The 288358-nt window shown below is 39.7% G+C and overlaps 5 protein-coding genes across 10 annotated transcripts; 3 read left to right on the top strand and 2 right to left on the bottom strand.

The window, feature by feature from the left end:
• The first annotated feature begins 14495 nt into the window (after positions 1–14495).
• On the top strand, positions 14496–113540 carry PHACTR3 (phosphatase and actin regulator 3). Of its 3 annotated transcripts, none has more exons than XM_088528887.1 (13): positions 14496–14665; positions 65259–65420; positions 66308–66385; positions 70509–70691; positions 75489–75692; positions 79471–79735; positions 80686–80933; positions 85389–85542; positions 104532–104587; positions 108888–108949; positions 109552–109692; positions 111152–111228; positions 112941–113540. In XM_088528887.1, the coding sequence occupies exons 1-13, from the start codon at positions 14557–14559 to the stop codon at positions 112954–112956; spliced, it is 1755 nt and encodes a 584-aa protein (XP_088385013.1). In that variant the 5' UTR covers positions 14496–14556; the 3' UTR covers positions 112957–113540. The 3 variants fall into 3 exon arrangements, with proteins under 3 accessions (XP_088385013.1, XP_010224433.1, XP_088385026.1); XM_010226131.2 differs by having other exon boundaries at positions 14497–14665; positions 79474–79735; XM_088528900.1 differs by lacking the exon at positions 14496–14665 and adding an exon at positions 42201–42478.
• A 2706-nt stretch (positions 113541–116246) lies between these two features.
• On the bottom strand, positions 116247–144476 carry SYCP2 (synaptonemal complex protein 2). Its single transcript, XM_088527647.1, is given in 43 exon segments — positions 116247–116359; positions 116685–116741; positions 117187–117265; positions 117588–117646; positions 118282–118381; positions 118459–118553; positions 119391–119518; positions 119823–119981; positions 120581–120671; positions 121356–121529; positions 121932–122182; positions 122630–122819; positions 123487–123666; positions 125176–125234; positions 125586–125760; positions 125879–125927; positions 126463–126518; positions 127007–127064; positions 129000–129118; positions 129521–129633; positions 130002–130147; positions 130832–130889; positions 131006–131078; positions 131205–131303; positions 132078–132190; positions 133508–133607; positions 134671–134726; positions 134764–134890; positions 135410–135484; positions 136478–136626; positions 136796–136856; positions 137344–137439; positions 137669–137714; positions 138347–138399; positions 138478–138620; positions 139273–139307; positions 140315–140403; positions 140929–141014; positions 141991–142015; positions 142564–142668; positions 143607–143735; positions 143965–144105; positions 144453–144476. Coding segments are annotated over 43 exon segments (4293 nt in total). The 3' UTR covers positions 116247–116287.
• A 7320-nt stretch (positions 144477–151796) lies between these two features.
• PPP1R3D (protein phosphatase 1 regulatory subunit 3D) lies at positions 151797–153064 on the bottom strand. Its single transcript, XM_010226137.2, has one exon. The coding sequence runs from the start codon at positions 153062–153064 to the stop codon at positions 152138–152140; it is 927 nt and encodes a 308-aa protein (XP_010224439.2). The 3' UTR covers positions 151797–152137.
• Positions 153065–153850: 786 nt separating this feature from the next.
• On the top strand, positions 153851–158737 carry FAM217B (family with sequence similarity 217 member B). Of its 4 annotated transcripts, XM_088528857.1 has the most exons (6): positions 153851–153869; positions 154405–154582; positions 154762–154967; positions 156122–156230; positions 156335–156420; positions 157453–158737. In XM_088528857.1, the coding sequence occupies exons 3-6, from the start codon at positions 154873–154875 to the stop codon at positions 158642–158644; spliced, it is 1482 nt and encodes a 493-aa protein (XP_088384983.1). In that variant the 5' UTR covers positions 153851–153869; positions 154405–154582; positions 154762–154872; the 3' UTR covers positions 158645–158737. The 4 variants fall into 4 exon arrangements, with proteins under 4 accessions (XP_088384983.1, XP_088384995.1, XP_088384990.1 ...); XM_088528869.1 differs by lacking the exon at positions 154762–154967; XM_088528864.1 differs by lacking the exon at positions 153851–153869 and having other exon boundaries at positions 154400–154582.
• A 6787-nt stretch (positions 158738–165524) lies between these two features.
• CDH26 (cadherin 26) lies at positions 165525–175595 on the top strand. Its single transcript, XM_088527651.1, has 15 exons — positions 165525–165566; positions 166130–166255; positions 166707–166868; positions 168072–168219; positions 168923–169089; positions 169231–169359; positions 169838–170023; positions 170219–170487; positions 171130–171272; positions 171525–171758; positions 172313–172541; positions 173339–173456; positions 173882–173953; positions 174557–174661; positions 175386–175595. Exons 1-15 carry the CDS (start codon positions 165525–165527, stop codon positions 175593–175595), a joined length of 2340 nt encoding a protein of 779 aa, XP_088383777.1.
• Positions 175596–288358: the final 112763 nt, after the last annotated feature.

The raw sequence follows: 288358 nt of genomic DNA on the forward strand, positions 1-288358 counted from the left end.
TAAATTGATGGGAAAGAGGGAAGGCAATGAAGAAACCATCTAAGCTTCTAATTTTGTTCCTAAATCCTGTATGTCAAGGTATAGTTCTACAAAATTACCTAGTCCTGAAACACACCTAGCATTTCAGTCAAAACCACAAACCTCCTGAGACACTTTAGGACTGTGTTCTGCTACATGCAACCAGTATGTCCTTCATTAACACTGAAATACCTAGTTTGAGAGAATAATGCATCTGGATTTATAGTTCTGTGATGCTTACCACAAAATAAAGCAAGTAACTAAAAGCAAACTCTTACTTCACGAGAATGAGAGATTTGTTAGATCTTTGGCAAAAACAGAATGCAACCAGAAAATAACCTACTTTTTTTAAAAATTAAAATATGTTTGCCCCCCAAAATGGGGAGATATAGTTTCTTTCCAAAGCCTCTAAGTAAAAATCTGTTATGTTATCTGGGATGTATTATACCTTTCTCCTTTAGAAGCTGTGGTTTCCACAAAATGGAAGGACTAGAAAGGACTTTTGCACAGAAAGGAAAGCTGACCCAAAACAGCCTATTTCCCATGTTACTGTTCTTGAGCATTATTTACCTCATGAATACATAATCACCTCTTTTGCAAGAGAACATTCTGAGAACACAGGACTTAAACTCAATGCAAGCTCAGACCACAAAAAATAACTCAAAATTAAGGAAAAAAAACACACACACACACACACAAGGCTCACATCACTTCATAGTTCTAGTACCCTAAGGGAAATATATAAACACATTTTTCAAGTCCAATTAAGATTCTGGCTCCAAGGGTTTGGCAGAAGGGATAAACATTTTATAACTTGTCTTTGCATGTACTAGGCTACATGAAGGAGTTCATATATTAACTCCTGAGGTCTACAGGAGTCATTTCTCTAGTCCGTAAGTCTGGCATGCTCACATTTCCTAATCCTGACACTTGACCTCACAAGGATGCATTACATGCAGTTCATTATGCACTAAGATTTAACAGTGTTATGTTCTTCTTCTTGTCAGTTATCTGAAATGTCTGAATGTGTTCTGCTGATTTCGCCATTCTGGAGATTTTGAAAGATTACATATGTTACTGTGCCAGGTATTCACCCCCCTCCTCTGTTAGCAATTAATGTCCCTGTAGCAAAGGCAGTAGTAGAGACTGTATATTAGCTCTTCAGCAACTGCTGTTCACTGGAAGGAGCATATACTTAAAACAACTGCCATTGAAGGAAGATTACATCAACATACAGGCTGAAAAGAAAACACATTAACTGTTTTATGACACAAATCCTGGCAGAGGAACAACAGAGAGTGAGTAAAACTAACTTTTTAAATCTCCAGAGTATGAACTTCTAGAAACATTGTCCTTTAAGGCCTTAAGCATTCACACTCATGAGCTGGTGAAACAGATTTTGGAAGAGAAAATCTGTTGAAGAAAAATCTACCAATACTATCGTTAAAATATCAGTGGCTCTAACTGGAGTGAACACTAACCACTTAGAACCTGACAGAGATTTAGCAATTAGGGTTGCTCAAAATGCCAGTTGCTGCTCCTCGCAGCCAAAAAAAAAGGTTAACATCACTTTGGTTGCAGACATGCTATGCTGACCTGTGAGTACATCAGCATGTAAAATCTAAGCAGGAACTGCCTACTGCTCACTACATGGAAGTTTTCTGTGGTAGCTCAAGGTAATAATGTATTTAATTCAATTAAGCAATGACTGATCTGTAACTTGTGGCATAGAGGTGACTCAAAAGGCAGCTGAAATTAATGCCAAGAATGATATTTTCAGGACAGATATCCTCCCTATCATTACCAGCTGTTGAAAAGCTAGCTCTCATAGGGTAATATTTAATCTCCGCAGAATTCAGTTTACTTCTTTACAGCTTCTCTATCTCTATAACACTGACAGGAGCAGTAAAATCTCACTTTGACTTAGTAACTGGCTCTGCCTCTCAGCACCAATTTCATAAGTAAGGAAACACCATTCTGTAAGGTGTTTCCAAACCAAACTGGAAATCACTTGCTGTAAATGGAACTACAGGCCTGATGATGAAACCTCTGAAATTCTGGGCTACTCCTATCTCCTCAGGATAGGCTTATTTTCTATGATTCCTGCCAAGTTTTAAGCTACAGACTTTCTGACTTGTGCTTACACAGAAATCTGAAAGACACCAGTGACTGCAAGGATAAAGTCCTCCAAAAAAAGCACAGAAGAGCTTTAAAATGTTGTATATCAAGGTTTCTGTCTTACAGCTTGATTTCAGAAGACAGTAGGAAAAGAGAAGAGAGGAAAAAAAACACAAGGCACAGGTACTCCAAAAGAAAATAATAATGCAATATTTGGTACTGCAAGAAGAAGGGAGTTGAGCCATTTAAGTCTATAAAAATACAGCGCCAAGCAGACAAGGAAACATTGAATGCTAGGAATAGGAAAAAAGAGCAGATCCATTCAGCAGCAATTTACCTCTAAATCACCACTTCTAAGATTTTGCTCATGTATTTGACATAGATTCATTCCAATTCAAGTTTTGCCGAATCAAAATGTTTCGAGATAAAAAGTTTTCTAAGAACTAAGCTAAAATAGAACTGCATTCATCAAAGATTATCAGTAGAATGTACATCAAAGAAATATCATTCAGTCTTGTCGAAAAAGAAGACATTAACTGCAACACAGTGGTGTTTCTCTGGCTACATTGCAGATCCCAGAAAAACTCTACAGAGCAAGAATTAAAAGACTGAAGAAAGAAGTCCTCACCAAAAGCAATAATTTGATGTATAAAATGAAATGCCTGTAATGCTAAAATCTTGGCCTATTATACTTTGTGCAAAACACAAGATGATTCTTTTGAAAACATCATGAAAATCCTTTTTGTATTTTCCTTCATTTTTATTGGTCTGTTTGGCTACCACGTCCTAGTTTGAAAAAGATACAATCAAATGGTGTCCTCTAGTGGTGTGTTTGGCAAAAACCTGCAGGCTTCAATCCCCAATTTTAATATATGTATAAAAACCAAAATATTCAACTTCACCTCCAGTAGCCAAGACAAACTGAAAATCCAGCACTTCTAACAAAGATGATAAAACCTAATGCACAGTTAGCCATACAAACCTAATGCTACACTTAGCAATGATCTGTATAAATGGGCCTGAAAAGCCTTTAATATAATTTATCAGCTGACGTTTAAGATGTCAGATCTCTACTATGTACATGAGGACAAATTCATCAGTTTTGTCTGCCTAGGAACTTGTTGAGCTTAGCCTTAAGCAAATCACTGAGGAACAGATAGTAACTTAAGACACTGGTAACACATGATGCAGAGGAATCAGAGGAAGAGTTATATTCCATCTGTTTCTTTGTTCTGAGTGTGACTGCACTCCTGCCTGTTTACTTAATTGCTGCAGACTTGTTTCAGCAAGAAACTTCTTCATCCTCATTTTGATTTAGTATTGATTCTCCACAAAGCAGCTTCACACAAAGACAATGCAGGGCCCAGAAGAACCCGTATATTCTGTGAGGCTCAAGGCAGAGATGGCCTGTTTGGAAAGATCTGGTTCACTGGGCTGACCTTCTTGAGAAAGTTCAGCTCAGCACAGAGCCAACATATGCAGCTGTCTGGAATCTGCACATAACACACCCAGTCCTAAACGAGACTAAAAATGAAAGAGGTAAAATTATTTATTTGAACATTTATTTTATGTAGGAATTCTTAAAAAAAAACTCCTATTTCTACATTTCCAAATCCGAGTGTCCAAATATCGACCTCTAAGCATTTCACAGGAATATCTCATGACAGTAACATACAACACATCAGCACACCATAAACGAAAGGCAAAAACTTGAAAGTTCCAAGTTAACCATAGTTTTCACATGCATTAAACCATCAAGTGTCCCACAGAAAGTTATTTTCAATGACTAGCCCACATTCTTTTACAGCGCCAAGTCAGAGTAGGAGTTCAGGGAAACATACTCTGGGAGAAGGAAAAGAAAAAGGGGGAGCGGAGGAGGGATTATTTTAGGGTAGTTCACCACTACAACAAAAAATACAAAAAAAAAAGAAAAAAAGGGAAAAAAAAGGAAGAAAAGTCAAGAAGCACTGAAATATGATTTCTTTTCAGAAAGCATTTCCTGTATAATTTTAGCTACACTTTGTTTCTGCTTTTTAAATTTACAATACCGGATTTGTAACATAATTAAGAGATGTGAAAGTTGTTGATAAACAAGTGCCTATACGAACTGAACACATCTAAACAATTGGCTCTTAGAATAAGAGTCACATTCATGAGTCTAACTAGAAAAAAGATCTGAAACACAACAGTCTTACTAAGATGAATTACATATTTTAAAAGAGAAGAAACAGGATAAATAAAAAAAAGTAAAAGCCACTTCAGTAATTAAAATTTTTTGTAATATTATTTTCGCACTAATACTAGCCATTTATGAAACAGTTTGAGTATGTCATATTTCTATTCTCTCACAATGATCCAGTCTTCCAAACGTATGTCCAGAAACAACACTAAACATTTGTAGATCTAAGAATTGCATTTCTTCCTCTAATCCGTAAAATTCCAAGAGTGGGAAGGATGTGGATACCTACACAAGTGTTTCAAAGCTGCTGAGCAAGACAAAGTTAAAAAAGAAATCCACCAAAACCTACCTGGTAAATGAAACTGTAAACCACAGAGTCATCTGTAATACGTTGGGAAGAATTATATTATTCTCTGGAATAGCACTGAAGGACCAGTTCTGAAAAACAATCAAACAAACAAATTCACCAATACAGAACACGACCAGTCTCTCAATACCTCACAGAATTGAATTTCCAGTACATAAATAAATTTCTAGTATGATTTACAAGAGCAGTATAAATCAGAAAGCTCATTTATAGCTCTTTTATAATACTTTCACGCTAAATTTTAATTTTTGTATATTATGCAGTGAGACATGGAAAAAGACACGTGAGGACTGCAGAGGCCACTGAGGTAGAATATACAACATGGGAAGTCTGTCAATATATCCACAAAGCCATCCATCATATAATGGCAAAGATGCTTACACTGTTTCTATTTAAACATCCACAACACAGCAGCAGAACCTCAAAGGTCTTGTATACAAAGTCTCAGTAGTTAAAGTATATGGAATAAGAGAACAGAAGAGCGCTCCTTTCCTCCTGACAGTAACTTCTTCTTTATTGTCAGCATATATAACCACTTCCACTTACTACAGACCACTGCCTATTACTTTCCTTCACCTTCAACATCCTCCTGAAAAACAGGAGACTTAACAAAACTATTATTTTATCCAGTACCACCTATGTAGCTGTGAGGTTCACAAAGTATTCAGCCCAAGTTACTAAAATCTTCCTCTGCTTACAAGCACATGATCATCACATACTGAGAATAGCTCCTGACCCTACGTGGATTTTCCTTGTTGCTCGGGGTTCACTTTACATTATGCCAGTGACTTTGAAACACTGGCAGCAGCTGGAGCTCAGGCCTCACATTGTACAAGTTCAGAGCCACATCCAATGTCCCTCAAATACACGGATAATGATTCCTTAAATTCATTCTTCATTACAGTACTTTAGAGCATTTCCTGAACTCCTTGGTGAGTGATGATCCTGTTTTGTTAGAATGTCACCTTCAGTATAATTACATGATAAAGAGGACTTTGCCACCAAAATCTCCCAAAATCTTTCTTGCACAACAAACCCTACAAAACCAATAATTTGCAACAGCATCAGTTGCTGATGCAACTCTTCATATGATCATACTATAAATCTGATCACTGATATATACCAGATTAGAAACAGCAGTATATAGAAAAAAATAAGGACTTTGTTGTAAACTTTGATGCTTTAATTGATTCAGTTTATAATACAGTCCAACAATTACATTGGCCTAACTGGGAGAGACAGCAAATTGCATTGCACAGAACAAGCACATCGTGGTGAAGCTTCCGAAACCAAGTTTACTGTTGAGGTTCACATAACTGCATTCTTAGCCTCTGCATTTTAATCCATGCTGTGAAAGATTGGATTTAATCCAATCCTATTGAAGAAAGGCAGTTATACTTTAAACTCTCATTAGCTAACTCTTACATGGATATGAAGGCTTATTTTAATAAGTTCATGAGGCTTATTTTAATAAGCTAATTTGATTTATAAAAATATAATTCCTTTTCTACTTATATTGTGACACAGATAAAATTGGCATAGATTAAAAACATGCCTTTGCTTCTAGTGAAAAAAAAAGGTCTGCTTGGTCATATTGGTTTATAACTCCTATTGTTACAGTTCTCCTGGAGCACAAGATAATAGAATATTTGAATGCAGTAAGCCCTCAAAACACAATTCTGGAATTACGGCTGACTACCCACAATTTGCAAAGCAGAAGATATTTGCCCAAAAAGACAAAAAAAAAACCACGTGCTGTTCTGTCCCAGAGTACACTATCCACACTCCAAGACAACAGAAGATTAATGCATGAATGTATGAATGTGTTGTGCATGCCTAAACTGCACTGGGTAATGTACTTCACCGCTGATAGGCTGAGGATAGTTTTGACTACACATACACACACATATACAGTCAAAACTATCCTATACACTATATATGTGTGTGTGTGTATGTATATATATGTACAGTGTGTATTTTTATAGATATATTTGTGCATCTGTACATTTTTCTTGGTATATAAATTCATATTGCTAAACTCTGGTCTATATTCTGACCATTTATACTTATCAGAAATAACATTTGTAAAATCTTACCCCTTTAATTACAAAATGATATTCTGACCTAGAAACAGGCTTTGAACTGACCATCTGAATTTTGTCGTTGCAAGATGCCAAGATCTGTTTCCAAAACACGAGATCTGTGCTGCATAGTCTGAGGTTGGTCACCTCATTACAGTTTACTGCCGTCAGGGGACCGGGTCAACGAAGACCGTACTTGTGTAGCAGGACAAAAACTTTCCATGAATAAATTGTTCTGAATTTTCTTATTCTCTAGCTTTGAAGTAATGGAACAGAAGACCCATCTAATTCCATTATGAGTTAAGTTTTTAGGTTAAAAGTTTACCCTCAGAACTGATGCTTGAAAAACAACAGTCACCTCTATCTACCAATCAAGTCATGTTGGAAATGCCAAGAAGCTCGCCCTTCCAAATTCTGCAGCAAGATGGCATCTATGCCATGAAGCACAAGCATATTAAACTGGAATACAGTAGAAGAAACCCCAACCACCAAATTCCTTGTGTATCGGTGTCAGTGTATGACATATCAGCTAAAGTCCTGTGTAACACAAGACATCAAACTAATATGCAGTTGACATCAAAACTCAGTTGAAATAAATACTGAAACTTATACTAATATCAATGGAACCAGAATTCTATCCTGCAACTTTATGTCAAAGATTCTTCAGCTCTCATTCCAGTAGTTTTCCTTTCCACTTCTGCTGACAACTGAGTAATCTTTGCTGCTTGAATTAATGTAAAAAGGTTATTAATGAAAATTATTCCAGATTTGGTAGCAGCAAGATGAAACATGAATCAGAATGTACTGTCAGAATGTATTAAATGATAAATAGAAAGGATATCTCTGACAAAGGTACAAGTTTTCTGAAGCTTTCACTACAAAATAAGCAAAATTCAAGAGCTGTTTTGCTCCTGAATACAACACCGAAGTATCAGCAAAACAAAGTCTTTCCTTTTTCAAGTATATTTTATTTCCTAATGGAATTTAAGTGCTCAAAAATAGTTATTAAAAAGTATCTCTTTCTTTACCATTTGTAAGGAGAAAGCAAAACATCACTATTATAATTACAATAAACTTGTGCTTGTCTGCCTTGCACTACACTTACATATCCCTGCCTTCCGGGAGATGGAATGTCAGATCCAATGATGTGAATGGGACTTTCAGAAAGCACAGAAGCTGTCTGCATACTATATATATTTCCTACTAAGAGTACATATATTGATCTAATTGAAGTGTGCAGATAGGAGCAAAAATTCACATTACATAGAGGCAGAGATATTACTGTTATAATTAATATTTAAAATACATGTGTACAACCACAATTTACACATTTTTCATCATTCCATTCATCCTGAAGAGTTTCTTTTCTTAGTAATAGAGAAAAGACAAAGAGTACCTCCTCCCTATAAAGCAGTATTGTTTTGTTCCCTGTTCAGTGAGACAATGTCTCAATGAAACTCTTGCACACTTTCCTTTGTCTCTTTTCTATTGGAGACCTTATCAACAAAAAAACTTAATGCATACAGTTCTCTTTGAAATCTGTCCAAATTTAATCCTTTAACTGAATTTAAGCATAACTATTACAAAGACTGTCTCAGGATACTGGCTTTGAAAATACCTTCAAGACAGAAAAGCTATTGCACACAGTTGTTCCCTCCTAGAAACCTGAATCTGTTTCTATCCAAAACAGTTTTTCATCCAATATTTCCAATTCAGCCTTACTCACTATCCAGAGTTTTATCTGAGACTTTACAGTATTTTGTAAACTGCAAAAATTTGCAAAAGGTAATATTGTCTGCATTCACCTATCTGATGTAAAGTCAATATAAAAATACCCATGAAAACCCAGCACTGCAAGGCAAAATTGTACTCATTATGCCTGGTAAAAATAATGGTGTATTTGTTGTCCCTCATCTGACATGTATGAAAGGAATGTACAGGAAGATGTAAATAAATTTGTATATTCAATTGTATAAAACATGTTAAAAAGACTAAGATTGAAAGAAAAGGCTAAGAAACAGGAAATGAATCAGATGAATGGAACAAATGTAAATGTGTTTTAATTCTCTATAAGCTCCTTTGAATTCAGCTAGTGCTTGGTTTGAGTAAACATTTCTCCTGACCGCTGTGGTAGTTGTGGACTTGCACCAGTAATTGAGGTTCAGTCTAGAAGGGTTATAAAATCCTAGATAATTAGCTAATCTCTCTGCAGTTCTTTGAAGATGAAACAGCCCTTTCTGATCACAAATGTTATTACTGCTTCCAAGAACAATAAACACATTATTTATCTCGCAGTAGAGATAAGCCTTTGTAAGAAGAAATCAGTAGCAAAGTATCAGCTGTGGGTTTGAGAAGAATTTCTGACTATGCAATTCTGCTTGCCTGAACGGTGGCAATTTGGAGAAATTTGTCAAGAGACAAGTGACAAGTCAAGAGACTTAGAGAGCCCCACTCTTCATACATGCATGGACAGGGCCCTCATTTTCTTGTTCACTAGCCACTGCCATAATAAAGTTAACAAAAGCAAACTAACTAAATAAAAGCAACTAAAGTAAAGAAAAGCAAAAAAAGACATAGATCTACCTGAAAACAGTTTGTGGGAGGGTACAAGCCTACCAGGAAACAGAAAAAAATATAGCATGTTTCTGACAAAATTACCTAGAAAATCTATTTGGAAATCCCCTTCTCCACCAGTAAATCTGACAAAAAAGGCCTAACCAGTTGATGTAATCAAACTATTAATTAACCTTTAAATAGTATTATATGGGCCTAGAATGCCTTAATAAAAAAAATAGGTTCCTGACTCCACAGAGCTGAAGTTAAAACCCAGGAGCAAGTACCTGACAAGCTGAAGCAAGTCCAAAAATGTCCTGGACAAAGGTGTCAGACCTCTCCTTGGCCCCACCCGCAGTTCGGGGACACCAGAGGAAGAATTCCTTTTTTTTTTTTTTTTTTTTAACGTCGTTAAATGGAAAGGACGCAGAGACACCGCGGCTGTGAGGAGATCCCTGAACAGATCTCGGCTGCTGCCCCGCCACGTGCGCCTCGCGCGCCAATAGCCGTTAGCGGCCGTTAGCAACCGTTAGTGGCCGTTAGGAGCCGTTACGGGCCGCGCCCCCTGGCGCTGCCGCCCGGTACCTCAGCAGCGCGGCGCGCGGCAGGAGGAGCGCGGGCTTCGTGAGGGAGCAGCGTCCTCCGCGGCGCAGGCGGGCGGCGGGGAGTCTTTCAATGGGGGAAAATAAAAGGTTTTGGGAAAGGACCTGGCAGAGAGGAAGGGCTTGAGGGGGAAATTAAGCCAGTAGAAAAACGCCCCCTTTTAGGTGAGCCTGGCACTCACCCAGAAGTGAGATCTCTTGCCCTGGAGAATCCAAACAGATTACAGAGATTTTAGGGCAGATCTGTTATAATGATCAGGTATTTTTTTCTAACCCTTAAAGTATGCCAGAGGACAACTTCATGATTTAAAGCTATCTAACTCCAACAGTATGCTTTTTTTTCCCCTGGGATCTGCATTTTGGGATATTTATAACAAACTGCAGATTCTTTACACCATTTCTTTTATCAAGTCTAAAACCTGCATCCCTTGAGTGTAACTGGCCTACAGAGCCCAACTTGTATTAGGTACTGCCCTCAGACTGTCTACAGTTTTTCCACAGTATCTGATACCCTGGAATTCTTTGAGAATAAAGCTGGGAATAATAAGGTGTCATGCTCCTCCTCAAGAACACTATGGCTACTAAAAAAAAAAAAAAAAAAAAAAAGGAAGATCTGTAATCTGTATAAAGAATATGCATTCCCCAAAAGGAAATGAAGAAGGAAGACTTGGAGCTTCAATGTAAGTTAGATATTCCCCTTTCTCTCTGAAATTTTGATGTCTCAAGGAAAAACAAAATAGGAAGGGAAATCAGATTCACTCTTTCAGCGCTTGAACTGGAACAAGCAGTAGTTACATGGCGTATATATGGGGTATATCTAACTTACATCGCATCCAGCCTCCCCGGCTTTGATAGCACTGCGGGAGTCCACCACTACCTTCTGCACATAGCTGCCTTCTCCCTATTTAAACGCAATTACTACACACAGTTTTCACATCCCTGTAATTCTCTCCTGGCCTTTGAGATGGGAATCACAGATGGGAATTCCCTGTAAACTATTACACTGTTGATGCTATTAAAAGATGCATAATTTGGAACTGCTGAAATAGAGCACAGGTTCATGCACTCTTTGTCCTTCCAGTGCTACCTGGAAGGACAGATGTGAGCAGAGCTGCTTGCCAAGAAGGCAGGAAGCTGAGGGGACTGTCTTCTCTTATATATTCCCAAGCATCCTCTCCTGCTCCTTCAGATGACAGAGCAGTAGAGCTGTGACAGAAAGCAAGTATGAAAATTAGACGGATTATTCCTAGAATAGCTCTTAAGTATCAGAGATGTTAAATGTGAATATGTATCTGAAGCCCCTGAAAACAAATCCCTGCTGCTTACTCATTTTTTATTTACCGTCCATAGTAGCAACTACATCATCATGCTTTGAGGAAGACAGCTTTCCAGTCTTCATAGCTACGAAGTTATGACTTCTGGATGATACTTGTATTTGTTCTCAGTGACACACATTCCTTTTATCTTCTTGACAAATAAAGGCTCAAAATATGCCCTCTGTCCTTTCACCAAGATACATCTGAGAAAAAAAAAACACAAAGCCACACACAAAGCAAACAGAGATAGCAGCCTATTGAGCATTCATCTTTATGGTGAGTGTAACCACACTGAACTTCAACAAGCTGGCAATCTAAGAAGCTAGGTTAAGAATTATAAGCATCAGGACAAATAATTTCTGTTGCAGCATCTAAGAAAATTGCTCTGAGCAAGAGTATTTTTCCCTTGGTCATCAAAACAATTTGAACATTAAAGTTGATATTGCCAGTCAAAACGTACCCTGAGCTGATTTTTCTTTCTGTGCTGTTATTTCAAGTTCAGAGCTTTGTTCAGAGATCACATATGGGCTCTGCATCAATGAAAATTGGGTTGTTCAATAGTCTGCTGACTCAAGAAAAACAGCACTGAAATGACTCACCCCTTTTCCTTCTCCCCAGAGAATGACTACATTTCTGACAGACAAACTAGTATTTGTTTTATATAACTGGATCATGAAATGGGAGTTCAACTGTCTACCAAGCAGAAATCACATGAACCAAATCATGCTTTTACAATGTGATTATGTACATATAATGTATGTATAATGTACATGTTGCACTTATTTTTAATTCATCAAGGGTAGGTATGTCCTATGGAAATGTATTGGTTTTGTGCATAAAACTAAACAGATTTTTCTTTTGTGTTCCTTATATTGATGTATTTTTTGCCACTAAATGGATTCCAATTAAAGAAATATCATGTGCCACTAAATTAGAAAAAGAAAAAATCATCTAGCTTTTCATCATACAGATCAAAGGCAGGATATTCATGGAGAAGAAAAAAAAAACTTACTGGAAAAAGTTGCAAACTTATTTACCACAAAATTGTTGTAGACAGCAAAGAGAAAATTATGTTACTAATTATACTGGCTCTAATGCTGCAAATATTTTTGTCACATTTATAGAATTATATCAAGTAGTAAAAGTGAAATTAAGTACATTTTTTACAATTTTTCATGTGCTTAGTACTAAAAGTAGGACCGAGTTTATCTTCCTCATGTCTTTCAGAGGTATTTGCACATCAAAATACTTGCATTATGGTGCTTGGCAAGCACTTGCCTCCAAGTTATATTTACTTCAGCAAAAATGCTCAATTCCATGTGATATTTGTCCTTCAACATGGAGAAAACTCTGCCTCAAATTTTTCCTCTTATGGATAAACTTGGGGTTTATCCCCAGAAAGACCGTGGAAGCTACTTTAAGATCAGGAAATAGAAAGTGCAAATAGACATATTATTACTAACTTGAAACTAAAAGAAATACAAGTAAACATACTTTTTAAAAACAGACAATATTTAGCACTATCAGTTTAAATAATTTAACACAATTTTTTAAATTGACTCTAGAGGAAAAGGGGTACTAAACACATCCTAATATATTTAAAGCATCCCTTAAAGAGCTGTGTTTTGTTTTTATTTGCTTGTTTGCGTCCTCAGGGATGTTTTATGGCAGGATAAAAATGGCTCATTAGCTGTCTTTTTGGAATTACAATGAGCTGCTTTCCTCACAAGGCTTAGAAGTTATTACAAAAACTGTCACTAAAAATGCATCAGGATTGCAATATTAAACTCTGGAAAAAGTACAAAATGCCCTTCACTTACTCTATTGCATTACGATACAGCTTTTGATTCCACTACCACATGCTAGTTCTTCCTTAGAATCTGGCTTATACAAAGCAAAAGGGGATAGTGTTCATTGAATGAGAAACTCTGACGTTTCGCTTTATCCCCCTTGTTCCGTTTCTGTTCTCATGACAATATCCAAACTCACTATTATGTGCAGCCACTTATCCCAGTCCTGGGCAGGCAGCAACAGAAAAGCCAGACTCAGGCCTTGCTCAAATGGGGTCTTTGAAGAATTTTGTTACCAAGCACTACACTAAATGAATGTTCACTGATTTTTTTTTTAAGGTCACTAAGCTGACCAAATGTCAAGAAATAGCTAGTCCAAAGGTGACTTCCAGAGGGAGGCACATGCAGCTGGCCATCTTTGAAACCTCTGCTTCAAGACAAAGAAGCAAACACAGCTCTCAGTGTTTTTTGTTGTTGGTAGAAAACTGTTTTCTTTGCACCTACTTTCAGAAATGACTAAAGCATCCTTGCTACAGTTTCTGCGAAAACCAAACACACATACAAATGAGTGACCAAATTAATGGAAAGTTTCCTGATGCAGAAACTTCCATCCTCAGTATCTGGTCAGTTTTTACCCATGTTAGGATGGGAAGCACCAGGCAGCTTCACCTCTCATCACTGGTACCAGGTCAGCCCAAGAAGCTGCTTGTGTGGCACACCCCGCGGTGGCAGCTCCGTACAAAGACGAGCTGGTTTCGCTGTTTTCTCAGTGCTACCTGCCGTAACCAGCAGAGAGGAAGGGCACTGCTAGAGTGTCCCGTGTCACTCTCGGTGTCACTGCTGATACTAGCACAGGGGAAGGGCGCTACTGGAGTGCCCCGGGTCACTCCCGGTGTCACTGCTGTAGCTAGCACAGGGGAAGGACACTGCTGGAGCGCTGCAGGTCACTCCCGGTGTCACCGCTACAAGGGGCACAGCGGAAGGGCGCTGCTGGAGCACCCCGTATCCCTCCGCACTCGGGTCGGGCGCCCCTCGCGCCGGGGGGTTCCGGCTCCGCTGGATGGGGTGTTGCGGGCTCTACCCCACGCGCGACCTGACCTCGCGCCACGGGGCGGGCGCGGCCCCTCCCGCCGTCACGTGCCCGCGGCGGGGGCGGGGCCGCGCGCACCTGCGGCGCCGCCGCCTTTGTGCAGTGCAGGTGCGGTTCCCCCCCCCGCGCCGTGACGTCAGGCGGCGGCGCGCGGGGCACGATGGGAGAATCCCCATGTTTTCCGACAGATGCTCGCGGCGCGGCGGCGTGAGGCGACGCCGCGGGCTGCGCTCGGCGGCGGGCGGGACGCGGCCGGGGGGGGCCCGCGCCGCGGCTCTTCCCCCGCGCCCCCGCGCCATGGCGGCACCCTGAGCGCCGCGCCGCAGCCCGGCGCCCGCCGCGATGCTGCCGCGGCTGGGCTTGCCCGGCTGACGCCCCCCGCCGCCGCCCGGCCCCATGCGCGCCGCCTCCCCCCGCCTCTGAGCCGCCCGCCCTCCACCTCATGGCCGCGTCCGAAGAAGGCACCGGGTGCTTCCTCCCGCGAGGCAGGTCGCAGAGCGACCCCAGCGTCCTCAGCGAGCCCGCGGGCACCGCCGCCCCGCAGCACGCAGGTAAGCGAGGACCCCGCGGCGGGGGGGCGCGCGCCGTTTGCGCGGGGTCACCATGGCGACGAGGGGAAGCGGGGCCCGAATGAAGCGCTGTCCGCCCCGGGAAGGGGCTTCGCGCTTCGCGGGGAGGAGCGCGGGCACAGGGGCTGCTGCTGCAGCCACAGGGCGGAATCGACGGAATATAAATAGAGCGCTGTGATTAGGTATTGTTTTCTTTCTTTTAAAACCGGCTATTGATGTTCACAGCTTAACTTCACTTTGAGGAATAATTCTAGAGGTTTGGTGGTGGTGACTCAGTAATTTCAGACTGTCACAACCTAAGGAATGACGATCTCTTTAGGAGAAAAAAAAAAAAAAACTTGGAAAAACTACATCAGTTTAGTATGATGCAGTCACATCACCTTAATGTGATGTGACTGCAAGGAAAGGCCCAGCAACCAGCTGGAAGCAAAGACTGGGAGTCAGTTTATATAAACCTAGAGATCATGCCAGAATAGGAAGGTTTCTTTATGAGAAAAGGGCTAACCGATCACATTAGTAGGGACAAGCATGGGATAAGGCAATGAATGGGATGTCGCTCACTGCTGCCCAGTGCGCTGAGCTGTGCACCTAGGAAGGGGCTGGGTTTTGGGCAGGCACTATCAACCTGCAAGAGACAGAGACAGTCCCTGAATGCAATTGGGGATTAGCCGTTATTTCCTGCTTTCTTCAGATTAGTGAGTAAATAAAATATTCCAGTCTCCTTTGAGAGACCTGCTACAGTGCTTCCTTCTGAAGCAATGAAGATATTAATATATGTGCAATATTTTAGGTTTTCCTACTTATTTGTCTTATCAAGCAATTCTAAGCACCTTGCTCTGCAGCAAAATACAAATTAAATTAACAGAAACAACAGATGATTTATCTCTGATGCCCAACTGTTCTGATACCCGAAGTAGAGGGAACAAAGGACTCTTCTAACATGAACTGCTCGACTCACTCCCAAAGGGGCAATCTTGACTGAAAGAGGAATGTGTGTTTCTGCCATTTGATTTCTGAAAGCAGAAGTGACTAATGAAAGGAAAGGCATATGAAATCTCAATTTTTAACTCCTCCATGTTATTTTTTGCTAGTCAATAATTTGATCTTTTTGAAATATGCAACAAAGAATGTAAACAAAATGTCTGACATATAGACAAAATATTTTAAAATGTTATGCTTTTCTGTAAGGAGAAAGAATTATCAGTACAAAGTAGTATTTCCTGCCCCCTTACTACAGACTTGGTAAGATAAGACAGTGTCCCCCTTCTGCCATTGCATGGCAGAAGCTATACTAATGCTCAAGAAAAGAGGTCTTTTATGGCATCATGATACACAAACAACAAGAGGGAGACAAAAGGTGATAAGTCAATACATTTTTTGTGCAGGCTTGCATTAAGTAGATATAATGATTAGTGAGTATAGTTAACAAGTTTGGTAATCTTTTCAGGTTTTCCATCTATTTTAAATTTATGTATCAAACAGTATTTGACACCTATATGTCTAGCATTGATACTGAAATGAACAGATATTGTTTAAATAATAATTCACCACAGTAATACCACATTGTAAGTAATCACTATAAGCATGTACATTCATCTATTCATACATTCATCTATTCAAAAAAAGAAAAATAATTGATACGACTGTGAGTATATATGCCAAACCATTTAATTGCATTCTCATCTTACTTTATTGTTCTATAAGCTAATTTTGTTATTATTATATTATCAATGCAATCATCTGTGGACTCTTAAGTCAAAAGAAAGTCTTAGAAGCACTAAATAGTACAAAGTGTGGTTTACATCCCAAGCCTGCTTGAAGATATAAGCCCTATAGAGGGAGGTAAAAATAAATTTTCTATTTGACTATGTAGGATTCGTTGTTTAAAACCCAAATGTACGCTTTATTTAAATTTGAATAGTACACTTAAATTATATAAACAAATAATGCAATAGCAAAGTAAGGATTTGACTGAAGGTTCCCTACAAAACATTCCTACTTTCGTGTGGCATTTGAATGACACTATATTCCTGCCAGAGACAGAGTCTTATTTTGTCATAACATTTTTGTGAACACATGCTGTGGTCAAGCATTATTCTGCACCAATTCATCAATCCATGTCTACTCTGGGAAAGTATAGCCAAGTAGGGAATGTGGTAATAGATGAGCCCAGACTGTTTTCTAAAGATTTTCCTTATGCTTTGTTTGAAGTTCCAATTTATATTTCTCCTCTTTCTCCTAGTTGTTTTTAACCCACCTTTATCCAGGAAAATTCAAGAGCACAAAAAGCTGGGAATGCAGAGGTGGCAGCATGTAGCTTTTCATGTACATTACCCCACTCTCTGATGCAATGCTTAAGTTTCCCTTCTGTCTTGAAACAGAGACTCAACAGTGGTACTGACTGTACACTGCAAGGTTACAGGACTTGCCTGGTGTCTTGCAGGAGTTCAGAATCCTTTATCATGGGACCACCTAATCCTTTTTATCTGATACTGAGTAATGTAAACATCAGACCTATGGAATTTGGGATGAACAGATTGCAGATGTTAACTTACCTTCCTCTTGTTCACTGGTTAGCTTTCATTTGCAATTTTTTTCATGGACTGTCACTTGAGGTCAAATCTCAATGGAAGGTTTTCCACGTGCAACTAAAGTTACAGGGTTTTAAGAGTGTATATATATTTAAAAAAAAAGCTAAAAAGATAAATTGCTCTTCTTACATTAATAGCACACGATAATTAAGTAATTAGCTGGTTCAAATAGTCTTATATGTTGATTTTTTTTTTTCCAATTCTGGAAGTTAATAATCCTGACTGATGCCAGTGAAAGCTGAAATTACTCCAAGCTTTGAACAATCAAGGTTTCAGGATAAAACTTCTTATCTAGTATATTTTTTCTTCACAAAGCATTCACTGTAGAAATGTAAAGCTATCTATTACCTTGATTTACTGGAACAGATGTTATCTTGACAGATCACAATGAATTTCATAACTAAATGTGTTTAAAAAAAACCACTTATATTAACAAATGCTACTGGCATCTTATTAAATGTTCTTATAGTAAGTTAAACACGATGTTCAGTACACTGCTCTGGAGACAGTTAATAGTTACTTAAACAGAGATACAAGTTTGGTGATTTAGATCTTTCACATGCAGCTTTAATTAAACAATAGTTCCTCACAGTGAACAATTAATATATCATAGTCATTGTCTAGGAAGGAAATACAGCTTAGTTATCTGTGGCAGGCTTTACAGACAAATAAATAATCTTCTCCAGCAGTTAAGTAGTGCATATATCTCCTACTTTTAGCACAAGGAATACTGGAAAAAGTATAGAAAAGGTAAGGAGGAGTGAATGATTCTTTGTTTTAATTTTTTTTTTTATTTTCTCCTTTAAAATAAATAATGCATTTTAGCCTGTTCCTTAAGGTGTACTTTATAAGAATTAATATAGCACAACAAACACTGGACTTCATATTTCAGTCTTAATTTAAGCACACTGTCACATTAAGTGTGCAAATCTCATGTCCTGAACTTGAGAAACTCACCTCAAATTACTGCGTCTTCCTCAACTATGTTTACACTATGCTGTCTTTAGGAAGGTTAATTTCACTTCTGTTATTGTGCCATGACTTAATGCCAGATTCATGGGAAATGAGCCATGATTAGCACAACTTTCATTTAGAAATTCTCATAGGAAAGATTTTAAAAACCAGCAGCCTCTCTCTGCTGCAAATCAAGAGAATTGGGAGAAGGCCAGAACATCCTATTGTATCAGATTTTATATATCAACAACTTGTTTGATTGCAGACACGGCATTACCTCTGAAAAAGTCATCTGTCTAAACTACGCAAAACTACTCTAGAAAATATTACATCCTGCCATAACTTCAAAGGGAGTTTTGGGAAGAAGTGTTATGAAAACTGAAAACTGATAAAATACTATTTACACTCTAATTAAAGCAAAATTAAAAGGTGAGAGAAAGTGGTTAGAAATTGACAGCTAGCACATAAGAACACAAAATGCAAGGAGCAATTTCATTAATCCTAGAGATCACAGTTTTTGTTTTTTCTTTTTTTTTCCCTTTCCTTTTCCCATCCCCCATCTCTCTAGGGAAGGATCAAGGGAGGGAGTCTAAAGAGGCCAGGGATATGAAATTCAAAACAGATTTCAACATGACCATCTATTTGAGAGACAGTTACAGGAAACCAAAATATTGGTCTCATTATATTCTTCCAGCAGTCAAAGGGCATTAAAAAGATCGACAATCTCATTTGGTTTGTAGTCATAGAAAAAGTAGGGCTTCACAAAACAAAGAGGGGCACACCCTGTCAATGCTAGGTATTACCTCATAAGAAACAGTGAATCATGACAACATGAAAATGTCACCCCCTAATAATTTGGGAATAATCCATTTTAATTTGTAAAAGTTTAAATTGGTGCTATCACATTTTGCCCTTTAAACTGCTACTTTTCCTCCCTGGCATCCTCCAATTAAAGAATACTTTTTCAGGACTGGCACTACTGAGTCCTTCAGTAGTCTACTGTATCTGCCTTCTCCTCCAGTGTAAGATCTGTGCCAAGGCAAGGAGCTGTTGCAGCGCAGAGAGCAGTGTTAGACCTCGTCAACAGCGGCAGTAGCATAATTTCTAGCATTCTACTTGGAGAAGACTGATTAAGCCCACAATGGAGAGAAAGTAGATGCTCAACCACTACACTATGCCATGGTGTGCTTCAAGATCTGGCAGTTAAAGCTACTTCAATATAGTTGTTCCAGACATGTACAACTATGTCACTGCCACACACTGATTCACCTATTTTTTTCTTTCATACTGGTGCTGTATGTAATCAGCAGCCTTGAGAACTAAAGTAAGTTGAGGGAGATCTCAACTGCATAAAACTTCAAACTACTTCATCACTGTTTCTAGTTATCATAATTCAAAAGTTTTACAGCAAGAAACATTCTCGTAAGCATTTTTGCAGGATGCTAAGAGCCTTGATGTGTTTTTCTTTTTCTTTTTTTTTTTTTCTTTTATATTGTCTTTGTTTGGACTGCAAGATGATCTGTTACTCAGAAGACTTGTGTGCAATATAAGGACATCAGTCATGTAATAAGGCCTTTAGAAAAATTAAAATGAAATAAAATGTTAAGTACAGAAATATTCTTGCGACTTTTTTCCTCCCCTTGTTTAAAGTTGTAAACTAACTTGGATGGACTGTGTCCCTCCCTTCATATGACTTCCAAGGGTTTCCCATAGCTTTTCAGGGTTGATTTATACTGCTAAATGTTTTAACTAACATTAATTGCTGTCATATTAACTCTTTCAATAAGATTCCCCAGCTTGAGTTTTGTGCATTAGGTTTTGTTGGGGAACTTCCCAGCTTCGTGCTGGGAAACTCAGCAACTGAAAAGCTGTGCTTTTCCTCCTTTTCAGTCATCAGGAGAGTGCATTGGTTCATGGAATGATGCTGGAAGCTAAGGACTGGTAAAGAGGTTTGAAAGCTCAGCTTAATAGCATGTTAAAAGTAAAGTACAGTAGATTTCGACAGCAAATGCACTTAAGGAAAAAAGGGAAGGCACGAAAAAGTCGGGATACAACCAGAGTGCAGAAAGAATGGTGCCAACATTCTGAATCTGCTCAAGTGTTTTTTTTTTTCCTGCAAATCATGTTCATTCTAGGCACATAATTCAGAAAAAAAAAATGTACTAAACTTAAAATATGTGCAGAAAACCCAAGCCAAATAGTAGCAGAGTGAGTAACAGGGCAGGAAAAGATGCTGTTGCTGCCTGACAGTTGGATGGTGCTGTCATCCTTTCGAGGTCATTTGGACTAATGCAATTTAAATCAGGAACGTACAAGATTACCTATGACATGTTTAGTTCTTACATTAATTTTCAACTTTGATGTTAACCATTGAGCCAAACCACCTACTGAAGGTGTTTCTCTCACCAGCATGATTCTGGTCTGGATTTCGTTGTCCCGTATTATCCAGCAAGTTCTGGCTTGAGAGTTTATTTTCCCGGCATCATATTTCTTTTGGAATAAGAAATGTGTCAGGTCTCCTACATCCTTTCCCAGAAGTATTAATTTATGACTGAAATTAAGTAAGCTAGGCAGTGCTTTTGCTCCGGTTTATGACTCTATCTTTTTTTTTTTTTTTTGTATATATGGAGCTTTATTATATTGCAAATTCCCTTAATAAAGTCAGAATATTTTTGTTCTAATCCAAATGAAAGGCTACCACCAGAAACTTGTTGTTCCACATATATTTAGTTCCTCATATGATATCACAGGGACTATACTGGGAGATAGAAGCATTCAGGAGGGACTAGAAACATACAGGACATTAATTTATGTTCCAATTTTAATATCCTGTTTCCTTCTACCCTGAAATCCAGATTTCAGTCTCAAAACACTCCCCCAAACATTTCTTATTTGTGGGAATGTGCAGTGTGAATCTTTTGTGATGTAATACCAGGAAAAAAAATCACAGTATTACTTAGTACTTCAGTGCTAATTATTGTTTTACGAAGAGGCCACTGAGCTTTTTGGAAGCTTGTTTCCTTTCTCATTAAACCCTTGCTGATCTGATCGAAGTGGACGCCCAGTCTCTCCCCTGCAGAGGAACTTCCCTGGAGGCACAGAATGCCCTTCTCCCCTCTGTCCCTCTGTGGTAGAGGATCTCCTACCCTGGAGCCCCCTCCCCAGGGCACCACTTGCCACAAGGCAACTCCTTTCCAGCAGTTCCAGAAGAGCAGAGTAGTCTCTGCATATGGGAAGAGCACAATGGGCATAGGGCACTGGGGTAAGCTGCACCACCATGGACGGAACCAACACCTACTCATTTTGCTACTGTCCATACTTAGGTGTGTGACGGGGGAAAGTATCATTATGTCAAATATCAACAAGACGCATGCTTAACATGCTGCTTTCAGCTGGCTGCCTGGTTATGTGACTAATTGGAACTGTAACTACCTACTTTGGTTTTGGGAACTCAGGACAGAGATTGGGGACATTACATTTTAATACTGTTTTTGCAGTAGTTAAATGAGATCAGTTAATATGTGTATTGTTCATTTGGAGGGATTTTTTTAGGCCTCTGCAAGATTGGACTGTTCCCATTCTCCCACCAAGGAGACTTAGTGGTTAGCCAAATATTAGAATCCCATAAATGAAATGCAGAACTTTAATGGGAAAAAGAAGTGTTTTACATTTTTCTTCCTAAATCTCAAGTTGGCAGGTAGCTTGAATGTTACTGGAAAGATTTTTAAACTATTTAAACCTCTTTATCCAAGAAGTGGAAATACTGATTATATAGCATCATAACATAGACTGGATTTATACAAATCAGGTCAGCATATGGGAAACACTTGGAAGTGCTGTTTTATGAACTTCTTTTCCTTACATAAAAAATTCTGCATTCTTAAGTAATAAATGAGGATCCTGTTTTCCTCCTAGCTTCACAATATATTTTTCCTGAGCAGAAAGATGGGACATAATCTCACTTTGAAATGTGGATGCTAATGGGACTGTCACAGTGCAAATGTTTGCTCTTTTCCCACATTACAGAGAGCCAGTGCATTGCTCCCCTGCTATTCCAGGTGCTTGTTACTTCTCTTATTCTCATTCTACTAGCAAAACCCTTGGGTCAGATTCAAGATTTGGTCTGAACTGGAGTATCAGATTTTGAGTAGATAGACTGTCATGTATCAGTGAAAAGCATTTTCACTAGTTATCTGATCTAGCAGTTCTGGAGATATTTCTGATATCCTTTGTTTCTCACGTTGAGTTAGAATTAACTTCTTAGATCTAGAACATTTTCCCATATTCCTGTGATCCCCCTCCCAGGCACCAGAAGGAACCTAGCTTTCTTCACAGCTAAGCTTTGGTTGCAGCTACAATTATTTTGGCATTAAAAGCAGTAGGGACGGCATTGCACACTGTGCAAACAATGCAGGATTGATTCTTTTCTTGGTATCCAGATAATGCATTTGCATCTCATTGAAAGAAATCTTAGGTCTTGAGCATACAACCTTCAGAGCATGCTTTATGAGAGAAAAAGTGCTTTTTCAGAGTTGCAATATCCCATAGATCACACAGAAAAGTATTATAAGTCACTTCTATACTCTCTACAAAGGGCATTTCTGTTTCCCTCCTTAACTCTTCAGATGTTTTCATGCGTCATAACAAAAACTGTCACAGATTACAAAAAAAGATTCAGGCTCAGATTCTCCAAACACAGATGTCTAGTCTGAGTAATATCTAGGGGCCATAACTGAAATAGATACATGATTATGCAGGTACTGTGCAGCATATAAAGAGGAACTGTTCTGCTTTAAGTAGTTTGCAACCTAATTTGAAACAAAACAAAAACAAAAGCAAAAAGCAAACCCAAAAACCAGTGGTTAATCCAGAAGTGTTTCTCGTATTTTACATATGGAGAACTGACATTTAATAACTGGCTTGTCTGGGATGTTATAACATTATGGCAATGTTTTAAACAAATGTGTGGCTTTGTGTTATAAATACCTAGAATCAACTACTCTGATTTCTCTAAGCAGGCCAGCCTTATAAGTACCAATGAGTAATAAGGCTAAATATGAAACTTTCATATAGCTTCTCAGTGTAGCTAGAGTTTATAAAATAAAAGACTCTTTGTGCCCATTAAATCCCATACATTTGTTTGAAATCCAGGTTGATTTATTGTCTAATGAATACACAATCTATATGTGCCCTGGGGAGCACATCACATAACTACTTCAAGCAGGCCAATAGCTTCATGCTTGAGTCTGCATTAATATTTCAGTAAGAGGATGTTAATCAAGCAGTATCTTGTTTTGCTTTCTAGAGTACAATAATACTCCCTAATCACACATGGTTCACACATGCAGACCTATGATTATATCTAAAGAAAGACTTATGCATGAAGCACTTTATGATTGTTGCATTTAATGAAGAGACAGTTCATGTGTTATATTCCTTATTTTTTTCCCTAACATTCTCAAACTGTTCTTAACCAGCAACTGGATACAGATTACAGCATTTCATCAAACAGTGAAGCCTCCAACACCTTTTGAGGATTGCTAGATCCCCTGGACCATGCAGCTTTCCCTCTGCCTTGCCCATACCACTTTATTATGGTCTGTCCACTGCCTTGCCCATACCACTTTATATATGTCTGTCACATCTCATTCAGCCACTCGCGCAAGCCTGCATCTCACCTGCCAACAGCCTGCACGGAGACTTGTGCTTGTAGCCTTAAAAGCACGAGACATGTTCTGCTGGGTCAGAACAGTGGTACAGCCAGCCTGGCATACTGTTCCTGACAGCGGCAGTAGGAGATGCTATTTAGGGAGAGCAACCAAGCCAGCCTTGAAGCTTGACACAGCCTGGAGGACAGCAGAGGCACTCTTGGGAGACTGCGTGAACCCAGAGGAAACAAAATTAAATGTTCAGGGTCGATCACGTAGATCTGAGTTCTTATAACGTACAAAAGTGTTGACTTTGGGTAAGTTTGCCCACTATATCCACATAGGACAGCCCTCTTAGAGGAACTCAGACCAAACGTTAGCTGAAATCAGTCTCCAAGAAAGTTTCTTTCCTCCTGCAGCTAGTTTAGTTTTTCATCATTAATAATGGGAGTCTGTATGGAATACTTAGACTGAGCAAACCTTCCCAACAGAAGGGGCTGGCTACTATTTTACAGAGGAATTACACACTCTTCCTTATCTCCAAATCTTGCCACGTAAGAGATGCGAGGAGGGTACTTTCTAAGAAGTTACTGTGTTTGCCAGAACACGTCAGGCTCCAGAGTTAAAATGCTTTCAGCTATGTGTGAAACACAGAGTTGTTAGACAAGGGACAGAAGTGGATGACAGATGGTTTAGGACTGGAGCCAGGAAAGGCCCCCATATAATATGCAGTGTCACAACATTATTTCATTTGGACCTGAGAAATGACCTTTTGTGGTGAGAAAGGAAATAGTTAAGAGAAGGGTTTCCTCTCAGCCGCCACAAATTATGGCCACTGCTGACCACCCACTTGAGGGACCCTCTGAATTAGGCATTGCCATGTAAGTGAGCATAGTAGTGGGACAACTGGATGGAGAACCTTAGGATCTGACCTTCCCGATTCGTGTCAGCAGCAGAGAGAAAGCGACAGCAAAAGTGAAGGAAACAGTCACACAGCGGTGTCCCTGCGAGGCTGCTAATGGTGGTTCAGACAGTGGGGGCACTTCGGGAAAAACTGCAGAAAAGAGGAGAAAAGTTACACAGGCTTTCAGTGGCAGTCCTAGGAAACCCCAGTCAGGATTATTTGACAAATTCTGCTCTGTTTGCTGGTTTATCTCCTGTTAACTAAATCCTCGGTCTCTCTGGGTTGCTGACAATACATGGTAATGTATATAACCCTGGCTTGATTGGGTTTCTCTGAAGTTTATGCTATGCAGATGGAACTTTTATAATTGTAATTCTACATTTATGGTGATGGAAATAAAAAACAATCTGAATTTGACTTTTTTTTCTATTATAGCAGCTCTGCAGACTGTGGGTCTGTATAGCATAGCTTTGGGGGATTGCAGAGATTTCAAGAAGGGCGTCCTTTTCTCAGAGCAGTTCAGCTTAGCTTTGGCTGAAATACATATATTTTTTTCCATCGCAGTTGGTCATTTGACTTTGCTGTAACAATTTTGTAACAATATTTTGCGAAATGCCCAGAAATCAACAACGAATACTAATATTGGAATACTAGCTATGCAGAGAAAACTCTAGAAATAAGATGGAGCTGAGTTCTTTTGCTCATGCAAGTTCTCCCCTTGTTTACCATTAACTTAGAATGATTCATTTCTTGCATTTACTGAAGAAAATGAATGGGAAAATCAGAACTCAGATAAACCCCTCATTTCATATTTCACATATGAAATATTTAACTCTAAGGAACTTAGCAACCTGTAACACTGCTTATTTCAAGTGAGGAAAGAAGTGCCACCTAGGAATTCCTTATCATTTAGAAACACAACATGGGTCCTGAAGAACATACTGGCTTTACTGTAAATGCAAACTGATACCAATTCAGGATTGGATTCAGGATATGAAACAGAAAATTACAACTTCACTAAAACCATGACTCTGATAGATCTGTAACAGCAGCAAATATCAGCCATTGCCCGATGCTAGTTTACTTGAACCCTCAGAGTAGTGGTTACTTAACAGATGACATCATCAGATGCATATTTTCTTAAGGTAAAGATAGGGTACGTGAACGACAGCTGTCAAGATAGATAGCAAATATGGTGCTATCTATTGGGTATTATGTTATAGGTTTCCTGTTGTATTTCAACCAGAATAATAAGGTGAAAGTAAGCCAAGTAAAACAGATAATTTCAAGAAGCAGAAGTACAAAGAAGTGGCCTTAAAAATCCAGAATATTCTGCATGAATGAAACTGTAATAACATGGACCTGTATCTCCCTTCTTTAGTTCAGCAAACTATCTCCGAAGACCATAACACTACTGTGTGCCCAGTGGTGCTTCTCCTGCCTCACCAAGTTAGAGCTTTCCTCTACTCTTTACTCTTCTGTTTTCTTGTGAGAAGGTAGAATTTTTTGCAGCTTTTTACTTTCCAATCTGTTTTCATTACTACATTTTTTCACCACTTTTCTCCCAGCTAGTTGGAGTCCTTCCTCTTAGCTAGCACTTTACTTCAGTTTTAGCAAATGAAGCAGCTTCCTGCTCCAGATGACTTTCTCCTGAATGGTTCCTTTGGGACCAGAACGGGTGTTACTACTGCAAAAACAAAGAAACCAACAAAGCCTGCTTTCCTGTGGCTTCAGCATTTTCAGTCCTCAGTTTGACCTTATACTGTCAAAAATCTCAATTATCACTTGTGATTGGATTCTCTATAGTCTAATGAAGTGTTTGCCTGGCTAAAAACATCCCCCTTAGGGCACTCAGAGTCCCTCCCTGTTTGGGTGCTTTGGTGAGTAGCAAAGCTGACTTCACATTGAAGCTCTTCCTTACAGGTAATACTTAATAGGGTCAACTAGGATCTTTTTTCATGAATTATCATTGTTGAAACTTGCCAGTGAACTCTGAAGTTATTGTGAGAACCTGAGATCAAAATAAATAACCTTTCTCTCTTGAAGCAGAATCTAAGACCAAAAAAATAGAAGAATCTGTTTTCATTATCTTTCTGTTCCATTTATATTTTTCTTAATCTTGCTCTAATATCACTATTTCTAGAATTTGTTTAGACCTTATTCCAACACACCAAAGACCTTTCTTTCTTCTGCCAATCTCTTGGAAAAAAACTGCCCTATCACCTAAGGCATTACTCATCTGTCTTATCTGGGAGAGAGTGTTTTATATAATCATCTCTCTTTTGTCTTGCACTTGCAAAAAAATCAGCCACTTGCCATGCTGGATATTAATATTTCCCTACTAGAACTGCCCATTCCCATTGAGCATTTTAGACCCATGTTTTGTTTTGTTTTGTTTTGTTTTTCATTAAAAAAGCAGACCTGCCAGGAGCTTATGCATTTTGAGATGATTTATTTGGCTCTTCTAATGAAGTGGTTTTAAAATAATTACGTTATTGAAAGTCTTTTCAGAGACTCAGCTCAGACAAAATCAAATGTCACTGAAGTCAAACCCCCTCTAAATGTTGGAAGGAGTGCATATAGGCTGATGCTTTCACTCTACCCAAAGGGACAGATCTCTCAGAAAGAGCAGAATATATCTTTCTAAATATATATATTTCTCATCCTATTAAAAGAAATGGAAGCCTACTTCTGGTGGGTTTAATTAATTAGCATTTAATTCCAATTCCCCTCCCAACTCCACTGAAAAATTCCCCTGCAATTTGTCATCAAAGCACTGCAGGATTCTTTTTTAGATCTTGGTAGCTGATATAAAGTTGACTGAGAACAAGAACTACTTTTGAACAGATTAATCTAAATATACTTTTCCAAGTAGAAAAATATGCAAAAGCAGGTACCCTAGATTTTCAAAACTGACTTTGATTTTAAGTAGTTACTTGAAGAAAAAGGAAAATCTCAGGTATTAGATGATATTTTTTAAAAATGATTTTTTTTCAAAGCAATATTTTTCCTGCTTATGTTAATTATCTGATTTTTAGTCTGATAGCGTCTGCTTAAATGAAATTATACAGACTTAGAAATATCTTTTATGACAGAAAGAGACAAGTTTAAGCATACCAGGGCCAATGGGAATGCATGAAGTTTGGGGATTTTGTTGTTGTTATACATCACAGTATTCCCATAATACAAGAGAGATTACGGAAGTATGAGGTAGTCTTATTTTGTCTGACATTGTAAAGAAAGAAAGACTTAAAGGATTAGTCTTGATAACTTAGCTGTTTCTTTGCAACATATTGTGATATAATAGGAAATAATATAGTGCGTATCTGAGCATAAAAGAAAGCCTCTGGTCAGAATCTCGTTAATGCCAGAAATGACTTAAAGCGAGCTAACAGCCCCAGTTTTCTGTCCCAGAAATGACAACATAAGATGTGACATCTCTTATTCCCATACGGCATAAGAGCATATCATGCATATGATTAAGATATCATTCAACACGACTAATTCCTCAAGATTCAGTTCTCTTGTCATTGTTAGAAACCTAAGGACAGTACAAGAAAGCTGGATTAGGTTTTGGATAGTAGCTGTTGCAGTGACAGGGAATGAAACTATCTAGCTGTTCATTCCCAATGTCTGCTAAGATGGATGAGCTACGGAGGCAAAGCGGTAGAACTGCTCCTTATTGAAGTCAGCTAACAAGGATGTACATAATTTACACATTCAGTGGACACAAAGATTCACTCAGTGTCCTAACAAATCGCCATAATGAAGCATTTGCACACCCTCCCCCCACATTTATATGCATGCTGTTGCTCAGCTTGCACCTGCAATGATGGTGAATAGATGTGTAATTGCATATATCAGTTGTTGAAAGAGCAGCTACTACGCAAGGTCTAGAAAGCTTTACACATTACTTTTTTCTACATATTTCTATGGTTGGCAACTTTTTGGAATATGCTTTACCTCATAAATCCCACTGCTCCATTATACAACTCTCAAAGACTGTTCCATGAGGCCTGTATCAACTCCCCAGATGTTTGTACTGAGTCATGGAAAAGTTAGAAACCGGTCAAGGAGCTCATGTCTGCTCTGGCATTGCAGAGCGCTGAGTCTAGAGCGCTAGAATGAGGGCAAGTGCCAGAGAGCCAAGCTGCAAACAGACTTACATCCTGCAGCTGAAGAAAGTTATGCAGAAGAGTTTGAAAGCTGCTACTAGAAGATTTTCTTAACAGTAACAAATACCATATGCTAAAATCTGGGCCATTGTCCTGCATGTGTTGCTAATGACAGCACAGTGTTCTCTGCCTACGGCCTCACACCTTATGCTCCCTTGAAACTACTACAAACCTGTAATCATGTCTTTAGAGAGGGCACTGAAACAGTTAATTCACAGTACTTCATTGAACATCCACGCCATGTTAAGATTGTGAATTTTTTAATTATACCCTTTTGAACAATTTCTATTCCCTTATTTCCCATATGGCATATATCTGTGTATACAACAGAAATCATTGATAACTTTGATATTTAATGTCCTCCAGAACGCACTGATATTTTCTGTAGGTTCTTTATCCATACAACAAACCTGACCCAGTGCCACTGTTCTCATCTTGTTGTTTGGATTCCTTTCAGAATCTATGACTTCAAAGCAACTACTCCAAAATAATATGTCTGGAGTGGTTTTAAGTAGCTGCTTCATTCGTTATTGTTCTTTCCACAACACACTTTGCCTCCTGAGATGTGAAGAGGGCTTCACGTATTCCACTGCCATGTAAATCTATTTGAGGTGACAATCTTATTCAGGATTATTTTTCTGGAGAGATGGGTTATTTATAGCAATTGTTTGCAAAAGATACACATACAGTAACATTTTCCTAAAGTGGATCCCAAGTATTACAGTGCTTTTGTTTAGTATTATCCATTTCTCTGAACATCAGCAAATTTGAAGCTATTCCAACATCAGATTCCAGCAGCAGTGATATTTGAATAATATTGAATAGCAACATTGCCTTTATTTCTGAGCATTAATTATGGCTTTTGATACCATTGTTCATCAGTGTGTTGCACTGAGGATAATGGGAACTCACATCTGTGCATCTAAGCCAATACTTCACTGCAAAACTTTATTTGTATCATTTAAATTCATGGACACCAAACTGTCATCCTTTCTCAGGCCTTATTTTACCATATAAACCATATACATTGAAAATTGATATAATCACTACTTAATAGCAATATCTTATAAGGAGGCTCTTTTTAATAATTGAAAATAATAGAGTAGGATTCTCCATAATAAGCAAACTAATATGCAATAGAATGTTTTTCTCTATTTCACAAGTTTATGCCCACTTTATCAATAAGCGACATGAACAAGTTATCCCAATTATCCTGTCCTAATACCATAATTACATTTTGTATGGTCTCTCCTCAGCAATAGCTCTGGTAATTACAGTCTACACATGGTCCAGGAACTGATGGGGGAGGAAGGGAGTTTTTTGTTGCTGTCATTGCTTGAATAGGTATTTAAAACTATGTAGCCAGATTTTTCTCCAGTGCATCTACTCTCAAGCTCTAGGATGCGAAGAGTACTCATCAGGTTATATAAAATTTTCATTTTTTACAATTGTTGCTACAAAAATAGCAATTGTGATGTTCTTTCTCAGATAAGGGCAGGTGAAGTTAGGGCACAATCTTTGTCCCTAATGGCCACATGTAAAAGATTGTTCAAAATCTGAGTATATTAAAGACTGAATTTCAGCCTATGAAGTACTGTAAGAGCTGTTCCAGGAAGAAGCATTTGAAGCATCATAAGAAGTGAGTGTTCCTCTTATTGATAATGAATTTATCAGTCTCCGATTAAAAGCCTGAGTCGTTAGAACAGGTTTCGAGGATACGAAATCGCCTGCCTCTTTGCAGGGATGACCCAAGGCTGATGACATAATTAAAGCAAGCTCCGGTGGCCGGAGCAGCTGCCCGCAGTGTGCGGCCTCAGCAGGCTGGTCCACACTCATCACGTTACGGGCCAACCTAAAATTAATCTCCAGGAGTGTCTTGATTCTCAGCATACACTCACATCAGAGCACAGTGAGTCAGCCTGGGCTGCAGTGAAGCAGGTACTGAAACCCAGTAACAATCCATGTTTGTTCAAATCGTAATCAAGTTCCCACTTCATCTTTGCCTTGCTCTACTAAATTTTATTTCAGAGCATTTGTAAAATGCACAGGTAAAATACCAAAATTCTCAGAGGCAAGGTATCAAATGGTCATCTTAGTCTAGAAACACACTTGAATGGTCCAGTCTGTTCTTGTTTGGGTAATTTCTCCTACAGGTTATAGTAGTCTCATTTAACAAAAGTAGGTAACATCTGTGCAAAGCAAAATTTGGATACTCAAGCACATGTTTTTCACACACACACAAATAAGCTTAATTAAGAGTTGCATTCAGTCACAGAGGGAACTGACAAGGTATTTGATGAGAATGGAGCAATGCCACTTGTGTTTGCTAGACTTACAGAAATTTCATTTTGAACACTCTTTGCAAAAATAGTCTGGAAAGTATAACCGTAATCCAGTCAAAGGCAATATGCAGATAGAAAGTAACAAGATGCAAATATATTGCTCTCCAGGAATTATTTGCTTAGCTATAATGAATAATCATTATACCTAAACAAATTGGATTATAAAACAAATTTGAGTCACTCTATAACCTTAATTAGTAATTATTAACCTTCTGAACCTTACTGACCTTTTAACCAGTCCAAAAAAAATGCCTTGCCTCGAGTTCCCTAGCTGACCTGTATAGCTTTCAAACTGAATTTTATTTAATTGATCCTGACCGGAAACATGAACAAGTTCTATTTCTCTCTCTCTCTCTCAGAAAAAAACAAAAAACCAGAAATTGCTAGAAATAGCTAGTCAAAAGTGATAACCAGTGAGAAAGCTCTCCTTATTTCTTTTTATAGTCACAGTTTGAATTTTATGCATAGCAGTAGCTCTAAGGCATTGAAGCTATTGGATCATTTTTAACTCTACCTATTATATGAACTGATTTAAAAAGGAGAAAAACCTACTCAAATATATTTAAAGATAAAAGCAAAACATGAAACACAGCATTTTGAATGTATGCCAGTGTCTGCATCAATAACATTCATGAGGCAACAGCATTCAAAAACAACCACCCAGCGTCCGAATTCACAGCCTTAGCTATTCCTGCAGAATCTGCCAGAGTTACTGTATGCAGCTTCATCTCCACTGTGCTTGAGGATGGCAATCATGCATCCCTGCTACGGGCTTCATTTTGTCATTAGTTTACACCAGTTTTCACCAGTCACAACAGTAGTACAAAAGGTGGCCCTATTCTCAAATGGGGAATGTCTCAAGAGGAAGCTGTTTCCTTACATGCAGTGTGGCTGGTACCAAACATACTCAGCCACCTGTGATTTCTGATGGGCTACAGATTTTCAGCCAGATGAAAGTGGCTGACCTTAGTGGAACGAGGGTGTAAACACCCAAGGAGGAGCTGAAGTGTTCTCTTTCCTCTCCTTATCTTTCACTTTCTCCCCCACACACCCCCATTATCTTTAAAAGCTGTTTAAATTGCTTTTTTTTTCTGGGCAGAAGAGAAGCAAGGTAGCTTCTTACCAGAGTAACTGCCTTATTCTCTACTTTAACTGAGGTGACAAGCCTATGTACCACCACATCTAGGAAAACAATCTTGAAGAACCAACTTGGAAAAGTCATCCAGTTATGTATAATGAAATGGAGCCTGAATGGGGTGCATAAAACCCACTCTTACCTACAGAGAGGGTCATTAATTCCTACCACACAGTTCTGAGGATTGCACCCACGCGCGAGTTCGCAAGCACTGCAGTGCCTGCTGCCGTCCTTGGAGAGGTCTGGGATAACAGGACATCCTCCTGTAGCTGTAACGCTTGTTAGCACAGGCTTCTGGGCAGCCCGGAGCACCCACATTGAATGACAAAGTTGTCTAGTCCTGTATTTGCTTTTTATAGCCTACATTTGCCAGCATTTGAATCACCTCTTTCCATTATATTTATGCTTCTGGCTATTGCAAAGGGATTTGGGTTGCTTCGTGCTTCAGAGGGTTTGGTACCCAGTGCCTAAGAGCAAGGTAGAGTTCAGACCGTGGAAACCACCCCAGCACAGAGTCATGTGAAACTCAACAGGAGATGGCCTAAGAAATGCCACTGCATATTAACACTCTACTTTAAGGACAGCAATCCAATATGCTATTTATTTTTTACTGTGCTTTCATAGCCTGTGTGTATATGGGATGTACGTATTTTATATACACTGACTACTATTTTTAGTCAGAGGATATTTGCTTCAAGAAACTCCGATAACATTCTCACTGTTCCTTTCTTCACATCTGTTACAACCTCGTGGTTGACTTACCACACCCAATTATATCTTCCTGGGACATTTCTTTTACCAAAGTCATACTGAGTGAAGCAAGAAATTGAAGTGTAGAGAGACTCAAACGAGAACCAAAAGAATCCATTCATCTGCTAGGATTACTACTGCTATGCAAGTGAGAATGTGAAAATATTTTTGCCTATTCTCTGCATCATATGATTTTAGATATAAAGAACTTAATTCGGTGCATGCATTAGAAAGGTGTCTTCACGACTAGAAGACACGTGTTGTTAACGTAAAGGCTAAAAAAGTCTTTTAGTTCCCATTGAAGAAAAAAGCTGAACCCCTATATACTTCAAAGAACCCCTACATGTAGACTTGGACTTTTCAATGGTTCTCTCTAGTAAATCTGGAGGCTAGAAGATCAGTTGTCATGGGAACGGGCAACAGATGACTCAAGAAAACAAAATTAAATGTTGGCTTGATGTCAACAGCTAATCTAGTGCCCTGCCAACTAAAATCACAGTTAACACGAACCATGCCTAACAAGCTGTGATTTGAACAGAGTTGCAGCCAAAGATAGAAGGTTCTCACCCCATGAACAGGAGAACATGTAAAAAATTGAAACTAATAAAAGGACCCAACAAGTTTGGGAGCAGTGAAACTTGAAAAACCGCTGGTTATAATTATTGGGTTAGAACCTTAGCAAGTATAAATCAAAGTTTGTCCTTTGACATCAAAACCACGATACCAGATTAATTACTAAATTAAATCATTTCAAGATCTGTCTTAGCAGTTTCAAAATTGCAAGATTGATAGGTGCTGGGACATTGTCCAAGAACAGTTTTAATTGCGGTTTTAGTACATCTGTTATCTAGAAAATCCATTCTTAAAATGATATGCTTAAATATGTTAGCTTGCAAAATAGCTTATAGCATAAGAATGCTTGGAATTTAGACTTAGAATTTAAATGAATACTGCTTTTTGCCTTAAGAATCATGTCTTCCTTCTTTTTTCATCATCAGTAGACTTTTTGGCATAAAGGACTACATTAAGGGCTTTAATTCAGAGAATATATACATATATATATATAAAAAACCCTTTATTGACAGTGATGGAAAATGCAATCTCAGTTAAGAACAATCCACTAATACTTGGCTCTTCCTAGTGACTATTGATTTAGTCCATATGGAGTGTAATAAGAAATAACAGAAGTGCATTTAGAGTGTGTTTACACAAATAGGGACTATGCAAATCCTTGCAGTTTGATTTATGAATGTAAAGTGGACTAATTAAACTGTATTAAAATCTATATGGACATGCATGTCCAGAATTAAAGTGAGCTCATTTAATTTAGGTCTATTCTTTTCCAAAGTAAATGAAGTTAAATTGAATTAAGATTACTTTAATTCTAACACAGTATTCATGCAAAGTTTAGTGTGGTTTAATTAAGCCGCTTCAAGCACATACTGTTAGATAATTTGGATTAATTTTTCTAAGCATTGCCATGTAAACAAGTCCTTAGATTCACATAAATGAGGACTACCAGGCTGAAATGTCTTTCTGTGCAGTACTGTGTCAGTCTGGTTACTTGAGCAAATTTCAGTCATTGTTTTTGTTTTGGGATTTCCCATATGCATATTCCAAGCTACCTTCATTTGGAGCATTTTCTAACCTTATCGCAGTGAATTTTACTGCCTTTAAGTTTATACCAGAATTGTATCCATCACAACATATTAACCTACATAACCATTCTGATTTTTTAGAAGTTTTATGCTGTCACTATAGGTTTGTTCACACTGATGGATTGCCAAAATCCTATTCAGGATCTATGACAATTAGTCTTCTTGAAAGTAAAGCACTCTTCGGCTATATATGCAGTAACTCTAAAGACCTCATTTACCTTTTTACCTATAGAAAATTCGTAGAGGCCTTTTAAGACTGCATTCAATATGCATCTAGATGAATTTAAGGAGAGGAACAGATTCATATAAATTGAATAATCCAAACCCATCTCCTTCTTTGAAATCCAGAGTCAAAAGAAATTCAAGTCAGCTAAACCCCGCCTCCTACAAAATTCCTAGGTTTGTGAAAAACTACATGCATCTGTTTAAGGGAGCAAAAACGTATATCTGCCTCAGTCTGCATATGTTTCTCCTCTGGAAGGGGAAGTTGAGGAATAGACAAGGAGAAGGGAAAAGAAACAGGCTTTAGCTGTAACCAGGCAATGCCCTGGGTAGTGAGCGTGCCTGGGACATTGCAGACATGTCGTAGATTGCTTCTGAAAGAATAATTTGTAGCTGCCCTATCATTAAGGAAAGACGGAGCTGTGCTGCAATATCGTGTCTTCTGGGATCGTGCAAAGTGTGATTTTTGCTCAAGACTGCACCTACAGGCACAGCTTAGCCCCTGTTTTCTACATATGTAATTAAAAGAAAAATAGATACACATGCAGTACACAATTCTAATTATACAGCATGTATAGATAGTTGTACTGTGCATTGCAAAGAGCAAACGAAGTTACAAACTTTATCTCACATCTACACATGCATTCTATTCCACATAGAAGGTGCTGTAAAGAATATGGTTGATAAATAAAATTTTAGGCCTAGATTTTTATTTTGTAAAATACTCTCTAGCAAGATTGCTTATTTCCACCAAATGTTTTATTAATTCATGATTGCTCTATTTTTTTATGGGCATTTTGACTTTTTAATGAATCAAGGTTCCTTTCTATAGGTTCAGGTTCTGAGCTGACCTTGGTGCTGAATATTACAGCGCTCTGCTCAGGTCCCCGTTAATAAATCACTGAACAGCATTCCCAATGATAAATTATAGAGATATTTGTATATTATAAGGCTACATATTATGTTGGTCTATGTTGGTCTATGCTAGACTTATTACAGGATTAATGTAGAGCCTGCCTCAAATTCTTACAGCAATTTTTGAGTGAGGTTGACTAAGAGAGGCCCAAAACAAGAGTCCATGAAAATATTATTGGATAAAAATTCAAACAATTCATCACTCACGGATTTGGTTACATATATATACATATATATATATATACACATAAAATCCAGTTTTAATCCTCAGAGCAAATGAAAATATTAAGGCTATGGCCCATATGGCATACAGTATGCTTATAGTTACTTATTTAATGATTTATCTTTTATATGGAGGACGGAAGTCTATTTTTCAGAGCAGACTTCATAAAAAACAAGTACTTTGACAAAGTGTGCAAATTCCCTTCTCAATGGGTCAGTCTTTTGAAAGATCACCAAAATTTTGCATGAAAATGTAGCAGACATTGTGAAACAAATCTCATGTTGTGAAAAGAGGTAGGATAAAATCTTAAAGGAAATTACAACTCAATGTTACTGCTCTTTGACCCTGCTCCTTTCATTTGCTTTTATATTGTCTGTCATCCATGATCATCCATATTTCAAGTTACATCCTCTGTAATGATGAATTTTAGAAGTTACAAAGATCTTAACAGGTGAGAAGTACATATTGTGTGTGGTATTAGATAATATCTGTTAAACTTCCCTGAAGCATGTATTTGAAACTCAGACTTGCCATTTCTGTTGCAACTGAAAAAAATCCTGCTAAGAAGTTGATCAAAACCAGCTGCTGGTTACCTACAGTTGTTTTGTTTCTCCTGGTCATGGTTTTTGCTCAGCCAAAACGAACTTGGCTTGCTATTTCTTGTTCTACAGAAGTTACTCTAGCTGTCTAAGAGAGTTGATAATTTATAGGCTTCTAACTTTTTCCAACTTAGGACAAATGGAATTTTCTTTTGTGCTTCAGGATTTCTGCTTGAAGGTCAAAAACATACATTTGGGACAGCTGTAAATACAGAAGTAAATAATTTATAGATGTGGCTATGCATTTTATTTGTAAGGGTTACATAAACAGATCATAGGATCATAGGGTACTTGAGGTTGGTAGAAGTCTCAGGAGATCAGCTAGTCCAATACAAAGGCTCCTTGCGAGGCAATCAAGTTTTTAGATTCACAAGGAATGCTATGGCTGGAAAACAAGTTGAATTATGAAACTGTATCTTGTGATTGCAGAAATAATGAGTATGCAGCATTATTACATTTATTTTTTCTGTTGAGTACCTTAATATGAGCTCTTACTCCTGTGATACTAGGTGACAGCAATATAAAATATGCAATGTTACATCTTTCACTCCTTTTGGAGTACTACTTATATATAATTAGAGTTAAATTACCCTGCCTTCATTCACGCTGATAATCTCTCTAGATAATCAAAATAATGGTCAAGAGAAGTATGTGTGATTTAGTGATATGAGTAATATTGGCAGAATATGTCCTTTTCATTAACTGCATTCTGGTCCTCACTGCCTGAATAGCACTTAGATTTTGTTTTTAAAAGTTAGCAAATGCCAGCATGAATGTTATTATGATAAAGCCTTAACTGAGCCCCTATGTCCAGTCTTTAATGGTGCAATCTTTAATTGCATGGTCATATACAGATATGTTTCCTATACATAGCTTTTGTGCATTTAACTTCGGGTCCTTTGACATACTTCCACAGTTGCTATTAACTGTACCATTCACAGTTGTAGCTATTGATAATATTTCCTATCTACCGTATTCATTTACTGGATTATAAGCAATACTGATAAAAAAGCTCTTGAGTTCTGACAGTGTGGTTGGAATATTGAATTTATCTTTCTTTATCTTTTATTTCATACTTAAGATTGGGATTAATGATTTTGCCAGTAGTTCAGCATTACACTGAATGTCTTTTTTCTGTTTAGTCATGGAAGGCAACTCGCAATGGTATGCCTTTGAAATAATCATTTTAGACCTATGTAAAACTGAAGCGGTAATGACTCTCGAAACCTGGCTGTGCAAGGAACAGGCAGCAGCTACCTGTCCTCTCAAGACAAGGCACAGTCATCAAGAAGAGTAGCTACACAAAACCATATATGCAAAATATAGACAGTCAGAAAAATGTCTATAAATTCCCAGTCTTTCACTATTTCCCTCTTTCTCCCTTACAGTAATTTCTGGGCTTTGACAAAATTTTACACAATCCAGTTGCATAATGACCTTTCAGTGAACCATTAAAATTGCTTATGCATATACCGAATTTTTATGACAGATGATAAAAATAAAGAATGACAAAATGCCTCATTGAGAAAACAAAAGGAACTTATCGCCATATTTATAAACTAAAAAATCCTACATAAGGATGATCAAGAGACATAGGGATAATGCCATCTGAATTTTATGGCTTTTGAAGATAACATATAGGACATTATAAAGATGTTTGCAAGAATATATTAGAGCATCTCATTCCCCATTCTTCTGCTAACTACAATATTATTTCCAAATCAGAAAAGATTTAAGATGCTAATTATTGAAATAGTAGCCATGTGCTACTATTTGTATGTGTACGCAAATAAAAAGGTTTTGAAATAAAAAGGACTTCTTCAGGTTACTGACAAGAGGAAAACAAATCTTTCATTCCACAGTCTTTCTAAATCTAATCCCAAAGATAACTAGGATGTTTCTGGTCCAAAGTGTAGTTGTTTCCAGTCTATATAAGCAGACTTCTTCTCTAGGTAGTCATTAGATCTGACAGAAGAAAGACTCAAAAACGAATCCACATACAATTTATGAGTTTTTAAGAAATACTGAATAAATTATAGGTATAATTTCATTAAAACCTTTTTGAGAGGGATTCTTCAAATGCCCATTTTTCCTCTGTGTCAATGTTTCAAGGAGTCTACTGATTCTTTTTCAAGACTTCTAAAATTAGCACTGAACATTTGGATATAGAAATTTTCACATCTTTTCTGAAAAACAGGAATCAGAAGGAAAGCTCCTTGGAGATTTTCAAGAGGTAACATAGCCTATTTGACTTCACCCCCTCCTGTCCCTTCCTCAATGGGGAAACGAGCTTTTCAAATAGCTTTTCAAGTACTCAAATAGGATTTTGTATGTCCAATTTGTGCTTTAGTCATTACCTGGGAGCTTTGACAATTTAACTCCCTTTTAATGAAAGACTTTTAAACAACTGTATAATAAAACATAGGAAGATGGAGTGTTGCCCAGCTTCAGTGAAATGGCTCACTGGTAGGTAAGAATAAGACCTCTTATATTTTATCCAAAGAACGATCTATCATTCATAAATAAATAAATATCTCCTAAAAGAATAATACTGGCAGCTGAAATACAGACTATTCCATCCAAAACTATTACTACATGCACACAAGTTTAAATGAAAGATTTAGGGTGCTCTACAAAATATGAAATATATGAACTTGAATACATTGGCACTTGAAATATATTGGTTCAGAACAGCTTAGCAAAAACTTCGTTCTCCATTGCATGGAGAGCACTAAATTGTATTACGGCAGTTGAGGTTCTTGAAGACATTTCTAAAAAGGCATGAATTCGCTTTAGAGATTATTTATCCTTGTAAATTGCCAGAGGTGCTGCACATATGAAAGTATAAAAATGACAGCTCTGACTTTCATGAAAAAAACCTAAATTAAAGCCTAGGTCCTATTAAGGAGGAAAAAATCTATTTTACATAGGGTACTGGAAAAAACTGAATCTGAAGTTAAGCTTTTGGGTAATCATGTCTGAGGACAAACCTTTTTCAGCATGTTGATTCTTCCGTTAGCTCCATCCTTTACAAAAAGATTTGACTTGCATTTCTTTCAGCAGTCTGCCTCACAAGTCCTCCAACATTATATGTGTGTGGCTATGACACAACTCTTCCACTGATAAACTGCCAGTTCTATTTACCTAAGGAATTCATAAACACTTCTAAAGCTTCTAATACAAGCAAAATTCAAATACTTTAATGTAAGCAAAATACAAATACAAGCTATAAGCTTTGTTGCCCTTCCCTTCTACTAACCTTTTATTTTGCCCTACTTTACCCAGCAGTCCAGTATTCTGACCACAGCCTTATCTAGCCACCCAATTTTGGCACTCCTTCACTGACAGAAAGGCCAGCTCTGCCCACCACAAGGTGAAGAGACTTGAAGGATGATTCAACATCTCTCTGCTTCTTATGATACAGCACAAACCACTAGACTTGACAGCACAAGCCTGAGTGATTACAATAGGAATTACTTCCTGAATAACAATAAAATAATGGCCAGATTTTGACTGATGAGAAAAGATAACATCAACTAACAAGCTTTTACTAAATACTGAAAAATTAAGATTTTTTTTCATGTTTTCATTGCATTCATTCCTTACGATTTTGAACATTACATAGTTATATAAAAATAATCAGGAAACCTAGACTTATCTAAATGCAAAATTTCCATATTTCTGTACCAGTTCCCCATCTAGAGACCACAAGATACATGAACTACAAGCATTATATTCAGAAAATTTAAGAAAGTCCTTAACTACATCATATATATGTATATTCTGTAATAGATATATATATAGAGAGAGGGAGAGATGTATATTTTCAGCTAAGTTATGTCATTGACCTCAAAAGACTCTCAGTGTTTTTAATAGAAAGTACTTCACTCAATTTATTGAGTAACTGGCTGTCCACTGAAGACTTGTTTATGAGTGAAAGACCATGTTTCTGATTTACATGCATTTATTGAATAAAAATGAATCGCTTGCACTATGCATGCAACTACCGCATTTTTCTCAGAATAAGCAATTTACCTGAGTTGCAATGGATCATACAGTCACTGACTGCTTAACCTATTTTGGAAAATGAGTGTAGGCAGTTGTAAAAGATGCATAAGGAAACATATATATTTAATATGTATTTTGTGGGGGCAAGAAAAAAATGATTTAGTTTAAATACCTAAGAATTTTTTTAGAAATCTGTTTAGCTATTTCCTCCTCAGATTTTGGCAATTCTCTAGCCATTTTAATATTGTAGTGGCTCAGTGCTCAGGAGTGGACTTGGCCCAAAAGCAATTTCAAGAATTGCATGACCTAATATCTACAGATGCAGACACTGCTCAGCTTATTTTAAAAATATTTTGCTTTAGAAGTGAAAAATGGTATCTTTGGAACACAAGTTTAATGTCCAACATTTCAAACCATAAACAGATGTAAGATAAAAGTCTTCACTAGAAGGGGCATGATATTTGTGAGCAGTCAAAAAGGAGCTAAAGCAGCTGCAGAATGAGATTTCAGCAAAAAAAATGTGAATATTGATTAATTTTTAAATGTGCAAGAATTCCTGTACCTGTGCTTTTGGCCACTTCTGTATAGCCACCTTGAAAGCACTGACTTTCTAAAATCAGACCTGTTTTTCACTTTGATCTTGTCTTCTGCATCAGCAGGATGGAATAGTTTTGAACAGGGCAGTCATTGTGGTTTTAAGTCTGCTTTTGCCTCCATGCAAGAAAACCAGTGATTTTAAATTTAGATGGTAATAATATGTTCCAAATGACGGAATAATGTACAAAACCATTCTGAGATATGGCTTGCTTGAAAGCTGCTCACTGAGAGTCCTCCCTTCTTGTTTAACTCTAGAGCATCTGCCTCTTTCCAACATATTTCAATGTTTAGTCTCCCTAATGAAGGCACGTAGGGTTGCAGGAAGGGAAGACTGTTATCCTGTATTCTGGGAAGTCAAGACTGAGTGGGGAATACATGAAATTTAAATATTCCAGAAAAAAATAGTAAGTTAGAAACCCACGACAGTAATTTAGGCTGGAATCTTTTCAAACAGTGGCTGAAGCAGTTTGCTGACAGTGCTGGAAGACAGAACTGCCTCGGGAGAAAGGAATCGCAGGTTTTATGTGGGAGCTGACTGAAAGTTACAGTGAGGTTAAAGGCACTTCAGTGACCAAAATATCTCCAGTTTCTTTGGTTCTGGGGTTAACCAGAGTCTAAAGGCCTCCTCCAGCACCAGCAGTGCAGAGCTCGCGTTGGCTAACCACGGACTCCCAGCTTCTTGCACAGCAGAGTGAAAAAGAGAACCTCTTGCGACAAAGACAAGTTGATTTGCAGATTTTCATCTGGTTCTTCATTTAGAAGATTAAGCCCAATTCTGAGCTTTACGTGGGTTTTCACAGTTGCATAGTGTACTATTAATGATCCAGGCGCCTGTCAGTGAAGACATGGTTTTTGTGGTTAAAATAGGAAATGCATTCATCTGTTTTACATAATATAAACAGACCTGGATAGAGCCTAAAGGGTCCGTCTTAGTATTTCTGGGGAACTTGAGAAGAAAAAAAGTGAAGGATTTTCAAGGGATAACAGTAACAGAGGGTGAAATGAAATAACGTTTTCTTCCTCGGATTGAGTTGCTGCATTCAGCGTGCTCCGAACAAGCAGCAGCACTCAGAGGTAAGTAGCAAGAAACAGAAGGAATCAATAGAAAAATGGATAAATACTTATCTTCTGCTATTGATGTCTTATTTTGTTGAACTGTTTTAACATATTTACTTGTAATTTTAACTGAGATAGACATTATCTAATCAGAAGCCTTGGGCATTTTTTTTTGTATTTCTAAAATTCTGTAGTGAGGGCATGCAACTTTTAACATTGTTATTTAATTAAGATTTCTATAATATCTAGCTTGATGTAAAATATTCAAGACAATGTTATCTCTGACCATTAGGAATGCACAAAAAAATGATCCACTGCTTATCTTTCAGCTGATGAACTATAATTGTTCTTTCCTACTATGTCCTTTGAAAATAATCATGCATTCCATAATCGCGTATGCATTCCTCCAAAACTAGGAACCAGTGACAGTGCTCACAGATTAACTGTACTGTATAGTACACGTGCTTCATTTCAGTATTTAAGTATATACTTTTTTTGGAAGGAGAGGGATTTATGTCTACCGTTATATTGCAAAGAACTGAGTGTGTTTGTGGGGAGGGAACAGGGATTTTTTCACTGCAAGGGCCACAGTGCTGTTTAGTTTAGTTGTGTGTTGGAGAACCAGTCTCTCTACTCCAGGCACAGATGGGAATATGAATTTATTTGAAAAATCCAGCAGCTAAAGGAAGTTTATTACTAGGAAACCTTTAAATCTGACTGTGGTAACCTAATAATTGTCCAGCCTATAACTGTATTTTGCACAGTGTTTTTAAGATGCAGAATGTTTTACAGCTATCTTGTACTTAAGAAATTGATGTATATTCATCTTCAGTCTATAGCTGAAAACTCAGTTGAAAGGGAATTTATTATTTTGTAAAACATAAACATTTTCAATAATGTATAAAAGAACACATTCGAGCATTCAGAAGGAGGATTTTTTCTTATAAATTCGGATTTGCACTGTGATCGAAATAAAGTGCCTGGTGAAACTATATTCACATACGAAAAAAAAAGGAAAAAAAGAAATAAATTCCTGTCTTCTCCCACTCTTCCTACACACTATTCATCTGGTATGTGGAAAAGCTGTTCTAGAGCTGTCTGTGGCCTCCACACACAAGCAAAGTGAAAAGAAAGCCAAAGATGTTTTGGTTTTTTTTTTTAGCTAAATAATGACTATTCTCCAAGATCCTGTTAAAGCACAAAACAAAATGTTCTGTAGATACTGAGAAGATGTTGCATACATAGTTTCAGATAATTACATGTTACACAGAAAAGCCACTCTGTTAAGAGCATGTAAGTAAACTGTTAAAGGCAAGAACTAAAAATCTGCGAAATGCCAGAATTGTGTTCGCCTATGCAAACATAATGTGCCCCGGCCTTACTCGACAGCCTTTGGTTACATGGTCAAATACATTTTTTTTCCCATGCAGTGCTGTAAAAGGCAGAAGTATCAATGTGCTCGGGACTTTTTTGTAGTGTCCAGCAGCAAGAACCTGCTCCACAAAAGCCCTGGGAAGGGAGGGGCTGGCATGTCTGCCTTACACAGCAAGGAATCTGCAGAGAATCCAAGAGGGATTTATAAACTACTTATTTTGGGGTCGATCTCTTCTCCAGAATAACTACAGGTAGGACAAGGGGAAATGGCCTCAAGTTGCACCAGGGGAGGGGCAGGTTGAACCAGGGGAGGTGCAGGTTGGACGTAGGGACAAATTTTTACATGGAAAGAGTAGTCAAGCTTTGGAACAGGCTGCCCAGGGAAGTGGTGGAGTCCCCATTCCTGGCAGTGTTGAAGACCTGTACAGATGAGGCACTTAGGGACATGGTTTAGCAGGATGGTGTTGAAGGGTTTACGGTTGGACTCGATGGTCTTGAAGGTCTTTTCCAACCATAACGATTCCACGATTCTATTTTGGCTAACTATATTTGGCCCATCTTGAAATGCTTTTCAGAACCATTAGATTAGATAGAACCTGCATAGAATCAAAGAATCAAGGGTTAATAGAGGTTATGGGGTTAATAATAATAATAGGGTTAATAGAGGACAGTGTCTCCCTTGTTCTAAAGTGACCTGATGGAAGATTTTCAAGTCAACCACTATCTTGCTAGCTTTGGTCAAGATGAGCACTCTGTTCCTGTCCCCAAGCAGCAGCCCGAGTCTGGTAGGATTAGGAGAGAGAATCCAGTTAATGGCCTTAACTATGAGATCCACCCATCGCTCCTCACAGTTCACTGACCCAGTCACAACTTCAGCAGCAAAGCTATCACACGAATAATTAATGAATGAGAAAATATCAAGTAAGGAGCCATAATAAGATTTTGTAGGCAACCTTAAATTCACAACAGCATGAATGTCTTGAGTTCTGGTAAAGAATTCAGAATACAAATTAAAATGTCCCCAGGCTTTTGGACACAACATCACATCAACATTGCTCTTGGATCAGCATTATTACAGCCAGCAGGCAATAGTGACAGGTAATACAACAGGACAACTCAACTGAATCTGTAACAGAAGTAATTTCTAGTAGCACAATGCACTTACCTGTAATAATCTGTAGTGGCTATTCTAAACATTAAATGTAATAGACATGAACATACTATGAATGCTGTATTATTCTTGATATAAAGAGGCACTAAATTATGCTGGATTAATATACTGCTCTCGAACACATGGAAATATTTTGTCCAATATTTATTTTCTCCACCCTTTGTTTCTGCTGGGAATCCTGCACTACTATGCAATTATACAGCAGCTCTCAATTGACCTCATGGGTAGCTTCATGCAATTTACCTTAACATAGTCATGTCATCATGACAGCTGTCCAGTGCAACTTCACACTTGCAAATGAGACACTTTACCTCACTCACCTTTTGGTGTTAGAGGTGAACAGATCTCAACTTGGAGTGGGTAAAAGACTTCCAATTTTGTTTTATTTTTTCCTGTTCTGTGGTTGTGAGCTGAACATTTAGCAGGTTTTTGTGGTTTAGAGAAAGAGTGGAATGCAAAGCTGTTTGGAGGAAGAGATCTACTAACCTGCAGAGGTATAAATGTATTTCTTAATGAATGGACATAATCTCAAATCTAATTAAGCCCAAAAGGTATGAAAATCCCAGAGGCCCGTGTGGTAAACTAAATTAATTTGCTGTTGATTTGTAGCGGGCAGATTGCATTGGTATTTCAGTTTATTTTTTCTATTTCTAATGATGAAAAGGATGGATATCGTAGGTGTTAGTAAGGGGAAACTCTGCAGCGGTATGGCATTTTCTGTAATTCTTCACTTGAAAATAAAGGCTCACTTTTCACTGAAGCAGCTGGTGAAGTGAAAATGCTGTAAGTGAACAAGATGAATGAGAAGTCTGGTTTAGTCAGCAGTTGCTAGTGCAAGCTGAGAGAGTTTGCTCATTGTTTCCAAGAACTCAAAAAAAAGAAAGGTTCCAATATACCAAAACAAATTTTAAAATTATGGAATATTCCATGGCTCAGGAAATACTGTCACTCTCTACCCCTGATGTTTCTAGAAGCACATACATTTGATGCATATCCTTTACTTCTCAAGGAGATAAGGCCAAGATCAATCCTAAATCTTTTTTCTGGACAGTCCTGAGACAGATCCTCAGTGGGTATAATCAGGATTCGATCAACAGATTTCAGAAAGCCAAAACAATTTATAGCATCCATGGCCAATCTGCCTTTGAAAAATTATTTTTGAAAGCACTTAGTTCTCTGTGGTAGGAAAAATAGTCTTGTGGTTAGAAGAGTGGATTAAAGAAAGGATCTGTTCTATATCGAGTTCTGTAAAACTCTGGAAAAAAAAAATCTGTGTCTCAGTCCATTTTGTAATGTTTGTTTAACCACTCCTTCTTCTTTTAGGGGGGTTGAGGTGGAAAGGAAAGGTTTAAATTCTTCAGACAGTCTTTTAACTTATTTAGCAATTATTTTCTTGCCATTTTTTTCTATTGCTTATATCTGGGAGTTGTTATAAAGTTCCAGAAAATAGCCCTGCCTGCAAATTTTATAACCATAATTTTTGAATTGTAAAATGAAAGTTTCAAAAAAAAACTCTTCTTTTTGTCTGCCATGATTGCAAAGCCCCTCACTATACCATATACAAATAGCCCCTCTTTTGCTGCAAGTAGCAATCACACAATAATCATGTTATGGCAGAAAGCTAAAACAAGGATGAAGATGTCAGAGTTACCTAGCGGCAAATGTAAATTTGATCTTAAGATAAAAGCATCTCAAACATACCCTAGTGGCTTATTGCCACATAGCTAATTAGAAAAAAGCATATTATACACAGAGCCATTTGTTCTAAATGGCTCTTCAGGGACCAGGTTATGGACAAGTTTCTCCTGTGCGATTTGTTCTTGTTTACAGAGGTTATTAATATTTGCATAAATGTCTCAATGAAACAATATGTCAATTGAATGAAATAGACCTAAATGTGACACTGGAAAATTCACTTTTCAATAAAAAGAAACTCTTTTATGATGCCAGGAGCTGAAATTTTAAGGAAAGGTTGTAAATTAACAGCATGAAGCACTAGCACAAGATTTCATAATCCCTTTATATATCTGGAATCTGTGCCTCTGTAGGGCAAGATATAGGGGTACATTTTTTGACACATAAATGACTTCACCAAAATGCTAAACAGAGATGTGACAAGAAAAGGTACCATTCTGGGTGTGCTCTTGGGTGGTAGACAGGGCTCAGCTCAAACAGGTTTAGGGGGTAATGGCCACAATATAGCTGGGTTCAATGCTGCAGTGGTGGAGAAGGGTGCTAAAGAAATCCAGCATGTAGATATTTGATTTCAAGAAACAGGACTACCTAAAAAATGAGGTCGTTAGTTAAAAAAAGAAATCCTGAAATGGATGGTCTTGAAAGTGAGATGCCTTCAAGCTGCCTTTAAGTTGTTAAAAAAAAATAATGTGTTTGAAGCGCAGGTAAAAAGTGAGCCCATTACTCAAGATGAAGCTATCCCGAAATACCATGCATGACTAAAGGGCAAGTTAAGGAGACACTGTAGGGAAAAGACTGGCAATTAAAATGTGTAGCTGCAAACAAGGTAAGGAAGCAACATTAGAAACTTTGTACATCTTTCACATTTTTCCTTAACTAGGAATGCATGACACTGAAAACCACCAGCTTCCGATCAACATAAAATGGTGCTGAATAGCACCTGCCCCAGGGAACCAAACTCTGCCCAAACCAAATGCGTCAGGAACGTCCTCTTTCAACCAGACACCACTCTGGCAGCAGAGCAGGACGGGAAGCTCCCATTCCGTGCGACGCGGAATGAGGCTGCTGCGAGGTCAGCTGCAGCCTCTTGCTGCCTCTTTTTCAATGTGAAACCCCTGAGCTCTGTGAGAAGGGATGCGCGAGCCCTGTGCTGCTGCGAGCCTGGCAGCACCTCCTGCCTTTGCCCAGGGCTCTCCCTCATGTTCTGCCCTGTCCCAGCTCCGGGTTGCAGCAGAGCAGAGGAGCCCCCTCTCCTTCGTGCCATGCAGGAGCACACGGTGCTCCGTTGTAGTCGTCCAGACACTCCTAACTTACTTGCTCCTAGCTATCCAGTTATCGAGAAGCTGTGCAAGCAGATGCCTCAGTCCAGTTTATACATACAGCTGTGAATCTACCCCCTGGGCACAATTATGACAATTATGCATGCAACTTAGATAATGAAAAACAAAAACTTCCAATTAAACATGAATTTGCTATTACGCAGGCAAGTAGAATCATATGAGTTTATAAATAGATCCTCTTTCCTGGAAGACACTGGATCACTGCTGTAAATTCCCTTCATTCCTTTGAAAGCTCTGCAGCGTTAGGCATCACCAGGCAGGTGGAGAAAAAGAAGATGAAGAGATAAGGTTGCATATCACTAAGTGCTGATAGAAATATGAGCCTGGTCCTTTTACCAGAAAGCTGAATGTTGACCTGCAAATGCGGAATTGCAGATGGGATCTCCCGTCTTTGTTTCACAAATCCTTCCCAGCCACACTGCATTCAAAACCATTTCAGTTTTAATACATTCTCTGACATTTAGAAATACAAGTGTGAAGAGAGTCTCTAATATTTTTAGATCGGGGGGCTTCATTTTGGTCATCTCTGCCTCTAGCTTGCTTTTAAAAAATTGAGTAGCAGCTTCATTTCTCTTGGTTTCTATGAAGTGGAGATTTTAATTTATTTATGTTGATGGGGAACTTTTCTATATCCTCCTCTTGCAGCCATTACAGTGAAGAGGGTGATGACTTTTAGAGGAATCGCTTTTTTTTTTTTTAATCTAGAACATGAAAAATTAAAAAAACAGCTGAAAATGCAGCAAACAGCCTCACAGGACTCTAGGGACCCAGTTAAAGAATACCTGTTAATGGAATTAATTTTTTCATTCTCCACATCGATAGAGGAATGTATTCAGGGAATACATAGGTCTATAACATAAAATCAGAGTCAATTTCAAAAATAATGAAGTGAAATGGTAGAAAGTAGACCTGATGAAAATACTGATTTATTTAAATACCCTAAGACATGTTAGTTGTCAAAAAAAACTGTTTCTCTCACTGCTCTTTGGTTGAAGAGGAAAATGCCACACATACCAAATTTGAGAGTTACATATAATATTTAATGCAGTCCTTCCCAACTGCCTGCTTCTGGTTAACCCAGTCATATCTAATTTTATTACCAACCAATATTTTAAAACTAAAACAAAGGACAGGACTGGAATATGACATGTGAATCACTGTCATCTATCTCCCCTTCAGCCCTCTTGTGCAAGTTCTCTCCACATTTTTCACACAAACTCCTTCAAACTTACTTCTCCCATTCTTCTCTGTTCTCTAAATCTTTGCACAGAAAGTGCATCTCCCTCCCCAATAATCCTGAGATTTTATTAGAAGTTATGTAGTTTGTTATATCATGGATTACTGAGCTTTTATGAGTCAGTTCAGCAAGCTATTCTGCATAAACGAGTGGGCCATAATGTTAATTAATTTCTATTGTCTATTTCCAAAATCTATTAATATCAATGTCTACACAAAGACCTAAGTTCTGTCACCCAGAGAAGAGAGAACTATCAGATCCTAAAGTTGCTATTGCATCACTCAGTATTTCTCTGGAAGGTGATCTGAGTTTACTGCAGGATTACCAAGGCCTGACTACCAAGCACCATACAAGCTAGACCATTTTTCTCAGAGCTTTGGAAGAGGAATATTCAATGATCAGAGAACTTAGGAATGCAACATTCTGTTTTTCACTATTGGAGAGGAAGCCTTGAAGAACCGTTCAAAACTAGAGACCCACCTCTAGTGGGATCCTCCCCCCGTCTCTGAGAAAAGGAACTATTAGTTTTCCATGAGTTTCTAATCAAACACCTGGCAATGGCAGCACCGGCCGAGGACACTTTCTCTGCCTGTGCCAGCAAGCTGGAAGTCTCTCCCTTATTCTTCCTGGGCAGAAGTACTAACCCGCGTGGCAGAAAGTGCCCTTTGCAGACAACCACAGCAGGGTTGCACTGCTCTGCCACTGCAAAGCAACCACAAGCTGCTGAACAAAGTTAAAACACCAGCAGAATCCTCTCGGCTCTCCCATTCCCCCAAATAATGACGACTTCTCCCGATTTTTCTCATTGCTCTGCGGGTACGATGGAAGTTAGGTGACAATCCTCTTTCATACAGTGTTTAACACCCATCTGGAAGGTGATAAATGCTGTACTCCGGAGAGATTAGCGCAGTGAAACCCAATTATGGCAAAGAAATGAGACAGTAACTGCAACATTTGGCAAATCCAGAGACCCTTAGAGGTGTGCAAATACCTAATATTTTTCTCTCCTGGCAGTTCTGAAAAAGTATTTTTAAAATTTCCATTTGAAATAAATGTTAAGTATTTTGTACTTTTACAAATTGAAGGAAGTTGAAACAAGTTTCTGAAAGTTTCAGAACTGCTGGGTGGGAGAAAGGAGTGCTCTACAGCTCAAACACAGCACTGACCAAGTTTGTCCAAAATATTTTCCCCAGCTGATTTTGCTGCCTTCACTGGCTTCAAAGAATTGGTCGCATAGGTAAAAAGCCTTTGGATTTGCAGAGTTTACAACTGTTGTGATTTTATTCTGAATATGACACTTAGAATTTGGGGTTGTGAAATTTTGGAATCACTTGCAAAGAATCTCCAAGTTTCATTTAAAAAGTTGAATATTTAAAAATTTTTTTGGCTGCAAAGAAGTAATGAAGCCTTTAGGCTAAAAGGGCCTTTGAAGACAAAGCAAATCCTAAATCAGTCCACCAATGAATCAATCTTGAGATGCTGGACCCTCATGATCTTAAATACATTAAATTGACAAAGCTAGGTTTGGCCTTCCATAGTACAGATGTTTGCTATAGATTAGTACTTCTCTGATTATTAAAAATCCCACAGAAAAAACATATTATTTCCAAGCACGCAGGCACGTGGCAGCTTACGCAGTGCCATTACAAATGGCACTTACTGTTAGCTGCATATGGATCAAGACATAAACATATATCAATTATTCCATAACTACTACAGCAGGCTTTGATGCTTTTCCCACTGGAACAGCCACTACTTATGTCAGAGCAGCTCATTATCCAGCAGAAGTGATATCAGATGGCAGGAGATCCCTGCAGAACATGCAGATTTTAGGGAGTATCTGCAAATGAGGGGCGAGCAGATGAATTACCCACCTTGCAGCCACATTCTCAACTGCTCTGTTGCCATAAGCAAACCTAGAAACAACCTTCCCCTGCTTGCTACAAGACAGAGCCTTTTCTGTGAGGCAAGAAAATCCCAGGGAATTTGCATTCCTTACCAGTACCCAAAGCGAACATTGCAGAAGCTTCAAAAATAGCATTTGGAAAATGCTCGCAAATTTCTTTGAATGGGGCGGGGGATATTGAACAGGTAGATCTAAAAATAAGCTCCTGCTACATGGAGAAAACAGTGCATAAAGAAAATTAGTATTATTGTAGAGCGGAAAGGAACTGTTTGTTTTTCATGTTCCTGCTTACCAGGCAGCATCACACTTGATGCTTTGCTAGCAGGATTTTATTTCTATTAACTATTATTCTAGAAAGTTTTTGCTGTGTTTTGTGTGAAGTAACTGCTGGCACCATCCCCTGTGTGCCTCAACCCTCATTGCCTCTGCTCTCATTTTCTACAAAGATTAATCTATTTTGAGAAAAATCATGGCAGGAAATTATATTTGTATAGCAAGGTCTTATTGTGCAAATGGTGAGAACTGAAGTGTTGTCCTTCTGTTTGCACTGAATTGAAGGCCACAATGCCAAAGAGCGATGATTAAATGAGTCTGCAGAGAGCAGATATTGGCCATCCTTGGTTTTGTTTGTGTAACAGAGTGGTTACACACACACAGTAAGAGCCCATTATATGATTCATACCTACAGCTGTGGGAACTATATATCTAAATATGCACTTCATGTACAGTTGCACACCAAAATCACTAAAAAATATTTTCTGTAACTGTTAATACAAGCCACTCCAGGTCTGTTTAATCGGGATATTATCTGTTTGTGCACCTTCAGCCTACAGTCAGGGCTGGCCTGAAAGCTTCTGAGTTCCTTCATGCCTATACCAAGATAGGATGTGACACAGTGCTGAATTTCTGCTCTATAGGATTTAGGTAAACAAGCTAAAAGCAGCACTGTAGCAACATGCAAAATTAAATGTTCTCTGGCCATCACTGGTTTGGTGCAGTGACAGGTCACTATATATGTGTTCGGCCTTCCTCCTTTGTACAGTACTTGGGCTATCCTACTAAATATACTAATATATTTCAAAAAAAGCATGACTGAAGAGGGGAGCACATACGTCCTTGTGGTGCGTAAGCAAGAAGCCCAAAGTCAGACGTGGGGACGGGTTTTGCTTGGCGCCAACGCCGCGTGCAGCCCAGGGCGCGTGGAGCTGTCTAGAAGCCACTGAGGAGCAGCCACCTCTGCAGAAATCAGGGCCACTTGCAGCTTCCACCTCCCCAGACCTCTGTGCCAGGGCTGTAGGCAGAGACATTTCTCTATTTTCACAACCCCTCCTGTCACGGGGAGGCTCTGCCGTCATGTGAAAGGCTGGTATTAACACCAAGTCTGCACGCTCATGTTTTGACCGGCAGTATGGGCTTGATCCAGAGCAGGCATGGGCAAATGATCATATTTCTGTCAAATCAGCCAGAGCTGCGATAGCAGTTATGCCAGCTATGTGTTTTTATGCCAAATTTGTGCCAGCGATGGGAAGACAGATAATACTTGATACAGCATAAAGAAAAAGTGGCGCCTACAAATGATACCTGATCTAGCAATAAGCTTGCTGAAAAAAGGTTGACTGGTGAACATTTTACAAGCAAATGTGAGATGGCAGAATGAATTTTTAGTGGATCTATACATCGTATTATAGGGCCATGCCAGTTTTGATCTGGTACTAACTGCCCTAAAACTGGCTTTATCAGATAGTAGCTAAAGACTTTATGAGCCAAGGCCTGTGCGTTCATGTCTGTGCCTTGTGAAGGTTTGTGGTAGGGAGCCCTGAGCTGCTGAATTGAATTAATGCCCTGCATAGATCACGGGAATACACAACTAGCCCCCTGCCAACTGCCAGTGCTGCTCACTCCCCGGCAAAGCGCTCGCAGCTCCATGAAGGCTGTGGGGCCACTTAAACCCCTGTTTTGCCTGGGTTACTCACAGAGCTCCTGCACAATACTCGGCTATATATTTTACAATTCTCCCTTGTTTCCATTTCCTTATTAAATGAAAAAAAGAATGAAATCATAAGACATTTTGTTTTCAGCTGTAAGCATTCTGTCCTGGCTTTGGTGGTTTTATTGCGAATCACAAGTTTTGGGTAACATACCCATGTGTTTTCGCAAATACATTCTCTGAGTGATCCACCAGGAATGCACAAGACACAGAGCTCACATAGCTCCACAGTAAACTGCTGTGTTGGCATCTGGGCCACGTGGTTGGTATGTGAGCAAACTCACCTGCTAAACAAGTACCATCTAATGGATCAGGTGCCTGGAAGCAGGATATGAGCTATTCAGTTATAAAATGTCATATTTCAACTCCTGAGGAGGTATTACTGTTTGCTGATTTATTGAGACAGAACTTCTTAGTTCTGTGCCCAAACAAAATGTCATCCCAGCAAGCTCCATAGCTCTGCAGGAGGAGCAGGAGCTGGACTAACACCTGCTCTGCTAATTATGGGCCCTGCAGGTCAGGGTCAAGCTTCCCTGACAGCAGGATGGGGAAAAATGATGTTGCTTCCTTCGCTGTGCATATTGCTGTGCATAAAAACAATGTGCTTTAGTGCTGTCCATCCGGCATCCTCAAATGAGTGTCCCCAGCAGCCATAGAGATGCTGGCTGGGCTGTAGGGTGAAAGCATGTTTTGTTGACTGATCTTCTGACTTATTTCCAAATAAATACATATATATTTTAGAGCCACTGTCTGAACTCATCATCCAAAGGCTACACTGATAGCCAGATGTTAGAAATAGAATTTTTTCTTCTTTCAAGCTACTCTGCAGTAGCTTTAAATAGAAGAATCAATTTTCTGCATAGAAAGGCAGTGCTATTAATAGCACTAGGAGATTATTTCAGCATTTGAAAGGAAGAAATTACTTTTTTTGTGTGTGCTTTAATACTTATTTTTAATATTATAAGTTACTTTATCATGCCTTCAGAGTTTAATTACTGGGGAAAAAATTCTATTTCCCTGAGTTCAAGAAACAAAAATAGTGAATGAGACTGTGTGAAATGGCTTAAAATAAACATCTTCAAACAATCTGGTCCTATGTGTCAGTTCCCTCATGCTTTGATAATCTCTTCTCAGTTGTTCAAACAGACTTACACAGACTGCATACAAGGCTTGAAGATGATTGAAAGGACTTTTGCTTATCCAATGCAGTGAGTTGCCAATAAGAGGTGATATTCTGAAGGGCAACCTCAAGAGATTTCCTTACTGTAAGGCGTAATGGAGAAGATTTGGCCAGTTATACTTCCCTGGTCTCACATTCTGAAATCTATCCTCATTCATTTAGGAAAATGAGAGGAAGAAAAGCCTCAGGCTTTCTGCCTTTTCCAAATAAACTTTGTTATCTGCTTATGTAAAACACTAAGAGGATATTCCAAGTGGCAAAGAGCTTTATACACAGCTTCACTTAAAAGCAAAAACATAAAACATGTTTTGTTCTGCAGTCAGAAATTTCAGTCATTTATTATAATGAATGGGCAATGTCAAAGGAACATATGGTATTTTTAGCTCTGCTTCATTACCCAATGTGGTAAACCAATTCTGAACACTCGTAACGTCTAAAAGCTTTCTCTGAGAAAAAAGACTTTTCCTGCATAGTCTTGATTAAACTCAGACTTTTATTGTCGAGAGGATAAGGAAATGGCCCTGAGCAGGAAGAGAGGGCTGTGGGCTGGATAAGTAGTCAGGTCTGCACAACTAGAGAAATGACAGCAAAACCACTGAGCTGGGCGTCCAAGCAGATGTGCAGCAGGCAAGAGAGAAGGGGAAGGGCTGCCCCACAAGGAGGGAAAGCATCTGTGATGGGAACGTTTGATTTCATGGCGACAAACTCCTTATCTAACCTTACATTCAGGCACTTAGGACTTAAGCTTTATGCTAGAGACAGACAAACTCAAGCTAAAATGATTAAAATGGGGCGATTGAAGGCATAACAATACATGTCCAAAAATGTTCTAGAGTGGAGAGGAACACCTGATATTAATTTCCTCTGTTAAAGTGCTTCACCACATTTCTACACTATTCCGTTTACCATACGAATCCATCTGACCTGACAATAATTTTGGCTTATCCTTGACAAAGTTGACCTTTCCTTCTCATTCCTACATTATTGCACAGAATCCTCAGCTGGATTTGAGGCCCTCTGCACAGTTGAGATATAAACCAAATTGTGAGAAATCTCCCTTATCCTAAATAAAGATAAGGAATTTCACAATGGACATCTGTCCAGAGCCCACCTGTTGGTTCTGACTGCAGTGTTGCAGGTAGCTGCAAACAGAGATGTAACGTGGATATAACGCACGCTGTATAGGAAGACAGAGGCGAGGACACACGTCAGGCTGCGCAGCGCGGACCAGCCTCGGGCGCAGCCTGGCAAACACCGCACGCCCTTCCAGTTCTCATAAAGCCTCTCACGAAAGTGGAATTCAGAGTTTCCTGGAACACCACAGGACCGAGTCCAAGTTACGCCTAGACCAATGCAATTCAATATCACCATTACACAAAACAATCCGCAAAGTCAACAGCAGTCTGAAGTCTCCACAAACACTGAAGGAAAACGGCGCACAATCCCAGACAGGGCGATACGATTCTCGTTTTCCTTACGCTCATAAGTCATAAATTGCTACAGCTAGGAAAGTGTCACTTCCCCCATTAGCTCCCATGTAGGTTCCTGGCGCAAAGCAGCTTTCAGGAGAGTTTTGTGGCTTTTTCATGGTCTGCCCAGAGCCCTCCCAGGGCTCCTCCTGGGAACGCAGTTATTATAATGTTGTGGGAGGGCCTTTGTTTCCAGCTCCCGGTGACTCATGCAAGCAGCTGAGAACACAGCTCAAATATGAAAGTTGAAAAGAAACTGAGAAGAGGGAGTAGTTATTCCACTTCTTTTTCTCTTGAAAGAGCTAAGAAATACATAAATTTAGGTCAGACAGGGTAAAAATGTTCCATCTTTTCTTCCTTTCCATGATATTTGGACCTTGTGAGACTTTTAGAACTGAGGTATTCTTAGGCAAAAAATACTGTTATTGCTTAATAACAAACATAACGTGTTGAAATAAAAATTCAGTCCATATTCTATGTTGGTTTTAAAATAATATTTTGTCACAGACCTGATTAACACTTTCGCATCAAAAAAAAAAAAAAGTAAACAAGGGCACACAGTGCAAACTGCTGCTGAGGAAAGGGAAACATTAGAAAAATATCTATTAGAGGATTCCTTCTCGAAAACATGACTCAAACATCAAGAGCTGTTAGGAGACCAAAGAATGCCTGGAACTGTTTGTTTTTTAAAAAATATGAATTTATGTTTTTTAAAAAAAGATATGAAGCAGTAGCTATTTATTTTTTTGCGTAACTACAGACTGATTTAATTGTGTGCTCCCCAGACATTTCTCAATATCACAGCATCTCACTGATTTTTTATACCATTACATTATGAATTAAGTCGGTAAGTCTATGATGGGGACAATTGTACCTGTTCGTACAAAGTGTCCAGGACAAGATTTGGGGGAGTCACTTCTGTTTGCAGACGAAGCCCCGCACAGACAGGCGACCCAGGGCAATCCAAACTGCTCCCCATGCAGAAAGCCAGTTCCTATCCCAGCTTTGCCTCGACCATAACTATTTCCTATTAATAGGACTTCTCTGCGTAACTCGCCACAGCCCCTACACCCATCCGCAGGTGATCCTGGTCGGCAGATCCATCTCTGGCAGCACTCGAAGCCACGTGGCGATGGGCATGGAAACCTGGTGGGCAGGCAGGGAGCCTTTACCAGTGCTGCTCACCAGAAGGTGTTTAAAATAGAAAGCAAGCCATTTTTCAGCACTTACCTTGCACATCTGATTTTAGTGCAGGGTATCCTGTGTACGTACTATGAATATATTTATGTGCTACCTCCATAATTATCTGTTTATTCCAGTTCAAAGCACTTCTGTCAAAAATGCTGTCAACACTGTAGTCATTAAAGATCACATTTGTGCATACTATTGCCTGATTTACCTAAAAATAGTAACCATCTGCAGGCATAATGTTGAGGTATGTCTAATTTATGTGAGCTTTTTCCACAACATCCACTAATTATAATATCTTTTGAAAATTCAATCTAAATATTTTGGGGAGAATGAAAAGGAAAGGGAAATGAGAATTCAGTCAATTAATACCAGCAAGTCCAGAAGCCGCAAAATACACAATTATATATATATGTATTTTTGTTTCAACACACACACACAAAGACAAATATGATTGCACAGATTTTCCACATATAATGTCCATGCTTTGAATCTCTAAAACGCCCAGGGAGGCCAGGCAGCCCGTGAGCCCTCATCTGCACCTTGCACTGCTTGGTCTTTCCCAGTTGCGAGCTCCAGATGTGTTCATGTGATTACTCAGCTCTATCTGCCCAGACAGAATGAAACGATGATACATCTGCTGGTAGCAACAACTGTCTAGCGAGCACGGAAAAAAGCTTTTGCAAAGTCAGAAATAAATGCTAAGGCCAGTTCCTGCGCTGAACCACATGGAGACTCACTCCAAATGACATCAGCAGAGCTCTGGTTAAATTGCAAAGCCCTTTTTTCAGTACATCCCATGACTTAATCAAGATTAATACATTTTGAGTATTTTTCATGTTCCTTCCATGTTCTGAGAGATCCTCTCATCACTCTTAGAAATAGACCATGAGCTGCTCTTCACACAAACAGTGATAAAAGTTACAGCAAACAGATAAGCACTTAGTGCTTCTAGACCTTGACCACTAAAAAAATTCATTTTAGAAGGCACATGTCTCTCTTAGCAGGTTAAAGAGCGTGAACAGGAATGCATCTACTTAGAAGCAGAATCTCAGGTTTTAGAATGTGGACCCACAGGAACTCATTAATTTTTAAACATACTCAGATGTGACATTTAAGCCTGTTGCACTTTTGTTAGATCAGTGCTTTAAAGCTCTTGTCTGAGCCTTGAGATAAGGCCACAGTAATGAACAGAAAATGTAACTTTAACATGGGATGTAACAGGTGAGAACTGCCACGGCCGTAGGGGACAGGGTGCTGTCTAACCCTCTGTGCTGGTCTGTGCCCGTGCGTGGGTATTTTCAAGGATGCTGAGGGCACAGATGCTCTGAGAGAGCTCCCTGTCCTTTGACAGACAACTTCTGAGGACTGGTATAATCGCCCCTCTGCAAAATACTAGCAGAGGGTGAGACAACTGGATTTTTATTAACAGTGCTCCCCTAGAGGATTTCCAAGACATCTATCTCACATCTACAGAATGTTATATACTGCTATGGGCAACAGACCACCTCCAGAAAGTATTTAATCATTCAGGTGATATGACCTCCTAAGAAAGGTTTCATCACACCTTACCTACCAGCCAAACACAGAAACCGCTGGCAGCTTCCAGCAGTTTTACAAGGAGCCAAATCGGATGCATAAGCTTTAGACAAAAGCTGGATTCAAGTACCGTATCTGTTTTCCATCCTACCTTTCTTTATAACTGTTTCGTGTTAATGTCATATCTAAGTATTTCCTCTTCCAAATGTCTGTGCTGTTCTCTGTAACAGGCCTGGAAAAGGTGCCAGAGGCCATCAGCTAATGCACATTTGTTGCCAATGGCTGTAAGAAAAGTGAGAAAGCGGAAAAAGCAGCTGGTCTTGCATTTCCCAGTGCAGGAGGGGTGGTTTTTATCTGCAGTACTGTCCTTAAAAGGTGACAGAGTGCCAGCAGGGAACTGTGGTGCATTTCAGGAAAGAAGGAAATTATGCATCAAATTACCTAGGCATAAAAGTGCGTAGGAAATGAGAACTTGGTTATTTCTCTGATGTGCAGGTTAGAGCTAAAAATAAGTGAGCTTAAAAGATATAAGCAAAAGAGATAAAAATATAAGAGAGCTGATTATATGTTTGACAGCCTTGAGCTTCCATTACCTGAAGAAAGGCTAAATAGGTAGTTTAGGGTGCACAAATCCCAGGCAAAAGCAATGCACTATCCCCAGTTAGAAGGGATGCTGCTCTTAGCGGTTACTTCCCTGGATGTTACATCTCCAACAAAGGGCTGCTCCTAGCCAGGATTAGTGGCAGAGAAATGGATTTGCAGGTGCCCCCTGGGAACAGCTCAGGGTTCTGTTTTGGGCTGCAGACTCCCCCGAGGAAGCTATAAAACATCCTTTCACCAGACCTGCAGCAGGACTGAGCTAATTCATACATGCAGGTGATCAAACACTGTCCTGCAGAGCAGAGAACTGCTCTGCTAGTCCGAGTGCAGGGCAAAACTAATTCAAGCCATTCCTGCGCACTGAGCTCGGCCTCCTGCTGCGCTGCAGAACAGCACTCAGAGAGGCTGGGGGAAAGCGCCCAGCCCTGGGGATCTGTGACCCCGGGGCAGGACAAACCCCGCTTTGAGATGTGACACGGAGCAGGCCTGGTGCTCTCAGGGGCAGCGCTCATCTGCCTTCATTTGAAGGGGTTTCTGTAAATCCCAGGAGACGCTGCCTGTGTGAGCCGCCATGGCGTGGTGTGAGACAGGCAAATGCCAACTTCCCCTCCTGTCCAGGCTCAGGTGACTGAATTAGCTGTGACTACATCCCAGTCCCTCATTAGTCTCGTTTTCTTACGGTTATTTGGCTCTTCCTTATCCAGGTAGAACATGTTGTGGGTTCTTTTATACAAACATTGAAAAACTTACTTTGTTAATGAGTTGCTAATGCCACGCTGGGCACCGTAAATCATAGGAATTGCTACTGGGACTCGCCACAATGATCCAAAACCAGGAAAGGCTCCTGATGAATTTCTTCACACCTTCACTCCTACAGCAGCAATGCTGCTAGGTGATATGTCAGCTTCCTGAAGGAACAATTTTTGGAAGAAATCACAAATCTCAAGTGTATAAAGTATATCTTTATCCGAGATATTTAGCTGGAGTTGCCATTCACATGCTCTTTCCTTTGATAAGTATAATCTGTTCCCCTCATTTATCCCAGCTAAAGCTGGTTTTGAAATCCAAGTAGTCTGAAGGGAGGCTTTGCATGGCAGAATAAACTTCCTTGGCAAGCGCAGCTCCCACCTACCATGTCCTAATTATGTTTTTTTTTTCTAATCCCCCCACTTGAATAAAATTGGGATTTAACATTTTTCTTTAACATAATGAAGAACAGTGGAGAATATAGAACAAGTCAGTTATTTCTAATAGCCAGTCAAAATCAGAAAAATCCAAATATCCCGTTTTCAGAAAACTGAAATGGAAACTCCAAGCTGGAGCAATCCGGCACAAGTTTCTTCTAAGGGGAATCGGGAGAGAGAGCTGGCCTGCCGAGATCCAGGTGGCAGAAAACATTTTGATAACCAGGATGAGCTCTATCAGAAAACATCTACCTAGTGCAACATAAACAGCTCTTCAGTTTCAGGGAAGTGTTCACAGATGATTTACCCGTCCTGCACGTTCAGTCATTGCCCTTAGCTTCTTCCTGCTATAGGGATGCTAAACGAGGGAATCGGGGCTCATTCCTGCCACCAGTTCTCCCTCCCTCACTCCAAAACCCAGGGAACCTTTTTGCCTTCTGCCCCTTTCAGGTCCCATTCACTAGATAAAACATACGTATAAAAGCAAAGCGGCCTTGTACAGATTGCTGGGTTTTGGCTGCTCTCACAAATGCTGGGGTTGCATGATTCAGGACTGACAAGCAGACTCGAACCCTTTACAAGCTCAGCTCTCCCTTCGACATGCTCTTTAGCATCCTTTCTAGAGGGATATAATCTTAGGCAGTGCTGAAAATTAAGTCATAAGGGCACCTCTGTACCAAAGGCCTGAGAGGTCATTTTGATTCCACTCACTGGCATGGACCAAAGAGAGCCTCTTTTCATTTTTTAACTTGGTACAAAGGTGCAAAGACAGATGCAATGATAATAAAGGAGAGAACATGCAGAGCTGCATTACAAACCAATTCATCAGAAAACAGAGCACGCTTGCCTTACAAATTTGCCTGCAGCTCTTGTCTGCTGTGTTATTTTTAAACTGCCTGCAGGTTGCAGATTTTTCAGTGGCCCTTCTCCTAGCAGCTACACAGGAGATTTAGCAAGGAACAACTTCCGTCACTATCTAACAAATTCAGGTGAATACCCAGCCCATTGAAATGCAACTTTCTGGATGTTTCCCTCCACAATCGGCATGTTCACAGGAGAGCACTGCAGTCCTGCTGGAAACTCCTCACCGGAGCACAGCCAGCGTCACTCAGCAGTGAGGGGCTCGTGTCCCGCAGTTGCTGTGGTCAGAGGCCTGGACATCAGGCTACAGTCTCTTTGGCTCATCATGATAAAGCCAAGGAGAGACACCCAAACAAGTAGGCCATATGCTCCGTTTCACAACACCCTTACTGCCCAGACAGCATTATCTGAGGACCAAAAATGATCTGTGGTGCAAAGCAAGGCCACGCACAGGCATACAGGGCTCTTCCATCACATGTCCAGGGCCCAAACTCCACCATCCTCCCAGCAAACATGCCTCACTTTTGAGCGTGTGGATGGCACGGAAGCAGGACTTGCCAGCAAGAAACAAGAGAGCTTCTAGGGACAGAAAAAACACGCGATTCCTATGGGGAAGGAAAGAACAGGGAAAGCAGCCTTTTTAGGTTGCTGCAGTATTTTAAAGGAGAAATGCTGATCACTCACAGCTGCTACTGAAGTCAACACAAGCTGCAGATACTCAGGCTCTTGGAGGGACCAAGCCCTGCAGCCAGATGTAATGAATATTATAGTTTGCTCTTTTCAATTGCACAGCTCCACATTTAAGCAGAGCAGAGTCTGGCCTGCCTGTGTTGGGTAGGGTTAAGCTTGAGGTAGGTTAAGCTTGTGCTGTGGGTTAAGCTCAGATCAAGCTCGTGCCCCTTGGCCCTGTGTAAAGTCTCATCCTTCCACATCATGCTGCTAGTTGAGGTGTTGTTCATTTCTCCCTGCCGATTCGGAGGATTTGGCTCTTGGCCGTTTGTATTTCATAGACCTGGGCAGAGGCTCTGGGAGAAATAGCCACATTATTACACCATGCAGTTAGCATAATTAAAATATTGACTGCAGATTAAAAGATGTGCTGAATATTTCAGAGAGTGGTTGGAGGGCTGGCAAGTCCTAGCACATTTCTGGCTGATGCTTAGGTATGCCTGGTCCTGCTGCAGCCAGGGCTGGATGCGGGAACTGCTTTTTGTGCTCTTAACTTCTTATCACCCCAGCAGCCAACCCACAACAAAAGAAAAAGGAACTGACTGGGAATGAGGAGCTCTCAGAGCTTCCTTAGGATTCGTATTGCCAGTGAGACCGTTTCCTTGTTATTTCTGACTTCAGGACATCTGTCTTGGAGTGTATCTATCTATTTTTATTTGTGTCCATCTCTCCAAATGCACAGTGTAGGAACTGCATATGGTGAGAATGTACCAGGTGATAAAACCATTTGCTTAAGAACTCGCTGTACTATGCGAGAAACATTAATAGAGCTAAAAAAGCCCATGAAAACCTCCGCTGGAACATTTGTTTTAGCCCCTCTTTTTTTTCTTTGACGTTTGAGCTCTAACTGTACTTCAGAGGACCACAGCTTAAGTCTGAAGGGATAAATCTTTCATTTGCACAATCAACAGGACAGAGGGAGATGGAAGAAATGCAGTTTACAGGGCTGATGAGAACTACAGAAGCACTGATTGCTGCAGAGTGCCTGGGGAATACTTAGTGCCTTTGCAGTGTCTCCTCGTTCTCGTTCCTAGGGGAATATTTGGGACAAGAAACAAACACTGCTGGAGACGCACAGGTCTGAGTTTGAAGGCCTCACTAAGATGCTTGAGAAATGCCTGGGACAGTAGGAAGTGTCCAAGCAGCCTCGGACGCAAGGATGGGGAGGGCTGAGGCTGTCCCACCCGCAGCTGTTTCCAGGGACAACATTCAGATTTAGTCTATGATTTTTTTTTAAGATCAGCTAATTCTGCGAACATTTCCATTCCTACTCAATGGTTATCACAAGCAATGGCCAAATGCTGTTTTCTGCAGCTCCTATTACAACTTGAAAGTTGCCTAACAGCAGATTAATAGCAGATCCGCAGTGGGCCATTTTCCTGTTGTACTGCCATCTCTGTAACCAAGAGCAGCTCTACTGCAGCAAAGCTTATTTCTTTGATACTCCTCATTGCCAAATATGCAGATAGGAAGGAACAAACTCGTGTTATCTGAGCAATGTAGCCAGGGTCCAGGGGTCATGCCCTCTGTATAAACTATGGTCCTTGCTAGTTTCTGTTTGCTGCTTCTTCATACTGACCCCCAAACTGCAATTCATAAATAATCATCTTTGGTAAACACCATTCCTTCAAAGGCAAAATTGTATTTCAGGTATATTTTAAATTTAAAGACCAAGGTAAACCCCAGGAGAATGGAATAAAACAAAAGATGCTCCAGATTCACTATAATTTAGAGACAGAAATTAGAAATTATAAATGTAGAATTTTGAAGCAGAAAGAAAAATTTCCTGCATAGCAAGAGAAGAGTGCTACAACCTTTGCTCTGTTCTGACAGCTAGGATGGCCAATTTTTCAATTTGTATCCACTTAATGATTCATCTCTATTACCAATATATCCAAAATTAAACGGAAGGGGAGAAATGTATTCAGCTCTCTGCTTTGTTTAAAAATCTTCCAGTATTTGTTTCCTGTTTATGCTGATATCCCCACCTCCATGCTGCGATTTAAGCATTTTCACCCTGTTAACTTAAAAACAAAGCCTGGAAGATGTGTATAGTTTTCATCTTAGTCATAAAGCAATTTACGATAAATGCTGCTGTTCCAGAGAGAAATGTCTTAGAAATGCACATACGTTCATAGCTCCACATTGCTCATTTAAATGATAACCGGTTGTTGGAAAAAAAATGTCATGCAGCTTTTATTCACACAACATGTTCTTCTGACTGATGGCATTTTCTCTTTTAACAATTACTGCATTGGTGCTCACATACAAATCTCAGACAAGCCATCAATATCCCCATTTACAGACCTGTGCTGCTTTCTTTCATGGTACTGGCTAGCACACAACTGTCACTAGGCAGTATGCGTTGTTTCATACAAGACTTGTTTATAAGCAAAATGAACAACCTATTTGGAAGACAAACTATTAAAAATACCTAAATTGCTTTTCCAGCTGAAGCATTATCTATGAGTTCCTGTGGCTTGGCTGGAGAAAAGGGAAAAAAATTCCCCTTTGTGTCCTCAAGGAATACATTTGCACAATAGTTGTCAGAGATTTTACTTGCGCAGCCTATATGAAACTGGCTGTTCTTATATAAAAGATTTGCATTAGTTCACACAAGTGCATTAGCGCATGTGAGGAGAGTTCACTGGAAAGGCAGCAATATCCTGTGGTCTGAGAACAGAGTTAGAAGCTGGTGAATCTGAAGAGCCCTTAGCTTTCTCACACTTTCGCTCAGCTTTTCGTAAAGGTTTTTGGTCTGAATTTTCCTAAAGGAAATTAATTTTACATGTTTAACTGGGGACTTTACTTGCCTTATTTACAGATATGTAGTGTAGGTTTTTGCAGCTCCTATTTAAGCTTTTGGAAGCTCCTGGCTCCTTGTATTGCAGCAGGCTGCAAAATAGAGCTCCCACCACCCTTGGGGCACAGTCACACCATCACCTCCAGGAGCAGTGGGCACAGATAAAGTGAGGAGAGCGCACAAGGTGCCCAAATGCAGCACATCCCCTTTTCCAGGGGCCTGGCTAATAACTCTGAGAGATCCTTGAGGGAGGGCAGCACAAGTGCTCTAATATCTGGCATCCAGATAGGCACCGTGGAGGATCACAGCCCAGCTAGAGCTGGAAGGAAGCACCAGGCTGGCACAGCAACATTAAACGTCCCTGTGTGGATGTTTAAAGCGCCTGGCCAGACGCTTTAGCAAAGTGAGGAGTCTCAAAGTCTTGCCCTGCTCGACTGCATACTCCTTGGCTGGTGGCCGCCGCAAACCCTCCCTCTTTGGTCCACGCTGAAGGGCACTATGTAACCATGAGCCGCGCTCTGTCTCCCCTGCCCAGATGAGATGGAGCAGTCGCCTGCAGTGCGGTCTGACTACTTGGTCTCAGGGATTCGAACTCCACCAGTGAGGAGGAACAGCAAACTGGCAACGCTGGGCAGGATCTTCAAACCGTGGAAGTGGCGGAAAAAGAAAACTGAGAAGCTAAAGCAGACATCTGCAGGTAGGACGGGAGAGTGGCAGCAGAAGGCAAAGCCCTCCTTTGTTTACATTGGAAACATTAATGATTAGCTGATCTAAATTTGTTCAGAGATTTCAGAAGGTTATAGATTAACCATTTCTAAGCCTACTAAGATCCCTTAAAGTCTGACTCCTTCTATAACACAATATAATACATTTCAAGGAAGAGGTCAAATACAAGAGCAAAGCCTGAGCTTCATAGACCTTTTCCAAAACAGGCTAGATTTCTGGTCCCACATATCATTACCCCTTCTATTTGGGGTGAAGATTATGTAGGTCACAGTAACGTTATGAAAAGTGGCAGGAGGGAGCTACATCATGTAAAAGCCTTCCCTGCAGCAGCTGTCTCTGCAGAGGCAGAGCAGCCGAGAGCAGCGCAGGCTCTCACCAACAGTGCCCCAAGAGCCCAGCACAGACACAGGCTCCCTTGCCTCTCCGTAAGACCTGGCAGCGCAATTCACTGTGCTTGCCTGGGCCCTCTGGAGCCGCAGAGTGAAGGAAGCCACTTCCCGCAGCAGCTCCAATACTGCAGTTACCAGCACGAATGCCACAGCAGCCCCCAATTACTCTGTGAAATTATTCTGATCATCCAATGCGATCGGGCAGCAGCTTTGGGCATAAATCTCCACTCTACCTGAGGGTGATTAATCTTTGCTCCACCTGAGGGTGATTACAGTGTTTTAACTAAGGAAAGGGCCCGGGGCAGGCTGCCCAGGCACATCAATGCTCCCACCCCAGAATCCTTGCCATTCTGCACACACACACTGCAGTCAAGAGCAGAGGGAATGTCCCTGTTGTAGCTTTCTCACTCAGCTAAACATGTACCCTGTTGTTAACTGGTGCTCTGTGTCATGCTACAACTTCTTGCAGTGTTGGAGAAGAAGATGACAGCACGGCAAGGTCGGGATGAACTCATTAAGAAAGGCCTCCTGGAGATGATGGAACCGGGTAAGTAAAAATTCTCATCTCTTATCAGAGACCTTTTCCGGGCAACAGGAAACACACAATTGCAAGGGAAGAAAGCTTACAATTGAACAAATAAAAAGGAAAACCCTGATCATGATTAGGAAAATTCAGTACCTGAAATAAGCCTGCTGCAGTCAGTCCATGAAGTTTGATTTTTGATGTTTTACCAACTTGAATGCAATTCAAGCTTCACTGTTTTTACGTGTTGGTACAAATGTGAGCTAGTGCCTATGTCCTGTGCAACTGCTTCAAACCTACCTAAATCCAACTGCCAAGAAACGATGTTAAAGCTGGCATAAATATAAATGTAAGCATATAGATGCATCCAGTGGGGATGTTAGCATGCACAGTCCATGAATCCAAATCCTGTAACATGATGCTAATCTGATGTTTTCATCTATCTCTCTGGTAAACCAAGTTTAGACAAAACATATTATCATTCTGGATTTTGATCGTGTGGCAGTATAAAGCTTTCCTGAACACAAACCAAGTTCAGCAGAAGTCGCTGAAGGAATGATGATCAAGAGCCACGCACAGAAACGTTGCTGCTCCACAGCCCTGACTGGTGCCCCTATCTGGTCGAAGGAGATAGATCTGGAGAAGCAACCTGCAAGATGGGGAGAGCTCCTGCTGCTACGGGCAATGTTTCCATTGCCATTCCCATCCAAACCGAGCTGGAAAGAATTCCAGCTTTACTTTGAAAACTTTACAGCACTAAGGACTGTCTGAAGGCAGACTGCCCTTTTGAGTTGGACCAGTCTGATAGACAGAAACGATGTTTTTTAAAATTAGTAATTGAGTTTCTTTGTATAAAAGAAACCCCAGGCCTATAAATAACCTTGAGGATGACACTCAGTGGTGGCATGCTGCAATGAGCCTGAGCAACTGAAGGATCAGAAAAAGAGCTTTTCAAACATCATTGCAGTAAGGCAATCATCATATTATTTTATTGGATAACTTTTAATAGAAGTTTTCTGTTCAAGACTAAAATCTATCAAACCATCAGCTTATTCTAAAATGGAAGTTGTCAAAGGGCTCATTTTTAATTCCTCTCCATTGAATTACTTCTGTCGTACAACAATTATTTGCCCTACTAACGCAGTAGGACTAGGGGACAGAAAAATACACTCAAATTCTCCAGTTCTGCCACAGGAATCAGTTCTGAATTTGACACTGAATTTGAAGACATGAGTATTTAGAGCAGTGCAGAAGAGCAGTAAAAAAAAGTCTTCTGTAGAGCATATTAAAAGGTAATAATAATAATAACAATGATTGGAATAGATTTTCCTTGTAATAAAGAACTATTTGGGATGAAAATATTAGATGCTAGAATTAGAATAAGCAGTAATTAGAATGAGGAATGGTGATGAGCTGCGCTTTACGTGGCAGGTACAAACAGACTCTCTAGGTTTTGCCTGTCTGTAACACAGGTGCACAGAGCTCCTACAAACCCCAAATAAACGTACAGAGCCACCCTGTTGCCCAGGGGGGAAGGGATGAGGAATGGCTAACAGTCAGTTGAAGGACATTGCAGCAGTCTGCAAGTTATTTTTCTTTACACAAAGAGTATTGGGAATCTCCAGGGTTATTTTATTGTATTATTAGCAGAAGCAGCTTATTAATGGTATCAAAAATTGACCCAAATAATTCTTAGTGATTTGATTAGTGCCCTACTTGGACTGAACTAAAGTGGCAGCACTTTCAAGGCTAAGTGCTCATTTAGGCAGTAAGTTGCAACCGTCAAAGCAGCATTACTCTGCTAAAGGGACTAGAGCAAATCCTGAAATCCCTCTATTTCATTAGGTTCTGCTGCACTTCCTGACATCTCTGTTGTGCTCGCTTTCCCTAAACAGTCCAAGCAGGACTGAAGCTGAAGCCTGTGGAAGCTGCAGATGTGCTTGGTGCCTTTCCAGCAGCTGTGTCATGCTCTGGTTTTGTTTGAAGCACAAGGTTGCTCTGCAGCCGAAACCCCCGCGTGTGCAACCGGACTGCTTGGCTCGGAGCAGGGCACCCAGCTAGCACAGAACTGGCATCAGGCTGTGAGGCGCCCAGGGTGAAACTGCACCGTCCTTGTGGCGCTGGTGACTCATCCTGGCAGGTTATGTCACCCCTTCTCCTCACACAACCCCAAGACGCTGCTGCCCAGAGCCAGCCGTGGCTGTGGCTGCTCCCTGCGCGCACAGGGCTAACGCGGAGCCCTCCTCTGCTCGCAAAGTCCACGCGCCTGGGGAAGAACCTGCCTGTGACACCAGCCTACTGGGGCTTTCCTTAGCTCCCAAACCTTCCCTGAAACGCAGCTTCACTCGGTGGAACTTCTTGCACCCTGCAAGTTTGCGGGTGCAGGATCTGCAATCTGGTGAGATTCATTCCCAACTAAATTATGGCCTTGTGGCTTCTCCAGATTATTCTGCAGTTCACAAGACTCCCTGCTGCTTTCTTCACTGGTCTAAGGTCTGTGCCTTTGCCTGCACCCTGACTAGCCCTAAAATATATCATTAAGGCCCTCTGCAAATCAAAGCAGCATATTTTTGTCAATTTAAGCATGAGCTGCTTATTTCTGACTAGGAGTATCCCTGCTGCGAGTCCCAGATGCTCCTCAATAGAAATTCTCCAACAGGAATCTTGTCTACCTGTCACCACCTCATCAGTCATTACCCTTTCCGTAGGCAGAGATGTAAAGGACTGGGTATCTCTGCCTGCAGCTTCGCTGTGGCACGGCTGTCAGCGCTTGCCACTCCAACCGATGTGAGCGACTCGCAAAGCAGAGCTACCTGGAAAACATTCAGGGAGCTCTCCCCAGTATCCTCCTTACTGCGAGCACAAATCTGATCGGGTGTAGCTGCGTTTACAGTGCTGAGAGATAAGAGCTGCCTGTCAAGTAATGCAGGCAGCTGTTAATGCACCGACCGTTATGTTTAAGCAGGCTCCGCAATGAGCTGAAATGTAGGCAATGAACTTTTCCCCCCCCTCCCCTTTCCTGTATCATAGCAACTGTGCTACTGCAAGGGCTATTTTAAGAACAGTAACTTTTCACCAAACGTGATTATGAGGCAGCCCGGGTGAGCTTGGCTTACAAAAATACTGCATCCCTTCCACAGCATCCCAGGCCAAAGCTGATACTCATACCTGAAAGGGCAGTATATTACTTCACAGACTGTATAGACAGCATTAAAAATGAGGTAGCTTTAAGTGCTAATAATTTGAAATCAATGTTCAAGAAACTTGTTGTAATATTCTGAGACCAGAGCCCCACCAGGCACTGAGCAATACAGGGCAGGAGGTTGGGGTGCCAGCAGAGCTGCCCCCAGGGCAGAGCGCTGCCTCCCCTGTGGAGCACTTGCAGCGATGTTGATTTTGTAAATTTTGAGATGCTCAGGAAGTAAAGAGGATAGTTTGTATTCTGAGGAATCTTCCCTGAATAGGAGGATACTAGAAAAGCTTCAGTCATCAGGATGCGTACAGCTGCAGGGATCACTGGCACAGAAATCTTTCAGAGTAAGCAAAGGGAGCAGTTTCTAGGTCTGCATGAGGAAGGATTTGAATTTCTGATCAGCTCAATCACACAAGACACACATGCTTTTGAAAGCTGAGGAACTAGAACTGTGCTCAGGGTGCCAGCAGTATTAGCAGCTCTGTCTCCATGAAGGCTGCAGTGTTTCTCCTGGGGCAGTCCTGGCCAGCTGCATTGTGCAGAGACCTGGCACGACTCACATGTGGGACAACCTGGGCACGGGTTGCACGGGGGCTCCCGTGCACCTCGGCTGCCCCCAGGGCCTGCCCCTGCTCGGCAGATGCTCCCTGCACACGCTGCACTCTTGTGCAAGCACAGCGCCCACTTGTCCAGGCTGCTGGCTGCCCGCAGCTAAAGATGTCCTGCCTGAAAACTGGTTGGTATTTGGATCCAGCAGGGCTGGCCTCCACGGGTTTTGCATCACAGGCTCTCAGTGCTATTAGGAATCAGATCCTGACACAAGACAAATCTCAGTCCCCTCAGCACTGCGATGTCACTAGCAGCTTTTAGGCACACCCTTCTAAGGGGGGTAGCAGGGAGTTTTGGCTTTCACTGCACATGGTTTAGTTAAGATTAAATGATCTGGTGTTTTAGATACTGAAGGTAAAGCCTGTGCTGGTGACGATGCCGCAAGGGCGACACAGAGCGACCCTGCAGCTCCCGCGTGCCAGGCACTTGCCTCCTCGGAGCTGCAGCAGGAGAGCACGGCGGCAGCCACAGCAAACGTGACCCTGCCTGGCGAGGAGCTGCTTTCGGAGGAGCTGCAGGATGACGCAGGTATTGGATATAAAATACTAAACAGAATAAAAAAATGTTTAAAATCCGAGAAGCCAAATATGTCAGTGTATTAGAGGGTCAGTGCACCTTGTTCAGCTCAGCGCCTCCCCTTGCTAGGTCAACACTCTGTACTTGAAAATAGGGACTTCTTGGAACTGCTACAGTTCTGAGGGACTGTACAAAGCCAGGCGCAATGGGATTACTTGGATTGCGAGACAAGCCAGAGTTGGCATGGTGCCCTTTGGTATTAGCAGCTACTGCTGTGAAGATGAAACAATCTACTCTTAAAAGCAGTTCTCCCACTTCTCTGCCAAAGCTGAAGCTGCTTGCCCTGGCATGAGAGAACGATGTCCGTGCACACCCAGCACTGTCCATGTCTTCACCTACCTATATTGCCCTGCAAATACCAGAGCAGCTTACCAGGAGCAAAGATATATGCTGATCAGCTGCTAAACCAAGTTTCTTTCATGCAAACATCCATAAAAGACACTGAAAACTTGAGTTTTGAGTTTGCTTCACACTTCTATAGCAGAGACATTACAGACTGCGATAGTTTAGCCGGAAGAGGCCGGACCTCTCGCCAGCACCGGAGCTGTTAAGGGAGCTAGTGTGGCAGGTGCAGTAAGGCAGAGGGCCACTGTAGTAAAGCAAAGTTTCCCCAGAGTTCTGCGTGAGCTGGCGGATGTCGTAGCTAAGCTGCTCTCCATCATCTTTGAAAGATCCTGGAGAATGGGGGAGGTGCCGGGGGACTGGAAGAAGGCCAATGTCACGCCAGTTTTCAAAAAAGGCAAGAAGGAGGACCCAGGCAACAGGCCAGTGAGCCTCACCTCCACCCCTGGAAAAGTGATGGAACGGCTCATACTGGCCGTTGTCTCCATGCACATGGAGGACAAGAAGGTGCTCAAGAGTAGTCAGCATGGATTCACCAAGGGGAAATCTTGCTTGACTAACCTGATAGCCTTCTATGATGGAATGATCAACTGGATAGATGAGGGGAGAGCGGTGGATGTCGTCTATCGCAACTTCACCAAAGCTTTTGACACCGTCCCTCACAACATCCTCCTGGGCAAGCTCTGGAAGTGTGGGATAGATGAGTGGACAGTGAGATGGATTAGGAACTGGCTGGATGACAGAGCTCAGAGGGTGGTGATCAGCGGCGCAGAGTCTAGCTGGAGGCCTGTAACTAGCGGGGTCCCCCAGGGGTCAGTCCTCGGTCCAGTCCTGTTCCATTTATTCATCAATGACCTGGATGAAGGCACAGAGTGCTCCCTCAGCAAGTTTGCTGATGACACAAAACTGGGAGGAGTAACTGATACCCCAGAGGGCTGCACTGCCGTCTAGAGCGACCTGGACAGACTGGACAACTGGGCAGTGAAAAACCTCACGAAATTCAACAAGGTCAAGTGCAAGGTCCTGCACCTGGGGAAGAATAACCCCAGACACCAGTACAGGCTGGGGACCGACCTTCTGGAGAGCAGCTCTGCAGAGAAGGACCTGGGTGTCATGGTAGACGACAAGGTGACCATGAGGCAGCAGTTGCCCTCGTGGCCAAGAAGGCCAGTGGGATCCTGGGGTGCATTTAGAAGAGCGTCTCCAGCAGGTCGAGGGAGGGGATCCTGCCCCTCTACTCAGCCCTAGTGAGGCTGCATCTGGAGTATTGTGTCCAGTTCTGGGCCCCACAGGACAAGAGGGATGTGGAGCTGCTGGAGAGAGTCCAGCACAGGGCTACGAGGATGATCAGGGGCCTGGAACATCTGCCCTATGAGGAGAGGCTGAGGGAGCTGGGCCTGTTCAGCCTGGAGAAGAGAAGGCTGAGAGGGGACCTGATCAGTGTCTATAAGTACCTCAAGGGAGGCAGTGAGGAGGATGGGGCTGGTCTCTTTTCAGTGGTGGCCACTGACAGAACTAGAGGAAATGGCCAGAAACTGAAGCATCAAAGGTTCCACAGGAACTCAAGGAAAAATTTCTTAACAGTGAGGGTGACAGAGCCCTGGAACAGGCTGCCCAGAGAGGTTGTGGAGTCTCCTTCTCTGGAGATCTTCAAATCCCACTTGGACGCAGCCCTGTGCCACGTGCTCTAGGTGACCCTGCGTGAGCAGGGGGCTTGGACTAGATGACCTCTAGAGGTCCCTTCCAACCTTCAGCATTCTATGATTCTACTAAAGTCCAGCTCTTCCCCCCCGGACCAGGGACAACCAAGCCGGGGAGCCGGGGAGCTTCCTCTCCTGACAAACAAGAAACGCAAAGCTCAGGAAACCCACCCTTTATCCTAGTTTTGTGAGGAGCACAATGCAGTGATTACAGATCTTCCTGCCCACCCCGTCTCGCTGATCTCCATGCCTTCTCCACTTGCCCTGGCTGCTGCCTTTTGCCCATGGCGCCCCTTCACACCTGCACTTCTTGGGGTTCAGGCCTCAGGCACGTTCACCAATCCTACCCTGAGTGCTGGCCTCTGCTGCCTGCAGATGCCTTCCTGCAGCTCCTAATGGAAATCATTCTTTGAACGGTTTCCCATTTCTTAGCTTTGTACTTGCCCATTTCCTTCTCCTATTCTTTCCATTCCCATGACTCATGAAATTTTGGTGCCTCTTGCTGTTTTGCTTTTATATAATATTGTTTTTCTGACCTTCATGGGAACTGCACTTCTAGGTGCCCTCCACTCCTAATTGTTTTGACAACAGAAACTCTTCTCTCTCCCAACAAGTACATTTCCCTTTTCACGACTGCTCATTGCAAAGATATTTTTAAGCTTAGCAACACCTTTCTATCACTTTTTCTTTTAACTTCAATACATGTACTACTTCATGAAGATATATCCTAAAACGTATTTGCTATATTAGCTTACTGCGCTTTCCCTTTCTTTCCAAGCTCTAGCCTGTATTGCTGTGTTTGCTTTTGTATCACACTGAAGATTTACAATGAAAAAGAAAAAAAGCCACATAGAAACAAAATGAGTATCTGCTGTATATTCAAGGCCCTACGTTATATTTAATTCTGAGGATGTGGAATGAAGACCAGGGAGAGAGAGGAAGAGCAACGAACAAAAGGAAATATTTGTAGCGAGCATGCTTGGCTAATACAAGGAAAAAGAACAGCCTAGGCAGAGACAGGGCAATTTTTCCCACCTAAGGCTTGGGGGCTCTCCCAAGAGGAGGGATTCTACCTAGAAGCGAGATGGCATTTTGACAAGTGGCACTTCATGAATAATTAGCTACTCTGCCAAGGAGCCTAGTGCGGAGCCCTTGAAATATTTTCAATTTTCATTCACTCTGCAGCATGAAATCTGTTAATAGGGTTGTGTACGCAGAACCTCAGTCTGCCTTCAGATTCAGAGGCAAAAATACGCTATTTTTACCAGAAACAACCACATTAAAAAAAAAAAAAAAAGAAAGAAAGAAAGAAAGAAGGCACACCGTTGTTTGCAGGGGATGCAAAACGGACACTATGAGACCAGAGCGCACAGCGCCAGCCTGTGGTTGTGAACAGGCCCGGGGAGGTCTGCGTGGCTGCCGCGAGCGCGTTCAGAGCAGCGTCCCGCGCACATGAGGCCTCGCAGCGGCTGCTCACGCCCGTTCGGGCCAAACGGCACCTTGAGGCTGCACAGAGGCCTGTGGACTCTGCTGATGTTACTGACAGAAGAAAGTATTGCTCAAAACATCAGAATCTGGCTAATATTCCTGTTAAATTACTAATATCTACTGGAGCACTTGGTATTTTTTTAATTACTGAGTCATTAGTGACGTGATTTCCCTCTATCTCAATTCCAAATTTTGTCTTCTATGCAGTAGGCCCAAAAATGTATCGTGATTCTAGCTTAGAACAATACCTAGTGATGCAAGTCTAAAACAAAGCTTTTTCCTAGGAATATATATTTAAAATAAAACTTTTTTTTTGGTAATTGATGCAACTATCACATAATACAACTTTCCTACCAAGCAAATTTTACAAGAAAACCTCTAGTAATGAATAGTTATTGTACTTCCCTGTCTTTTTGAATGGCAAATGCTCATTCTGCTCCTTCTAGGCATACTCATTAATCTGTTTGTCAACAAATTAAATGCTATTATCTTGCAATACTATTATGGCCAACTGCCTCAGTGCTCTGGTGCCTCCCTATGTGCTCCGAACACGAGGATACTGTTTGATCGTTAGCACAGAGAGTCTGAATTCCAAACAAGACATAAAACTGAGCCAAGTCTGCGATGTAATAGGCATGAATGTCCAATGCTGTGGGTTTTTAGGAGGTGCTCTGGGGTGAAACGGAGGAGATGGCACTTTTTTCAGACAGACCAAACTGCTGGAAGATGCAAGACTTCACACTTATCCATCCTAAATGGATCCCTCTGAAAGTTCACATGTCACTGTCACATCTATTTCCAAACCTAGGAGAGCAAACTCATCCTCTGAACTTTAGAGATAATCACTTTCTCTGCTTTCCTGACTATTAAATATTAATTACTTATAAAGTTATTAAAAGTTGCTTTATCTCACTGTTTTTATTATTAGGGGGAAAAATGGGGGGAAAAAGGGGGTTTTAGAGGGAATAGAAGTAAAGGAGGCTCAGCAATTTTCTCAGGAACACCAAAACTATCATTTCTTCAGTATCTTCGTACATTTTATTCTCTATCTGCCTTGGCTGGTAGGCTTTTTCACACATTAATTATTTTCACTATGGAAAAGAAGTGTTCCTAGCTGCATGCCATGTGTTCTGTTTTTCTGAACATTCCTGGCATTGTCCCCTGGCCTATCAGTATTATTAACTTCATGTTCCATTAATTTTGCTCATCCTTCTACTAGCCAAGAAACCTTCAGCACCCACGGAAGAATCAGAAGCCGCCAGCCTGCCAGCAGCTGAAGACAGTGCACAAGCCTTACTTGCTTCTGAATCTGCAGCTTCTCCCCAGAACCAGGCCGAAGGAAACCCAGCCCAGCTTCCCAGCCCTCCGTTGCTCCCAGCTCCGCCGCCTAAAGCAATCTCCAAAATCACAAAGAGCGTAACAGGTCAGTCATTGCTGCTCAGTCCCATCCTTTGTGCATTAGTCACCTAACAGTACAATATATCTTTTTTTTCCTTTCTCTTTACATCCTTTTATAAGCCTTTTGCCACAAGCTACTAAGAATCCAGCTAGAGATCCCAAATGAACAGCATGCTAATGATCTCCAGGAACTGAGCAGTCTGGCTGCCCCATAACAAAGCACTGATCTTTGTACTTTACACGTATATCTGAATCTCTCGGGTGATTATTTGTTGCAAATCTACAGCACTAACCACATGTAAAACAAATCAAACCAACTGCAAACATCTGCTGAATCAGATGGTCGTATTGATATGCCATAAAACAAAAGGAAGATTTAAATGTTTTAATTACCTAGAATCCCGGCTGGATAACAGTACAATAGCCAAAAGCAAGTTCAAGACAATAGGTTCTGTGGAGGTTTTGGTATGGAGGGTCTGCTCTCTTGGGTAGGTCTAAATTAGAGCTATGAAATCTGGTCTAATTACACAGAGCATAAGCGATACACCTGGCTTCCACAAGACAGTCCTCCATGCCAGATTACACCGGAAGTTGCAACAGCAAATCCTCTGGGCCTGATTTTCTAACGAATTGCCACTGTTGTTAGATTCTCTAACATTCTGGCAGAACAGAAAGGGTGTTAAAATGAATATGATTTTAGTTTGTTCCAATTTCAGGGCCTCTACGCACAGTAAAAGCAGTTAAAAGGGCCTTATTGTGAACTGGAATCAAGTCCTGATGTCTAAATGTCAGATCTGTGGGTATTTTGACTTTTAAATGACAGCCATTCTCGCAGCCCTGATTTGCATCCATACTCATCATCCAGCACCAAAAAAAGGGGTTTCAAAGTTTCCAGGAAACAAAAGCTCACACAGGCGCTGTGATCTGACTGCTGGAGCTCATGGAAAACATCGGGAATTCAGCCTTTTTCTGGAAAATGACCAGAGTTGGTTTCCGATGTTTGGTCCATACTTCGAACTAGTAAGAGTTTAAACAGGAGTTTGACTCTCAGGGGGATCATAGCCCTCCTTTCCTCTTCCATTCCCTTTTATGGGCCACGCTCTAGCAGCATCTTCCCTCTTGCAGCACGAATGGGCACAGCTCGGACACCCCTTTGCCTCTGCTTGACTGATGCACTAGCCATGCACCATGTGGGATGCAAAAATGCTGACCAGAGAGGGTGAGGAGATGACAGCTCCACCAGGCATGTCACAGCATTCTGAATTCAGATATTTCGCAGCTATTTCATCTAATGCCCGAGATATCCTGAGTTTTGCTATTTCGTTCTCATTGAAATTTTCCACTAAAAACAACTCAGAATTTTCTGAATGAGTCCCATAACTATAAACCTTTCTTGAACAGCGATTATACAGTGGATGTGGAGGCAGTGGCAAGTCAAGACTAAACAAACACTGTCAGAGAGTGAAAGGGCATCAGAACATATGGGGAGAGAGAAACAAAGACTGATTATGAAAAGAAAGGGAGACAAAGAAGGTGAAAAGCTCTTTTGTGTTTGGATTTTTTTCTCCTTTTAACAATGCTAGAGATGCTGTTAGCAGAGAAGCGATGAATAAGCCAAGCATCAATTAATCACAGGCAGAGGGGGAACAGGGCAAGGTGCCAAGACATCACTTTGCAAGATTATTCACTGAACAGCTGTTTCTAGGACAAATAAGGTGTGATTTAAGGAAACTCTCAATACTGGCCCGAGCTGCAATGAGGACAGACTTGGCCCTTGGCCCACCCCAGGAACAAGCAAGTATAAAGATAACAAGTGTCCTCCCTTCCTGCGCTGGGACTGAGCGGGACCTGTGTTCTTGGTCTGAGAGAACAGGGCAACCTTCTCCCCGGCACGGGGGCAGAAAATGACTTTGGAAGTGTTTTTTTCATCCCCTCAGGCTATGATTCAGTGGACAATGATTGATCATAAACATCCTCTATGCATTTGTTCAGTAACACACAGTTAAACCTGCCTTGAGCACAGCAGAGTTGTTTAGCAGAGGTTGACTGTCTCCCGGCCACTGGAACCATCCTGATCAGTACAGGAGGGCTGTGGGGTAGGAAGATGTCTCACCTCTAAGGTGCTGTAAATTTGGCACCTTAGATGCTCCTCTGCTTTCAGACATTTTTACATTTGGAAAAGGGTCACTTCTGGACTGACTTCATCCCTCATGCATGGATACAGAGGGATGGATGAAGCTGTGGCTGTTGGTTAGAGTTCTAGGTGGGAAGGGGAGAAATGTTCAAAAACGCCTTTCAAAAATTAGAAAAATGAGGCCTCAAAAGAAAACAAAACAAACAAACAAAAAAGATTGTATTGTGGATATAAAACTCCTAGTTGAAGGACCCTTTCCTCCCTGCCTCACAGAGGCAAAAAAAGAAAGTATGCTTCACATTGGCACTGTCCTCCATCCATGAGACAGATTTTGGTGGTGGCTGCAGGAGATCCCCTTCCCACTTGTGCTTTTGCTCTTGCCCTCAATGGTTCTGCTCCCTAAGGTCCAGATACCTGGTCTGTACCCATAGCCACCCTGGTAGGGCTAATACCACACACTTGCAGCAGGGCTTCTGTGAAAAGGCAGCTACCAGGGTAGTTGAGTGAGGACCAGGATGCAGCTCGAAATAACTGAGGTTCATAGTCAAACCTGGTTTTGTCCTCTCCAGTTTTCTGGTAAGTCAGTGTGTTCCTAATGAAGCATGTCCTTTTTACACAGGAACGGTAAGAGACTCTTGGCAGAAAGAGGTTTTTCTCTCCTACGAACTGAAGGATCTATCCTAAAGTACGTGAAAATAGTTAGATGGGTCTGTGAAAAACAAATCAGTACAAAGCCTGCATAAGCTGTGTTAGTTTAAATTCATATATACAACACTAGGTGGCAACAAGAGAAAAGAAAGATCCTTTTATATGGAAAAAGCTCACTGCCTGTCTACGCTCAGACTGAACTGTTGCTGTATGCCATATGCCAAAAGCTTGGGATAAAAATATAAAGGAAAAAGGAAAGGAGATAGAATTCCAGAACAGAAAAACTAATAAGCATGTTTTTTCAGGCATCTTAGAGTATGAAATCACCATAGTTAAAATTGTGGACTGAGGTGCTAAGAAATGCGTAGATATATCTGTCTTCCAAAAATTCTTAACTGGCATGAAAAAAATAAAATCTGAATCTGAGAGTAAAAAATGTTTGTAAAACACTGTCCACCCTTATTTTCTCATCTTAGTGCTCAAGACAATGTCTTTCATTTGGATGGCAAATGTTGTTAAGTTATCCTCACACTATAAGGATTTTGGCATTTCTTCAAATGGCATATGAAAGACAAAGGTCTAAGCTGGGCAGCCATCATGCAGGAGCAGATAATACATGCTGGTACAGTTTGTCCTGACTGAGGACCACACCGCATAAATTCCAGTAGAGTCTGGCAGAGCTCAGCAGAGAAGGTGCTGGATTGGAAAGCCCTGCAGCACCAGCCAGCTGCGGTGAGGGTTGCACTGGCAACCAAGAACCCAGTGGTGGACTTGGGAAAAAAAACGTTGGATCATGTGGGAAGGAGAGGAAATGGGGAAGAATCTATTCTGCTAGATAAAGCTGTGTAGTATAAAGCTTTCAAACTCAGATGGTTACTCAGCATAGCCAGGTCCCCTTAGGCAAAAGCAGAACATCACGATTTTCCTCTATTCAACCAAACAAGTTCAGATTAGCGCATGCTTTGTGCACAAAGAAATAAGCAGCATTGCATGACCTCCTATTCTTTTTTTCTTTTGGCAGCAGGAAGCGAAACAGATGACCCAGCCATGAAATCTCCTCCTTCCACTATCCTGAAGAATTATGTCATTGTCAGTTCCTCCCAAATCTCAGGACAAGCTGCCCTCTTCCATCCCTCTGGCCAGAAAAGCTCTGATTCTCATGTCAGAGGACAGGTAACGACACCAACGGGTTCTCCTCACCTGGCTGCTGTCCACCTGCCTCTACCTCCCAGCCGAGTCATTGAAGAACTGCACCGGGCTCTGGCCACCAAGCACCGTCAGGACAGGTACCTAGTGCCCCTTGGCTACGCGGGTGTGCGAGGGCACGCATTCCATTGCAGCATTTTTCTTAGTAAACTTTCTTACCTTGTCATCAACACTTTAACTGCTCCTACAGCTTAGATTCATCTTCTTCTTGGTATCACTACTTTCAACATCCATTCCTGGTTATGTTGCTTCATTTGGCAGTTACAATGGAAGAACATACTTTGAAGTAAGAAGGCTACTGTGACACAGAAATAGCTTTTCAAATAGGTAGAATTATTCACTAATCCTTGATTTGATTATATCCTACCAAGTTAGCATACTCCAGGCAAATCCTGCTGAAAGTGCTTTTTATATGTGAAGCATTGTTGTTGCAGTATATGTCTCTTAGCTTATATGTGAGCATATATGGTATACATTTTTTTAATGCAGCTGGTTGTGTGGGAGTATGTTGGAGACTATCTGGTTTTCATTATAAACCCTCCTCTATATTAGAGAAGGGCAGAGATAACCTTTTCCTTCATAAAGCTTTGGAGTTAAGTTGTAAACATTTCTTGGTTCCATAGCAGCTATTGTCATGGGGAATGGATCCATACCATATTATTTAACAGATTTCTGTTAAACCTTTGTCATGTTCAAAAACTATCAGGATGGTGATATCTCATGCCATGTGTTTTACATTATAAGGATGTGCTCTGTGTTTTTTTCTTAATCAATACTGCATAGCAGATGGCTATATATCAAAGAAATATATTAGTCACTATCTGCCTATTCCTTATCTTTAGGACAAAGACTAAAAAGTAGAGCTGCTTTAGCCATTCTCAACCCAGCCTTGACAACGCCATCTTGCACTATCCCCCTTTAAACACTCTATGAGTTACAGGATATTCTGCTTATCCTGAGATGATCATATTCCCTATTGTGGCAATAAAATGTCTTTTCTAAACACTGGATGTGTCCCTTCTACCCACAGCTTCCATGGAAGAGAAAGCAAAGGCTCTCCAAAGAAGAGAGTGGATGTCCGTCCAGCCAGAACATCCAGCATTGAGCGCAACAAAGAAAAGGAGAACTCTCTGAGTTACAGCAGTGATTCGGAAAACAAGCGGAACTCAGTTAAAGAGTCAGATGAGAACAAAGAAAACATGATCATGAGTTCAGAGCTCACGGAAGACACTGTTTTTTATCAGGATGAGGAAGTTTTGAATGACTCCATTATTTCTGGTAAGGAAAATGCCTTTTAATCTTATAATGATATAGTATTGTAGCCTAAGAAAAGCTTTAAGCATGGCAGCATGCAACAGAAAATATTCAGCAATGTCAATTCCTCTGTTTTTGTTCCTCTATCACCAATGGCAAGAAACCTTGGTGAAAAGCTACGGTTATATTTGAGTCGTGGAGACTGTGGTCATGTCTGTCTTACAATCCATTCATCCCAAGTTGCTATGTCACTGGAGTTCTTGCTCAGCACGTCACTGCTGTTACCACTGCACGCTGTTAGCTCCATGGGTACAGGAGACAATGCGACTTGGTAAAGGCCATCAGCAACTCTGGGGAAAGCCAAGAGCTGCACCTTGGCTCTCCAAGTCCCACATTAGCACCCTGCTCAACAGGTTTACTCGACACTGCTCAAAACAGAAGGAGAAAACATTATAACTAGGATGCAGCCCAGGGCTGATAATGAGTGTGAGCGAGTTCATGCCATCAGTGTGAATATGGGGATTTGTCTTCTGCTTGAGGGATAGCAAGTAAACAAGCAGGAAATTAAATGTCAGGATCCAAACGAATTAAAACAGAAACTTTTGTCAGGAACTTGCAGTCCGAACAGGAAAGGGGTGAAAATTTTCCAAGCACTTACTTTTCACCTAGTTGAGCTGCCATAAACAGTGAAATAAGCCACAGCCAGGATCCTGCCAGGCTGGCTTTGTTACAGGGCAGACAAGCACTGTCTTACTGACCAGGAAAATAACTCCTAGGAAGAAAATACTTAAACAAGGGTATTTTCAGGTTCACGTGCCACTGAGTGATCAGGAAGAAATTTGCCTCCAGGTGCTGATAAATCACGTGGCAAAAACTAGTTTGGGACTTTATTGATCCCAAGATCTCCATTTTCACCTATTTATTCTTATTCTAAAGCACAAAATATGGGCTTTGCCCACACTGCCCATATCTGTGGGATATCAGAATTGGTTGCCAGTGGGCCAGTCAAGATGGCAAAGGACCAGTGACATGGTGTTTCCTGACACGTCTCCCACTCTGTCAGGCAGATAATATTTTTCTGGAATTAACCCAATCGGTCAGGCACTGGGGATGGCTTCTTAGACTAGCAGATCAGCTTAATCCAGATCTCTTGCATTTTTATTTGGTGAAATACCCTAAAGATTAATCAGTGCACAGTGCATATGGACCATGGGCGTGGCTATAGCATAAGCCTTTTAGAAATGCAGACATCTGGACAAAGCAAGCACAGCTTGTCTGGAGTGGTTTGTATACGCTCAGCTCCTTTAATACAAAAGTAGGATTTGGGTTAAACTTCTGATTTTTCAGATATGATTTGTGTTTTCAATTTTACAAAGTAGTGGAGCCTTTCAAAATTTGCAGTAGAGCAACCTGGGAGCAGTCAGAGCCCTGAAGAGCAACTTCATTTTAGTTTTGAGCAAAATATAGCATTGTTCTACCTCATTTTGAAATATAAGCCTCTAGGGCTGACATAAAACTGGTTTACGCCAGTGCTCTCACACCAGCTTCGAAACCCGATTTATTACAAAAAGGAGTTTTCATCTGCAGAGAACCATTTTCAGCTGCCCTTCAATGAGATAAGGGAGGGCAGAAAAAGAGGCCTGACCTCACATGACTAAGCAGGCCCCACGACTCCAGCTGTTCTCCCAAAATTCCAAGGACAGGTACAATACAGCATGGCAGGTAGTTCCATACGAGCCTGGAAGGATCAAGGACAGGCCTGCAGACTTGCACCTTCGCTATTACTGATGAACGTAAGAATGAGCATTTAGGATACAACTCAAAAAAAAAAAAAAAAAAAGTGTTGTGTGCGAGTGTAGCTGCCGTGTTTCCTTCTAAGGAATTCTGGACAGAAACACGTGCACATACTGCATGGTGTCTACACTGATTGCTTTCAGTGCAAGGAAGACACCCTGACCGGGCTGCGAGTGCTTTATGCAGACGGCAGCACATGGGTGTGCAGTCATCCTGCTCAGGAGACACTGGCCTCGCTGCTCATGTGCAGTCCCTCGGCAGCAATCTCTCCACATGACCAAAGTCCTCCTGCTGCCTGTTTAAAATTCCTGTGTGCAAATGAGCACATGATCAGGGATATGCAGAAGTCTGCTAACCCCACATGTGCTTCCAATGGCTTCCCGAAGGAATTCCGTTCGGCCCTGTGCTGTAGAGCTTTGCAAACATGAGCTCTGTGCCCACTTGTGGCAGGGTGAGGCCTCAACAGAGCTGCAGCCCTGTGGCTTAGGGATCCAAATGCTTTGTGATGGAGTCACTAATCCAGCGAGCTGAAGACTCTGGTGGCATCAGACAAATAATTTAACTTCTGTTACCCATTGCTTAGATGTGGGCCTCTGCTTCACAGAGGGTTTAATTAAATTAATATTTGCAGCAGACTTTGAAAGCTTCAGGAGGAAGGTGCTAGACAAGGCCAGAGCTCTCAGAATCTAAGCAGGGTTTTGAGTTCATTACAGCTTCTAAATCTAATTTTACACCACTGCAACTATGAAGAGATTTGCCCTTGCTCACACAAGGAAACCATTACATCTCTCTGCCCCAGTCTTCCCAACACATCTGTGAGGATGTAGTATGGATTCCTCCCGCTGCAAAAAGAAATTTAAGATCAATACTGATACTAATAACACAGGCCCACAAGTTCCAGGCAAACAGCTCCCCAATATTTGGGAGTAAGATCCTATTTTGGATTTTGTATCTTGCCAACCTCCAGAGCATCCTCAAAAAACAGACTTTAATCCTATCTCAAATGCCAAACAAAAATACCAATTAAATGTCATCTTCTTTAAAAACAGGTGACCTTTTCTAGAAAGGGTGAAGCAATATATTAAAAAAGCATTAAGATACAAAGGAATCAAACAGAAAAGCTCCTGTTACACACCACACTGCCAAGATCAAGCAGACACAAAGATTCTGTAGTTCTTATGGATGCTGACAATAATCTACATCTCATCTGACTGGTGCTACCCTGCAATAATAATTTTCAGGCTCCCTTGAAATTCTGGTTCGGTCAGCAAAAGGGGTGAGGACGGCACAGCAGAGGCTTGCAGGGACTTGGTGTAAATTTACTTGTTACAGCCTACCTGAGACACAAGTGCTGGAAGACTGCAGTCAGACTAGATAACGTAGCAGATGTGTAACACAGAAGCTCAGTGATTTTTAATAGCACTGCTCTTTTCTGCTTCCCCTCTCATCATCAACAACCTACCCCTCAGCAAATAAAAGTTTCATGTCACTCTTGCAGTTTACATTTCACTGCATTGAACATGAAGATAAATTCTGACTCTGTAAGCAGTTTACATTTATAGCCATTTCATTATGTACCTTTCTGGATGCACTGTGAAATGGATGTATAAGCTCAGGTGCCCAGTCTTTACTCATTTAGCTTTCTGAGGCCTGAAGGGTCACACGAGAGGCAGGGAAACACTTGGGTTCAAATGCAGTCCCCTCTCGTGAGGGCAAAAGGATGTCAGTAGCAACAACAGCATCAAGGACACCAAAAAGCAGTAAACTCAAAACAGCTGCTGCATATCCTCTTATGGGCAGTTGTTTTGTAACACCAATGCTTTAGGTTATCTTCTTTAACTTAAACCCTATGTTAGCATGTTTTACAGTACACACAAGAGATGAGGTATTTGCATTCACTTGCCACCATTCTAGAAATCACCAGCAAACATGGCCTTTCCTGTTGTTCTCTCCTCAGAAAAAGAGTACAGAGTGATAAGCTTCTGAAGAGGATTCTTGAATACTACAATCTTCAAGAATAAAATATTTGTTGCTTAGTGAAATTCTCCTGTGTCATCCTGTCACACTGGGCAGGATGTGGTTACACATAATGGTTCGCATTAAGCATTACAGTTACAGACTGTGTCTGCTCAAGGTTCCAATGTTCTAATTTTTAATGAATGAAAAGCACATTTTTTTTCATTTAAAAATGTACATGCCAGGCAACCACTTGCCTCTGTTCCTATTATGTATTTCTGATTATGTGTGGTGACCCAGGAGGGAATGCATGGACCTCCCAGCTACTCTGCCACTGAGTCACCCCGGCCCTCTGTAAATGGATCACAAAATGCTTCAGGAAGCTGAAATTGCTGAGGGATTCGGAGACACTCAGGGGACTCGGACGAGATGCCCAGCTCTGACTCCTGGACTAGTGATGTGAACCATGTCTCAGCTGTAAATAACTTCCATCTGAGAGCACTACTTGCTTAAAATAGATAACAAAGATCATGCAGGAATATGATCCCCTGAATCTGTAAGCAGTTCTGTGCCTGAGCCCTGGTCGCAAACACAACCACAGTGCTACTTAGAGCAGTGTGTACAACTACTCACACTGTTGTACAGGTCACTGCCATCCTGCAGTTTTCCCCCACTCTTGATATTTTCATTTTTCTTATCTAAAAGTTGCCTAATATCTTTCTTTTCAAGGTACTTTGCCAAGAAAATGCAAGAAAGAACTGCTGGCCGTAAAACTACGGAACAGACCAAGCAAGCAGGAGCTAGAAGACAGGAATATTTTCCCGAGGAGGACAGACGAGGAGAGACAGGAAATCCGGCAGCAAATTGAAATGAAACTCTCAAAGTAAGTCTGTCTAAAAGGAGGGAGGAACCTGCTTTTACAAGGAAGTGTCCACTATGCACTGCCAGATGAGTTTTGCACGTGCAAGCCCATTTCCTGCACTGAAACATGCACGATCTAACACACCACATTTTCAGCTGTCTGGCACATGAAAAGCTGCTCCTTCAGTCAGGATTCCCTTATTTTTGATGGAAAACAAGACAAAAAGCAGAGGAAGAGATAAAATTTTGCCAAAATTACCTGCAGCTCCACTGAAGAAGTAATTAAGATTGAGATTCTCCCAGTTGGCCAGTGCTTTAATATAAAAATAATAATTTTTGTTAGTTATTAACCTGATTTTGTAGCCTTATCAGCACTAGCTGAATTTGAGGATGAAGGCAATTGCTACAGCTGTGTAGCCTTACTTTAACACAGACAGAGGCTGTGTGCACTGGGTCTGTCCTAAGGAAGAAGTAACTGGGGCAGCATTGGCCTCCCTTGGGTGAAAGGACAGTCTAGGGATGGCAGAGACGGTCTCGTTTGGATCAGTAACCAGGGCAACAGGAAGACTGTGCAAAATGGCATTACTGCAGCGCACAGCCTAAAGCGAAGATTTACAGTAACGGGGAGGCTGCATGGTTTGGTTTTGTGCTGTGTTTCTTTTAGGAGCTATATTCAAATAATCTACAAACATGAATATTTTAGATTAGACAAAGTGGATTGTTAAATAATCTGTGCTGTGCCTACCCACACTGGGACAGCAAGCACTGCTCGCCGCCAAAATGCTTGGAATCAAATTGGGAAACATGAACAGAAGTTCATTTTCCAGACATTAAATATTAAATATGTCAAGCCTCTTCTGAAAGAAGCATTTATTGATATTTAGGCTAGCTCATTCGTGTGTGCACTTGATTAAACTTTACCTCAGGGGAAAGGGAAGGAGAGGCACACTTAGGGGACACAGCAGGACCAGCATTATTGAAGAGAATATTCCCATCACAACCAGGTTTGACCTCAGCTAAGAACGGGCTGCCAAATGGACTCACATTCAACACCATTTCAGATGCACTTCGTGACACTCCTACTGTGTTGGTGATGGAGATGGAGCAACCACCTTCCTGCATTCTCAGGATCACTGTGATCGTGACTTAGAGCATGGATACACTTTACGCCCACAGGAGAGCAGTCCCTTGAGCCAGTGACTGCACAAGACAGAGCAGATGACAATCCCTGACACACACACCAAAATATACATCCCACAGAAGCAGAAAATACCATGTTAAAATTGATACTAGGTTTCAAGAGTTACAGTGAGGGCAAGTCAAAAGGGCTGTACCACATAGCCATCAACTTAGGATCATGGATCTTGACTACAGTCTTTATCATCTTGACCTTGCAAGCCTTATATACTAATTTTCAGGGAAATATTTCAAGCTGTACTTTGATATTGTTAATTCTAGTATTCTGGACAGTCAATTGCTTGTGCAATATCTTCAATATCTTTAGGAGCCTAATTTTGTGGTTCTGAAATAACACAAAAAGTAGTTTCCACTATATGCTTAAGACAAGTTGGGCCATCACAAATTATTCACTGAGTGAGAGGATTCTCTCTTACCCAGGCACACCTCTTCTCCCTGCCGAAATGCCAGGCAGGTCACATCTTACTTCAGTGCAGTCTAACTTTTTGTCACCTGAAAGGTCTGAGGGAATTGCAGCCTGAAGCAGCATAATTACATGCTTTATCCCCTACTCTTTGTTTACCCTTAAACTTGCTTAATAATGGATGTAGAAAATGATTTTAAAGGAGGCTTGCCTGAAGACAAGTTAGTACTGTGACTTAAGGATGTGACTTCTACTGATGAAAAGCGGTGGTGATCGTTAGATGCTAAGATGTGCAGAGGTCAATGCAGTGAGGGTAACCTTCATGCTGTCTGTCCCGGTATTGCAAAACCTCTGTGATACTGGCTATTAGTCTCACTGCTCACGTCTAGAAGATGGCTAAAAGCCACCTTTGTTGCAAGTGCTGGAAGAGATGCTTTCATCCAGCTCCCATATCCCCAAATGCAGCAGGTTCAGCACATCTTGGGGAACAGACGGTGCAGAGATTGCTGGAATAGTCCGGAAGCAGATTGGAAGCAATCTCCCACACAACTTCCAGCACATATGTGCATTGGCAGAGCCCAGCTCAGCTCTTAACCCATTCACCAGAATAGAACATGACCATGCAGACAACTGAGGTGCTGGATGCATGCAGGAAAAATATTTACATGATGAAAAGCAAGCATGTTTCCAGGAGGAAAAAAAAATAAAATAAAAAAAGGAAGAATGGGCACTGGTGAAGGCCAAGGAGTCAAAGCCTAGAGCTCTCTCCCCAGAGTTTGCGACTAGCATTGATGATGTCTCACCTCCCAACAGCCAGACCACCCCAGAACCTCTACTCAGCAACATGGAAATGCAGCCAGACGGGCAAAAGTGAAAAGCTTAGATGAGAATTGAGGTCTTTCACATCTCTCTAGATATGGGGGGAAAAAAGTTTAAAAAGCAACTTACTGGCAAGTGTTTAGGTGTGAAGCACCCCTCTATCAATAAGACTGGGATCCAGTGGAAAAGCCTGTTCCCTTATTTTTCCACTACCTGTGCATATTGTAGCACATTAGCATGTTGCTGTTACCGCAGCACCAGTGGCGCTTCGCTAACATCATGGGACTTCCCTGCACAGCTACAAATCCACATGTACCATTAGACAACAGACCTGTCATCTTGCACGGGATAAACGTATGGACAGATTAGCGAGTTGTTATTTGATGGCTCTCTGTGCAAGAACAGCAAGTAAACAGGCAGTTATTTTTGAGATCAATATTTTACACAGCATTTGTGGGGATTTGAAAGTCTAAAGCAGTCTAGCAAATTGCCTTAGTCCCACAGCTAACATAGCCGAGCTGTGTAGTCTGGAGGGAAGGCTGTGCTGACGTATGTAACATGCAAGAGATACCAAATAACAGCTTCCAAGAGCTTAAAAAATGGGGAACAAAAACAACATCTCAAATCCGCCATATATTTTTAAATAGTTTTAAGACACTTCAAAGGTAGTTTTGAGTCTGTTATGAAAGTCAACTCTCTGCTATCACACTGATGAGTAGTTACAAAGCTAAAACTCATATTTTTCCTTCACTTTCTCATTTCTCCCCAAAAGACAAAGCAGGAAGTTCTGCTATGTATTCTCAGCCAGATTGTACTTGTACAGCAGTGTATGTCCACTGGCTTCGGAGTTGTTATTGAGGGACAGCAGCTTGAGTTAAGGATAGAGTAATTCATGTATTTGCGCTGCTGCTTCTGAAAAATGTATTTCCCAGCCTCTGCATTCTTAGCCAAAGGAGCCTGCCACCTGTTGCCGTGGAAACACGTACAGCTCCATCCCTGTCCAGCGGGAACCGAACGGCAGCAGCCTGTTTTCCCTGCTTCTCCTTGGTCGGTGATGCTTTCCCTTGCCAATTCCCGCATCCCCAGCGCCTGGGCCATGGTGTGTGCCTGCAATATTCCACCATGCATTAGACAACTGAGATTCTTATCCTTGAAGTTGCTGACAGGTCTCGTTCCCCGTTTTTGTGGGCAGATAATAAGTCCTCAATGGAATCCAGCAAACTGAGAGCTCTTTGTGTCAAGAGGCAGAAAAGACATTTGCAAGTATGATTATTTGCAATAACTGTGTCCTGCCTTACACACTCGCTTTGTTCTAGAAGGGATTTAAACTGAAACCTGGAGGAGTAAAACAGTTGCTAGACTGGAAAGCGGCACAGGAAAAGGTTGCTTAATTAGAATTAAATGCCTGACTCTCGAGAAAGTTAGTTTGAACTGCTTGAGTGGCTGGCACTTCCCCCTGTCTTGTATAACCAGAGTTAAAAACACTCTATTATTACTTAATGTCTCAATGAAAACATGAATTCTTGGGGAAAGGATTATACTATAATTTTCCCTTCATATTCAGCTCGTGCCTCCCACACCAGAGCATGCAGCTGGCAGGGCCACAGCACACACAGCACCACCAAGCAAGCAGCATCTCATATTTGCAGTCTGAAAACATGAAATGTGACTGTTCAACACAGAGCACCACAAAAATATCACACCTATTTGCCAAACAGAAGCTCTGACCAGCATCCCAAGAGCTGCCTGCCCCAAGCACCTTCCTCGCACGAATGTCTCAGTGCAGCTTTGTGGACTGGCAGAGCTTTGGCTTTCAGGCCAGGAAACCAGGCTGAATTCACAGGACTTCAGGGAATATTTTATTATCGAAAAGAGAGGCAAACTGCTAGAAACCGTAATGCAGGGAATATACAGGACAGGATCTGTTTCAGAGGCTGTTCTAAGTTCCCCTGGACATTACTGAGACCTTTTGATGAAGCTCAGACCATGCTCAAACTCCCAGTTCCGGGCAGCTCAGCTAGAAATCAGGGATTTGCGCTCATTTCAGATCATAATTTCAGGCTGTCTGGAAAGACTCAACACAGACATATTCCAGAGACAGAAAGCTAGGAGCAAGCATGAAAAAAGACCCACTGTCACCGCTAATCAGCTGCGTGCAGCTGAATGCACATCTCCCTCTTTGCCAGGAATCATCCAGGTAACCTTGTCACTGTGGCTAAAAATAACAGCAGAGAGCGCAGCGTGGGCGCCTGTGCAAGCCCGAGCTGCAGGCACGTGACAGGAGCTATACATAGAACACGATTTAATTCCGTAGGCGGGTGCGTAGGCGGAGGGAGTCTCCTGCTCTCGCCAGCGCGGGATCGCGGCAGCCCATCTGGGCTGCTGTTGCAGACTTGCATGCAATGTTACTATGCTGCAGGCTGCTCCCCGGGGCTGCTATATTTTATTAACAGATCAGTGTCCAAGTGCTTTTAAATCTGCTGCTGTCTGAGGGTTTGAGATTTTTCTCTACTTCTTTGTCCTTTCACAACAGGATCAGCCTGTAAAGCTGAATGGGAGAGGATGAGGAGGGATGGGGATGGGCTGGAGGAAGGGGGATGGTGCAAACAATGGCTATGATTCTTGGGGCTGCTCTGAGATGCTAGCATCCCACAGGCATTAATATTCCCTGTGTCCTTCCTTGGTGTCAGGCCGTGACATGCTGCTGCAAACCCTGTTGTGCCGCCAGGCTGTGACAGACAGCACTGGCCTTGCAGTTGAAAGGGCCAAGGTTTGGTGTCTGCTGCCTGAATCACTTCAAGACAGTCTCCAAGGATAAAAATTGGGAAGAGGAAAAGGGCCAGTTCTGTTTATGGCTCTGCAAGCGATGAGCCAGTTGAGGCCCCTTCTCCTAGGGCAGCTGCAGCACAACTCATACAAACCAGAAGCGCTTCAAGTGCCTGTGTAGAGCACACACCTTGACTACGCTGCCCCTTCCCCTTATGGCCTGCAGAGCTCTGGAAAATGGTGGGCCGTGTTCCCTTGTATTTACTACCTTTGCAAAAATAAAATGAGCTTCACTAATGCAAAACTCCAGTGAGCAAATGATGAATTAACCCTGCAAGCGTGCCACCGCAGGAGACCCTCCCCTGACAGAGGCTGGTGAACACACCAGCTTCACACCAGCTTATTTGCTAGGTTGCAACAGTGAGGATTTAGTTTTCTGTGTTAGTGTATTTTACCTGTGGCACATGATTAAAACCTGCCTTCGGTGCCAGCTGCCTCTCTAAGGACACAATTATTGTTAAAAGCAAAAACCGAACACTGGGTGTTCATTTGGCGCAAACACAGGGAAGTGTCATCACAGAGAGCAGGTAGCTCTGCCCAAGGCCAAGAAAGTTCCACCTGATGCGCAAGCAGCTGACGAGCCATTCCTGGGGAAGATACAAACCCCGCACACTGCTCTGCTTTACTTGCCTGGCTCCAACACCAGGAATTCACAGTCAAGCCTTTCCCATACCACAGAGAAGGCAAGGGCAGCAGGTCAGTGGCACAGCAGGGACGGGAAGAGCAGAGCAGCAGGTGTAAATACACACAGGAATATCCAGCGCCTTTTCTGGGACACAAAGTCAATTCCTCAAATGGGTCTTCTCGCATAAAGGGCACATGTGAAACCAGAAATAAAAGACCAGAGTTCAGAAAGCTGCAATATATAAGAGCGCCTAATTATATAAACTTGCAAAAAAATTGTTATAGCAAGTGAAGGAATGAGGCATGTATAGATGCTTGAAGATCTGGGCTGTAGGCCTGTAATGTCAGAAAACAAACCAATCATAAAACAAAATGTAAATCTGCAGAAAGACAATAATCTGTAATGCTGCACCCTACACTAGATTATGACTGAGGTGCTTAAGTTAGCATGAATCCACAGGACAAGGACAGAAAGAATTTAAATTAATATAATTTGAAAAGGTTGATCAATAGAGACCAAAGTAAAGTGCTCTGATTATCAAGGTTCTTTATGCTGATTTAAGAAATATCTTTTAAGCAGAACAAGGTGCTTGAGCAGCCATGAGCTACTGATACCTCAATGGGCCAGTGAGGATTCAGGGATTGGCAGTGTTAAACCCTCACCACCGGTGCACATGGTCATTGTGTTGCTAAAATTACTTAGGGTTTGGCTTCTTGCTTATAGCTGTTCATCAGTTTCAGGAAAAGACTTTATGTGATTAAGGCCAAGCACTTAATGTAGCTCGAATGGGTGCAAGATATGGAATGGACAGTCTGTATCTGTTAAGACTACAGACTGGTGTAAGCAAAATTGGAGCCAGAAGGGGAATTGGTTGAATATCTTTCAGTTTCATGTACCTAATTTCAGTCTCAGTATTTTAAATCATAGAAGAATGAAAAAAGTGCAGGGAAGAGGATCTTTCCTGTCTGCTTTTTTTTTTTTCTAAAGAAACAAAGAAACAGCAAAAAAAAAGCAAACAAAAAAACCCCAAGACTTTATAATTTCCATCAAGCTGTTGCTGTGAATTGATCGCAGAATACCTAAGCAGTAAGAAGCACTTCTCCCACCAGCTTTTCCATGTTGTTAGATTGGTGAGCGGAAGGGCCTGCTTATTGCATACGGTGCTGCAGGGCACACAGCAGGGTCTGTTGGGTCTCCAGTGGTCGCTACCGGCCCACGAGAGTCATCTGCCCTGTGGAACGCAGCGCTTCACGAGGGCTCTGCACCCTCTCCCAAGGGCTGGCCAAACCAGTGGCTCACAGCCAAAGGAGACTGCAGATAACAGAACAGCTGTGGATTGCCCAAACACAGTTACACTTCCTACCCATCCCTCCTCTCACTGCTCTATTGGTATGGCTCATTCAGACTCAAAGATAAGACCTTAATTCCTCCCAGGAATCAGAGGCTTGCTGCCTTCATACAGCAAAACTGTGATAGTCCAGAACAGGTTCTACTTTTATGGGAGTACCTTTGGGAAGGAAGCCTGAGGGAAGAAAAATGAAGAAAATGAATATTTAGAAGACAAGATCTGGGAAGGAGTGAAAACAGGTCAGAACTGAAGGTCTTTGCTTTTAATCAAAGACTACTTAATAAATATTGTACAGCCATCAATTATTATTTAATTCAATTATTACCTGACATGCCAGAAATGCCTGAAAAAACAGTCTACAATAGGAGATCATTGGCACCAAGAGGGGGCCTGTTCTGGTTTTGATGAAAAGTCCCTGCCAGCTCTCACTGCTCCGCACAGCTCCCCATGTCCCCAAAATCACTCAGGAGACTGAAAGCTGCTCTGCCACCAGGTAGGGATTGGGTTAAATTGAACCCCTGCCAAGGACGCGAAGCCCTTACAAAGATTTTCTGTTGCAGCCTTGTACTTTGACAGTAAGAGAGAATATATGTTGCATCACAGTAAATCACAGCAGTAAAGTTAGAACTAGATGTTCATGCCAATATAAAATGTTCTGTAGTATTTAAATTCTTAAGTTTTATTCAGGTGAGGAAGCTAAATTTACAAAGCTCAGCATTTCCTGTCCTAACTGAAATTTGCCAGCAACCTCTGTTTTGGATTTACAACATCATAACTAAACACAGGGTCCCAGAAAGCTTTGAGGACAAGCACACACAACACAGGGAATGACATATTTTTAAGTTCAGACTCTGTCTACATTTTAGGGTAAGATAGCCTGTATGCAATGCTCAGTGTCATGCTTTCTGGCATTATCTGACAAGCTTGACATACAGCCCTATTTAAAAACTAACTAACTATGTAACAGTAAAATACCATGTGCTATGGGAAGTGAATAAAACCTTAGTGTAGGTCTATAAGCCTGGTTTTCCAAGCAAGTACTTTGTCACATTTTACTCCTCGATGCAATAGGGATAACTTTATGAGCCAGCTCTTTGGAGCAGTATGAGATCTGTTGATGAAACAACTATCAAGTTATTCCTATTGTAACCAAGGGACTGAACTTCTACAGAGTGCATGTGCCACATTTCAATGTTTTCAATGGAATTTCTCCTGAAGCTCTTCATGCTGATGGCAGGAATGGTTTTTGCACTAAAAAACAACCAACCAACCAACCAACCCAACAGATTACCTCAAGAGATATTTTTAAAGGCAAAAGATTAAATGATTAGAATAAATACAAAAGTTCAAATGCACTAAGGAAACAGAATGTGCATTCAGAGCATGCTGTGGGCAGCAACCACATCAGGTCAGCCTTGGTTAATAACAAGGGCGATTTGTAGGTCTAGCACTCTCCAGAAAAATGCTGGGCTAACAACAGTGTGCAGAAGAGAGACAGAAAATAGCACAGCAGATGATGACGTGCTATCTGGAGGCAGGGATACCCCATCCTTCTGAGGAGGCTGCGTGGGTGAATGACAACAGAAAATTTCCAAGTATTCACGTTGCCAGGGAGAGCGTTCCCAGAGAGATTCCTGCAATTTAATAGCGGGTATACAGTCGTGCAGGGACTGGCTCTCCCAGAAGCATTTGCAATTGTGAGAATCACTTTGATCTAGTTTTGCTTTGGGGATTACAGGAAGCCAGAAGAGCTCTCTGCCTGCCTCAATTTCCTTCAGCGATCAGGCGGGTTCTCCCTCGGGGCACAGCCTGCGCTGCGGGGGACAGGATTTGCCCTCCCCCAGTAGGGCTCCATGCTCCGGGCTAGGTGGCTCACACAGCTCCATGCCAGCAACTCCTAGGTAAATCCTCACTGGTGCTATAAACCACACCTTGAAGCGCAAGTATTTCTGTGGATGAGCATCTATTGCTTCAAAGGCTTTGCAAGTTGCCAAAGAGTCCCTTATATATTAAGGCTGGATGCAGAGAGGTATATTCTGTGGAGTGCACAGTGTATGTGGGAATTGTCTGCGTGGGTGAGAACCGTGGCCAAGCTCAAGCACTTCTGCATTAACTGAGGGGATGGAAGAGAATTTGCACGTGATCACCAGTGCAGCCTGAAAAACAACACGAACCAACGTGGGTTTCTTTTTGTCTGCTCTCTGCAAATCCAGCTGCGGTTTCTTCCAGTGACCCAAATTCCGCAATGCTATGCTGTGTGGCATCTGTTTGCAGGGCAGCTGATTATAGGTTAAGTACACAGTGTTACAGGATCTTAAAACGAGTCGTGAAACAGTACATGTCCTATCTGAACTAAAGACATGTGGGGACACTGAGTACTATCTATAGAAAGCAGCCTTATTTGATGGACCCTGAACCATCTCTTGTGCTATAGTCCAAGCCCACATTTACACAGAGCACACACAGAACTGCCTGACACACTGTCCCTTAAAAAGCCATCACCCCATACTTAGAATCATAGAATGCCGAAGGTTGGAAGGGACCTCTAGAGGTCATCTAGTCCAACCCCCCTGCACACGCAGGGTCACCTAGAGCACGTGGCACAGGACTGCGTCCAAGTGGGTTTCGAAGATCTCCAGAGAAGGAGACTCCACAACCTCTCTGGGCAGCCTGTTCCAGGGCTCTGTCACCCTCACTGTTAAGAATTTTTTCCTTGAGTTCCTGTGGAACCTTTGGTGCTTCAGTTTCCGGCCATTTCCTCTAGTCCTGTCAGCGGCCACCACTGAAAAGAGACCATCACCGTCCTCTGCACTCCCTCCCTTGAGGTACTTATAGACACGGATTAGATCCCCTCTCAGCCTTCTCTTCTCCAGGCTGAACAGGCCCAGCTCCCTCAGCCTCTCCTCATAGGGCAGATGTTCCAGGCCCCTGATCATCCTCGTAGCCCTGCGCTGGACTCTCTCCAGCAGCTCCACATCCCTCTTGTACTGTGGAGCCCAGAACTGGACACAACACTCCAGATGCTGCCTCACTAGGGCTGAGCAGAGGGGCAGGATCCCCTCCCTCGACCTGCTGGAGACGCTCTTCCTAATGCACCCCAGGATCCCACTGGCCTTCCTGGCCACGAGGGCAACTGCTGCCTCATGGTCACCTTGTCGTCTACCATGACACCCAGGTCCCTCTCTGCAGAGCTGCTCTCCTACTTGCCAGTCTGGCTCTCACGTATTTATAAGCGAACTTCATTGATTGCAAACACTGCAGCCAACAGGACTCCTGGACTAGGTCTCATGTAGCAGCTTCCCAAACACCACGATCACCTCTTATACAGAGCATGTCAAATTCTTGCTGAATAAAACACAAAATGAAGAGGCAGGAACAACTATCAGCCTCTGTCTGTGTCAGCCTGACCCTGTTCCCTTATCATGAGCCTACAGACACTTTATCTCTCTCATATAGGACTTCAGAATGGCTGGTATCCCAGTCTCAGTGCCTCAGAAAAGTTAGACCCAATCTACTTTATTTACAATATTTTTTATCCCATAAACACCAAGGAACATATTACTTCACCACTAGGAGTATTAAAAGTCCCTTGATAAGGTAAAGGTTCCTACCAGAGTCCTAAGATGTGCTCCTGGTCTGCTAGGGATCAAGTTCAAAACTCCCTGTTGTTGCTCAAGCAGTTGCTACCAGAATTGTTTGTAGTATTGGTTTGGCAGGGACAGATGTCTTTATTAAAGTAATATAAATGGCAATACACACATAACGTAATAATAACTAAACCTCTGGGATTTACATCATTCCTTTTATTTGTTTGCTCTAAAACATCAAATTCCCTGTTCTTAACCTGCCCAAGTCTGAGCCATCTGAGTTCTCCCCCATGGGAACACAGGGCTCCGGAGTTTTACTGCTACTTCAGAGGAGGGAAAAGCTGTTGCTTTGCAATGAAACATCATTCAGCATTAACAGGGCCTGGCATAGCGTGAACCATAACCAGCATGTAGTTACACTCAAAGACCCTTCAACATACATTTTAATGTACAGCCTGAGCCCTCATCAGCCTTTGGTACAGGAGTAGCACTGGGAGCTGGCACCACTTGACAGCTACTGGAAGAGCGTAACTTTCAGCAGGGTTTCTTGCTGAACTAAGTTTAACTTGGATGTTAGTTTAACTTCCCCAAACCAGTCCCTTGCCCAGCTGCAAGGCAAGAGGCAAGAGCAAATGGTCCTATTGCTCATGCTGACATCATCACCAACAGAAATGCTCATCAAACTCCAGTCTGGGAATGCATCTTTAGCTGGATAATCAGTTGTACTTTCATCACCCTAATGACTAAATGCCATAATTCTGTTGAAGACGGGACAGAGCCACTGTCTAGAAGTATCTTAAACCTCAGACTAGGGGAGCAGGTGGAAAAGAGAGTGTGCCCGGAGGAGAAATCTTCTGTTTGGAAATAATCAGGTTTTTTTACACCAGGCAACTTAGGCAATTAAGTGAGGGAAGAATGCTCAGCATCTTCACCAAACTTTGCAGCAAGCCCCTGGACCAAGAAACAGACTCTGTGCCCTCCAGCTCTGTCTAGTTTTTCTTCCTCACCCATTATGAAAACAATGAATCCAAGAGACAAGTGCAGCAGAACTTTCACAGGCAGTGAAAATAGTGATTACCTTGCACCCTTCTTCATCGAGTCCTCTAACAAAAATAGATCCTGGCTCTGTTAGTGTATTTTAGTTCACACAAAGCTCATCGCCAGCAAGAGCAAACCTATCACAAGGATATAGGTCACACAGGGACAGTGAGTGGTAGCATAACGGTCATGGTGAACAAGACGGCAGTTTTATTGAAACGTAAATCTGAAGTCCTAATTGTAGAGCTTCTATTATTATAGAAATTATAGTGATGGATAACTGTAATTGCCAGGGTGGGTGAGGGTCAACATAATTAACTGAACATTTGCTCATTTGCAGCTTTGAAATTCCAGACAGTACTAAAGGCCAAACAAACAAGTAAGCTATGTAATTAAGGCACCACTTTTGGTCTCTGCATACATTTAGTATCTACTCTTGGACACACAAAGACAATTTGAATATTTGGATAAAAAATGCCTGTAGGATAAAATAGACACAAATATCAGGTAATTTTAAAGCAGAAAAGTTTTTGCATGCAGCTAGCAGAATCTATCACCTCAATCACCCTTTTCATACCGCTCTCTTGCCTCCTACCATCAGATAATGGCAGCAACTGTTCTTATCCTATTACGGGAATTGCTGGCACGTCACCCATTTCCACTTGCTCCAAAATAACCTTAGGGTTAAAAAAAAAATGTGCCTCAGTGCCTGCTTTCTAATTCTGCATGAAGCAAAGCCTCTAAAAGGCAAGTCCCTCCTACCAAGGATTTACTACTATCCATAATTGTACATTGTAAGCAGTACTGCACTGTCACAGTGCAGCGCGTGGGCGAGTCAAAGCCCTGGCACACACTCTCCTCACAGCTACTTATAGGAAGGATGAAAATAAACTGCTTGCTGAAACGTACACGGTGTGCTGATAATAGAGATGGCAGCTCGGAAGCAGAGCATTTCCCCACTGACAAGCAGTAGACACGAGCTGCTTTATGTGGAGCCAGCACACGGCCCTCCCGCTGCCTGCTCGCACATGGGCAGGCGCTCGCCTGCGAGCAGGATCCTCCATCCCTCCCAAAGCCCCCTGAGTCCAGCTGCAAAACTACCTGTCACGAAAGAAAAATCAATGCCATTGCAGCTCACTTACTGAGGCAGGGATTGATTCCTCGCTTGTCAGTGCACGACCCGTGGGCACAAGCACGTGTCCAGCCCTGCCCCTGTTTGAAGGACTAAGTTACACATAGACCTAACTAATACTTACACATAGACTTAACTAAGGAAGAAGGATTCCTAATCCTTGGGTTGGCTTCCACTACAAACCCAGCAGAAAAGCAGTTTAAAGGCAATTATATCATGCAGGTACTGTATGGCAGACACTGTGCAAAAATACATTTGGGAACCAAAGGAATATGTTCAAGGGATGGATAAGGAATTCTGTGACCAAGGAGTGCAGAATTGCTTGTGGTGAATTCTCCTGAGCACCCACTGGGTGCTCCTTTTGTGTGGAGCCTCTGCGGGCTGGTGAGAAGAGCTAGAAAGGAGGGCCGGACTCATGGAGGCCGAAGGCCAGCAGAGCTCGCACATGTGCAGTGGGCTGTACCTCTTCCCAGGTTCTCCCCCATTAGCTGCTCTCTGCCCGTACTGGCAGTGCTGGAGTCGGCAGCCTCTGCTGAGGTGCAGTCCCTGCAGCAGGCTAGGCAGAAGCTGCCAAGATAAATTACCTTCTATATATAAGGACAAGGAACTTGGCAGGGTCTTCTGCTCAAACGACATTTGAATGCATTGCCCGATAGCAGCCTCTTGAATCCTAATCACAGGCAAACCCTCTGACTGCTGAGGATTCAGTCACCTGTAACAGCCCAATGGCTGACTCAAGCTGGTCCCATCGCCTTGAATGTGACGGAGACAATTTGACTGTGTGAAGTAAATATCAATCTATTGATTGGCAGTCACAGGCACATGTGAGAATCATCAGGCCCACGAGCATGTGCCTGTGCTCCAGAGGGGACCTGCAATTAGTGGTTTTCCCCTGCAAGCTGGCGGCATCACCTGCACATGAGCACATGTCCAACATTCTTAGCCGGGCATTGGATCAGCGATCCTGGGACAGAGGGCTGTGCTGCTCCATCAGGCAGGCCAGGGAAGACTTCACTGCGGCCGGGGCTGGCGGCTCAGTGTTGGTTATCTCCACAGGCAGCCTTTTTGCCAGGATTATGCACTGCACACATGCGTCAAGGGAAACGGATCAGAGCCAGCACGGTGCATTCAGGAACCGCAGAGCCTCACCTGGGCACACCACGAGGAGAGAACCCCCAGCCTGAGGCACGCGCAGCCTCTCGGTACCCAACGCCCTCCGACTGCAGGAGCGCACGCAGCCGTGTCCGCACGGCCCCGGCGCAGGCTACAGGTGGCCGGGAGCTAATGGGCAAGGACCTGCTCCTTTCACTCTCAGGAATAACATCCCACAGGAAATCAGAGGCCAAGTCTTTCGCTTCCAAGAAAGCAAAAACATAAAGTGTTGTTATCTGCTTGAACCGAAATTGCACAAGCAGTTACTGAGGAAAATAAAAAACCCGGAGAAAAGAAACAAACAAAAAACCTCAGAAGCTCCTCAAAACTTCAAATAGCTTGGAACACTTGGACATTGCAGGCTTATATCTGCTTTGCATGGAACAGCTGCAGTAAGTCAGTATTGTTACTTCTCAACTCTGGAAGCAATAGGTCCCCTCTCCCTGGGAACTCATGGTGACTGTTTTACCATTATGAGAAAATATTTCGATTTTGACTCAACCCTTTGGTCTCAATCCAGACTTAGAGCATCACTTACACATGTACCACAAACTCTGTCTGAACTGTATCCAAGAGCCATTTATAAGGAAGTGACATTGGTGTCTCCGATTCTGCCCAGTTTTCCTAAGCCAGATGGAGTTGGCTGAACTGATGTCCTGTGGATCAAACTCCCCTTACTCCTATTTCTATCATCCTCTGGTGCAACTAAAAGAGGAGGCACATGTACATCCTTAGGTCGGACACTCTGTTAATGTAAATGACCATGGCAATATTGGTAATAAACAATGCTTTTATACAAAGGCAGCTCAGGACAGAGCAGGACTTGCCTGCAAGATATTCGAGAGTTTAAGAACGTCTTCATGGTACGTCCTGAAATGGCTTGTTCTGTGGTAGTGCTCAGAGGGAGCCTTCCTTGCCTCACAGACAGTGCAATACCCAAACCTAGATTATCTCTCTCATGAACACACCGGTATTACTTAGATGCTCTTTCTAGAGGCTATAAATAGATGCCTAAATTTAATGCAAACATCAAGACACTATTACCACAACGCAATGCACAATGCAACAGAGACGACGCTTTACATTAATTTCCCCACAGGAGGTCACCAGATCAGCTGGCCCTCCAGGGTCGCGCATCCCAGGGCGAAGGCACGACAGAAACACAAAGCAGAGGCCGGGGGGTCCGGCCAGACTCACCCTTCCGACGTCTTCCTCGCATGGCAGCCTCCACGGCCAAGATAGCTCCTCACGGCCCCTCAGCGGTTTCGCCCATGTCAGAGCTCTGCGAGGCTGAACGCTCCCGCTTCCTGCGTTCTTTAAACCAAAATCCTTTCCGTGCAAAACTGGTGGAGACCATGCAGCAAAGTCAGCTTAAGGCTCAGCTTCTAGCCTTTGCAAAGGTTGGTCCTTGGTCGGTGCCTGCTCTATCCTCCAGAAACAGACAGCTCCTTGCTGAAATACGAGGTCTGCTTTTAATCTTTGTGCGGCTGGGATTTGCATTAAACAAACAAGATGTGAATGCTGCCTCTCTAGAGCATCTATCTCTTTTGCTTTTTGACCTGCCCCTTGCAAACAAGCCAGGGAGAAAGAACAGGAGGGCACTTCTCAGGCTAAGCTCTCCAGTCCATGGCAAGTTCCAAGTTGCCTTTCTGTAGGATGGGACTGTCTCTTTTTGAAGAAAGGCTTGCAGCTCTGCACAAGAAGAACTTCAGGTTTTGAAACTAGAATAATTCTGTGTTTTAACAGCTTGAGAGGAAAAAAGAAGAAGAAGGGAAAAAAAAAGTCCAGAAACAAACCTCTGAAATACAGCAGCTGGAGTTCAGGAGAACAAATGGAGACTCACTGTGTCCACAGTACGATTCTCTGTGTGGGTATGAGCCACTCTAAAAGATTCCTTGCTGAAAAGCTCCATTAAAGAGGAACATGTTTTTCTCGACAAAGGCAACCTGCAGCTACCCCTGCACTATGCTCAGCCCTGACCTGGCAGGGGCCCAGTTCCAGGGACATATTTGTGCTTTCCTTACTCATAACCCAGGCAAAGGCGAGTTTCAACGGAGCACAGCAGTATCCTAGAGGATAGGGGCTACAGGAGCCTTCCCTTCTCTCCTGAGGAAGCAGCAAGCACAGTGAGGGCTGCTAACCGGACCAGGACCTTCTCAACAGGTCACACTGTGGGTCACACTGTCCCCCCTCTTCACTCGCAGGCAGGGCCTCCTCACACAGCCAGCACAAACTTCTCAGTACACGGTGACCAAACACAGCAACCTTGGGTTCAGCCATGGGAAAAGCAGCTCTACAGGAAGCAGCTCTATCACAGCTCATGATTCAGGGGAGAGGAGCAGGTTTCAGCACTCAGAGGCTGATTTCCTGCCCAGAGCTGAGAGCAGACGAGCCCCAGGAGGCCTCGCTGGCCTGGTGGCCCCGCTCCCACCTGCAGCCCCTCATCATGATCCACAGCTGGGCACAGAGGCCTCGGGAGTGGCTAATCCTTGTCGACTCTCCAGTTCCTTCTCACTTGTGGGTGTGGGGGCTCAGGCGCCGTGTGGGACCTCATCCTTGCTGTGGACAAGACAGACCAAAGGCAGATTTCCAGGCAGACACTAAGTTCTTCTGAGCAGGACAAATCATGTAACAGAGAGAAACAAAATGTCCTTGCAGGCCGGCAACAGCAGACATTATTGGCGTTGTCACGTCTCAGCATTTTATGATCTCCACTGGGTTTGGTCTTTTCATTCTATTCTCAGCTTCTGATTTCCCATTAGGACTTTATTTTTAAGACAGATGACTTCTAGTTTCCCGGTTGTGATAAAAAGCTGGAAAACGTGGTCCATATCTCTGAAAAACACAAAATCCAAAATGTTACTCCCTATGCTTCATATGTAAGTGCATACGTATCTGCGACTTACCCTGTGTTTGCCTTTTGCTGTGGATAAAACTGAGGGTGTGCACAGACGCATATGACTGTCTCTGAGCACCCACCATATAGTTATCAATGTCAAAAGGGAAACAAGATTTTTAAGAGTTAACCAGAACAAATACTGTAACCTATATGCATATATATAGAAAATCATGCAGAGAATTCATATATGTTCTCACATTGCTTTAACCATTCTGTTAGTTTTTTAATCCCCCAATTTTCAGGGCCCCTGACCCTGGGAGAACTTCTGGATCTCACCTGGGAGCACTGTCCGAGGTACAGATGCAGGCAGCAGGTCCAGTGGACCTTTCTCTTGCAGATAGGCTGCATTAGTCACTCTTCCCTGATTTAGACAGTTAAAAGCATGTTAATCTCTAACAAAATCTAGCCAGAGACCTGATTTCTGAGACAAACAGGGAAAGGACTGAGGAGGGAAGAGTGAAAGGGGTGGTGAGAATTAAAAATACGCATTAGAATCCTTTAGGATCCATCTCGGCATCATTCCCACTTCAGCTGGGATTATTACAGATGCCACTGATGGAGTATGTGGCCCATTATTCTGAATAGAAGTCCAGAGACCCAGAGAAAAATTTAGGTGGCACCAGGTGCTACGTAGGAATAGTTTGGGCATGGGTGTTTCCAGGCTCAAGAGCTGAAGTTTGCTGCATTTTCTCCTGATGTGAAGGAGGGAGAGGGGCTCTGATACCTTCTTGTTACCATTGACAGGGGCAGAATTTGGCCTTTCAGTGTTCTCAGAAAAATTAATTTAAAAAGGATATGGAGGAGCTGTATCGTTCTGATGATGTATGAATACAAAACTGCTCTTGAAAGCGTATTTGGTCAGGCTTAAAAATGAGGGAGAAATTATAATTAGATATTTTTACTCTTTCTTTCATAATCTATTATTTCATTTTTAATCTCTTGTGCAGTTCAGTTTTTAATAACATAACTTTATAATCATTATTTTTAACTGCAGCAGAGGGGTAACTAGTGGAGCAGGGTTTTTTTTTTTCAGTGTCATCTCTCTCTCAAGTAATTTTTTTTCCTCTGGAACTTCAGGCTCCAGCTTTTAACATCCGCTGGAGAGCAGACAATGAGAATCCTTAACGTTGCCAGAACGCAGGCCAGGAAGCAGCATAACTCTTCCCGATCTGCTTGCTGGATTATTACTTGAAAGCCAGCAAATGCAGCATATGTGCATGCCTAAGGGAGGGGTTCAATTACCTGAGATTCTCTGCAGATATTAGCAGTGTCTCGTGGGGAAGTCTCATTTATTATGCAGAATAAAATCGCTATGGCACTGATCATATGATTTGAAGGCTCAATCCTGAGGCAGCACTACTGAAAGGGGAGGTGAAACTGCATAAGACACTCTGTTCAGACAGCATGAGGCTGTGAGCAGCACACGAATTTTATGCACCAGGCAGAAGGATAGCTGTCGGATTGGTCTGTTCGCTGGGTAGCCGGGGAACTACAGGAAAGCTTTATTTCTAGCAAGGCTGAGCTTTTTCACGATGCATCACTGGTGATACTAGAAAAAAAGGAAAACTGCTGCTGCGTGAGATTAAAAGATACAGGCATTGATAGCTACGGAAGATGACTGTGAAGCTCACTTGATAATAACCTAATATACCCTCTCAAGAGTGAATCTAACTGCTGGATGGCATTGGTTTCAACAGACCGTCTGGAAAGTATTGCAAAAAGGATGCGTGTTGTAACGCAGCATTTCACTGACAGCAGAGCAAACTAGAGGAGAACTTCTACCTGCATTGCTGACATTTAGGAAGAATAAAACAACAAAGCATCTTGGTGCCAGGATTCCTTTTTTTTTTTTTTTTTCCCCCTGAGTATTGGAGAACGATTTTTTATTTTCCCCTCTGAGGAAAACACCAACCAGAACTCAGAATACTGCAGACTTTCCAAAGAACAGGCATGGTACAAAATGTGATTTTGGTGTTTTTCCGCAGGCGACTCAGCCAAAGACCTGCTGTTGAGGAGCTAGAAAGAAGAAATATACTTAAACGTGAGTATTCTTTTTCCTTAAACATTTTTTGTTATATTTGTTTACCCCAGTGACTACATTCCTATAACATACTCTTTTTCAATAGTCAAAAATCATTCATTCTTGGCATTATTTTCTGTACCTAAAAGTTTTCATTGTGTGCATGTCCTAGGTTTCAAATATTAGAGGAATCAGTTTACACTTTGATAAAGACATGCAATTTCTTACAGGAATATTATAGGATTTGTCCAAATACAGGCTTTGAAATATTTTTATAGTGAATATACTGTTCTGGATGTATCAGAAGGGAGGTAGTCCAAGTTTCATGCAGTGTGATGAGAATTTGGATTGTCATTTTTCATGATGTGGAATATCACTGCAAACCAAATATTGAATACCATCAATGCTTAAGAGGAATGGACAAGGCATGCTTGCAGAGGTGGGATTTTCTAAGCAAACACATTTAGTCAAATCATTAAATACCTTCCTAGAGACAAATCAAAGTGAAATCATTTGGAGATATTCAAGCTTTTAGAGAGAGAATTCCAGGCCCTAACAGCTGTCTGCTACTGGGGCCTGTTGCTCAACATCCTTCAAATAAACGCAGGTTTTTTTTCTAAAGATAGGTGTTCTTACCTGAGAATCAGACAGAGCATGGACATATTCCCTTTCCTTAGATGCATCGGGAATCCTCTGAGTGATCTGATGGACACAGAGCTTTTAAACTGTCTCCATTTAGGTCTCAGGAGAAAGGGGAAGGCCATCTACGTTAAGGAAAACTATATTGCTGCTATTATTTTCATGAACAATTTGGTGTTGAAAGTCAAAAAAAAGAATGACGTAAAAAAGTTTCTCATCGAACAAGCAGAAAACGTAATTCCTACATGTTTAAGTCACATAGTCAACACTGCCATACAACGCATGCGTTTAATTCAGATTTAAATCTTAAAAGGATTCTAATTAATGAGAAACAAAATTATCTACCGTGTTACTTAAGATCAAATATCTCAGAACTTGAGTGACATTCTTCATCCAAGGGTTTCTTCAGGTATTTAACAGGTGTTCAGTACAGAACATTGCTTTGACAATAGTTTTGTTACATAGGAAAGCGTAATTATTTTTCCAAATGGTTTAGACTCAGAAAGTTTTTTTTTAAAAAAAAACATAGAATTATTTAGGAAATAAGCTTCTTCTAAAAGCAAGCAATATTAGATGCCACTAGCTGAGAGGAAAGCAGTAATGTAACCAAATGGTTCAGACTACTCATCTTTTCTTTCAATAGAAAATAACTTATGCTATGGAAGTTACTGGGAATTTCATTTCAATTTTAACTCAAAGGAATCCTACAGTCAACTTACTTTTAAGAATTTTCCATACTATCCTTATGTACACTTTGCATGTGGTTAAATTAGGTGTATTTGACACATACACATAGCTAAATGAGAAACAGAGTACATTTTTGGAAAGGTAAATGTATAAACTTGGCCTAACTTCATCTGCAGGAAATAAAAAGAATTAACCCAAGATTTGGGAAAATGTGGGCTCATTTTTTTTTTTTTTTTTTTTTACAAGTCAGTGCCTAAGATATCTTTTCAAATTCTCTTCCTTCTTTTGTTTGTTCGGGTTTGTTTTTTTGGGAGGATAAGGAAGAGCTGATCTCTTCTGAAAAAAAAAAAAAAATCTGTTCCTTCATGTTTACTTTCTGAAGTATGCTGCTTACATCCTTAATCTGGGTTAAACTGACCAGCTTTAATAATAAAAAAGTTTGAAAACATTCATATAATGAGCTTAGAGAGAGAGATAAAGCGGAAAGAGATAAAGCAGAATTAAAGATATGTCCTGAATGACAGCTAAACATACTGGTCTAGATTTGTATTTTATTTAAAGACCTCTCCACATGGTGCAAATTTCTTGACTTTAGCTTAGCTGCTCAGGCTTTATTCAGGTTCAGCTGAGCTCAGAACCACTTACTTCTCTACAATTTATCTTTTCCATTATATAAAAAGCTAGGAATCTTATAAAGAACTAAGTCCATCACTTTAATGTGTCAGTAAGCAATCTTACAAAGCTGGATAACTCTAGATTCAGCTTTGAGTGAATTTGGAAATTATTATCTCCTTTATTAGTAAGGATTTGACATTCTTGTTATGGAACCTGGACCAGGTCTGACCTTACAAAGCCATAATTAAGAATACACTGCACAGAAACCACTATAATGTCCTTCAGGTGATACGGTCTGTCATAAGTTTCCTAACATCTTTAATGTTCACATCAGCTACTGCTAATGCAAGCCATGCTACCCCAAGAGATGTTTTAAGGACTGATAATACATGTTTGCAGAAACCTTTCAAAATGAGATGCATATTCCAAGTCCTTATGTGCTGCTATTATATTATTTTAAAACAAATCTCAATATGATTAAAATAAGTGATGGTTCTTATTTCTGTCAGAGAGGTATTTCTGAAAAAAAAAAAAAAGTAATATTTTAAAAGAAAACATAAAGCTAAAGCTTTGTTACAATTTTCATCTTCTAAGTCCTCTCACTTTAAGTACAGAAATACTGACATTCCCCACAGAGCACAATATCCAGGTGAACTAAAAAAATCAACAGCCAGGTGTTCACACATTCAAGAAAGCAGCTTCTCCTAAATTAGACTGTACAATTCCTCTTCATTCTTAACACTAGGAATTGCTTCAGGGTCATGCAGAGCTAAGAATTCCCTGAATAACTCAGAGTAGCAAAATGAATTATAGTACTGCACATGTCACTTTATAATTGGGAGAATATCTCTACTGAGATTTATAAAGTCAGCCCTCACTAATGAATGGAGCTAAGTGTAGGCAAAGTGGTGCTGATGGGAAAAACTCTGTTTTCTCTGTGTAATTATGCTTAAGCTCTGTAATGCCCTTGGTAGTATTTTTTAGCAACTCTTGTTTTATTTTTCCTAAAAGAGTATTTCTTACATTTCCGCATTTAGTATTTTCTTTAAACTGGGAATAAGGTCTAAATCTGAGTGAATGTCTCAGAAATAGGACACTATATATACTATGCTTATTACAATTTTGAAGAGCTTTCCACATTTTACAACACATTCTGCTTTATAAGGACACCTAATGTGTCCTTTTAAACATTCCAGAGCTAAATAACAGCTCACACAGGTCAGCACTGATCATTAACTTTACATGTTATATTATCTGTTCTAAATTTGTATGCCTCGCCACTGAACTGTAGTATAGCATATTGTAGTATTTTAGATTCATTCAATTTAAATTTCTACTATACCCAGTTGTGACTATGCTTTACTATGTTACTTTAAATAGATACTCATAATTGTGTTTCAGTGTAATCTAATAAGCATAAAGGAGAAAAATAATCCACTACTAAAAATATCCTTTTTGGAAACTCATCTTCTGTTCTAGTTTCTTTTTAAGGCATGCTAAAAAGCCTATGTAGGCTTTAGCTCTGAGAGCATCTAGTGCAAGTGGTATAATATATTTCAGTCATATCTAGAGAATCTCAGAATGGTTAAACATTTTCTCTGGGTCTTCAGCTTTGTTCAGGTCATGGGCTCAAATCTTAATTTAGTAACAGATAGTACTAGAAATAGCGATGCCATTAACTCGTATCCCAAGGCAAAGGATATATTTCACACAGTGTTACAGCAGTCTAGTCTATTTTTAGATCCAGTGTGTAGGAGTTATCACGGCTTGAATGTTAATAGGCACAACACACAAAAGCAAGCTGGCTTGGGTTAGAATAGAACATTACAAAAGGGAAAGCTATGAGAATAAAGAGGTTTTAATGTTAAGTGACATATTTTGAATAGAAGAAGGAAAAAAGCATGCAAGTAATAGATAACTATAGATAGATATATAGATAAAAAACAGTGTGACCATCTAAATACGTAGGTCACACAGGGAAGACTATACTTTCCCTGAAGCTCCTGAGATAATCTTTTCAGCATCTGTAGCAACCTAATTGCTTCAGTTGCAAGGAGGGTAACAAATGATGATTAGTTACGGAATATTTTGATTTTTCCTTCAAAAATGTATCTATCTGAAGAGCTGGTGTGGCTGCTGTTGGTTATCAAAATTCTGAAACTGGAGGTTAGGTCATAGGAAAAAGAAAACTGGCACAAGGACTTCGTCCTCACTGAAAAGTAACTACATTCTAGCAGAGATCCAAAGACGTACTGATCCAACAATCTGGACAAGAACTATCTATTGATTTCTCTGAGCTATAATTTTTATCACATGGAACTTTGAAAACCTCTGATCTTCCTAATGAAGAAAATTATTTTTTTTTTAATATTCTCTGCAGAACGAAATGATCAAACAGAACAAGAAGAAAGAAGGGAAATCAAGCAGAGACTGACAAGAAAGGTAAAATCTTGCAATAGCTTCTATTAGTTTTATAAGTTTAGCAAAGAAAATAAGAAAGAACCTAGACTAGTTACAACATAAGCCAGTTATAGAGATCATATTTATGCAAATATCCCTTAGCTTATATCCTCAGAAGTCTCTGGGATAACGGTACCTAGTAAAACAAACTTTAAAAAATATCTAACATCTCTCAGATGCATGAGGAATGATAGAATCTTTACACAGAAACCTTAAATCAACAAATGGATACTTGCTTGCACACTGCATATTTTGCAGCTCTACTGCTATAAAAGCAGTTCTTCATTCTTTGTGCCATCAGTGCCGGAGCTGACTCCCTGCTGAGCCGCGACTGTGCTCCTGCAATGTATTTCACTTTGCATCTAAGGTGTTGTCAAAATCAGAGCTAGATCTTGTTGTTGTTTTTTCCTAGGAATCCCTCCTGGAATTATAAGTCAAATATTACAATAACTTGCTAAGCCCAAATTGCAATTGTTACAGTTGGACCCCAAATTGCAATTGTCACAATTGGACCTGTTCTTAAAAAGAAGATTTATTGAAATGTTATTAACATTTGTTTAATTTTACCAAACTTCTTATTGCAGCTAAACCAGAGACCTACAGTTGATGAACTAAGGGACAGAAAAATCCTGATTCGATTCAGTGATTATGTGGAAGTGGCTAAAGCACAGGACTATGACAGACGAGCAGATAAACCATGGACAAGACTATCAGCAGCAGATAAGGTACTGACATAATTTAAATTAATCATCAGGGCTTTCTACTTGCTTTGTAGATAACGATACATTATATTCTGTATGTAATAACATAATTAAACAATATCATACTGTGTTAATGGCTTTGGACATTCACCCTGTCTCCTACACACACCATGATTGGTTGTTAAGCAGCAATCACACTGACCAAGACATGCTATCAGAAAAATAATAATATACATATATTCTATATGTTCATATATATTATTCTATATATGTGTATGTATTTGTGTATATATTGTTCTATATGTTCATATACACTATTCATACTCCACATCTGGAGTATTGTGTCCAGTTCTGGGCTCCACAGGACAAGAGGGATGTGCAGCTGCTGGAGAGAGTCCAGTGCAGGGCTACGAGGATGATCAGGGGCCTGGAACATCTGCCCTACGAGGAGAGGCTGAGGGAGCTGGGCCTGTTCAGCCTGGAGAAGAGAAGGCTGAGAGGGGACCTGAGCAGTGTCTAGAAGTACCTCAAGGGAGAGAGTGAGGAGGATGGTGCTGGCCTCTTTTCACTGGTGGCCACCGAAAGAACTGGAAGAAATGGCCAGAAACTGAAACACCAAAAGTTCCACAGGAACTTAAGGAAAAAATTCTCAAGTGAGGGTGACAGAGCACTGGAACAGGCTGCCCAGAGAGGTTGTGGAGTCTCCTTCTCTGCAGATCTTCAAAACCTGCTTGGACGCAGTCCTGTGCCACGTGCTCTAGGCGACCCTGTGTATGCAGGGGGCTTGGACCAGATGACCTCTAGAGGTCCCTTCCAACCTTCAGCATTCTATGATTCTATGATTTTATGATATATAAAAATACATATTTTGCTAAATTACAAAGGACTAAATATTTAAGAACCTGTAAAAGCAGCCCAGTGTGTTCCTGTTCACCAGCAGTTTTCATTTAAGCAATTATCTCATTTTTATAGCCCTGAATTTTTATCATTATTCACTAAAAGATAAAATATCTTTTCTTAAGGCTGCACAATGCTATGAATACAGGGGACAACAGAATCCCGCTTCATATATGCAACTTGCAATACACACCATCTGATTTTCATTCAGAAATAATATGCACAGAGAATTGTATAAAAGTCTGTTTACCGATTTCTGGGCAATCTTTCTTGATCTTTAGTATATTGTAACTATAATCGCATTAAATATACGACTAGAAGGACAGTGATTTTATGTCCCTTTCAGAATTACTTCTAGGCAGAAGCGATCAGGTCAGCCTTCAGTAACAAATGATGAACAACATCCTATCAGCAATGCATGGGGCCCAAATTTTCACCGTCTCTGTTGGTCATTGCTTGCCTTACTGTGTCCAGTACCTACTATTCCTACTTTACAAAACTTCTATTCCACTCTGTAAGTCTGCTGTTTTATAATACTAATAAATACAAAATTATTTATTAACCTTATTTCATTTTTAATTTCTAGGCAGCAATTCGTAAAGAGCTAAATGAATACAAGAGTAATGAAATGGAGGTACATGCATCAAGCAAACATTTGACAAGGTAAGTTTTCCAGCTATTTATTTCCATTGCCTTCTAAAAAACTCTGAGTTTTGAATATGCAGATTTTGTTCTCACATGTTGAAGTAGGAACAGAATATGCACAGGAAGCTTTATTTTAGAAGTGAATGGAAGCACTTCTTTCTCCATTCAGAATATCGTTTTCTGAATTGTTTTGCTTAGATTAGTATCTACTAATAGATGCTAATAATACCTAATAGATCTGCTCTAGTGAATTCAGCCTGTAGCTTTTAGTAGCACTTGAATGTTGGTCCAGTTAAGAGGAGTGCAAACCCCCAGATTTTTCAATAGCAGTCTAGCAGAGGGAATGCTGGCTTGGACACTTGTTGCTCTCTGAAAGATTGGCCACCACGAAGGTAGGTGTGAATCTAGCACTTGTAGAAAGTCCCAACACTGATCACAGCTACTGCCTGTGGAAATCCAAATGCACAATCCTAACAAGCATGAAACCACCGGGATTTTGAAAGAGGAAAAAATTGCAGAGCTGATTCCATAAGCAGTGAAGTAACTCGTACAAAGACCTTGTTACTTACACAAAAGAAGTATTCAAATAACAATCAATTATTTCCTATAATTTCTATTAGGTCCCCTTAGTTAGTCCAGTTGCTCTTAAAACATAATTTTAGGAGCCGTTAGGAGCACAGACCACTCTTCCCATATATGTGAGCCCTCTTGGGTGGGCTTGCTATTAAAATAAGCTACCTAACATTATACTAAAAACTTGGTGTCCAGTCTCATGTTCTGCAAGGTTAAACTTCAGCCACACTTGAGGCCCCTATTTCCATGTTCGTTTCTGAACATGGAATGAAGCCGATTCTAACCAAGCTTTGGATGCTTAACAAATGGATGATCTAGGCAAATAACCTAGAGTCGATGTAGGTTAATCTAAATGTTATAATTAATTCTAGATTGTCAATGCAGTTGCCAGGGTTCTTTTGACATTATAAGGAAGAAGTTCAATATTTATGACAAAAATATCACTAGACTAGAAAGAAATACAGGAAAAAAAGGTTGGCTGCATATTAAGTGCAGAAGTGAAAGGTACCTTATTCAATTAAACTCCTCAGGTAATTTCAATTAAGTGGATTAAAACAGAATTTGGTCCAGACATTAGAATTAGATAGCCTTACAATTTACAACTAGTGTTTACAATTTACAACTAGTGTTAAGATGCTGCAAATGGTTGGGACTTTAATTACGTATCTCAGCCAGGAAAACAAGCCTTCAGAGCAACAGTGCTATAGTTCCAGACAAAATCTGAGAAAAGAATACATATTAAACCAACAGTACTTCATATCTTCCAAAGCATCAGCTCAACATTGCTTAATTCAATGATCATGGCACAATAGATATTACTACAAACAATAACAAACTGCGGCCTAATTCCAAAAATAAACATAAAAACAAATCCCTGCACATACAGTTGCATTTGCACTCTAAACTAATTGCAAACTGGAGCCCGAGGACTGTAACTGAACTATAGCTGTGACATGCAAGTGAAAAAATATATTTATACTGTTAATGACATTTAAACAGAATGCTTCCAGACGGACTTGATGATCTTGAAGGTCTTTTCCGACCATAATCGTTCTAAAGAAGCACTATTTTTGTTAATGGAACATTAATTTTCTTTATGAATTCTATTTTTTGAAAATTTCAAAGTGGTTTGAAAAATGTCTCTTCATTTCTCCTAGATTTCACAGGCCATAGAAATTTTCTTCTGAGAAGAATCTGTCTTTACTTTTTGATACTGCTGCTGAACACGTATCAGGGAATACAGAAGTTTTTCCCTAACGTTCAGTCCAGGATACCTTGATGTTGTGTGAAAGAAGGACTCTGCAGATGAAACCTCTGCAGCATTCAGAGATGGAAAAACCAGAAGATGTACTTCACTCTGAAGCCAGAAGAGTGATGGCCTGTGGAGTGGGAGGATCTGCTGAAAAAGACTGGAGTAAAGCTGCTTGGAGGAACCTACTACTCTCCTTTAACATTTGTTTTAAACTGTTTTGCAGTCAATCTGGAAAAGGAGAGGTTGTGCATGTACAGGCTTTACCATTCCAAGGCCTCTGACATAAATGGACATGACATACTGTCATTCAGTATTACGTTGACAAGACATTTTAAACTTACCACGATTAGTTTGTAAAACACTTAAGTTCATGTCCTAAAAACTAATTTAATGTATTATAATTTCATTCTTTTTTATATAATGTCTAACAAACACAGCTGCAAGCATTTTTGATTCCTGTTACTTTTGTTCTTTAATTAAATGACTACTTATTGCAGGAAATGAACACATTTCTTTAAGCTCTTTTTTTTCTGGGGACTGTTGGGAAAGGAAGAGATTGCAATTTGTATGTACCAGATCATATTCTTCTTTACCAACACACAGAGTCTTCAAAAGAATAAAGAGTCCCATCCGGCAGAATATTGGATGTTTTGGAAAAGATCCTAAACAGTTTAACCTGACTGTCAATTTATACTAGCTCTTTATACTAGCATTTATCTGGTTCTCTAATGGACAATTAAATTCACTGCCATTGCCATTAGAAACTACTAAATCTGACAACCACAGATGAACTAAGGTAAAAATATATTTTCATGTTTAGCAAACAAGTTCCTGCATGTGCAAAAGTGTATATACAGTTTAAGGATTTCTTGAAGGCAAGAGAAGTTACTCTGTGAGAATAACAAAGCATATAGGGTTTGATAAGAAAACTGCAAAGCAAAAGTGTATATACAGTTTAAGGATTTCTTGAAGGCAAGAGAAGTTACTCTGTGAGAATAACAAAGCATATAGGGTTTGATAAGAAAACTGCAAAGCAAGACGTTCTAATAATGCTTGACATCCAGAAGCATTTGAGTGTACTGATCAAAATATTTCTAGAAGTAAAAAAAATAGAAGAAATGCAATGATAATTGGTAATTGTTTCTCATGAGGCAGCAATTAAACGGAATGGTTTTAAGAGAAAAAAAAGTCTCTGCAACAGTTTCAGATACTATCATTTAAAAAGATTTTCAACAGTAAAATTTTACAAAGGCTTCATCTCTTCCAGCTTTGTTGCATCTGGTCAATGTCTTTATAAATTAAAGGTGCTAGGGTAAAGACTTATGGCTGGACAGTGCAATTGCATTCCTCCACTTCATCATGACACCTTCCTAAAAATAGTAGCTGTATTATTCTTCCAATATAGCGTAAACAGTAAGAAAAGAAATTGAGTGCACTTTTTAAAAGCTTGCACAGATAAGGGCAAACAGTGTTTTCATATAGAGTTGAACAAAACAATTTAAACCAGTAAGAGATCTTTATCGTCTCATGAGGTCCATCTAGTGGAGACAGCAAGTGAGCACATGCTCAAAGGGCCCATCTCTGAGAACAAACTGTGTGGAATGGGTGCTACCGGAAATAACGGAGGACACATCAGGAGGTCCATGATTTATGGACCACTTATGGGACAGAGAAATTGCATGGGCAAGCCAAAAAAAGAATAAGGAAAAAAAAACTGTTAAGTATGACCAAAGATGCAGACAGTGGTGAGATTCGGCAGAAAACATCTGCTGGATGTTTTCAAAACAAACAAACAAAAAATTATGGAAAAGTCCTGAGGGTAGAGGGGTTAATTTAACATCATATATACTTCGGTCATTTGTTCAAGGAAACCAAGGCTCAAAATATGCTGTAAAGTTTAATTATAAAATAAAGGCTATAACATAACTGAGGAACTGTTAGTCAGAAATTGGATAATGCAATTGGATAACTGTGGTCATCAAACGAGTTAGACGAGTGTGCAGCATCCTCTTCAGGCTCCCCTTAAAAGCTCTGTTAGGGCAGTCCTGAGCTCAAGATATTAAGATGCTGGGTTGTTTACCTGGAGTCAGTGTCATCCTAAACAGGGAGCTCTGCACCATGCAGACAAGCTCTAAAACATGCACATTCTCTAAGTTAGTCTCCTCAACCATTACTTCCTCTTCATCAGCTGTAAATCCCTCTTTCCTCATTTCTTTAACAGAGCCTAAATATTAAATGAAAAATATTAAAGATATTGTTCTAGACCTGAAAAAATTGAAGAGTATTTGCAGCATCCCAAATAAAGACTAAAAGGTTGCTGAAGAACTTTGAAATACTATATAGTTTGGGTTTTTGTAATGTTAAAAAATAGAGAAATATTAGATTATATTTCATGTCTTAGACATAAAAATCCTGAGACTATATGCAAATAGTAAGACTACTACATGTCTAAGCTATTCAGTGGAAGCATCCTAGTTACTGCCTGACAGCAACGGAGAAGAGTAAATTATGAGTCTAGATACATGGAACAGATATTAGTATATAGGATATATTTCTGAGTTACAGATATCAGGCCATCTTGCCAGCTGTTGTCATACACAAAGTACTTGCTAAAAATAGATTTTATGTTACTAGAATGCAAAAATTATTACAGATTTAAAGCAAGATGACAATGATATGGTTGTACAAAAAGGAGACAAACAAGACAGGTAAGTTTTTCCTAACACATTTAATACAGATACTTGCAACACAGTTCAACGATATCCCCTTTACAATTTTATTTTCTGTTAGAAACTCTTACTGAAGGTCTAATACCACAGATTAATAGGATAGAGCTCTTAGACTTTCTGACAATATTCTGAATCAGATGAAAAAGACATTCTGTATACGCAGACCCAAAACATGGATTGCAAGAGACTATTTTTAGCTGAAAGGCAGTTAAATAAACTAAAAAAAAAGACCCTTTCAAAAATAGCACTTTGCTAAAAATCCAAAAACGTGCATATTTTAGCAAATTTAGTAAAATAATCCCAAATCTAACAGAAGAAATCTTATCTACAAAAGATTTTAATCACAGAGAGAACTATTCCATTACAATAGTTTGATTTGATTGTAAAATTCGAAACAAAGCAAAACAAAACAAAAACAACCCTCCCCTCCTCCCAAAAAACCCTAATCATTAAATTTTACGTTTTTAGAAAAAGTCTGTTTATATTCACCTTGAACTTCAGGAAAGTATCTGAAATCATTACATTAGAACTTTCTGTCTTCTGATAGAAATAGTGTCTGCAGTCCTCTGCGAACATTAAAGAGCTCCTCTTCTTGCTGTGCACAAAACATTATTTATCACACATTTTAAATAAGATCCCTTTAAAAATATAATACTGGCATATACTGTTACATTAATATACTTTAAATATGGTACTTTTCCTTTCCCTGTTAAGATTCAGCATATTAAGACCCAGAACTAATATATCCATGTCTATTTTAATTATCTCAATCAGATAAGTTTCCAGTATAAAATATCCATATCTACATTTTATCTCAATTGCTCTTTCCATAATGCATGAAAAACTAATTTTTAGTAAGTCAATATGCTAACATCTATGCTTACTTAAAAATAATAAAAAGGAATATTAACTCCATTTACCATTTCTTTAAGAAGCTTCTCTTGAAGTCCTTTCATATCTTCTTTCATCAGATGCATCTATAAAATATACTGAATGCTTTTTCCCTGTTCACAATCATTAACATGTTTTCAACAAGGCAATTACATCCCTAAATGGTTTATAACTGACAGAGAAAGAGATGCACAAGCATGCACCAGCCTCAGGAAAGAGAGGTTTGTGTCCAATTTGTTCTTTCTTGGATGATTAACATTGGTAAATGAAGCCATAGAATACAGTATAAACATTGCAGCAATTTTCCTAATAATTGCACAAGTCTTCTAAGGGGTGAAATTTAGCCCCAAAAAGCTGAACACTGCTACATTAAAGGCTATTTTATGATAATGAAAAACTACACAAATACCTAGGCATTAATATAGTGCTGGGGACAAAGACATTCTTTGGGGGAAAAAAAAAAGTATCTACTGGCACAAAATGAAATAAAAAAATGATCAAAACCAACACAGAAATGAAAGCTTGTCATACCTCAGAAGTAAAAATACGTTCCTCATAATCAAGAGCATGGTAGATGTTTTTTTCAAATGAAGTTTTAAGAATCTGAATTCTACGGAAATAAAATGCAGTTCAGACTACTTTGCTACATATAGATAAACCATGCACAACATGCATCCCTTCATATGTAGTATATTAGTACTTAAAAGCATGGATAAATATTATGATCATTATTACTGTGGAATATTGCAGTAGATGCATAGACACTTAGATGGATACTAATTACATTTCTAAATTCACACAGCTTCTGTATTTCTAATAAATGTTATCTCTTCTTTATGGAGGACAGCAATCACACAGAAAATATTCCTTGGCCCAATTCATGCCTTGAATGAACACAAAATCACTAACCAGCATTAATGAAGTCTACTAACCTCTGCTGCTCATTTTTCATGTATGTAATAAAAGTATGTGCATGTTTTTTCCAAAAGTTCTAGAACAAAAAATATAGAAAGAAAATCAGTAGAAAAAAAGGTTTTATAAATGGAAATTGAATAATAACTAATATGAATAAATCAACTTGCTATCACAGGCTCAGTACAGAATGGATAGATATTATAGAGTCGCCACAAATGCTTAAAAAAAGAGGGGGGTGGGCCAGCATAAAAAGTTATTTCAGCAAGATAAGGAACTTCAGGAGGCTTGTTTTCATGGAATGAGTACAGTTTCAAAACTACAGAACAGAATATCCATGACATTTTAATCATATTGTTTAAGTACTGTGAGAAAAAAACCGTCATGCCTTGAGAGGAAAAAAAAAAAAATCCAGTCATGTGTTGACATAAAACATATTCAGTAAATGGTGTAATCAGATCATTAAAAGTAGTAGTTTCATCTAAAAAGAAAAATATATAATGGTGGCCTAGAAATTCTAAGGGCATGGCATAAGCCAATCTTGACATTCGAAAGAAACTATTTAAAATTTGACTTAGTGTATATAGGTACATTATGTATGCCTAATGTATGGCTTCCTGTGAAGCAAGGACAGAATTAATAATTTAAAGATTATATGGAAAAATACCATACTCGAACCCCTTTTTTCCCCCCATGATAAAATCGAGTACAAACCGAAAATTCCTTTTCCAAATTTTTCAAAGACTGAGAGTCTTTCTCAAAATTCTCAAGCTCCTCAGTGATAGCAAAATGAAATTTGTCCAGCTGCCTGATCCTATCAAAACAAAGTTACATTTAGAAGGTATTTGTTACATCTAAAACGTATTTTAAAGTTGATCTTTTGATAGAGACCTGCATTCATGAAGCTGATAGCTCATTGTTGCCAAATGCTGGTGGGCAGCTCTTAATGATTGCTTAGTAAAATGATCCATTTTCCTTGATCGTCTCTAGAAGGACATGTTTTAGAATTAGTGTCAGATTATTTTCACTTTAATGAAAACCTATTAATATATTCAGCATTGTAATTATTTAATATTACAGGTGGTTCAGAGCAAACCCAATCTTTATTACATTATCTCATCACAGAATCATAGAATGCTGAAGGTTGGAAGGGACCTCTAGAGGTCATCTAGTCCAACCTCCCTGCACACGCAGGGTCACCTAGAGCATGTGGCACAGGACTGCGTCCAAGTGGGTTTTGAAGATCTGCAGAGAAGGAGACTCCACAACCTCTCTGGGCAGCCTGTTCCAGGGCTCTGTCACCCTCACTGTTACCCTTTAGGAAAAGCTATTTATTAATGATAGATTAATAAACATAAGTTCATATGTTGGTGAAAATCCTATTTTAAACAGAATACAAATTATTTGAAAAACAAATGTATGCTTTCTCTGTTTTCAGGAAACCTAGCATGTGATGTGTGTCTGCAGCTGTCTTACATGAGTGAAAGCATTATTTGGGCTCAGTCTTCCTTTTCTGTAAGTTTCACAAACTTGTCACAAGTTTGAACAACTGAACACCAAAACACAGTATACTGATTACTTTATCTAAATAAACTTGCTTCTCGCAAGAGAAGATAAAAAATAAGGCAAATCACAAAATGAAAGTGCCATTATCTAGCAGGAATTGAAAAAAGGTTTAAAAGGAGTCCTAAGTCTGTAACTTCATAGCTTCTATAGGCACTTAGCTATATTCATATTCTTTAAAGCAAATTCTGTAATACAATACAAGTTATTATTTATATGCACCTATACCTACAATTAATATTATATGTGAAACGCCTTGCCTGGATTTTTCTAGTGAATTCTGCTTGGAGCTTCTGACATATATTGATAGTTGAACAACCAGATTCCCAAGTCTCTCCATCCAAAACAGGCAGATCATTTACAGATAGAGTAGATATGCTCTTAGACACTTAAAAAAAAAAAAAAGAAAAGTCACAATTCAGTGTTAAAAAGCATCATCCTGTCTGTATTTATACGAGGAACCACCAAGCTGCTATTAAAATATAAAGCTTAGTTTCACCGCGTAAGTGGCTGATATGCTTCTATTTTCACATTGCATTTCTGATTTTTTAAATAGAGACAATTAAAGTACTTACTGTTGGTATTATTTTATATGTAAATTTTTATGGCTACTTTTTAATGAATACTTTAAAATAGTTATTTTAATTTTTTGCATAACTGCACTTTAAATCAACTTTAACTCAACAGCTAACCTCTGTAAGCAGTATCATCATCTGGTTTAAATAATTTTCTAGGCTGCATCTTTATTTTGTTTCCTTTCTTTTCCTCCTGTTTTTTTACTTCTACTTCATCAGAATTGCTTTCTGTATCACTGTGGTACCTTCGTTTGAGAAACGTACATACAGTCGGTCCTTTAATATAAACAAGAAGACAATGTTTACTTTTAGGATTACTTAAAACAAAGGCACTGAAAGCCAAAAGAGATTTTCTTCCCTTCATATCAAAAGTCTAGGAGCAGGTGTCCTGGCTTTGAAGTTCCAGAACCATATAAAAGAAATAGTGAGCACTGTATTTATAGAAGGCATGTATGAGTACTTGTAGTAAATAAACAATGAAATTCAAAGGGAAAAGGCAGCTCACTGGTCCATGCAAAACTGGCTCCCTAAATAAAATTCATACCAAGTCGTATTTTCCCAATAATCCAGTTTCCCACTGCTTCATTATCGGGGAAAGTGCTTCTTGATCCATCTAACTCATAGTAGAAAGACGCTGTATGCTGAAGACAGATTCTCAGTTTATGTAGATAGTGGGAGGTATTTAAAAAAGTGAAAGAGCATTAAGATTGATGTGAAAGAACAGTATCAAGTCAGAAAAGGAATAAAAATATGAAAAAATATAAAAGAGAATAGGATTCAAAGACTTGAGCTATGCTTGCATGCCAAAGAAATGCTTTTATTAAATATTACAGACACACATAGGAAGACTTTTGTGTTAAATTAAACATTTGTACCAGACTCATGTATGGGACCACAAGGTTCTTCACACCAGGACTGCACTTTACTTCCACTGGAATTTGATAACGGAGATAGAGGCAAAGAATCCTGAAAGAAAAGTCAACGCATATTAGCTTTCGCACTTTAGAAGTCTGCATCAGAAATCCATATTTATGCTGCTTTAATCTACACACACAACCAGAGCAAGGAAAAAAATACTAAATGAATTTTAAATAATCTTACTATATAAAAGAAAAAATAAATCCTTCATCACATTAACAAGTACTGATAGCAAAGAGTCAAGGAACCAATAAAGTCTATCTCTTCTTAGTTTAAAAATAAAAAATATTTCTTAAAGGAGTCATTAGTGCTGGTGTTTTGCTATAATAAATATTCATGAAAATTGGTATGAAGGTACAGTAGTTCATTTGCCAGTATTACAATAACTTCTATATTAAGTACCTTAACACTATGACACCACATTTCCACTCTAAGAATTTCTGCATGAAAATGTCATAATTCTTTACAAACTGGTTTGTTAGTAAAAGTCAAAAAGACAATTATCATTTGCAAACATACTAATTATAACTGGTGTTGATGAGACTCAATTCTTTTTATCCACACAAAAAAAAGTTTAAGTATGTAAGACAGATTTATAATACCATAAAGCAGAAGATATAAATATAGAAAAATAAATTTAATATAAGATAATGAGATCAACTGTAAAGTGAATATAATATAGGAAAAGGTGCAACCCTTTCCAGAAAAATGAGGGATGTAGTAACGTACTACTTTACTTCTGATGATAGGTTTAGTGATATCTTGTAGTTTTTCTTCAAGAGGAAGTTTCTCTGAAGAGCACAGCTTAAGACTTGAATCTTCATTAGCTTCACATGTTTCAGATACTGATCCCTCCGCATGTTTTCCACCAAGAGCTTTATACGTGTTTACTGGAGTTAAGCTGAGCTAAAAATTAGCAAATAACAAAACCATAATTGAGAAAGTATGCACGAAAGTGTACTACAGCTAACAGATTAAGAAATAATAATGAAATACTGTATTTAACTGAAAGATTAAAAATAGCAGCAGCAGGAAAAATGCATATTTAGTATGAAAAGAAGAAGTATTTAGAATACACTGAAATTGAGATAAAGATTCTTTTCCACAAAGAAGTCCTACTATGAATATTGTCCAAGAATCTGCACAAGGCAACTGCCAAGCTTTTTTCTATTTGTAGAAATTCCAACTGAATTTGTCAGTTATGCCCAGCGTATGGATGGAAAACAAAAACCATTTCAAGACTCAGATGAATGGAACAGCTTTATTTAAAAAGAAATTCTGAAAAAAAGAGTAGCTTGATATTCTTACCAAAGATGCTGCATTTAGAACAGATGAGAAACTTTTATTTCCAAGGGTTAACTTTTGACCAATAGCCCCAGGGGACTGATTTAGATGTATAGCTTGAGTATTCTTTTTTTGTGGACAGAGATTGCGTGGAGAGATTCCTTCCACAAAGTTCAAGGATTCCATTTTTTCTGGTGTGGACTCTTGAAGCCCAGGTGATCTTTCACTAGATAGATGGTCTTGTGTAAAATCACCCTCTGACATTCTTTCAGCACCTAGAAAACAGTTATTTAACTGTGAGCACGAGGAATGAAAGAAATAATAGTATGTTAAAGCCAAATATTGTTAATCGTCCAAGCTCTTGGCATTTACAAGACTCAGTGCACAAAATCTGACTCTACTGAATGATTGGTCTTTTTTGCCATACTGCGAACTGTCTGCATCCTCTACTTCAGCAGCTACCAGATGAATTCCAGTAACCTGCTTTCACCTACATAATGTGCTTCTGCACTTTGCCGATGTCAAATAATTCTACAAATCTGTAACAATGTTAGTGATATCTTAACATATTTTCTTATATTATGTGGTATACACATTGAATTGTAGGATATTTCATGCTTTAAAACCATAAAATAAATATAAAACCGTGTTACTATGATAATCCTCATTTAACCTCCGACTTTCTATAAAGTATCTCCAAAACTTACAAGCAAAATACATACATCTCATTGCCTCAAGTGATGTAGGACTTTCAGATGAAGGCATTTCAATTTCTGTTGGATTTACGGAATTATTTGATTTAATAAATGCTTTATGTGGATAGACTTCTACTTTTTTCTTTGGCTCCACTGATACAATTTTCTGTAGTTCCTTCTGCTGATTCTTATTTTTCTTTTGCCCATTTATATGTTCCTATTGAAATAGAGCATTTACAAAAATATTACTTTTGAATGTATGAAAGGGTGTAAATAGGTAAAAATGTATTATCTATGTGTACTGTTGATCAAACAGAAGATCCCCAAAAGAAAGAACATTAAACGGATATCAGATGTTCTAATGTTAATAAGTATTCAATATATTTAATTTGGTATCCAAATTTCTAACCAGTGAATTTAACAGACTTTTCCATGTATATTAAAGTTTAAGCCCTATGATGTTAGTTTGTATATAAAATTAATTTTAAGAAGCTGGATACTTACCAATATGGACATACTCAAGCTCACTGAAGTAAACATCTTTGTACATCAAAATAGGTATAGTGGGATCAAAAATCACATTATGCTCTCAAAGAACTTACCTTTACATTGACTAGCATCTCCCATAAAAACAGTTTGAAAAATGTCTGTGTTAAAGTAAAGGACATAGTAGTTCTTTGGAGCAGAACAAAAATCAGAAATAGAAAGTGAATTACTATTATCAGATCTAAGGTTTAGGGTAATAGTTAGGACTAGGAGGGCAGCATAAACTGAACGTTACAGAAAATTCAGTTCAACTTGTTCATGCTCTGCACTCAAATTTCAGAATATACTTCGGAGACACTTCAGAAGGCGATTTTTAGGTATACAGTGCAACTATTTACCTGTGCTTTTGATTTCTCTCTCTTAGTGGTGCATGGTGAAGACAATTTTTCACTCTCTGACTCTGAACTCGAAGGTTCCTTGTAATTTTTTGCTAATGCAGCTTTTCGAGGACGCTTTGGTCTGGTAGTTTGTTCTATCATTTCACTAGTTTTGTCATTTTGCTTTTTACATTTCCCTGTCTTTGGAAGAGTAAAAACATCTTCAATTTACATCAGAATAACTGCAAGTATAAATTACTTAGAATCCAGTATTTCAAAACAACTAAACAACACATTCTCAGTTATTGTGCAAATAATATTGTGCAAATAATATTGATTAATTCGTTAGTGAAAATGTTTTCCTTATTCTCCAGATGAAAATGATCTAGTTTAGCAAATCTAACAAATAAAAGTACCAGTTATGGTATTAAAAGGCCCAAAACAGCCTAGAAAACCAGCAGATTATGTCAAGAAGTTATATGGGAAGTTATAGAATAGAGATTATTAAGGTACAAGTACTTCCATTGATCTTTGTTGGCAGTTCTACAACAGTCACAAAGCTTTTCAATACAAATAGGAATTCCTCATTTAATTTTGCCCTACTCCAGATGAAGTTCATTTTGCATAAAAAATTCATCTGCGTAAATAATTACATCCAAGCTCAGCAGAACACGTAGGTCTCTCCAAAGAAGTACCTAAAATGATGGAAATACCTTCTAAAGACCTCTGAGAGGTAGTGTCATCTATACAATTTAATGCTCGATGAGCACCTCCTTCCACACACTGTTGGAGGAAAGAGCAAGAAATGCTAGGTATAATACCAGAAATGTAAGGTTGGAGGGATAGCAGCAATATTCCCTGTCTCCTGAATAACAATGTAAGAAAGGATATTTGTGTTGTGTTTCTCAGCCTCAGGGGAACCCTACCTCTCCAAAACAGACACTTTGCATGAGCATGTTTGGTGACATTCAGTACAGAGATACATTTAGTAGAAGAGTAAATCAAAATTGGGAACTTCAGTGTTTGAAATTCTATTCTGTTTAGATTTATGTGGACTAGATACCACAGAGAGTGACCACATCTTCGTATTCATAATATGTATTTATATAAATTACTAAAATTATATAGATTTGAGTAACTATGACAAATCTTAAACCGATTTTGTAAAAGGGGAGAGGCTGTTTTCTGATTTTAAACTATGGCCTTCAACCATTTACAAGCATCTTCCATTAAGATGCTCATAATCAGTTGTATTTTATTAAATCAATAAGTTTTGCAATTACTAATCTTTATTAATCTAATCCTTAACATTATGCTTTGCAAAAATATATTCATCAAAAAAAACAAGTCCCAAAGCTATTAAATGCAATTAAGCATATTACCCAAATTAAAATCCTCACTGAAAAACTAATGACATATTCAACAGAGAAGGTGACTATTAAAGAGAAAGTAGTCATAATCATATTTCTAAATAATAAAACTTCCATGAGCAAATTACAATAAGCACTGTAACTCCCAGCTAGTATTATTATTGAAATACAAACTAAAATACTAGAAAAAAGAATATACTACCTGAAAAGACCTAAATGGATTTTGCAAACAATTTGAAATAAGCATAGAGAAATTGCATATACTTATGCAAAGTAATTTAAAAAGCAATTTTTTTGGTAAGTTATTTTGAATATCTATTAAGTTATAAGTTACAGTCACCTTTTTCATATTTTCTGCTTTAGACAAATCAACCTGGCATGGAGGTTCAGGGAATTTACCTGCTGTTAAGATAAACAGTGTTAGAAGTAGCAGCAGAAAAGGTAGATGTTTGACATTTACATTTTAGCAGTAAGACTATGGAGTCACCTTTATTTCCACAAACCTGAAACTGCTTTCAGTGCATTATTTAAGAAGTAAAAGCTTTTTCTTAAAAGAACAAACAAACAAACAAACTTCTCTGCCCCCCAACTCCAACTCAAAAATGATTAGAACTATTTCTAAAACTCCTTGTGACTGGAGGTAAGACAGTAAAAACATGTTGTATATTTAATAGCATATTATGCACTGCAGAGTTAGCAACTGTGGATAAATTTAATATATCATTCTTAAGGAATATAAATAAATCTTACTTTTTTCTGTGCTCATTGATTTCCCTAAGTTTTTACTTCTACTGTAATCAACCAACTGTGGTTTAGATTTTCTATTTGATTCTTGCAGCCAACTAATGTCTGTCTTGCTGTCATCACCTTTGTAGTCCGTATCTGTGTCACTAAAGAGATGCTTCCTGTTTCGATTGTTTTTAGTCTATTAAAAAACACACACACACAAGGAAGACCATTTAAAAATATACCTTTCACTTACACATGCGGTATTTAAAGGCAGGAAGAACAGATAAACTGATGCACAAAAACCTGTGCCTTACTTTTTTTTCTCCTTCCGCTTCAGCGCTAATTTTACTTTCATATAAATTCCTTAATAAAATGAAAAAAAAGAAAACAAAGAAAACTGTGAAGAAAAAGATCAAAATTGTCTAATATTTTTTCTAAAGCTTTCTGTTATTCATACACAGGGATTAAGGATTTAAATAAAACTATCGATTTTTGTTTTCACATCCATTTCAAGAAAAACTGTTCACCTAAGTCCTAAGGGAATATCTTATGTTCTAGAGACAACCAGACACACATAGTAACAATAAAACTTTCCCTCTTGCAGGCTGGTTATTAATGAAAAAATCATCCCCTCTTTCCAGGACACTGTATCCCTACAGCATTCCAGGAAGAATGCTGAAGTTTTCTACTTCATGAAACACACTATCTCATTTTTATCAGCTTATGGACAAGTTTCCCACAGAAACACTTTTAAATAGCTCAGGATACCACTATTAAAAGTGATAACATCTCAACTTGGATGTCACCCATACACTCCCTGGACTGGCATACAGGAAGGCTGGGCAATACAGATTGTTCTGGATGATAATCAGAGTGGACTAAGACACAATATTCCTACCCCTTTTTGGTTGGATTTGTATGAATACTCAGTTCAGTAACACGTAATTCTTGGACCTGAAAATGTAAAAAATAAGTGAGAAACAACTAAAAATTTTCAGTCAAGATATTCTTTAAACAAACTTAGAATGATACTTTCCATCTCAGAAATTATTTATTATTTATTTATAGAAATTATTTATTTAGTAAAAACCAGCAGGAACTAAGCTTTCATATCTTAAACTTAATAGATTAGTTTCCAATCACTTTGCCCACTGCCAACTTCTACTCAGCAAGCTCTTCACAACAATAAAAGGCCCAGTATTGTCTTTTGCTTTTATCTTTACTAAATTTTTATTTTAACATCTAAGCAAAAAAGTCTGTAAGAAGAGAAGGGAAGGCAACTTTTACCATTTCTAATAATAGATTAATGCTCTTTCATTCTCAGTTCAGGAATACACTGAAAAAGATTCCAATGGCCAGAACTTTGCGCTAGTGTACATTATTAGATATCTAAAAAATACACAGACATTTATACACACAAGCTAGAGATAAAACAAACTTACTCCAAGCTTTATTGTAGGCTCATCAAGCCCACTGATGTTGAAGTTGTAGATATCATCCCTGTCAAATAAGCACACAGAACATTTCTGTGGGTGAATTAATGATCATATCTCAAAACAGATAGGAAAAATTGGAGATTTTGTTTGAAACTGTTTCAACTACTCGCACAACATGACCTGCAGCTACATTAAGAAAAGTAGCAGTTTTCAGGTTTCTGTTCTGAACTTTTTCCTATACATAAAATCACAATTTACACATCTGGATTTGGACTCACGCATTCAAACAAACTATCATCTCAAAAAGCAAGCTTTTCCATGTAAACATATGAAAAAAATCTAGCTGAATTTCAGAGTCTCTCATATCTGATGAGCAATAATACAGTAAGGCACAAGAAGACAAGAGCTGGTAGAAACTAAATGTACAATGTACATTTTCATTCCTTAAGGATATTCAATTCATTGAATCTTTTTTGCCCAAAGGTATGAGGATTCTTGTTGTCAGGGCTATTTCCTATTTAAGGACTCTACAGTCTCACTTAGTCCAGCTTGTTTACAACATCATCTGCCTCCTAAATTTGTAGTATTACGATATTGAAAAGATTCCATACTCAAAAGAAATTCATTTAATAACATGAAATTTCATTATACAGTATGTAACTAGGAATAAATTTGCACTTCCTTCACTAATATAAATATTATTCCCATATGCCCATATTAATATTATTCCAGATAAAAATATTAAAAATATTTTCTATATACACACCTATATATACACACACCTTATGTCATATTAAACAATAACTTCTACAGAAATATTTAACATTCATTTAACATTTTATATCCACTAGCTGTCACTGTATTTTTACTTTTTACATCAAAGTATTTGTGAAGCATTTTTGCATACTTGTGATAAAACATACTCCAATAAAAGCAATAATTTTAAGTATACCTTATAGACACTGAAATGGGACTTATGTAAATGTGATCTAAAAGAAGCAGGGATACATTTTTTAAAACAGTAATTAGAACATATGCATTAAAATACTGCTTGTATAAGTAAAAGCCTTAAAAAAAAAAATATCCTGGTGTTGATAGCATAGCCTAAAAATAAAACTTATGCATTATCTTCCGAAGGTTTTCTGCTTCAATTTTACACAAGAAAAATGTCTTTTCACATTTCAAGACTGAATTTCAATAAATGATTTTTCAGAAGAACTCATGCAAGTCTGAACTAATTCATCTAAGTCTTCTTCTCCACTATAGCCCAAATGCTAAGAGCAAAAAGCTACCTCAAGATAAAATTTAATAGCTAGCCAGGCACTACAGTACTAAAACAAACAGCTTAACAGGGATTTTCAGGAGCATTCATTATATCAAGCTCTTTCATTTTTGTTCTAGAAAAAAAAACATTCTCTGACCACACCACTATGCTGAATATCCTGTCTTCAAATCCCTACCCAAAGCCTTTTAAAGGCAAAGTAGTCCAGCAGACTCTCCATTCCTTTGCACTTATTTACAACCAAACTGTAAAAGAGAACGTGGAAATTCTATCCATCCTAGAAACAGTACCTGTAATATATGACTGACTTCTCTTTAAAAACATGTTAAACTGTCCACCAGTCAACTCTTCAAGGACAGAACTAAGAACTTTGGGTCAGGATTGAACCTTGAACTAAAACAAGGAGTCATCCTTACTGGGGCACATACCTTATGTAACATGCATTAAGTGTCCCAGCTATTTCCTTCCCATGAGAAGTGCTGTCAGTGAGCGGATGATTGAAAGAGCATTTTGACAAGAGAATTTCTGACTGCCCCTGCAATGATCTTAGCTATTGGGACTCCTAGTCTCCCGCACTTTCGCAGGAGGTTTACCAAAAGCTAACAAACAGTTCTGATGAAAGCAGAATGTGAAATACCTGAAAACAGAAGCGAAATCATACACAAAGCCACATGCACAAACACAAAAACATAAGCACCTAAGTAGTTCACATCATACCTGTTATAACCTGATGAGTCTCTAGATTTGCCTTTATCATCAATCTTTTGTTTATATCTGTCACTGATGTTACTAATTAGTAGTTTGGTTGTTTCTTTCATTTCTTTAGACTTTGTTTTCTGCAACAATATTTTGTCAGATTTTTAACTTCGAACCCATTCCACAGAAGGACAAAGTTGCAAAAGGACTGCAGTCTCCCCAAAAATCACCTGATTTCAATAGACAGTCTAACTCAAGTATTAACTCACATGCCTCTGGGAATCACTGTTCATTCTATGTGTATTGTATGAAAAAATAAAATAGGAGTCAGTTTTTATTTATTTATTTTAAATAAAGCAAATCTTAAGTCATGGAGAAAGAAAAATTGTTTTACTTGACATTACTTCACTCTATATTAGTGGAAGCTTAATGTCAGATAATTATCTGACATATGTAAAAATACATCTTCAGAATTTTGAAATATTGAATATCTGGCACTTTCCTTAATTATAAATGAATGAAATAAAAGGTAAGAAACTCACTGCCTTTGATTGCTTATGATTTGCAGTCTGCTTTCTAATGGAAGTATCAGCTTCCTCTTTTGCATTCTTGTATTTTGTAAAATCAGAATTCAACGATGTTTCAGACACTCTAGCTGAAAGGAATGTTTTAAATTATGTTTCAACAGTAGTCAAAATATTAATTCCTTCTGTACTTAACATTTTCTGTTCAACATGATTAATACTGTTTGACTGTCCACTCAGTATTTTCAATTTTTTGCCCTCATTGTGTCAATTTCCTTTTTTTCTTCTTTTTCCTATATGCTTGTTTTTCTGGAAAGCTACTTCCAAAAATTGAGTAAGAAGCTTTTTATTTCACAGCTCTTTCACTAAGAATAGAAACTAATATGGAAAGACTTAAAAAAAAAAAAAAAAAAAAAAAAAAAAAAAAAGAGTACTGGGCAATATTGGGTTAAAAACTCATCAGAAACATTCTTAGCATTCATAACAATTAACAAAATACGAACATAACCTGGATGGGATATATTCCCTGATGTTGGATTTAGCTTTTGTTTGTCCCAAGTCATTATATCGGTCTCGGGAACAGAGCACGTTCGTTTTTTCCATGTTTTTATTTTATCAAAAGAGTTTTCCAAAAGACCAGGCAACCTAACAAAAACAATACCATCCTATTAAGAACGAATTGCAGAAAGTAGTCTTAATTACATTAATCACAAAATAGGAAATGTGTAATAGCTAGTAGATACTAATGCACATCCGATATTGTAGATATAGTAAAATTTAGACATTGTAAAATGGCCACCATTCAAGTCGAGTCTAGCTGTAAGCCTGTGATGTCTCTATTGGAATTACAAACAGATGAAATTTGCACTAACTTTTTATGGTACAGTTCACTTATTCATAAACCCCTGTGCCATTTGTATTTTATTTTCTGATGTCTCCTGGAAGAATTAATCTGCTGTAATAAAACACTGCCTGAACTTGATTTAACTCCTACTATGATCTTGTTAAGAAATACTGTTTTGGTGGCAATTGAAGAATTATTAAATTGCTGAATCTGTTTATAAAACCATACAAAAGCCACGGTCATGAAGTAATTTTATTAGCTATATAAATATCACTATTTCAAAGTTTAAACAAACAAGACACATAGGAAAGTGAACTCACACTAACAGTTCTTAATACAGATGTGTCAGGGAATACAAGACAAATTCTGGAATCTTCTAAAGCTATATATCAAAATTTCAACTCTGGCAAACTTAAACCCAATGCTCTCAAAAACACTAAATTTCTCATAAAAGCAGTTACTTTGGATTATTTTCCACTACTTACAGAGTTTTGTTGCATCTTCCTACTGGCTGAGAATCAGGAACAACATCCAATATCTCATCTAAATGAGATATTAACCATTATTATAATCATTATAATAAAAGAAATGGACAAAAGTAAAACTAAACAAAACAAACAAAAATCCCAAGAGCTATCAACACTTGCAAAGCTACTTGCCTGAAGTTGGCTTTTGATTGTCCTCATGTTCTGGCTCATGTAACATTTTTAAAACTTCTTCAGCACATATTTGCTATAAACATAGTAAGACAATACAAAGAAAACATATTGGCAGAGGACTGTATGCAGTATCACTTTTAAATCTTGTATTTTCCCTAATAAAATATTTCTTTCAGGTCACAGAAGTACTATTTGATACCTTTTCAGATAGTTTTGCCTCATTTCGGGTTTTTGACTTCCTTGTGAAACTCTGTTGGCTTTCACAAAATTCACTGTCTAGTGCACACTTCTGTCTACCCTAAAAAGAATAGTAATATCTATAATCCATACAAGCAAAGAAGTAAACATTCAGTAATACTTGAAATAATCTAAACTAGACATCTTATTTGTAGCAGCTGCCTTCTAAAGCATGGCAATACCAAAAACATTTCAGAATCCAATAACAAGGGATTTGGCCAGAATCTGACCTCCAAAAACATTTAGAAATAGAAATAAAAATCAAACTGTTAGTTTGAAGTTTTTGCTGAACCAGGACAGAATAAAAGATATATACATATACTCAAGTTGTAGTTATTCAGTGACGCTTATGTAGCTTTGTTAGAGTTCAGCTAATGCATTGATCAACAATACACTAAAAATCAAACAGTATATAAATACTGGGGACATTTAGAATTTCACAATTATTGCTGACTGCATTATATATTCTTTAGAAGTATTTCAGCATTGCATGATGTATGTGGTATTCCATGTACACACCCCTCCGAAACTGTGCAGAGAAGTCTGCTTGAAGCAGGTTAACCCTGGGGTCAAAACTGATGACTGAATGTAAATTTTGGCCAATTTTGTAAGAGCCAGCCTGCCCAAACAGACTAAGTGTGAAATCCAGAAGACAAAAAAAAAATTATGCAATAAAATAATGCACTATGCTGTTTTTTTGGTTTGTTTAATCCAAGTTACTAATGGGAAAATCTCCCCAAAATACGAAGTAGGAAGAATTTAAGTGGCTTTTCCTCCCACTTTCTGCAGCATTATTATTTTGAGTAAAAGACTTAGCTACAGATGATGTGCATACTCCAGTAACTTCTTGATATAAACTCTTTGTTCTGGTCTCATTTATAGCATTAGTTCTTTCAGCAGAGCTCATCAACTGCAAAGGTAATTTGAGTCGTGCTTTACAGGGAGTGGCTGCAAACAAACCAGAGACATGTTAGAATTCTACCCTTTTTTCCTTTACAGCTACTGTGTTGTCTGTGCCATGAATACGTGGTTACCACATCCACGTGGCATGACCACGTTATTTCGTAAGTTTAAAGACATTGCCCAGTGGGGGTATCAACTCATTATGTATCGGTAACAATTCTACTGATTTCAATTAAGTTACATAAAAGTTAATGAATCAATAACAGATCGTGGATATTTGGAGACTGGCAATAGCTCTTACACCCTGCTACTGAAGCTGGTTGTGCATTAAAATATTTAACTATATTTTTATTAGTATAGACTGTAATCACAAATAAAAGCCACAGCAGTTATCTGTCTTCTTCCTTCCCAATTTGAAAATGCTCTAGTTTCTATGCTGTAACCCCGTTAATTTATACATTACATGAATATGCAAGAAAAAAGATACTGATGCACTTTAGACTGTTCAAGCAATTTAAGTTTGTGAGTCACACTATTCAACTACCACATGCATCTAGAGCCTGCAATGTTTTTTCCTAAAAATACTTCATTTTAGAAAGTGTTAAAACTCTGTCAGAATATGACCATCTGTAGCCAAGTAATGACTCCTACTTGTGGTAAAGAAAAGCTCTTCTCTTTATCCTTTCCCCACTACGAAAAGGGCAGCTAAAGTCAACATCAGTAGCACTGGACCCACAGCTCAGACCAGCAGTGGATAGTGCTTTGCCTGCCAGCCATATAATCAACTGGCCTTTGAAGAAAAACGTCGTTTTTATGAAACTGCCACAATGAGCCCGTATGCAAAGAGTGCTGTTAAATAGAGCAAAATGCAACTGATAGATGTACAAAAGGGAGAAAGCACATTTCCCTGTATAATTGCTATAAAAGCAATCACTACTGAGAATTCTTTAAACTAGGAGCATTTAGTTACCACATGAAAAATCACCTTTGGGGGTTTCTAATCAATTCCTTCTATTTCATGAACAAATTCCTCAAGCCTGTTCTAGCACTAGCAGCTGACCCTAACAGACAGCAGAACAAACAATAAGGGGCTTCCAGCTGCTTGAAATACATCTGCAGCTGCTGCTCTCCATCATGATACAGAAAGACAGTTTGAAAATTTCAAGACTTTGAATTCTATTCTCCACTTCATTTCCAGTTCTGCAATGGATCACAGTCCAAGTTTGCGTTATGTTCGTCTTCGTTAGCCATTTGCATAGATGTCACTAACAATACAAATTATCTTCTTCAGAAATTAATTAACAATGTATTTCAGAGAGTATTTATATCACACTTTAACCCTGAAAGTACTTGTCAACTTACAGGAACTAACAAATACGAGTGGACTCCTTATAGGAAATGTTGCAGTTCCAGGAATAATCACTGATGCTTCAGACACTTTCCTTTTACAAGATGTGTTTATCTTGAATACAAAACAAGCAAACAAAAAACATGCAGTCTTAGAGATGACAAAACAAGATTTCAGAAAATTATTTCCAGGTGTATTTTTGTTAACTGGAACGTCAATTGCTATTGCCGCACACATCAGCACAGGCGTGTTTCAGGTGGGCTTCTTGCACTTTTCTTTTTAGAGGAAGTTCACCATGGCACATAGATTGATAATCAAAACTAAAGATTTTTGACTGCGATCAGAGATTGCTGCTTTTTAACATTAATTCGGTAAGGGACAAATTGTGTTCCTGGTTAACAATCCAAGCAACTGGGATGATTTCCATGAGTTTTCACAAAATTATCTTGTAACCTATGGCAGAACATCAGGGAAGACTTTACTAGAGACCATTGCCAGTAAGGCATGCATTGCACAACAGTGAAGATAAAGCAGTGGTCTTCACCCTCATCTTTTCCCCCATCCCTAGCATATCTGTAGCTAGTTGGTAACATAATTGTGCTATATTTTTAACTTCATACCTGTGTCACAAAAACAGCAGACTTCATAATTTGCTACTTCAGCAATTTAGGTCAGAGAGTCACCTTTGTATAGAAGCAGTCCCATTAAACTGATTCCCATAACCAAGAAACAGACTTCATCTCGACAAACTCATCAAAGCTATTTTTGTAAGCATCAGTCTGTGAACACAATGCCTATAGGACTTGCCTCTAATTACAGCTATTTCTATATCTGATCATTAAGTCTCAAAAGGCTGTATGAGACATGCATATCAAAGAGGTGTAAGCAAGTATTTAAATCTTCTAAAGAGAATTTTCAAAGCATAACGATCTATTAAGAAAAATTAACAACTGCTTTTTATCATGCTTATATTGAAACTGTAACACTAATAGTAGTGAGAAACCTTTTTTTGAAAGATTTATAATAACTGTTAAGCAGCAAAATCAAAACCTACATTATCATTTCCAATTATAAAATAACAAACACCTAATATTTTATAGCATGAAATACAATAGATATTTAGACTTACTTGTATTTTTGAGGTAATCTTTCCTGCTTTGATAAACCCCACTCTTACCTTGGAGGAAACATCTTTATATACGTCTTCAGTGCTGTTTTTATTCAGAGTCACACCTTGCCCAGCCCCACCTGCTTTCACTCAGTTTTAAACATTCAGATACAAAAACCTAATTCCTCACAGTTCCAGGAAGTTTCTGGGTTTTGGACTCATTGGATTTCTCTTCTACTCTAGCTTTTTCTCCCAAACATGGTGACAATTGACTTTCTGGTATTAGAACCTACAAAATATTTTGGAGAAAAAAGAAGTGTGCTAAACATTTCATTCCTCTGCTCTCTAGGTATACACACACAGAGACATATAATGCATGTTTTAGACATATATAAAGTCTACACATGCATATACATACATATTTTAGTACTACCATAAGTACCACTTTCTGCAGTGTGAATTTGGATAGGAATTTTACTGCCCATATATATATATATATATATATATATATACACACACACACACACACTGATTTTGAAAAACATCGAACTGTTACTTTGGCTAGGAGGAACAGGCTACAAGATTACACCCAATTCACATAAAGAACTTTTCTGCAGAACTTATTTGCATACTTTTTCTGATTCTCACACCAGAGACGCACGGTTGATACTTGCATGCTTACTGGAAATGACTTAACAGTATCATCTTTCAAGATGCTGATAATTCATCTTCAATTAGCTACTGACCAGAATAAACATAAAAATAATACACACACAAAAAAAATCCCCTGCATTCTGAAGAACAATACCTGTGATCCACTTTCATCAAAAACAACATGTACAGTTGTTTTGGCAACTGATGTAGACTGCTTTTTATTAAATCCCTGTAAAATGAAAAGAAAAAATCAGTGTAAAATATTAATTTTGCTCTATTTTTTAAACAACGATCACAAAGGAATTTTCTAAATCACAGAACATCAATATCTGAAATCAGGATAAAAGAGAAAATAAATCTTGCACTTGCAGCTGCATTCCTCATTAGCTTCCGAGTTATGAAAAACCAAAGGCAGCCTGGGTGCCACCAGCAGTAAGGAGTAAGCTATGGTTGATTAAAAATTTCTGAACAAATTTTTGCATTTTAAAATTCCAGTCTGTTAAAATCACCCCTTTAGCTTTGCATGGCAATTCAGAAGAAGACAGACTGATACCAGCACACGGTATTCCCAAAGGTTAGGGCATTGATTTGAGTTGTGGAGATCCAGTTTCCAGTGCCTGATTCCAATGAGTCTTTCCTATTTGCTCTTATCAGAGCTTCTTCAGCTTCCCATTAATAACGTTGACTGGGCCAACGGAAAAGTCTGAAACTGTAGTGGATAATAGGGAGACTAAAAGTTTGGCTTAACTCCCTGGCCTAAATTATGGAGATGGAGAATGAGAATATGCAACAGAAAATACATCAAGGTTGATATCAATGCAAAATTTTTAAATTTGCAATAAGCATGGTAGACATAAAGTCACTTCTGAAAGAGTTCTGCATTTTTAAGAATCTACTTCTCATGCAAAACTTGACATTAATCTATTGTGTTGCCTTTACACCATGCAAATGGATTTTTCCTTTAAAATGAATTATGGATCTTTCAAGTGAATTCCTACAGCAATTCATTTTAAATATTTTATGCATCTGAAGGTTAACACATTATGCGTAAATGCCGCTCTGTAGTGGTCATGATGGTCAGGAACTATATATAGACATACATCAACAAAATAACATTTATAACAACATTGATATGGGAAGAGACATTCATTCTCAGTGAATAAAAAGAAAAAATATATCTGTTAGAAAAATGTGTTTAAATCTTGCCTTTTATTTACCTTACCTTAAATTTATGTTCTCCGTAAATCTTTCTGGTTACATCTTTGATTTCCAATATAGAATCAAAATACAGAAAAAATTTATCTCCTCCTTGATCACCCACACTCATCGGGCTTTTTAGACTGATGGTTAATAATTTCTTTGAGTCTTTTTCTGAACAAAAACAGTATTTTAAAAGTACTTTCATTAGAATTTAATAACATATGCATAGTATTTTAAATAGGAATTTGCTTTTCTAAGAACTGAGTCAGTGCTCTAGGATTTTAACAATCTGAAAATCCAGCTTACTGTTTAACAAACAATAGACAATGTTCATTAATACCTTCAAGGTTGTACTGTTCTACCTCTTCTTCTGGTATAATGACCGTTTCCCATTGTTGTGCCTTATATAAAAAATACGCATTTTTGAGACAAAAATTTCTACTATATTATGATTAACTGTGATCACAAAACTATTCAATGAAGACAAATTTTCAACGTTTAAAATGTGTTAGAAGAAATGACAAGAAAGATACAATAAGAGAATAACATTTCAGAATAGTTCTGTTAAAAATATTCATCTAAACCACTGAGTCCCATTTATGAGAACTGGTATTGCAACTTCATATTGCAACTTCATAAATGCCTTTTTGTTCTCATAAAAAATTATATGGTAAATTGTTCATAAAATAGTACTTACAGAGCTGTTACTTTGAAATTGTGTGATCTAAATATTAAAAAAAAGAGCCTAACAATGTAACAGTAATCAGTAGAGTTGCAAATAAAGCTTCCACAATCAATCTGGGGAAAGAAATTTGATATACTTGGGAAGAAAATAAAGAAAATCTACTGCCTCAGAAAAATGAGGTATGATGGACAGAATTAGCTTACAGCATCATCTGCTGCCACATAGAAAGATATACTTCTACTACCAATGTTAAAATCAATCCAAAATTCTTCAAGATTTTCATCCAAAGGTATCCGTAGCTAAAACACAAAAAAGTAGCATGTAAGACATAAGAACTAAAATTTCTAACAGCTAACACACAGTTAAGTCTTTGTGTTACAATCTGAACAGAGTTTAAATACATAAACATCTACATACTCAAAAGCAATTCCCGTCTCATTTATTCCTTTATTTTCCTTATCTAGACAACAAAAGCATACTTCAGCTGCACAAATAGAAATGGCATACGGGATCGCATCTGTAACTTACCTCATATTTATCAAGACTTGCTGATAAACATGGATATGTAAAAACCCTGTAAGGAAAGGATATTTTGTCAAACACTGTAAAATGTTATAAATAAGTTTTGCCCACCTGAACAGAGCAACTGGATTGTACTTGCAATATATAACCTGTATACTTTAGAGACCAAGAAGAGAAGGCAGTCCTAAGGGCTGTCACCTGATTGCACTTCTTCCCCCAAAAGAGAAGACATGAATATATCCTTACAGTTAAAGCAGAGGTCTCAGATCTTACTATTATGTTCAAAGATCTAATTACCTCCTAGTGTATTAAGAATAATCTTATAGTAGGTGCCCAAAACAAATATATGCTTGATAGATATAGGTATCAAACAATCCCTTTGCTATCATGACATATAATGATTTAAATAACATGCAAAGCACATGACTATATAGACTCAAAAAAAGCTCTTAGCTTGTTCTTCCTTTTTAGGTCCCTCTTCCCTTGCAGATATTTTCACTAGTACTCTCGTTGATGATTACCTCAACATAAGTATCCTATGTCAATGTTAAAGTAACATAGCATATATGAACAAATTATTAGCTATTTTTAGATGATATCTGTCTATTGGAATTAATGAACATCTCAGAATTTTGCAGCAGGCTAAGAAGAAAGCAAATAAATAAATAAGAATTTCTACTTTACCTTCTGTTATCCCCAAGCATTCCATTCACCTGGTTAAGAAATTTTCTACAGTCCTGTTGAAAAAGAGAAATTTCCTGCAGAATTGTAACTTTAAAGTTTATTTTCTTGGAAAGAGATTGCCTATGACTTACTGTTTCAAACTCAGAATCTTTAATTCCTTTAAAGGCATTGGACACAAACTCCATGGAAAACCACTGACATGCCAAGTCTGCTCTTTGTTTTTCCGATGTCATTCTGCACAGAGCTTCCGTAATGGCTACTTGCAGGTCATAGTCTGCAGGTTATAAAACATTGTATAGAAACAGGAGCTTCAGAGATGGCTACACCACAAAACATTTTACAGAAATAGTATTTTCCAGAGATGTTACTGATTTGAAAAAATATGTAAGATAAAGTGGTACTACTAGCACTGCATTTTTCATATTACGTATCATATATCCAGATATGTAACCCATAATGCATAAATAAAGAAATAAAGGAATAAGGATGACGAACCCAATTATTTTTCAGAAGTAAATTTCAACCTGGCTATCAAGGAAAGTTAGAGTAACTCTATGTTCATACAGAGTTAAGACTTTACCAACTTTCTAAACCCTGAATGGTTGGAGATTGTTGGATACCACAGAGGCCCATCGTAGAAATTAGTATTACCAAACCAGCCAGCAATTTGCTGTCCTCAAAAACTGACCCCTCCTCCTGATCTTTTGCTCTTTTAGAACTTCTCTGCTATAGAAGAGGAGAAAAACTCAAACCTAAGCATATGCTATGTACATCTTAAGTATTTCAGATGGTAAATCATTTTCACATAATATTAGCATTTTTCAAAAAACTGTAATTACAATTCTCCAACTTTAAGCGTCTTTCCAGGCTTTTCAAATAAGCAACAGAAGATGAATAATACATTGTTTATTAAGTCTGGTGCTTACCTCCAGCATCTAAAATTCTTTTTCCCATATCACTCCTGCAAAATAAAGAACAATCTGATTAAAATATGACAGTAACACACAGCATACAGGATAAGTTTAAGTACAAGCTTTCAATGTATGGGACAACCTCCTAATTCCACTATAATATTGGACTTTAAGGGAATAAGTTTCTTAACTGCTAGGCAGCAGCACTATTTCTTGTTCAGCATACAAGTATTTGAAAAATTGTAACAATAATAGTATCAAGAAATACGGGTGATTTGGGGCATGCAGTTCAAAATAACCCTGTCTCCTTCCTCATTACAAGTAGCACTGTCTAGCAATCCATACAATGTGAATTATGAAGAAAAGGGAGATGATATTTCCCATTCCTTCCCTTTACCAACATTAAGTGCTGGGACACCAGTTCTGTGTGTATTAAACTGGTCAGTGATTAAAATCCTACCTTGGCCTTAAGAAAAACAAACAAAAGCAAACAGAAAGCAAAAATCTAAAGGAAACCTGTATCTGACATTGAAGAAGAACATAAAGCCTAGGTTCATGAAAAGTCTTCTGGATTCAACACATCCAAAAGTAACTAAAGTAACTTATTTTATTGAGATGGACTCCTGATCCAAACACTATGCTGCCTGCCTCCTTTTTCCTCCCACATATCATACATCTGAAAGCACCTCTAGGAAGTAAATCACCTGATATATATAAATAAATGCTGTGAAAACTTTTCCAAAGATTACTGTAAATAGTCTGTCCTTCCCGTAAATGACTGTGTTTTACCAGAAGTTCTTATTAGAAGTTCAATGTTAAGACAATTTGGTTCAGGTGTAGCGTAACTCAGAAGAAAAAGAGGCAATTTAGGTTTGAAAGGGAGAGTAACCTCTTTAAAATAACAACTGCTGAGAAGCACGACCACTGGCTACCCAGCTGCAAATGCAGAAATCTCTTACACAACAACCTTTCTGCAATCATTATAATTAGCCTCAGTCAAAACTGTCTTCCCAGCAACGTAAACAATAACATAAAAATTATCCTGAAGATTACTTACATGACAAGTAACATTTCCTTTGCAGAAAATATCTTTTTCCTGGCATCTCGAGGCATGTTGTCCAGCATTAAATTTAGTTTTCTTACTATCTAAGAAAAATGAAGAGAAGAAGGTTAAATATAATGTAAATCATTACACTTTAAGTTCTTCTCTAACTACATTTTGGGCTCACGTTGCATATTTGATAAATATAAATAAAGCTAGATATTTAAATAACTTTGCAACTTAATCTTTCTTTAAAAGGTTACTAAAGTAAATAGGAGAAATTTACAGTATGCTAGAGGTGTTGGAATTTTTAAGGATTTTATACTAACAGTCTTAAGCTATTCATATCAATTGCCACTGAGCACATTATTATTTCCAATGCTTTCATTTAACCGTCTCTCCAGAATCTTAGTAGCACGCTTATGTAATTTATTATCCAAAATGATAAATCAGGTCAATAGGCTGAAAGCAGTTAAGAACATACAAATGACAACCAAAACACTTCCCCTAAATAATAAAGCATTAGAATATTCTTTCTGTAGCAATGGTACACTTAAAATATTAACCAGCTTTACAAGGTCTGCCAGAACACCAACAAAAAACTACTGCTTAGAAAAAGGAATATTTACCTCCTGCTGAACATAAATATTAATTCTTCCATCAGCAATGAGAGTACATGCTCTCAGTACAAAGTTCTCCAGTATTTGCATTTTACCTTATGAACAGTGGGAAGGAAGGAAAAAAACAATCATCAAAAATGTATGAAAGATAATTCCTCAGCAACTTTTTTAAACACTGATTCATTTTCATATAGAAATATAGTATGCTTTTGTTTCCATACACAATTACTGATATTTAAAAACAAAGATTTTAAACTTCTTAGCTCGTATGTAAGACAGAATGGTTACTGCAATTCATAGTAAATAATGATCTTTTAAATGTTTCTATCCCTATGTATCATATTCCGAAAGCACGAATCCTCTGTGCATGAGATCACCTTTAAAATACACTCAAATCAATTCTGTAACTCAGCTCTTTGAAATATAATTCAGACTCTGAAATTGTACATTTCCAAAAATAAGGAAATAAATTTTGATTTTGATGGCATGATGGTCTGCAGTGACTCTGTACCACTAGTGCCACACTGAAGGGTAACAGGGGTGTGATCTTACAGTAACAAGGACAAAAAACAAACAATAAAACCCCCACAACCTCAGTTTAACTGCTGTCACTGAGAAGACTGAACTCTCTTTTTCTATATATACTGATATAAGCAAGTTATTTTTAAAGAAAATCTATTAGTACAAAAAACTCAAACAGCCAAACCTACAGCTGACATTCAAGCTTGTTTCAGACGAAGCAGAAATAGCTTGGCCCTTTGGCTTATGTATAGAATAAGCCTGCTTAGGAATAGGCTCTTTTCTATCTTTACCTATTAGCTGAAGCACATAGATCTAGTATATCTACATTAAATCAAAAAACTCTTAATACCCTCTGTTATAGGTGCCAGAACACTCATTCTACACAACAAGAGAATTCCCACAACAAATCTGGTAGCTGGGAATTTTTAGAATGCATCAATCCCCTAGACTGTGATTTCTTTTAATTTAAAACCAGATTATTTGACAGTAATTGGAGTAATTTTAACAACATTTTAATACCTTATTCAGTGCATATGTTTTTAAACTCACCTTCAGGACCAGTATCATATATAACCTACAGGAAAAAAAAAAAAAAAAGACATCAATATCAGGTAACACACATCTAAAACAGGTGACCAAATGTATTTGTTACAGCTGTTTCATCCCTTAATGATGACCATAAGGGCACTCTTCTAATGCCAAGCATGGTTTGCTGAAATTGTATTTCAGCTAAACTTGCAGGCATTGTTTTCCCAATAAGAACATTTATGCACAGACTTATTTAGGAACACAGCAAGACTGCTAAGTTCTAAACTTTGGACAAATCTTGCAGAATTAAAATGATATGGCATACATATCATTAACTTACACAATAAAAATCAGACTGAGATCATTATTTTTATTAAGCACCTATAATATATGCTGAGTGTGAATGTGAGTAACAACGGGTACAAATTGAGGCTTTTTATCTGAAAAGACTTGTAATATATTTCAAAACTCAGAGAACATTAACTGTAGAAGTAAACTGTAGAATGAAAAACATTTGAAAGTCTTTTTGGTGCTGAACTGCTAATAATTTTCATAAATACATGCCTAATGTATTTTATTATGAACATATTTTACCAGCAACACGTCGAAGAAATCTTCAGCTAAACTTGTTAGCAATTCATTTTTTTCATTTCCTCTGAGGATCAAAACCACTTTCACCTTTTCAAACCATTTGACCATGTGAAGGGAAAATAAAAGTAAACCAATCTTAACAGCAGAAAAAGGACAGTTGTTTGTATTATACTTAACTAAACTTACACAAAACATAGAAAGAATAGAAAGACACGCTTAGCAATCTCTGACTGTACTTGAGCCCCAGACTGCAATTTTGCACATTGACTAAGGAAATATAGGCGATCTTAGTCTCGTATCAGTCGCTTCCACAACTGACTTCTGAAATAAAAACTGAAAATCTACTTTAGCAACTACTGTCACAGATAAAAGAGTTGTAAATAGATAATGTGTGAATGGAATTATGAAGACATTACAACTTCTTTTTCTTTTACTTCTTCCATTTTTTTAATAAAAGCACTTGATAAGGCCAATTCAGTAATCATCACCTCTGGACACTGTCCTTAATTTTGTTAAGTGAAATCTTCAGTGAAGGCAATAAGAAAGTCACCTATACTTTTTGGTATACTTATTATACTAAGCAGCAAATGATTAAGGTATTTTATATAAATGTTGAAATAACACAAAATAACTAGAATAGTGCTATAATCTATTGAAAGAAAACACACAATTTTGCCAGTGCATTAACACAAAATTCATTAAACTGCACCAGAAAATTTCAAATCCTGACCATAAAGCATTGTAGGATGCTCATATAAAAGAGACAACCATTTACTGTATCTGCTATTAGCAAATTTAAATTAATTACAAACTGCATAACCGTGAAACCTCCACTGTATTACAGAAGCATCACTTCATGAGGAGGTGCTCCTTTGTCAAAGCGTATTTAGATCTGATTAAAATTTTCTGAAAAAAATGGAAGAAATTCTTAATTCAGAAATAATTGAAGACAAAATTGAATACTAAGCTATTGAGCCTTGAAACATTATTCAGGTATACCTCATTAACTTAAAAAAAAGTTACAAAAGCTTTATGGTTATACTTATCCTTTCAACAAGACCATATTTCATCATTGCTGGGAGACCATCTTCGCCTGCTATGCTGATTTTTTCCCCACATTTCTGAAAAGAACTTAGTAAAGTTGAAATGTTTTTGATCTCTTGTTTGTCAAGTTCCTAAAATTGAAATTGGAATATCAGCTTCAATGTACAGTTCTAGAAGAATCTATACTTAATTAACTTGGTGCCTTTTTGTTGCCAAAAGTCACCTTAACTACTCCATGAAACAGCAGTTATTCTCTTAAATTTTTTTAAATGAACTGACAGTATAAACAAGCCAACTAAATCAATATTTCTTGGCTATTACAATAACAGCATAAATCTCAACACGCAATGATTACATTACCCGACACAGAAGCTTGTCTAATTTGTTGACAAACTGTTTGCTGCATTTATGAGAAAGATTCTCACAGTCTTTTGTTTGAAGAAAGTGTTCTAATAACTGGAAATCTTTTTTCCTTGTAGCTTCATCAATTAGTTTTTCCAGCTGTCAGAGTAAGAGAAAATGGAGCAAGTGTATTTCTGTACAGTCACAATTTGATGCAAGTTTTTATGTAATCATCTGCTGGACTCTAAGTAAACATACCAAACCACAAAACCACTAAATGTAATCTGCTACCTTTCCTTAATTGGAGGTTTTTTTCCTTTTATTACAGATAGATATTTACTCATTGTTTTAACACCACTCCCTTACTACTTTAAAAATTTTGAATTTTAAGTTATCTACTCTTTTCAATGCATTATTTCATCATACTGCAATTTTTACTTCTAATTAAATACTAGAAGAAAATAGTAATTAAAACATCCAACACTCATTTCCTTTTAAGTACATACCTTCATCTCATTCCTTGCTGACATTTTGGCAATTCATCTATTCAGCTGCATAAGAAGAAGGAAGGGAAAAAAAAAAAAAAAAAACACACACACAACAACACGTGACTAAAAATAAATTCATTAACTTTCAGGCAAATTTAAAATCAGCTTCAGAAACACAGTATCAAAGTGAATCAACCAAAATATACTACAAACTCCAAAATTTGTCAGGAGTGCAAATACTATTTTTTTAAGGAATTAACCTACCATGAGATAAAAGGAAATGTCCTCACATGCAATTGGTTAAAATGAGAAAAGGCAAGAAAAGTGATGTGCTTTCACAGTGGCAGCACAGAAGGTTCTACAGCAAACCTTCATTATAGAGAGATACAGATGCAGGAAAGGGGCATGTAGGAAGATAGCAAAGCAAACTGTCAACACGAGACTATTCAGAAAAGTTAACAGCCAACCAGAGAGAACTGCAGGAGATCCATGTTATAAAATGGCACATGTACTAACTAGAGAAAATGTGTTGAAGCCTGTGGGGAAAAAGTCATCCTAACTCTATCTATAGTGCTGGCCCAAAATAACTCTTACCAGCCAAGAACATGATTTTGGGATTATAGTTTCTAGTTCTCTAAATAATGATCAGAAGTTGCTAACATTATTTTGTCTTCTTAACTAACAGGGCAAAAAACATTTTTATGCTGTGTATAAAGTCATCTACATATTGACTATCTCATTTAGTTCCAAACTCCCCACCAGAGAAATTCTGAAAGGCAGAAAAGCACAGAAAACTGAAACAATGATTAAACACACACAGCAACTTCCATACAAGTGATGACGGGAGACAGACTAAGTACTGCATTAATAAGGGAGGCAAAATCTAAAAACTCAAGGTGGCTTTTTATACTTTCCAACACACGAATGCAAACTACTTCACTGAAGCATTTTCTGTCACCTCACAAACCTCTCACTCCCTCCCGAGTGAGGGAAAGCAGGAGAGAAAAACAAAACGCTTATTTTCAGGTGTCTCAGGGCACACAGACACCGGCATCTTCCCCAAAGCCAGGTTACCATAAAGAAACACACTTTCCCCGCAACATGGCGCCCCGGCGGGGCAGTAGAAGGCCGCGAGGCACAGGGGGCCCCTCACAGACATGGCGCCCACCTCAGCTCACCTCACCTCAGTGCACGGCACGCGGCGCGCCCCGCCCCGCCCGAGCGAAAGAGGCGCCAATTCCCGTCGACCAATCACAGCCAGGCACGGAGTCCCATCCAGCCAATCAACGCCCCCGAGCGCTTTCCGGGGGCGGGACGAGGGGGAAAAATCAACGTGGAACGGCTGCTCCTCTTCCCTCCTCTCCCTCGTGAAGTCGCGCCCAGCCAATCAGCTGCCCGGGACGGGGAGGCGGGTCCCGCCCCGCTGCTGCTCCAGCTGCTCAAGCGGCCGCGCAGGGGGAGTGCGAGGCTGCGCGAGCCGCCGGGGCTGCGGCTACGTGACAGCAGCAGCACCGGCCAAGGAGGGCGGCCCGGCCCGGTGCCCGAAATATCCTCTGCGGGGTTATACTAATGCCCCAAGTAGCCTTCTGCCCGCGTCACTGAGGTGCTGTGCAGATGGCTCTGTTTGTGTAGAGCCACTTACGTTCTGAGGAAGTATAAAATTCATTTTCTATTGGGACATATTTTCACTGAGAACCAGGATTTAAAATGCACTCATGCTATTGCTTAGTGTAGAAGAGCGTTCCCAAGTGTGCACTTCATAAACGAAAGCGCTTGAAAACTGTGAGGCAAAAACATTCTCAAGTCAAGTGCAAGAGCAGGTTCTGAAAACCACAAAACTGAGTGACTGAGCCTGTATTGGCTTTCAAAGTTTTTATGATACACTGGGGAACTGGCTAACATGTTTAAATTAAATGCAACAGTTGGATTAATATCACCCATATTGTCAAACAAACAAACAAGAAACTTTTCCTAAAAGGAGAATGACAATGCCATAAACAACAAAAAAGAAGCTGTATAGGAATTGTTTACAATACCACCAGATGTCACTATAATTCAATATAACCCATGTAAATGACAATTGCTAAGAGAATTTAGGTATCTACAAAGGAGCTGACTCCATAGGACAGAGCATTTTCCTGGAAGCATATTCACCTAGCAGGATTAACTGTAGCATTAACTGCTATCACATTTTTTGTTGGCATGGCTTCATTAAAAGATACAGGACTGATTTGAAATACAGCTTTATTGACAGAAGGGACAAATTTTTGCATGAGAAATTTGGAGCTTCCAAACTTTCCTATGAAAGTGTACCGAGCTCCCTTTTCACCAGACGAAGCAGGGGTAAACAAAAGCTCATTTAATGCTTTTCCTTATGAGTCACTGTACACATGCTCAGACCGTCCACACACTCACAACTTCTCAAAACAGCCTTCCTTGTTCCGTAACAGAAAAGTCAGCCATAAAGGAGGGAGGAGAACTTGATCATACACTTCCCTCCTCCATGCTAATACATGCGGCTTTGCTGTTATAATTATGTCTGACATGACTGAAAGCTACTCTGTGTTCATGTCTGATTCTTTAACGTTTGTTTTGTACAGCAGAGAGAGAGAAAAGCTCAGCAGAAAGCAGACTTTTCTTTCAGTTTTGCATTAAACAGACTGGGGAAAACAACAAGAAACCATCGGTCCTCTAAACAGAGCTACAAGGATTTGCACAAAACATTGGGAAATGCTTTTCAATTCTGCTATCCCAACATTCATATTGAAGATACATTATTTTTTCCTCTCTCAGGCTATTTATGAAAAGCATTTAAAAGGCATTAAAAATGCCAAGGGAAAAAAGGAAGCAACATTGTAAGATTAAGTGTACAGGAGCTCCTTCTTCACTACAGTGCAAAGAATATTTAGCTTGATTAGAGGTACTGAAAAATACAGAAGTGAGTATAACCAATCTTTGGCACAGCTGGTGTTGTATGTAGAACTAAGAAGGGTCAAAGCTTTTATGACAAACAGTTTTAATATCAAGTATCAGCAGAAATAGTTGCAGGTCTGAGATCACAAGCAGAAGGCCAAATCGGGAAAGAAGCTAGTTCTAACATTAGACTCATGCTGACAAATGAGTAATCATTTAGACTTCCCAGTCGGAGTCTTCAACAGGCAAAGCTGGAATGTACACACAAGTCGTAAGCACTAATGAAATCGCAACTGTAGTTGCAATAAAGTATTTTAGCATGCTACTACAAGATAAAGGATAAATCAGAATTAACGTTTAAGAATTAGTACAAGTTAGAGTCAATTACTGTAGATATTAACAATCTCTTAACCTACTCTACATAGATCCACTTTAATGAAACCTGTGAGTAAAAACATGAAAGGACTTCTGAAAGGAGACAAATGCTGCAGCAACTGAAACAAGAACAAAATAAGGAAAGCAGAGCACATTTGAACTGTGAGGCTTAGAAATTACAGAATTAGGGGGAATCTATAGCACAGTTTTGGGAAGTGTTACTGGAAAAGAGACCTTTTTTTTCCTTGCAACCATATTATAATCAACTTGCAGAATGCCTTTCTCCACCATCTCAGTTAGACCTGTAGCTGCTATATGCACAGAAATTACAGCAAATTCCAAATAAGCAGCAGTAGCATGGTCATTTTTGTGATTATACAGACTAATCACTGTATTTTTAAGTGCTGGTCTTATTTATATACTTACATATCAGTAATTATTGAACCCACCCTCCTTATTTTCTAACCTGCATGTGTTATTCAGTAACTAATAACTCAGCACCAAGTTGCCCAACGAGGGTACTGTCTAACAAAAGTATCACTAAGCAAAGACAACAAAACCAGTACAACACTTTTTGAGTAATATCTTGTATTAAAATAGCAATAAATTTATTATTCTTTTAAATGAATTAAGCACTTCACAATTTTACAACTCTCCACTAAAACGAAATGACCTTTTGCCTAGAATATGTGCTTCATTGACATATTGCATCATGTATTTTATTCTGGATAAAACATTTAATCAGAAAAGACAACTCCTTCTCATTTATGGACTTTTTTTTTTTTTTCAAAAAACATGCTTGAAAGACCCCTGGAAATGCGTACTACTACATATTTGTCTATTGTATGACTATAATAAATACATTTTTTTAAAGTGCATTATATGACTGTAACCTCTGTGAAGGATTAACTATTACAAAATCCTATTTATAAGAAAAGTGCCCAGTTTGAACACAGTGCAAGAAGTCAAGTTGCCCTGAGAATTTATAATGGTGGTCATAAGTTTACCAGCATGATAGGTACCTACTACTTCATGGTTTACTATCTTCTTATCAGAATCCTTTTGATTTTCACTGTTGAGTGTGAGGGGAAAACAATGAGTGCAACTTTTGTCCTTCATGTGACAGGAGTCAGTTCTAATGTGGGAATATTAACAATTTAGGAGCACCTTAAATAAAAACTTTTTCCTCTACTGAATTAGTCTAGCAATTACTCCCAGTTCTATTATAGTCAGGCCTGCTTAACTCAGAGTCAACAATGCAAACGACTGATTCAGTAACAGCTACTTTCAGTTCTTCTCCAAAAGTGCAAGACAAGCAGAGATAAAAGGCAATCTGGGAATAATAAGTTACTACTCAAGATTTTGCACGTGCAAATACTCTGAGAGGTGGCAGAAGGAAGACGATACAAACCGAACTCACATCACTGAGCTGTTCAGTTCTGCCCTCTTCCTCACACTGCCGTATCAGTGAGATTGACCTAGCACACGAATGATTCTCTCCCAGATGGCCACAGGGTATTTCTACTAAGAAGGCAAGTATTGTGTTGCGTTCCAGCAACATCCCTGGTAAACCAGCTCAATACGTGTCTCAGAAACAGATTTCTGATGGCGTGCTGGCAGGCAGCTGAGTGTTCTGGGAGATGGAAGAAAATATGGTCACTGGAGAAGAGGGGGAACAACACTTGAAAACAGAGCCTTTGTTCAGCCCACGTGCATCTATGTGTGTTCCCAGATTGGTAACGGTCATTCCTGTGATCCAGATGCAGAAAATAATGCAGGTGGATCGAAAGTCTGCCGCAGTCCTTCCATCTGGGTAGCAGGCAATCTCACTTCATCCCAATGATCTCAGAGTGCTCTACCAGCCTTAAGCCTAATGGTTACAGAATAGCCTGACAAAATAGTTGTGTTACTCCTTCCAAACCACTAGCCTAAACTTACAGCCTCAGAGTGCTCCAATACAAAACTAAAGTATCAGCGGCATTCACTGTCTCTTAAATGGACTAATCACTAACAAAGAAATGTCCATTTTTACCATTCCCTAGTAGTAGATAACCACTGACACCCATGTAACTGAATGCTATGTAGATAACCAGTAAAACCTGTTGTTACTAATGGTAGGTTTGTAAGTCGAATAATCAGAACGTAACTTTCAGAAGCACAAAGTACTTATAACTCAAACTGAATGCAAGCACTGATAAATGCCCAGTACGGCTGAAAATAAGACATTCAAAAATATCTTGCATTTCTGCTGCTATATGGAATACTAGGTAAATTATATAGTTCAGCTCTGTGTTTTTTGGATGCTACACACAGTCTAGAAAACAAAAAAGCATATGACCAGCCACTCCAGTAACAGCAGTTGCTAACAGAAATGACCATTCAAATTAGAGTATGAAAAATACAAATTTCAAAAATTTTAATCAAATTTTTTTTTGAGAATCTCTCTCACCTACTGAGATGACAGGGAAAAAAGGACACATTTAATTACCCTAGAAGACTAACTACTCTAATACATGGAATACATTTCCACTTCAAGAATTTTGTTTTGAAATTCATTTCAGAGCTGTCTACATTGAACAGCAGGTATGAAGTAAACTATAAACATGTTGCAATTCAAAAAGTAAAGAACAAAAAGTCCAAGGGAAGTCCAAATTAATTGGCAGAGTGTTAGTTCTAACCTGCAGCATGACAACACAGCCAATTCTCAATTGTTTCAAACAGAACCAAGTTTCCTCAGCACTTTCAAGAAATGCTGAACAACTCACAGACTCAGCAGGCTCACGATTCCAGGCTCTGAAAGCCAGATTATTGCAACTAGCTCACTTGAAATCCTTGTTAAATGACTATCACAGCTAAGTGATAACGTTATCAAACATATGATGCTTCTTAGGGTTTCTGCAGTTCCAAAAATGACTCAGTGGACTTTACGGACTAATATATACTTGGCTGTATGTTGCTTGCGATCTTGATAACATGTCTGAATATGTGGCATGATATTTATAGTATATTCCTTCTGAAAAGCAGCTCTTCTAATATACACAGCCAACCTGTTTTGAAAATTCATGCTATACTTATAAAACTAAACTTTGCATGTGGATAAAATTATGCATTAAAACATTCATAGACTTCTTTTTCCCTTCTCGATTTCCTCAACTGGAACGCTGCATAGCAATAAGCTTTGCACAGGACACACTGTTCTGTGTTATTCTGCTCCCAAGGCTGCAAAATTCTGTTTGTGCATCCCTGTAAGCACCAATTTACAAGTAAAATCATCATTTTCCTTTGAAGATCCCATTTCGAGTCCATAGGAGACTCTCGGATTTGAATTAGTTTTTAATCACTTAATCTCTAATTGATTAGAGAACTTGAAAGTGCAACCACAGTAATACTGGGACAGTGGGGAGCAGGGCTTCAGGGATCTAGCAGTGTGTTTGAAGGCTCTCTGATAAGCCCACTGCTCACTGTCTTTCATACCCATGTCTTGATTTGCAAATTTGAAGTTTCCAGTATGGGAGTAAGATGACTAACATTCATGTAGTGCTTTGAGATCTTCAAGCGCAGCTGCAACACAAGTGCAAAATCGCACTAGCTTCCCTTTATAAAAACAGTTGCACAAGGAAAGGACAATTGAATTTCCCTAGAGAAACATCTCCCATTTGCAGGATAAGAGCTTCCATATAGTCAATCTTATATAGGCTCAAATCACTCCCGCTGCCTATAGCAAACACAGGAGATGAGAAAAGGCACATGGTTAAAAATTTTGTTTTTAAAGGGAAACAGAGTAGCAGCTGGAAGATTTTCATGTTGTTTTAGATCATAATAATTGGTTTACTGAAAAATGTAATTAATAGAAACACTTAACGTGGCTAAAACATAAAAACAAAAACAATGAAAACCAAACTTGTATAAATACAAATACCTCCCTATAGTGGCTGCCATCCGAAGTTTGCTAAACTGGAATAGTGCCGAGGCTTGGTTAGATAATATAAACAAAAATAGAAATAAAAACAGTAAAGCCATACTCTCCATAAAAAAAAAAAAAAAGAGAGACAGCAGAAAATGGTAAAATGGACTGGTTACAAACACTTTATGCAGTCCAGAATACTAACAACATAAAAGTTTCTTTCTTTGCTTTTGGATATTTAGTCTGACAGTTTCCCTTTGAGCCATTCTGCACCAATTCACACACTACAAGAAATCCCATGGGCTTTCAACGGATGCCTCTCAGAACACGTTTTGGCCCTTTACACTTTCCGAAAGACTTAGAACAGTTTGTACACATCCGTGGCTGCTTCCCTGTTCTGAAACACTGGCCAGTTTTGGCAGGTTTCGAAAAGAAGTTTGGAGGCTGTGGGAGCAGCGCGAGGGATGAAAACAGGCTATTCAAAAGCTGCTCTGCATCCCATTTCTTTTGCTTAGATGAAGTGGATCCAGCTCTCCTCACATTCTCTAGGCATTTTAAGGGGATAATTCCGGCAGGTAAAACTGTAGTTTTTGCCTCCGTTGTTATCCCAATACTCCTGCCCGTTGACTTGGTATCTTGCTGCAAATTGGACTACAGAGCACAGCTGAAGAAGGAAAGAAGGTACAGGGAGAAAAAAAGTGAAAACATCCACCTGAGCCTGCCCATTTTTCTCAGGGATGCTATTATGCCAGTGAGCACGCACTTCATGGAGGCTTTTCCACTGATTGAAGGTGTATCGCACAGATACCTGCTTCTCAAAAGCAATATTACAAACTTGAATGGTGCCACTGAGCCCAAAATCTGAAGTGGTCACTCGTTCAAGACACACCTGCTGCTCCCGAAGCCGGGCAGAGAAGTCCATGCAGTCTGCAGGCTGCTGGAAGTCAGGCACCAAGTACTGCATGGTGAACTCCAGGTCCAAGCAGCTGCCCCAGAGGTCTGAGTTTATGGAGAGCCGGGAGAGGACGTGCAAGGGGATTGACGGATCCTCTCCAGTCTGGAAGACTTTCACTTCGGTCAGCTCCAAGCCCAAAGCATCAGCAAACCTCACCCGGTTCGCGCGACCCTCGCACGCCGCGACTCGGCGCTGCACTCCCGCTTGCTTCCTTCTCTCGGGTGACGTGGGCAAAGACCTGGCCCGGCGGCGTATGATGGGCCGCAGGGCCGGGTCGCAGCTGTTGGCGGTGCTGCTCCGGAGCCGCTCCGGTTGCGAGTCCTCCTTGATGGGCACACTGCTCAGGGGGGTCACGCTGCTGCTTGCACGAAATGCCAGCGGCTGCTGCTGCTGCCCCCGGCCCGGCGCTGCCTCGGCCCGGAGCATGTTCTGATAGAGATCGGAGAAGTAGCTGGGGCTCCTCCGAGGGGCACGTACCTCCATCCCCCGGCGAGGGCAAAAGCCAGGCGCTGCCACCGCCGGAGCGCCCGAGGCAGGAGCGCGGCCCGGGGCGCGCTGGGGGCTGCCGCTCGGAGCGGCGCGGCCTCCCGCGAGGGGCGGCAGGAACCCGGCAGCGGCTGGCGGCGCCCCGCAGGCTCCGGCATCGAGCGGCGCGGCGGGGGCCGCCTCACTGGCCGCTGAACTCGCGGCTGCTCAGGCTGGGCAGGGAGTCGAGGCTGTCGCTCGTGCAGCCGGGCGAGCCGAGGCTCTCCCGCGGGCTGGGCACCGACTGGAGGCTGTCGGGGGGGGAGCCCGGGCTGCGGCGGCGGCGGCGGTGGCGGCCCGCGGCGCGGGGCTGCAGACTGTCCTCGCAGGCGCTGCCGGAGCCCGCGCTGCCGCAGCGGCTGCAGGGGCACTCGAGGCTGTCGCACGGGGCGCCGGGCGAGGCGGGGAGGCTGTCGGGCGGCACGGAGGAGCCGGCGCCGAGGCTGCTGCCGCCGGGGCTGGAGGGCGTGCGGAGGCTGTCGGGCGGGGCGGCGGACGCCGAGTCGGGGCTGTGCGCGGAGGGGGCGGGCGCCGCGGCCGGGCTCCCCGCTGCCCACATCGATGGGCGGGCAGGGCGGGCGCGACCCGCCCCGAGCCGGCCCCGGCCCCGCCAGCACCGGCCCCGCCGCCGCCCGTCCCGCGCCCCCCAGCAGCGCATGCGCCACCGGCTCCCCCGTAACCGCCGAGCGAGCCGCGCGGCGCGTGCGCACTAGCCGAGTGACGTCGCCGCCGTCACGCTGCCCTTAGCTGTCGGCGGAGGCAGGTAACGGCGGCCGGACGGGAGGGGGGTGCGTCCTAGGGTTAAGAAAGGGAGAAAATTCCTGGATGCAGCGGGTTTATCCCTACCGCAGGCGGCTGGAAGCCCCGGCGGCGGCGGGGAGCGGGCACTGAGCGCGGATTGGGGGGGGTAGGGGGGCGGTCGCCGCCGCCGCTGCAAAACGCGTGCGGTTCCGGGGGATGAAGGAATTCTGCGTGTTCGTCAAGTATTTTTATGTGAGTTTAAGGGTCCTGGGAGATTTGTTTAGAAGACGGAAAATCGAGCGTTCCACATAAAACTTGCATGTAGGGCTGCCCCAGGAGCGCGTTTCCTGACACGAACAGGACAACCCAGAACGGAGGGGGCCGATCAGCTGCTCGCGTTAAATTAAGAGCAGAGACACCCACCAGCCGATCGGCTGCGAAACTGGGCTCTGGCCAATGTGCGCGCAAGAAAAACAGGATGAGGAGCACCCATGAAACGCGCAGTGGCTCTTCCCGTGCTGCTGCGCCTTCAAATGTTATTATTCCTTCATTTCCAGTATCTTCCCCAAGCATCTCATCAGGGCCGGGCTTGCATACCCTTTGAGGAGGCTGCAGGTACCGGTGCTGCAGGCTGGGGCTGCCTGACAGCGGCAGCGCGGCCGGAGGCCACGTTGATGGACAGCCAGACTGAGCCCAGCACCCGGGGCGCTGACAGCTCCGCATGGACCAGCCGCAGTAAGAACACGGTGCCCGTGGCCGGCAAGCGGGCGCGCGCTGGCGGGTGGGAGAGTGGTTCGCAGCACCTTTGGGGGCTGATGATGTTACTGCCTTTTTTTCTTTTTCTTTTCTTTTTTTTTTTAATAAAATAATCACATTGGGAGGAAATGCACGGTGTTTGTTTGCTGCATCTCTAGGACATGGTGATGTTTGCATTTGATACGCTGTGCCTCATGAACCCAAAACACTGGAGTCCTTTGAAGATTATGTAAAAGTACAGGTGCAGATACTCCTCAAAGAGAGTAATAATGGGACCAGGCATTCAAGAATATCCTTTATTACTGCACAGAGAGACACAGAAAAAGGGAAGCCAAATCAATGAAACCCACAAAGGAATGGTAAAGTAAGGAAATTATTTTCTCTCTTTATAGCTAGAGGTATCTCAAAGTACTGTAGATTCATTAATAAATGCATGACTGTGCACTGCTCAGATTGCCCTCGTCTCTGATCCACAGCAACACAAGCGTCTGTGCTGGGTGGTCTTGCGGGTTGCAACAATACAACTGCGTCCGTGCTGGAGGCATAGGATTTGTTTTCATTATTTTACAAGCTATTAAAGTGATGCTATATTTTTAAAAAAACAAAATCATACTACACTGACACAAGAACTGTGCAGAATATGTACTGCCTGGCAGCATGAATTGCACTGAACTCAATCTAAAGTAGCCTGGGAGGGTAAAGTTTGTTTATTCCTGCTGTAAAATGCTGCTTTAAAGCTTTCATTTTTGAAAGTAGTAATATTTCTTGCTGTGGAACGAACACTATTGCTTTGATTCATACAGAATACATTGTTTTAGTGATTCTGTGTGGGTTTGTGTTGTTGTTGCTTACAGAGAAAAGGATCTGATTTGTTTGAGGAAAGAAAATACTGTGTAACTTATTTTTAAGCTCCAAATCAGTAATGTCATTGCTTTCAGTTGCATTTGAAGTTTTTCCTACCAGTATTTTGACCAATCCCACAACAAACAATACTATTGTTTGTGCCTTCATTGTGAAATAGTTCCTATAATATTATAATAGACCATATGCTCTCTGCTCACTTTGTTCATTATCTTCATTAAAATATTCCTTTAAATTTTATGGAGAGTATGCGAATGAGATAGCCAGGCAGGATTTGGCTTGAAGTGGTCCTCATATCTTACCTTAAAATTACTTTTGCTAAATTGAAATAGGCCCAAGAATACCAGGTACTACATAAATTAATAGTTAAATTAAAAGTTAAATATATAGTCTGTAATATTTACTGTTTATTATCCCCCCAAAACTTTGGTTTCCTCTGACAAAATAGTCTATATAAGGACTAAGTTCTCTTGTTATCTATTTTGATTATGCAGTTTTGTGTAGTGTAAAAAGTGACCACAGAGTAGTTCTGCTGAACTTTCAGTCTCTCTTAATTGCAGCCAACTCTCCTAAAAACTGACTTGTGCTGTGGGCTCTTACTGTATTTTTGTCCTATCGTTACTATTAGTGTGTGATAATCTGTTAAATCTTTGCTAGTTACAGTGGTGGAAACAGCCATCTGAGTACCACGGGACTAAAGAAACAAATATCTCATGTGAGATCTTCTGGAAGATTAGACAGAAGTATATCAAATGCCACTGAAAAGGTAAATCATTCCAGTTCCTTTTTCTTTTACAGAAAAAGGGTCCATAGTTTACACCAGCTTTCTCGATCGCAGTAACAGTGTCACATATTCTCCTATCTTTTCAGATTTTCCATGACACTCAAGGTGATAACCGACCAACTGTTTTTTGCAAGGAAAGAAACCATCTGGATGACAACATTCAACCAAGCAGGTATTTTATGTTAAGATTCTTTGCTTAATTGGCAGACATTTCACATTGGCCTATAAAATAGTTATGATGAAATCATGACTTCATTGGTTTCTGGGAGAATTTTGCCTTTGAATTCACAGGCCCCACATTTCAGTATTTATGAGGAAAAACTTTTAAGTTATCAATATTATTATCCGGCATCAATGAGCTTTCAGATACAATCAGAATAAAACACAACAGTTTTCATGGAGAAAGCACATTTAAACAATTCATTTGAAGGAAGACAGTGTTGGATCTAAGAACTGTTGTGTTGATTCTTAATTCTCAGAGATTCTATCATGAATAATTCTTTTACTGATAACTTTTGTCTTATTTTATTCTGATTGTGTCTGAAAGCCGCTAGATTTGAATAGAAATTGTAGCAGACAAACTGCCACTTGAAATTGAAAGGCTGTTGCACAGAAAACATAACCCATGTGTGAGATAAGAAAACTGACCTGGGAGGGAAATCATAATACAAAAAAAAAAAAAAAGACTATGTTGTGCAGAGTTTTAATAGTGGATAAAAAAAATAAAGGGGATTTGAAGGCTTGATTTGAAGAAATAAATAAAAATAATATTACTGGATACATAGATTCCTTGCAAAAGAATGGAGTGGCTACAAGCAAATATTGTGAGCCTAAATTTAATTGTAGAACTTTGTTTTTGGAGCCCTGCTACTTCTTTAGGAAGAAGGTGAGAAAGATTTATTTAAATTGGTGTCCTCTAGAAAAAATTGAAGCTATTTTGGATAGGTAGTTAAGTTTGGTGGCGTACTAACCCTGTTTTTACTGCTAGCTCTTGACATTCCCCACACTGGTATCTCTGTCATTGTCATGACCTCTTTTTGTGCCTATCGTTATATAAAATTCTACCTAATTGGGTGTCTGCTAGTCCTTTTCTGTTCAAATGCAGACACTCACAGTTCTTGAAGGTGCTAGCAGTTCCTTTGTAATTTGTTTCAAAGACAATAATCATTTTACTTCTGTTTTACTTGTCTTTCTTTCTGTTTAGAATGTCGAGTGCTTGCACATCGTTGCACAGAGTGAAAGGATCAAAGAGGAGTGTCCCAGAAAGAAAGCAAAGTGAAGCTGTACTGCACAGGATCTCCCCCAGTATTAAGGGCAGCTCACAAGGTAGCTTTAGCAAGGCAAAAGAGGTCCCGACGCAACGTTTTTACTGCAGTAAAAAAAAGCAGTCAGAAAGTTCTCGTAAGGAACATGTTGCTGAAGCTACTCCGTGCTCCTCTAAATGGCAAGAAGCATCTGTAGATGAGATGCTTCTTGATTTTGAATCAGTACAAATTATTAAAGAGGATGCTGAAGATGATAGTGCCAGTGACCTTTCTGATTCAGAAAGGATTCCCATTCCCCCGTCTCCCTGCACACCACCAGAACTCATTCTCAGAGCTGAAGAAATTGATCCGGTTTGTTTGGAGCACGTCCTTGATACAGGGTTTAAAGAATCAGATTATTATTACCCAGATTTCCTCCCACCACCTTTCAACTCTTGGGATTTGAAGCAGCTGTCCATCTTTGTTCATGTAGAGGGTAAATCTGAATTTCGACCGAAGCCGGCAGGATTTCTTGAGAAATACATTGATCGCCTTTTGCAGCTGGAATGGCTGCAAATGCAGACTGTACAGAATGAGAAAGGAAAGGCAGCAAAAGTCAGACCTCAAACTGCTCCCAGCTCCATACGTCCCCTAAAAAGCTCTGGCAAAGGCAAAGCACTGCACAGCCCTTTGCCCAACAAGCAAGCCGCTCCCCAAGAGAGCATTCTGAAGCTGCCCACAAGCTATTCAGGTCACAGGAGAGACTCATTCTATGAAGAAAATTGCCAGTTACGTGCACATCCAGGTCACTTGAGAGTTTCTGAAAGAATGGGGTATACACTGTCATCTGAGAGACAGTCTGGGGAAGGAAGGAGTGAGTTGAGAAAGAGACCAACTGTAAAGCAGCAGCTTCTCAATCTGCAGCCCTCTGAGAACAGCTCTAAAATGCAAGGCATTGGGAACGTCAGACCCCCTAAGCAGTCCCCTGCATTCCATGCTTCCGCTGCTCCCATTAAAGGCTTAAAAACGTATGCATGTACAAATCCAAAGAAAAACGGCAATGCTAATAATAGTGTTCCTTCCAAAAAAACAACAGGGGACAGGAAAATGAAAACAAATGGCACGAAGCAAACCTCACGTAAATTTAAATGAAAAAACATGAGTAAGTGTCAATGCTTGGCTGCTAGAAAGCATTTGGCCGTGTAGAAGGGTCATGTTTTCTTCATAAGAAAATCTTGAGGAAAATATGTTTTTGATGCATTGTTCTAAATCAGCACTATTTAATAAATGTGATCATAAACCAGCAAGGCCATCAGGAATCTTCTCCTTGAAGGCAAATGTCTTCCATTGGTCTTTCCTCAAAAATATTTAGCATTGCTAAATGAATATAGCACAGGCTAAATAATCAAGTTTATAGAAATATTTAATTATAAGACTTCTTATTAGCACCCCTGTAACTCTATAGAGTTTCTGGTGTTTCTTCTGCTTATCATGGTGTATTTGAGAGGAGAACAAGATCTGTGCTCTTTGTTTTGCACAGATATATTATTTTGTAGGATGGATTTGATAGTATTCTGTTTTCTCTGATGGAAAAAGGTTGAATTATTTTTATAAAATAATGGAACAACACAGGCTTATCTATGCAAAGTTAATCTATTTCTTGATAGAAGATAATGAATTGGATTTTTTTAGATAGAAAATAGAATGGAGAGAATGTTTTGAAATGTTTTAATGCACAAAGGTTTCTATTAAAGAAAATTACTAGGGAATACATAGTGAAAGATTAAGAACATGGAATGCATATTTTTATATCTAGAAACGTTCACTGTGTTTACAGTTTCCTTCATTTTGTAAATCTTGATGCTTATTGTTGTTTAGACCAAATAATCAAATTCTTGGTTGTTGTGATGCAAGTCTTGCAAGATCTTTTATATTGTCAGCTTGTAGTAATGGCAATCCAAGCTGAAGCTGCACTTTATTTTCTTTGACCACTCTGCACCCAATTCTGCTAGTATTTGATATGTGCTTTCTTTACTGCATGTGTATGCACTTGCTGTGAAATAGCATCTTGATCTTGTCAAAATCCAGTCAGTCTCTTAAAAGGTACATCAAGAGAATCAAGGAATATTAACAGTTTCTTTACATTTGGGAAGCAAACTGAATAGCAAATAGTAGCATAGTTGGACTAATCCCCAAGACAAGGTGTGCACAACATTTACGCTAATTCAGACTCTAAGGTTCCCATTTTAGATAGATTCTTTCTTTGCTTAGGAAAAGAGGGATGTGAATGTAACACAAGGGACCTGGCAGCTCATCACCTGGGCAATATGTGCAATATGTCCCGTTCTTGGACCCACTGCTCTTCCGCCTGTGAGATGCGAAAGAACATGTAAGATAGTCCAGTGAGTACTGTGAATTTGTGGCAGTTTGTCTGCTACAATTTCTATTCAAGTACAGCAGCTAGGGCTATGATTGTATTAAAATAAAGAAGATATGCTAGAGAATGTTTTGTACTTTCAATATTTAAATGAAATTTTTTTGAGCAGCATTAACTTAATTCCTAGCCAGTGACTATTTATGAGAAGTGGGCTGAGATCTGACAGACCAGGCTGTTCAAGTAGATTCTTCCCACTGTGTTGTAAAGTAAAAATATTAAATTATGTGTATAGTTAAATTGCACTTTTATTGTTGATCTAGTCTTGGTTGTAAGATGCTTAGCTGTTTTTGTTCTTTAATGTGCCTACCTGATCTTCAGCTTTATAAAACTTCAAAGCATGGATTTAATGTAGTTTAAAATACAGTAATAAATGTAGTAAACTAGAGTATTTTACAGTACATAAAAAACAATGCTCAGGAATAGTTTAAGAAATATTTTTAGTGGCTTTTTTGAGACCAAATGTGAAATTTTAAATTGATAAAGGAAATAAATTTAAAATACAGTATTATATTTATGTATTAAGTGTTTGTTACATTACAGATAAAAACCAATTATAGCTGCATGTACATTCTGTTCTATGCAATTAGATGAAACTTAATCTGACATGCTCAACAATCAAATAAATTGGCCGTGTCAGAGGTGCGATGGCACTAATGAGGCGGCATCAATTACCAGCAACTGCAGAGCAGCAGCACATGCTTCTGGTCACTTGTTTTGGGCTCACGAGAGGAGGTTTTTCTCACAAACCCGCAAGGCTGGAAGGTTTTACCTTCATGTACAGCTTATGGTCTGAAGGACTCAAAGCTGTTCTTGGGGACTGAAAAGTTACATAGGCAAAGATGTTGATGCCACTTAAATAATATCTGCCACTTAAATAGACTTGCTGAATGCTGTGCTCTGATCTGGTACGTTTGTCTCATATGGTAATCATACAAGTCTAATTTCTATTCATTGATTATTTCAAACTTCTTATGCAGTCCCCTCTATTCATATATGGAAATACAAATTCTGTGTTAGCCTTGATAAACAGCTATTAAAATAAGCAGGGTCACAAGGGTTGGATTTTATGCTGTAGCATTTCTGATTATGTTTTAAGTTGTCCATGTTAGAGGTTTAGAGATGAAAAGAGTTCTCTTTATGATGAGGATGACGGTTTATGTTTCCTTCACTCTGTGATCAGGGATGTTGTCTTTAAAAGCACCTCTGAATATAGCAGAAATGTTTATTATGTCAAATGCATATGGTCTGAAATTAAAATACTTGCATAGGACAGTCTTTGGGTGGTTATTTATGTTTTTCTTCACTGTGCTTAACAATACAATGATACAATCTTGTGTGTTTAACCCTAACATTCATGGAACTTTTGAAGAGCCCCTTTCCTGTGATTTGAGATATTTAAATGGTGCAGTTTCAAGATAATTTAAATATTTAATGTTATGTAGCACTACCTACAGAGCTAATACTCAGGTTGCATTTTAAATAAAATAGCTGGATTTTACTTCAGTCACACTAGTGTAAACTTTGAATAAATATTTTCAGTAAAATTACTCTGTTACAAAGGTGTAACAAAACAGAACTTTATTCCTAGATACATATAAACTGGTTTCCTTAAAAATGCTGTACCCTATTATTAATGCTTAACACTAAGATTTTTAAAGCAATAGGGTACTTCTCCTTACATGTGTCTTTTCTCCCTATTGCCTGAGGCATCTGCAATGAAATACTGCTCACGTAGCGGGTTGTTCCCCACCTTGTGGTAGCTTTCAGTTAGACTGATGTTTATACCCAACACCTCCCAAACCTCATTTTATAAGAAACAAAGCTTTTGCAGTTACTCACTCAGAAGCTGTGCCCCAACAAGGTAGCACTTGTGTGAATGGTATCTAACATCCTGGGAAAAGGGGCGTCAAGTGTGATGTGGAATCATCTTCCCCATGAGGAAGAGATCATAGAATCATAGAATGCTGAAGGTTGGAAGGGACCTCTAGAGATCATCTAGTCCAACCCCCTGCACGCGCAGGGTCACCTAGAGCACGTGGCACAGGACTGCGTCCAAGCGGGTTTGAAGATCTCCAGAGAAGGAGACTCCACAACCTCTCTGGGCAGCCTGTTCCAGGGCTCTGGCACCCTCACTGTTAAGAAATTTTTCCTTAAGTTCCTGTGGAACTTTTGGTGTTTCAGTTTGTGGCCAAAGAAGACTCAAAATGCTGCGACCGCAGCTCCCCTCCTCCCTGCCTGCGGGCTGGGGTTGCATGTGATGGCCATATTTATATTCCAGGATGGGGCTATTTGGCTTTAGGCTTCTTAATTATGCCTTAGTCCTTTCATTGCAACACTTAGTTGTATTTTTTGGATCATCCACAGGATGGCACCTGTGATTTTTTACTTTTAAAAAATAGTCTGCGAGGGCAGGGTAGGAAGCTCAGATCTAGGGTATCTCAGCTATAACTTCACTGATAGCCAAGGTAGACGGTTAAAAGCCATATGATTACTCCTATTCCACATGGCTGTTACTTCTGTAAATGCTGTTTTAAAGCATCACAATGCATGAAAATACACACAGACTGTACTTCATCATATTGAGATTCTCTCTCCCCCCTTTCTATCTTTCCTCTCTCCAAAGAAACATTAAAATAAAAAAGTAATAAATGGATTTCACATTCTCTCTTACAATCTCCAGGCTATTAGATCCTGATGCAATAACGAGCAGAAATCTGTGCATAAATGCTTGCACACTGCACCGCTTTCTTGTGCTGCTGAGATGGACAAATGCACTTCACTTACTTAATTTCAGACACGGCTGTTTGTTTGTTCCGCTCACACTTATCAAGGCGAAACAGGCAGAAAGGGTCAAATGGTAAAAAAAAAAATAGGGCATTCTTATTTCTGAAAATTCCTTTGCTTTCCTGTTCTGGAACACTGTCCTGTATTTGTGGACATTACAAACTATTTGTTTCACTGTTTTTGCTCTTTGAGGTTTTCCAGATGTCTAACCTTCATATCGTGTACTATTTAAGCCTGTTGCTTCTTACCCAGCTAAAAGTGAATCCATGAAAATTTCCTTCCTCCCTTCTTTTTCCCTTCCCACTCATTTTTATTCAAAATACTGTGGTCTACTTGACAACGTTTATTTCTACCTTTTCTCCATGGAAGACGAGTTCTTCCCCTAGTCTTCCTTTTACAACTTCCACATCACAAATACATTATTTTCCAATTCTAAAAACCAATAAACCTTGTGCCCAATAAAAGCCATACAGAAAGAGTAAGGGAAACTCTCTAATAAATTGCTTTCATAGAAACAAGACATTCTCTGCTTTCTTTATGTGACTCGATCTTCTTTTTACACGTTATGAAACCTGTTTTTTTTTGTTTCCTGCTTCTTTTTTAATCACTTTTTATTTAATTTGTTTTTTAATAACCGTTCACAAGTTGTGCATAAATTTCAGCTTCAGGTATGCAAGTTCCTACTTGCACAGACTGATCTAGTATTTAAAATAACCTTTTCAGAAGTGGTTGTTGGTTCAAAGTCTTAAGTAATATAAAAAAAACTGTCATGGTTACGATAGATAAGAATTGTTCATGGTACTGCATATACTGCAAATACTGTAGTATCTGTAATAGCACATCACCATTAAATATGAGGCAATACATTTGCATTTTCTTAAACCTGTCAGAATTATGTTTGCATTTTCTTTTCCTGGCAGAGTTACCAGGAAATCACAGTTCCAAGTAATTCTTAAATGCAAGCGCTCTGTTTTGTTTTGTTTTATGGCTGTATTATAGAGAAAGAAGAACACCAAAGGAGAATTAACCTTTCCTTTGAGGCAGCTCAATATTACAGAATAGTTTCACTTGTTCCTATTTTGTCTGCTGGGCAGAAATACCTGCTTTTCTCTGGAGCAGCTCTAATGTCTGTGGAACCATAGGTATCTATGCAGTACAAATAGAAATAGTGAAATAGTGATAATAGCGAAGAACAGTCAAAGCAGCTTCTGCTGTAATGATCCATTGCACACAATTCAGGGACGACCCGACAGAGAGCATCCAAAATCCTGATGTGCTCAGCACACTCGAGCGCACTCCCTTCCCACCGCCACGTTTGACAGCTGTGGGGCAGTTCCCTGTATCCTGCCAAGGGGAACAGCCGGCCTGAGAGCCTCCCTAGATCACCGAGGCCTGTTCTGCACCAGGAAGGCGCTGGTGCTAGGGGAGATACTTTGCTGTAGCTTTTGTGAAGGGAACAGAGATAGTTCCCCTGTGTGAACACAGTTTAGTGCTGCTTGGCCTGTTGGAAATAGGGGAACCCAGCCCTGGGGGGCCCACTGATGCCAGAACAGTCAATATTCCATAGGAACTGCCATTCGGGTGGCCAGCTTGTGTGCTGGCACCAGGGGAAAACCATCTTCAAAGCAGGCAAGAAGCCTGCTGAGATGCCGGAGGAGCCAGGGAGGAGGTGCCCTGTGGAGCAGGTGGCCCTGGGACAGCCCCAGTCCCTCCTCCCGAGGCTCCACTCCCGCGGGTGCCAGAGCGAGGCCAGGCCCCTCCTGGGCTCCAGGGCCCTGCAAGCGCCCGCTCCGCTCCACACCCGGCCCTGTGACACCATGGAGCGACTCGCTGCGCTGCTTCTGCTGGCGGTAGGTGCGGGCACGGGGACACGGTGCGTCCAGCCACCCGGGGCTCTCGAGGGTGCAGTGTGACCCTGAGCAGAGCCCCTGGGGGAACAGGGAGCTGCTCCGCTCCAGAACGCTGCCTCAGGCCTCTGGAGGGGTTTCCAGGATGGGGCGAAACAGCCCCCTTGGAGCCGGCACCTTCGGCTCCTGGCAGAGTGCGCTGGGGCCCTGCGGGGTCTGCTGGGTTTCTGACTCCCCACAGTAGTTCAGCAGCATTCCTCTGAGATCCCATTCCATGGGGTTCATGTTCCTCACTAGCTGTGGCCCAGACTGGAACAGCTACAGCAACAGCTGCTGTGCAACCGGTGCACACAAACCAGTGCAGAAGCCATAAAATGTGTGCTTTATCGAATGCTCTTAGTATCCTTACGAGTTGTTATAACACCACTCCTTAAGCGGCAGGGACCGTGAGCACGGCTGTTCAGCACTGACAAGGGCTAACAACGTCCAGCTGACCCTGCAGAGGTACCAAATGGCAGCACTCGGGTGCTCCGGGGACGCCGTGCTCGCTGTTCTCACACGCGCCCAGGCCCGCGTGAGACAGCAGCTGCACAGAGCAGCTCCAGAGCATTGCCTTGAACACCCACTGCTTGGGCTGGGAACTTTATAGCCGTGCAACTCCAGCAGCGTATTACTTCTTCAGAAACGACTCAGGAAATAAAGACCTGACCTTTGCCCAGCTAGGTGAGAATAGCCCTGCTGCATTTTCTTAATGACACTGGAGACATTTGACAGAACACATAAGAAGCAAGCAGGCACATGAATATTGTGAGGATGAGGAAAAAGGAGCACAGGCCAATAGGGTAATTTGAGTACTATCACACTTGTGCATGGAGAAAGATTTTCAGTAAAAAGCAGATTTGAAGCTTGTGGAGGGAGCTCGTCCTTACTAAAGGACACCAACTAGGGTGGGGTCCCATTCGCAATGAAGTCTTTTACTCAACTCTGGATTGCAGATGTTGGTCCGGTTTGGGACACAGAATAACATTACAAAGTTTTGAGAACCTAAAATACTCTTTTTCAGTAGAAAGTTTATGTCTTGTCAATGCAAACTGTAAAGGCAGGGAGAGGCAAAAGGGAGTATTTCAATATTTCAAGTGTCAGGAGTTGGTTTGAGAAGAAGCCATGAAGAAAACAATTGGCAGAATTAAATGCAGCATTTGCATCTTTCTGGGACTGGAATTAGCTGAGAAATCGGTATCCAAAGTCTCGTGTCAATTCACTTGCAATGGGAAGGATGATATCTCTGGAATTTCTGTACTTTAAGAGAACTGAATCAGTACATTTCCGTGAAGATTTCCTCCCTTGCGACATTTGAACCCATGTTTTCCAGCTAACCACACTTATCGCAAACGACTTATCTTTTATAAGGTTACGGCTGGCAACAGTTTTTCTCATGAAGTTGAAAATTCCTGCTCAAGACAAGGTATCCAAAAGAAGAGCATGCAGGTTTGTAGTCCATGTTATTTGGTAACTGATACACAACCATTAGTATGTTGACTATGACAGTAAATACATTTCTTTATCCAGCAGTCTCTACGGTTTTCTCAATCGGGTGGTCTGCGTCGTCTGTGGCGTACGAAAAGAACGTGGGTTATCACCACCATTGATGTTCAGGAAGAGGAAAAAGGACCATTCCCAAAATATGCTGGACAGGTACAAACAACATTATAGTACAACCTCTGTAAGGTATTTACCATCAATTCTGCAACAAAATATTAAGGGTAGGAGAAGGCAAGAATGGTGCTGTGTGTGCTGTTCAAACAGAACTGGGTGGGATCACGCAGTGAACGGGGAAGGCTGCCTCTCTCTTTGGGAAGCAGCTGGCACACTTGGGAGAAAGAAGAGACTGTGGGAGAGGTGGGAGCCCCCGCTCGCAGCCACGACCCGCACGGTGTGCGGGGAGAGCAGGCAGGGCCGCGGGCGCCCAGCTGAGCCTCGGGGCAACGGCAGGGCCCTTCCGCCGGCAGGAACGCGTCACTGCGTTGGCTCACCTGTGAGCAAGGCCCCTTCTCCAAGGAGAGTGGGCAGGGAAAGAACTGGGCTAAAGTCTTTTACTGCCGTTTTGTCTTCTCTATTCACACTGGGCTGCTTCTCTTTTCAAAAGCTCTTCAATAACAAGTCATTTAATGAATCAATACGTTATCTAATCAGAGGACCTGGGGTAGATGAACCGCCAGAGATTGGATTATTTTCTATAGAAGATGATGCAAACGGACATGTGTATGTACATCGTTCCATTGACAGAGAAAAGACCCCATCTTTTCAGGTAAACATGCTTTAAAAAGATACATTTAGGAAATACTTATTGCTTTCTCATGGCTAAATGCCACAGGAATGAGACATGCCAGTAAGCACCTGAAGGGTGTATTTTTGACCTCTTTTTCTTATTCTGAATTTCTAAATAAATGCAATGGAGATTGTCTTGGCAGAAACCGACAGGTAACTTCTGCATTTTTGTGGCATGTTTAGAGTTCCACAAATATCAGAATACTTTTGTTGTGTTTTTCATGTGACCTAGATCATAGTCTAAAAACAAACAAACAAAAAAGGTCCTGAAGTTGAAAAAGGGTTGCAGCTGTAGTAGACAAAATACTGAAGTTGTAAACACAAAAACTGCTTTCAAGAGAGTAACAGTGTTTGGAAGTAAAAGATTATGTATCACAAAAGAAATAGATAACACTGAAGGAGCTGCAAAGATGGATTACAATTATTTTACATAAGAGAAAACATATGCTTTTCCTTAAAAGGCAGAAAAATGGCCATAAGCAATAAAGTGTAATGAATGAAGTGCAGTAATGAGTGTGTGAATGAAATATGGGAGTGTGGGCTTGTTTTCTTCTTCCAAGTATCTTTTCTTTATGACTACTGTATAATACCCTTGTGTTGCTGGGCATTAATTGTATCCACTTGATATACCCAGTTCCATGTGGCTTTCTGTCATGAAAGATAAATTTTAGAGAGTCTTCTCTTCTACCTCTCTGGACATGCTGGTGTTCCAGGGAAGACACTCAATGCTTGGTTTGAAGAGAGGAGTGAGTGTAGTAAAGGAGACCTTGGCATTCAGGATTGAATTCTCTGCACATGCACAAGAAGAGAACCAAAGAATATTAGAAATGAAGCTACAGAAAAATGAGTAGTCAAATGAATAGCTTAGAATTGGGAAATAAAGTCTAGTCTCTGATCTGTTTTCTGCTCCTAAGGATACTTACAAATTTTGCATTAGGAGTCATTGCAAATAATCCAGCTCCATACACAGATTTTAAGTACTGTTAATGCAAAGGATGACCATTATGAAATTTCCAAGACATTTGAAAGGGTCATCTTTTCAAAGCCTGGCTTTTGGTAAGTGAAATAATGTCTTAGCTATGCAAGTCAAAGACCTAACCAAATAGCACTGAGGCAGCTTCAACATTAAGTGCCTTGTTCTGTTTTGTTCTCTAAGTGGACTACTGTGTTGCTGCTCATTTAGGTGCGTTTCGACATTGTGCACAGAGCAAGTGCTCAACTATTGGACCGACCTTTATTTTTCAAGATTAAGGTTAGAGATGTTAACGATAATGCACCTCAATTTTCCAAGGAAGAATTTAACATTGCAATAAGAGAGAGTCACAGTAAAGGTAGGTGTAATCCAAACAAGAGATCCTATTGGGTTGTGTACTCTCTTTTTAAGGTGATCTCTTTTTAATTCTTTTTCCTTTCATTTTCCTTTCTTGCTAAATCTGTTCTCCTTAGGCTTCCTACGAGCACATACGGGTTTAGGGAATGAAGGACTATTTCCTACTTGATTTGTTGTCTGATTAACTTCAATGTATATAAGCATAATATTAAAGACATTCTGGAAGGACTCCATAGTCTTTGTTCCTAACTACAAATCAAGACTTTAGCAGAATTATCTGAACTGCAGATCTGGAACCTCCACACGCATTCTGCTTCATAAGATCTGCTCGGACACACTCTTTCAGAAACACAAAAAGATCATACAAATACCTGAGCTAGGTGTGCTCACAAAGACAGATGTAGACACATGGGAGTGATGCCACCTCCTTAAGAACAGGCTGAGAGTTGGCTTAAATATCAGTGAACATTTCTGACACAGGAATCCAGGAGGCCAATAACCCTCTCTATCAGCCTGCAGTACTTTAGGCAAACTAGCCACTCAAACGAGGTGGAGGCCAGAGTCTTTGCAGAGATAACCATAACAGCGGGAGAAGTTCTGAGGAGAGCACATATGTGCTCAAGAGCTTGCAGCTAGGCCTGGGAAGCTCCATTACAGTACTGCACTTATTAATACTGTATTAATGTCGCAATTTTTCATCCTAGATAAGCCAGTTTTGCAAGTTACTGCCTCGGACAAAGATGAACCCGGCACTGATAATTCTCGAGTGTCCTATTCTCTGACTATGCAAATGCCCATTCTAAATGGGATTATATTTTGTATTGATCCTACCACAGGTTTGATATGCCTGTCTGGATGCCTGCATTATGAGGTGATGTAAATATGACAGTTTATTATAATATAATGCATGATACAAATTAACCAGGTACAAGGGGATGGGGAGTCTCACATCCAGTTTTATTGCTGTGATTGATTGACAAAATCTGGATTGAGTTTAGAAATTGTTTTTCAGACCGCTCGTTCTTTTAAGCTTCTTGTTGAAGCCAGCGACCACGGAGCCCCTCGGCAGTCATCTACTGCAACAGTGAATGTAGCTATTGAAGATGCAAATAACCACCTCCCTGTATTTGTCCAAGATCATGTGAGTAGAAGCATTGTTACTTTACTAAGCCTTCCTAAATACACTTGAATCTTTCAAACTGCTGAATAGATTCAGTAGATGAAAGAGGAACCCTCAAACTCCTCCAGGATCAGCCCTAACCACATAAAAAATGAGCTTACTTAGCTTGTCTGCGAAATGCTAGTTAGGCTAGGCTGCACCCTCAAGCAGTTAAACTGTTGTGAGTCAATGAACTAAAATCTCTCGCACAAATTCCTGACCCTCTAGAAAACAAGTAACATCTGCTAACAAGTCCTGCCCTAAGCGTGTATGCACAAAACTCCCCTACCTGGCACAAAAAACAAACGAGGATTCTGTATCACTGAATGGGGACCTGTGAACCACAGTAACAATCACAGAGCTAGAAGGAAGAGGTTCCTTGGCCCGGAACTGGAGCTCTGACTTACAAGGCCTTTCCCCTTGGAGCAAATAAGGATTATTCTTTCCTTTGCCCTCTCAGTACCAGGTAGAGGTTTCAGCAGGCCAAGAACATCCAGCTGCACTACAGCTCCAGGTGGAAGATAAGGATTCTCCCAACACTCCAGCTTGGAGAGCAAAATACAGAATAGCAAAAGGCAATGAGAAGGAGCATTTTGACATTGTGACTGATCCAGAAACAAATAATGGCATTTTGAGCATTGTCAAGGTAATGTTACTGAGCAGACTGGTGAAGATATAATCGATGAGCTGCAACACAGAAATTGGTAGCATGGTTGGTCTTACTGTTAGACTAATAGTTAGCCACTTAGCTGTTTGGCAGCTCACCTCTGGGTCCCAGGTACATGGGACTGCCACAGCAAAGATCATAATCACTAATGAGGCTTTTCTCTGGGGTTTTCAGCCTCTCAGCTACACGGAGAACTCCGAAAAGACACTTGTCATTTCTGTTGAAAACGAAGAACCTTTCTTCTCCTGTAAAAACGGTGAAGTGATGATCTCAAGCCCAGAAACCATGACTGTAACTGTGAAAATCAAGGTCGTACAACCACAAAATGTTCCTCAATTTCACCCTCCTCTACTTATTGTCCCAAAAGAAGATTACATGAAGCCTGGGGCAGTATTTAGAAGATATATCGCTACATATCCAGTTGAGTCACCAAAGAAGATAAAGTAAGCAGAGATTCTTCTAAGTCTCAGAATAAGAAATAGATTAGGAAAACAAAGAGCTTTCAAGTTCAATTTGATACCTATACATATACGTATATACATACATATATATGTATATACATACATATATATATTTAATCATATGAACATACACATTAGAGCTGTAGGTTTACTGCAAGTAACACAGAAGGAGCTATCTGGCTCTACAGTAAGATGCAGTTTTAAAGCTTCAGTAATCAGTCCTCGACTGCTCAACATTTTTGCTGTCTTCCTAATAAAATTTTTACCTAAAACCAGGTTGCATTATTTAATATGTTAATTTCTAACACAAAATTTTGATGCTATAAAAAGGATTGGTTCTAAGAATAGGTACTGTCTTAGCCCCTAAGAATAGATTTGAGAGGTCCATGCAACCTCATATATCTATTAGCACAGTGTGGGGAATATTTCTTTGGCTATACTAAAACTTACAGCTTGTCATAGTCTCAGCAAAAGTAAACATCACTAATGAGCAAAAAACCTTAAAGAGCTTATAAAGAAAGATGCAGTAAAAGTTGTATTTGTTTCAAACTCCATTTAAGAAAATAAGAGATGCATTTAAGAAAAAAAAGGCACCTCGTAATTTTGCCTTTCTCTCTTTTCGAGATATAAACTAGCTCGTGACCCAGCTGGTTGGCTGAGTGTGCATGAAGATTCTGGAGTCCTTACTGTGGCAAGAGACTTTGATCAAGAATCCCCTTACGTGAACAACAGTAAATATACCATTATTGTTCATGCTGTTGATGATGGTAAGTAGCCACTCAGTATTCAAGTAGTACTTGGACTGTGTGAAGTGAGGTGTGTGTCAGAGGTCTAAAATGATAACAAGACTAGGGATTCAAATGGGGAATTGTAGTTCTCTATTCTCTCAACACTCTAATGTTTAAAAATTAATTGTGCCATGTGACTAGTTAGACAAACCAGGCAGATACTCCTCCAATGGGTTGTTTTTTGTCAATAACTAGTTATCAAAATTTTGCGTTTCTTTTGCTCCTGTCTAGGTATTCCACCACAGACGGGAACTGGCACCATCCTCCTTTACTTGTTTGACATTAGTGAAAGAACACCAGCATTAGTGACTTCTTCTTTACACGTGTGTGACCAAAACGAATGGACACCTCTCATTATAAAAGCTAAGTCTGCCCAGACTCAGAATGTGAATGGACAATTTAAGTTTCAACTGGCTGAGGACTCTGAAGATGTGACGCGTAACTGGAAATTAGGAAGGAACTTTGGTGAGCGTTTCCTTCCATGTCTTTAATGAGAAATTTACTGTCGTGTATGTGCCCTGTAGTTGCTTTACTGTCTCTTATCTTTATTGTCTGTTGCTTGACAGTCTCAAGGAGACTGAAAGATCATGGAAAAACAGCTTCCAATATGTAAAGAGTTGCTGCAGTTTGAAAAAAAAATTACACTGATCATCTCTGTTTAGGTCAGCACCATAAGAAATGTGTCCAAATTGCATGAATAAACACATGAGAAAAAAAAAGGGATAAAACACATGAGAAACAGCTTTGGCACTTGCTTGACTTCCTAACAAATTCTAGTGGCTATCAGTGTGGTTAAGCCAGAACCCAGTGGGACTGATCCCGACGGGCTCAGCAATACAAAAGAGCAGGATGCCATCTTCCTGGTCACTTTGGTGCATTGAGGATGGAAAAGGATTTGATATTGGTCTAAATGGGTTTCTCTTGAAACTCAATTGTTAATCAAAACAAGGCACCTTAGACTATCAAATTTCTTTCCATTAATCTTGAAGTGATTTTTTTTTTGCGTGTCTTCTTTTTAGGGGATTCAGTTGAGCTACTAATGTTAAGAAGCCTTCCACAAGGTAGTTACTCGGTGCCATTTGTTATTTGGGATGGGCAAGGATTTTCTACAAGGCAAAATCAGCATGTAAGGGTCTGCGTTTGCCCTGATGGGAGCACATGTGAAGATTCACCACTTCCACAAGTGGGATTTGGAGGCAGTGCCATTGCAGTAATGGTGATAGCTCTCCTCCTATTATTACTGGGTAAGTAGCCTCCTAACTTGCACATTCCAAGGCTGAAAAGGCAGGATAACAGACCCTGCAAAGATTAGTTCAAACTATCTCCACTCATGGCTGGGATGTGAAAAGGTGAGCAGTGTATATTGCAGAAAAATATAAAAGGGGATGGAATGCTTACATGTGTGTGAACAATAATAAATACAAGTGTACAGCCTGGGAAAGAAAGAAAGTATCTAAATGCAAAAGCCAGGAGTGTAATGCTGATGAGCAGATTTTTTCACCTTGTGACCTATATAATCATGATTATATTGTGGATAGACAGAGGACAACTGGCAAATTATTTGTCTCAAGTAGCAAATAGAACTGTAGTACAAAGTGAATACTCCTGTTCAAACTGGATGAAATTAAAAGACATGTAATCATTTTGACACTAGCCAAATGCTGACTAACTGGAAGGAGAAAGAATTCCTCCCACAGTTATTCTAATCCATAATTGTCTGTTATATAGCTGTTTCCTCTGCAACATGTGGCTGCTGCTGGAGAAATGGCATAAATTAAACTACTGATTCTTTATCTTAAACAAAAATTAACAGATAATTGCCCACTATTCTGTCCTCAGGCTAGTTGCAGGTGACATGTGCTTGTTCAATGCAGTATTCCAAGGAGGTAACGCTATGCTCGCTACGGCTCTTGAAAGCAGGCTGAGCACTCCCAGCCAAGCATTACATCTGCACAAGGCTTGGGTATAGCCCCCTGCATTGAGTCACACACATTTATTTACAGTGTCCATTTCACCATTTCCTTTCTTGTTTCAACAGTTGCCAGTATTCTACTTTGTCGGTTTTATGCATCAATATCCAAAGGCAAACGCAGTCTTTTACCTCAGGACGGGGAACAGACTTTAATCACCTATAATGAAGAAAGTGGAAAGCCTCTGTCTCAGGTGAGCACAAAAGCAGGAGTTCTCCTCACCCAGTCAGTTTAATCTATGCGAGCCATCCTTTCTTTTCCTCACATTCCTTCTGTTTTTTTTTTTTTTCCTTCTGTGTTGAGCAGAATAAAGCCTCTTTTGTCATTCAGTGTATCTAGTTCTGTATCAGTGTTCTTCATGGACTGGATGTTGCTACTTTGGTGACAGACACTATTTTCAGTCCTAGCGTTTTTCAGTATCTCCTGGACTTTCACAGGTGCCTCATCCTACAGATGCATCCAGCACATGAGGAGGCACATACTCTCTTGTCATACAGCACACAGTAGTGTTTTCAGCAAGAGATAAATGGAAGTGAAAAAGCAGAGAGTCTGCAAAAGTGGGATCTTTCACAGCCTAGTTCAGTTAGTTATTAACACCTTCCCTCTCCCTGTATGCAGGATAAAATGGACATTACAGATTATGTCACTCTACCACCTGTAGCTGCAGAAGCTGGAAAAGTGACTGACAAGGTAACTGCCAGTGTCCTTTTGTCTTACTTTAAATGCCCTTTTCTTATACCACGCACACACAAAAAAATAATCCTGAGGATTAGATATGAGATATCTTCTCTTCTCTTGGCAGGGGCAGTGGTGGGAGGTTCTTCTCTTGAGAGAAAATTGAGAGGGGATCTGATCAATATGTACAAATAGCTGACGGGAGAATGTAGGGAGGATGGAGCCAAACTCTTCTCTGTGGTGGCCAGTGACAAGGGGTAACGGGTACAAGCTGAAACACAGGAACTTCTATCTTCATATGAGGAAGAACTTTCCTGGGAGGGTAACAGAGCCCTGGAACTGCCCAGAGAGGCTGTAGAGTCTCCTTCCCTGGAGATCTTCAAACCCACCTGGATGCCACCCTGTGTCACGTGCTCAAGGTGTCCCGACTGGAGCAGGGGTTGAACTAGATGATCTCTAGAGGCCCCTTTCAACCTCAACCATTCTCTGATATGCAGGAAAAGCTGCAACGTTACTGGAGAAGAAACCACAAGAGAAATACAGTTGGATAAGAATTGTCTGTAAGGGGCTTTGGGCCAGTAAAATACGTCTGTCTTAGATATTATGTCTGTCTTTCAGAATGGCCAGCACACTACATACAAGGAGACCTCCCAAATAAATTACTTCACATCCAAAAACACATTACATCACATCCTACAGACGGTGGACAAAACACTGGATCAAGTAAGAAACAGCAGTTATTGAATCTGCCCTGTGTGAAGTTGGCTTATGGGAGCAGGAAAAAGGAACAGGAAACAAGGCTTAAAAAACTACAGGGAGGTAGCTACATGTTCAGCTACCTTCTCAGCACATTTCTCAAAGCCTCGCAAAGAAGTTTTGTTATAGAAAGGAAGGGATATATTTGATAGTGAAGCAGCCGGGGCTCCTCCTTGTTGAAGATGCCTTGCCTCCTACATGTCTTGTTGCCTCTGACTGGTCGCACAGGAGGCTGGGGTCTGTCGCATATGACTAATTTTTTTTCAATATTAGGAGACAGAGCTAAAATACTTCCAATTGCAGCGCTAGATTTAAAGTTCAGTTGCTGGCTATTTCACTTCTGTATCAGCTGGGAAATGCTAGTTCCTCTTACCACACCCTGTCAGGCCCCTGGAGGTTCACAGGCTTTTCCTTCCCTCGCGCATCCTTGGTCAGATTGTTTTCAGAATGCACCAATGTTTACTGGACAGTTCTCTGTGACAGAGCAGGTCAAACACTCCTTTTTGCCGCATCTGCACTCAAGAGGAAGTTCAGGCACAGATGCTTTTGCAGCTGAGAGCTGCAAATAACTTTTCCTTATCGGAGAGTGATATTCCTCACTGTAGCCTCCTGCCTAGTTTGCAAATCATGAATCCCATTACTTTCCAAACAGGCTTCCGTGGTGATTTTTATTCTTTTTTTTCTTTTTCAGAAATTGTATGCCCAAAGGGAACTGGAAGATGATGGGCACAGCTATGAACCTCACAGGTATGCTGAGGAAGGAGAACTAGAGAGAAGTAGCTCCTTCCACTCTCTCTCCACTATCAGTGAGGAATTGCCCTCGGATTTTTTGCAAACCCTGGGGCCAAAGTTTTCTCATCTGGATGAAATCTGCCAGAAACGATTTTCATCATTCAATTAACTTCAAAAGGTTACAAAGGCTTTTGGAAGATGCACCAACAAAATTCTAAGGAAAGAACCATCCACATTTGAAAGATTTGCAGCATGTTTACACCACCAGTATCTGGTCTTTTATTCTTCCTCGCTATAATGCGTGCATGTCTGCAGCCAAGAACTTGGCATGGATATGACATAGTATGCAAAGGTAAAAATAGGTCTACCCGCTAGAAATTGAAGTTAAAGTTCCATATGGAAATAAGACAACTTTGAAAATGGAAGGCAATTACTAGGTAGGTCAGGGTAGAGTCATTTCTCCAAGAAGTGGAGTCTTTAAATCCAGACTGGGTTTCAAACAGATAAGCGTTAGTAAAACCATGCAGCTCTGACTCTACGAGCAGATCTTTTTCCATATGATCTTGAAACAACTAAGAGAATATGCTACTCGTAGCTTGTTTGCTCTTAGCAAGCTTGCAACTTTCATCCTGTCCTGAGAGGTCATCACCATCCCTGCCTTATGGCATAAAACAGGCACTCATTAAGTCCTTGAACACTTAGGCTGGCATCTGGTGGCTGTTAGAATTATTACACTATCATAAATACTAAATGCTAAGAAATTGTTGACAGCGGAGGAAGTATGGCTGTTCATTTCTTTTCTCCAAATAACTGCCTTCTCTAACTTAGCTAAAAAGTGATTGTGCTAAAGAAATTCATGGATTTCCTCAGGCATCATTGACAAGTAGCTGACATGATAAAGAAATGATGATAGCAGATTTCTTTATATGGAAATCAGAGATGTGTTACTTTTAAATTATGTCATGGCCTATGTTCAGTTATAGCATGATGGCAATGTTACGATGCATGAATGAGGAAAGAGTAACTCCAGAAGACAGTATTTTGCCATTAGAAAAGATATATAAGCAACAAGAGATGTAATTAGTCAGTCTTATTTCTATTCTATTTTTGTGCTAAAGAAGAACCTTCCACCTAAGGCAAGTACTAGGTCTGGTATCTAAGGCACTGTTTTTCTGTTTCAAAGTGTACATAAGCAATAAATTACACTTTTGCTCAGATGTTATTAACTAATAATTCAAGGATGGAAACTTTCAATCACATGTGATTAATGAATCTAGCTGAATGGCTGGGAGCTCAATTTTTCTAAATGCCAGCAGCCAGATCTGTTTATACAATAAATCACTACTTGATAAACTGATCTTAAGTAAGTTATAATTTCGGATGGAAGAGTTTAAATCAGGCCAGTGATTTAGCAGCACTGTCAATAACCAAGATGACTATATTATTGCAAACTATAACCGTACAGGTAAGATTAGAATTGTGCCATGTTTTTCTATTTCCACTGATGATGATGCAAGATTAAACAATAATAACGAAAGTATTCTGTCTATAGTTCATCTTGCTTACAAACGCTAAAATCATTAGATGTGATCAGACCCCTGTTGCTAATGCCATAAAAAATCTCTCTTACATTAAGAAAAGGACTGTTTCCACTAAAAGGCAAATGAGAACATTCACTGGAGGTTGTTACCATCACATACAATGTGTCCATGCAGGCAGTTGGCTGACTTTGTTTCACTGTCTTCTATTCAAGGATATAGAAGACCTTCATACACAGTCAACTAACACAGCTTCCCAACATGACTGTGATGTACAGGTGTAGTGTTTACATTCTAAACAATAAAAGCAATAAAACAAAAAGAGCAAAAGGCCGAAAAAGCACCTTTGTTCCCCACAGTCACAGGGAAATCTTGCAGCAGGCCAAGCAATGACCCTTAGACACTAGGTGCTCTGTGTTCTCCCTGTCACCTCTAACACTGACCTTTGCAGTGGCTTTTTATGTGACTCTGTTGGACCAGATACAAAGAATATGGACTCTGCTATGGTCATACCAAAACAGCAGAAAATCCTTAACATGTGCAGTCTTGAAGCAAACAAAGAACGAAGTCAAGAAATAATTAAAATCTTTACTTTACAGAAAAAGAACTGATACATTAAAATTGCATTGTCATCTCCCATAGTCAAAAAGAGACTTGGCAAAGCAGAGTACAGATGCAGATTTTCAGAATTCCATCCTAGCACTACAGTCACTGAACTACTGTAATATTCACAATTCCTGTCAAACCTGTCATTTATCTGCTTGTTACCTCTTCCTCCTTTTTCTCATTATGCATTTGTGGTCACATATTGGGTGATGCCACACTTTTTCACATCACTGTCTGCCTCAGTACAGAGATGAGTACTTTCATGTTGGAATCCCAAAGCATGCTATAAACACCTAAATAATTACTCTTGAACTGCTGAAACTGCTGTTATCCCTGCTGCCAAACTACAGACAAGGAAACCGCCATGCAGCAACTGGGAGCCTCTTCACAACAGCAAACCTCAAGAGAGGATCTGAAAGTCTAGCCTTGTCGGTCTGTGTCTCCCACATGACAATTTCTTCTTCCTCCATCTGTGCCTAAGGTTCAAGCTGACATTTCTTCTCAGATGGGTGTTAAGGAAACCTAAATTAGCCTATTAATCTCCCACTGGCTTAGAAACCAGAAACATCTGCTTGAGACACAAGTGACTTTTTTAGTGGAGTTTGGCAGCAAGAAAGTCCAAGCTAGATGAGTGGACAGTGAGGTGGTGGATTAGGAACTGGCTGGATGACAGAGCTCAGAGGGTGGTGATCAGCGGTGCAGAGTCTAGCTGGAGGCCTGTAGCTAGTGGTGTCCACCCCCAGGAGTCAGTCCTCGGTCCAGTCCTGTTCAATTTATTCATCAATGACCTGCATGAAGGCACAGAGTGCTCCCTCAGCAAGTTTGCTGATGACACAAAACTGGGAGGAGTACCTGATACCCCAGAGGGCTGCGCTGCCATCCAGAGGGACCTGGACAGACTGGACAACTGGATAGTGAAAAACCTCATGAAATTCAACAAGGCCAAGTGCAAGGTCCTGCACCTGGGGAGGAGTAACCCCAGACACCAGTACAGGCTGGGGACCGACCTTCTGGAGAGCAGCTCTGCAGAGAGGGACCTGGGCTGGGACCATGGTGGATGACAAGGTGACCATGAGGCAGCAGTGTGTGAGGCAGCAGAGGTAATGCCCACAAACTGAAGCACCAAAAGTTCCACAGGAACTTAAGGAAAAAATTCTTAAAAGTGAGGGTGATAGAGCACTGGAACAGGCTGCCCAGAGAGATTGTGGAGTCTCCTTCTCTGGAGATCTTCAAAATCCGCTTGGACGCAGCCCTGTGCCACATGCGTGTGTAGGGGGGTTGGACTAGATGACCTCTAGAGCTCCCTTCTAGCCTTAAGCATTCTATGATTCTAAGTACATCCCTGCTTCTGCAACCAAAGAGGAATATTTGGAGACTTTTTAGAGACGCAATTATTAATAAGTAGTGAAAATGAGGTATGAATCAGAGCATAGCCCATCTACGTTTGTGTCAACCATACTTTTGGAGTCACTGCTGCAGGAAGCTAGTTGACAAATGGTTCCTCATTTCATCTGGAGATAGATACGCAGTGTCCATAGCAGCACATTCAGTCTTGTCAGACACTACACTGTGACTTTAGCCTTACTGGGATTATGTCCCAGTCTTTGCTCACGCAAAACTACTTGTAGTTATCCTGTCACCACTGAAGTTGACAGCAAACCACAAGCTCCCAAGCCCTGAACCAGCTTCCAGATGTCCACGTTGTCCAGGTTGACATGAGCTCCTGGCCTGACACGTGCCCTCTTCTGTCAGCAAAAAGAGGGATGAGCATACCCCGCCAAGGGACAAGCCCTCTAGCCAGGGCAGTTTGCTATGTTTCTTCTCAAGGCCCCTCTGCTTATGTCTAGTGGCCACACAAGGCCAGGCTGGCATCTCATGAATTGTGCTCACAAGCAACCACACAAAAATCACTGTTGCTCGGGGAGAGCTCTCTGTGCATTATATTGAAAAATAAGTCACTTTTGTCCTGTATGCCCATTTCCATGATTGCTGGCTGAGGCCAGTGCTGCTGCACCTTCAGGAAAGGTGTTGATGGCTGTTCTCCACCAGCTGGGAGGAGGAGGAAGCCGCGGTCGCCCTCGCCCTGCCTGGTCGGGCCCCCCACAAAATGGCGCCTAGGCGCCATGTGCCTTGCGCTGGGCAGCCCTCCCCTCATTGGCCGGCACCAGCCCAGATGGGTGCTGACATGTCCAGTCGTCAGGCAGATTCCAGTTGCCCAGCAACCACAGCCAGGTACCACTCAGTGCTGAGAGGCCCTGTAGTGGCCTGGGAAGGGAAGGCCGGAGCTGGGAAGGCTGGTGTTGTGCTGGTCCCTGGGATGTTCGGGCTGTGCAGGGCAGGCAGCCTTATCTCCACGATGGCCCTGCATGAATGAGATTCCCCACTGGCATGCAGCTCACCCTCTAACAGGCAAAAAACAGCTGCAGCTATTGCCAGTGTAGAGGAAGAAACGAATAGGAGCTGAATCCTCCATCCTTCCTGAGCATGCCACAGGAATTAAAATTAAATAGGTATATACTACTGATGACCAAAACTTATGCTTTGCTCATACACAGCGGCAGAGGAAGTCTGTGAACCCTCTGGCTTGCTCAGGGTCTGCATTAAGTGCGGTACCTTCATGGCTTGCCGTTCTGTAACGCTGGTGATGGGCAATAGTGTTTCAATTACCTGTTCGCAGTGAGGGGTCCCATCACCATGCCTGCGAATCCCCATTACTGCTGGCCCCCGCTGTGCCCAAGTCAGTGGGAGTCCCTTCGGCACAAATGTTTATCTCTGTGCCGTCTTCATCTGTGCCTTTGTTTTGCCCCTTTTATAAAAATCTTACTTAAAAGCAAATGGTGCTCAGTCAGTAAAGGGGAAATTAATCATGCTAGAACCAAACTACTAAACTCCTGCCTCTGAGTTTTAAAGAGAAACCAGAGGGACTGACTATAGGATGGACCTGGAGAGAGTGGATGTCGGCATGTTAGTAATGAAATCCTCCTGTCCCTGCAAGGAAGCATTTCCCCCCTCTGCTATATTTCCTCTCCTTGCCTGATCAATGGCAGATCTCTGAGGATTTTCAGGCTGCCAGCAAAGGAGGGGAAGTTTTAATCAGATCTTTCTGTGCCAGTTTGTAGGGTCGCCTGATCCCTTTTGGAGGACTTGTTTCTCCAGACAAAGTTATTACAAGGAGCCATCTAAAGTGCAAATACATAACAGGAGATTTTCTTAACTGAAGGGTAAACCACATGCCGAGTGGGCTATAATTATTTCCTTCTATTAACGCCTTAGGTGTTGTCGTATACTTCACAGTCCTAATAATTAAATGCTTAGCAGCAGAGTGTTGGATTAGTGCTTAAAAAAAAAAAAAAAAAAAAAAAGGCCAAGCTGGGGACTTTTCTCAAGGTTTGCAAGCAGTGAACAGACTTTGTAGCAATTGTGCTAGTGGCAACGTTTCTCAACTCAGTCCAAAAACCATTAGCACCTTTAAAGAAACTGAAAATGGGCTTTTTCTTTACTTCTTAGGGTATGCTGGTGCTGAAGAATGGAAATAATGAGTTGTGCCATTCAAATGTGGCTTTCTATCTTAACCTATAATTGCATTTGGATGAGAAAGCTGGTGACTGGAGATAAGCACAGGGCAGGAAATGTGCAAAGCAGAAGCAAGTGGCTGTTGCACCATCGTTTTCCTTGTGCTATTTCTCCCTTTCGCACTCCTGTTATTTCACTCTTTGTACAAGGGATGAGAAGTCTTCAAAATAGAAATATTTAGCTTGCTTCCAAACATAACTTCACTGATGATATCAATACTGCTTCAGTATCACTTATAAAGATCTTTTTTTGTAATATGTATTGATTATGCATTAATGCTAGCTATGATGCTATTCATAATTCAGCAATTTTTGCTTTGTTCTAAATTCTATAAAGTAAAAATAAAATTACTTCAGAGATGCAATTAGCAAACTATTTCAAAGCATGGCTTATTATGAATGTTTCTGATTGAGGTTCTCTGTGTATAAAGATATTTCTGCAGTTATCCAGAAGATGGCGTATATAGGCCAGTTATAAAAAACCCCAGAAGCAAAAAGGGAAAAGGAAATAAGGACTGTCTTTCAAAATAAAGATTTTTATAAAAATCCATGTTTTGATGTGGTCAGTGAAGAAAATGGGTTTTCTTCCTTAACACAGCACTTCTCAACAGCATCAAGTGAGGAAAACACCATTTAATGGCTGCAGCATTAGTGAGAGAAAAGGAATGCAAGAACAGTAATATGAAAATCTTTAGCAGATGCTTAATGCTTTTTGGATTAGGCTATGTTCTTTACAAAAAGAGTCTTTCCACTTCTCCAATTTCTTTGTTTCAATGAAGAGACAGTAAGAATGAGCAATAAAAAAGAATTCTACTTTCTATATGCTTGTACTCTTTCTCGCTCATTTGATTGTTAGCTTTACTAAAGGGTTTCATTCAGACGATTTCCAAAAGTATAGGGCATATGGGAGAATCCATTAGCACCAGTAAATGACCACTTACAAACACAAAAAGGGGATTTACTCTCAAAACTGGCCTTGAATATGTAACTTCCCACATGAGCAATTTACTTATTCCAAGAGGTATTTTAAGTATTCAAAAATATAAATTCCATAAATGGAAAAGGTACAATAGTGCTTTACACACTTCAGTAATTGACCATTGAAAGGAGAAACAAAAATCAACTGCAGGATGGTTCTCTGTCATCATTCAGAGTATTTAAATGCCTAAATCATGGCTCAAGGAGACATTTTTTTGTGTCAAGCTGAAAATGAGTATCCTTGGAAATAGTACGAAATTTGCCAACTAAATCTGCTGTCTGCTGCACTAAGGCTATTGTCCAGGAGTGAAAGCATAGGAAATGCAATTAAGTCTGCAGTCCTCTGGGAACATGGGTCAAACCCTAATTAAGCAGTTGCTGAAATCTTGATTGTCTCTGTCTTCATCTCTTCCCTCTAGTGATTTGCGAAGTGCCACAGCATGTCCTAGTTGTAGCCTCTCCTAATGAAAGGGCAAGAGCTGGGTTAGTAGTGTTGTTGCAACGATTCAGTTATGTAGGAAGATTTGTAAACAGCTGGCAAGGCAACCACCTCATTTCTAGGTTCAGAATTAATTCCTTGGAAGTAGGAAAGGCAGAGTGCCTATGTCTCGGAAGAGAGGAGCAAACTGATTTGCAGAACAAAAGTACTAAGCATACCTATTTCTTTTAAAAACCTAGTACGAACTAGAAACCGAGGAAAAATCCTGTATTCCAGGGAAATAAGTGGACCAACACAAGATCATCTTTCCCAGTCTCCAATAAACATCAAAGAATGTTAGTCCACCTATTGTGTGTAGATATACCGATTATAAAGTATCATGCTTTGTTTCTCTATAGCACCCAAAATAAGAGATTTTACTCTCTAATTAAGATAACAAGATGCTTGCACAAAAAAAAGGTATAACACTCATACACATTGCTACTACTTGTGCTTTTGAAAATTTTCCCAAAATATTTGCAAGACGTCCATAAAAGGATTTTTTTTATTCTGTAATGTTTGCCTTCTGCCCAAAACATCATCTATCTTAACAGAGATAAGAATTAAAAAAAAAAAAAAAAAAGGAAACGTCAGCTATGGTCACAGCTATTATAAAAACAGAACAACTCTATCCAGTTCACCCTGTCATCTTGCCAAGAACACTGCTTAGATTAACACAAACACCATAAGCCTATTTAACTGCATTGCATTTACAAGAGACATGGAAAAGAAAGAAAGCCAATAGTGGAAGCTATACAAAAAATCTATCAAAGAACATGTCGAAGTTTTTATACAATATAAAAAAAGTAAGTGTATTGTTGTATGACGCTAGCACTCACACTTGTTCCAAGGAAAAAGCCAACATGAAGAAATGACTTTTAGTGTAGAAACTGGAATGCAATCACAGTCCTGAAAAGTTGCTGGCACTGCCTGTAACTGATGGAAAACCAACAGAACCTGTCATCTTTGTGTTACTGACAGTATAAAAGGTATTTTCATTCAGAATTTCATTTGAAAGTAGCAGTAACAAGTGAGTCCCTCTTTTCATCTACAGTGGAAAGTAATTCTCACTCCGGTGCCTGGTCCTCCCTTCTGTTACGCTAGGGCAAATCAGGAATGATTCTAATGCAGCCAATGAAATGAAGCAAACAGGCAGGGGACGAGCTTACATATTTCTTGTTTAGAGCATACATCACCATGTTAACATAGTTATTCTACCTATGCCAGCTGACATTTCACAGGATATAGCTGGTGGAGGAGAGGATGCTATAGAAAGCATATATTTAAAGGGAGACAAAGTTACGGAATTTGGGAAAACAAATTTCCTCAAAATTTCATAAGCTAGAGATTGTAAAATCTGGGCAAAAGGAAGCACCTTGGCAATTTTTTTTCCAAACAATTCTAGCAATCACAATATAAAACCGAGTCTTTTTAAATCTGAATGAAAGAACAGAAAAAAAATATTCTGGGATGACTCAACGCTAAAGCTAAAAGGGTTTAATATTGCCTGTTAGTAGAGCACTGTACTACAGGTGTAATGTAAGGCCAGACAAGCTGTCTCGGAGCAGCGCTGTCTCCAGGGGAACGCCACACATGCAGGAGTACTTAAATTACAAACAGAATAGCATCTCTTCCCATGAAAATCACGACTCTAGGTAGAGGACACACAAGCATTGCCTGTCTTGTTACAACAGAGCAGCAGTGTCCCGCCTAGCCCAGGAGCTGGGAAGCATTGCCAAGACCAGAAATTAAGGCATAATGTGAGCTGCCCTGCTCTGAGACCCAGGTGGCTTCCTCCAAAACAGAGCCAGGGAGCAAGCTAACACTATGGTATCATGGATAATGGGAAAATTGAGCTGAAGCATGAGCTGAATATCTACGCTAATATTGCTGTATACACATAGGTATGGTACTCAAAATAAATACTCCCAGAATGAGAGGAAAATCTAGGAGTTAGGTGTCCAAACATGGTGATTGCTGAAGTTGAACTCTGAAAACCATGACATTCTTCTGTAAATTTTTGAAGCCAGCCTTTTTAAAAGGTATTAAGTGTCCAACTCCCACTGGAATTAACAGGAATCAAATGGCTGAATATTGATAAAAACAAAACTCAACTCTTTCCTACGTCTCCCTACTATAAAATGGAAATAACATTCTTTATAGCTCAAAGAAATACTTGCAAAGATTATGAGTGTTTTGAGAGTACAGTAATAGGAATCATGTAAGTATCCAGATAGAAACACTAAGTATTTATGAACGGATCCTATGCTTATTTGCTAAATAAATATTCAGCAAGATATGCATTTATTAAGCTAAAGATCCAGTAATACATAGAGTCTGTGCGTTTATGTAAAGAAGCTATTTCAGAAATGAGGAAAATGGACATCCTGCCATGATCTTGTTGGATATTTCCTAACAAGAACATAAGGAGGGTGAAACAAGCTATGTATGTGCTTGATCTGAAAGCATGGGAGTTCGACACCTCTGGAAAAATCAGGTTTTTTTCAACATCTTGGTGAGCTTCAATGTTTAACTTCAGGCATGCAAATAACTGACATAAGATACTTGCCAAACATCATAGGGGGAGGAAAAGACAGAAACAGGGGGAAAAAAACAAACAAGCAGCTCTCTTGATTTAAAATCTCAAGCACTTAAAACGTAGGTGGTTTTAACACTGCTGAGAAGGGCTGTTGGTGGGAATTTTGTCTTAAACTCAAAATGCAGATGACATTTTTTTGCACTTTCTGGATTACTTCTTTCCTACTCAAATACAGGTCAAAAGAAATGGAGACTGATCTTGCTGAAGTAGGTGAGATTGCAAAGGCGCTGCGGAATGGCAGAGGGTGGAAATTCAGAGGAACAGGAAGAAAAAACACAATATGCTGGCTGGTTACTTGACATTTGAATTACAACAATTACACACCTACCCCTTTATCATTTTACAGCTCAACTGTGCCCTCCTTACACAGGCAACATGCCAAATGGAAACCAGTGGGAGTTTTACCTGAACAGAGAAATTAAGGATTAAATCCCTAGTGCGCAAAAGCCTACACGCCCTATGAAAAGGGCAAATCAAGTCACTAATCCCATTGATCTCCTGAATAGCCATCGTGCCCCAAGAAAGAGAGGAATTAGAGCACAAAGCAAACACAATCAAACAAAATCTGCAGGCCTTTGCTGCAGGCCCACCTTTCCACAGAGCCGTTGTGAGAGAGCGCAGTCCTTTGCCACCCCTTGCCCCAGGCAGCCCGCTCACTCGCAGCCAAATCCTCTGCTCCCCATCACTTCACATTGTATTATGCTTTTCTGTCATACCTTCTCTTGTGAAAACAGGTATTTGCTTCAAATATTGCAGACAGGATATGGCATTATATTCTTTGTCATTGTTTACAGGCCATTAACAGAAGCATGTGGAGGAAGAAAGGGAATATAGCATTCCACGCGAGCATGGTTGCCATGTAGAGATTACGTCTGGTTTTATGGGTTACTTTATTATTATTCATAAGAATTATTGTATTAAAATGTGTGAATGAAGACAAACTGAAGAAGCTATGCAGATATTTTTATTGCTGTTAGTGCTTGCATATCCATGTGCAAGTGGGAATATAGACCATCATCCTGGCCCTTAGTCCCACTATATTAGATGCTGTGCATACAGGACCCAGGCAAGCTTCCATATCAAGAATAAGAGATGCAATAGATGCGTGTGCTTGGTGATGTCATAGGATAAGAAGTACTAATGTCTAAAACCAGTATTAGTCAGTCTGATATGCCTTCTTGCATTTGATTCCTTGATGAAAAAAACTTATAATTTTTACAGTAATATTCTGGGAAATACATAGTTCATATATTTAAACTGGGATTCCTAAAAGCCCTTTGGAATACACTTTCAGGTTTTGATTTATCAGGAAGGCTTGGGTAAGGCAATATCAACAGCATCTCCTTCCTTCATGACTACTTGGAGACCACTCGTAGAGTTTATGCTGCTGTATATATTCTATCATTATGTGCATCTAATAATGAAAAATAGGTCAAGAAATCACAAGGTGAATGAGTTAATATATAATCCATTATCATATTCAGGTGCTATAAACTGAGTATCTTCTATTTAATTATAAGGCAGTAAAGCCAGTACAGTGTGGTGACATTAATCACTACAACACTGAAATTTTGTTACCATGATGTGTTTATATATATTTATATTTATATTTATATTTATATTTATATTTATATTTATATTTATATTTTTATATATATATAAAGCTCTTCCAAGATGTAAATTAACTTTCTCTTAGAATTTCCTTCCCTACACCCTCTCTCAAGCAGTAATCACTACTTATAGGCACGGTGTCAAAAGGATATGTTCAGCTGCTAGAGCAGCTCCGAGCCCTTATTAAGTATTCCCATAACAGCTACAACCATCCTTATTTTGGCCCTATTGCAAAGGCATTCAATTTCCTCCCCGTCTCTTTGCACTTTTTAGCAGACATTTTAGTAGTCAAGAAATGCTATGCAACGACAGCTATAAAGTTTAATATCCTTTATCTAACATGAATAATGATAAAACAGTCATTTGTCCCTGCCTTTGGCCAGTTCAACTACCAAGAGGGCACAATATGGCTCTAAGCCCTGCCTGTTCCTTCCTGCAGCTCTCACACCAAGTGCAGCTCAGCTGCAGAATCAGACTCCCTCTGGCATACATAGAGACATTTATTAGAATTTGCTCCTGCAAAACCTACCTACAAAGAGTACAAAACAAACTGGATCTTTATCTGATACTTCTCCATCAAGTCTAGATACTTCTCCATCAAGTCTAGATGTCTTGTTTTCTGTCAGAAGATCATAGAATCATAGAATCACAGAATCGTTAAGGTTGGAAGGGACCTCTAGAGGTCATCTAGTCCAAGGATGTAACTTAGAATATTACAGACAGCTAGAAACAGCATTTCCAGTGGTGCACTGGGATGTATTCTAGAACTAGACTGGCTCCTGGGGCTAAGGAAGCTAAGGGAATAAAAGCTGTGGATCAGGCCTGGGACAGAAAGATGAGGAAGCCTGAGTGCAGGCTGGGCTGAAGGCAGCTGAACAGACATGGTCAGGAGACCAGAGGGAAAGTTATGCGGATTTCAGAGGCTACCACAGGAGATAAATGTTTACTTCTAAATCTATAGTAAAGCCAGTATTCCCATCTATACAAGGCCAAATTTTCCACTGGAGTAAATTATGTCAATTAGCCTGAGTTTGACAACAAAATTTTCCCTGAAGGGCAAACAAAATTCTCATTACAGCTACTAAGCAAATATTTTGTTGTCGTAAAGAATGACCATTTTGTGCTTTCTGAACTGAAAACCTGTTTTCGAGAAGTTACTGTTCGAATGAGCCTGGGGGAGCCAGACACTCAAATGCCATTGAACTTCATGAACAGCTGAGTGCTTACATCCTTTTGTCTCCTCTTGAAAATGCCTCCCTTAAATTCTGCATCTGGCCTACAAACAGCAAAATCTATTAGATTGAAAGAAAGGTTTGCAATAAAGTATGGCTCCATCCTAAATCCTTTGTTCATAAGATGCTTATCAATATGTATTAAATATACATAACTCTAACGTGTTAGCTTATCACTTGTAAAGTCTTTTGACCTTGAACTGTTTTAACTTCTTAATTCTACATATTTTAGTTTTTTATTGTTCAAAGCTCAATGAGAAAACATTTTTTTAAAAAAATCTCCAGTCCTTGTCTCAGACTGTAAGCAACGTAGATAAACTTTCAGCAACCTGTATCATTTCCTTTAGCTTACAGACAAATCCTTCCTGTAAAAGAAGCGTATTTTTTTGCATAGTCATTTAAAGCGCATCTTCAGCCTCCAGAATTCCTTTCTTGAATTCTTTTATCGCTCTTCTTTGTATAGTCACTTAATGGATTATTAACCCCCACAAACTGCTATTTTTTGAGAATTACCCGGGAAATTTCTCTTGATAGGGGATAGGTGCCTTAAAATCTCTTTTTCATGCTTTAGTTCACTGGACTCACTACCAGAAATACAACTTCATCATACACCCCCACACACCAAATACCAATACTAGGAAGTACTTCAATACTTCTACCTTCAGATCTCAGTGAGGGTATGATTGTAGCAGATCTGTGGAGCCTGTAGCAAAAAAGCAAGGCCTTAGTACTGGCAGGTATCGCACTCGCAGCTTTTTTTTCCCTGTAGCTCTTCATCTGCATCTATGCACACACCTGCATGGCCATGTATGACAACCAATGAAAGAACCACTACACACCAATTTTCCCTACATTTGCATAAAGTTTTCAGTCCACATTTTAATAACTCACTGCAAAGACTCTAGCAATTTATATACCACCGGTGAGAACTAAGACGCTAGCTCTGAACAAAGAAGGACTTTTCTGCATGACTCCTTGCTCGGGTGTGCTCATGTTAGATGAATTCTCAGCAGTTCTGAGATGAATGTACAGTAGGTGGCACTCACTATCTTGAAGAGATATTATCAATGCCTCTTTCGTTAAAAAAGAAGGCAGGATGTCTTATCACTTGCAAAATTAACACCTCGGAATAGGTGAATCACTAACTGTGGATCAGTTTAATTAGTGTCCTGTCAACGTGTGCAGTCACCCTTTTGATCTATATCTGGTATGCACATATTGGAAGTATCTATTTTATGGTTTACAAACTGGGCATTAAGAATCAGATTATCTGACTGAGGCTCTCACTGTGCTGGGATTAGAAGTCATCATTCATACTAAATTTATTAAGCCTATATGCTTAACAATATGTTGTATTATTGCTCAAACAGTAGAGCCTTTCTCTATTATGTTTCTCCCTTGTCAGAGATACTTGAAAGAAATTTACACAACACTGGAATATAGAAGGATAAAAGCCCCTTGTTCAATAAAAAGCAGGTGCCATTAAGTGACCAGTATAAGTAACACACCGTTGGAAACTGTTGTGCAGAGAGCATTTAGCAGTGTAAACGTCACTTCCCAGTTTAAATCAAGGCTAATACCTCTGCATCATAGTTATCATCACTTGACAACTCATATAATTGTCGAGAAATGAATTGAGACACCAGTAACAAGCTCAAGTAGCTCATATTAGCTTGCCTTGCAAGGAACCTAACGGAAAAGCTAAACTGTAGTTTGTTTGATAAGCTAACTGATATGTCAGGTATTCAACTGGATGGCCACAACTGTTTTGTAAGAAGTCATGATGACAACTGATTATATAACTGTTGCAGAGATGGTGCAGAAGGAGAGATGACACCAACATTTTTGAATGTAGTATCAGTAAAAAAAAAAAAAAAGAAAAAAAAGAAAGAAAAAAGAAAGAAAGAAAGAAAAAAAAGTAAGCAAGCAAGCAAGCAGCAGGCATAGTTTCATTTAAGAGCAGTATATAAGACGATATGACTTTTTTTCCCCCTCCCTCAGAATGGCTTTATGAAAAACGTGGATTTTCGAAAGAATTCAGCAAACCCTTAAGTCGTTTCCCCAATGACTTGCAACCTTTTGCTTCTGGTTATGAATCTGCAGGTTTCCGAATAAAGGAAGAAGGCGCCTGAATTCTCTAATCTCCCTTTCCTCCTGCAGAAAAGCTTATACGGCACTGGAAGGTTTGTTTTTTCACTGTTTACTGCATGGTTTTTCAAATAGAAAGGTAGACCAAAGGTATTGTAAGCAGAACAGGATGAAAGAGCGGGAGAAAAGAGCTGAAACCTGGCTATCACATAACACACATCTTTTTTACAAGGCATTTGGGAGCATCTTTTTATGATGAAACAAAACAGTTGTGTTGTTGTGGGGGAGAAATCCCTTTGGAGAACACCCAGGTTCTGATATTTTATGCAAACTTGATTATACCGTCTGACATTATTGATGTTGACAGCAATCGTAAAGAGAATTTGTGGAGATAAAGTATATAGGGGTATTGCCTCTAATTTTTAATAATCCTCTTCTCTTAGCGTCTGAAAAAAAGGAACATGATTGTTGTGGATGTATTAATGGAATCTGCCTGTCAAAATAATGAAATTGAAAAAGCTTTTATTGGCTATGTATATCATAGCAATGTTAGCATTATATATGTCCCTTGTGCCAAATGTATTTCCACAGCAATAAGCAGAGAAACATCAATAGGAATACAGCATATAATGATGCTTAAAAACCCCACATACATTGACACTGTTATAAAGCTGACCAGGTCAATGAACCACACTCCACCAAATAATTTGAAATACTTCCTATTACACTTCCTATTAGCATTTCCTGTTGCCTGACATTGGCAATCGACTCCGTCCGCCGAGGCGGCCAGGCACGTCCCACCCGTGCCTGGGCCAGAGAGCACAGACACCAATATGAGGATGCTGCAAATGGCGTTTAATATACGCAGGTTGGACCTTATAAAGGTAGCAAAGGCGGAAGCATGCCTATGTAGCCAATAAGCGTTGCTCTTTACCTAATATGGCATATGCCTTAGTTCCCTATTCTTCCCGTACATCGCGAGATCTTCCGAGCGCCGTACCCTACATCTCCCCCCCCCCATGTTAATCTAAATATCCTAAATATCACTACTTTGAACAAGCTGCTAATAGCGTACATTGTGACTGCCTTGTTTCTGTGAGCGTCGTAGCTGATGCAATACATAGTGGATTATACATGACAAAATAGGCATGCTGCAAAAGACACCAATCAAAACCATAATGATAATCAACCCAAGCTTCCACAATCAATTCAATTGAGCCAGGATAGTAATCATGTCCAGATACTGTTGCCTATGTTCTCAAGCCATCTCCAGTTTCCTGGGTTACGTCTTATCATCTGTAGCAGATCTGATCCTACGTTTTGAATGTCCTCCGACCTCTTGCCGATCTTCTCGTAGTCTTCTGTGGTCAGGCAACAAAATTTTGGTTTTTGAATGTTCTGGACCGGCCTCCTCCCACCTGGAGAATCTCGAAGATTACGTTGATGGCCTCGTGATGTGCTTTGAGTATCTTGTTGACATCCCTAAAACCTGCCGCTATCTGTTGAGACAATGTGTTTACTGCTTTATTCGTCCACAACAAGTGACAGGTCGAGCTTTGAATTTTGTATAGCCCTGTTGATCCTAAAATCGGGCCGAGGCAAGTAATATTAGCATTCACCAGGACGAGGAATGGTGCCTCGCTCATATTACCCGGTAAAAGACATCAGGTGACATGGGGGCAAAAAAAATTTACAAGGGTTGGGGGTATTTTGTCTGGTGGTAGGTATGCAGCAGCCAGCAAGCATAGCGCGCTAGAGCAGGAAACGTTTCAGGTGGGGAGAATTATAGTACCGTTCGTCCATCTTGTACCTGAGTGTCTAAACAAGTCTTCGGGTATAATCCACTCCCTGTTTCCTTCATCATCCCTGCAGCTAAATCTTCCCACACCTCTGCCTATATTTATTGTATTATAACTTGCATAGGTGGCAGAGGGGTCTGATGTAATCTTTCTCTCTCATTTCTGAGCCTTCTGAGTGACTATCTCTAGGTACCCTGTGAAATTCACATGATGGGAGCGGTATGTCACATTAACATATGACCCATATGGTGACCATGATTCCCCATACACTGTCCCACTAGGCAGTATTGTGAGATTTGCTGCTCTTTGTGCCATTAATTTGCATAAAGCGTTATCTGTTAGCGAAGCCGCAAAGCTTACAAAAGCAAAGCATGTTAGTGGATTGTGTGGAAGGAGCGTTTGTAGAAGAATTGTTTGAAAGCAGGAACTGAGAGGAAAACTAGGGCCTCACATAGCTCTGGCATTACAGAGGCCTGCTTGGGGTGCTACACAGTTGCCACTTCCAGGATGGTTGGTATGCGCGGACTCTGCTCCTCCACGGTTCCCTGGGCAACGCAATCTGCCCTCCTCGCAGCTGCGAAAGGGAGTAACGGAGGATGGAGCGGGGTGAAAGCTCCACGGCCAAACTCTGTTGCACTCCCTTTGCTGGGCTGCTGATAAGCTGCACAGTGGCCGTCTAATGAGAGATATACGATAACAAGTCCGGTGCTGTGCCAGCAAAAGTGGCAAACGATGAACTTTGCTTGAACTTTGCTCATTATAATGTGAAAACCATACCTCCATCCCAAAAGTTACCCGCCTCCGAGGTACGACCACCCCTCACTGAGCATGCGCTTTAGATTTTCGGTTGACTGTACCTTTAAATGAAAGCGAGAAACTTTTCCACCAATCAATAACAATATTAAGTATGACTTTAGTCACTCAAGCTCCACCTGAATGTAAAGAAAGTATAAAAGGTGAACTAAGGATGAAAAGTCTGGAGGGAAGAATTCATCGTAACTCCTGGGTCAGTCGAGAGGCTGAGCCCCCTTCCCTCCCCCTGCGCCAGGACGCTGCCCGAGGAGACTCGAGACTGGACGTCTTCTCCCATTTTCTGGGGTGAGTGATGATTGCATATTTGTACATCAGAGCTAGCTAAAAACCCCATGCTCTAGTAGAGAATTTCCTTTACTAACATCGAAACCTGCTTTGTAAATGCTGCACTTGAATAAATCACACTGTTTGTGAACTCGACTATTTGTTTGCGGGGGGGCAATCGGACCTGCAGTTGACAGACTGTTCGTGAATCCGATACCTTTTTTGATACCTCCTTCCCCCCCCCCACCACCATTACCACTACGGCTTTCAAACTGCAACATTTTCAATACAGGTTGAGATCAGGACTTTCCCTTTTTTTTTTTTTTTTTTTTTTTCACCCCGGTGGGGAGGCAATAATGGGATGCGCCTCTCGCCCTCGCCCATTGTCGGGCCTAGGATTCTGTGTTTCCTGGTCGACTCCATACAACCTGTATCAGCAGGGTAATGCAAAGAGACCCCTTCCTCGTCTTGCCATGTCGATCGTTTGTTTTGCTATTCTCCAATATTTCCTTTTCAACCGGACAAGGTGCTTTCTTAGTAGGTCGGGGTCCAGTCGAATCCTCCATCACTGAGGTGTATGGGTTGTGAGGGTCGTCCCATCAGCTGTTCCTGTAGGGGTAAGCTCATAGTTGCCATGAGTTTTGAGGTTCGGTCTTATCCACCTTGCGGGTACCCATTTCACTACCTCCTGCTGTCTTACGGCCGTGTAGCCCCTTCCCTGGGTTACCAAGTTCCACCCAGACTCCCATATCCCTTTCTCTGGGAACCTGACCAGAACTGGGGGCCCATCCTCTATAGCTGCGACCGCCCAATGCTTATCCACTGGTGCCTTGTTCTCATTTCCACGAATGAAATGATTCAGCGAATATAGCGCTCGCATCAAAATTTCTGGTTGCTTCATACTGGGAATTCTTTGGGTATGACCTTCCCCCTCCCCAAGGATCTTGATTTTTTGTTTGAGGGTTTGATTTGCTCTCTCTACAATTGCCTGTCCTTGGCTATTATGAGGAATTCCGTGTTGCAGTTGAATTCCCCATTTGTCAGCCCAGTCTTGCGTAGATTGAGCTGTGAAGCAGGAGCCGTTATCTGTTTTGATTATTCGCGGAACACCTAACCATGCTATAGCCGTTATCCAATGCTGGTGAGCTGCACGCGCAGTAACCCTCTGGTGTTGTGTGGCTATGATCAGTCCACTGCATGTATCCACTGTAACTGCTAACCAGGGTCGTGGTTGAATAAAGGGCATAATGTGAAGTCTGACTGCCAGATTTGATTTGCCTTTAGGCCACGGGGATTCACCCCAGCACCCCATAGAGTCGATCGTTGGCAATACGGGCAAGTGGCTACCACATCCCTGGCTGCTGCAAGGGGAATGTTGCAATGCTTTGCAAGGGCTCTCGCTCCTATGTGGAGGTGCTCGTGTATAGCACGAGCTTGTGTTATTGTCCATACACCCTTGACTGCTGCATCAGCTTTATTGTTGCCTTCCTGATAATATCCCTGTATACTGGCATGACTTCTCACATGGACTATGGAGGCTGTGGTGCTGCGCTGTTGCAGCGCCTCCTCCAGCATGATGGCTATTGGCGTGCCCGCCCATACATTCTCCTGTGTGCACTGATATGATGTATTGAGTAGGCTATATGGATTCAGGTCTGTCCAGTTGCTTTGAGGAATACCTAACACCAGTGCATCAATTGATCCGCTGTCCCACAAAGCCAACAACTCTTAATTTGGGTATAATTAACAATACGCCTAAGTAGCATAACATATCCATTAGTGTTAAAAGTAGCATCAGCTTCTATAATAGCGTTAAAAGTAATATTACCTCCTAAAAGCCACAATATACAGCTAATAATAACAGTAACACTTCTTCCTCCCATGTTGTTCTTCTGCAGGCTCACACTTTCCACAGCTAGGGTACCAGCTGCCTGCCTGCTACGTTTGATGTATGCGAGTTTGCTTCCAGCCAAGGTCTCGCCCATTTTTGCTGGCACCCATCTGGTTCCAGTATCTGTAACGATACAAGCATACCCTTTTCCCCAGGTTATTAAGCCCAAGGGTCCCATCCAGTTTCCCGTGTTCCAGTCTCTCAGCATCACCTTACACGGACCCGACTTTACTTCTGTCAGGCCTCCCTTTAGCCCAGCCCTGTGTTTGACCATCAGAGGGACTAGGCTATCCTGGGGTAATCTCAAAATTTTAAAACATATTCTGCTCTTGCCAATTTTTTGTTTTTCGTAGCTGGCGTTTCAGCGTTTGGTTCATATGTTCCACTATGTCATGGTCCTCAGGATGTAATAGTATGGTGAAAAAACAATCTTTTAAATCGATTATTAAGATGTCCAAATCATTTTGAAAGGTTCTCGATTTCCATTTCTATTTATGTTTGCATAGCTTCAATTTGGTTTCCTCCCCAGAAATTGCTTGGGATTTCTGTATATTAAGGAGGCCCCCGCTCCAGTAGCATTGAGGCTTTTACAATTTGTAAGGACTGTTGCAGGTCCTTCCGTGTCAGTTGCACTGGAGCGTGGCCATCGCTTCATTCTTGTTTCCCATGCTGAAGTACTTCCCTAGTCTCTTTCCAAGGATACAAGTCAGAGTACGGCTCCCAGTCCTCCATCGGTGGGGTGGGTGGGCGGGGGAGGTGGGGGGGGATGCCGTAGTCTGAGTTATTCCTGACTTTCCCACTTTCAAATTCTGGACTTTCTTGTTGTGCTTATTTAGCCCTCTCTGCTGATATATATATTACACAATAAAGATCTAAAAACCACAGATACAAACAGCACAAACACAATTTCCATCCAGTGGCACGACCTCACGTAGCTGTGCACTCCACTAGTGAGTTCCACTGTCTCAATTACCTAATCCCATCCTCGCTGCCAATTAGGTTGCGAATGGGTTTGGGATTCAGCAATAATCACACAGAACAAGGTGGCTACGGCTATTCAGGTGAAAGCACGTTAAAGAAGCAAAGTATGCCTAATTACTCGTGAGGTAATACTTGTTGGCAGGACACTGAGACTGAACATTCTCTTGAGTTGGCAGATGAGAGGGTTGCTGACAGGCTCCCAACTCAGCGGGCGTCCCCGCAGAGACAACGTGGGTCTCAGTGTTAGGAGTCTCACCCCTCCCTTCTCTCTGCTCTGTCTTGTTTATGCCCGGTGCATCCTGCCACGTAGGGCCAGTACGTGCCAGCAGGCAGACCAGGGGGCGGACAAACTCCGCCTTCAGTCACATAACCTTCCCTCCTGGGTGCGCAGGTGCGCATGTCAGTAAATTGTCCCAGTCGTCAGTCTGAGAGTCCTGCCTTTCTCATCTCCCTCCCTCTCGGGTGTTTGACCTTCAAACTAATTTAGAGGATGTTTGCAGTTAAGTTGGCTACAAGCCCGGTCGAGCAGCCGCCTTCATCTGCTTTTGGAGGAGGTCGGCTCTGAGCCTGGCTGGGCAGCCGCCTCCGCACTCCTTATCGCTCAGCCTGGGCAGGCAAACATCTTCTTTCTCAGGGTCTTGGATCCTATTTTGCACAATAGTTTTATGACTCTACGGATCATACAAATTTCCACCTTTCAACCATACCTCGTGTCGGCATCAATATACAAAGGATACAACACATAATAGAGATGAACATAGCAAATAGAAATAATAGCCCTAATAACGGTTTCCGTCCTCACTTAAAGCATTACAGTTCTTCAACTCCACTTTTAAAGACAGATCAAATTCCTCTGCACCTCCCTCCTGGCTTTCATCAAGCCTTCAGCAACATAAGTTTCCTTGATCTCATTCGCCTTCTCTTCCCCAGCCCCCCTTCTCCTTTTTTCAAGGCAATCTAACAAGCGGAAGCGGGGGCACAGACAGTGTAGGCGCCGCAGGTGCAGGCACAGAGGCAGGCACTGGTGGAGGGGTTAGCGATGGATCTCCAAACACCAGCGGTTTTCAGTGGCGTGGCGGTCCCGGTCCTGAAGTGCTTGCAAAGGCTGCCGTGGCTCCGACGGCCACTTTGCTTTTGGCTTTCACATCGGGTTTGAATGCTAGGTGGGGCTCGGCTTTGAACCCGTTCTCTCTGCACCAGATCGAAAGCTTGCAGAGGGTCTGTTCATCAGCCTCTGTCTGCACTCCCACTGCTTCGCTCTTCCCGAGCGCCTCCCGTGCTGCCCTCCAAGTCCCCCTCTCCTCCCTTGCTCTCTGGAGGACCTGCCGTATCACTCCCCACGTCTTTAGATCTTTCGCACTCCCTTTAGACATACCATATTCCGTTAACGCGGTGGTACATCTCTGCCAGTGCCGGGGGAATAAAACTTCCCCGGCACTGTTAACCGCCCCTTCTTCAAGGAGCCGCTCAATGCAGCTCTTAACTGCGTTCGATTTCATAGAAATCCCCCATTCACGAGCACACGATAATACGACCTTGACTATCCCTTCCATGATCCGCGGATCCCTCGACCGCCTACGGTCCGCCGCCTACGGTCCGCCGCCTACGGTCCGCCGCCTCGGAGTATCACGTCGGGGTCACCACTTGTTGCCTGACATTGGCAATCGACTCCGTCCGCCGAGGCGGCCAGGCACGTCCCACCCGTGCCTGGGCCAGAGAGCACAGACACCAATATGAGGATGCTGCAAATGGCGTTTAATATACGCAGGTTGGACCTTATAAAGGTAGCAAAGGCGGAAGCATGCCTATGTAGCCAATAAGCGTTGCTCTTTACCTAATATGGCATATGCCTTAGTTCCCTATTCTTCCCGTACATCGCGAGATCTTCCGAGCGCCGTACCCTACAATTTCCTTTCTTTTTTTCTTCTTTGTTTTAAACACTACTATAATAGGAAATTACTACTAAGTCTGGAAAGCAGATTCCCAGTCTTTGCTGTGAGATGCAGAGTTACAGTATCCATTTTGTCCTCTTAGCAAGCTTGATCATGTGAGATATTGCATCTTCTGCAGCTTTTCAACTAAAACTGAGATTTCCATGTTAGATTGGCTGATTGGATGCAAGACAAATATAAGATGAATTCCAACCAAATAATTGCTAAGTACTGTAGTCAGAAAAGCATATAACAAGTATCATAATGCAAAAATTATGTGAGTGATATATAGTGCACCATAAATTATGGGAGAGTCAGTAAGGTTGTGCTATGACAGAAAAATACAAAATAAATGCAATTTTGTTAAAATACAGCTGGCAATTATTTCTCTCCAGTCAGCAGTAATGTTTCAGCTGAAATGTATTATCTCTGGATCTGAAATTCATGCTTTAGGATAGCTGTTAACATGAAGAGAAAACAGAGGAGAGACAAAAATGGCAGGAAGTGTTGAGAGAAGACTTGGATTCGTTTTCTGAAGAAATGACTGAAGGAGAGATGAGGACGATAGCAGTTTTTAAACATGTTGCAACTGAATTGTTCTTTCTATCTACGGAGACTAGAAGAACTATACCATTTTGTTTTCATTAAGGGTAAATGGTAACAGGCATTTTTTCTCAGGTTAGCATGGAAACAGATTATTTACAGATATTGGAATCATCAGCTTTGAAGAATTTTAAAAAGATATTTAAGGAGAATGGGCAAGATTATTGCTTCCTAAACTATGTTCGTCACCTGCGATCTGCAAGGCCATTGCAAATGGTGTGAAGGAACTAGGAAAACACAGAGAAAAGATGATTTTCTGAGGTCCTTTAGCTCAAAGATTATTTTTAATGGAAAGGGACTTCATGTTGCTAGCCTGGTAACATAGGTTGAATAAATGTTAGGAAACAGGAATGGTTACGCAGGGAATTGGCAGTGGTTTTATTTTTGACTTTGCAAGTGGATTTTCTTAAACACAGACCCGACCATTCTGTTTTCTTTAATGTGTGCACATATAAACCAGGAATCTGCAGGGAATCTGCATCTCTGAAGATGATGACACCGGGTCAGTGTTAAATAACATACAGAGCATGGCACTGCCACCCTTGCTGGGGAATTTATGCTCTGGTGGGGGATCCTATGGTTAGGAAATTCTACACAACCAAGGAAAAAATGAAGGCATCAGTCTGTAAAAGTCAGGTTAGTGAGTCAAAGTATTCACTCTTGGTAAGGTAGGAGGTGCTTTTTTCCCTCAGCAGACTCTGAGGAAATAAAATCAAAAGTTTGTGCTGCAGCTGTAAATAAACAAGTCAAATAGTGCAGTGAAGCTGCAGCAGCATGGCTGGGTGTGCATACAGAAAGGAGAGGCAACAGCTCTTTCCATGCACATGAGACAGCCCAAGGGCTGCTTGCGAGGAGAACCTGCGCGGAGCACTCCGTAGTGCTTGCAGGTGGATTTGCTCAGAGACTCATTTATTTGCCTCTCCAGCCAAGAATGATTAATTTCTGTCTCTTAAAATGTAAAGCAGCTGTTGCTCATCTTTGTTAATCACATGATGGCAGAGATCAAGGGCTGCCGTCTCCGTGGGCCAGCCTGCGAACGTGCGCCCTACGGCTACGTAGCAGCGTTCCTGCTGGAGCCGAGGAAGTGTGAAAGTCACGGCAATGGCAGCGTCCTGCTTGACTGGCTCGGGCTTCCAGGCAGAGCCGATGCGCATGCAGGTCCTAAAGCTCCCCCTGCAATTAGGGAATGCTCCTGCAGCCGGCGCCAGGCAGGACCTGCAGCTGGCACCAAAGAGCTAAGCTCACGTATCACCTGGCCATCCCTACCAGTCTGCACACTTCTTGGGCAGGTGACCATATTTTAGCAATGCCTAAAATACTGGAAACGGTTACTCTGCGCCAGCCGCATTCGGCTGCTGGCAGCCGCTGGGCTGCCGGGCTGGGCGCGGGGAGCTGGTGCGCGGGGAGCAGCCCCTCCGGGGCGAGCAGGAGCCACACGGCGCCGGCCACAGGCACCGCTGGCCGAGGGCAGCGGGAGCAGCGGCCGGGCAGTCCCAGCAAAGGGGGGTGGTCATAAAGCTACCTGGGTCCCCAAGCGAGGGGTGTGACAAGGTGAAGGAATTGTCTCTGGGGACTTCTAGCTCCAAGCCATAGCGCTGGCCTGTGCTAGCAAGTCAGCTCTTGGCCCAGGGAGGCAGTGACGTGACTGACTGCTCTTCTCAGGTTAAAAAACTGAGGATTGCTGCGGTATCCAGGAGCGGGAGATTGCTCCTCGTAGGCCCTGTCTTCTGAACCTGCTCCCTTCCATTCTGCCCTGGGTGCTGTCAGATATTTCATAGCGTCACTCAGTTTTCACCTGACAACTTATCCAAGAACTGCTTAGTCCTTCTGTCACCCCTGTGTAGAATACATCCCCTCTTTAGAGAGGATACAATTCGGATCCCTCTGACAATTACAGCAATTTACTGCTTATAAAAGATCAAGTCGGTACTCCTTAATCCAGCTGCTTCAATAAACACCTGAGCTCTCCTTGCTTTGGAGAGGGTGAATGCACAGAAACGCTACCAGCATCCAGATGAAGGCTCTAGGAATGGCTGCACTACCTCACTTTCAACATGAAATGCCAGCCTTGATCCCTGGCCTGGCTCTATATACGTGTTAGCCCCTCTCCCTCGTCTCTGGAGGCACGGCAGGCAGCTCGCCCTTGCATTTCAGAAGCAAGAATGTATGGCACCGTAAGTCCCCAGCACCCTCAGCATTTACAACCTCATTTTTCTCTTGTGAAGATGAGCTTTCCTTCCATATTACTTCCCCAGTTTCTATTTTCAACAGATTTTGCATCTTTGTATTTGCTAACAAGGTAGCATGACACATACCTAAAGTGCACCAAAAACCAAATATTTTTAAATAACTATTTGACCTGGTTTTCAGTGCATAGGAATGTGTATTTCCCTTTATTAGTAATATATTTACATGAATATTCATCAGTTGATGATCTGGCACTGTATTTAGAATAATTCATATGACAATTTAAAGACTTTTGAATTCCAAATGGCTCCCGAGTTTTATAACGCTTCACTTGCAAACATTAACTAGACTCTCTGGCTTCTCACAGAACATGACTCTAGACTTTTCTTCCAACCATAAACAGAAGCATCTTTGGAAACTTTCACTAGCTTCTGACAAGTGTGAAATATTTGACCCACGTAGCTTGCAATGTAAGTGGCAGAATCACAGAATCATAGAATGCTTAAGCTTGGAAGGGACCTCTAGAGATCATCTAGTCCAACCCCCCTGCACACGCAGGGTCACCTAGAGCACGTGGCACAGGACTGCGTCCAAGCGGGTTTTGAGGATCTCCAGAGAAGGAGACTCCACAACCTCTCTGGGCAGCCTGTTCCAGGGCTCTGTCACCCTCACTGTTAAGAAATTTTCCCTTGAGTTCCTGTGGAACTTTTGGTGCTTCAGTTTCTGGCCGCTTCCTCTAGTTCTGTCAGTGGCCACCAGTGAAAAGAGGCCAGCACCATCCTCCTCACTGCCTCCCTTGAGGTACTTCTAGACACTGCTCAGGTCCCCTCTCAGCCTTCTCTTCTCCAGGCTGAACAGGCCCAGCTCCCTCAGCCTCTCCTCATAGGGTAGATGTTCCAGGCCCCTGATCATCCTCGTAGCCCTGCGCTGGACTCTCTCCAGCAGCTCCACATCCCTCTTGTCCTGTGGGGCCCAGAATTGGACAGAATACTCCAGATGCGGCCTCACCATGGCTGAGTAGAGGGGCAGGATCCCCTCCCTCGACCTGCTGGAGACGCTCTTCTAAATGCACCCCAGGATCCCATTGGCCTTCTTGGCCACGAGGGCAACTGCTGCCTCATGGTCACCTTGTCGTCCATCATGACACCCAGGTCCCTCTCTGCAGAGCTGCTCTCCAGAAGGTCGGTCCCCAGCCTGTACTGGTGTCTGGGGTTATTCCTCCCCAGGTGCAGGACCTTGCACTTGGCCTTGCTGAATTTTTTCACTGCCCAGTTGTCCAGTCTGTCCAGGTCCCTCTGGATGGCAGCACAGCCCTCTGGGGTATCAGGTACTCCTCCCAGTTTGGTATCATCAGCAAACTTGCTGAGGGAGCACTCTGTGCCTTCATGCAGGTCATTGATGAATAAATTGAACAGGACTGGACCAAGGACTGACAAGTGAACAAGTGTCTTATACTTCCAGTATGCCTCATTCTACCTTTAAAATACATAATGCAGAACTACAAATTGTTAACAAGAAATGACCTTTTAATTGCTGTTTATCAGTGTACTGTCTGTGATTATTACACAGAGTTTAAAAAAAGATGTGAGATCTGGGAGCTATAAATTTTTTCAGCTCCTGGATGAAATAGAGACAACAAAATAGGGATGCAATGCATGAATACAAAGGCTGCTTTAAATTATGAAACAAAAGCTGGCCAAACAACCAAACCTCCCTTTCATCTTCTTGACAGTCCAGCTCAAGATGTAAATACTGTGAGTGAGTAATGCATCCTGAAAATGACAGCATGGGGCCATCACTCACTGCTGAAAGCCACACCGACCGTGGCTGGCAGCAAGAGGAGACTGGAGCACTGCAGTTCTGCTGGACACACTGCAGCTAAACGTGCAGCTAAGCGTCCAGGCAGAACTGCTTGGGGGGCACAGGAAGGGATTCGCAAAGCAGCATTAAGAGGCGTTCCAAGTCTTCAAGTTCACTGCGAGTAGGAGGTGTGGATGATGTCTAAATCCACCCAAGAAAAACATGAGGATTATGTTATTAAAAGGTGACATACAAAGGGAAAAAAATATCCCAATTAAAATGAATGGTATTTAATGCAATATATTACGGCTCAACAGGAGGCACGAAATAGTATTTTGTTAATATAATCGGTTGTAAAATGCCCCCCAAAAGCCTATCTGTGTCTCTTCTGCAGCAATCACGGAAGAATTACATAATCAGCCACCTCCAAAACAGTAAGACCTGCACATCTTTTATTGTGTTTGCACAAACTGGGCACAGCCCTTCTGAATGCCACCCTTGCAGTGCTCATAACACCTGTGTTGCAGCTTCAGTGCATGCTCTCGCTGTGCTCCTTTGCCAGCCTTGTGCTCCCATTCGTCTTGCACATTTTGGACTTCTCACCAGAGCAGACTAAGCAGAACAGCTGTCTCTACAGCACTCAGATTGATGCACATGATTACATGGACTGTTAACTTTGTTTTTAAAAAAATTATTTACCTGCCAACACTCACAGACACCTTCACAAACCACTTGCTGATGACACTTCTGTTCACCTTGGAAGGGATGTGAAATGAAGAACAGAGTGTGCTCTTCTTAATAGATTGCCTCAAATTTACCGCAGAGCTCATACTGTGTGACTCCTGCCATGGCCAACAAATCCAACTTCTTGAAGAAAATAAAAAGATTTACTCAGCAAATCAAGTCTGTCTGATTGTATTCCTAAAGAAGTTACATATCGTTTTTTATGCCACTTCAATCAATTCCATGTACAAAGTATATAAACTTTAAACGAGATGTAAAAGGACAATTTTGGCACCTAATTTTGCTAGAAAACGTCACTATTTATTTCATTATGGTCTGCCAAATGTGGACAAAACTCTCTCAGAAAACTCAGCACTGAAATAGGCCTAGTTGGAAGCAGGAGTGACCCCATTTCACTATGGAAAGTATCCCAAAGTCTGCAAATCTATAGAATTACTCTTAACCAAGACATCACTCACCCGCCCAGCTTTGGTAGGGTTTCCTGACTGGGACCATATATCTGACAGCTTCCCTATGCTCTCCAAACCTCTTGCCTAATGCTTTTCTGCAGACTTCATTACTGTTGCCAATCCCAAGTGTTACAAATTCCATGAGGAACCAAAAAATAATGAGCTTTAAAAAATGAATTTCAGCTTCTGGTTTCTTAACTGCATGGATCATATTCTCAGGACTTCCCCTGAAACGGTGAAGACTGGAATTTTGCTTCTCAGTGACGGCTGATAAACTTCCCTTATTCACTTGATTCCTAAGACTAGGGTTAAAAATATATATTATGAGACAGTCACAGTGAGACTTGGTGACCCTGACTGTTCTTTTGAGGTGGAAGTTTAATTACTCATGTTGAATTCATTTTGCATTAATAAATATATGTAAATTATTAGACATAAGCCAACAGAGAGGACTAAACCAGTGACTACCTCACAGACTTTGCTCTACTAAGTAACTTAATGCAAGTAACTTAACCCAGATGTCCAAAGACTTGAACCTAAGCTGGGAGCTGTACAAAAACCCATGCAGCTGTAGGCAAGCATTCTAAAAAGGTAGAATAAATGCTTTGCAAATGCACTCTATTTTTAGTGCTATTTGTATTGTTGATGACAATTTTATTTAAGGAAACTTAGTGATCTTCTAAAAATGGAATTGCATTCATTTGTTACTTTGGATGAAACATGCCAGATTGGGAGATAAAGCTCTAGCTTCTCTCTAAGAGGAAAACAAACAAGCAATTCTTTTGTCTTTTCAGGAGAACACTGTTTCTTTGTCACGAAGAGATTGAGCTCTGTGGGTCTTTTTAATCCCCGTGAAGAATTTTGCAAATATTTGCAAGTTGTCAAAAATAATTAGACAAAAGCAGTTTTGCTATCTCTGGTATAAATAGTACATACATTGTAGACATCAAAGAACTTCATTTCCTTTCTTGTAAATCTAAAAAAAAAAAAAAGTTCCTTTGAAGAAGAAATAGGAAACAATGGCGAAGAAAAAAAGAATGCAATACATTCATCTATTAAAGTAACTGATTCCATTAAAACTATGTCAAAATAGGTCTGGATTAAAGACAGTTATCTCAAACATAATGAAGTGCTGGGCTCCTGCAGCTTTACTGCATCCAGTGAGAATTGCTGATTCTTAGCAAATATTTGGAATCACTCAAGATTTGTCCATTGGTACATTTGTTCAGGGTTAATAATATACAATGCACTTTAAACTGATGCTTGCCACCATGAAATATTTCATGGTCTGACAGAAGCAATTAAAAATGTTTCCTCTCTTAGTTACAAGCAATATCTACTTTAAATGAAACTGAAAAAGTAGAAACTATTGATTGTGCCTGTCTGCTGGCACTGTCCCTTTGACAGCACTTTGTGTCCAGTTTCTTTCATGCTTCTGCTGTATAGTCAGCCAGAGTTCCTTTATCTGGCAGGTCCTTGCATAGCATCACATGAGATCGCCATCACCATTAAACAAACAGCATCACATTATTACTGTTTGGCTAGGCACATGCCACTAAGAAAGATAAAGAAAGCCCCAGAGTAGGCCAGTTTTCTGAAATCCCTTTTATGTTCCCGTTTTTCTCTCTCCAGCTCACTCTTTCCACTCCTGATCTGTAACTTTGCTGTTGCTGACAGTACATTTTCATTCCTGTTTTCATAAACTAAGTTTCATGAACTCCCTGAATAAGACCACACAAGGAAAGGATTAGAAAACATTCATTTTACACAAAAAAAAAAAAGAAAAAAGAAAAAAAAAAGAAAAAAAGGAGAAAACGTTAGCATAGCATCTCTGTCTGTCTGTTAGGGCATTTTGGCTACCTGCATGTGTTGCTTTCTGTGCACATGCCAGGGAAAGAGAAAACTCACCTTTCTCACACTGATCCATGTTCATATTTGTGGAAATCAAACGGAAAAAAGTTCTCTGCTTAAGGTTAAGGTAGGTACATATCTAAATGTCTGCAGGAACTAGGCCTCAAACTGGAAGGAACGGAAAGGTTGGAAACCTTTCCAAACAGCACATTCAAGCTCTCAGGCAGGTGACTTCTGTGCAACAACCTTTGCTATCAAAAATACTGTGTTACAAGGCACTGAACTGCACTGCCTGTCCAGCATCTCTTGCTGCCCCTAGCACTTCCTTATCCATGGTCAGCATTGTGTAGTTTTCCTCTCCGACATACGGACCATCTAGCACAGTTTTTAGCACCAACATCAAGTGCTCTGAAGATGTAAAGTGCAGTTTAATTGCTAAGTATTACTAGGGAACATAGTGGCTTCCAAGCGCCTACAGCACAGTGTGCTGATCCAGCCCGCCAGCCATTTAAGCAACGTTAATCCCACACACATCTCTCAACTCTGCTTCAGTGCAAGGGTGGAGAGATGTCAGATCTCTCAGGACAGTAATTCATTACCACATCTGCTGCACTTAGTTCCTATTAACTCATCTATCACACAACCTCATCAAGACAGACGGATCAGAATCAAAATATCCACTATTTCACTTATGAATAACAATAACAAAAGAAAGACCTTTCAAAAGCTGTAGGAATCTGAGAAGTAGAACGTGTAATATTTCTACTTTTACAATATAAGAAAAGACAACAGGTAGAAGGTGGAAGAGCAAGAGCAAATTAAAAAAAACATAGCTCTTTTAAACCTTAACAAAAGAGACCAGGAAAGACAAGCTTCATTTTATAGGACAGGTAACTAATGCAGCAGGTGACCAGGACTGTTGGAATTACATGACAAACCACAAGGACCCTAAGGCTCTGACTCATCTTAATCACTGACACTTGAACACATGAATTAATAGTTATGTCATGGGCATTCAGACTAAACAGGAGCTCTCAAATCACAAAAATCAAGTGTTATTTGATATATTATGGCTAGTCAATGTCATCACTTAGTGCCACATCAAATAGAAAGGTAGATTTAGGACTTTTTTTTCAGGCTTGTTTTGGTGGCATTTATGTTTTCTGCTCATCTCTACATATCGCCCATAACTTTTCCTCACAGCTTAATTATGTCACATTTTTAAACATCACCCACAAATAATCCAGGTTTCAGGTCATTCCATTGTGCCATAAAAGTATGTACAAATTCACTATTCTAAATCAAAAGTAATTACTCTTCTTTGCACCCTTATTCCTCTGTCACTCACAGCTACATTTGGCCAATGGTCTCAAGAGTTGCTAGGGGTCATAAGCAGCTGTTACACAGACAGCAGGTAATTTCATAACTTCCATTTCCTTAGGAAAGCCTCACTAAACATACACAATTTTAGTAATGGAAGGAAATAATAACTTCTTGGTGCCTATTCTGTAAGAAGTGCAATTACATCTACAAACATTTATGGAAAACTCCGACCCAGGTGCACGTGTGCTCATTCCGAGTGCGCCCACTTCACACCCCAGGTTCTGGCTCACGCTGCTCTCCTGAACACGAGTTTGGCTCAAGCATGATGGAGGAGCAGTGCATTAACAGTAACAGTCCTGACTCCCACTGCCCTTAGCCCTGGCCTCTTAATTTATCTTTACTTGGCGACTCTTTAAATAGTCATGTAGACATTGATTTCCTATCCATACACACTGCTAAACCTGTAATTGCTGGTATTCCTCAGCCCACATTTTTCCTTTTTAGTAGAAATTTCCCCCTCCTCACCTCAACCCTTCCATTTTAAGTGAACTCCCATTTCCATTTAACAACATTTGAGTTTGAACTGAGGACGAGACCTTGCACCGTGCAGTCAGTGGCTGAAGCGGGGGTCAGCAGGGAGCCGGGCCTGTCCAGAAGCAAACGGACAGTATTGCCGCCGTGTCATAAGTTGTTCCACTTTTCTTTCTCTGGGGGAAAAAGTGTCAGTCCTTTAGCTAATAAGGTCCTTCCTGTGTCCCTCCTCCTCTCCAGATGCCTGTTAGATCCTCTGGGCACAGCTGAGTACCCGTTCCAGCCTTCAGACACAAACCAGGGTCAGAGCAGGCCTATATTCAAGGCAGTCTTCCACTAATGGTGAGACAGGAATTTCTTTTCCCTGTATTTAACAATCAAGACTTTTTTTTTGAAATTTTACATTATTCGCTTTAATTATATTAAAACTCTTGATTGCAAAAGCTTTCTTACGATTTCTCTTGGTCAGTAGAGGTTAGCATGACAAGTAACTGAGAGTTTTTTTCTGATCTTTATTTTGCTAATTCCAATATCTGACAAAAATTTTTCTTCTAAATATGTTTTTATTACAAGAAACTATTTCTCCCACCCCGAAATAAACTGACCAACTCTAATTATGCTTTTCATACTGAGACACTTTTCTAGGTGATCATCCTGCCGGCACTATTCTGCATATTAGGCTGAAATAGCTTGGCAGCTGTGTCTCATAGTGAAAGATTTGGACCCATCCTTCTTTTTTTTCGCTTTCGCGTATTCACAGTAGCCCAGATCTATAATGATGGATCAATCCCTACAGTGATCCAGCTGAAAGCTACACAGATTTGCTCCTTTTAGTTACTATGCAGCCAGGCTGTACTGTATAGAAACATATGGCAGGACATTGGAAAGCAGAGCTTCTATTTTAAAATAATCACAGTAGCTCTCTCAGATAAAATCAAGAGAAAATGAGCTGATGAGCAGATGCCTTATTAAACTCTTACCAACCACCTGTAGCCTGGGAAGGTATCATGAAAAAATCACCTGAGGTTTAAGAACAGCTTTTTGAGTCACTCTAAATTAATAACTAACAGCTTAGACTTTCCTTCTTTTTTTTTTTCTGTTTTCCTTGCTTTACCTTCTTTCCAATCCCTTGTCACCCAATTGTGTGTCTGTCTGTCTGTCTTTTTTTCAACAAAAAGCGGTATATAGCACTGTTTTGAGAATTTGGGACTACAGCCCAACTCGATGTGCTCTGAGTAATGGTGATGCACAACTGAAAGCCCAGGAGCACCTCCAAACTGTACGTGGAAGAGGTGCAGTTACACACAAAGGTGCAATTTGCTATGATTGCTTGCTATGAGCACGGATCATCCTCAGAGACTTTCCTGCCTACATGGGCTCAGTACTGAACTGCTATATGGAAATAGGAGATCTATCTGGAGTTTGTCTCCACTGCAAACTTAACTCTAATTTTAGCTCAGCTATAGCTCCTTGCTTGGTTTCCATCTACACACAATATGCCTAAGTATTTTTGACTTGCACTGCATCAATCTGTATTCCAGATGATTTATCTTACCACGCATTACATGCAAGTCATTGCTTTATAAATTCAAATATAGTATTTTTTTAAAAGCAGCTACAAAAGTCTGTTATCCAGAAAACCATCTTTCCATGCTGAGGTGTAACATCTGCGGGGTCTTTCTCTGTACTGACTGCAAAAAAAAACATAGCCCAGAAGAGGCTTCTCAAGGAATACAAAAACCTTCCAAAGCAGACTTCCTTGGGAGAAATACACTAGGAAACATATATCTACTGAATATGCTAAATAATACTAATGGAACAAACATGGAAAAACATAGGCATGTATTGGAAATGGATCCTGGAATTTTTGCCCCTGGCAGAATCAGTTTAACTACTTGCTGGGAGAAGAGTGTAAATCCTGCAGCTGGTGACTAGAAGGCTCTTTGTCCTCTGGGCTGCACATCTACTGGAGGGAATTAGGATCTGTTTCCTAGCATAAATCCTGAAGATATTCTTCCTGTACCATCCATTTACTTTTACTTTTTCACTTTCTTATTTTTGCTTCTTTTCCCTTCGATGTGGCAAGGCAGCCACGAGCAGCATTCTGTAGTCCCCTTCCCTGCCTGTCCTGCTTCTCGAGCGTGCCCTGCTCCTGTATGCTTATGACAGCCCTGAATCTTATAAATTTCACTGACACTGCAGGGAATTTCTAGCCAAGTCTTATAAATCCTCACTGGATGAGGGATGATGGTGCTCTGCTAAAGTAGCAGTCTCTAAATCATTATGTCTCCATGGTGACATTACTGGTGGACTGTATTAAACCTTTAAAAGTGTCCTTTGGCTACTTGAGAGAGCAGAGAGAAAACTGGAAGTGTGTCATGGTCACTGCCTGCTCAGACTGGGCATGTTCGGCTCTGCTGAATACAACTACAAAATCATTTGAGAGCTTTAATCTGAACTCCCAAAGAGGTGGCTATGTAAATATTATGCAGTGTCAAACTAATCATAGCATCAAATATAAACTCGCACCATGGTGTTTGATCCTCCAGGGCACATTGCCTCCTAGTATGATTTCGAATGCTATAAAGTATTTTTGGTGTGAAAACAACCTCCCTGGATCCTTTCCAAACCTGCCTCCTCTCCTCCTGCTTTGCATATTACACTTGCTGTAGAACAATTGTAATTTAGTGAAGTCTTTATAGACTTTAAATGTCTTTAGAAATCATCTTCTTTTTTGGCAATGAAAGAAAAAAACTGAAATTGCTGAAACATCTTCCACTGATTGCAGCATTTGGTGCTGGCTTTCGTTCTCGCTCTTTGTTCAGTTGATATCTTAGCTGAGACAAACACAAAACACAATCGTCTGCTTTGCTAGAACTGCGAGCACGGGACTTGTCTGTGTGCAACGGGCTCTAGCAGCATGTGATTAACTTGGAACAGCTTTAAAGTTAACCTGTCACCATGGCACATTTAAACTGTACATCAAGGCAAAGTGGGATGGTACAGAACTCTTCAGTATGAGAACAGGACGGAATAAACTTTGCGCTGTAATTTATACAGCTCATTTAATTGGTAGGGCTTTTCACTAAAATTTGGGAAGATGGGGACAAGAAATGACAAAATAATTGAACTATGACATCTGCAATATTTTCTACCTGCAAGTATCAATCACTGTAAAGTTAATTAATTAAATCTCACATGAACCTCAATGAAAGAAGGGAAAGGTGCTCAAGACTAAGTAAATACAGGGAGGTTATGTGGTTCAAAAGATTATCTGATACCCTGATGGCATAAACTTATGACTGCAACGAGCAAAGGTTATTTTATTTTGAATAGAATATTCAAATTTCAGCAATCATCACTGACATAATAGTGCTGAATATCAACTATGAGATTTAATGTAAAGGCAGACATACCTATTTGTAGCATGATTTAATACTGGGGATGAAAGATAATTGCATTAAGCGTGCTTGCTGCTCTTCATTTGAGCATCCAACCTTTGATCTGGTATTTGTAAACTTTTGAATATTTTGGCTTTGTACATTTTATGGAAAATTCAAGAATAAGCAGAAGCTTTTTGCTGGCTAGTTTTCCTTCCTAAAACTTTTTTTTTTTTTCAATTGTACACATTTAGTGCTTGTCTACAGTGCATGGCATGAGCCAGAAAGAGCAATTCATCTGCTAGTGAAGAGGCGAGACATTTACCACTCCTGTTACGTTGCTCAACTCCCAAAGAATTTGTGCGGGGATTTGCAACTAAAATTTTTCTTTCTAGACTATAAGACTGTTTTTGATGTTGCTTACTCTTATTAAATAGAAGGTGTTGTAGGAATAATGACTGCAACATGTGACAGGGTCAGGGAAACACAGCTCTGTTCCCATTTCCATCACACACCATGGGCAAATTTGTCAAATATCCAGTGTCTCAATGGGAATAATCAAACACCTACCACATTTTTATATAATATGATATTATTTGAATACTTCTGATGCCAGGTCTTACCAGTAGTTAATACATTAAAAGTTGCCATTTAAAAAAATAACTGGCTTCCTAATTTGATTGTTTTTAAATAAGATGAAGGAATATCTCTATCTGCTGTTCTCCCATGAATAGTTTCCAAATGTTAGAGTTAATAGAAACATTGCATCATCTTTTATGAGTGCATCAACTTATCTGCAATTAAGTTTAGACTGTCTAATAAAATTCTGTGACATTTCAGCCCACAGTTTATGTCATTGTAAAAGGTTCCTGTATATGTTATTGCCGTAAGAATTCATGTAATGACTAAAGATGAGCCCTTTACTTCAGGCCAGACAGCTGAATATGCCAGCAGAAAAACAAAACTGGTATTAGATGAAGATACAGTCGGAGAGGCATCTGAGACGAGGAACATTCTGAATGAGTTTCAGTCAAAACTGCACAACCTAAGAAATTCTGGAAGCTTTTGATGATAAAGGAAAAAGAAAGAAAAGAAATCTATAGATTTAACAGCGATTGCTTTGTGTTAATCTCTGCAGAAGTGCTTAGTGCACATGAGAGAGAAGAATAAGGAACTTGCTGGAGAAAGACTCTCGTGCTCCTTACAATGTAATGACTGTGGTGTCCTCATCTTTAATTACAAGAACTGATAGGCTAAGGCACTTAATTTACAGGTACATCTAAACTCCCATGTATATGGAAGTTTGCTGTTAGCAGTTACAAAACTGAAAGTAATCAGAATCTAGTTTCTTGGAAAGTCTTACCATAAACTACGGGATCCCATCTCCTTTGAGCAGGAGGTCCCAGGAACATGGTCTCTTGGACTCGGTCACCCTCAACATAGTGAGAAGTGGCTTTAGTGCTTGCTTTCCCCAGACAGAACATCTGATGGGAACAGATACATTCAGTGTCCCAGCTGATCCCTGGCCCAGTAGAAAGCATTCTGAAATTGTTAATTAATGCCCGTGCAGACAAAATCATGTTTTTTTCCTAAGAATATTTGGACTTTGATAACAGATTATCATAGCAGGCATAGCGGAGACAGATAGCAGGGACAGCACAGACTGGTGTGCTAGACCTGTCCTCAGCACTCTTCACTCTCCAAATTTAAAATTCTCCCACTTTGATTTAAAAGTTACATTACCTTTTCCTGAATGTCATATGTTATTTATTTAATTTAATTCCCTTGTCTGCAAAAAAAAAAGGCAAGGGGAGGAGAAAATTGGAATTCTGGAAAGGTTGATAGACAAGCATGGATTGCAGCCAAAATCCGACTGAAAAAAATCTGTCAGTTCTCCATTTAAAACTAAAAGAAAGTTTCCAGCTGAGGATTCATCTTCAAACATGAGCCCAGTTCTTTAATGAAAAAAGAGCAAAACATACTTTAAAGAACTGTCCTGAGAGACACTCAAATACTTTCAATTTGTCACACCAACCCAGATTAACAAATGTTATGGATGAATCTCTTTTTATAAGACAGAATATCTGAAAATACCCTAAGATTTGGGGCTTCTAAAAGTCTCTCTGGAACTGTTTATGAAACAAGATCATGTATGAAAGTCCTATTCCTCACCCGGCGGCATTTCCGAGGAATTCTAACTTGTGAACAAAATAAGATGACGATCCTCTACACAAAGCACTACTACTTTCCCAGGTAGTCTCTAAATGCAGAGTGAAAGTAATTTTAATATATCCCTTACAGGAATGAAATGCTGTATTATTATGTGTCCTCACAGGTAATTTACTAGATTTACTTTTATAAGGCACAATAGCAGTTTGAATCAGATACTCACTTTAATAATATTTAGTAACAAAAATGATTACTAAGTTTAGCCATTTAGAGGGAAGACACATTAACCATAAAATTAATAGACAACCCTGTTCCTTTCAACACAAGATGACAAAGAGGAGCCGGTGTTTAGTTCTTTATCTGAAATATTCTGTTATTCAAGGTGGAATAATGTACCCAGAAGATTTTTACACAACAATGAGCTGCATAAGCCTATCAGTAATATTTAAAAGTGATGGATGTAAACGACTCTTCCATATTTCATCCTCTTGCAATATTTATTCAGCAGAAAAGAGATGCAGGGTGGGAAATGAACTTTACAAAGTAATTACTTTTGATCTTGACAAAATCTATTCAAAGGCCTTCAGGTAAACATCAGTGTGATGGGTGCACTGTGGTTTGCAACACTTATGTGTCACGCTTAATGGAATTGTGATGTACATTAAAACTAACAGCTGGTCCAGGGAATTACTGAAAATATAAAGGAAAAGCAATCAGAACCACTTGTAATCTATCCACTGGAAATTCAGCAGGAGTTACTTCGTATCTGGTTTTATTTCTGTGAAATCAAAAAGAGTGACTTAAAACAACAGGAAAATACATATAAGTTTGGATTCTAATGCAACTAATAATATGTGAAGAGAACATGAATTAAAAGGGAAATCAAGGGAAAGAAGATTCTACCAGAAATGTAGTCCCACTTCTTTCAAAACAACTGCTTATATACTTGCATGTATTCAAATATTTTGAAGAATCATTTGCAGAAGTCATCAAGAGTTTAGATATAATCACAATAGTCTTATACACTTATACACTTATACACATATAGTAAGAAACAATATTGCTATCTCATGATATCTCCTTCTCAAAAGAAAATAAATGCTATTGATCCTCAGAATATGACCAGTTCTCAGCCGTTTTGAAGCCACAAGGTTGAGGACAGTCCCCTTTTTGCCCCCAACCTTATGAATATTTCCATTAATATCAATAGTTCTGCTTGTTCGTATAAGTATCTGATCTTGCATGAGGAAAGAGTAAAATTCATCAGCTGGATATGGCTAGCACAAAATCATTAATTTTATGAAGTAGCATCAGCACAACTCGTGTTTCACAAAGAAAAGATGATACATCTACATCAGTGTGGCAGTTTGTTCCCTCAAAAATCCACCTTTACTTTACCAAATATCATAAATATAACTTTTTCACAGAGCCACAAAGTGTATTCCTCCTCCTCCTGCACTCCCAACCACACAGTCCACACAGAAGTGAGGCTACTACTTTTCTTGGCAGCGAGTTGCAAAGCAGGTTCAGTCCCTGCTGTGAATTCACACTGCTAGTGCCCTCAGCACTGAAGACTTATTTGTACTTTCCTTAGAAAGGAATTATCTTTGAAGGTATCATGCTTATATCTATCCAACGGAAAGTCACTGACATTGCTACTGGATCCTCATTTTCAGTTTGAAACCACACATGTAATACTGGTTGCTGTTGAATAGTACCACAGTCCATATGGAGCTGGCTGCCTTCTGCTGAGACATGATTTTTTTTATATATAAAAGTCTGAAAAACACATCTTGATCACCCAGAATTAAAGCTGCTCTGTAAATACAAGTTTAGAACAAGCAACACCAAATAAACTGATACTGTTTTATTTAAATAAAAAGGACTGGTTTTGAATAAAATTTACTTTGCACTTCTTTCACACACACAAGCTGAAAGAACACAGGAAAATTGAGCATAGTGGAGCATTCCAAAGGGAATAACTACTGTCAAAGAGGACCACAAGAGACTGGAAGCTCTAGATTAGAGTGAGCAACACTGGAGAAGTAAGAAAGAAATGTGTTACAAGGACATTTTCCTCCCAGTATTTTAACCACACAAAAAAAAGTAAATTTTGTTGCGGCAATATACTTGATATGGTAGTTGTTTTACTACCCTAACAATTCAATCTTCTCATTTCTTCACAGATAAGCATCAATAAAGAAAAATTGGTCAATAAAATATTTCTCCTTAATATTTTGCATATGTCACCCAATATAGGTTACATTTGCAGTGTACACAAATAGAAGTTTTCCCATTTAATGATATCTGTTATTGGTTGTTATCTGAGGAAACAGAGCTTACAATTTGAGAATGAAGAGTCTTCCAGATGGAGCTTGGACATTAACATTTAATATTCATGACATGGAAAGGCCACCATACAAAACGTCACACAAGCTGCAAGAAAAGGAAATGTAGAAAATGTAGAAATCAGGACTCGCTAATGCTCAGTTACTGCTGAGGATGCTGCAGACTGGGAAGTGAAAAGTAAAATTTGTATTCAAAGCAACTGAAGGAGATTCAACGTAGGGGAAAAAAACCATAAATATTATTTTAAAAATTTGTGTTGTGCTGAGGTAGGGACCTTTTCATGAACTATAACCTTATCACAGCAGCTGCTGTACAAAATGTCGTTGTCCAAGGAGCCTGCAGTCTAACCAGAGAACAAGAGAACAGAGACAGATGGATGGGGAAGTGGAAGGAAATGGTAAAACCATCATTCAATATGAAAAGCAGAAGACTCTGCTTACCAGCTGTCTACATATTATCTCAGATACAGATGACCCTAAAAGAAATTTTAAAGTGTTGATATCGACTTAACGGTACTGAGACAATTGCTGATGTTTTCATCTATTTTGCAGTTACAGCTTGAGACACTTTTCATCTCTGCCAAAAAATATTGGTAAGATTTTGCCAGTTTTTCTGTGTCAGAAACACAAATACAAAGTGCTGCATATGAAACTTCTCACCTTCATGTTTTCTTTTCACTGGCAACACAAAAAGGGCAGTGCCTGCAAATCGCAGCAGGTGAAGCCGTGACAAGGCCCAGGGTGAACCGTGCAGAAAGGTGTGAGAATGAATGTCACGCCTGGAAAAGAGACTTTGGTAGTGCTGAGAGCATCCTGCCTTAATATGTTTCTGAGATGCTGTTAAAGGGTGAAAAACACTGTCACGGTGTTTCCCAGCAGCATTAAACGTGCCTACTATCAAGTATATAGAACGTGCTGGCGATATGCACAATCTTGTGATGCAAGTCACCTGTGCACACGATAGGATGGGTATGATGAGGTTTGGGGAAAATCGTGTGAATCCTCTTTTGAGGAGTCTTGAAAATTAATCAGAACTGCAAAAGGGTCAGTGGTAGGAAGCAAGGAAAGAGGCAAAAAGAAGGAATGAACTGCAAAGTTATATATTAGGGTAGCCTCACAATTCAAATCTGGGCAAATGGATATTAGTAAATATTTTAAGGTCATGAATAGCAAATCATGACAAACTCTTTTTTTATGACTCACGCTGAACTAGGCCAGCTTGATAAGCTGGCCTTCTCTATTTTCTGGCTCAGAAATTTGCCTTTTTCCATTTACTATTCTTTTAAACCCCATATTAAAAGAGAAGGATATATATGTTTTGCCTTTCAGCTAGATTCAGTTCTCCTCAAACAAGAAGGTAGAGTTTTCCCTACAGAGTCATTTTTTCAGAAGGGTTACACTTTGAAGGAAAAAGAGGTTTTCTCTCTACTGGGGACATAGGAGCCTTGCGGGTAAAAGCTGCAACGCGATGCATTCAATCAAAGCATCCCCTTGCTGGCTCCCAAACCAACGGTACTTTAACCTCCCTCTGGTGGACTTTCTGTCTTGAATGCTGCTTTGTTCCAGCACCATCAAAATGAGAATGTGGCCTGGTGGATATGATATGTAAGCCTCTGCGAGAGATGATTATGGTTATTGCCATTTTCAAAATCTATACCAAAGGCTGCACAGTACTGATCATCTGGTTCAAAGAAACTACGTCTGGGAGCAGATTTTATGTCATGAAGCAATTGCAGTAAGTGGAGCCATCCTGCTAAGGCCATCATTTCTGCCACTTAGACACCCTTGCCTAGCAGACTGCTTTTGCCACGGGTTACCTGATATGATTATAGAGGCGTTTGGGGAAATCAATCGCATCAAATAACCTGCTGATTTTGATACTATTGTAGTTGTTTGTACCTAAGATATTGAACTGAGTAAACTCCACTCAGCATTGCCTCCAAAATGGTCTATCAAATGAATCAAGCACTTGATAGCAGTCCTGTTTTCCACGCCAACATTGCAGGGATATCCCTGAGTTACATTTAAAAGTGCATAGCTCTGAGTACACAAAACACACCACTTTGGGCAGCTGCTTGAGCACAGTGGCTGGCACGTGAGGGCATGTTATCAGCTCACATCCAGTAAAGCAGATTAATTTCATATAGGTAACAAACTCCTTGATTGCCAAACACAGGGCAGGCTTGTTTCAAGGTAAATCACACTATGGTCAGCTCTGCAGACGAGAGCGGAGAGTCAGTGGACACTAAAGCTTTGAAAATCTGGACCAGGCACTGCTGAGAAAAGTTGTGTGTTTGCAAATAAACTTTCCCCCTCTGATATTCCATTTGAACAATAAAAAAGAATTTAGGGTCAATCCAAGCAGAATTCATGTTTTCCTCAGCTTGGCCGCTAAACCCAAAAAATCAATTATTCACAGAGCCCTAGAAGCCTTGCTTCCATCAGGAGGGAACAGTGCTCCACTAATGATTTTTTGGAGTTAGTCTGACTTAAGAGTAAAAGGCTGCATCTAAGTTGAGCCAAGAGCCTTTTGCAAGGTTCATGTGTCAGCTTTACACAGCCTTTATTTTCTCTTCTCCACAGTCAGACTGTTTGAAGCCTAATACTGTGATCATTTATTTACACATAGCCCGGAAGGAGGCAGTTCTTGTAGTTTAATATGCAATACAGATTTCTGCAAGTGATTGTCTGTGGGCCGCATTTTCCACATTAGATACATGCTTTAAGTTTATTGTGCAAAAAAGGATGTTGTTTTCATCATGACATTATCATTTTGTAATGAACTAATTTTCATCTAAACCTACGCGGATGATCTATTGGTAGTGAATATAACTGCTGGCCCTTCTGGGCTTCTCTACAGCTATCACAAAAGCATTCAGCACTTTACAAGTTCCGAGACTTTTCAATCCAAGAAGATTCCTGGAAGAGGAATAATTCCCATATTACTTCTCAAGAAAAAAAAAAATCCTTTTCAGAAATGAAACCCGCAGTTCTATTTGAAAGTAAAAAACATCAACGAAACGGCAAATACCTAGAAAGTATTTGACCAATATTTTTTCTAGCATATCCTGAAGTTGTTGAAGCTACACTAAGTACCCTCCTATGGAAAACTGACTCCCTTCCTAATTGAGGAAGGGTTGCAGTCAAAAAATATAGAATCTTTTTCTCTGTAGCAAGGACTCTGAGAATTTTAATAATAGTTACAATAATTAAGATTATAAAGCTATAAAGTTAGGTCTATTCCAGTTTCACACATTCAGATCTGGTAGTCAGAAGCTGTGTGATTCTGCTTTAGGAAACAAGAATGGGGCTCGTAAGCTAAGAAACTATGTTGAGAGTAGCTGAAAAGAATGGCTTTACATTTTTCTGCTCTGTGTAGGTTAGTGACATAATGCACATTTTACTGCTGTATCACTGGTAAGTTGTGTTAATTTAACTTGAATCTTTTTTTCCAGTGTTCTTGTCTTGTGGTATTTCCAAGTGCAAAAATTGTCATAGCTGATCCTTGCTAAATGCAAATTACATGCAAGCTGTTATAACAGAGCCTAAAGGCATGCATCGGGGTGTTGAGGGCTGTACATGTTTCTTTTGGTTTGAAAGAAAGAAGCAATTATGTATGGGATTGATTCAGTTTATATATTACCCTCAATACAGCATAACTGGCACTTTATCAGCTATTTCAAGAGTACATCTCACTAGTGAAAACAGTGTGAATTCTCCTCACAATCTTCACTCCTTTCTTAGGGGCACAGAGTAAATCCTTTGGAGCAGACTGTAAGCTGCTTTTTTTCTTGGTGGAATCTAGCCGTCTTGTGGAAAGTGACACTTGGTTAATTTATTGAAACAACCTCCTTCCATTGACATAGCAGAGGCACAGGAATATTGTACATTAAAAAAAAGCATTGATACTTGTGAGAAGAAAGAGTTACCTGTGATGGGAGTGCTGGGGAAAAGAACAGCTCTGGTTTGCAGATTTTTGTTACCTTCATGTGGTGTCTATAAACATACACACCCAGGTCATGGACTCGCAGGCCTATACAGGCAGGCACATATGCACTTTACACAGTTAAATTCTTTCTTGGTAAAATTATCACCGTCATAAACTGTGAGAGGTAGTTTAACTCTGGAATATGGCAGCCCATTACTGGACACAACCAGCTCACTTGGAACCTACTATTACAAGACCAGATGAGCCCGGTGCCAGCAATTTTACTAGTGATTCACACAGCACCCAAAACCAACATTTCACTAGGTACTAGTGACGCACAGGCAGCTTCCTCCATTGCCTAGAATAAGCTTAGCGCTTTTGTAAGATACGTGGACCTTTGCAACCTGAGACGTTCAGCATTTTCCATAAAAGATAATAACTGTAAAAAGACTGTCACAGAAACAGAGCATCAGGGGCATATTTTAAAACCAGCAGTTATTCTGGGAGAAGGTTATGATTCTGAGATGAAGTTTCAGGTTAGTCTATATGCGTTCCTGACTGTACAAATGACCTTCTCCCCTTGAAATTCTTGAGTAATCTTTTGCTAGTTCTAGTGCAACCTCATTACTCAGCTTCTGCTTAACCTTTTTAATTCTACTTTAATTTCATTAAGAATATTGTTTTCCTCAATTTATCACTCCAGCCATATCATCCTCTCCATCACTTTTCCATTCATGCCCAACAATTATTTTGACATATATCTGCTTACGATCTGGTTCATTATGCCCTGAAGAATATCTTTTTCTCAAACGTCAAAACAAAAGTTAGTATGCTCAGCTGTTCTGCAGAAATTTGCAAACTAATGGACCTTTCACTCCCAAAATAAAGGACTGTAATTGCCCCTTTTAACGTGGTTAGGAGGATGTGGAAGATGGATGGATGGAAGTGATAGGTGTTTTACCACCACAGAGGAATGTTCAGAGAACACAGGGCTCAGAGAAGATACGTAGCTTCCAGAAGGGCCAGACTAAAACAAGAAGGACCAAAACAATTTGGGTGAGCATGTAAAGTTTTCAGAAAAGCCCATCTTGGGCACTACCATGGGGAAACATGGTTTTCACAACACATGTTAAAAGTAAAACAACTTGGATGCATTTTTGTAAGACGTTTTCCAAAATTCTTCCGTTTTCTTCTACAGGTAAATTATTTTAAATTATGTTTAGGTGCATTCTTATGCTAATAGCTTTCAGGAACAGCATCTTTCTAATTTCCTGCTCCAATAGGTCCTTGTCATGGGATCTCCTGCCCATGAAATGAGTCATGTTGTATGCAGCTACCAGCAGGCATGAGGTATCGCAGCAACACCCAGTAATGTGGAAAATTCAAACAGGAGACACTTGATGAGCACTGAAGTGACAATCTGGAAAACTTCTTACAGCTCCTCAACTATTTAAGTCAAAAAAAAAAAAAAAAAAAAAAAAAAAAAAACCAGAACTAGTTGAGCTCCTGTATTCACAGAAAGCGTATGTCTAAATTTTAAGCCAACAACCCCTTGATCATTTTGTTGCCTGGACCTGAAAGTCAAGAACTTAACCACAACATGCAACAAGGATGTGGAAAAAAAAGGGGGCTTCCATAACTGGAAAGCAGGCTGCATGTTTGATTGGATATGCTCATGAGCCAAATATCTTAATGAGCAAATTAATTTAGGGAAATAGCAGGAAGCTAGTCAAAATTTTCTCTATTCCCTTCAGTGTTCTGGAAACTATGCCCAAGCTCAAACAAATTCAAAGTTTTTGAGCTTTAAAAAAACTTAATTCATGTTTCTCCCCTGTTTTTTGCATATCTTTATTTCTCTTTCTGGAATAAGTTTAAACACAGGTGTGCTGAAGTACAGCCAAAAGAAGGATTTTTTTCTAGGTAAGCTCTCATACATGGAGCTAAAAGAACTCTCTTTAAAATTAAAATGTGATTTCTGCTACATAAAAAATAAAATACGATTTCTGCTACATATTTCTTATAAATGATATATAAGACTTTGCTTACAGAATGAGCAGTGCCTGAAGATGAATTAGAGCCCATAGAGCTGAGGTCCAGTAATGTCAACAATTTTGCTAAAAATACCCCAAAGCTATTTGAGCTGACACAGAGATGACTTATCTTAAATAGAAGCAAGACACCAGCAGTGGTGGAAATGGGAATCTTGTCTCCTGTAGTGCAAAATTTGAACCATTAAACCTAACGCCTACCTCTGTTTTTCTGACTAATTTTGCAGACTTCCCTGATAATGCTGCAGCGAGTCAGACCCCGTAAGAATGGTAGAAATGGAGGGCATTTGTGACTGGTGCTGGGCATTTGTGACTGGTGCTGTCAGCTGAGACAGGGGAAAACACAGTCTTTCTCCCAAGATCTTTCAGCCACATCCCAAGTAACAACTGTTTCCATCACTGATCCATGGCAGACTCCAGACCACTGCTACCAAATCCAAGCGAACGCAACAAGGGACCCTTCTGAAGGCGGGGATATAAAAATGCTTTGTTATTTACATTAAGAAGAAATCCGACAAAGATCCAAATGATGGTGATTTGTAAGACCTGACGTATTATCAGGGGGACTTGCAGCAGAGCTGGAATGCAGATGCTCAGAACACATGTGAGAGAGAGCAGGCAGGCTCTGGGTCAGCAGCATACTGCCCGGGGTAGACACACTCATTAATACATTTGGCTGGTTTTTCATTACAACATGCTTGTTAAATAAGCTTGTTTATGCTTCATTCCTTTTCAATTTAACAGGGCTTCTTTTCCAGCCATACAAATGCTTTTCAGCTGATCTACTGTGGGTCAATATTGTCAAATGGCCAAAGATATAATATGAACATAGTGGGACTCCTCTATTCCCTCGGGCTATTTTTAATTTTTACTGTCTCTATGATCCTAAGTCCTGAAAGTGCACTGAATATTAATGAAAAGAAGTGCAGTTCTTCTTCTCAGCTTTAAAAATTCAGCATTAAAACAGCATGGGTTCGTCCCTCATCCCACAGCCAAGTTTAATTTCTCATTCTACTGTCATTTTCATAAAGCAAAATAAATGTATAATTTTGTTGTTTAAATCTTAATTCTCAGGAAAGTTGTGGCAAATTGAAAGTGAATACAATTTGTTCGTTAACACCTAATGCTTTGAAATAATTTATCATATAAACATTTCCTGGAAAACAAAAGCCACTTATGTGCAGGCAACTTATAAAATGTTACTTGTTTATCTAATAAACTACCCTGGGGCCAACAAGTACATTAGCATTGCACAAACTTTCTGACTTATTCATCATCACTATTTATTATTAAAACTTTATCTGGTTCAACTTAGTGAATAGCTGCCTTGGGATACACTGCTCAGAACAGAAGCAGCAAAATAAAGTTTATGCAATTTGCATAATATTGTACAAAGGATATTAGCCTAGAACAATATGAATCCCCGGGATCATTTGCACAGCTCCTTTGGTGTTTAATGTTGGTAAATATTTAAATAACAGCAAGCCTATATAATTATAAAGATTCCTCTTCCTAATCCATGCAGATTGTACAAAATGTTGTAAATCATGTCTATTACATGATTTTAGCTAGACTAAGAATGAGGAGATCATTTAGATACATTGCCACCTCCTCTGGGAGTTTTAGGACCCATCATCCCAAAATAGATTGGCTTCCAAGCAGGACATCCACACAAGTGAGTACTCTGCAGGGTGTTCACTGCGTATGACAGGCGACCACAGCAGCCGTTAGAAGCTGAGGACTGTTTCTTCGTCCTCGTTTGCACTTCGTATCTCTAAGGATCAAGTTCAATTTTAAGGTCTTAAAAGAAAAAGCAGAATGAGACCTAGGACTGACTTCTACACTGACACCAATCCAACTGCCAGGCCAGTGTCCTTTGCTTTACCTGTCCCTAGAAGGTCTTAATGATCATAGTTTACAATATTTAGCATAGTCAGGGATCTGCATATGCTCTGGGTGTATAGATAGTGTGGCCCACCTTGGTTACTGTAACAAAATAAACAAAGATAACATCAAATCAAGAGAAAAATAATTCTTAGCATGTCAGTGGTTCTAAATCTATTCCGACCAGGACAGCTAATTTCAAATCCAGTCCACGATCTAGCCCAATATCGTTGTCAACTTTTTTTTTTTTTTTTTTTTTTTTTTTTTGGTGACTGGGGCAAAACACTTTAAAACTCTTCCTTCTCACGTCAATAAACGGTCTAAATCCCTAGGCCTGCATTTGTCCAGCAGATTAACCTGGTTAATCTGATATTTCCACAGGGATGTACAAGAAAGTGAAAATAAAAGGTAGAAACAGATGTTTCCATGAATCTAACCTAGTTGCTGCCAGGTATTGGGATTTATTTTTTTTTAAATTGAATCAAATGAATACCTGTGAAGTAAATAGAATATCTCACCCTTGAAGAGAGATTATGTTTCTTTCACTTACAAGAAAGGCCTTCATAATTCATTCATACCTGGGGCTCTTGTGAGTTATGGGTCCTTCACACTTTTGAAAGAAATATAATACTCACCCTTCATGGATGACGTCTCCTATCTGTATTTAAATTGTAAAATTAAAGTGAGGACATTTTGAAGGCATATTCTACATGTAAAACATAAATGCAACAATAGAACATTTCCTTTTCCTGTTTGAAGGGTCTGTGAGATCTTAGGAAAACTTGAAAACACGAAATATTATAGCGGAAACCAAAAGAGAATGTGCTGTATGCAAGACAGGAAGAAGAAAGAAACTAACTTTTGCATTCATCTTTGTCAGCAGGACGTGCTTTTTTTTTTTTTTTTTTTTTTGTGAATACTTTAGATTTATTTATTATATACTTCCAAATGACTAGTAGAATCTGAGAGTTTCTTCTAAATGTCTCAGCATCATGTCAATAAATCTTCCGATCACCCAGATATCAAGGAAACACTGAATACTAAAAAGGTTAGATATTTAAAGAGAGGGGACATAACAGGATAATAGACAGTGCTTAGACTTAGCAAATATTATACTAAAATATCATACAGATGTCTTGTTTTATTGAAACTGTTATATACACTAAATTACTTTTGTCTTCTATTTAATTTTTACCTTCTATTTAACTTTTACAGTTAACTATTACTTAGCTATTACTTGAGACTATTCAGATATTTAAACTGGCACACTAACTTGCAAAATAATTCCTGAAAGCCCTTTTAAAAGAGGAAAACACTGGGAAAAAAAATCTCTCATTTTAAGAGGAAGATCACAACGCGGATATTATGCAGAAACTTAGCACCACAAATACACTTTTCCTGAAGGTCCAGGATTATGTGGATGTCAAACATGCATTATTAAATTTGCTAAAATTACTTTCCTCCGATTAAAAATGTTACAAATATGACTCTCTGTAGTCCCATCCTTCACTTTTTTCTGCCTATCCTCAGCAGTGTTCACTGGCCTCGCCATCACAACCATTCCAGGAAAAGATACCAACCTTCCCACCACCTACTTCTAAAGATAGATACAACCAGTTGATGTTGCGCCAGAACACTCTAAATAAATGGACAAAGTACCACAGAAGAAACAGAACTGTCAGCTTAAAAAGATCCTGGGATGTACAATGAGATCAACTATGAGACTAGCAAAGACACACAGCGGTCAGCATCACATGGCTGGAAACACACGGGGATCCATAAAAGCACGTGAAGTCTGGCAGGAATTCCAATTCCGATATAAAACAATTAGAAGGAACAATTAGCTCATCCATTTTGTGGAGAAGTCCTGTCAGCTCGAGTAACACTAAAATGGTAGTTAGCAATGATTCTAAAATATTAAAGCAGCACCAAATAATTCTATTTTATTGAGCTCATTACTGCACTACTGCGTTCCTAACACTTTCATCTGTTACTAGGAGAAAATATTAATGCAATACTTCAGACAGGGGAAATCAGCATTGTCCTCTCCCAATGCCCTCAAGTCCTCCAAGCTCTGTACACCATGATAAAGCACAGGACATTTTTGAAGGCTTGGCTAAAGGCAGAAGCTCAAATGCATCTGCGCAAGCCCCAGCTCTCACATACGGTAGCAGTAATAACTCTGCATAGCAGAAACTGGGAGTCTGTATGACGAAATGATACCAAGTGAAAGAGAGAAAAAGAAAGCCAAGCAGAGAACCCTGGCTGGGCTCTGTTAATGTGCTTCGGAGAGAGGTGTACAGCCGTCGGTTTAAAAAGTGATTCAGATGAAGGCAGATAGAAAAGCAAATGCTACTGTAGTCTACAGGAAGCGTTTTGGCTCCGAAGTTTTCCAAGTTTGGCAGAATAGCTTAAAATATCATGTATTATATAGGAAATGTATTTAAATTTTGGAAATATTTATTTCTCAAACAAATTAGTAGAGTTTTCTGTAAACAGAACAGGCACACAAATGTTGCCTTGGCAAGACTTGAGAGGAACATGGTAGTAGTCCAGAAGCCTCTTCTTTTTACATGCTGAGATTATAGCAGGATGTCTATACAACACGATTCACTGCTTGTTAAGGCGAGCTGCATCTTAAGACAACCTCTGAAATACTTGTTCAGTCTGACCTTCTGACTCTTCCTTTAGGTCTTTCTGTACGGTCACTGTGACAACATGCCTTTCTCTAATCCTTCTGGACCAGCATTTTGTGAAAGAAGAAAAGCAATACAAAAGCAATATTGTAAGGAACACAAATTATTCTTCAGATATTCTGTAGATTAAAGCAGGTAAAAAAAGAAGATTGAAGAAGAGCAGCATTCTCTCTATACAAGGACCAGCAGCAACCTCTTTGGGGAGGGAGCCAAGTAAGAGACTGAACGGCTTTGTCTGAAATCTTGGTTCTTTCTAAATACATTAACTTAGAGGTTACCTGTCTCATCTGCCTTCCCTGCACTGAGTCTCCTAGACAGAATTTTCTCTATTTTGCCAGTATCTAGCTTTTGTATTCTCAAGGAAGAGAGCCTCTTTAATGTGCAATGCAGGTGATGCTGTAACTATCCTCCATTCTTTTGGCTTCCACAGCAAATGTACTCTTTAGTACAATAGTAATTGAATTTAAAGAGAGTGGCTGCCTAGAATCAGAAATCTACACACTTTCGGAAACATATGCTAGTATGACATTTCAAAAGTACTTGAGGACACGCATACACAATTTTCATCAGAATTGAAAAAATAATCTGTGTTAGAAATTCTGAAGTAATACACATGATATAGAAAACAGAAATTCTGAACCTAAAAATTCTGAACCTAACAATATTAATATGGCCATTTCCATTCATAGAATGCTAAGGAAATAGAGAGTTATGGCTTCTTTATTCTATGATAAATTTTGTTTCAAATACCAAGTTATAAATTATAGTTTTTGCAACCATATACTAAATAAACATTATCATTCAAGTCTATATTTTAATTTTATGTATATCATAGCAATTTATTTAATAAAAATTATAACACACTAGAAAGAAATGAAATGAAAGGCTTCTAATATAACTGACCGAAAACCTTGAGTTGTGTTTCATGCATTTTGCTTTTCTAATTGAACAGAAAAAAAATGAAATTTTGGAAAAATCTAATGCAACCCTTAAAAAGCAGAGTGGTTGGGAGGGGAGGATGTATAATCATGTCTGTCCAACAATACTTGCAGCAGTTTAACTGTACCTGAATGTGAAAAATAACCCTGGGCTTCTGTTTTCCTGTCTTCTGCAGTCACCTTCTAAAACACTTGAAGGGATTTGTTGTGAAAACTGCAGGTCTGTTCTTACTGACAGAAAAGACGCAGGGACTGCAAAGGGCTCACAAATATTAAGAGGTCTGGAAACCTCAGCTCAGATCAAACTTGCAACACTTTGATCAGACTTCAGAACAAACAGAAAAAAAAGACACTAGCCTTTCCCCTCCCCTCCCTCCCAATCATCTTAACTGTTTTTTTTTTTTTTTTGTAAAATTCCAAGGGTAAATTATTTGTGTGAATCCCCCAGCATCTTTAACTGAGCTTCTGTGACATATGCTACAATGACGGGGATGTTGAGAGTATCCTTGAGATGGCAGTGTTGCATTTCTGTGCTTACTCCTGCTTTGGTCATGAAAAGTCCTAAAGGGGGGGGGGGGGGGGGAAGGAAGCAGAGGAAAATTAAACTACACATCAACCATCATGTCACAGTATTTGTCCCTTCTAAAGATCAAACTGTCCTCACCTGTCTGCCTCTCAAAGTCAGATGACTTGGTTGCTGTACCCAAACTAAAGGAAAACATTATATTTGACAATAAAACCCAAATTGCAGCATTTTGCTCCTTGAGAAATGATTTTCTTCAAATAATTACCTTAAGTTTAATTTGTATATAGAAAAGTAACTTTAAAAGATGAGCTTAAATACCAAGATTCTGGTTATGTTTGTCCTACTGCTTTAGACATCACCATTTATTTTTATCTGTGCGTGGGAGTGGGCTTAGAGCTGTGTAACCTGCTGGGAGCAACCTGCCTCAGCATGGAAAACTCGAGACACAGAGAAACACCCATGGAGCTGGAGCAGCCACATCAGCGGTCGGGGCACTTTGCACTCCAGTTACGGGGCGGAGAGAACAGGATGTGAAGCACAGAAACTTAAACTTCAAATTTTAAAACTGAGAAATATCAAAAACCAAACCAGGCTGAATTCTCAAAATCAGAAGGCACAAATCAGACTTCTGCCTGTTGGTTTGCATGAATAAAAGTGACAAACAACTGGTACTGAGCAGTTCATATGAAATTTTGCTTTTGCTTCCTTGCCTAAAAGAAACTTCTGTCCTTGTGGCTTGATTGCTACTTACCTTGATGAAACTGAGTTGATTTGCTAAGGAAAAGAGATGTATCACAGACATGAACTGATCAGCGCAGCCAACCTGCCTGTCGAGTTATTGAGATAGTTATTTTATACTTTTTTTTTTTTTCAAACAAAATGCACCACTGTAGGCTTATATTCAAGAAGGAATTAAGTGAGGGACTGACCTTGTACAACCAAGTGTATAATTCAGCTATGAGTACTGAAATCCTGAGAGGTTGTCCGTTCCTTACACATACTTATTTCATTTCCTAAATATCATTAATGGGGCACTGGAGTAGATGATCTCTAGATGTCCCTTCCAACCTCAACCATTCTGTGATTTACGGATTGGTAGCAGTTCTTTATATGTATAATATTTATCTAGGAAAATTGCAGTGCTAGATTGTTGCTATATTGTGACACCTTTGCTAACCAAGCCATAGGTTCTTTGCCCAAGCAATAGGTTCTTTGCTCAAGGGACTTAGAAACTAGACAAAAACAACTGCATAAAAAAGCACAAACACAAGACAGAGCAGGCTATTGTTATGAAAGCTCAGAGGTATTATAGTTTCGGCAGGTAAATGGAAGCCATCTGCTTCCATTTGGCAGCCAGAAGTAACAGGCGACCATGCCTCTTACCTTGGGTTCGTGTCGGAAAGCAACGGCATTGCAGCATAGGACACGGGCTCCTCAAATCTGAAACAGACTGTCATGCTCCAAAATGCATCTCTAACATGATATTAAATAGCTTTTGAATATAAAGCAGAAGGTTTGTCACCATTCTCATCAGAATGGCACAAAAGAACACAGTCCAATATGCTGAGTGCTATAAAAGACGGTGCCTGCGTGTTTGGGTTACGGGTGTGGGGGAGAAAACCTGTGAGCAGCTACACGAGGCAGCTTTGTCCTCCCGCCTTCACACACCCCGATCAATGAGGGCACTGCCTGCACTTTGGGAGACCTTCTAGCTGAAGTTTCCTTATGAGCTATATAAGATGCTGCAGCTGAAAAGACATTATCCTTGAAGAGGGCGGCAGATAAAGAGCTTCGAGGCATTCTGTCCCCTCTAACCTATACCGTGCCTATTCCCCTTAATACTGTAGGCTGTTTTGTCCATAACAGATAAATACAACTAACTTGTTAGTCCCAGGAAGCAAGCAGAATTCAATATCACACCTGTAAACAGTTATGTATTTCTACAGCAACTAATGTTTGCCTGTGTGGCCAAAGAATTCCCTTTATTATATAAAAAAAAGGAACAGTAGGGAGAAAATCCATTACTGAAGAAATACCCAGTTCCAGGTGGAAAGGTCAGGCGTGCTCCTGGGTTCTCCACACTGGATGCACATAGCTTTGGGCACTTTAGCAATCCACTGAAGTGCTCAAACTGCATTTTTTTTTTCTGTGCCACCCACAGGCTGCTACTTGAAGAATGAAATTGTTCACAGTCTTAAAAAGAATGACATTAGAGTTAAATCCAACAGACTGTAATGACCATGTAATTTTTCCCCTCCCCTGCGTTTCAAAGCCTCTTGATTGCAGTAAAAACAGAACCTTCATTAAAAAGTGATAAAGTACCTGCAAACCCAAGCTTTGGGAAACAACTCTCCGAAAACCCCTGATGGCCAAAACCCTGTCTACCTTATTTGGACACAGAATAAACCTTTCTAGCTTTTTGGCACAAGTTATTAATTATATAAGCCCCACCACATCAGCGGGGTTTGTTTCCATGGAGTTTAATACAGCACACACTCAAGTCAATGAAGAATACCAGGGTGTTTTGTGGAAGCACTACGAATGAAAAATAATGGGGAAAAACCCTAAAAAGCTTTTCAAGTTGAGTTCAAAACTGGTTCCAAAAAAAAAAACACATGATGCTACAGCAGTGTATTCAATAACTCTCCTTTTGGTCTGTACCCAGGAAAAATTGCAAAACAAAAAAAACCTCAAACAGGTCATGCCAGTTCATGCTCATGATCTGTATTCCTTGTATGGTAGAAAACAGCAATTCTGTTTTTCATAATTACACATTATCTTATTCCTACTCCTCTTTTACTTGCAAATAGCTTTAATTAATCTGGTTTCCTCTTGCCCCATGCCTCAGAATTACTGGGCAGAGATAAAATTACACGCTAAGTGGTGACTTCTACTTGTTTAGAAAGTATTCCATGATGGCCATGAACCATGTTTAACAGTTTTTGCATTCAAGGTTCAGGCTAAAATGGTATTTGTTGAAAACCTGGAACATAAATATCTGCAATGTCACAACGTGGCAAGGAGCTATTGACAGATTTGCTAGGCAGCAGCACTTGTCAGAATCGACTGCTCCTTCACGGACCTGGCCGTGGCTTGTGCAGCCTCAGCACCCCTGCAGTACGAAGGCAGCTGGAGGGGCCGTGCATGGTCCTTCACAGCAGGTTCATCGGTGAATTGATAAACAGTCGCTTGAACAAGACTCGCCGATACCTCACCTGACTTCAGCAGGACTACGACCCTTACAGTGTATCGTGGTGTAGCTACGAAAGCTTTGCATCAGATGCAGTGCAGTCAGGACAGCGTGGTGCTACAGTTAGAGGTTCTTTATCAACACTGCCATCAGAGGTACTTTCTTCTGGTATTTGAGCTAATTTGGAGAACTGTAAAGACAGAAATGAATAGTATGGGCAAATTCCACATTTCTGAATTTTGTGCAGTTTTGAAATTAGGAATCCAGAGGAAACACCAGTCTTAATTTCAGACTTCCTGTTAACCTTTGCCTTGAATTTATTCAGCAGTCTGAATAGCATATAGATATGTACAGGAGCAATATAACTTCTTTCCAGTCATGCTGAACAGTGAGTGCAGGTGCAGTGTAAACTAGCAAGGACACAGCCTGTGATTTCTGGGGTACAGTACAAAAAGCACGAAAGTCCCATTTATTTCATGTACTCAGCACAACTGGCAGCTGTCTTCATATCAAATAACTGATAAGACAAAAATTCTCCAAATGTGCAGAACAAAGTACTCTCAGCTAACTAAGATTTGAGACACAAACCCCAAATTCTTCAGTGAACCAATATACAATTATACTCTTACAAGGTGTTCCCATGAAGAATACCACTGTCTATTATACTGTGCAAATACCCAGCATCTGGATCCATATAAATTGCCATGAAGATTCATCATATTCTCTTGAAATGTCCCTCTAAGAAACTGCAGTCGTACGAGTTGTCTGGTATGAGTTACTGCTGCGAATAAATCTGACAAGCAAACAGCTACAGCAAAATGGATTGCATCTGATAGAGTGTCAGCTTGCTCAGTAATCTCTGGTCTTTTATGGCTGGAAAGAACGATACAACAATTCTTGAGAAGTGAGAGGTAGCTGATATAGCCAGTATTTAAGCACAACTACTTTAAAACACGCCTGCTTAACCCGCTCTCCTAACTGCCTTGTTGCACCGTATCATCAGCAAATCCAGTAACACCGAGGTCTAAGATTTGCAAAGGAATCTGATAGACCTGGGTGTTTGCCTGTGGTGTGTGTAAAGACTCTGATCTTTGTCTGACAGAACACTCTACAGACACAAAAAACTCCATTTAATTATGCAAAAAGACACCTAGTGCTTTATTGGTACTAACTTTACAGAAATGGTAATTTGAAAAGGTACTTTATTTATTGAAGTAGTACATGATCTCACATCCTTGAAATTTTCTCTATCTGGGAACAATTAACCACCTTTATATTCATGCCTGTATATGAGTACACTCTTCTCTCTCCCTTTTTTCCAGTAAATACTATTGAGTCAATTGGTTTCTTTAATAAAATATGCCATACCAAAAGAGAAATTCCTATACTGGTTTGAGCGTATCTATTCTGAAGTGTCCTATCAATTTAAAATTAGTGACACAAACAAATATTCAAACTAGCAAGGCTAAAAACAAAACAGATTTGCCTCCCTGATTCCTAGTCTAAGTTCAAGATCACACTAACATCAAGGAAAGTGGATGATAACATTTCATAAAATAGGTTATGTGATTAAAAAAAGGAAGTGCTGCACCTTGCTCATTTATGTGAAGAAAGTGTTATTTCAACAAGAGTCTGAAACAATCAGGTTACTGGAATAGATTGGGTGTTTATGCAACACTTCTCTTACATCATGATTATGTGCATTTGTTCCTATGATTACTGTAAATTATTTAAATACACGTTAGATCAATACAAAATGTTTCAAGAAAGCTCAAGGAATTTCAAACATCACCACTCACTCATAAAAATAAACTGGAAACATTTGTATCCTCACAGAAAATTAAGCATTTAAAATTATAGACTACAGAACCAATATAAATTCATAGCATAAAAGTGTTGAGTGTACCTAATTCAAAGTAGATTATCATTTAAATCCTTTCTCATTAGTTTTCTAGTAGCTGAATATTAATTGAAATGTGTGCACATCTGCAGGGCTATTTAACAAGAGGAAAAACATTAATTCAAATGACAGATTTTTTTTTTACTGGATATTTGTGTTTATAGCATAACTGCATGCATCAAAGGAACAAGTAGCTCTGTGGAACATGTAAGTCCAGCTTCCCTACTAAAGTATGCTGTTGGAGGGCACAGTGCGCTTTGGTGGCAGTGCTCCTGGTTTATTTTTCTCTGAAAAGAATCTAGTTTGAACTCATCAAAACCATTCTGCAACACCACCACTGCCTGGCAAGTAGGAACTGAGGGGGAGTTCACTAAAAAATACACACTGCTGCTCTGCACCTTTAGGCTAATGTAGATGCACCCCTTAAGTGAGAAATGGATCTTTTTTAAGAGGCTGGGAAAAAACAAAATATACCTAAAGTTACATATTCCAGTGCCAGCAGTGGCATTTCAGTGGAGGAACACGCGCAGTGGAAGAGCTGAAGCCACCAGAGGATATTCCATTTTTTGAAAGTGACAACAAGGAATACTCACAAGAGGAAAGTGATGTCTTCATGTTAAAATGCTCATTCCTCTGGCAACAAATCAGAGAACCTCAGGTGAGTGTTCTTACTGTGCCATGCTGGGAGCTCAAGACTAACACTTGGAGGGAGGTGAGGAGGAATATTTTAAAGTAAAAAAAAAAAACTATTTAGTAAATTAGGTCTATGAATAGATTTCCTTTTTTTGTTGTTCTTTATGCTTGTTCCTTTCACACTACCACTAGTGTTAGGTTTAGCTTTGTATCTGTTCCACTGGTGCAATGGGTTTTCCATTTACAAGCCAAAATTTCCCATTGCAAAATGTACAGAGTTGGGGTATAAAAGTCTCTGGAAACTTTTAGGAAATAGCACTGCACTACAGCAACTGCTCTTGGTAGCTTTGCTGCTTCCTCCTGCACAGAGAGCTCACATCTGCTGCAACAAGCTGATTCCAGAAGTGACAGCAAGTCACAAACTGAAAAATGCTGGCACGATTCCTCTGTATCCTTCCCACCAAGGAGAAATTCATGGAATTCATCGACTATGGGCTTGGTAATTAATGGCATATTTAAAATCTGTGGCACATGTTTGCATTTTTCTCTAGAGGTAAAAGACAGCAGCTAGGTAAATACTAAGCAGAATTTCACACTCATGATTTTTTTCATCTCTGTAAACTTCCTGTAACTAAAGATTGTATTTGCCCCTCTGAGGAAAAGAGAGAGAAAAAAAAGTCGTCTTTATCAAAAACTTTTCTGACAGTTTGTGATACATCTTCCTTTTTGTTTGCACTCCCCCCCTCTTTTTTTTTTCCTTTTTCTTTTTTTTTTTTTCCATTTTTCACTTAATCAATTTTCAGTTCAGGAAAAGAACCTAAAAGACTTCTGACCCCAGCTTCCAGGGAACAGGATGAGGTGGACAACTGGCTGGTTCAACTTCTGTCACTTTTTACTTTGAAATCTGCTGATAGTGACTGGATATGGTCTATTCCCTATGAAACTATCAGGTTTTCAGAGGTCACCTGAGACCTTCACTTTTTTCCAGGTGAATAACTGATACAGAGTGAGAAAGGATGGAACCTACATGGTCAATACCCAGAAGGAAGAACCAAATTTGACTATGTTTGTCTTACTATGTTTGGTCTATGGTTGCGTTATAGTTGGATCTCTAGATACCATTAATAATTAAGATAAGAGAGAACCATCTGTTCAGTTGTCTATGCAAAATAAATCAGTAGTCTTGAGTCCAGGTAGAACTGTTCAAAATATCTATGCAAAACTTAAGTAAAACAATCCAAATTCTGTAATTCAAGGTTTTAAGCACTTGTCTTACCCCATCTACATGAAAGTAAGAATAAAAAGGAGAAAAGTTCTTCATGCTTAACCAAGTTAAAGCCTCCTTCCCCTCAGACATTTTTTTAATCACGCATTCATTCCCTGTTCCAAAAGTAGAAGGACCTTTCAGCATATACGATGTGGAAAAGAAGCCTGCTGCTGTACAGAAATAGCGGGGATGAAAGTTGAACTCATACTTCATAACCTTGCCTGTTATCAACTCCTAATAGTCAAATCACAGCCCTAAGTTTATAATTTGCTATGTAAATCACCCAGGACACACACAGTTGGTGTCTGTATGGGGAATGCCATGCCACACCTGGTGTCCTCTGTAGCGTCCCTGAGGAACAGCCCAGAACTGATGTACCAGAAGCTCTTAGCCCTATCGACGACGCCTTTAAGTACATCCTGGAGCATATTATAGGCAAAGGGTATTAAACTTCAGTGTGTAATGTTCTCAGCTCAACACCTTTCAAATCTACAAGTTATGGAGTGATTTATTTTCCAGCCCAGAGTGTTAATAAGAGTTAGATGTGAAAATTTCACCGGGGTCACCAACTAATGCCATTACCCTAAGATTAATGGCCACTGGAGGAGAAAATTGACTCACTGATTTTAAGAGTAAGTTTTCTAGCAGGAAAAGATGAATGTTTTGTGTTTAACACAGAGGAGGAGCTACCCAGAAACAGGAAATTACATGCCAATAACTATAGAAATAAACCACTCCTGAAGCATACCTAATTTGGAAGTTTTATGCTAGTGAATTTCCCTGGAAAGGAACAAATTCTTGAATTACAAAGAAAGTGGAAGCACTGAATTCTGCACTCAAACCTACCTCTTTCTTCTATTGCATCAGGTGTTCACCTTTCAGCTCCACGTGTGCACTAGCTAACGAAACCAAGGCATCACCTAAAACAGCCACAACTACTGTCAAGAACCTGTGAGGCAGCTGCATCCCCAAAAGGCTTCAGGGCTGGGTCAGAGATATACAGGTATCGCCCCTCACCACTTGTTCCATAGACTTGCATATACTGCAAGCAACAGCAGGCTGAGAAATCTGGTCAAGACCAATCCATGTCTCCTCTAGCTCTATCTGGATGGTATTTCTGCTTGCTGCAAATACTAAAGACAAAATGGAGAAATATCCCAGTAGCTCACATGCAAAAAAAAGGGAAGCCCAGCTTGCCCTCAGAGGGCACGGTGCAAGTTCTCATTTCCAATCAAAGTTCTCATTTCAAATCTGAATCCAAGCAAGTGTGTGGGAGTTCGTGTGAGACGGAGGGGGGTATAAAGACCTTACATGTAGACAAGAACCTTCCTATATACAATAGCTATTCTTTTGTTGTTTTTACTGCTATCACCTCCTCTCTTCAGCATCCACTTGCTTTCCCTTGGCAAAACGCTGTGCTAGACGAGATCTAACCTTTCAGGCATAGCAAACACCACATCAGTGATTCTTCACACAGGAAAAGCATATTCAGCACGTAGCCTTCAACAATAAGCAGCACAAGTAACAGCATCTGAAACCTTCCTGGACAAAAGAGAATAAACCCAAACCTGACTGACAATTCATTCCTCATAATATGGTAAGATTGATTGCCTTAGAAAGCCTATAAAATCACAGTCACAGTGATATTATTTGAAGGCTCTGTATAATTCATTGACTACCTTGTCATGCACCGTGCATGTGATGTTATATTTTGGACATACTGGGAAGTATTCGATATGAAATTACTTTGTATGATGCAGCCCAGATGTAAAAAAGTGCATTTTTTAAAACTACATGATTCAATGAGAAAATATAAATGGAAAATTACTGGAGCTGAAATTTTATTGCAAAGTTATTTATCTTTGTTATTACTTTTTGAATCCTTTTGTGCTTATTGTTTCCTATAACAGATAGAGTGACTCTTACTTACACTTTAAGCTGAGGATTATGGAGATAGAAATATTCACTGAATACCAAAATAAGAGATTAACATGTGGTCCAAATTGGTGCTTATTCCCCTAATGCTTAAAATTGATTTTTAAATATATATGCACACAACACACATATTCAGTCTGATTAAACAGTTCCAGAATTACACTGAACTTGAATGCCAACTTAAATTATAGACCATTTAAACTTCTGTAACTGTCCTTTTATAAGATTCAGACAAACTACATGTCACAGGCTTGAAGAGAACACTCCACGATAGAAATACATGCGTGGTTTGCTTGAGAAAAGAATGAACATGCTGCTGAGAAACACGTTTCCACTGCTCACCTCATCCTCCCTGCTGTTTTATAAAGGCTCTCGGCATGTGCTCCAGCCCACTGGGAAAAGATGGAAAGGAAAAGGACATTCGTATGTAAATATTCTAATCTCAAACTGGATTTCCCTACTGCGTAAGAGTAAAGGGAATTAGGGATTTACAAAGCAGGCTTCAGCATGATAGTCTCCAAAGGCTTGGCCTTTGCTCCAGCTACTTCCCCAGTCAAAGATGAGCTGAGTATAACTCTTGGTGGTTTAAAAGCATCTTTGACAAATATGAGAAAAAATGAAAACAGGACAGGGAGCATATTATACGATGTAGAGAAGCTTTGTTCTTTGCATTATTTCTCATTCTCTATAATATGAAGGACTACAACAATGATAATTTCTGTGAAGTCTCATCATGTAACTCAAGAAAAGGGCATATACCAAATGCTCTGGTCTCTCTGGCTATAAGAACTTGCTGTAGCTTTTAAAAAAGCAAGTACCTAATGATTCCATAGATGACACAACTGTTCATATACATTAGGTGAGAACAATAAAAATACCAAGATACATAAGGAGACATTGAAATTTGTCCCTCATTAGTATGTGGTAAATATCCTGGAAAACCCAGGATCTGTTAAGTATGTAAAATATGAATAGAATTAAAACAAACAAACAAAAAACACTTCTACATGCTTCAAGCAAAATACTTTCAAAGCCACGTAAACTTATATTTACATAAATGAGAAACTTCCAGCTGGCTCCTTTATCGTGTATTAACCTTTTCTAGCTGTATTCCTCTTAATCATGACAACATGACAACGGTGTTAATTAGGCAATCCTGTAATCCATCTCCCACAGGTATTCCTAAAGGTTCCATACTAGTATGTATTTGCATCGCGTTCCTGAAAGTCATGTCTTGGATGTCAACCTAAGAACTATATTGAATTCTTATGCAGGCATCTCAGCTTAAGAGAGAAGAGTTTTGAGCTGATCAGTAATAGTTGCTTTTTTTTTTCTTCCAGTGAAAGGGTCTAACATGCTGAATCAGAGAAACTACTGAACTACTAAGCAGAGCCTGCATATGATTAGGGCAAATATATATATATATATATATACACACACACATATACATATATATATATATATATATATATTTAGTGCAAGGTAGCCTTCCTGAAGCTAAATGATAGGGAAGGAGAGAAGTTTAGATTTGAGAAATAGTACCATTTAGTGCTCAGGACAAAATATATATATATATATATATATATATATATATAGCCTTTTCCCTTGTCTGTCACTCTTTGTACATATCAAATCCTGTGCAAGCCTATATAAATCAGTTATAATAAAATCCAACTCGTAGAAATAGTATGACCTTATTTAGTTAATGTATTCTAGAAGAAAGTACACGAAGGAATGTTAGCTACCGCTTTTAACAAACACATTCATGTAGGCTATTAATTAGTGCAACTATTTTGCATTTTTGTTAAAAAAACAAGTTTATAACCATATTTTCATTGTTCTAATTCCAGTCTTATATAAAAAGACAGGAAATGACTAGGTTTGGTCAAGACATATAGTTTGGTCATCTCTTTAAATGAATCCAAGTTTTAAACTACAATTTCTCACAATTCAATACCACTCTCATTTTTGCTCAAAAAAGTCATCTGAAAGGTTTTAGTCCTGCATACATCTGCTGGAAAAGTGCCTTAGTACACTGTTTAAGAAATGAGAGCTGGTTTAGCCTTTTGTAAAGTTAAACACATTTTCCAAAGGTTAATATTTAACATGGAATGAACACTGAGCAAATGAAGATTTTACCCCAGCCACTGTTAGCTGAGTGTTTAAGAATTACCTTCTCTGCATGAAAGGATAAATCCTTTCCTTGTGCCGACACCCCAGATGCTCAGCAGCTTATTTAGGCAAAGCTTCCACCCATCCTCGCTGTGCCCAGACCTGAAACACGCTGATGCATGAAGCTTCTAAGAGCAGGTTCTTCACAGGGCTGAACTGGGGCTTTTGCCACTCATTCCAAACTACCCCTTTACACCCTAATCTGACACATGTACTTCAACCAAAACAAAAGACATTTCCAGAGCAACTCAACTGTTCATTTTGCTGTAGAAAAGCTATTCTTCAACCTCAACAGGAATCAGAAGCTGGACTTTACTTGGAATTTCCAGTCCTCTAAATATTCATTGCTATGTAAAATGAATTTGTTTGCTTGTGCACAGAGTTCTTCAGAGTACATTCCAGTTCCAGGCAGCTAAACCTTTTCATCTCTTTCTGCCTTTCCTTTTCCGATTTATTTTTATTATTTTTTATTATTATTTTTATTTTTTTTAATTGCACTCTCTCAACTGTGCTTTCTTATGTATCACTTTGGTCATGTAAGCAGTTGCCTTGTGAAAAAACGCCCTAGATTACTACATACCTGGGTCTAGTGCTAACTTACATTACAGACTAGACTGGCAACTTAATCTGAAGGGACATACCCTCTAAATGTGTTCTTGCTGTTTCTTTTGATTTTTTTTTTTTTAAACACTTCCCCGTACAGAGCTCGGTAACATACTCTTAGCTCCCGCACTGGGGGACAGAACGGGATAGGGAGGGTACAACAGACCCCCAGGCATTAATAGCTTCAGAAAAGAGCTCTCTCTTTCATTGTTTATTTGCCCTGATCTGTCTTCATAGAGAAGACATTCTTTACATACAGTTAATGCATTTTACAAAATGTTTTTGGGTTTAAGAACATGCAAACTTGCCCCACTATTTTAAAATTCAGAATATATAATTAAATATTTTTTAAAGTGCTCCTTTACAGCATTAATGCTGCAATTGCCCATAACTGAAATGCCAAGAAATTGGGCAGGAATCTGTGCTTCACAACTCTGTTTGTGATTCTGCCATGGATTTAGCACCTGACCAGAAAGTTTCTTCATCCACAACACTTCTGAAATGGTCTTAGGGATACCCTAATGACTTAGCAAGTGTGTTTAGAGCCACCACAGGAGCTCAGCCATGCATGAGTTACCATAGCTGAGGCCCTAGGCCGGTGACAGAGATGAGCATGTAGGAGCAGAAGCCCTTATTAAAGCTTTTGGAAAACAACCGGTGCACACAGGACATCTCATCTTGGTACTAGAAGTCTGTGACTCATGCTTGAGGTGTTATGATTTTACACAGTGAAAAGCAACAGTTCCTCTAATTATGCTTTAATTAGTTCATTACTGCATTACTATTAGTTCATATCATTTCCTCCAAAGGAAAGTGCATATGTCTGTGCATGTGCTCCACTGACAGGTATATGAAATAAAAAAAGAATAATAGAAGTACAATATTTTCAGAAATTCCCAGGCATACTAACCAATATATCATTCCAATAAAATTCAGATTTGAGATGAATATAAAAGCTGAACACATTCTATAGAACAGCGCTAGACAAACTGCCAGAAATAAAAGTATCTTGAATTCAGTGTTTAATATATGATCGTGATCACATCTCCAAGTACAGTAACTCTGAAGTGGGAGGGTGCTGAGGGAATGTTAAATGTAGGGCATTATATATTAATATAATTTCTTTCCCCAAGATAAAGAATATTTTTGCTCACACAGCTTTAATTTAGATGGGCTGTCAAGTCTTCCTTTCTGCAGCGTCATGATGAAAGACACTGGATGTGGGCTTGCATTGGCAGTACTGGGGCTTTTCAACTATTGCTGTATAAATGCTAATGAAGCTCCTCCAATAAAAGGCCGCAGAAAACCCCCTAATCTATACCCTCAGTTACGACATCCATAAATTACCCTTTTGGTTTGTCCTGAATTTCAGAACATTTCAGGATCTGCTGAAGTCAGACTGGCACTGATTTCAGAGGCAATTGAAGCCCTGGATCTTATCACAAGTCCATGTTAACTCTGGTCCCATGTTAAGCTCCATGGACTCGGCCAAGTTTGGAGCTTCACTTGTACAGGTTCTGAGGTCGGTGGCTAAGAGATGACTGTGGATCCATCTGACAAAATGCAAACAAGAGTTGAACTTGGACTGTGCATGTAGTAGCTAATAGACCAGCAGGGGTAACCCCCAGGCTTCAGGCAGGGCCAGATGCTGGCAGGTAACCACAGGTGAGAAAATCTGAGCCTCCTCTGCACAGGTAGCCACTGCGTAGAGCAGCCGCACCGAAACCTCTGCCTCCACTCCACTGCTGGGGATCCACCAGGGCCTCCTGCCATCACCCCTGCACTTCTCTGCATAGACACTTCTTGCTGTGTTTTCTCTCTGACATTTGTGGGTTTGACAATTCGAATCAAGCTAGTCGTTTATATAACATTGGCATTGCCACAGTGCTTAACAGTTTTAAGCTTTTACAAATAAAACAGTTTATCATAATTGACTGCACGATGGGATAGAGCTCCCTCAAGACAACTATAAATATTACTTCCTCGCTACTGCCAGGCTGGCAACAAGGATTTGCCACAAGGCAAAAGAAACACACGCATATATATATTTTTTACGACTTCAAGTAGCAGTGTGGGCTAACCAGAGAAGCAATTGCAACGATCACGCTCTTTACATATTAATTTGACTGCACAGATAAATACGCAGTGGCACTGTTGAGCAGTGGTCTCTGCTGGGTGGGATCAGTGGCAGTGGAGCAAGGAGCACGGGAGTATAATGTTACTAACTTGCAGTAGAACCAGCCTATTTATGTCTTCATCAATCACCATCTCCACAGATAGCAGAAATGCATAAGAACTTCCATTGCAAGACAAGCTTTAATTAACTCTCATCCTCACTCAACACCCAAAAACGCGCCAGGTTCAAACTGCTCTAAATGAGCTTTCTTACGCCTGTAAAGTGGTTTGGCTAAGCTCTGTACGTGTCCCGTTGGCTCGTGTAGACCAGTGCTTCTAAGCTAGGAGATCCACAAGAAGCAATCAGAAAGGTCAGGAAGCTTTGAAAGTTTGACTGTAATCTAAATCAAAGGAAGGCTTGTCCAGCCCCTCTACACTTCTGTGCTTCAGGGTCAAATTCCTTGAAGCCTTTCTCTATAAACTTTTACCATGCACCCACACAAAAGGATGCCAGCTTATCATTGCTATTAAGCCACGTTAGCTTTCCCAAATGCAAAGACTGTAATGAAAAGTGAAAGGAGGGAAATGGAAAGACCATGGGATCCAGGGCGCTCAATAAATGCAGGAGTCATTTTGATCTCTGACTGGGGGCACAGTCTTAGACAAAATTCTGAAGCCTGAACTCGATAGGATCTGGGTGCAATGACTGCCTCTGACAACCAGGTCTAACAGTTCAAACTTCGAGGCAACTTTTCCAAATAGCATCATTAAAAGAGTGAGAAATCTTGCAAATCTTTTATGATGCATAATAGTGAATATGCACCCAGACAAGACAGGAATATGCTCTGACTGACAGTGAAACAGGTAGTAGCCTAAGCCTCGTCATAAGCCATGATGGTGTTTTACATCAAAGAATGAAAAAGTAGAAAAAGATAAATAAAATCTTGAGAGAGAAAGCCATCAGTTCAAGATATATCACAGGTTCACTGACTCACATCCTTTTCTTATTTTCTTGCCACAGCCCTTAATCCCTGGTGTCAAGAATCTCATCTAATTCTTTCATCTACATGCTGAATATATTCTCTTGAATATATTCTCTTATATTGTTACGCAAGGGTGCATGCTCATTACTTGATACACGAACCTGCTTTGTGTAGTTTGTATTTGACTCCTGATTTTGTAAGCCTTCAGATTAAGTCCTCTTATTGTCAGGCTCTTTTGGATCAGCTTTATCAAGGTTTTTATTTCTTCCTTGAGTTATTACTTTATTAAATTTTAAATCTTTAATAAAGTCTCCTTTTCCCCATGACAATAAACTTAACATGAATAAACTTCTCACAACTTTTACAGTCTTCCAAGACTAACATTTTTTCACCCTAATCCAAAAGATTTCTATAAGATGTATTATTTCTATAGTGAAGAAAAAAGAAAAAACAGAAACCCTCACCAGAAGTACAAACTAGGGGTGAAACGCCTGTCTCCAATATACACTGTCCTCAGAATTGCATATGACATCTGGTCAGTTATTGCAATACTTGTACAAAATCAGAGGCTCCCCCAACTCTCAGTGATTATATACACTTAAAATGGCAAAACCGCCCTTAGTTATATTTTGCATATGTATGCTTACCACAGAGTCTGTCACAGAGTCTAATACTTATGTAAATTTATGAGGGCTTCATTTAAATTGTGATAAAGAAAATACCATCTTGAGATCTTATTTACTCCCTGCTCCCCATAATGAACAAAACCTGTGTTTTAGCTTAAATCATCTGGTTGCACAACAAGCTGCTGTGAGAAGCAGTTTTGGATTTATCCAGGGGATCTTTTTTTAAGGGGCAGACGGCCGTTCTTCCTGAGTGGGGTCCTATGAGCAGCGCTAGCAGTGGCGGGAATGCCACTCTTCCTTCAGCTGGTTGCCCACCAGACCTGCAAGTTAACCTCTGAAGTAGAAGCTAATTAGAGAACATCTATGAAATTATCCAGATCAGCACCTCACATCTCTGTATTACTTCTTCAAGCACTCTTGAGAGTACGTTGTCTAGGTCTAGTGGCTTGACAATTGGAGCTCAAGTCTTAGTGTCTTTAATTAGGGATGTGCCCAAGTACCCAAATTCAAGAGAGCCGGCTAGCAGGCAGCACACTGTTCCACTGCTGTTTTCAGGGTTTCATTACGGACGGAGGTCCACAGTCAACTTCAGAGAACAGCTGATCTACTGAAGTACTGCTGGTTTTGATTTGCATCCCTGTTGTGCTGGGCCACATCACAACACTTAAAAAGCTCTATTATGCTGGGCCACACAGAGAGCTGACGTGGTATAATGTGGCATGACATGGCATAAGCAAATTAATAGCTTAACAACATGACACCTGGTGTCCACCATTACAGTGGCCACGGCTCCTAACATTGGCTCCTGGAAAACACAGGGATAATGAATTATTCATTAGCTGCTCTGCTCATCAGATAATTAGGTGCTCATACCTCTTTTGCCTTCAATAACCCTTTTGACTGTTTAGTCATCCTTTTACTTTGTAAAGCTAAGTCCTAAGTAATTGTTAAATAACTCTGCCATTTCCTGAATAAACTGAGGATGTTGAAAAATAATAATTTCTAATATAACTGCAATACATTCCTTGTATAACGCTTGAATTAAACTACAAGAAAAAATAAAGAGAGAATATCATTTAAGAAGACGACAATGGCCTCTGGATGACTTTAGGAGTAATGTCTTCACAAAGAAAATACTGATTTGTTTCCATCAATATTTCTTTTAAGTTAGTATTACATTCAGACTACAAAACACAGTGGCTCTTGGTCACAAATTACAATGAAATACTGATTCCATCTACTTTGAAGTTCTACAATTGCTTTTTTTTTTTTTTTTTTTTTGTTATTTAAGCTAATATATCAGATTGGGATGGGATTATTAACTGCTACATTTCCAGGGCCTACAGGGAACTCTCAGGGCCAGTTTCACCACGCATATTGGACCAAAATGTATTGATAAGAAATCTGAGGGAGGGACCATTACACAGGGAGTCTTATAAGAGTTACAGAGACAGAATTGCTTGTACACCACGGCAGCTGCTTTACTGCTCAACTTCAATGCTCTTGTGCCTCTCCCTGTATGCTGGAAGCACACTGCAGTGGAGGGTAACCACTACCTGCTGCACTGCAAATATCAAAGTCATATCCATTGTAAACTTAGGGCTGACATTAAGGCATTTAACAATTCCTAATTTCCAACCCATGAGAAGTTGGATCAATTCAGGCTTGACTGCCAGCACTTCTGAGCAATGCTTGCTCAGTTAAAAAAAATAAAATAAATAATAGATGGCACAACAGCTCTCAATCTCTTAATTTGATTCATGATTAAAAGCTCAAGAATCTGACCCCATAATGTAAAACTTATTCTTTGTAGTCAATATGCAAGACAGCGTTCACGTCCTGACAGCTCTGTTGCTCCAAACCTTGTTTTAAAATTGTATCGGTGTCTGTGCTGCAGATAACCTCAGGCTCTGTGGAATTTCAGAAAAGCAGGTAGAATTATCAAGCACATAGAAGCAGTTTCAAGAAGCCAACTAACGGAGCCTTTCATAAATCAGAACTTTCCGCAATTCTGAACTGTAAGTGTCTGCATACTGATACCTTCCCAAAGACAATACCACTCATTTCTGTGGGCTCGTGCCTATCTATTCTGATCCCAGAACCCAGAATGTCCTGCCAAGCCTATTCCAAGACTAACTGGTGGCTGAACTGCTTTCAGGATGACAGCACTTGCTCTTTGATACAACCAAGCAATAAGGTTCTCTACACAGATGCAAATACATTACTAAAGGTCACTCTAAGTTTAAACAAAGTGTTGTAAGGAAAATCTGATTTCTCAGCGTTGATTCAATAGCACAAAGTGCCAGCACTTTTACAATGTGCTAGCACTTTTCAGGAAACTTTGCCACTGGCACTTGCTATTTTTATCTAACCACCAGTCAGCTCAGCAAAACCGAAGAAACAATTTTATTTTGTTCATTCTTCTCTCTTGAGTACATGATAATATAGGAAAAAGAAATAAAGGAAATACATAAAGAGATCATTAAAAATTAGTAAGTGGGCTGCCAATGGATTTGAGAATGTGCCCACTAATAAGAAAGGTGCCACAAGCCTCCTCCTTTCCAGGTGAGGTGGAGTGCAGCCGCCTGTACTGCGGATCACGCAGAATTATTTTTCCCACCACTACAGATATTCTTCATGGTCTGAGTCCTGTTAGATCACCATCGAAACGCTTCAAACATTTTAGGTCATTCAAACAAAGCAAAACTCTATAATGTGCCCACTAGTACATAAAAATTATGCAGGTGTTTTGCATGGAAGACTTTATGCTGAAACAGAGATCAGGAAAGGCTTGCAGGTCCTAAGCACTAGGGTACAGACCATTGCTGCCATCTGGTCACTCAGCTAGAGAATAATGGGAGGTCTCAAAAACAAGTGACCAGAAAGGAATTCTGCTCTAGAGCTCTTCTGTGAAGAGCACTAAGCCCATCTGGGGATTACTGTGTCACAGAGAAAGCATCCTACTCTTTACAATTTTTTTTATACTTAATATCTTACAGAAAAGCATGTAGGCATGTGGGAAGGAAGAATACACTGTTGCTTAGCAATGGGATGCTCATAGCATGGGTGATTTTTAAAAGCTTTTGCTAAACATGCATGTACAAACAAAGATGAACCCTCCCTCCCCCTCAGTACCATGGGAAACTAAAATTGCATGGATAAGAACAGAGATACTTGTCTAGGCCAAAAGTCCTTTTTTCTCTGTACCCAACAAAGTAAATACTCAAGGCAAGAGTAAGAAATCCAAAGAGTACAGAGAGGAGTAATTTCCATGTTATGTTCTCTTAATTCTGTCAGTCAACATCTTAAGGAGTTGCTGAGCTACAAGGTGAATCCAGGTCATCAGCTGCTCCTCACTGGCACACCCCCTGTCAAGACACTGAATCTTCTTCAGACCCACTTACATTTTTTGACTTTTAGCTCTTCTATTGCTCCTCATTCTCCTAACCGGTAGTCTGGGCTTTGTACTCCAGAAAATAGCTCTTTTGAGCCAGTTGGTACCTCGGTGTTTTGGAGCAGTCACACTCCTGAATTGGCAATGCCAAACATAAAAGAAATAGAAATCAAACCCAAATTTTCTTTCATCAGAATGACTTTTTTAAAATAAATCAACAAGATTTACAAAATCTAAGTTCAGGACTAGTAATGTTCCATAAGATTCTTTTCTGCTATAATTCTCTAATATTCATGCTGATGAAAATCTCATCTACTTTTTCTGCCTAATTAAAGTGTGAATAATGCACAAAAAGAGAAGAAATAATCAAGGATATTTTTCTGGTTCTTTTTGCTGGAATAACATTTTCAGAAGAGGTCCTTCTTGTTTTTACGCTATTAATAATCCTCCATTTGCAAAATCATCAATGTCTGCACAATTATAGGACTGTAATTTCAATTACTGGAGTATGAACAAGTGGGATGAAAGCATGAGTTATGAGGGAGAAACACTGCTTTTTCTTCAACATTTCACTATTAAATCAGGAAACTAACAATCTGTGAGTGGTAAATGGACTTATTTCTAAACAGAACATTGGGTAAAATTAGATTACACAGGCAAGTAATTTCTGAAGCTAAGCAGATTTGAAGTACTATCAGCTGGGTGGACAAGTTGCACAGCTGGTGTTCTTATGGGAGACTCAAAGCACTGGCAAAGATGAGATCCTCCAGGGCAGATTCAATACTTTAAGCATTTTGGCAGCTACTTTACTGTGATTTTCACCACATCTTGCAGCTTCTGCGATGCAAGAAGGGGAGATAAACTTTCTTATAGAGCCTAGCAAAAGGCACTGTTACAAGTTAAGAGCAATGCAAGGTGGTCTGTCTTCAAGCCCTTAGATGTCTTTTCTGCAAACAGGAAACTGTGCCACTAAAACACAGGCACACACAAGCCTCTACACCTGGGTCTCTACACAAGTCAGTGATCCAAAATCCTGCAGCCACACAGGAGTATCTACATTGATTAGTGGTGACAAAAGTGTCTGTCTTTTGAGAAAAAGAGCAGAAAAGCTATAGAAGCAGTTAAAAGTTACCCCTAAAAATATCTCATGTTTGCTTTGAGGTAACTACTGACTTGAAAGAAGATCCAGGCTATGAAAAAGCTGACTGTGCACGAGTCCTGAAGTGCAGAGGGAAGGGGATTTTCTTCACCATGGGAGAACACAGAGCAGGCGTGTCACTGAAATACCTTGTCTCGCCTTCACACACTGGCAAAGAAACCTCCCACATTTGCACAAAAGGAATGACCACAGAAAAGCAAAAGCAATACCAGAAAATTAAGTGCATTAAAGCAGTGTAACGGGCACGCCTGGCTTCAGGAGAAAACTCACATTTGAACAAGTGTTGCTCTCCTGAATTTAGGACGAGGACTCCTGGTATGCTGCTAGGGATTAAGAAGCCAGAATTGAGGTAAACTTTCCAAACTCTCAAGGTGCATGGCCCCTGGTGCCGGGCAAGCCTCCTGGGCTGCTTGCCCTCTTCAAAGGCCCGGCAGGGCAGCGCAGGAAACAGCGGTGAGCAGTTTCAAAGGCAGCAAATAGATTCTCTTAGATCTGAAGAGAGAAGGGAAGTCTTTGTCTGAGGTCACTTACAGGGAAGAATCAGAGCTCTCCAGAACTGTAGAAGCCCAAGATAACTCAGGAAACGATAAAAAACATTTGATTTTCTGCACATAACCCAGTTTCATTTTATAAAGCTTTAACGTAGAGTCAAGCTACAGAGCACAGCTTGCTAGTACTGGTTTATTTGTAGGATACTTGCATTCACTGCAGAAACTTTTCAAACAGAAACGCTGAGTTTGTTCTGCAGCGCAATGGACTTCACCATCATAACCAAGCTACTCTAAGGCAAAGATCTCCTGTGAGCAATTTTAATTTTAATTTGAGGAGTATTTACACCTCAGACTTATGGCCTGTAACAACTGCAGATGTCAACCAAATTCACAGTTGTAAAAGACTGCCACTAGCAACCTGAAATATTTGCTGTATCATGTTTGATTTACATGATCTCATCTTGAAGACTGAGCTACACAAGAGAAGCAGGAGTGTTCCAGGAACTGGAAGAGATCTGACTGGCTTTGCAGCTATTGTCAAAACATAAGGAATATTAATTTCCTTAGAAATGTTTGGAAAATGATTTTTTGGGAACAGTATTGCAAAGTTACCAATCCAACAGTACCTCAGGTGAGAACAAAGCAACAACACCCAGCAAAGAAATAATTATGTCGATTATCTCAGTACTTATTGCTAAAACAGGACAGAAAGAAACCACAAAGTTCCTTGCAAGAAATCTGGTATCTCTGAAAAGAATTTCACAGTGTATTTAGTTGATTTTTGCACCAATACAGATTCTCTATTCTAAGCAGAATTCTCAAAAAAATAGGGCAAAAACAACAACAACAAAAATGTTGGGCTATTACACTTTGTCTACAAGTAAAGAATGTTTTTGATGACCAGAGCCTTCTAGGGTCCCTTATCCTTGCATTTACTGTGGCATCCTGGTTTTCAACTCCTTGGCCATCTTCTCTAAGAGGATACAAGAGCAGGATACAAGAGATACAAGTGCTGTCATAAGAGGTCATGTACAAGGAGTGACTACACAGAATCCCTCATTTTTAGGGCACCTGAGCTGAGACGTCACAAATCCTCCCAAACGGGGTATTCCAAAACGGAGACATGAAATAATTAATAACTGGCTTTTAAAATATTAGCCATGGATTTTCGACGTGGACACATTAAAATAAGCCTTATCTTGTGCCCGAATTAAAACATACATTTGACATTTAACATTAAAATAAGTGAATGCATAGTGCAGGTTTTGTAAACAGATACTGTGATTAACTGTATTAGAAATAAATTCTAAACAGGCTAAGTGCTTTTGCAATAGTCTCCATTTGTAAAACGCTGAGAACACAGTAAGACTTACAAAGGCAGCAGGGACTCTGAATAGGTTTTTGAGAGAGAACTATTTATTTTTTAATCCCTTGCTCTAACAAAACTTTGCATGTTTTAAAATGAAAATTGCAATTTTGCAAAAGTGAACTTACAACTCCCAACCCTAAACTCTTTCTGTGTGCAGCATTAACAATTACACAGAAGATAGATAACTATGCCATAGAAGTGACTGCAGTCCCACGCCCAGCCCTTCCTGGTTAAAAATGTAGGAAAAACATAGCAAATGAGAGTGTCTCCTGTGTTTTTCCCTGCTATTCAAGATGCTTCTCTGAAAGGAGCACTTGTTGGTTTTATGCTATTAATAATCCTCCATTTGCGCCATCAGCCCATCCCCACAGCAACACTGTCTCTGCCGACAGCTTCGATCCTCTGCCTGGGTTTAACAGGAACATGGACTAAAAACCACAGAAAGCTGGATGCCTTCTATATGGGAGACCAGGAATGTCATTAGCCTGTTTCCTTAAGTATAGTTTAGTGGGATTTTTGTATTTAAGTGAGCATTCTTTTAGAAATACTCATTTAGAGAATTAAATGCTTCTCTTAAGTTTACAGACATGGTACCCATTTGGCCTCGCAGGAGTAGAGATTAGTTGGCTCAGCCCTATCATTTGCTGGTTAATATAGATATGTGCTATATATAGTCTGGTAGTAACACCGGGGAGAGGATTGATGCACCTAAGTGAAAATTTGGGCAGCTTGTCACATGCAAACCTACAATGCTCAGTGCAAACCACTCTCTGGGACAAAAGGGAATAGAAAAGCACCAATACCCATGTGAAATTCACGCTGTTTTCATGATGCTACTATTTAAATCTCTGAAATACTGTGTTCAGAAGCTCTCATTAACACGGATTTTAATGGAAGATATTTGTCTGAGCAGCTAAGTCGTTTATGCTTACATAAGGCTGCCATTTACAACAAGAAGTATAATAGCATCTCTGAGCTTTTTAATTAAAAATTAATTAGGAGATTTAAGAACAAACTCATTGGGGGTTACAGTACAATAACATGTTTACAAAATTAGGTCTGGGCTTTTTGTTTTTGTTAAGTGTTTCAATCAATTCTGTGTCTATTAAATATAATTACGTATGATGCTTCCTCAAAATTATAATGTAGCATTTAAAGAGCAGCTGGGAAAAGTCTGTAATTTTAACTTCAGAACTAGGGTAACCATTAAAATGCAAATAGGTGGAAACACCAGTTTGCCCATGAAGAGAACCCTCAGCATAAACATTTTATCCATTAATCTTGAGATTCCTTCTACTTTATTAGTACTTACTACTTCTGCCAGCCAGCTTTCCTAGAAGGTGTCTCAAGGACAAATTCCTTCCAGCATAACTTGCAGTAGGAAGAAAAACCTCTACTATAGATACACAAACATATGTACCTGTATGCTAAAAATATGTTATATCAAAACATCTACAGTCAACTAAGCAGTAAAAAGGAGAAAAAAAAGAAGGAAAAAAAAAAAACAAGTCGTTCCTCTTTCATAATAGACAAACCATTAATCCAGGTATTCTCCTTTTACCCCAGATGAAGCGAGTAGTTTAACAGGATCAAACATCCCTCCTCTGCCCTGATTCAGGAAGGCATTTAGGCATTTGCTTAATTTGATTTTAAACAAGAAAAAGAAAATATGGTTTTTCTAAACAGAGATATATTTCTGGCCCAGGGATTTATTTATGCTAAATGTATTTATTCCAAAGCTTTAAACAGAGTTATTCTAATTTGCTACTGCCTCAGAGAGGAGAATTTCATCCACAGCATTCTTCAATGGAATTATATGGCTGAGTGGGTAGGTAATGTATATGTGTTTAAAATATACTTAAATTTGTGAAATAAAAGTTATTCAGGCTAACATCAGTTTATCCAACTGTATTATATCAATATAGAATTACTTCACATTAGATCAGAATTGTGTATACCATACTGTGTTGTTGTCCCAAGGGAGAGAAAACAAAATCTCCTCTAATGTGAAAATTGAAAAGGCAAAAAAATCATAACTATATTATTTTAAAAGTAGCTTATTTCATGACTTGAGATTGCTTCAGACTGGCTCTAGTGTACCTCACATGCTGCCTTAAATACTGAGAATGAGTGTTTCCTTTTACCCACACATGTTCTGCCCAACACACACTTCCACTCATTCGTCATAACCACATCCTTTCTTTTTTTAAATGTAATTATTTCTAAGTAGGCATGATTCAACCAATACTCCACCACACACCACATATTATGCAAGGTTACTCTTTCTCAAAAAGGTCATTTCCTTGAAGGAATTACTTAAACTTCTGATATGCAAGTGCTAAAAGTTAGCTGTGCAGTGAACAAAGCACTTAATTATGCAATTAAGCACAAAAGGAGTCACTTCTTGTTTGATATAAGTGAGTAAAATGAGTTTGCATATTTGTATGGAGGACATGACTCAGCAAAGCAATTCATTAACAGACAGATGTTTCTATTCATGGTTTCTGGTGGGCAATTAATCATAAAATTTATAAAAAAGTGCTTGACCAAAGGGAAAACTACTGGCTTAGATTCAGAGAAAAAAAACAAACAAAATATACATTTTCCTGAAAGAACCCCAAATTTAGACAAACACTTTATGGTAAACTTGTTTAAAGAAGACTGAACCATAAAAATGAAGTTTTCTTTCCACTGATGTCAGTGAGTGCTTTCCCTGACTTGATAGCAGGAAATCAGAAAAATACCACCTCTAGTATTGGCTCCCCTGTCCCTTTTTGCTCCTAAAGACATTTATTTTCTTGGAATTCAAACATGTGAATTCCAAGTCAAGATCAAGAGTTAACATGATTACAGTGCATGAACACTGTGCCTTCATAAAGAGGAAACCCACAGTACCAGCTGGGTTTTTTAATGTGTTGGAAAAAGTTATCCCAAGCACAAGTTGGTTTCCAATGGTAAAGGGAGAAAATAAGTGCTTATTCTCCGCAGTAGCACTCAAAACACTGAAAAATTTTTGAAGTGATAGATTCTCCATCTTTTTGCTACAAATTAAAGACTAATTCCACCTATTTTTACGCTTTTATATAACTTCCAAACCTTATGATCACATTTATAGTCAGCTTCTATAAAGTCATGGAGGGGGAATAGGAATACAGAATCACCTCCTCATTGTGATTTAGATCTCGGTGGAGATTAAAACCCCTAGGGAAAGCATTACCTTCGCTGGCAATATCTAAGATCCTATTTTGGCCACAGTTATAAGAGGAAAGTTCTGTGGGATAAATTCTAGCTTACATGCATTTGAAGAACAGACACTATTCAAACACAATTTAAACTTCAGTCAGTGAAACAGGCAAGAAAGCTTGTCATATGCAGATCAGCCTGTTCAGTGTAATCACATCTGACCTTAAATTGCATGAAACTTAAAATCACTACCTTATTGAAGTAAATCAAAGTCATCAAAAAAAGTTCCTATGTGGCAAGAGGAACCCGCTCTCACATGACTCTCACAAAGAAAACCAAATACTAAAACCCTCACAGACTTAACCTGGCAGTTTTCTATCACAATTAAGAGGAAAGCCCAGAAGTCTAAGCCAGTTTCAAGAAGTTATTAGCATGGAAGATAACTCTGGATAACCAGCACTTCCAATAGGGTAGCAACTACTGAAAAACATATTGCTGTTTAAGTGCAAATACTCTGGTTGTCTTCAATATACCTAGGGTAGAGTTCACTGAGGAAACCAGAAAGAAAATTCAGGATAGAAGCTATCATCTTCTAGCTCTGTAGCAGCTATTAATGCACATTCAGCACAGCTCTTCCCTCAGCCAGGCATCATTCTTCCAGTATCACTTTTTGTCCCAGAAAAAAAAAAATCCCAACCAAAGGTCTCAAAAGTAGAAACTAGTATTGAGGACTATCAAAACAATCACTTTTGTTGAGTTTTCCTCTTTCTAATAGTTAGCAAGATGAAATAACCATCAAAGTATGAATTACTGCAGACAAAGAAATTGAAACTTAGCTGCATCCAGGAGGGCTGTGGGAGCTGACCAGCGTCACTGAAGCCACTCTTGACTGTCTTTGAGAGGTCAGGGCAGTCAGGGGCTCCTACGGACTCGAGGAAAGCAAGACTTGCTCCTGTTTTCAAGCAGGTCAAGAAGGAGGATCTGACCGGTTACTCTCACCTCAAGTCCTCGGAGCAAGTAGACCTGGAAGCCAAACACAGAGGACAAGAAGGTGATTAGGAGAAATGAGCATGGATTTACAAAGGGGGAATGACCCTTGATCAGCCCCATAGCCTTTTACAGTGAAAAAACTTGCCAGGTGGGTGAGGAGAGGGCAGAGGACCCCATGGAGCTTGGCTGCACCAAGGCTCTCGACAGCCTCTCCCATACAACCCTCTCTGACCAACTGCTGAACTAGAGGCTTTGGGGCAGGACAGCAAGAGGAGCCCCACTGTTGGGCTTGGGAGGGGACTATCTGCTGCATCAAGGAAAGGAGATTCCCTTCACTCTCTCCTCCCTCCTGATTATGCTCTTAAATTTGCATCAGCGTAACTTTTGCTGGAGTCTCAGATATGCCTGAAATCTAATGATCTTCCCAATTTGCTGTGATTAACTTTAAATTGAATATTTCTTTAAAATAAAGAAAGTAAGGTCGGTATTTTAAATGTGCCAATTAAAAATAAGAGGTTGCTTCAAATGTTAATGAAGAGTTGTGAATGTCGTGCATAAAAAGTTTTAAGTTAAAACTTTTCAGCTTATTTTAAAACATGAAAGATGATGTTTTGCATCTATTAGATCATTTTACTTATTAACCCTATTACAAATTTATGATGTAAAAGCAGATTACTTTTTCCTCTCTGACTTTAGCATGTAAGATAATTCTGTATATTAAGCATTTTCAATAAAGTAACAATTACTGAAAGATATATTGTTGTCTAAGAACAAGCCCTCTGCTTGTCTTCAGCTGAAATCAAATTACTTCAACAGCTTTATTGAACTTCAAATGGGGCAGAAATAACAGAACTATTTTAAAAATTGTTCTCTAAAACAGAGCAATTTCTTCATTCCTCACTCAGGTTAAAATCCCATTGCAGACACTTAGAGTATAGAAATAAAACGAGATCATTTACTCAAGCCAAAAAATCCTGCTTAAAATATAGTAAGATAAATCTGAGCCATGACTTCTTTTTTAACCCATAATTTTATTGAGGGAGAATTGAGTTAGAGAGTCACAGACATCCTTGAAACCTCAAAAGAAAACTGAAATAAAAGCTGGAACTGAACTTTTGTAACTGAATCTTGGTCCAGTGCCTATCCGTAAGCAAGGGGAAAGCCGAGATGCAACCTGGTCTCAGAGCAGGCACTCGGACTGAAGCACTAAAACCCACATGGCAGCGGGATCAGAATCAGGGCCCCGAGCAAGCAAACCCATAAGCAAGTCTATTGAATGAGCTCCACAGAATTTTCAACTCATCAGGTACATTGCACATTAAGTTATAGGGTGTTTGTAGAAATGTCTCAGTTGCACACCTCATAGTTCACTTAGTTTCTGGCAATGCTGAAGCTATAAACCTCTTCAAGAAATGAAAACTGCAACACAGATTTCTATTGGTCTTTGAAAAGCAGCCTTCACAAAATGCTGTGAAACGGCACATTTTTTTTTTTTAAAAAAAAAACTTTTTTTTGGAAACAACTATTATTTTTAACCAAGCCATTTAACCTCCTTAGTAGTAAGAAAAAATAATTAGAATAATGTAAATATGAGTTTTTTTTTTTTTAATGTTTTCCTTTAAAAAGAAGTGGTACTACTTTTTCTAAATCAACTTTTGTCCTGTTTACAGAGACTTGCCATATTTTGGAAAATACAAAACGCAGAGTTGAGAGCATGTATACAAATATAATTTTTCATTTTAATATGCTTTCATACAACAATACTGCTTTTCAGCTGGCTGTCACCTCAGCACACTAACTTTTGAAATAAAGACTATAATTTCTCCTGGTTGCCCCTTTAAAATAGCTGTAAGGCAACATCAGCATGAAAAGCTTACAGCAGCTTTATCAAGACACAAAAGAGGGTAGGTAGGAAAAGTAAAGAGAAGGAAGAGGTTTATGTAGCCTTGTGCTGCATGAAGCAAGTATTTTGGTTTTTAATTACAGCTATACCAGAACCTGCAGCTTGTCATTAAATGCTCCATTTTCAGTGCAATACCTTTAACCGAAGCTGCACTTTTCAAGGGTACACAGTGACTTTGTCATATAGTCAACTCGACTTGTCACAGTTTAGTAGCTACCATAATTAATAGTTTAATTATAATTTGTAGAACCACAAAACAACCAGAAAAAAGCACAGAGTTTAATAGCCTAGCTACCAAAACGCAATGAGCTTTAACCAGTACTCAGCTGATGCAACCTGTCAAATAAAAGTAATCTTTAAGAACAAAACCCTGCTTGTAGAAAACTCTACAATGCTACTTGTTTGCTGCAATTCTGATACTATCTGGAAGAAAAGGAAATAAATCACAAGACACTGCTAATTAACTTAAGGACTGGTAAGCCTGTATTTACTGAGTGAATTCACACTGCAGAGGTTATCTGGCAGGTACTAGCCTAGGCCTTCTTAAATAATCAGGAATTCTAGCATGTCCCAGATATCAAACAGCTGTTGGCTTCCAATTCTATTTAGATACTCCTGTCTTTTGGTTTAGGATGTCAGTCATAAAACCATAAAATAGATGCACAGATCTGGGAAATTTCTCTCCAGTCCCCCTGCCACTAGGATTTGGAGTTTCAAGGTGTACACTCTATAGGATTAAAAGAGCAGCTTTCATTCTTTAGGAAAAAAAAAAAAAAAAAAAAAAAAAAAAAAAAAAGAAGACGTTAACTTGATTTTTTTCTCCCACATAACTGCTTGGGGCCTTCTATTCCTTTGGCACTATGGCAGCACTAAGCCAAGTGGTCAAAACAGATCCTTTAGGCCTGTTTTGTTCGACCCAAAAGAAAAAAAAAATATTTGTCAGGCTAGTTAATATTACACTGACATGTATTCAATTCATCAACTTCTGTTAAAAAAAGCAAATAGAAATGGAATGAGGAACCTTCCATCAAATGGTACCTCAACCAGTTTACAGAAGGGCATATTTAAAAGAATCAATAAAACTGCACATGGCAAACCAGTATTCCCAGTATGCAAAAGTCATGGGAAATAACTGGTGTGAGGCAACCCACACACAAGAGACAGTGCTCTGTTTCCATAAGATGATGTAATACAGTTTAATCAGTAACCTTAACATGCATTCATAGCCTAATTAAAACAGAGTTATCAAACAAGTTTGACTTTTAGCTCTTGGAGACACATTTGCACTCAACTCTCAGACTCCATGTAGCCTGAGTGTCTGGCAAACTTAGTTTTTAGCTGCTGAAATATTGCCTATGTTGATTTTTTTTTTCTTCCCCTACAATAAAATAAGATGTATACAGCATTGAAGAGAGCAATTTATGGGAGGACATAAAAAGAACACATTTTCCTAGCAAGTCACTGAAGTTTAATTTTATGATGGAAGACTAGATCAAGGAGTATGTTTTAAAGCCCCTTTTCTCTTTCTCAATTTTTACATTTTTTTTTTTCCCTGGAAACAACCACAGTCTTTGCAAATGTGTGTTTCAGTATACTATATAGAGCTTACCAAGTTTCTAAAACCTATGAAGACAGAAACAGGAGATTCAATAAAGCAGATGTACACAGTAAGAGCATCCCATCATTCCATTCATATTCATTTCACAATAGGAGCAGTATGTGTGCACAGAGAGTTTATTTCAGAAAATGACTTAGAATACCATACTGAACAGGTATTCTGAAAAACACGATTATGCTTTGAAGACTTTGATGATTCGTTCCCAGAAATATCACGAGACATGATAGTTCCCAAGTTCACCTGTTATCTTTTTACAACTTCACTATTCGATAAGATACATTGCCTTTACTTTTCCAATACCTTAAGAGAAGAATAATTATATTTTCATCATGCCAGAAGTGACATCCCCTGGCATCTGCCTTAGCAAGGTCAAACAGTAAATCAACAGAACAAAATTAAGATGCGATTTTGAAGCGGCTTGGCTACCTTGTCAAATTTGCTTAGATGAGTGGTGGATTTTTGGGTAAACCCATAAAAACAACTTGAGAAACTCATGCAAGGAAGTCATTCAAACGAACTACAGTACCACACTATTCATGTCTGAAAGCGTTTTCACATTTTTTTAGCCCTGCACATGCAATTTTTATACATAACTTAGGCTGGAAATGAAGCCTTCAAAGACTTCATGCAAACATAATATTGATCTCTACAAAAAAATAGTTACTAGGAAAACCACATCTGCAATAATTAAAGCTTTTGCAGGTGCTAATATTACTATTTTGGGGGGCCTAAGCTAGAACTTTTAAGAAAGTATAGTGAAGCAACTCAGCTTCAGTCATTTGCAAGAAATACAAAAACAGGAAACAGTTTTGATATTCTGATGCTTGGGAGCTTTTATTACCTTCATGTAACTTCTCTGACAACAAGTAGGTTGGCACAAATTAGAGCAGCCTCCTAACTGTACTAAAAGGTGTTCAGCTGTGGAAAGCCACAGATGGTCTATAGGAGGCAGCTCCCCCAGCCAAATAGCTCTTTAGACAGACTCCCTGCTTATAAGAACCGCTGTTCTTATGCAAATGATTATGGAAGCTACTTTGGTCAACAGTAACACTAAATTTCAGGAGATTCAGAGAAGCATGTGTTGTTTTGTATCGCCCATGCTTATTATTGTTCCAGTAAAATAAATTAAGAATGAGAAAGTTCTCTTTCCATCTTTTCTCTCCAAGTCAGGGTTTGTTAATTGTCAAGACAGCTACTTCACCGAAATTTTGTCTTCCAAACAGATGCTTCACTGCATCAGAGGAGGTCATGGCCCAGCCTGCTCCAATGTCTCTTTGAAAAGAGATTCCATGGATTCTTGCCACAGTGCATTTGGAGAGTTCAGTCCATGCCATAAACAAGCTATTAAGCAGCTCATCCTGAGGACACACCATGAAACCTTCTGAGTGGCCATTAGGGCATATTGTGTCAGTCTGCCCTGTGGAGACATTTATAAAAGGTTCATGTGCAGAGCAGAATGTAATGACTCCTTCAGGGAAAGTAAAAATGAATAAGATTAGTCACAGTATGGAGTCTTAATAGTATGAAAAGGTGATATATATTAATACATCATGATGAATTACCAAGAATAAGAAGCTGAGCAACATGACTTAGTTTTATGTTATATTTTGGAAATAAAACAAGTTCAAGAACATTAGTAATTTTTTTCTATTTACAGTGGACTGAATACCAATCTTTAAAAGCAACAATTTCACTTTTCCAGAGTAAAAATCCAGTATCAGATTAAAATATCCAAAGAGGTGGGCAGGAGGGAAGTATCTCCAATAGGCCAATCACTATCAGACTGGTTTGGCTAAACAGTCAAGTCAATAATTCCAACAGAAGTTAACAACAAGCAACAGCGTAATTTGTCTGCTGGAAAAGCATGTGGAAATAGTCTATATGACAATTGCAGAACTAACTGTGGGGAAAGGAACCTGCAGACATTAGTCTAATAATTTTGAATTTTGAATAGAGCTTTTACGTCTTCTGCAGGGAAAAATGTCTACCTGCAATTAATATTATCTTTGGGATGGAACTCCCAAGGAGATTTACACATGAAATTCAAACATGGTGAAAAACCTCCCTTTAAGGTTTAAACCATGTACTGAAACAAAACATACATATTCAGGTGTTAACTTAATCACAGATATGTTTAGCTTCTCATTGGATTTAAGGGAATGTTTCAAAGCTTTTACCCAAGCCCCAAACCTCTCCCCCTGCAGCTCAGGATAATACCACTGTTCACGACAGCTCTTAAACAAGACATTTCTTAAAGGGGAAACTGCTTGCCAGCAAATGAGCTTCTCTAATTTCCATCTGTATAAATTAAGAGAAAAACAACAGAGAATGGGCTGGTCAGTAACAAAAACAAGTGGAGATTGTCCTTTCTCACAGATGACAGGAAGTATAGAAAACACCTGAGACATTTATAGAATACATTTTCTTAAATATTCAGTGTCAGATAATCTACAGTCTCCCTGTGGATGCCATTGCCTGGCTATTCTTAAGGCTATTCTTTTTCCCCCCCTAGTGTTTGCTCCTTGCTACAGTTTAAACCCATTATTTCTTCCTGTTTCCAATTTGCCAATGGAAACCAATAAATTACTTTCTCTTTTGCACCACAGAAAGGGTAAAGCTTTACTTTCTAGACAAAGTACTCCCAAATGTTTCAGTTTTCCCTCTACATTTCTAGAGATTCTTGTTCTTCTTTAGTCTATGTACATTTTGAAGTGAGGCAGTCAAGCTAGACACACAACCAGAGCTGAGGCCTTATTAAAGTCAACCCAAAGGAAGTGCTGAGAGTATAATTGAGATATTAAGCAACATGGTTGTTCTGTTGAAAACACACACAGGAGAGGACAGCCTTTTTTCCTCTTTCTGAAAAGAAGAGAATGCAGCAGACAGGAGCAAGAACCTACCCATTCCGCAGAGGAACATGAGGCCCGTGCGTGAGCAGCAGGCAGAGGAGGCCCCGCGGAAGCTTCCAGGCCGAGCCCTCCCTCAGGCCCTTGGTGCCGAGCTCTTGCTCTGGCACTGCTGGCCGGGATGCTCCTCTCCTCAGGGATCCAGAGGCCGGTGCAGGCTGCTCCTCGGGCTGTTCCTCTGATGCCACGTCCCCTGTGAGCCTCAGCAAGGCAATCTGCACGAGTCTCCCTATGCCCCAAGCCTTTCACAAAACCTACTTTCTTTTTCCCATTTTAGTTTCACCAGTTTTGTTTGGGTGTGAATGTGCACAAAGGGCTCCAGTTGCATAAGGGAAGGCAGTCTGCTTCTGCTAGCGCACTTTCCTTCTCCATAGCTTTTAGGGAAAAAAATAAAAAAGCAACCTTCCTATTTACACACCTGTAATTGACTTAATGCTAACAGTTACTAACAAGTCTGAGTTACACACGGCCATTTAGCAATTAGGAACAAGGACTAGAGGCAACATGGTCTTCCCTCTAGTTCATACTAAAATGAAGCATTTATTTGGGAGAGAACTTTAGCCACTGTGCTATACTGTAACAGAAAGGAAACAATATCCCATTATTTCACTCTCAGTAATAAAATAATAATAAAAAAAAACAGATAGCCTTTACATTTCCTATAGCTACAATTAAGTTGATAGCAGTCAGGGTGAAAGATATCTATCCCCATGTTGTTACAAATTAAACAAAAATCACTTACAGAAAATTGTGAACAGAGCCCTGGAGAGTCAAAGAGAGCTTAGCACATTTCAAAAAGTAATTTTCTGCCAGAATATTGCATGGGATAATAAAATGGCAGATAAGAACTCCATTTTAGTGCATATCTTTTGCCTCTGCTGTGTTGTTACTTCAGGATTATGGCAGTGTTTTGGGAAGATAGGGGACAAAAAAGAAACCCCAAAGAAGATATGTGCCCTCGTTACCGAGGCAGTGTGATGAGGGGTGACATAAAAACACCTCTACACAATGAAGGAGATACTCAGTGGAACCCTCTGCCAGGTGGTGTCAGGTTCAATTACCTAGAGGCTCCATCTGGAAAATTAAACAACCCTGGCACAAGCTCACACCCAGAAACCAAGGAGAGCAGAATTTCCTCCCCGCGCTGCCCTTGACAAGTAGTACTTTTGAAAGCAAGGCATTTACTCACTGGAAACAAAGCACTCTGCATTAAGAACAAAAGAAACCCCAGACAGTTACAGTTAAAAATTAATAATTTCTCCCAGGTAAGACTACCGCTCCCCAGGAGCCAATGTTTTTAACGCTTTCTTTCCCGTCCCACTCTGGAGTTGTTAAGGAGGCAATGCTTTCAAACCTTCTCATGCTGATCATTCTCCAGTACTGCCAAGATGCCTTAGGTGTCTGGGTCAGAGATCTGCCACCCCTTAGGAAGGTGCCTGCTTAAGGCCAGCCAAGGTTTTCCTAGATCCAGACCCACTCACTCTAAAACAAAGACAAAACCCCTCTAAGCCATGTGCTGCCTATATACCACACAAAGAGAGAGGGCTTTCATCTGTTCCCAATGTCAGCTGCACAGTATAAATGCTTGATTGCATTTATATTAAAGCTCACAGCAAAGGCCTCACTTATTTCAGCTGTGTAGAATCAGGCTTGTAATCTCTGCAGCTGAGAGACCCAGACTCCAAGAAGTCACACACATGCACAAGGACACTTAAAACCAGAGTAGGGGAAAAAACAAGTCCCCTGTGTTTCAAAACCTCAATACAGAAAAGGCCAAGAAAAAGGTTTTTCTCTCTGTTCTTTCTCTAGCTGACTTGTTATTCTTGCTGTCTGTGTACCTATGCAGATGCCTAAGCTGTGCTAAGTGCTTTTTGCCTCCATGCAGAAGATCTTCTCCATGGCCCTTCATTCTTCTATACATCTCCAGGAATCAAGGCATCATTTTTGCATAATGCTCTGCAGTGTAGGACTGCTAAATAAGTCCTTTGCACATGGACAATGACAGCTGTCTTAGGACAGTATTATTTTGCTCTTTAATTGGTATATTTTTACTATACATTTCCATAGTAGCATGGGACAACGTGGCAGCAGCAAAGGAAGCAGTAGAATGCTTCTTATCTGAAGAGTCCATAGATGTATCTTGTAAAAAGCACCAGGTTTTAGTTTTCTTCTTGCTTATTTGAAACTTGATTTACTGTTGCAGTTAGCAAACTGTTGAAACATTAGTGCGTAGATAGAGCATTTGTGTCCAAAATTATATAGAGAAGTGGAATTATGAGCTTAAAATTCCTGCCCAGAATGTCTCACCTCTGAGATGGTTTGTTCCTCGATGACTTTCTCATTGGTGTCCTATCTTGTGTAAATCTGGGATATTTAAACAATTTGAAAATACAAATTGCATAGTATAGAGTAACTGCCCCCAAAGTTCAAGACAATGAGCAAGTAAATCCTAAGAAACAAAAATAAATGCAAATCAACAGATCTCTCTATGCATGTTGGTATAATGACGTTACAAAATGCTGAAGGGTATAGTAATGTGAAGAGTAAATAAGTTTTAATCATCTGATTTCAGCTGTGTTGGAGAATGCTTTAGTGTCTGCAGAGGAAATCAGATTTGTGCTGTACACCACAGAGCAAAGGTCCAATGCAACAATAAATAATCTTGCTGGACTTGGCAGAAATTTATAACTGTACAGCACAGAGGCCTGAAAAAAGAGCAAATCTTCATCAGCCCAATTCAAAATATATCAAAAGCAAAGTTGTTGGGAAGGTTTAATTAAATGCACAGTTTTTCTCAGTGTCTTCTAAAGTATTCTAGGAAAGATAAAAAATAAATGCAAATAGGTTCATCCTTGCAACAACTAAAAATATTTAACACTACAAACATTTTCAGATTCTAATCACAAACACTCTGTTCTATGCTCAAATAAACAGAATTATGAATGTCTCTTCAGAGCAGGACAGGAAATCATTCAGACTGCCATAAAAGAGGCTTTGAAAAAAAACTGAAGAAATCATACAGCCCTACACGCTAATGTCTGGCTAAATTCTGCTCTGAAAACTGAGAGAAATTCCTGACAGTCGAGTGCTGAAGAAACACTACATTCAAAGAATCTTGGATTCTTCTGAGACAGATTTTTTTTTTCTCTACAAAATTTTTCTGAGTATCTGAGACTCTGATTAAGGTACAGTGTAAAATGTCAGTAGTATCAGCATACAGGGAGAGACAGTAATGTTTCTTCACCTACCGTATGTTACTGAGGACACTATTTTAGGGAGGAAAAAGAATTTAAATCCAATGAGCAGTAGGATAATGTGATGAGTAAAGGGCTATATTACAGATGGAATACACATGGCTTTTCAGAAAAAGCTGACAATAATATACTGTGCATTGGTAGACCTCTGCTTTAATTTTGGTTAAAGAAAATATATGCTTGATTCAGCTGACATGATCTCCTGTTTGCTTTGAGAGCTGTTTAACTGATAAGCAAAGTAGTCACTTTTTGCATGTCTTACAGCTTTTAGCATGGGAGTAACTTATTATCTTTTGTGTGACTCTGTGCAACAGATTGTAGTTTAATAAAATAAGTCAGGAAATTCAAGATATAGGTAACATATTTTGTGATTTGGCAATGTTTTATCTGTCATACTGTTGAATATCTGAGCTGAAATAGTAATGACAGGGAAAAGAAGAATGTAGGAAAAAAGATATGGTTTCCATACTGCTAATGTACTAAATATCACCCTGCAGATTGCTCAGGCAATGTCATTAGTATCCCCAGGAGCTGCAAGCTAAGTCTGCCAAAACACAGCAGAAAAGCTGTGCTGCTTCTGTGCTGCCTATAGCCAACAGAGAGACACCAGGGATATTTTAGCTATGTCTGGAAAAAAGGTGTAAGGATAAGCAGGATGCTAGACCAGGGCCCATGCCTCACTGCCGTGAGCAGGGCAACAAAAAGAAAGGAAGATTATCTGATCCCTGGCTCTTTCCCGTTTCTCCGTACACTATTTATGGACCCCATTCCCTAGTGTACCAACCACCAACTGGGTTCTCCTGGAAGAACAGGGGTACATTATGTCTTTGTGTGTTCGTGCAACAGAGGCCCACAATATGGCCTAGAAAAAGCCAAAATCCTCCTGATACTTTGCTCTGTGACTGAGATGCAAAACCTAGGGAAGTGATTCATCCACAGTCTAGTTCTCTTACTGCCTGAAATACTGACAAGCTCTCCTAACAAAGAGGTAGTGGGCAAAGGATACCTGTCATTCAAGCTATTTATCTTCACTTACAGCTCAGAAGTAGAACTTCCCTTTCCTTTTTTGCTGCTTCATTTCCAGGCTATATTACTGCTGCCAACTGCCTGGGTCTTGCCAAGGGTATATGAGGTTTTTCTCTCGGGCCCAAATCCTTTTAGTATGTAAGTCTGGCTCAGTTTTATCATCCGGTGAAGGGTGGAATAGATGCAAGCAAGAAAGTTGCAGAATAGACTGGCAATTACAAAAAAAAAAAAAAAAAAAAAACTCTTTAACTATGTTATAAGCCACTGATATTCACCTTTTTTGTTTCAGCCCAAAACTCAGATATTATATTCCAGAAGTTTTTAAGTTAGAGCTATAGCTTTTCACTGTAGCTAGCTGATTTAGCAAATTGTATGATGACACTGTTTTCACAATTTGATCTTCCAACACTCACCTGCAAACTTGGAATGATGCAACTAAAACTCAGAGGTTCACATAGGAATTTATTATAGGAGGACAGACTGCAGAGTATTTTATAACTGATCCAGTGAGCATCTATAGAACATTTGTTTAAAGAAAGTTGCACCACTACTACCAAATAGATATCTTACATGAAAAATGTGTTTTTAGGTATTGGGAAAGGAATGTTTTAAACAAAAGGCTATTCAAGACAACTACACTTCAGGAACATCTAGCAACAGTGAGTTTGTATTTTGATTTCTTGTGGGCTTTTAAAGACTGAGCTGACAGCTAGTGATTAACTGAAGTAATAATACAGATCTATGCTGCCTTATAAAATCCTTATCATTAGATGTCAATTGATAGATATGAAAATGAAAGATATAAGCACTGAGCAATTCTCAAACTTTTATGTTTCTTTACAATTCCCTATTGCAAGAAACCATTATTAAAGATAATGCAAAGGCTCTATCTCCGATGGTTTAGAGACTTTTTTTTTCTTTTTCTGAATGCACTAATTCTTTTATTTTTATTTATTTGCAATGATATATGCTTTATGTGACCTATCAATGTAGCTAAGTAAGTCAACTCTAGCACATAGACCATTCTTAACAGAGAACATGGCTATTATACATGACAAAGTACTATAGGATATATTTTAATGGTACCCTAAACAGCATTTACTTTCAATCTGAGCAACACAGTTGTTCTTGATATAAATTCAAATTAAGATTAGTGACCAGCATTACCAATAAAATAAATGAATAGTTGGGGAATATTTAGATCTACCAGTGGAGTGCATGCTGTACTGAAACAGCATTATGTCCTTGCAGGTATGGAATTTTAAATCAAAGTAACATTGTTATCAGTGTCTAGCTTCATGCACTTTGCTTCACAGACACTATTATGCATTGAGCAGCAATTAGTGAGTCACCAGGGAAACTTTCCTAGACTCTTCAGGTCAGAAAAGCTAATTAACCTTCCTCCTGTGTTCTGAACAGACTAACAATAATCAGTGCCAAATCTTATCTTTCTTTTTTTTGGTAAAAAAAAAATTGTTTTAAAATATTGGTGGCAAATTAAGAAAAAATGTAAAGACACTCTCTTGATAAAAGCAGAAAATCCACTAAAGAGGTCAAAGAGCTGAAACTGTGGCCCAGTTTTATTTGTTTATACCAGCGACTCTTTGTTTAATAGATTTTTTAGAAAGCTCTATGAAGACAATTTAATTAACTATCCACTTGCACTACAGGTAGAGCAGACACACAGTGGTGACAGACATGTGAAAACAACTGTGTTTGCTTGGACATGGTGCAGATGCAATGACATTTGCAGGAGCTGCCTTTGGACAGAGGTAGCACCTACCCATCCGCACAGGTGATGCAAAGTGACAAAGATGCTGCATTATGTCAATAGGCATGAAGCTGTGACAGGTCAGATGGGATGACACCACTGCAGACAAACTCACTCCATACAGTGCTGTCATGTTACATCTACCAGTTTAAAAGACAGATTACGATTTTTGAGGCATTTATCAATACGTCAGCTGTAGCAACCAATGCCTCCCAACAGGTAGATGGAATGTCATTCTAACCTGATGGGAAACGCTGCTTAAGTATATTGAATTCAAGTGGAACATATATCATCTTTGAGCAGTTTCATTTTATATTTAATGTCTCATACAAAGAAATACTGTGCAAAGGCATATGCCTTCCCAGGAGATCAAAACTACACCAGGGAAGCAAACAGCAGCCTGGACCTTCAAGCATTTGATCCATGTATGATGTCCTTCATGGAATCTTCCTTTGCAGTTTTTTGGAAAAAGTTGATGACTTTTTTTTTTTTTCTGTAGCTGAAGTTCTGACCATCTTGTACAACTCTCACTTAAGCAATGACCAGAATTTACAGGGATCTTCCTGGTACAAGAATGCAGATAAAGAAGATCTTTTCAAAAATAATGTCCTGGTGCTGGAATATGGAAGGGCACTTGCACAAGTTCAGAGGTATTTACTCTAGACCACAGAAATATTTATGCCACAGAGCTTCTATAGCTTCTATACATTTCCAATATGTTTAGCAAACATATAGGCTCACAAAACATATTTCTGCTTTGTGGTAATCTATTTTTTCATCCTCTCCCTGAACTTTCCCAAAACAGTTGGGTAGAGGTTGCTCAAAGAGATCACTTGTGTTTAGTGCTGCAAAAGCAAAGTAACCCATGGCTGTGAATGCTTTCTGAAGTGGGGCTAAGCATCCACATGATAAATAATGATCTGCACGGAAGATCTTGATAAGATGAGAGAAGTAATGTGTATATGGGGATTACATTAGAAGAAAATTTTCTGCAGAATTTAAATACAGGAAAAAGTCTTGAGATCTCATACAAATGTGCCAGGCAACCTCAAGTAAGAGAATCAATTTAATGTTTCCAGTGTTTTGCTATGCATGAAATAGTGTAAGTCTCAGGAATTGAATTATATAAGAACAGCCTGGCATATCTGTAAAACTAATGTTTCAAACTCCTGTGTGATAAATTAAAATAATTCCAGTCGTCAAATTGCAAACAACTAGCTGTTCAGAAGCCTTTGAAAAAGTACTTTCAAGATAAAATATGTACTTGTTGTTTCTGTGTCTTTTTAAAAAAATGCTGTATCTTCTTCACAGCTTCAGTGGTAGAAAAACATTTCATGTAAAATGTGTTTTTCTCTGACATTTAGACGTCTTGCAAAGTGGTTTATTATAGATCTTGTGGACGTTTGGATATTTAATTAAATGTCAGAAACATATTCTCTGTCCTCATATGAATGAATATGAAGAGTTTATTTATTCATAGTCTATTTGTTATTCTTTTTCTGTTTCTCACACAAAATTATCAGTTGGAAAGTAAGTCATCAGAGACACTTAAAATTTTTAGGGGTCAGAAATCTAATTAACCTCAGCAACTGTGCTTAAAATGTTGAATAATACTGCACAAGTTCTTACAGGAATCTATAGAACCATTCATGCTTAGTAGTGTATCGGCAACTATTTTTTTCAACTGACCTTTAATGTCATTTTCAAAACCTCCTTCGAAGGCAAGATGGAAGGATGAGAATATTCAAACTACGTTAGCATTAATTTTAGCTCCTAACAAACACATTTAGGATTTCACTCTGCAGGCCCTAGTCTGATTTTTGCTTATTCACGAGAATAATTGTGCTAAAGTTGTGGGCCAGAGCTCTAAGTCCTGCTAAGGGTGAGACTGTGATACAGCTGAGAGCTGTCAGCAAGTTATGGTGCAATGAACTATTTGATTGTTTTATGTATTTAATGAATGAGTGAAGAAAGAAGCAGCAATAAACTGGAGGAGGATGAAAGCTAATATTCTGGAAGGATTTTATTTGATTTAGGTTAGGAAGACATAAAGTAAATTTTCTGTTTTGCCATTAACAATATTTTGTCCAATTTGGATAAATTCTACATTTTCTTGCGGTACAAAATGTACAGGGGAATTACACCATTTCTGTTATCATCAAGATTGATCACTCCGTAATAATGACATGGGAGAAAATCCACCTCTTTACCAATCAGTATAAACAAGGACATGTGGGTAACATTAGCTGGTACTATCCACATGTAAGGACACATATGCCAGACCTGATAAGCATCAAACATCGTAGGAAAATGGATGCTAGCAGACCATATGCTTGTAAATTCCCAGTAGAAGAGTAAAAGAAAAGAAAAAATAAGAAAATAGGCATATGACAAATTGAGCAAAGTAGATATATGCTCTTGGTTCTGCAGAAAAGAACAGTACTATTGGAAAGCATTTGTATTTTGTTTCTAGATATCTGACATCAGATCAGGGTAACATACTCCAAGGAGAGGAAAGAGATACATTTCCAGATTGGAAAACTGTTCAGATCAATCTGGTCAGTGAATAAGTTTTTCCTGCGTGTACATCAAACAACATAAGAATGCCAAGTGATAGCCCCTGCTACCAAGGGGAAACAGAGATGATCACAGCCTTCATTGATTGCTTTGGATAATTATTCAATAAGGTCATTATCTTATACGTCCGTTATTCATAAAGAATGAACAAGAGTGCGAAAGGATGTGTGAAAGATATTGGAAATATAGTATACAATATAGTCAGAGGTCCAGAGGAAAGACAATAGTACTTCTATGTATTCTAATATTCTGATTTCTAATATTCTAGTATCCTATCCTATTCTAATCATGTCAAAAGCCAAGAGGTTCTTCAGATGATCTGGTTAACACTGAATTGTGCTTTGTACATTCTTGATGGAAACGTCTACTGAAAATGATTTTCACGTTAATCCCTCTTTTAGCTGTCTGTAATTAAACAAAATTCATTCTACTTTACAAAGCTAAAGTAGACCTTCTGAGCTAAAGTTAGAAAAAAAAAACATGAAAATCTGAAGGAAATGGGTGTTTTTTTGTATTATTTTTCACCAGCATATTCAGTATAGTGGAACATTAATTGCACTGAACATTAAAGTCTGATGTATTTTCTACTCTAATCTACACTATATTTTAAGAAGAGATAATGCCTTATTTTTTTATGCATTTTTTGTCCTTTGTGGTTAAGTAATTGCTTAAGACTGACAATTTGTAGTGAACTTTAAACAAAGGAGACGGATATCCAGTTAGGAATAATTGTATTAATTCTCTTTCTACAGTAGCAGATGTAAGCAGGAAAAGAAAAATTTTTATCAAGCATCTAATTGACCAGGCAGTGGAGTGTGTATGTGTGAGGAGATTCAGCTGTAAAAGACAGAAAGGTACTGCTTGAATTCTGCTCAGATGGGAATTACCTATCTTGTATGCTTTGAGCTGCCTTTATCCTTTCAGGGGTAGTTAAACCTCGGAAGTTTTCGGCATGTAGGACCTGTGATCTGAGTATAGCTCAGGATCAAAGGCTGAATCAAAGAAGCTTTCTGCAAATTTTCCTTCAAGTCTTCCATCATCACAAGCTATACTGTAACAACTTTACAGCTACTGTCAGCATGGACATCAGTTTGATATCACACTGCCTCTCCCTGTAGATGCCAGATTATAGCACTCATTATCAAACAATTAGCAAAAGCTAAAATACTGCATGGAAGGCACTATTCCCTTTCCCTCCTCTGCCTTCACATCAAGGTACGAATTTTATTCATTGCTCCCTACTAATTTCAAATGTGAAAAAAATCTGTAGTTATATGGAATAAAAAATGCAATTAGATAAAGTTGGGATGAGGCTTTTTTCTTTTTTAAATCAAACCTAATAACACCCGTTCAAGCCGCTCTGTCTGTTCCGAGCGCGGTAGTGGATCTTTGCCACTGCTCCGGTGCCCATGCAGGTTGCTCAGGCAACAAGATGCGCAGGCAACACGACCTGACTCGAGGCACAAAGTTTAACAGGGAAATGTTACTTCTGATGCTTGAACCCAGGCACTGGGGCACAGACTTAACTTGAAGCATTTAAGTAGTTATCAATGATTGTATCTCTCCTAACTTACAGTACTGGTCATTTACCTTGACTGCAATAGGATAAAAGCTAATCACAGAGAAATTTAATCTACTGACTCCAGTGGAGCCTCTCATCTCCCTCCCTCCCTCCCTCGCTTCCTTCCTTCCTTCCTTCCTTCCTTCCTTCCTTCCTTCCTTCCTTCCTTCCTTCCTTCCTTCCTTCCTTCCTTCCTTCCTTCCTTCCTTCCTTCCTTCCTTCCTTCCTTCCTTCCTTCCTTCCTTCCTTCCTTCCTTCCTTCCTTCCTTCCTTCCTTCCTTCCTTCCTTCCTTCTTCCCTCCCTCCCTCCCTCCCTCCCTCCCTTCTTTCCTTCCTTCCTTCCTTTTCTTCATTCCTTCCTTCCTCCCTTCCCTTCATTCCTTCTTTCATTCTTTCTACAACATTGCTCTTTTATCAAAGTGCTGACTTTGCTCACTAAACTGAATTCCATGCTCATTCCTATGAAATCTGTAGCAAGTGCCAAGATCACAGACCAGCTGCCTAAAATATTGTAGACTTACTGATGGTGTCTAGGGGTAGACAATTCTACTGTTTCTAGTCATGGAGATGAGAGCTGCGAAGGGAGATACAGCCTTGCAGGTACCTTGAGTCTCTGTCTTGGAAATCATTGCATGCAACTCCAATGACCTTGACACTGTGTTCAATGAAGAGGCACTGCAGAAAGTGGAGCCCCAGGGTTATATGCTCATGGGTACTAATGTCACGTTTTGCATTGTAAGATGAGTAGAAGATTAAATCTGCCCTAGGAGAAAGCAGGCAATACAGAATACCAGATGAAATACAACATTTTTAAAGGAAAAACAGGACTTAAAAAGAAATGTAGAAAAAGAAGAAGCAAAACAAAAAGCATTAATCCATACATAAGACAGAATGCCTATATGAGGATGCAAAGCCCACATACTCTTCTTGTAAAGGCTGTTTGGCATGTTAGTGAAATACTTGCTTTCAATCACACCTATAAAATGTTTTACCCTTTAAAGAAAGCAGAGTGAAAAGCATTTTGCTTTCTTTCCATACATAGGAGGGCTACCTAAGAGCCAGAAGAAAGCCACAGTACACTCTGAATTCTGCTGGAGAGCATCTGGATGTACAAAAGCAGGATCCACACTCACTGTGTAATGTGACACTTGGCTTCCTGGGGCTTAACCCTGTCCCAGAACTGCAAGGGATATGACTACACTGCAATCACAGTGTAGATCACTGACAAAATACACTAGATTTAGCTTTAATCTAGGACAGAAAAATGATAGCAGCTCAAATCTCTGTGAAGTTTATCAACTAAATACAAATCCAGTGTGTTAGTTACATTCTGTACTGAAGTTTATGTCATCACCATCTGTGAATATGAAAAAAAGAGACCTTTTCATCAAGAAAGAGACCTGGTAAAGCATGCGGGAATATGCATGGGTCACCAAAGAGGAGAGACTCTGACTCAGATTACTGAACAAAAGCTGTTCTTACAATAACTAATGGTTGAAGCAACCTATTCAGTAATGGTGGCTCCACATCAAATACAGACATACAATCCATGTAAAACAGGAGCTCAAACATGGAGTTTACAATAAGGGACTTCAATTATATAATAATCAAATCTATGAGATGTCTGTGTTCATTCTGAAGATCACTCCAGAGCCTGTGTCTTTCCAGTGTACAGATGGATCTTAAAGACACGTAGGCACAAACACAAGACATTTGTGACGATGCTGAGGCACTACCTAAGCATCATGTTGGACTCTGAAGGCAGCAGGTTTGGGAATTCCAAGAGCAGCGCAAGCCACTTCCTGAGGGGACAGCTCCATCCCACCTAGCTGCATTTGCCTGACCGCTCCCGAACGAGCTCTGCGCTGCAGAGGGCTGTGTTTCATCTTCATTTGTTCTTAAATAGGTAACACACCTCGGCCGCGCAAAACTTGTAGGATTGTGCTGTCAGACCATCTATATTAAAAAGAAATCTGGCAACTGTACTCCTTTTAATCTAACACTTGTATAAAAATCAAAGGGATTTTACATAGTTGTATTCAGCTACAGTTTTGATTCCTGGAGTTTATAGCCAAGTAACTATTTCCACCTTAATTAAAAAATGAGTAAAGGCACTAAAATGTCTTCTATTCCACAACAACTGAATAAAACAATTGGTTTGACAGCAATCTGGTAATTTAATTACAAGAAATGCGCTGCATGCAGTGCATATACATAGGGTATAAGGAGGAGAATAGGATGAGTAAATCATTGCACTCAGTAAACAACAAAAATTCTTAATTGTCCAGTTAGTACTGATAGAACTATAAAAAAAAGGCTATAAATAATGTTTGATCCAGACAAAATGGTTTCAGTGCAATGTAATTTCTTTGAGAACTCTAAAAACGGCACTGGAAAATGCTGATGTATACTTCATTATTTGCAATTTGAAGGCTGAAGTGTGATGTATAAGAAAATGGCAGCAAGGAACTGTTCAAAGAAATAACTTCAGCTTTCCATGCAAATGTTTCATTCACCATCTTAAATTGGCTATGATCTAATGCCCCAAGAAAAAGAACTAATGACCCCCCCAGGATTTGACTCCAGGACCTTATTCTTGAAGCAGAAGAGAAACGTGAACAGACGGAGAGAACAAATGCTCCAGGAGAGCTCCTGCAATCCAGCGCGCAGCACTGGTCAGCACAGAAAAAGCAGGGTCACAACACACCAGCTGTTCAGCTTTCGTTAAGTTTTTCATAAGTCTCAAGGAGGTGGAAAGATTTAAGAAAGTGTTTGAGGAAAGTAATTAAGAATTGCGATAAAGGAGCTAAACTTTCAGAGAATTGGGCATATAAAGTTAATTTTATTAAATGCATATTTGAATGCTCCTATGTAAGTTTAGAGATGATAAGAAGCTATCATCTGGTTGATGTGTTATCATATTATTTGAAATGTACTTCTTCCAACTGTCCCCTTTGCTAAAATAAGAATGGAAGAACCTCATCAGATAAATAAGTTTGACTTTACCTTTACTTCTTGTCTACAAGTTAGTCAACCCAGCTTTGCAAATGGAGTTCAAGTTTCAGGTTACATTAGGAATAGCTCCAAAATCTTCCTAACTTTCTCTCCAGTAAATCTGATAAAAGCAGAATGGAGTTATTTTAACAGGAATGTGGATGAAGAGTCTGCCAGAAACAAAGTATGCGGTAGCAAGCCTCTTAAATTTGGCCATCTCAAGAGTCCTCCTTCAGTTTTCTTTCAAGCTAATGTGAGTTCTTTGCATCTATACATCTATTTCCAGTTGTTTTATTATATCTTGGGTCTACTTTGCAAGTCACAATAAATCAGCTGCAAATGCTCAACATCTCCCTGGAGGCTTTTGAGAGTCAATAGCAGGGTAGGTTAACAGAGGAACCTAGCCATCCAAAATCAATGTGCGATTTGGCTACCACATCCGAGGTATTTCTTACAAAATATCACATTTATGCTAAAATCAATTCACTTCATCCATTATTTCTTTCCCTTGGGGATTTTTATCTTGTTTTGCTCTGTTTTCAAAAAATATTGAGGGGAAAATGCATTTCACCCGTTATATATTGAGTTCTGAACATGACTTTTCAAATCACCTGTATTATACTGTGGCAGCAAAGAGTGTCCTGATCATGAATCGGATCCTCCTTTTGCTAAGCAGTGTACAGGCACTGTGCAAAAAGGGCTGTCTCTGCCCAAATCATGCCACGGTAAGTTAACCTTCCATATAAGTCCTTTTCGTACAATTTTATGAGCTCCACCATTTTTATTGCTCTGAAGAAGGATCAACTCAGAGTGTTTAGAACTAAGAAATGACACCAATTTACCAGATAGTCTTTTGGGAAGATTGGCTGCATAGGGAGGGCATGCTAGGTTGGAAAAAAGAAGTTATACATGTATATGAAAGAATGAGTGAGACAAAGATGTCCTTGAATTCTAGAGACAAAGTTGTTTGTATACAAATGTTGGAATAAAGGTGAGTGAATGTCTTCTGTACTCTATCCTAGTCATTTTCACTCACAAAAATTGACTGGAAAATCAACTTGTGCACTAAATGGGGTTAGCAGATAATAATGCTGCACATTTTAAATGTATTGAATCATTTTGAAAATGCCTAGATTACAGCAACAAGTTTCACTACAATTATAAATCTGCATTGTTCCATACTGCATTTTGTCTCCTGGCTTCTTCACTTAGAATTGAATTGTCCTGTGCACTCTCTCCGAGACAGTCAGAATGGGAGTCTGTTCTTTCCTGTTTTCTTATTACCCATCCTGCCAACAGCGTGGGTTAATGTTCTGCCTTCCCTACAGTTTATCAGACAATTTTATAAATACTGAAACAGGGTCAGATCTAACCAGATGGAGCATCAACTACTCTCATCAACTGGGACTATATATACAAATATTAGAACATAAAATCAGGCACTTCTTTTACGGATATCTAGGTGTTTATATCATTAAGTAAATGCTTAAAGTTGGCTTTGATGGCCCATTTTAATTTTAGTGGGAGCTTGGAGAATCAATACTTCTAAAAAACAGGTCGAGGTTCCTACATAAAGATGAGAAGTCTAATTATTGGTGACAGAGTCCCTACCTACACTGTGGTCTATTAACTTGAAAACACTTAAATGCTGGGAGCAAAATAAGCAGCTAGACGATTGCCTCTCATTTTGGTAGCACGACTCTACAGAACATATTCTTCTGTTGGCACCGCAGAAATTTGAGCAGTCGTTTTAAAGTGACCAGAATCAAGCATTTATTGAAATTCTTCTCCTAACTGTTTTAATGGGACAGATAAGTAACAAGCAAACATAAAAACATCTGTATCATGCTACCTTAAGAGCAAGATATTAACAATACTGAACAGCAGTTGAATCCCTTAACATTTTAAAATGGTTGGTACATTTTTTTATTAAGGCAAAATTTTATGCCAGACACATACACATTTCTGCCAAGTCACGGACCCAATTTTAATAGACAAGTTTTAAACCCCTGAAAGCTGGGATTTATAATAGAAATGCAGACTAACTGCCATGAATAGAGCCATATAATATAAAAGAACTGTTACTGAAGAATAGTTATTTTTTATGGCTAGCTCCTTATTTCAGCAACTTTTCTTTTCAAGTATCCCTTCTATAGTGAAATAATTTTGTATTCAGCAGTAATCTTCATGAATTCACTTGGTATTCATGTAGATGTCACATGTATTTCCACTGATTTTCCACTGCTGTTTAGGATTAGTTAATGGGCACTTAAAATAGAGTGGTACCCCTGTGGGAGTAAAATAACTTCAATCTTGGTGCACATGTTTCTGAGTTAAAGTATAAATGATGATATTATATTGAGCTCAGTTCAGTCAGTTGTTGGCGTTTCAAATAATATGCCAACAGGCTCTTTAAAAACAAGGAGGCGGGGGGAAGTGGAAATACAGCTTTTTATCTCTTGGAAAAAAGTACTTATGAATAAAATAGTTGCTCTAGTCTATCAGTACAATGAGGCAGATGCTGCTGTAAATCACTCTGGCGGCACCAAGGTCAATGAAGCTAGGTTGATTTACATCTGTTTGTGAGAATATGTTTTGTTCAGCTGCTTTCTGATTGCAATGGCTAGTCTACAAGCAATTATCCCTTTTATGGTGGGTTCAGTGATTTTACTTGTTTTTTACCTTCTTATTAGTGTGAATAACAGTGGTATCAAATATACTTTACAGCTGAGGAAAACTGTCTCACTTGTGGCTCATTGATTAGTACTTACAGTCTGAATTCAAATATGATGAAGAATTCTTTTCAGGCAAATCAAGATAACTAAGTAACATTAATTTACTTCCCAGTACATTTTCTTAATGAATACTGCATATGACCAATAACTACTAGTTTGCTTCAAGTGTTTTATTCTTCTATTGAATGATGCAGCTGAAAATTAATAAAAGAAATGAAACAATTCTAATATTCCTCTTGTAAGAGATTTTGTAAAAGATTTTGAGAGTAGCATACACTGCAGATGGAGTCTTTAAATAGGTCATCGTTAAAAGGCCAGAATATTCCACAGTTTTCTGAGCCATCTTTTGGGACATCAATACGCTTTTAGGGTATAGTTTAAATTCCCTGAGGAATATTCTCCGGCTTTTATATGCAGTCTTTATATAATTATATAAATAAATTAATAAATAAATATATTTTTGCCCCTTTTATAAGCTGAAAGATGGTGTAAGAGGCTCCATCGCCATTTATAGAAGGGGAGAAGGCAGAAGTAGAAGTCAGGGGCAGCGATGGTTGCAATAGTGGCTTATCAAAACACACCAGACAAGCCCATTTCTGATACTGCTTGTTAACATGTGCTGTAAGGCAGCTCCTACTTCAGCTTCACACACCTACCAAAGCAGACAAACTTTAGCTTGAGAACATCTACCTGTGCTCGGTAAGCGTTCGGAAACAACCAGAAATGCTCATGTCCATTGGTGCCTGAGTTGGATACAAGTTGCCAGACTTTGCTTATGAGGAACTGCCCCAAACTCTCCTAGCCACACGCTCTGTGTATCAAGGACTACTGTAGATCTCCAGGATAAGTAGATCAAGGTTTATTCTTTTATTCTTAAATAAAAAATAAAAAATATTTCCTAAATATTCTTAGGGAAAGTAGCGGGGTGTGTTCCTCCCCTGCTAGTATTAATCAATGACTCAAGTGGCCTGTGGCCTGAAAGGCTTCAGCAGACCTCTACTTCATTCGCTTTGACTGAAAAGTCTGCAGGATCCGATTCTGGCTTCAGTTAGCACATTGAGCATCACTGTTAATGCAAACGAAGAAGCCAGGGCCAAAATAAGCATTCATTAATGCTTTGTGCTGAATTTCAAACCATCTCAAGGGATCTGGATGCTAGACACCCTCTAAAATTAATAGGAACTGGCATCCACCAAGTCTCTGTGGTTTTGAAGTCTCAGCTCAACACACTGTTTGCTTCTAGGCTCGTTTGATGTGTGCGTAGGCTAAGCTGCATGTTGCTGCTAAGTCTAACACTGCTCTTGCCAAGGGATGATACTGCTTCTGCATTTGCACTGATCTTCTCTTCTTTATCCCCCTGCACACCTTTGGTCACTTCTACTCCCACGGTTCGTTTCAGACCACAAGTCTTTCAAGCTGACTCTGTTTTTTCTCTTAATAGAGCAGCCTGGGGGATGTCGTTGTCCAGGGGTTTCGTTACTAGGATCCTGTCATCAGTTTACACTTTTGATAGATGAAGCCATGGAGAATTGTAATATTATTCATATTAACACCCCTGAGAGCTACAGACTGCAAATTGAGACAGGAAACTTTGAAAGCTCTCCCAAGAGGCAAAAATCACTTCTTTTTGCTGCTGATTATAAAGAAGATTGGCTGGCAGATGTTAATATTGGCAGTTACTCTCTGACAAATTTTCTCTAGGTACAGCTAATCAATTTTTGCTGCATGGAATGAGAAATGGAGCTTGAATATTCAGATGTCTAGACATGTAAATACATTACCTTTATAAATAGATGTAAATGATTAATACCCATGAAAAAATAAACATAAAAAATGGATAAACATGAAAAATGGATAAACTAGAAGTGTTGGGTGAAGATTCATGAACTATTTAAAGGATGGATGGCAAAATTTATTTACACATTAAGAGGATGAAATTACTAATGCAGCTATCACCTATGGATTTACAAACCATATTGATCTTTCTAAAAATCTCTTTTAACTAGAAACTCTCTGAACCTAAAGATAGTCTAAGGGCCAATGTTATTTGCAACAGAACTGCTCTAGGTAGAGATATTATCAATGTAATAAGGATAATGCAATCTGACCCATTAACACTGTAATAGATGCCTTCGCTGTGTGGGATTCTGCAAATACTTAAACTAATTTAATAGACCCAAATAGGATGATCTGAAGATGAAGGTTTTTCGGAGTTGATCTGTAGACGTGATTATTTCATTCATAAACACTCTCTCTTCCTGGTGACAGAGTAGGGTTCTCTGGAGGAAAAGATGAAATTTCCTCCCTGGAGATTAGCTGTATCATCACAGTGACCATTCCCTGATGTGTTATTAGCTGCTTTGATCTGCCCCTGGGAGCAGTTCACAGCGCGATCACGCACGCCAGCCAGGCTCGCTGATAGCTTTACACGCCCAATCACACCACATTCCCGTAAGTGCCTGCGACAATCCCTGCGGATCGCCACCGAGCTATTGTTTCATCTCCAGGTAACACAGGAGATACTACCTGCTTTAGCAGCATATCTGCTCACTTAGCTACGGTAATATGATTAACCTTATTATTTCTGAATCAGTCCACTGTGGCAAATCATGAAGCACCATATGGCTGTCTGAGAATGAAAGCAACGTGTCTGCGTGGTGCATGAAATTTTTCTGGATGGGTGGGTGAATTATGCATTATGATTCATAGTTAAATACCAACCTAAAAGAAAATTCTTTCTATGGAGACTATTTAGAATGTTTCTATATTTTATAGAAGGCAATGGATCAAAGAAGAAGTCTGAAGCAGCAATGTGTGCTTAATGACCTGTTCCGAGGAGTAAATTACGGTTGGAATTGTCAGGGTATTAAACTTAGTAGAGCAGAGCTCAAGCAACAGGGATGGAAATTTTCAAAATATAGTTCATTCTTTTACAGCGACACAATAGTAAAATAAAGTAACCTCTGACAATATGATTTATTGAAGAAACTAAACAAAAGATGTTGGAGCTGCTATGTACCAAAGTTATTTAGCTGTTCTATTACTTTTAATGAATAGCTGAGATCAGTGAATATATTCAGTGAGATAAGGTTCAGTGCATTTCTGATAAGGGGAGAAAGGTAAAAAGAGAAAACTTGCATCAATTTTTCATTCACAGATTTATTTATTGGAGGTTTATATACAAAAAAAAATCCAAAATAAGCAAAAAAAAAAGAAGCATGCTATTTTCTCTCTGGTCCTCTGGTCCACTTAAAAGTGAGGTCTGACTGGGAAAATATATTTATATGCTAGTGTTTTAAGAAAAGGTCAGATAAAAATTAGAAGATAGCTTCACAAGTTCATAGGTGCTTGTGATATGTTTCTCTCTTTTTCAATGGGAGAGGAAGCTGAGACAATTATATCACAGGCTTTATTCACAACAAATGACTAAAAAAAGTCATTTTATAGCCATTTTACCTGGACAGTGACCCAGGGGTTAATCAATAAAGGACTATCAGTTTCATTATGACTCAGTCTTCAGTGACCAAACAAGCCTGAGTAAGTGGCTCTGCTATCCCAAACTTGTGCTCTATATACAGATGATGATGGAATTCATGAGCCTGGCTTATTTTGCCAATTAGGACTCATGTTGTTATTGAGGGTAAGGATGTGACCTGCCTCTCTTTCCTCAGTATGACAGGACCATACAGTTTTCTTTGTGTGGGTCTCCCTGGAGGCAGAACACCCATTTCCTCCTCTTATATTTTCTCCTCTTCTTCCCAGGAAAATGGTTGTTACAGATGCTCCAGAGGGTAACAGAAATGAAGCATTTCCACTGCTCTTACTTGCACAGCTGCATAGGATGCTCCATGAGCTGACTCAAAACTGATGATTTACAATGAAGTTTTTGGTGACAGCTGAAAAAATACATCTGTTACAACTCTCATGTGGACCTCCTCAAAATACCTCTATGAACACTGTATACTAATAACTGTTTTAAAAGTGTTGCAACATATTGACTAGCAAATTAATGCACTGCGTAAACTAATAAACTATGACATGCTATTAATTCAATAACTAAAAACAGCAGCAATTGCAGTTTTACTAACATTTAATGGCACTTTTCAAACTGGAACCGCACAGTCCAGGTACAGTACATTTGTACAATGGAAAGTTGGCCTTTGCACTTAGTAGCAGAGTGATGATTTTAGTAAGAGTAACAGGAATGACAGAGCTGTCAAGCTCTTTACAAGGAATCAGAGTAGATGCACGTTATAAAGAAAAGTTAGAGGATTGTACTGTAGAAACTTCACAGTTTCTCATTCCAGACATGCAAGGAAATAAGATGCTGTAGGAAATTCAACTAAAAATCTCTTAAAGCTGCCACCGCTGCTGAAACAGAGGGAGAATATGATGACAGCATGTAAGATCTGAATTGACTTTATTAATAATCCATTAAACAGCCTCATAAATGTACAAAGAGATACGCAAGACCTAGATTAATACCTAGTCCTTTCTCCAAAGAGATTATTAGGCAAATGCCTGAGTTCTTGTTCCCAGCTGAAGCCAATGGCAAAGCTCCCATGACTTCGTGCCCCAGCCAGTGGCCTAAAAGCCAAGGTGTGGTACAGTCTTTTAGGAGAAAATCTCTTCTAAAAAGCCCACAAAACCCTACGATAAAAAGAATTTTGGAAGCCTGAACATTTCAAAAAAATCTGAAACTGGCAGTGAGAGTATGAGTATCATATAGCTATATCTTCTGAATATTATGAACTGGTTTTATTCTCAGCTGCACCATGATTAAAACAATAGTTTTAAGAATGGTGTACAGCATTAATAAAATATTCCCTCTGTTTGCCCTTTCTCTGGAGACAATTTTCTGGACACTGGGAAAATACTACCAATGCAAATGCATTTAACATCCATACAGCCAAGGAAAGGAAAGCAGTAGGTGTCCCATTCCTAATTACCCAAACATGTTCTGCCACAGAGGACTTTAGCTCCCAACAGCACACAGAGAGATTAGGAGTCCTGAGGCTTTCGACAACCTTTCATTGCAAGCTCTTTTTCTCTCCATGTAATTACATGCTCCAGCAGCCACAGTCACAGTGACTGTGAAGGGAAGCAGTTTCCTTCAGGGTTATATTACCCTGTTACTGCGTTCGGTCGAGGAGAGACTAAGAACAACACACCAAGCACTTCGCTCCCAAGGTGTCCACTTCCACATTGCAAATAATCTCCAGTGTCCAACACTGCCACTGTTCACAGAGAAAACAAATCCCTTTTCTCCTTATGTAGGGGAAATTTTTAAACCCCAGATACAGTATTTTCAGGACGCTACAGCCACCAGTTAAACCTCAGTAAATGTTGCTTTAAAAGGAGAATGACCAGAAAAGTCACTTTCAGTTAGTCAGAAGAATTAGCAATTGACTTAAAAGCATTCACCATCAAAATGTGATCTGCACTGGGGATGCAGTTTTTGCTGCCTCAATGCACCTATTTCATCTTTGTGATTTGCAACTACAGAACTCTAGGTAAGACTTCGCTTCTTCTAATTTAAACTATTTTGGCAAATTTATAGTGACTTGTATAGATATAAACTTCTGAGGTTGGTTCATAGGTGAAAAACCTTTTAGGAGGTCAGGATGTTCTTGGAGAGTCTGCAGAAACAGATAAAAACTGAATTGCATTTGCCAGCAAGGCAGCATGGAAAGGTGCCTCAGGGAAAGCAGGCTGAGCACAGCTCTCCAGCCCTCTGTCAAGAGGGATAAGCTATCTTCCTACACAACCCTATATTTAACAAGAAGACAACTCTATTAACAAATCAATAATAAGTTAATTACCACTTGGTCATTTCTACTTTGCACTTATAGTAGCGACAATCAACATTTCCTGCAGTCTGAGTTGTACATGCTCTTTAAAAGCGATCATTTACGCAGTAGTCCTGTAAGCTTCCATGGGATTGCTCTTGGAATTGGCACCATTTAGGACGCAGCTACACATTCTAGTCTAACAGTATCACTAAACCAAAAACTGCAGTTCTTTTGCTCCAAAATACAGCCTCATAGGCTATCTGACAAAAGAGGCACCTAATCAAAGGACTCTAATTCCACCCAGGGAAGGACAGCATCAATTTTGACCAGTTTGCTGAGAAGCTGAGCAGGATCCTGGTGCTCTAAAGTGCCAGCTGGCACATGTGAATCCGGCCCAGAGGCTCCCCTAAAAACCCTCTGGATTTATTTTAACATATTTCCACTTCTTTAAAAGAAACAGTGAGTAATGCATATCCAAAAACCCCATCAATGTAGCATAATGAAGCATGAAATGGTGTTCAGAGATGAAATCCATCTCATGTAAATCTGATGGTCGTGAATTAACCGTTTAAGTTAAAAGGATAAAACTTCAGAAGTATTTTGTATAATTAGATTGCTCGATAGGTTTGCTCTTCTTCTTTCTTTTTTTTAATTCCTCAAGGATCTGTGCTACCACTGAAAGATCAAGAATAAAATGCTTCATTACTAATTTCTCTGTTTCAAAGAACAGGCATAAGTTATTAAATATCTGTCTGTTGTTGTTTTCTGGATGACTAGTAGCAAAATGGAAACGCATCTTTTCAAATCACCAGAAGCTGGGCTTTTTGTGGAAATTACTATTTAGCTTTTTGACGTTGCCTCTAAATCACATGTACCAAACACCTTTGTTTACCAACACTTCCACAGCACTTCCATCCTCCGTTCCTTAGCACATCACTTCTGATGCTGAATTAACGCCACAGACTTCATTAGCACGTCGAGTGTTAAGATTCTTACTTCATATACCACATTTATCCATATCCTTGGTTTTGCTAACAGATTTCCACACATAGTGCCTATTCTTGGGAAACCGTTTCTTTCCTACTACCATTAATAACCTTCCTACACTATTTATTCTATAAATATCTGCACTATTATAAATATGTTGTAAAAAATACTCTTTGAACATGTCACTTCACAGTTTGTCTAAACTGTCTCCCTCATTCTGTAAAACTGTGGGTAAAATATGATTAATGCTATAAAGCTGTGAGAGAGAGGCAGCCACTACTAAACTGCAAAAAAGGCTCTCTCATTTTCAGGGGCTGATGGCAAAATTTGTGGGTCCATGTAGCCTGACTGTGAACTCCATCCTTATATATTGCTTACCTGCGAGCACTGCTAACATCAGAACCAGAATTGCCTTGCTGTTGCTCTGTATTCTCACTGTGCAGTTGGGATCTGTTAGTTGGGGTCTGTTTGGATCTTGTAAATAGTTTGCACACTCTTTTGGTGCTCTTTTATACATACAGAGAAGTGCTTATTACACCGAGGCACTGGTCTCTGACTACTACTCCCTACAAGCAAGCAGGAGCTCAGCTGTTCTAGCCCAAAGACTGTAATTCAGTTCCACCTCCCTCTCGTGTAGCAACTGAAATCATCCTTAGACCAAATATATAAAATGGAAATATTACAGTACCGTATTCCTCGCTGCAACAAGCCTGAACATCAGGCCTGTAACAAAACCTGAAGCAGGGCTGCTTTCCTGTCCGTTAGCTCCCAGAGGGGGTGTGATGCAAACATTTTACACAGCTCTCCTCCCATTCTTTTACAAGAGATTTTTAAATATGCAACACGTAGAACTTTCTTCTATGGAATCTGTGAGAACAGACACAAGAAATGAATCATAAGAATTTTCCTAGGATATCAAAATGTGAATGTTAATCTGAAATTCTAATAAATTATGTGAAATGCAACAGCTTGGCTTGATAAATGCAAATGAAAGTGCGTCTCAAGTTGTCTCTCATCTAACAATCACTTGTTTCTATGATGCACAAATGAGTAGTTTGAAATGTATGAAATTATGAACTGACAGAAAAACTTAATAAAACAAGCTAGGCTATTAAGATTTGTTGGTACTGTCATTGGGGAGGAGACTGTTAGGTTGATTTCTCCTTTTTAGTAAATATTTTATGATATTAAAATGGTGAAAGAAAACTTCACATAAGATCCCAGATCTTGGTAGGAATTAAATTCATCCACTCAGTGATCTCAAACATAAGCCAGATGGAGATTCAAATCTATTAATATATTTCAAAATCTCACCTCCATTTAATCCTTTAAATCAACAGTCATGTTGGCTATGTTGAGCTAATTCTGCCAGCTCTTTATAGAACTATTTTAGATACCGGAAATCAACTTTAAGGCTTAAACCATGACTTAGTTTGGAACCCAAATTATGAACAGGTCCCAAGAGGAGTCCAGGGAAGGAAGCGGAACAGGCCATATCAACCCCAGAGTTTCCCAGTTTTTATAGGATTTATACAGCTCCTGAGCAACTGGAACAGTGAATGCTCTCCAACCTAAAATGTGTTCTCCTTGCACACAGATTTACCTTCAGCTTCTAACACTCGAATCTTTTTATTTTTTGTCTGTTAGACTGAAGAGTCCTTTATTATGACATGTCTACTCCTCGCATCCTAAAGATTCTCCTTTGTTAAGTAAAAAATGGATCCTCTTGAGTCTGTTTCAGTGTAAACATGTTTTCTAAGCCTTTAATCATTCTTGTGGTCTTATTTGAATTCCAGTTTATCAGTATCCTGTTTGAATTGCTTATACGAGAATGATTTTATGAAATAACTTTCAAAAGATTGCTTTCAAAAAGAATTAGGATAAATGCTCCCTTTTATTTCACTTGAGAAATAAAATGTTTAGTACTTTCCAATGGCCAAGTCTTCTATTTGCACATTTTTGTTTTGGTCTAGTAGGAATGGATAATCCCTGACTTCAGGAACCACAGGATTATAATTGTATCTGCAAGAAAATCTTGCTGAGCTGTCTTCATCCACAGCAGACACAAACACACAGCTTGCCAGTGAGGACGTTTGTCACAGGACTAACCAGTACACGGTAAAGAATTTGTGACAGAGGATCATCAGGAATCTCCCTCAATTCATCTCAGTAATTTAACCACAGAGTTGATGGTAATCACTTACTTTGTTTTAGAAAGGAAATCCCTCTCTGCAAAATTCCTTGCTGCTGGAGTGCATGTCATCTTGTCAATGCATTCATCACCATTATCATTCTCTACTAAAAGATTGGCAAATTTGTTCAGCCGTGTATGATAGGTATTATGGCATTTGACAGATGATTTCAGTATTGAAATTATCATTTTAGATGTGCTGAATACTTTGGCAGTCCAATATGCAGCACAGGAGTGTATTTTCTCATTGTTATCAGATAAACAAACCCTGCAAAGTGAGAGTCTTTGGAGAAGAATTATTCCTAAAGCCTGAAAATGGATTTTCTGAACACCATGGTTTCAGTTCTAATTTCCTTATTATAATACCACTTGGTCACTGATTGCTTACATTCCTGCTCTGACTGACTAGCAATAGGTTTAAGATGGTGTCTCTAGAGAAGATGCTGTTTGGGGAGGATGTCACCTAGCTCACCAACTCATTTTCATAATGGGATTATGATGCCTAATGCAGCTAATGAGGAGTAAGAAGAAAAGCAAAACTGTAGAGAAAAAAGCTTGTAAGGGATTACTGCTCCTGTCTTTTCACTATCCCTCCTGTCTGGAACCTGAGAAATAAAGCCAGCTTACTGTGAACTAAAACAGTTTCTATGATTAAAATTTCTCATAGCAGTTCCCTAGCACTATCTTCATCAGTCTCAGACCATCAAGGTAATGGTTGCTCCAATGGCTGGAGCTGCAGCTTTCAGAGGTCAAAATTCATTCTTTGCTTCTTTGCAAACTCTTTATGCCTTGGTTATCTCATATGTATTGGGCATTACAAAGCTTCTTAACTTCACTAGGGCTTTGTAAATACAAAACAAATGAAGTCATGCCCAGGCAGGGCAGTGAAAATGACACGGACAAAGGACAAGGGCTGACAATAAATCTTCACTCTCACAGCACTCCTGAGAGACAAGCAGATTTGATGGTTACCATAGATTTTATAATCACCATTCTGTGAAAACTGGAATAGAGCAGAAGTGTCTGTCACCTCTAGGTATTTTAGACTTGGCATTCATAAATTTTTCATGGCACCACAATAACCACTAGAATGGGGAGAGGGACACTTGTCCTCTCTCTGTTTGGTCTGTTGGGCTTTTGTTGAGACAAATGTAGGCGCCATGTAGTCTCATTTCAGATGGGAAGATGGGAGCTGGCTCTATTAAGCTCCAGAATAACCAGAGTCTACTAAGTCGCCAGCACTGGAATAGATTTGATGTGGAAGGAAGGTCCAAATATCTAGTGTGTCTCTCTGAACCACCTTATCAGAAAAAACTATACCTTTTAATGATGAAGGCTTGATTACAAATCTCATTAACTTCCACCAAGAGGTAGCCTTTTTCCAAAGCAGAACATGTATTTTCATGTAGGCAGAATCCCTAATATCTTCATCTTGATGTGTCCTGTTGCAGAAAACAGAACTAATACAGATAGCAGATGTTCAGCCTGTTTGTTAGTACCTTGTATTTTCCAATTCAGGGTACTCTGACTTAAGTGATTCTTCAATTATTTTCAAGATGGAGTGCTTTGTTTTATTTGGTGTTTTCAGTGTTCCAGTAATTAACGAATGCGGCAGAACATTTGTCTTAATTGCACAATGAAAGCCCCTCACAAGAGTAATTGCTCTATGAAAGTCCCATAAAACAAATCTACTTGGTTTGTGAAAAAAAGCCTCTCTAATAAAACATTGATGTAAAAAAAATTAAAACGCCTATGTTCTTACCACAAAGCTTCTATGTAAACAACTAACCTCTTTAAAGAAGACAAATAATAAGTGATCATGAGAAAAAATGGGTAGTAGGAAATATATGAAGATCGGAATGTGAATCATAATTGTGATTTGCGTAAGAATGCTTTATTACATGTCCCCAAACCACAGTTCTGCAGACATGAAATAAAATTTCACTTTAACAATATGCCATGTTTTAAGAGTGGAAATAAGAACAATAATGAAAAAAATAAACCTCTACAACATGCAGATGTGGAGAAGTGGAAAAACGCCATCAATGGTTGCACTCCATCAAGCTCCATGGGCTTGTGTGTGTCTAATCTGTTCACTATTCCCTACCCTGATGCTCCTCTATGCCATTCCCGTACCTAGAAGCTTATTTTTCCAATATCCTTCTGAGTTGGTTGTGTCTGATTTTTTATGTAAGTTATTTTGGCCTTCTTTCTGCTAACATTTCCCTTACCTTAAAGAGAGAAACCTTAAGAGAGACAGCAGGAACTAGAGACGAATCCTTTGGGAAAAATTCCGTTAAGAAAGAAGAACTACATTTATGTGGTATTTTTTTTAATATGAAGGTGAAAAAAAGGTGATAATGCTTACTTAGAAATGACCTCTTTTTATTCTGGGATGCCAGGCTGCTGGAATGCTTCGGCAGAACTGCTCTGCATCTGTGTGCATTATTTTTGAGTAAGAAATTTGTTCCAATTTTTCAGAAATGTGCATTTCCCACCTTATAAAATAATCACCACAAGTGCCATCTGTAAACTAGTGCTGAAAGTTGGTATCTTTAAGCCATTTTTCAGGGAAGAAAGGAGAAGGTCAATATTGAAAAAGAAGAGAGATCCATTTGTCATTCTTCACAGCAACAGGAATTTCTGGGATTGCCTTTGGCATATATATTCTTAGATTCCATCTCAGTTTTGTTATCCTCTCAGTCATCCCCTTGATTAGCTCAGTGAATTAATTGTAATGGCAACTGCAATACCACATTATGCTTATTATTTTGTTAGTAGTATCAATGTTTTAAATAAAATATAAAATGTTACAATTGATTTTGTTTAACTGGTTTACTGAAGATGTATGATAAAACTCTTTAGCTGGTCAACACTAAGAGGAAAATCCTTGTAACCAGACAGAGACACTAACCAAATTCCTCTGTTCCTGCCTGGTCATGTGCATGCTTTGCCAGACTAGTAAAGCCAATGGAGAAGAACTAAGAGAAAACACCTGCCTCTGTGAAATGTGTCTATGGGAGTCTTCATTAAAATCTGCTTTCTGCTGTGAAATAAAAGGGAGTTCAGGTCTGGACATTAGGCATACTGCTCATTTTCATAGGATATACAGAGCCGAAACCTAACACAATATCTAGAAAGTACAAGAAATTCTGACTTTCTATTTAATCTAAAGTTTTTCAATAGGATTTCATGGCTGGTAATCAAAAGGCCTGAAGTCACCTTTTTGTGTTGTTGTTATTTAACAATGTAAAAAAAGAAAAGTATAGCCCCACTACTCTCTTCATGTTTTTGCCTCTCAATGGAAATTACTTCATGAATAAACAAGTTTAAAAAATGGATCTGAGTAACAGTTTGATAACCTGAGAAAGGGTATGAAAAGATAAGTATACATTTTCACATCCAGAAAAAAAAAAGGAAAAGTGCTTATCTTGCAACTTTTCTATCATTCCATTCCCATTTCTCTCTTCACCCTCTCCTATTAACCATCTTCACAAACTCATATTTTATTCTGTATTTAAAATATCTGTCAAAATAACCATGGCTTTTTTTTTTTTACTTTATAAATTCAACATCAGGTGTTAATGTGATAATGACTGAACAGAAGGTAATTTATTTCCCAAACAAAGAAATTTAGGTTCATTGGTCCAGCATTATAGTTATCCTGATGATGCCCTTTTGAAAAAAGATAACCACTAATAGCTTAATTGCTGTTCTCCTGACTTCAGAAAATGCACACACAAATGGCAAAACTTTAAGAAAGAATGGACAGCATTTTCTTATGCTGGAAAGATGAACTCAGTAACATATAAACAAGACCT

The sequence above is a fragment of the Tinamus guttatus genome, unplaced genomic scaffold, assembly GCF_059628265.1.
Source record: "Tinamus guttatus ecotype Peru unplaced genomic scaffold, ASM5962826v1 Tinamus_guttatus_pri_ptg000027l, whole genome shotgun sequence".
Taxonomy (NCBI): Eukaryota; Metazoa; Chordata; class Aves; order Tinamiformes; family Tinamidae; genus Tinamus; species Tinamus guttatus.

Coding starts and splice junctions, on each gene's coding strand:
- PHACTR3 (XM_088528887.1), top strand. CDS start 14,557: ATGGCCGCGTCCGAAGAAGGCACCGGGTGCTTCCTCCCGCGAGGCAGG. Junction 80,934..85,388: donor GAATGACTCCATTATTTCTG/GTAAGGAAAATG, acceptor TTTCTTTTCAAG/GTACTTTGCCAAGAAAATGC. Junction 104,588..108,887: donor AAGAAGAAATATACTTAAAC/GTGAGTATTCTT, acceptor TATTCTCTGCAG/AACGAAATGATCAAACAGAA.
- PPP1R3D (XM_010226137.2), bottom strand. CDS start 153,064: ATGGAGGTACGTGCCCCTCGGAGGAGCCCCAGCTACTTCTCCGATCTC.
- FAM217B (XM_088528857.1), top strand. CDS start 154,873: ATGGGACCAGGCATTCAAGAATATCCTTTATTACTGCACAGAGAGACA. Junction 156,231..156,334: donor TATCAAATGCCACTGAAAAG/GTAAATCATTCC, acceptor CTATCTTTTCAG/ATTTTCCATGACACTCAAGG. Junction 156,421..157,452: donor GACAACATTCAACCAAGCAG/GTATTTTATGTT, acceptor CTTTCTGTTTAG/AATGTCGAGTGCTTGCACAT.
- CDH26 (XM_088527651.1), top strand. CDS start 165,525: ATGAAGTCTTTTACTCAACTCTGGATTGCAGATGTTGGTCCG. Junction 171,759..172,312: donor GAAATTAGGAAGGAACTTTG/GTGAGCGTTTCC, acceptor TCTTCTTTTTAG/GGGATTCAGTTGAGCTACTA. Junction 173,457..173,881: donor GTGGAAAGCCTCTGTCTCAG/GTGAGCACAAAA, acceptor CCCTGTATGCAG/GATAAAATGGACATTACAGA.